Source organism: Melanostigma gelatinosum (genome assembly GCF_949748355.1).
Source record: "Melanostigma gelatinosum genome assembly, chromosome: 16".
Taxonomy (NCBI): domain Eukaryota; kingdom Metazoa; phylum Chordata; class Actinopteri; order Perciformes; family Zoarcidae; genus Melanostigma; species Melanostigma gelatinosum.
The window spans coordinates 13612495-13897249 of record NC_136649.1 but is presented as its reverse complement, the minus strand read 5'-3'; the positions used below and the strand labels follow the sequence as shown (position 1 = coordinate 13897249).

General features: G+C 43.2%; 15 protein-coding genes across 21 annotated transcripts; 9 read left to right on the top strand and 6 right to left on the bottom strand.

The window, feature by feature from the left end:
• The first annotated feature begins 67708 nt into the window (after positions 1-67708).
• Positions 67709-69544, top strand: LOC306790160 (uncharacterized protein). Its single transcript, XM_079286288.1, has 6 exons — positions 67709-67786; positions 67886-67948; positions 68414-68674; positions 69025-69156; positions 69241-69268; positions 69378-69544. The coding sequence occupies exons 1-6, from the start codon at positions 67741-67743 to the stop codon at positions 69502-69504; spliced, it is 657 nt and encodes a 218-aa protein (XP_079142414.1). The 5' UTR covers positions 67709-67740; the 3' UTR covers positions 69505-69544.
• A 2702-nt stretch (positions 69545-72246) lies between these two features.
• Positions 72247-77809, bottom strand: pacrg (PARK2 co-regulated; the record flags this gene model as incomplete). The annotated part of the gene is made up of 5 exons (XM_079286289.1): positions 77786-77809; positions 77525-77659; positions 74878-75049; positions 73219-73368; positions 72247-72395 (listed from the first exon to the last, which is right to left on the bottom strand). Exons 1-5 carry the CDS (start codon positions 77789-77791, stop codon positions 72247-72249), a joined length of 612 nt encoding a protein of 203 aa, XP_079142415.1. The 5' UTR covers positions 77792-77809.
• Positions 77810-79936: 2127 nt separating this feature from the next.
• Positions 79937-81970, top strand: LOC306790497 (uncharacterized protein). The gene is made up of 6 exons (XM_079286820.1): positions 79937-80065; positions 80165-80227; positions 80882-81142; positions 81493-81624; positions 81711-81738; positions 81848-81970. Exons 1-6 carry the CDS (start codon positions 80020-80022, stop codon positions 81915-81917), a joined length of 600 nt encoding a protein of 199 aa, XP_079142946.1. The 5' UTR covers positions 79937-80019; the 3' UTR covers positions 81918-81970.
• A 1187-nt stretch (positions 81971-83157) lies between these two features.
• Positions 83158-84804, bottom strand: ptafr (platelet-activating factor receptor). Its single transcript, XM_079286819.1, has 2 exons — positions 84732-84804; positions 83158-84357 (listed from the first exon to the last, which is right to left on the bottom strand). Exon 2 carries the CDS (start codon positions 84349-84351, stop codon positions 83170-83172), a length of 1182 nt encoding a protein of 393 aa, XP_079142945.1. The 5' UTR covers positions 84352-84357; positions 84732-84804; the 3' UTR covers positions 83158-83169.
• An 8148-nt stretch (positions 84805-92952) lies between these two features.
• luzp1 (leucine zipper protein 1) lies at positions 92953-128910 on the top strand. The gene is made up of 7 exons (XM_079286281.1): positions 92953-93200; positions 117736-118075; positions 118194-120465; positions 120803-121389; positions 121516-121695; positions 127055-127339; positions 127819-128910. Exons 2-6 carry the CDS (start codon positions 117944-117946, stop codon positions 127295-127297), a joined length of 3414 nt encoding a protein of 1137 aa, XP_079142407.1. The 5' UTR covers positions 92953-93200; positions 117736-117943; the 3' UTR covers positions 127298-127339; positions 127819-128910.
• Positions 128911-135974: 7064 nt separating this feature from the next.
• On the bottom strand, positions 135975-147731 carry kdm1a (lysine (K)-specific demethylase 1a). 4 transcript variants are annotated; one of them, XM_079286016.1, is made up of 22 exons: positions 147681-147731; positions 147057-147108; positions 146240-146527; positions 145712-145880; positions 145299-145453; positions 145110-145188; positions 144921-145013; positions 144562-144668; positions 144263-144344; positions 143939-144033; positions 143061-143078; positions 142652-142794; positions 142413-142503; positions 141699-141833; positions 140312-140385; positions 139846-139957; positions 139546-139678; positions 139226-139413; positions 138475-138589; positions 138203-138330; positions 137596-137742; positions 135975-137000 (listed from the first exon to the last, which is right to left on the bottom strand). In XM_079286016.1, exons 2-22 carry the CDS (start codon positions 147099-147101, stop codon positions 136800-136802), a joined length of 2598 nt encoding a protein of 865 aa, XP_079142142.1. In that variant the 5' UTR covers positions 147102-147108; positions 147681-147731; the 3' UTR covers positions 135975-136799. The 4 variants fall into 4 exon arrangements, with proteins under 4 accessions (XP_079142142.1, XP_079142144.1, XP_079142143.1 ...); XM_079286018.1 differs by having other exon boundaries at positions 145299-145432; XM_079286017.1 differs by having other exon boundaries at positions 145712-145877.
• Positions 147732-148026: 295 nt separating this feature from the next.
• On the top strand, positions 148027-152301 carry tmem30b (transmembrane protein 30B). Of its 2 annotated transcripts, none has more exons than XM_079285969.1 (8): positions 148027-148096; positions 148593-148791; positions 148934-149041; positions 149150-149257; positions 149542-149632; positions 149713-149853; positions 150099-150305; positions 151647-152301. In XM_079285969.1, the coding sequence occupies exons 2-8, from the start codon at positions 148603-148605 to the stop codon at positions 151823-151825; spliced, it is 1023 nt and encodes a 340-aa protein (XP_079142095.1). In that variant the 5' UTR covers positions 148027-148096; positions 148593-148602; the 3' UTR covers positions 151826-152301. The 2 variants fall into 2 exon arrangements, with proteins under 2 accessions (XP_079142095.1, XP_079142094.1); XM_079285968.1 differs by lacking the exon at positions 148027-148096 and adding an exon at positions 148103-148251.
• Positions 152302-153102: 801 nt separating this feature from the next.
• On the top strand, positions 153103-180278 carry dync1h1 (dynein, cytoplasmic 1, heavy chain 1). Its single transcript, XM_079286618.1, has 77 exons — positions 153103-153400; positions 154265-154352; positions 154576-154749; positions 154857-155112; positions 155234-155420; positions 155513-155784; positions 155895-156122; positions 156263-156916; positions 157072-157494; positions 157630-157809; positions 157920-158069; positions 158201-158347; positions 158545-158685; positions 158885-159061; positions 159166-159276; positions 159694-159813; positions 159925-160164; positions 160330-160485; positions 160577-160690; positions 160779-160889; positions 160982-161191; positions 161317-161463; positions 161577-161743; positions 161819-161992; positions 162152-162506; positions 162601-162795; positions 162885-163167; positions 163290-163390; positions 163571-163730; positions 163892-164132; positions 164313-164496; positions 164588-164800; positions 164983-165221; positions 165335-165491; positions 165589-165813; positions 165937-166167; positions 166299-166439; positions 166603-166836; positions 166939-167145; positions 167277-167398; positions 167513-167678; positions 167838-168001; positions 168132-168261; positions 168391-168524; positions 168988-169102; positions 169190-169351; positions 169485-169699; positions 169793-169997; positions 170083-170256; positions 170421-170540; positions 170736-170856; positions 171375-171570; positions 172310-172427; positions 172521-172736; positions 172832-173044; positions 173137-173264; positions 173396-173549; positions 173659-173805; positions 173968-174118; positions 174248-174501; positions 174666-174800; positions 174883-174977; positions 175069-175243; positions 175366-175441; positions 175564-175724; positions 175809-175920; positions 176022-176206; positions 176335-176448; positions 176597-176767; positions 176892-177109; positions 177213-177316; positions 178261-178469; positions 178678-178831; positions 179007-179149; positions 179288-179456; positions 179577-179701; positions 179849-180278. The coding sequence occupies exons 1-77, from the start codon at positions 153151-153153 to the stop codon at positions 179975-179977; spliced, it is 13923 nt and encodes a 4640-aa protein (XP_079142744.1). The 5' UTR covers positions 153103-153150; the 3' UTR covers positions 179978-180278.
• Positions 180279-184944: 4666 nt separating this feature from the next.
• On the top strand, positions 184945-190949 carry wdr20a (WD repeat domain 20a; the record flags this gene model as incomplete). The annotated part of the gene is made up of 4 exons (XM_079287232.1): positions 184945-185208; positions 186814-186996; positions 187257-188600; positions 189754-190949. The coding sequence occupies 4 exons, from the start codon at positions 184945-184947 to the stop codon at positions 189805-189807; spliced, it is 1845 nt and encodes a 614-aa protein (XP_079143358.1). The 3' UTR covers positions 189808-190949.
• A 352-nt stretch (positions 190950-191301) lies between these two features.
• On the bottom strand, positions 191302-196546 carry mok (MOK protein kinase). Its single transcript, XM_079287095.1, has 12 exons — positions 196300-196546; positions 195353-195467; positions 194913-195002; positions 194749-194819; positions 194537-194615; positions 194411-194459; positions 194141-194319; positions 193527-193628; positions 193235-193408; positions 192915-193074; positions 192613-192810; positions 191302-192445 (listed from the first exon to the last, which is right to left on the bottom strand). The coding sequence occupies exons 1-12, from the start codon at positions 196484-196486 to the stop codon at positions 192368-192370; spliced, it is 1482 nt and encodes a 493-aa protein (XP_079143221.1). The 5' UTR covers positions 196487-196546; the 3' UTR covers positions 191302-192367.
• A 185-nt stretch (positions 196547-196731) lies between these two features.
• Positions 196732-207284, top strand: nemf (nuclear export mediator factor). The gene is made up of 32 exons (XM_079287157.1): positions 196732-196879; positions 196980-197048; positions 197478-197580; positions 197886-198011; positions 198124-198284; positions 198412-198479; positions 198614-198694; positions 198793-198866; positions 198955-199025; positions 199123-199198; positions 199314-199454; positions 199649-199857; positions 199949-200122; positions 200209-200272; positions 201695-201783; positions 201914-202017; positions 202113-202175; positions 202280-202392; positions 202853-202910; positions 203029-203087; positions 203168-203288; positions 203375-203633; positions 203766-203808; positions 204311-204360; positions 204555-204876; positions 205324-205401; positions 205586-205804; positions 205921-205956; positions 206437-206543; positions 206629-206672; positions 206755-206834; positions 207146-207284. Exons 1-32 carry the CDS (start codon positions 196821-196823, stop codon positions 207221-207223), a joined length of 3399 nt encoding a protein of 1132 aa, XP_079143283.1. The 5' UTR covers positions 196732-196820; the 3' UTR covers positions 207224-207284.
• Positions 207285-208126: 842 nt separating this feature from the next.
• On the bottom strand, positions 208127-217465 carry LOC306790035 (DNA polymerase epsilon subunit 2-like). Its single transcript, XM_079286135.1, has 32 exons — positions 217388-217465; positions 216783-216883; positions 216605-216680; positions 216450-216527; positions 216222-216315; positions 216031-216105; positions 215852-215935; positions 215708-215764; positions 215551-215599; positions 215398-215470; positions 214922-215094; positions 214737-214826; positions 214567-214621; positions 214109-214168; positions 213939-214016; positions 213646-213754; positions 212545-212721; positions 212342-212409; positions 211537-211607; positions 210640-210950; positions 210461-210540; positions 210260-210377; positions 210020-210132; positions 209737-209821; positions 209488-209571; positions 209312-209392; positions 209140-209198; positions 208853-208962; positions 208695-208767; positions 208487-208574; positions 208338-208390; positions 208127-208265 (listed from the first exon to the last, which is right to left on the bottom strand). The coding sequence occupies exons 1-32, from the start codon at positions 217456-217458 to the stop codon at positions 208142-208144; spliced, it is 3018 nt and encodes a 1005-aa protein (XP_079142261.1). The 5' UTR covers positions 217459-217465; the 3' UTR covers positions 208127-208141.
• A 194-nt stretch (positions 217466-217659) lies between these two features.
• On the top strand, positions 217660-223132 carry LOC306790805 (kelch domain-containing protein 1). Of its 3 annotated transcripts, none has more exons than XM_079287313.1 (14): positions 217660-217720; positions 218020-218135; positions 219232-219302; positions 219546-219663; positions 220107-220219; positions 220543-220630; positions 220899-220982; positions 221141-221221; positions 221347-221405; positions 221537-221646; positions 221746-221818; positions 221928-222012; positions 222280-222332; positions 222739-223132. In XM_079287313.1, the coding sequence occupies exons 2-14, from the start codon at positions 218028-218030 to the stop codon at positions 222875-222877; spliced, it is 1182 nt and encodes a 393-aa protein (XP_079143439.1). In that variant the 5' UTR covers positions 217660-217720; positions 218020-218027; the 3' UTR covers positions 222878-223132. The 3 variants fall into 3 exon arrangements, with proteins under 3 accessions (XP_079143439.1, XP_079143441.1, XP_079143440.1); XM_079287314.1 differs by having other exon boundaries at positions 217667-217720; positions 218023-218135; XM_079287315.1 differs by lacking the exons at positions 220899-220982; positions 221141-221221.
• Positions 223133-223199: 67 nt separating this feature from the next.
• On the bottom strand, positions 223200-225639 carry LOC306790807 (uncharacterized protein). Its single transcript, XM_079287317.1, has 3 exons — positions 224898-225639; positions 224660-224727; positions 223200-224216 (listed from the first exon to the last, which is right to left on the bottom strand). The coding sequence occupies exons 1-3, from the start codon at positions 225372-225374 to the stop codon at positions 224114-224116; spliced, it is 648 nt and encodes a 215-aa protein (XP_079143443.1). The 5' UTR covers positions 225375-225639; the 3' UTR covers positions 223200-224113.
• Positions 225640-262301: 36662 nt separating this feature from the next.
• On the top strand, positions 262302-262466 carry tunar (TCL1 upstream neural differentiation-associated RNA; the record flags this gene model as incomplete). Its single annotated transcript, XM_079286329.1, has 1 exon — positions 262302-262466. Exon 1 carries the CDS (start codon positions 262320-262322, stop codon positions 262464-262466), a length of 147 nt encoding a protein of 48 aa, XP_079142455.1. The 5' UTR covers positions 262302-262319.
• Positions 262467-284755: the final 22289 nt, after the last annotated feature.

Sequence of the window (284755 nt, the reverse complement as noted above, 5' to 3'; positions counted from 1 at the left end):
CAGCTTGTTCTTTGCAAGCATGTCCTTATATTCCTCATATGGGCTGTGATCAGCCCCCACCTGTTTGGGCTATTACTCATCCCCCCTCCCTCTGGAAAGGGCGTTAAGCCGAACATTGCCTGTATGACTCAACTTATTACATCAGTTTCTAGATCTTTCCACTTGACTACACCCAACATCTGGTCTTGATTACAGCAATGTCATTCTTGCCCAATACTTGCCCAATACATCTATCTCAGCTCCACAGAACACACAGAAACATTCATTACATTTGTTTAAATCACTTCTATGCAGTTAAACATTTGTTACACCATTGATTAGAACATTTCGTTATATTATTCATACATTTTATCTGTTTGATTACACTCCAATGTTGAATATATGCTTTGCGCTCTTATAGCCTGACTACTTCTCCCTTGAATGTGTCGACTTGTTACCGAGGCAGCTTCGAGAGGTCAACTCTTCTTGACACCCCCTTCTTGAGGTCTCAAGCTGCCGCACCGTGCCCCAGATAATCCTCTAGGAACTCGTCGTCGTCCTCGGCGGTGATGATGAGAACGTCGTCCTCCGGCTCGGATTCATGTTGCCAGCTGTCGAGCACCACCAGGCCTTCCAGACCTGGTGGCTGGAAATCCAGGAGGGCTCTGTCATCTTCCTCGTCATCTATGGCATCCTTCATCTGCTCGTCCAGGCTCAGCACCAGGGCCAACACATTCTGGTTCAGAATGCTGTCAGGGGAGAGGGAGGCCGGAGTAGGGACGGGGCTGGTTGATGCTTTGTCCTCATCCTCGCCTGGAACTATCAATCCTTCAGGGATTACCTCCACCAGCTCTCCGCAGTCCTCGTCGTATCCCCACATCCCCATTAGATTTGGTACTACTCCTGCGAGCATCGTCTGGCTACCCACGTCTCGGTGTTCCACACCCGGGATGCTTGCCGTGTCGTCGTCTTCTTCTGGAGTTGGTACTGGATACTGCAGGGCGGGCAGGCGTGGTCCAATGACGACGAAGCGGCCATCGGTGAGGTGGGTGCTGGACACCCGGATGCCATCAGGATACGCCCATATTTTTGTGTATACTGGGCAGTATACACCATCAGCATAGAGCAGGACCTCTGGTGGGGTTCTTCCAGCGGAAGTCCACACCGGTTTTGCTTTAGCCTCTAATTCCATACAGTCGACTACATTCATCGCAGGCATATAAGGGGTACTTCCTTTGCAGAAGAGGCCGCTGGCTGCTCCTACCGGGAATTGCCCCAGGTAGCATTGGGTGCACCATAGGGCTTGGTTTACCTCCCACAGGTGCAACATTAGCTCCGGAGGAATCCCACAGCGGACACAGCAGACCTCCTCCTGAATGTTGTTGAACACAAAGACTTCATTAATCATTACATTTTTCAGCGCATTTTTACAAGCCAAGCTTTAGCAAGCAGGGGGTGGTCTTATTTTCATTCTTTTTTAAGGCCCCCTCTCATTATTGGAGCGCTTTGCAGAGCGCCGTTGAGCCAGAGAATGCAGCCATGGAGATGCCAACACCATTGGAGGAGGTGTTAGGCCTGGGCTTGTAGGCCTAACCCTTCTTGGAAACAAAGGCTCATACAGCATGAGCCAGGCTGCTATCCCGATTGATGATTCAGAACCCAACCAGTAGATGGCGACAGTTATGCCCCAACCTATGCCCCAAAGAGCAATGGCGCTGATCTTGTGGAGCCAACGCCCTCTTCCTCTTTCTTTCATAGCCATGGTCATGACCACGAGATACGTCAGGGCCGCAACCGCCAGAAAGGCCTCGACGATTGCCGAGACCATCTTCAGGGGGTTGTAGAAAACTGCAGCGACGTCGATTACCAGCCAGATGATCACCATTCCACCTTTTACTAGACCGCAGCGAGTAGAGTCGATGTGGATTCTCCCCAGGAGGTATGTAGCGAACCATGTCAGGGTAAGCCACAGCGATCCTCGATAGATGTTTTCAATCGCTGTTTTCAGACACCCTACAGCCAGGGCCAGTATTCTTAGCGGCTGATTCATGGACCATTCGCCCATGCAACAGTAGAAGAACCATATGATCTCAAGGACCCAAAAGTCCAGGTCGGTTAAGCGAATAAATGGCCTGCATCTGCGTGCTGTGTCGGAGGAGTTCTGTAACGCTTCAGTTATACTCATTCCGAAGGTGGTCATGCCTGGAGTCACAATAGTTGTGGTGTTGGTCATACTCACTCCGAAAGTGGTCATGCCTGGGGGAGACGTGGCGTTCATGCCTGGAGGTGCAAGGGTTGTGGTGTTGGTCATGTTGGTCATCTTGGCTTTCTTAGGTTTATTCGTTCTTTTTTCAGTATGAGGCTCTTGGTTGAGGTTCCGGGTCTGCAATGGCTATGGCGCTCCTGTTGTTCACCCTTTATAGGTGGGTGGACTCCTCCTTCCTTCGTGGGAGGAGTCCCTTCTTCACTTCTCCTTTTTCCTTCAACTTCCCCTTAAAGCACGAGGCAACAGTGGCTGCTACCCCGCCCTTAATGGCGGCACAGATTATCAGGCCCAAGATCACAATTCCAACTATCATCAACAAATAAGGCCAAAGCCAGGAGAACTAACTCCCCATCCATCCCTTTATGACCGAGAATCCTTCTCCAATCTTCCCTGCCACTTCTTCCACTACGATGGTTGCGGTCCCGGCTATGGAGGCGCCCGTTAGTTCGATCCAACTGCACTCGTGTTCTCGTCGGCCGCTCCCGCAACTCAGCCAGTGTTCTTCTGGCTCGTAGCATGTTCCGTTCCCATAGAGGCGGTTAGCCCCTACCCATTCAAATCCTTTGTCTTCTTTACCCTCGCAGAGGCTTTTCCTGAAGGCGTGGCCCTCAGCTAGAAAGACTGTAGGGTCGGTTACTGGGGGAATGATTTGGCCGTTCACGTTCACTCTGTCTTTCATGCGATGGCCCAGGATTAAGTTGGTACAGCTGCTGGTCAGGGGCCCTGACCGTCTCCATTTCTTGTCTTTATCCTTCACCCAGGTTACTTCTTGCACGTGGGTTTCATATTCTGCTCCATAGTGGGTCTGGCAATGGTCTTCCCATCCTGGCACAGTCTCACAATGTCCCCCGGCCAGGCTGATGTTGCAGGTCGTGTTTCCTCGATTGCATTCCATCTTCCAGGGCCGCGGGCCCACATATGGTTCTGGTCGGCTCCAAGCACCAGGCCAGATGTCTCTTTCTTTCGAGTACACTGTGGCCAGGTACTGATACTTCACCCAGTAGTTGTTGGTTTGAGTTAGACATGGCACCACCCATTCTAACACTTCATCCTTCTGTAGGCCCCACCAGGTTGAACTGTCGTCCCGGGTGTGGGCCTCTTTCCATGCCTGCAGGGTTCCTTTGATCGTCTTGTTCGTCTTCAGGCCTGTGCAGTCATATAGCCACGTTCCCCAAGCCCGATACCACTCTTGCCAGAGTGTGCATCTCGGGGAGGCGCCGTCGGCTAGATACTCTGTTCCGTTCAGAGCGATGAACATTTTGTTGGTCACACAAGTGTCAATCTTTTGGAAATCCCCTCTTGGGGCTGTCATTAACTCCTCGGGTTTCGGCAGCTTTTGTACATACATGTCAGTCGTCCTTGGTCCCAAAAGGCCGTAGCTGGCTCTGGAGTATCCCTCCGTGAAGGCTCCTTTGAAATGCTTTAGCTCGGTTATCCATATCCACGGCAGGGTGTTGTTGAGCCAGGCCTCGTGCCGGGCATTAGGTTCGGGTAGATAGATGAACTTATGAGCCTGATACTGTGGTTTGTTTACCGGAGTTATTACGAAGTAATTCTGACCTTCGCAATAAAAGAACACATTCCAGAAGCACTTGTCTAGGAGAGGGAGCTTGCTGGTTTTACAATGCTGCGTCCATTTCCTGCTCCGATTTCTCCGAAGACTGTCACTTGACTTGAATACCGGCGGCGGCTGCGGCTGCTCTTCTTTTTCCTCTGGAGCCGTCTCTGAAGCCGTAGGTTGTACTTCCTCTTCTTCTTCTTCCTTCTCCTGCGTGACATTCACGGCTCGGCTGGTGAGGTTGTTCCGCTGGCAGTCGGTGGAGTTTCCTAGTGTGGTGTTACCTGTGGCACTTAGTGGTCTCACTTTAGCTTTAAACCGTCGTGGTTTTCGCCGCGGTTGTGTGGCCTCACAGGTGAGATTGTAGTGTCCCCAGAACATTCCGTCTGCCGGTAAAATCATCAAACACGTATCATTGCGGTGGCTCGCTGCATAGGTTACCTCGGGTTTCCAGTATCCCTCGTTCCCTTGCTCTGCCCATGAGACACATGCCCATGAACAGTACCAGCCTGGGACACCGTTTTCGGGGTAGATCCAATTACACTGTGCCCGTTTTTCTTCTTGTGCTTTCTTCATCATTACCGTAATCTTCATCTCCGCTCCTAGCGTAGATACTTCATCTATTCTCCATGTCGAATTCTCTATTACCTTCTGGAATTCGCCTGCCCAGTCTGTTTCTTCACCCGTGTCGTTGATTTTCGAATCGTTGATTTTCTGTTCCCAGATAGTCATCCACGCGATGATAGTAGCTGTCAGGTTCGGAGCCGTCCCACCCCCTTCTTGGACTTGACGGGTTGTATTAGAGCCAACCTCAAGGTCCAACCAGGGCGAGGCGCGCTTCTGTCCAGCGAGTTGAGAGAGAACGATCGTTCCAGAGTCGACCGTCCAGCATGTCTGGTCGAACGTCTTTGTGGTAGTGTAGGACACCCTCACATGAGTGAGGGCCCATGGGATACTACCATAGTAGTACAGTATAGCCAGGACAGAGCACAATCCTGCAAGTACTGCTACTACCTTAGCCATTAAGCAAAGCCATAGTCGTTTTCCATTCCGAGGTCGTTTACTTGATTGGTCCATTCGCTTACCGGGGCGTCTTAAGGAGACGGGGGTAAAGGTTGAGGATCGCCTAAATTCATGAACGCTCCCATGAAGTAGTGGGAGATCCATGGTTTCGGATTCTGCAGTGCTCTGGTCGGTAGCACCTCTGGAAGAGGAGCTAGGCATCCTGAGCTGAGGCGCGGGGGAGAGTCAGGATCGCACTGACTAATCCTGCCCTTCAGGAGCTGGTGATATAGCACCGATGGGTATCTGCCAATGGCTAAGTCCAGCCCCCGCCACACCCACTGGTAGTAGGTGACGATTAAGGAGGGGGAGCAGGGGGGGGGTTCAAAGCAACCCTCGTTCACAGCATTATTTTGCCGCAGCCATGCGTAGATCTGTCTGTCCACTGGGTCGATAAGGATCCGGACTTTGGCAAGAGATGCGTATAACGGCTGACCGTCGTCCGTCTGGAGCTCCGTTACTTTAGCCCATGCTGCAGAGGGTTCGTGAAGGTTAAGCCGGCCAAGCCCCTTAGTCCGTAATCTGGAAGGAGGCAATTCCCTCATGGTCAGGCATGGGTCCGGGTTCGGTGGGCCAAGGCCTGGCAGGCGGTAATGAACCATACGCAACTCTATGTCTTGGTTCTCAATTACACAGCGCGCGCTGTTTTTCACGTGGAGCGCTATGAGACGCCGCATGACCGGGCTGGTGGTCCAGATCACATTTTCACCCAGCGAAAGATCAACATAGTCGTTTTGCAAATAATCAGCATAGTTAGGACCCCAGCGCAACTTCAACCGCAGACCCATAACTGAGATGAAAACGGTATTCAGGATCCAGGGGGATTGGTCAGGACAAGGGAGGACTGGCTGCAGCAGCCACGGATGGGTCCGATTGACTCTGTCATATTGGAGTTGCCATCCTGTGCGAAAAGCAGTCAGCAATTCCGCCTTCCCGGGTATTGACAGGTCAATCGAGCGCCTATATTCGCCATTGCTGCAGAAATAGGCGCCGGATCCACAGAGGCCTTTTCGGTAGGCAAAATCGCGTTGGGGTCTGTCCAAAAAGACATTTTCGTTCGGCAATTGCAGATATGGCCTTCTTTGTGCGAGGAGAGACTGAGAGACTATTGATAGGTCCCTGCAATCTTTGTTTGGTGGGTTTGGCAGCGACATGTTGACAATCAAGTTCCGTTTTTTCCAGCAGCTATACTTTTCTAAGTGCTGCTACTGCGAGGCTTTCCACCCCGCTGCAGTTTGCGAAATGACTTCCGTGCCCAAGCGGTCAAACCTTTTGCGTCTGCGCGTGGGTTTGGAGGAGGCTCCGCCTCATCCGCTCTGGTCAGCTCCACCCCGACGGAGTACACACCGTCGAATGGAACCATCACGGTTTTCAGCGTCACCTTGACGCGCATTGTGCTGGCCTCCCATGTAGGCGTTGGCGCTCTGGTCGCCCAAGAGCCCGGTAGTTGCATAACACCGTTTCTCCGCCACCCCTCTGGGGTGACCGTGAAAATCTTACTCTTTTCTTTGGTCCTGGCACCGGTGTGGTGGAAGGCGTCCAGATCCGTGGTGTTATACTGGAGATTCGTGCCGCGAGCACCAGCCTCTGTTGGCACTGGGGCAAGCTCATGTATTGGCACATCAGGATCACAAAACACATCTTCGATTAACACGCGCCAGGTTGTTAATTCCCAGGGCCCCATCCATCCCTCTCGCGTTGCCATCTCCAAGCGGCAATCGGGTAAGGATGCAGCAGTGGCTGCGTAGCCTGGGTCATCAGGGCTGCGATAGACCCTGAAGGCCCCTGGGATCTGTACGGAAGACAGGGGCGGGTTGGCAACCTCGGCCTGGCCTGGGCTGTATGGCCAGTTCCTTTCCACCGACTCCCACCAGGATCTCATGGGGACAGCACTACGGTTTCCACTTGCTTCGTGTGGATCGCCGTCGAGTGGGCTCATAGCTGGTGCCGAGGGTCCCCCAGTCGCCGCGTGAGATAGATCCACAGGAGCGGCAGCACCCTCACCTTCCCATGAGGCGGGTGCCAGGGTTTGTATTGGCTGAAGAAACTTTCTCACCTGCCATCCGTCGGCTGCTCCAGCTTGCACCAGCAGTCCATTCAGCTGGAGTACGGAGCAAGACGCACAGAGGAGCAGCCTGTGTCCATCCCATTGGCAGACACAGTCCTTAAGGTTCAGCTTTGTCCCCCGCAGATCCCACTGGATGACGAAGTGCATCCTTGGTAAAAGCGCTATACGACAAAAACCGCACACATATGCATCCAAAACCTTCACTGGTTTGTGGGTCATACGGTCAAATTCCTTTCTTCGTCCAGAGACCCGGTGTGGTTTCTTGTTTCCGGGTCCCTGCCATGTGAGGTTAAGGGTGGTCGGCAGCAGGCAGACCACACAATCATTCTTGATTTCTTTCCATGTTAAGACTTCATTTTCTTCTGAGAGAAAGCCCTTTTTTGCATACTCCAACTTCTTCATGGCTCTTCCTGCCCAGAGCCCCGTAGTACTCCTTCTCATGTTAACCACCCCTTTGACATTGGCCACTCTGACAAAGGGTGGTAAAGCTTGTATGTGGGTGGCCATTTTTGAGTTCCTGGTTTTCTCCTAGTACGGAACTGGCTTCAGCTGCCCTACTCCTTGGATTCCTTTCTTCTTGAGTTGAACAGTATTACTGTCCAATATCTTGACAATTATGTCTGATTTATCGTACTTGGCTTTGACTGCAGAGTTAGAAGCACCGACCTGAGCCTTGATCCAGACGCGCTGTCCTACTCGAAGTGGCACTTTTTGCTCAAGCTTGGGCTTTTTATCTTCGGAGCCCCGCCCCACTTCCTGTGATGTGAAGGGGCGGCGCATCAGCTCCTCCGCAGGGGAGGGCCTGTCACTTCGGTAGCGGTCGTTCAGGGTTTTGGCGATTTCCAGGGTCTTAGTGCTCCATTCTCTCGAGTTGGCATTTTTCCCAATCCAACTTTTCACCAAGCCAATGGTCCTTTCCACCACCCCGTTAGCCTGGGGGGTGTATGGGGGAGAGTAGATCCTCATTACCCCATGCTGTTGGCACCACTGGTCCACTTTAGCGTTGCGAAAATGCGTTCCGTTGTCGGTCCTGAGCTCTTTAGGCAACCCTAAGTAGCCACAGACTTGGTCCAGCATGCTAACAACACTGTTGCCATTAGCTTTTCTTACGGCTTTTGTGGTTACATACCCTGACATGGAGTCCACAAGCACCAACAGGTACTTTTCTCCACATTTACCCGGTACCCCTAAGGGTCCTGCCACATCCATGCAGATAGAACCCCAGGGTACGGTACTTTTAATGGTGAGTCCTCCCACTCTTTGTCCTCTCCTTCCTGCGTTGTATCGACCACACAACTCACAGTCTTGAAGGATTCTGCGGACTTCTTTTTCAGGAATCCAGAGTCGCTGCTTTTCCAGTTCCCTTCGCGTTGGAACGGTGCCTGCATGTCCAAGTGCTCCATGCACTGCTTGCACCACCTCCTTCACGTTCTCTTCTGGGACTACCCGTCCTTTGGGCAAATCTTCCCACTTCTCGATCCCAACAAAGACAATTTGTCTCATCTGGACGAAACGATCCACTTCTTCGTTTCCTTGCCAATGAGTTCCTGCTCGCGTGTGGGCCCTCTGGTGCACCACTTCGAGCTCCAGTGTTAGCCTCAATTCGGCTATTTTTCTCCATAGGTTTTCGTGAGCTACTTTCTTGTTTTTAGCACTCTCAAAACCATTTTCTTCCCATATGGACAGGTCTTCATTAAGGGCCTGAGCACAGTAGTAACTATCAGTTATGACTCTAGCTCTTTTTACCTTTCTTCGCTCCAACTCGAGCAAACCTTCCAGTATCGCTGTTACCTCCCCGGTCTGGGCACTGCCGGGGATTTGGCCTCGTTGTCTGAAGCGCTCCTTCTCCTTGTGCTTGAGAATGAAGCCCCAGTAGGCTTTGTCGTCTTGTCCTTTTCGCGAGCCGTCGGTGTATAGAGTCCACTCTATCGGTTCGGCTGGCTTCTCGTCCTGTGTCGTCTTTTTCTTACTCACGGGTTGTGCAGGGCCGATTTCGAGGTCAGGGTCCAGCAGGATGTCTTCCCAACGTCCCCACCTCGCGTTCGTCGCCTTCGTGCTCTCTACCGTGGCTTTTCTTAGGAATCGATGGACCTGGCTTTGCGTGAGGACCCTGATGCCCTGCCCTTGAGCAAGATCTTTCAGGGTGCTCCAATACCTTGCCAGAACTGCCAACTCCTTCTCTTCTGCTGGATATTTCTTTTCCACGGAGGACAGGGTGTAGCTCCACAAAGTGACTATTCCCCCGCCCTCATTGCACACTTTTACCACTGCGTCGTCGTCGTTGCAACTGACCTCTGCCACCAGCTTTGTTGTAAGGCTTCGTGGCTCCAGCCGCAAAGCTTCTTTAATGGCTGTCCGCAGGTTTTCCAAACTGTTTTGATCCGTTGCGGTCCATTCCCACTTCTTGTGGGCATCTTCTGGCTTTTCTTTTCGTAGTTTTACATACAGTGGTCTTGCATACTTCTGATAGCTAGGGACATGGTCCCTAACGTAGTTGCAGAGCCCCAGCACCTGCTGTAGTTCGTTCAGCGAGGTTGGCGGGTCGATCTGTTCCACTTTTTCCCGGAATCCGTCTGAGAGTCCCAGGTCGTTGGAGACCTGGAACCCCAGGTAGTTCACTTGGAATCGTCCAAATTGGCATTTTTTCAGATTCAATTTCAAGCCTGCTGCTGTTAGTCGTTCTACGACTTTTCTCAATTTTTGCAGATGTTCTTCTTCGGTGTCATCTGCAATGAATACATCATCGATGTAGATTGTTGTCTCTAGGCCGTCGAGTATGTCCATTACGGCTGACTGGAAAACATTCGGAGAGTTTTTGTAGCCTTGCGGTAGCCGTTCCCAGACGTACGCTTTACCTTTGTGGGTGAACGCTGTCTTGCCCTGGGAGGCTTTGGCTAGCCTCAACGAGAAAAATCCGTTTGCCAGATCTATGCAGGATTTGTACCTTTTCAGTCTTAGTGTCTTCAGCGTCCCTTGGGGGTTGATCAGGCTGGCTCGGTTGGCGACAGTCCTGCGGTTGAGGGCCTTGAAGTTGATAACAGGTCTCCAGCCACCTCCCGATGACTCAGGCTTCTTGACTGCCTGTATTGGGCTGTTTGTGATGGGATTTGGCTCCTCGCGCACCACTCCTAGTTCGCTGAGCTCCGTGACTATCAGGTCCATCTCTGCAACGGCCCCTGGATTCAGGGGGTATTGGCGGACGGGCGGGTGTACACCCCCTTCTATGGTGTGGGTGTACTTCGCACCCATGTCTCCACAGTCATTTTTGAACCTAGCCACTCCGGCTTTGGAAAGTATGTCTTCTAGCGTTTCTTTTCCCTCCGGAGAAAGGTCGCTGTCTTCGATTTGTTGCTTGGTCACCTCTGGAATGTTCACTGGTTTGTACCACTCTGGTGATAACGATCCCATCTGGATTAGTTTTGCCCCGAGGACTCTGAGTCGCTGTTGTATTGGGGTTCGATTTCCTGGGCTGCTATGCAGCTCTTTTAAGTCTGTTATTGTCATTAAATTGTAGGGTCCTAGAGCCCATACAACTCCTTTCCAGACGCCAAACGGAATCTTTTTGATGGTTCCGTCGGCTAGTTGAACAGTCAGGTGTCCTTTTGTTTCAAGGCATTTGCGGGTCATCGACACTTCTGCACCAGTATCTACCTGATAGGGGATTCCATCCACGTCGGTGTATATGTCGTCCCCCACCCAGTAGGCATGATCCACTGTGACCCGCGCCCGCTTAGCCATTACTTTCTCTGCCCTTCGCTCCCAGCTTCCAGGCGGGAGGCACGAAGGGCCTGTTTCTGTTCTGTCGTCAGCTTGTTGTAATCCTCGGAAGAGAGAAAACCGCTCTTGTTGGCTGGTGGGGGCCGTGGCCCCTCCTGTTGTTGATCCGGCTGGGCCCTGTGGTAAACGCCCTGCTTCTGGAAGCCTTCTTGCCTTGGAGCTCCCTGCTCCCTCTGGTTGCCTTGTGGACCCCGCTGAGGTCCTTGCTCTCGCGGGTAGCCTTGGTAGCCTTGAGAACCCCTCCGGAATCCTGGCTCACGCTCGTAGTTTTGTGGACTCCTCTGGAATCCTCCCGACTGCCTTCTCTGTGTCTGTGAAGGACCGGGTCCCTCGGTGGGCCTTGCGTTGTCATACGAGGGCCTGGGAGCCGGCGGCTTCGGCTGGTTTCCTTTTTCTCTTTTCTCTTCCAAGTGTTTTTTCTTCAAATCCCACTTTCTTACCGTTTCTTGGATTTGTTCGGTGGTACTTTTGCTGATGTTTAGGGTCACAAAATCGATGTCATTCATTAGGCCCTTTGTCAGCTTCCTAAGGACTTGCACACTTCTGTCCGGCGGAATCGCCTGTCGCAAGGCGTACCATGCCTGGGTGAGAGTTTGCCCTTTGTCTAAGCTTTTTCTTGCCTTGTCGATGTGTGACTCCTCGTCTTCGCAGTCTTCCAACACTAATCTTCGGTAGTGCTGTTCCGCGGTTTCTTCGGGACCCATCGGTTGGTCCGTCACATGAGCCAGCCACAATCTTTTCGCCTCATCGTTTGTGGAACTGGCTTTTACCATAAGCCATTTCTGTGTCAGATATTCTTGCACCGATTCTTTTGGGTCTCGGTTTGTCACCATCGCCTTGATCTTTTTGAACTCACCAAAGCTCTGGGTGGAAGCCTGCATCTTTGTTATGCAGTCATTTTCTTCAGCGGTGGTGAGGCAGCTGCTTCGTGCGAGGCCCTGCCCTTGAGGTGGCTGTTCGTCCTCGCTGCCCGAGATGTCTTGCCTCCGCGCTTTGTCTTCCTCCGCTGCCAGCTTGTAGGCTGCTTTCTTTAGGCGTCGCAACATGACGTCGTACACGATTGTCACAAAGCCTGTGCGAAAGTTACCCGTCAGCTCCGTGGCTGTTGCGAGGGAGCCGTAGGTCGGGGTCATTAGAAAATTCGCCCATTCTCTTTTTGTCGCGTAGACCATTGTTCCTTTCATTCCTTCGAGGTCGTGCAGCCATATTTCTGGAACATCATAACTTGTTTGACCGACCTCTGGAGCATAGGCTTTTCTTCCGTCTTTGGTGGTCATGGGCCCGTAACGATCGTCTCGGGGGAATTTCAGCGAAGCCGTGCACACTGAAACTAGGGGCAGCGCGTTCTTCTTGCCTTTTCTGCTTCCTATTCTCAGGTCGGTCATTCCTCCTGGAGCATCGTATTCGATGGAGGTCAGGCTTGGCGCTGTTTCTTCTTCATCTGAACTTACATCTGCGGCTTCTTCCTGCGCCTCTCGTTCTGGTTCTGCTGACGGCGAGGCCGGCTGAACTGGTTCTGGCGTTCTCTGTGGAGTCCTCGGACTCTCCCTGGTCCCGGCGGGACCTTCGAACCTTATCATGGGCGCTTCTCCTCCTCCGGAGTAGCGCATTCTCTGCATGCCGACGGACTCTGCTGGGCTGGGGATCCCCCGTGGAGGTTTGATTGGCACGGGGGTTTCCTCTTCTGTCTGCACCGCTACTGTCCGGGGAGAGGGGATTGGAGTTCTTCTTTCCTTTTGTGGTTTTTCCTGGCTTGAGCTGACTTGTGGACGTCGCTCCTCTCGTGCTGAAGGACCGGGTGTTGATTCCTCGTAGCTCCTCTGCTCGGTCCTGGTTTCTTTCTTCAATCTTGCTGATTGCGGGAGCCGTGGCAGAACTGCTTTCGCAACTGGGGCGTTCTCGTCCTCGTATTCCGGCGGTCCTGCCCTCCAGTTGTTTGGCCCCTCCGTTTTGAAGAGGGGTCTCAGTATTCTTTCTTTTCTCTCGTGGTATTGGGCCACCGAGGTGACTAACACCAACTCGCGGATGTTGTTCCACCCGTGGGGAGCGTTCATCAGGAGGTGCAGAATCCTCATTGCCGCTTCTTCTGCTACCTCCCATGGTAGGTTGCCGGACCTGGCGCCGTCGTTACATATAACGACTCTTTTGAAGGACAATTCGCTCGCTCGGGTGACACCTTTTTCTAATGCCTCCTCTATGCTGTCCCGATAAGTGTCCTGATCTTCGCCATCTTCATATCTTTCGATCGGTACGTGTAGCACCGCAAAATGGCGTGATGCTCCGCCGCTCGTAACCACCACCTCCTCCTGTCTCTGCCTACATCCGTGGAGGCGCCCCTCAAGTTCTTCTTTGTAGAGGCTGCCTGCCTCTTTTAGCAGACTCTTTCTGAACCGGGAGATATGCGGCTTTAGATGTGAGTTAGTTAAGACAACCAATCCGTGGCTGTCTATGTCCCAAGGCTCTCCGAAGTGGTTATATGCGGTTAACCCTGTCTGGTTTGCATATTTTTTGGTCCCCTCGGGCATTCTTTTCAATTTTTGAAGATGCTCTTCTGGGTTCGGGGAGTGAACGTGTCTTGTCTTACCCTTAGCTTTCTGGGGCCGCCTCGGCTCTGGGCCGTTGTAGTCCTTCAGGATCGTGCGTACTGCAGTGGCAGCGGGAGTCCCGGATCCCATGGAGGGCGGGAGCAGTTGGTACTCGTCGCTCTCGTTCAGTTTTGAGTCTTCCCCCACTTCGTCCTCCTCTGAGATCTCCTCGTCTTTGCCACTGTCCTGTTCGTCTTCCGCTTCGGCTTCCGAGGACGCCTCCGTAGAGGAGTCCGTGTACACCTCGGTCCCTTGGGTGCTGTGCTGATCGTCGCCGGTCTCCTCAGTATAACTTAGGTTGGTGGCTATGTATGCCGCTATTGCGTCTTGCTCTTTTTTATTTTCTTTATAGCGGGCGGTGGCTATCACTTTCTGCTTTATAGTCACTGCCCCCGCTCCGATTTCTGCGGCGAGCATCTTCACGACTGAGTCGTATTCTTTTGACGGGCTAATAATGGTGACTATTTTTCCTTTAATAACCCTCATTACTACTAGCCACCAGTGTAGCCACTCTCCCACTTTCTTCTTGCCTGAGGGGGGTCCTGCACACCCCACCACTGCCGCCACCATTCCGGACTTATGGGTGAGGGGAGCAAGATAACCCCCCTCCCTTTCGCAATTCTTTTTTACTTCTTCTCCCACCTTCGCTCTATCTGCTTTGTCATGCAGCACGAGTAGGTGTTTTTGAATAGATTTGTCCCAGGTGTCCCATCCCTTGCCATTCAGGATGATCTGATGTTGGACGTTGCTTCTGCCTCTTGGAGCCGGTGTCGGCGTCTGTACTCCCGATGTCGCTCCGTGTGGTTCAGCGTCGTCCGTCTGCTGGTCCGTGCTGTCGTCTACTGCCTGGTCCGGGGTCGATGGCGCTGGCACGTCCTGCTGAGCCGTCACCGTCGTCTGCGGGCTGCCTCCTTCGCCATCGGGTCCTCTCTGCTGTCCGGTGGCGATTCCTCCATCAGGGCCGTTGGCTCGTCCCTCTGGATCGCCTCCGCTGCCATCGGATCCTCCGGGCGATGCTTCCATCTTGGACTTTGTCTTTGTCTTTGTTGTCTCGAGTCGCCTTCCTCCCAAAGCCTCTCGTCGCGCGTTGAGGAAGGGATGGGATCAGGCTCTGGTCCCTCTACAGGTCGGGCGAGTCTGGTCGATGCTCCCCGTCGCCTGCGGATTCTCCTGTGTTGGCCTGTAAATACCACACACAGCTTCGATTCGTGGATGTCTTCGCAATCGGACTTCTTCGAGGCTTGGGCAGCTTTACTTTCTACCCCAACGCCTCACCTCAGGTCGTTGCGTACACGAACGACAGCCTCTCTTTGCTGCCGGGGTTCTTCTTTTGGACTCAACGTACTCCTTTTCCGTCGAGCCCCACGTTATGGGCGCCACGTGTTAGATCCTGGGTACTTCTGGCCCGATACGGGGCTAATTACTGACTCAGCTCTCTATTAAAAGATTCTCGAGCTGGTGTTCTGGCGAGGGAACTCGCCTGGCTCCGCTAACTGCCGTTACTCCCGACGTCTACCCTGCTTCCTCCGGTCAGAGCGCGCTCGGCCGAGAGACCAGTCCTGGCCCCGGGCGCTCCCACCAGTCGCGTCGGTTATGGCAGCTTCCCTCTTATGGATCCGCGCTCTTGGTAAATGCCAGGTTAGGTTTTAACGGCTAGGATTAATTCTTGCTAAAACCGTAAGGGGTTGTTAAGTGGATTCGGTCTCTAGGATAACCTTTCAGAACTCAGTTGTTAGACATACAATAGCTTTAACTTTTTACTGTCACGAGGAACTCTTTACTACTTCAGCAAATTAATGCACTTGAGAATTTTACTTTAAATGCAGATTAGATATTTATTGCAGGTTATATTTAGTTAGTTTGCAGGGGTTACAGCTACAGCTCACATAAAATGTCACTACACATGATTAGTCAATTTAATTATCTTCTTCGATTATACTCATTAGTTTTAGTCGCCGAGACGGCTCGGTTGGAGCTGGATGTCCAATGGTGCGATGAAAAGAGTTCTTTTGGAGTTGTTAGGAGCGAAGGTCTGGCCAGACCCTCGGTCCTCCCGCTCCGCAACGGAGCCCGTCCAGCTGTTCTCAAAACTCAGTACAAAGTCTTTCTCAGGCAGCTGCGGCTTTCTCAGTTGTCCAGATGTTAAGAGGCGAGCGGTGGGGAGAGTTAGAAACTTCGTCTTTTAATCTCAATGTCCACGAACAGAGGTCTCTTTTCCGTGAACAGAGACGAAGCCCTCAATACATCAGCTGCAGGCTTTAGTATCTTCTTCCGATGCGCTTGGTACGGCATCCGCGATGAAATCCCAGCTTGTTCTTTGCAAGCATGTCCTTATATTCCTCATATGGGCTGTGATCAGCCCCCACCTGTTTGGGCTATTACTCATCCCCCCTCCCTCTGGAAAGGGCGTTAAGCCGAACATTGCCTGTATGACTCAACTTATTACATCAGTTTCTAGATCTTTCCACTTGACTACACCCAACATCTGGTCTTGATTACAGCAATGTCATTCTTGCCCAATACTTGCCCAATACATCTATCTCAGCTCCACAGAACACACAGAAACATTCATTACATTTGTTTAAATCACTTCTATGCAGTTAAACATTTGTTACACCATTGATTAGAACATTTCGTTATATTATTCATACATTTTATCTGTTTGATTACACTCCAATGTTGAATATATGCTTTGCGCTCTTATAGCCTGACTACTTCTCCCTTGAATGTGTCGACTTGTTACCGAGGCAGCTTCGAGAGGTCAACTCTTCTTGACAATATATATATATGTCGCAGTGACTTACAAAAGAAAATATCTTACATACAGTGTTTGCAGGTGAACCCTTTGACATTGTGTGTGTGTGTCATTTTAAAATGTGTCACTTTGAAATGTAGTAAATTAATGAATTATAACTTGTTTTCTTATGCAAGTCATCTCTTTAAAGTTTATAAAAGACATGTCAAATATTTTATTGACCCACTGTGGACAGCATAACTACTTTAACGCTAGAGTGAGTACGAGAGCATTACGTTCAAAATATGTCTTAAGAACGGAAAATGACTCCAAAAAGCCACAGCGCAAAAGCACGCCCTGTATAGCCTCGAAATGTCCCTTGAAATGTGTTTGAAATATATATGCCAGCCGATCTGAGACAGTCTGCAAATGCACTTTACTGGCGAGGTGTCGGCAAGGTGGAATGACTGGAAGTCACCACGGAGGAGAGAAGGAGTGAGTGCGGAGGAAAAGAGAAGCTGAGACCAGGGAGAATAAAAGCAAGCTGTTACTTTTCCGTAGTGTAGGGCAGAGTGGCTGCTTTTGATGACAGACACTAGTGTGTGTGCGTGTGTGTGTGTGTGTGTGTGTGTGTGTGTGTGTGTGTGTGTGTGTGTGTGTGTGTGTGTGTGTGTGTGTGTGTGTGTTTAAGAGTGGGTAACTGCGTTTATCTGTGTGAGTGTCTTTGTGTTCTGTGTCTGGTAATGTGAGAGAGAAATAGAGAAAGCTACTGGTTTTTCTTTTTGGCATTTATGTGTCTGTTCCTGGTTGTGTGGGTGTTAGTGTGCAGAGAAAGAAACACGGCGGGGGGGAGAAGATTGTACGCCAGTATGAGTGGAAGAGGGCGATGTTCTCGAGCATGCACTGACATGTCACATCGTATTTGTCACATTGGAAGGGAGAGCACCCGTAGTCTCTGGTGCCCTGACCCTGCAGCCGGGCGGTGCTGTCTTGCTGTAGCCACACAACCGCCACCGTCTCTGGGGGTATGGGGCTGCAGATCACTGACCCCCAGTAAGCCCACCTCTGGGGAGCCTAGCAGCTGTCTTCTGCTCATCCCACATATAATGAACTCTTGCCTGCACTACAGAGAGACACGGTATTGTATGTGTGGGCACGTCCGTATGTGTGTACTGTGCATGAAAAGGGCAAAATATCACCTCCTCGCATGAAAATTAGCAATCGTGTTCAGCTGATTGCTTAGCGAGTACAATTCAGCAAGAATCCGCACCAACACTGCACAAACCCCACAGAAATGCTGCAGGTCTGGAACTACGGGAGGTTATTAAGCTATGAAGAGAGGTGATTGCAGGTGAATCATCTGCTCTCTCTGTTCAGTACTTAACAGGTGCAAGAGTTACAGCTTCAGTTACCCTGGAGACAGTGATTTGAAAGGGCAGACAAATCGGCTCCAGCATCGGTTGGGTTAAAGGAAAAAAACGAAACTTTACTGTAAAGTGCATGCTGCCACTTTAGAGAATGACGTTTTGTGATAGACTTCACTTTCCTGTGAGGAAATAAAACAGCGCTTAGCAGCCAAAAACCTCATGCATGATACAAACGTGCACTGTGATCAATTTAAAAAAAAAAGTCCACTGTACCTCAGCTTTCTTACGGTGTCATCCTTCACAAATGTGCACTGTACATGCTGGTAGAGGAAAAGCATGTGTGTCTGTGTCACTACCCCCTCACAGATTTTCATAACATTTACATTTTAGACATTTGTCTAATGTGCTAATTTACATCCATCACAATGTGTTAAGGGGTTCAGAGTGCTGCAACAGAGTGTTTCAACAGGAAGGATGGCTATTTCTGAACTGGTGTCTTCTAATGGCTTCTCAACCACTAAAGTGTACCCTGCTAACCCAACGAGTCCCTGTTTCACCATAAAATGAACACCACGGGAGGGGAGGCGAGAGTATCATAGAGTGAATAATGTTTGATTATGTCATTGCAGTTTGTTTAAAATGAATTAACGTCTTACGGTTCTTATTAAGAGGAGATATTCTCATTTAATACTGGAATATAAACAAGGCCTTTGAGTATCTTGTTGTGCAGTACGCACACACACACACCAAATCACTACACCACAAACAAAATGTTGTTTTCTTTCTGGCTTCTGCTCCGAGTTCAGGCAAGTGAGCAGACGGGGTATTCTGGTGTTTTGCTGGGCTCACCTCTGGGCTCCAACACCAGTCAAAGCAATTACACAAATAAGCCTCTGCAGCTCATTCCTGTGTGAGACGAACAGACGTGGCAGATAACTCCGCAATTCTAATTGAGAGACAAATCTTTTTGTTCTCGCACTCCCACTCGAGGGTCTCCTTGCAGAGTGGCGTCTGTTTGCTGTTTGCTGCTCCTTGTGTCGTCCATATCAATTACATACATCAGTTCTTAAATTAGAGACCAAAGACAGAGCTAAAGAGCCATTGCCAATTAGACTTACATACGCCAATGAATGCTAATCTGCTGAATGTGCAAATGACTAAATACGTTCACGATATCAGCTTCAGAAGGTGATAATATCTCAGTTTTGTTTTCACAGATTAGTCCCGAAGTGACTGAGATTCAGCTCATGCAGGTTTTAATTAAGCATGAAGAGAAAATAAACCAAAATAAAGTAAGGTGACGATGACTATTCATTTAAATGATAAATAATGGTGTTTCACTTTCTAATTAAATACAATATGTAAGTTATTATTAGTTCCTGGGAATGCATAGACAAGTAATTGCTGGATTTAAATGCAAGTGACCATACATACACCTGTTATTTGTCCTTCCAATAATGCCATCAGTGAGCTGCAATAAGAATCCCCTGTAGGATGATTGAGTTGTAATAGTACCCACAGCCCTTAATGTGTCCCTCTGTTTAGGACCTGACTGAATAATTTATGCATGAGTAAAATGATCAGTTGCAAAGCTTTTAGAATCAAGCGCTATTTCCATTTCTGCAACAACATCCTGCAGGGGGTTGTGACCTTTGCCTTGTTGTACAATACCTGGTAGAAGGACTGAACTGTGGATGAAAACAGAGTGGCAAGGAGACTTGGAGGCGGAGAGAAAAAATGACTAAAAAGAGATTAACAAATGGAGAGACAGATTCAGAGAGGAAAGGGGAGTTCGAAACAAAAGAGAGAGTGACGGAGCAGTGGGAGGTATATGCTGTTTGTCAGCACAAGGAGAGCAAAGTGTCCGATTTTGTGGCGCATCAGAGATTGATGGCTGTCATGATCCCACCCGATGGGTGATATTAGCACACTGTTTCCACACCCAGATAAAACAAGCAGAGTTCTCCACAGTGGGGATACCCGGAGCCACATGGAAAATGGAGTGTGAAAGCATGCGAGGCATAAAGATTGGTGGAGAGAGGTATAAAAAGACAAGGGAAGAAGAAAAGGATGTAACGAGAGAAGAAAAGGAGCAGGTGTCGCCACGCACCAAAGACAAAATCACAAGAAGGCTATAGTGTCAAAAACAGGGGAAAAGGAGCAAGTAAGAGCAAAGGAACCGAGTGTTCCTGTTGTTTTAGAAGATCCCGTGGTGTTTGAAATATAACAGTCTCTCTTAACATGGACCACCACATGGTGTGATCTGACATCCATTGAACAAAGTGTCTGAGGCAGATATGGTGGTTCGGGGCAGTGCAGTGGGATGCAAACAATGAGGGTTGTAATTATAGAGCAAGCACACGTCCCTTGTTCATTTAACACAGAGGGAAACTACCTGTAATTGTTTCAGCAGTATGTGTGTATGCGTGTGTGTGTGTGTGTGTGTGTGAGAGAGAGAAGGAGAGGTGCAGAGGTCATAATGCATGTCAGTTGTGTAGACCTTGCACCACGTAGATTGGATTTGAATCTACGTGGTGCAATGTGCAGTGAAACCTATGATCACATGCCTCTGTGGGTTGACAATTGTGTCATGTTCTCAATTGAATACTATTGTTGTGCGTCCTTCTGTGTGAAGAAATCATTTCTGACATGTACTGCCCATAAGGATCTGCATTGGACACATGTTGAAAATATAGACCTGACAGAGGTAAGAAGAACTTCATTGTACATCAGTGCTCCAGAGGGGGGGGGGGGGGGGGGCGGCCGTTACCTGAAGGCCACCGTAGTTGTCCGTCACCCTTGGAAAAGGAGGGGTAAGCAGAGGGGTATTCAGTTGGTTGCAATCCTGAATGCTAGACCCTCCACACTTCTCCTTTAAAATATAACAATGTGTGAAGGAATCGTAATCCTTGGGATGAGATGGTCAAGAACTACTCACATGCAAGCAACCGGTGAAGAGAGGTCACAAGCAAGCTGTTTGTATGTCACTTTCTTTGTTTTTTATGAAACTCTGCAGACCCACACCATATTACTAAACATGCAGTGTCATCACACGACACATTCACAAGTACAGGATATACTATTTTCATGCCCAGCAAAAAGATCCTGTTAATTCTAACAGTAATTCCACCAGTGTGTGTGTGTGTGTGTGTGTGTGTGTGTGTGTGTGTGTGTGTGTGTGTGTGTGTGTGTGTGTGTGTGTGTGTGTGTGTGTGTGTGTGTGTGTTGCTAGCCAGTGGAATCTGTGCCATCCATCATTGCAGGAAGCTGCATCTGACACCGTGTATTGAAATGACAAAGCAAGCGAATAAGAGAGGCATTAATACACAGGATATGTCCCATGTGGCATATATCCTGTGTATTGATTAGTTCCCTTATGCCATTATCCAATTAGAGCACAAGACCCAGGAGGTTTTCATCATTTTAAGTTTTAATAGAAACCTCCTATGATTTGAACTTATAATAAAAAAGGCTTTATATCAAAATGCAAAATACTGTAATAACAGCATTGCTTTTTCAGTTGAATGGCCTTAGATGCTTCATATTTTGGCAGATGAAAGCATGAGTAGGTGGGAGATTTAATGGCTGTGGTTTTATTACAAGCTAGAGTACAATCTGGGAAGTCATGTTTGAAAGCGGAGCAAAATAATGACTCAATGACTGAGTTGGCAATGATCAATAACCCTGTCAAATCCCAGGAGAAAGGCTTTACTGCGATGATTGTGTGATTGGACAGTAGAAATCCCATTGTCTGTTCAATAACATTCATGGCTTAATTGTAATAGCTCATACAGCAATGAGAAACCTTTAATTGTCTCCATTTGACTTTGCAGTGCAACATTCAAGTGAAACAAAATAAGTTTTCCCGGTACTCAGCAACGCTATTATTTTCTTGGCACAAACAGGACAACATGCTGGCGTCTGTATGTCAAGATGTAGCTGCTGAAATGAATCGGCCTCAGTAAGTGATTCACAGCACCCTGGGCCTTCAATCAATGCTATTCTTCCTCTGACATTAGTAAGTGCATGTGCGATAACACTTTTCTACTTGATTTTCTTTGCTGCTGCAGGTAAAAGACAAAGAGAACGACTCACAAATCAAACCATTAACAGAAAATGTCACGGTGAGGAGCACAGAAGAAGTCTGTACACTCTGAACATGGAGCCCAGGTGCATGATTCTCTCAAAATGCTGCACTTTCTTTGTTCACCCTTCAGTGCAGCACAGATAAGGTTGAAATAGCAGTAGAATTCAGACAGATGAGCCTTAGCAATTTCAGAGCGAGCCAACACATAGTTCAGCCAACATCTAACCCCATCTCAGTCCATTCGCCAGCTGTGACTCACCGACTCTGTCTTTCTCCCTCTGTGTTTATCTCTATATAAAACAAGTCAACAAACTGATGGCAGCAAAGCAATCAAAACAAAGACCTCGCTGTGTACATTTGATTGTGAACTGAGGGAAGGTGAAGAGAGGTGATGCTGAGAAAGCTGTAATTCTAGACTGCTAAGACTCCCTCTCAAACGTGGAATTTAACCGAAAGTGGCAAGGTGTCAACATCAAGAGAAGATTGTTTGTTTTCAGCACTAGAGGAGGCCAGAAGCACAAGTCAACAAGAACTGGAAAGATGATCTGATGGCACCAGGAAAAGGTATTTTTACTTCAATCTGTTCGTCTTTAATGCAACCACAGGGGCTGCCATGGATGGATTTCTGAACGGGCCCTCCAGGGCCCCAAGCAGTTATGGAGCCCCTAAGCCAGAGCCTCTGTTTAAAGGGACTCTTGACATCTTTGTTGGAATGTCAAGCTAATGACAACAAAGACTCAAAATGACTACAAAGAGACGAAATACAACCACAATGAGACAAACAAAAAAAAAACGACAACCACAGAGTCACTTGACAACGACAAAAGAGACACAAAACCAACACGGACACACTGAACAACAACACTTACAGTTGACCTCAAACATTCACCCTTTTGTGTCTTCACCTCCTCTCCTGCGTCGTCTTGTCTCGAAACATTGACTGCGTTGCACGGCAATGAGAACCAGATCGCAGGATGTGATTGTGCTCTTCCATGAACACAACCGGTGAGTGCATTCATTGTGCCTGAGTGCCGGAGTGCTGACAATTGGTTTGAAAAGATCTTTTTTCCTACTATGTCTGCAAACGATGCTATCTCGCATATTCTCAACCATCTCTCATGTAACTTTTAAGCACCTCCTGCAGACATTTCTGTCCTTTTTCGTCCAGATTGAACTAAATGAGAATAAATGTCGCGTAGTTTCATTTTGGGGAAATGAGGACCTCTTACTCTAAATCAGCTCCTTCAGTTCGGCGAACTCTGTTCCTCGCTGTGACAGTTGGATATGTGTGGGTGACAGTACAAACAAAGGTGAATCGATGCATTTCCCTGAGGAAGAGACAAAGAGAGGTTGAGAGGAAGACAGAGAGTGGGAAAGAGAGAGAGAGAGAGAGAGGGAGAGATGAAGGTGGCAGCGTGACACAGGGAGTGTGACAGTGTCATGCAGACTGGTTTCATTGTTTCTCCCCAGCGCCCTGGGGAGATCATTAGCTCACAATATGGAGTCTATCAATCCGCACAGAATACCACTCTCCCCTCCGGATACATGTCCCGTCTGTCTGCCTCTCTCTCTGTCTATCTGTCTCTTTGTCTATGCAGCTCACAGATGTACATTTGGAATCATGGAAATCTAGTTAGTAGGAAACGGGTTGCATGTTATCTAGCCCTTGGGGGTCTTTCATAGAAAAAGACAGTAGCCTAAAGAGTAGCTATTATCCCCCTAGCTCCTCGCTGCGAATACAAGGTCAGCAACAGGTAGGCACAAAAGACAATCTGGCAAATAAGTGAAGCTAATGTATACATAGAGAGTGGCTAATTAAGGGGAATGACGGGTAGGTGTACAAGCAGGTACTAATAGGAAAAGCTGGGAACAACTGCTGCACATGATGGGTATGGAAGGGTCTGGAACGATAGAGTTAGAAATGACAGGGACTTAACATGATTTAAAAAAACATTCATCTGTTGGGATTTGTGCCCCTCTTAAGTTTGCATGGAGGACATTATGCTAGCTCATATGGTATATAACTATTATTAGGGGTGGGCCTCCGTGGTTTATTGGTCTATATTCAGTTTACATACAGTTTTCTATCTCATCATCTCTTGGGAAAGTACGACTGTAACTCAAAGATGTTGTTCAGTGCATATTTAAAACTTGAACTTACACTGCAAAGTGGAACTGTGGGTAATGTAGTTGAGTTGGCAGGTGCACAACTGGCAACACGGATGGGAAAACTCTTACAAGCTTCTACAGGTTGTTTGATATGTGTTGATGATGTCGAAGTCAATTTGGGATATCGACTCTGATTTGTCTTTGAAAATAATTAGTGCATGGTTAACAACGATTACTATTTGTATACATTTACTGTACACTGCACTGTGATATCCTGGTAAAACCTCAATACAATACTTTCACTGTGATGCCAAATGAACGGCAGACCTCCGTAGCGTCTACTCTCACACTGTTCATACTGCCACGGTTTGAAAAACACTTAAACAGCATCCTGTCTTGTAATTTAGTCAAACTAGTAGAAACTATGCAGAGATAGGGCTGTGTTTTCCTAAAAGAAGATAATGCAGCAGTGACCCTGGTGGCAGAGAGGTGATTGTGGTCCTAATTGGAAAAGATTGTCACACACACACACACACACACACATACTAGCACACACCAACGGAGAGACCCTCCGGAGAGCGGAGCTGCCACCTCACTGTGTCCTTCTGTGCTAAGGCTCTGTGCGGTCTTGCTGCCGGAGGGGGGGGGGGGGGCAATCCAGCCTCCACCGAGACACACATGACACACACATGGATGCATGGAGCCTGATGCCCTGCAGTACAAACAACGAGATTTTCGGGAGCATCTGATTCACAATCTGCTATTTCCTGTGCGTGTATCTGTGCGCGTGTTGCACCTGCGAGTGGTGGCTTGTGTGTATGTTCAAGATAATGGTTTGACTATAAAAGCGGCTAAAATTGCCATTGTTGATCATTAAAGGCCATCTGCCCTGAAAGAAATCCCAAATGACTGAAGAATTCTTAGCAGCAATGCATTTTCTCGTACATTGTCTGTTTTAAAACACAACATAATGTAAATCTGGAGATTGTATGACGCACGGGTCAAGAGGAAGGGAAAGAGGTCGAAACACCGTCAAGATGCAATGTGCTGAAAATGTTACCATGGAAGATGTGGCGGTTGCAACAACGAAAAAGACCAGCTGGCATTTGACCATTTTAAAACATAGAATGTATGTCCTTTATGATATCAGCTGTATTTATGCAAATAGTCAGCTTTTATTTATTGTTGTTATATGCGAGCACCTAAAATGTCACTTTTCCCACATTTGTGGGAAAAACACAAATGCGAGTAACGATTTTATTTCGATTCCACACACGGAGCAGCCAAAAGGCACTTGGATGCCAAATAAAAGGAAATGAGCCTGGCAATATGAAACACAAACTTACGAGTCAACGCATCAATACATGTTTAACAGATATCAACAGAGCCCATGAATGTAACATAAAATGATATGTGGGGAGCAGTAAATATGCCGTTTAATGGTTAATATGCGTGTGTGTGTGTGTGTGTGCGTGTGTGTGTGTGTGCGTGCATATGTGTCTGTAATAAAATAATGACACTACTGACAAAATCCATTTTTATGAAATTGTATGAGTAAGAATATGAATAACACGCTGCTTTGTGTTGATGTCATACAATCAATATGACCTTGCCACTTTCTAGCATCTCTGAATGCTTGTGGTTGTGAGTGTTAGCGAGAAGGACAGATATGACAAAAGGTAAGAACAGGAAATGCTACGAGAGATTACCCACGATGCAACTTGTACAACAGACATCGGGTGTGTTAACTCAGTAGCGGCTAATGTATCCTCAAGCAAAGATGAAGAGCGCGCTACAGAGGTCTGGTAAACTCACTTCTCTCACATTTTCAGACTTGTAGTGTACAACCCTCACTGACTCAAGTGACATCATTTGAGGCGATCATCAGAGAGCAGGGACTAGGCTAGATCCCTTTGTGATTCCCATGTTTTCATATGATGCAGAATTCAAACTGGAAAAAAGTATGTTTTCCTTCACACCATCAAACAACAGCAGCTAAAATAGCAAAATAAACAATTTAAAGTTAGCTGTGTTATCAATATAGAAACGTTTGTTCTGGACATTAAAAGTGATATGTTGTTTGTACATTACTGGACTTATTTAATTATATTTTAGGTTCCCAACCTGTCTACATTTGTTCACCTTGGTCCATTTATTTACATAATATGAAATACAAGTTATCTATGAATTCGCCAATCTCTGTAAGGTATGAATCAGCCTTTGAACCTCTTAGCGTTAGGGTTGAAAGGGAACGCTTTATAAGCTTTACTTTGTCCCTTGCTGTGGCACATTTGGTCTTTGAATGCAGCCTCAGAAGCATGGAGCCGCTGGATTGGGACACAGTTTATGTGAATGACATCAGGAAGTAAACAAAGAGCCAAGCTGTTGCCTAGTGTTGGGGTCTGACCATATGGCTGCAACATGTGCTGTGAACAAAGAGAATCAGGCCTTCCCTTTTGCAAGCAAAGGTTTCATCCTGATTGTGGTTTGATGAGAGCAAACCTCCTCTGAAGGAATTTCACACAAGGGTGTGAATTTCCCCCCCCCCCAAAAAACTATGGTTCCTGAAGTCACCTGAATGCACCATTGCAATCTCATTGGCCGAGAGCCAAGACAGCACCAGGACCCCTGTGGTTCAACCACTGCCTGCAGCTCACACCTCCTTGCTTTTTCCCCTTCGACCACAGTCGAGCTAGGGAGCACACAAACGCTCTCTTCAGCATGGACCTCAGTCCTGGCTACAGAAGATCCAGCTCTCCCCCTCCAGCATCACGCTGCCGACGCAGCCACGAGGACCGCGCGGCCTCATCAATCCCTCCGGCAGGAAGACAAGGACGAACCTCCTCTCTCCGCCGATGATTTCCGGGAGGAACGAAACGACGTACCCCACCGACGTTAACCCACAGGCCTCCCCTCTGCAGCGAGGAAGCCTGCATCCGCGCCAGCTCAAACGCCGCGCCGATGCCCAGCCGAGACCTGCATCCGTGCCAGCTCAACGCCGCGCCGATGTCTGCCGAGCCTGCGTCCACTCCAAAGCGAGCCACGCTACCGGGTGCGACCGACTCCTGAGGTCCGAGCTACTCACAGTCTGCGCCCGCTCCGAGAGCCGCGCTCCAGAGTCAACACTCGAGGACTGATCGATTCCCATCACGGGAACGAGCCCCATCGAACGAAGCTTCTCACAGTAAGATTCATTGCATCTGGGCTTAGCTTAGCTTAGCATAGCTTAGCATAGCTTATTCATTTATGTGTTATTATTCCCGCATCCTGTTAAATCACTGTCTTGTTACACCGCGCCATCGCGCAATCAACGCGGACCACGGACCCCCGCTATATTGTGTATAGCCTGCTGTAACTGTCTGCATTAGGTCCATCGCTGCTAGTGAATGGAGAGTTTGTGTGTTATCACTGAAAGACTGAACCTATGGTGGCTGGACCTTCGTCTCGCCGACCGAGTTTCGGGGTGATAGGAAAACAATCCTCATCTCACCGCAGTGATGAAGATCTGTTTTGTTTGGGATTTATTTTCATTTGTTTTATCACACTCCGTGTGATATTCTCTCCTCATTAAATCAGCTCTGTGAGTGAAATGTGTAATCTCGGCTATCGTACATAACTGCCGGCAGTTCTACCGACAGCGGCACTTTGTGTACGATACGGCCAGCGCTCTCCATTCTCACTACAACGCGGACCGCACACAGAGTTTGATCCATGACCCCCCTCCTCTCTCTCTCTCTCTCTCTTCGCTCCCTCTCTCTCACTAACCTGCACACACATAGTCAGCAGCCCTTGGGTAACCCCGTGCCCTCGAGTGCCTCACACACACATATAGCTTTGAGCTTTCTAGCTACGTGCTGAACAGCCACCACATGTAGACGCCGGGTCCCCTGTTGGCTAACCGCCATTTTGGGTCGCACGCATGAGAGACGTCACCACGTCCCAACTACGTCACACGTCGCTGAGCTGTTCCCTCGTTCCCCCCAACTTTTTTTGCTCACACACACACACACACACATCCTCATCCATTTTATTCATTTGACTTTAGGTATTAGGCACATAAGATTGTGTGATAACGTTTGTTGGTTGCAATATTAATTGATTTGATCATTTTCTATTTTGATTTAACAAACTCTGTTACACTTTAAGGAGCAGTCGTCTGTGATTACTTGTGCATATGTATGTAATGAACCTGTATGTAGTAGCCCGTGCTCGAACTTAAAAACCTTCACTGTCACTGAATGTATAGTCATACGCAGACTATTGACATTATGAGTGACTACTAATTATGAGACTTAGTTTTATCGTTTGGTTATTGGTCCCTGTTCGCAGGGTGGTGCCCCGTTGTTATTAATAATCATTAATAATTGTTACATACATTAATAATTCTATTGATGTCAAGAATTCAGTTTCTTAAATGCTGATAACCCAAACACGCTCCATTAGATTCCCAACACTAGCAATGCAATTCCATTGAAATGAGCTAAAACGGAGGGTGAATACAGGTATATTTCGATGGACAGTACGACAAAAATGAAGAGTTTTAAACATTAAAGTATGTAAACATGTTCTAGCAGAAACCCAAAATACCAGTATGAACGTGAAAATCAACTTGATTTGTGTTCTCTATTATTATATTATAGCTTCACAATAGAGTCAGCAAATCATGCTATTACAATACCAAGAATCTATTATTAAATATGGCCTTTTCTTGGGGATATTCATATGTAAATGAGCACTTCAGTTGGAGCATCTGTTTTGTTTTTTTTGCGTTTTATGTCTTTATTGGACAGTTAATGGTGTAGAGAAAGACACAAAGAAGTGGGGAGAGAGGGAAATGACATTTACGTGGTATCCACCTTAAACCTTTTTCTCTGCTTTTATATTTTGTTTCCGCTTCTTGACGATCAACAGTTGTGGAAAAGATTTTTTGGCGTGTCAACAGTCACTCTGTCATTCAGTGACATCACAGTCCAGTCCTCTTTTTTTTAACAGTTAAAGGCCAATCCACAGCTCCGCCAGAGACAGATTTTCAAACCAAATGTCTTAATCCAGTTAGTCGTATCAACCGTTATTCAACTTCTGACACAGCCTTTAAGGGATGTCGGTGAATTTATCCTTCAAGTATATATTTTGACATCTTTATTGTCTTTGTGTTGATAATACTGTTCCCACCTTTTAATTTACTCCTACATCACAAAAGACCAATGTCACATTGTCAGGAATCAAGCAGTGTGACAAGTTAAAACAATCACTTTCTTATGAAACTAAAACACACACAAAAACAATATGTGTCCTTCTACATGTCTATATCTCACTTCCACAGCCACAAATCCCCACACATACAGCACAGGATGCATAGCGTTTACACAGTACGTACACACACACACACACACCGTTTGTCATAATTCCTCAGGTTATACATCACTAGACATAACAAGAACAATAGGTCCTTTGCTCAGACTACATCGTTGCTCGGGCCCTAATAATAAACATTACAGTTTCAATAGGGCCTTTACTGGCCCGACATTGCCAGTGCTCGGGCCCTAATTAGAAATACATCCAGGCAGATACACTCATACAGTACACCCACAGTGGCATGTCTTGAGCAGCCGAGCAGCTCTTGTTCATGCATTATTGGAGCTGCCATCCCGATTCAGTCTATTTATCGCCTTATTCAAGTTTGTTTACTGCAGCACGTAACTCATGGCAGCAACAGCCAGACCATTCCTCTCTTCTTCCCATATGAAAGTTTTACTGGGCTAACAAACTGCAACCGTCGACAGGGACGCTGGGTAGACCGGGGCGGGAGGGAAGAAAACGAGGGAGAGAAGAATAGGAAGGATTTATGGCTGCTTGTGAATTTGTCCATCAGGGCTTTCGTTCTTATCAGCTACATTTGCTCTCTTGGCTCCACAATGAGCCGTCTAGACTCCGCTCCAAATGAGATCAATTCTCCCCTTCACACATACTATGTTCAACTTAAAATGAAAAGATGTTTCATTTGGGAGAGAGGGAGAAAAGAAAAGAAACTGTGTTTTTCAAGCTGCTGAACACATTTCATGAGCGGATTGATCCTGTTTCACACACAGGCGAGAATGAAATGAGCGGTAACAGAGGAAAGGCTTTAGAGATGAGAATTCATGCAAAGCCACACAAAAACTCACCTTTCTGCCGCAGCAGAATCCCACTCATTAGCTTTATGAATTTACCATCAGGGCGGAGAAAGCCAGATCATTCAGTCGGTCTGCTCTGTTTGTTAGGTGAGCTAGTGATTGTTGTTTATTACTTTAATAAAAGCCATACAATCCTCAGTCTTACTGTGCCCATCTGGTATAATGACAGCTTAAATATTCAGAAAAACAGAATGAGCAAACAATAAAGTGTGTGGAGACGCTGGCTAGCTTCCCTTCAGGCTTTGTTTTTTGTCATTCACTTCCAGTTTGGGATCGAGAAATGGACTGACATTTAAAAGCAGCCGCTTTGCTCTTCAACAATGTTTTCGATTTACCTGCATGCACGCTCGCAGGCACGCCGGAACACACTCCAGCAAAGACACAGCCACACATAAACAAGTACACGCTGATCACATGCCCAGAGGACATGATTTAACGAGATAAACCAAAACAATTTTGCATGCACAATAATTATATCAAAGAATCGCACAAACATTGCAGCAATTAAGCTATAACACAATTAACTCCAGGGCCATGGAGGAGCCGAGAGGCTTGGGGAACTGTGTGAGGATTTTTCTAGCAGCTCCCAGTCATTCCTCATTTTACACAATTCTTCCAAGTATCATGTAACCCTCTGCGTTGTGCACCTGTAGAGTATTAGGAGGGCCATTTGGCTCTGATTACATTCTCTGTAAAACTGTTTTGCTGCTCATGCATTTTTGCACTTCTCTCTGTGTCATCTCTTCGCCTCGCTCCGCTCCCTCTTCACGTCCTTCCTCCGTATGGCTGTGAAGACGGCCACTGTAGGCGATCAATACCTGACAATGTGGTGGAATCATATATTTTTCCTCTTCTTTAGCTCATTCAATTTGGTCCTTAACATTCCAGTGGCTTTAATTAGATGCCCACGGTAGCAAATTGCAATTTACATTTTTATAGTTTTTCGAGTTAATTAGCTTGCTCACTCAGCCAGACCCGACTTGTTTATGCTCTCCCCTTCCTTTTCTCATTCTACCCCCTTGCCTGCTTTTTGAGGCCTTTGCTTATGTAGTGTTTACAAAGGGGGGAAACGCTTAATGTCCCACAATTCCTTCTCAATAAACCAAATAAAACATTAAGCCTACAAAACACTTCTTTTATTAGCCATTTAGAAGATGCAAGCTCGGTGTGTTGTTTTGACTGTATCACAACGTTTCCCAGCCTCACCAATGTTACGTCCCATTGCACAAAAAACACGTAATCATCTCTTTTATGAGGACAGACCTTTTGACAAACAAGTTACTTGTTTTGCGTCTTCCCTGTTCTCATTTCTTCATCTCCTTCTGTTCCAAAGGGATGCATTGTATTGAGTCTTCTCCCGCACAGACCACTGCTGTGAGCCTTTAACGGCATCAGAGTGGAAATAATTGTTAGCTGTTTCAGATTTGGACTTTAAGTGTACAGATGTATGATTCTGTCAGGAATGACAAAAACAACAAAGATGTCACTACCAGTCCAGTGATTTCACAAAGGTTTTTTAATGTGAATATTGTCGTGTTTATCTCGAACACATTCATCCAGCAGTGTTGTCAGTTCAAACAATCTGCAGACATGACGGAAGCCCCGCTGCCAAATTACCGGTAGTAAGCGTTCGGATAGAAAACAGCACTGCGTTAAAAGAATGCAAGCTGTGTTGTGTTGGTTGATGCATGCTGTTTCGGGTACCAGTGAGACAACGAGATATGAAGTCCAGCTTGAGTAACAGAACCATGAGTGTGACGGCTGATCAGATGACGAAACACTACACGGCAGTTTACAATATTAGAAGTGTGGAATTTTACAAGACTTGAAAGTGGCAATGATTTTATCTTCCTTTGTAATGATTGCAAGGGAAACATAAGCAATTCTGCGTTAATGGTCCAAATGAACCTGCGTGCGCTTGCTCATATTTGATTGTAATGCATTCTGTACAACGTTTCTGATGTTGCAGTGTTTTACCGGAGCCCTCCGCATCAGCACCGTCGCTGCGTCAACGAAGTGGCCTCAGGCTTGGAGAAACATCGGCTTTAAAGTTGGATAATCCTTTATACGACCTAACACAATGTTTATATCGTCATTTTCAAACCATTTTCTGCTCTTATGTGCTACAACTCCGTTGAATATATGTCATGATGAGATAAGGGCAGAGATGTGGCAACCACTTGCTGTCTAAAAGCACCTTCACTAATACATTTACCGCAACTTTAGGTTCAGTTTGAAAGATTCAAAGATTTCCTCAAGCCAAACTACACCACGGTTGCCCCACAAATACATACCTCTGTAGAGCTGCCCCCTGCCAAAATATAGCTGACCTGAACTGCTGGCAGCACTCGTGCAAAGAAATGAAATTGCAAAGTAAATTCTCTGACCTAGCGTTGTCAAAGACAAGAGACTGCATCTCCTTGTGTAACTCACTCGTCTGACATTTTCTTGTTTCTTTATCCCAACACATTATAATGTTTATTCTAAATCCAAAACCTTTCTTTTAGAAGACAGATATCCACAAGAGAGGGAGAGCGAGGTGAAGGAGGATAAAGGGGGGGGGGGGTAAAGCAAGAGATGGGAAAAGTATGTGAGTGCAAGTGAGGTAGGACAGTGGGAAAGAGGGAGAGTCAGTCAGTGCGGCAATCAGCCAAGCAGACAGGCAAGTCACCTCCACTGTCAGTCACCACTCCCCCCGCCTGTGACCGGAGGACTAAATGAAACACGGCCTTAGAGGTTCTCCATGTTGTCTTCCGTTTCATCCTCTTCCACCATCACCCTTCATCTCGTGAACAGACATCTAACATTTAGTCGTGGAGCCCTGGACAGTGTGTGGCTGGTGGGCAGACCAAGGGTTTGCTGACTGCAGAGAGACCATGCAAGCACTGACCTCCATTGCAACGCAATTAAGCGACTCCTGTCCTCCTCCAAGGTACGAGAGCCCTTAAGTTTGACTCTTCCCCCTGCTTTTCCTTTTCGTCTATGCCTGCTTCCTCCACCTCACTTTTATTCATCGCCATCCCTTTGTTCCTCATTAAAGCATCACATCCATTTAGCAAAGTGTACTTTGACATATTGTACAGCGTGTTGTTATTGTTTGACCCAGGCTATTACTTCCAGGGCCTCCTGGAGGCAGAGAGAACAGATGGGGGCTAATGGTCGTGTCAGCCACTAATTGCTGGTTTCACGCTGATAAAAATGGGGTCAGAAGTCAAAAAAATATCCAAAGATTCTCAGACAGTTTGTCTGGTGGCAAAACATCAACAGACAATACGTTATAACTGGCTGCTGTACGCTGCAATGATCGTGGAAATTGGGGCAAGTAGAAGCTTTCCATCACATGACAAAGAGGCAGTGAGAGCATCAGCGTTTAAACATCAGCTGTCAGATCGTTTCATGGACCAGAGAAAACGAGAGCGCATTTGTTCTTCCTGTGTGCTTTTAAATACCACAGAACAAATTAATGAATCAATCTTTCGCTTTCACACTCAAGCAATCTTTGCCAATTTAGGAAAGACAAATAACCTTGGCAAAGATCTTTAAAAAAAAATGAAAATGTTGCTGGACCCATCCACAGGCTGCATTAACAGGACAATTGATGGGGGTAGTGAGAATGCAGAAAAAGGCCTTTCTTTTGAAGTCTGTGGGGATACCTCATTATGGGCGATATTTTCGTGAAAAACACACCGAATCTTTGAAAGCAAACTTCAGTGTTTCTTTGGAGTTTCCGAAGTCTTTCTTTTCATAACCTCCTAAACAGGTTACGCGCTCACCTCAATTGAAATGCAGCCTTCTTCTCTAATTATACACTGCATGTTTTTCTATAAGCCCAGCTGTGCCTTTGAATTCTGAATGTTATTCATCTTGTTTTCCCTGACAGCTTGTTCCTAGTTTTGTTTTAAAGTACTTTTTCAATTGTCCTAACCTTATTTTGCTTCACATAGATTGGTATTTGCTGTAACTATTCTGTCTTAAAAACTGAAAACCACACGCACAAACACAGCGGTCCAATCTCTGCCTGAGGGATACAGGGAGGAGGGTGAGGATACGGGGGCGGAAGAGAGAGGGGAGCCGCTGACCTGATGTTCCCGCACCTATCTGCTAATTAGTCCAATTCACTAACCAGATGCTTGTAATTAAATTTACATGCAGTGGTGAATAGCCGGATAAAAAAAGAACTGATCCATCAGGAGGCCCCGAAACAATACACAAGAACATAAAAAGCTCATTAAGAGAGACAATAAAGGGAGGAGACCCCCAGAGCACTTCAAACACCATCTTGAGCTATGCCCTAGAAGCATCCGCCCACCTTCACCCGCCTCACCTTCTCTCCTCCCCTCTCCCTTCCTTCCTGTGTCACATTTTCACTCCACCTCTTCCATTCCTCCTCTCTTCTCAATCAATGTTTGCTCAATTTGCTCTGGCGCTCTTTCATTCTGCACCTGTCCGGCAATGGGTTGTTTGTTGCGATGCGCAGCTACCAGAGGCAAACCCTCTCCCCTCTGGAGATGTTCAGAGCAGAAGAAAAGGGGAGGAAAGAACACGTTTCAATGCAGTTTTGGCACAGTGCCCTGGCTGATGGAACTGGCTGCAGAAGGAGAACAACAACACCACCAAACAACAGAAAAGCTCACTCACTTACTCCCACTTCGATGCTCTGGATAGTTAATTATTGCTCAGAGCTATTTAAATACACCTAATTAAAACAAATGTAAAGTAGATCATTAGTTGAAAGATGTTCACTCCCTGTTGTATGGGAACTGATGGCAAGGTCTCGGGAATAAGGGGTGCGGAGGGCAGCAACCCACAGCAAAATGGAGCGAAACTATAACCAAAGTTTAAAATGACATGCATTTATTTTAAGAAATAGATACATTTACGATTTGTTTTTATGTCCCGACCAATGTGCTATCCTGACCCTAACTATTCGAGGTCAATGCCAAACCATAACCAGCTACGTAGGGCGGGTCTCGCCAAGAAATGCAGTGCGATACATAATTACACGGCACTAGCACAGCGACCCTGCTAGCAACAGACAACGAGGGAGCGAACAATAACCAGGCTAGCAGCACCAGCACTGCCCGTACCTGAACAAACGCTGACACCGGGGCGGCGGCAACAGGAGAAACGTGAACATCCTCAACGGCAGCCAGGGGGCCGCACTTTTCCAGGTAGACATTTTGGAGTTGTCCAAAATCAGCATGAGCGTTAAGACGGCACAATGCCCAACAAGACGCTGTGTGGATTGCTCTGTGGTCAGTGAGTATATTCAGAATGAACGAGGCCGATGGAGGATCAACTTCTGTTGGTTTTAAAAAGGCAAACAACGGCTTTAATTTCTAGCGAAGGACAGCGGCTGTTAGCTGATCACACAAAGTGCATATCGAGGGCGGGACAACTGAAGTAAATATCAAAGGATCTGCCAGACAGAGGCGTAATTCCTGTCATTTCTCACAAGGTCTTGCCCTTCTCTGTAGATAAATAAACTTGAGCACAGAAGAGAGGCTGTGTAGGTACAGAGCACTTAGCAGAATGAAGGAAAAGAGAAAATAAAATAAAAAAATGAACTGACTTAAATCAATAACTACAATCAAAAATTACAATATCAACAGCTAACCACGGTTAAAGGACTGAGTTCTGAAACGTGGGCAGCATGTACTCTTAAAACAGACCAGCATATACATTCAATGAGCATTTATTTAAAACACACAATATGTAATCTAACTCGGCTGCCTCTTATCGAGACATCCTTTCTGTAACATCATTAGTGAACTGTTCATCATAACTATTTGTTAAATCTGTGAACAATTACAATGAATGAAACACAATTACAAAGTTTTCAGATTTTTTGATGAGAAGAATATTATTTAACAGGGAAACCATTTTATGAAGCATTAAAAGTAAATAAGAAAATCATTTTATAACTACAGCAAGTGTTCTCTTTCAGCTTTTTGGGCTTTAAAAATGATTTCAAAATGATGTGAAATTACATAGTTTAGTCAAACCCCTTCACATTTTCCAATATGTCAATATCTTTAATTCACTAAAGAAATTCAGAACGTAATTGTCACGAGTTCCCCTTCATATTCGTTTGTTTTCATCCTGTCTGCTTGTTTTATTAACTCTCCTGTCATTTCAGATCCTACCATTCACACCCGACCACCTCTCATTCCCCTCACCTGGTCCTCCACATCCATCTCACCTGCAGCCCATTCCCTCATCAGCCCTCACTATTTAGGTCCCCTCACTTGCACTTGTTTCCTGCCAGATTGTCTTGTGTGTTATTGCCAAGTTCTCCAGCGTATCTTTATATTGTTCATGATCTGCCTGTTTTCAACCTTGGATTTTTGCCTGCCCCTTATTGGATTTGTTCGCCTGTTTGACTGACCTCCCGGTTTTGACCCTGCCTGAACTCAAGTAAAAGAACTAAACTTGTATTTTGTCTCCGAGTTGTGCTTTTGGGTTCAAGTGTCTGTAATCATGATTTGCTGATACCCGGTCGATACACACGACAACATGGGAATTAAAGGAGTGCTGGTGCTTATTTGTTTCCACTTCAAGCACTGCTGCTGAGGATGAGGTTTTGTTGACCCGGTGACACCATGAGTCATAGTCCACGCTCGACCTACTCTGGTGTGACGACGTGAAGCATCCTGGGAAACCGAGTTCAATGGTTCAGTCGCCAGTTTGAGTGGTGAGGTTCTACAAAAAGTACATTTGACAGGCCATTTTCACAGCAGACATTCAGACATGTCATAGCAGGAAACACGAGGGTAATTAATAACATTAATAATGACGGCTGAATTTAATTTAGGTGTTCCAGTTCCAAACTATTTAGCTAGCTCATTGGCATGGATTACTAGCACACTTAAATGGAAGTCATCATTAGTGTTATTAATTGCACTTGTGCTTTTTCCTGTTTTGACCAGTCAAAATGTTAAAAAAAATAAGATTTATTGGATGCTATAACGACTTTGTTTGTCTGAATGTATGTCTGCCTGTAACGGCTTCGTTTGAAAGACATTTTCCACTTTATTATAATTGAAGTCTTATTTTTGTATCAAGGACGGTATGTCTTTGTGGGGCGTAGAATTGTTGTCCGACATGGATGTAATTCCACAGGATTGATGGCGAAAACTAGTTATAAATTGTAATAAAAAAAGCAATATCTTCAATTCCAGAAGAGAAGACAAAAGAAGAATAAAATGGTATAAAAGTAAATCAGAGAAGACCCGTTCCACCCTCCAGCAGTATGGGGGCCCTTCTCCGGTGTCGGCCGTTAATTAACAGTTGACCATGCCACAAAAGGAACCAAGAAGCAGTAGACAAAAAACCTGGTCGAAAGGCTAATGGCCTGAGGACGTGATATATCCCTTTAAAGGTCCTACTCCGCTCATCACGTCTCCCAGTTTAGGCAGCGTTTCAAATCCACACTCGGATAAGCCAGCACACACCGTCCAGTTCAGTCTTCTACGGATCTAAGGATTTGCCAGATTCAAGTCTGACAACAATTACACACTCGCACAGACGCTGCCAACGCACTCACAAAAGCGTCTCAGTGCACACATGGTGTATACCTGTATGATTGAATTGGCAGGAAGACAAAGCAAGAGAAAAAGGGAAAAGCTGAAAATGTCTGGGAATGTGGCCGATTTGCAAAGGCATTACTGCTGACATAATTAGCATCATGCTGGAGGGACACAAACACACACACACACCATATCCACAGGGACCCTGTTTTTAATGCCCACAGTCTGACAGGTGCCCATATGCAAAACACATACGCCAACACACAAATTATATATGCACAGAGGGAGAGAAAACAGTCTTCCAGTTATGCACTGCAGTACGTCAGGGTCTGGCCCCTATGGACTCAAAGCTTGAACCACTAACAACACACATCTGAGTTTAAAGCTCGGTTTTAATGACACAATGTCCCCCATGGTCTTTTTTTTTTTTTTTACCATATCATAGTATGTAGCATCTATATCTTTTTCATTGTGTATATGATGTAACCTAAGAATAATCAAACCCTGCCTGAGAAAAGAGGTGTTGTGAGGACATGCGATGATTAACAAGCACATTACGTCTATCACTTCACTCCCCCATTAAATGTAGCCACCTAATGCAAATTAACAATAATTAAGGGGGAGTTTTTGTATCTTTTTTGCATGTCCATCATCGTCTGTCAATCATTTTCTCTTCTGCATGTGAAGAATAATTAGCACCTGCAGCCCTGATGGTGTACAGCTCTGCTCCATACCTGTGATTACAGTGGAGTAATGCTGAGCAGAATATATTACCACACATTTGATTGAAGTATGAGCAGGTACAAAACATTATGTACAGTATGTGCAGTCGAAAGGACACACGCTTAGTTTGCTGGGTCTCCTTTATATTATAATGAGTCCCTGTGCTCTACAAACATGCACACATATATTTTCATAACTGGTGGGTGGGCCACAGTTGGCATAGAAAGTGAGCAAATGGCTCGGACTCAGGCATCATGAATATTAATGTGATCATGTTGCTTAATTTGATGGTATTCAGTAAATTCCTAAAAAGACATCAAGCTGCACAATGTCAGACAATAGAAATCGGTTGATGACAGTCTAATTGTGGTGAAACTAAACAAATCACGAAAACATTAATTGTTCTAATGATTGTGCTAATGTAATAATTGTTAACAGTCTCGGCGATTGATTGGAAGACTGGCAGTGTGCTCCACACTGGTTTGGGTATTTCTTCAGATTTTTGCTGGAAATCTGCAGGTTTGTTTCACAGCACAAAGCAGGAAGCCAGTTACTGTTCTTCCTTCAAAAACAAAGCCAAAGCTTTGAAAGTTTCTTGTGGCGGCAGATGGTGGAATAACTGAAAGGCTGATGGAGAACTCACTTGCATGCTTGAACGTGTTTATCCTCTTCAGACAGAGAAAACCTGGCCGTAACCACTGGCATATGTGTGACAATAATCAATCTGGTTGTAAAATTAGACTTCCAAATCAAGGCGATTAGTCATCTTTTCCTCTGTCATTTTTTGCAGCAGCTATACCAATGTATCACTATTTCTTTGACAATGATATATTGATGTTTAATAATGTTTGCGGAAACACTTGTATCTCTAGCATTGTACTTTTGGGACCTGCAAGAGCCAGATTAGAAAAAGAATGGTTGAAATAAATGCAACAATGGCCGAGAGAGAAACTAATGTTTTTTTGTGAATGTTTGAGCTAAAAAAAACTCTTATTCGATTAAATGGCTGCCATCTAGTCAGAATACATCCATGTTTGGATCCTCACTGCCTGGTAGAGGCACACATCTTTTGAACTGTGGCAGTTAAGTTATAATTGTTTTCATTAATTCTGTTACTGATATACATTGTTGTAATGTGAGCTTGTGTCATTGGTGTCATTGAAGCTTTGACGTATTTGTATCACATGCTTAATGTATTTTGTCATGTTTTATGTTGGTGTCTGTGTGGGTTCTGCAGTTTCACTTGGTTTTAAGACAAATTACCCCTTGAGAGTTAAAGCTGAATGCCTTAAACCTATTTTGCAATAGCATATATGTATTCACTATTTAATGTAAGCAGATCCAATGGAAATGTATTGACGACCTCAAGTGTCAGACCTGGTGTTAGTGTTTCTTAAAAACTCCAACTGTCTGGTTGGATTAAATGTGAAAAGGAAAGTAGTCATTATAACACTCTATAACACAGGAGAGCTGATAGCTACAGGAGACATTGGACAGTCCGCCCTTTAACTACAATAGCATTATGAGCAGGATGGACGAGCCGTGGCGTCAATATCTACTTATCCATGTGTCCATCTAGAAATCGGCTGAGGGGAATGTGATTAAAAGGCTGTTTGAGTCATGCCTTCAATTCCATTGATCTTCTTAAAATAACCATTACTGGAGCCTCAAACACACACATATAACACAGGAACACACACAGGCCAACAGAACCGCACACGCATAAAGGTGCTCCGTCCATAGCTATAAATATCAACCTGAGGTAGACTGACTGACGACCTTATTTCCTCTCTCTCTCACACACAGGCGCGTGCGCTCACACACACACACACACACACACACACGAAAGCAACGCAGCCTTTCATATTGCCGGGGCAAGCTAGACAGCTAGTTTGCTGTGAATTTAAAGCGATAAGCTGAGCAGTGGCGGGCCGTAGCTATTCCTGGACGTTAGGTGCACAAAACCGGGCACTGCCAGAAGATTTATCTCCTCCTCTGAAATTTCATTTGGGGAAGAAATGATAAGGCATAGGAAATGAAAGTTAATCACGAATCCTCGCTCACTCTCTCACCCTCGCTCTCTCTCTCTGACGCTGGCTTTGAGGGCTTAGCTGAGGCCTGCTTTATTTGGTTGGGAACCTTTTGTCGTCGTCCCCCCCCGTCCCCCCCTGCAACCTTTTAAATGCTTCATAAATCAGAAACAGTGCACACACTTATGATGGTTTGTTGTCCCACAGAAACTAATTATAATGAGAAAAGGCCCCTCCACCAGTGAAACTAACTAGAATGAAATGGTTCGCCATCTAACGTCCATTAGAAAGGTGTGTAGGTTAGAGAGCATACGCAGAAGATTGGACAGGGATTCAAGATGCAGCTGGAATGTGTTTCTTATTATTTCCTTATTAAGATACATTGTTATTTCCCTTATTTCTTGACACTATATTGTGATTATGTGGAGTGTTTCAGCATATAGATCAATACTGTACATAGTGATAGAAAGTGATTATCAGTGAAATCTAGTTTTTTATTCATGTAGAAACCATAATACACGTGCAGAGCTACTCTCATTCTGGATGTAAATACTTTACTCTGAAATTCAAACTCAATCAATATTTTCCTCATCTCAATCTGAACCTTGGACCTTTACCCATGAAATGTCCATCCATTTTCTCCAGACAGGTCATTCTTTTGTGTTTTGAAGGTAAATTGCGTTTGTGGGGTTACCGTCCTGGCCAAATGGCCGACATAATGGATGAACTGCTCCATCAAAATGTTCAACTTAAGAACAATTTCTCCCAACCTGTGATCCAAACTACTTACATTTCAACACAAAAAGTGTAAAAATGTGCAGCTTGATCTTTCGCATGATTTGCAGACACCTAATCACTGTAAGGAAATGAGCTGTCCATGTTTTTACTCCTCACGATGAGCAGCCATGGAATGTAAAACAATAAGTGAAAGCGGTAGAGAGAGGAGAAGGGAATGAATTGAAGAGAAGACAAATAAATAATAAATTCATACATAAACCAAGGAGAAAAGCACTGGAAGGTGTGTTTGGTGCTTTTGCCCAATGAAACCTACAGAGCAGCTAAATTGAAATAACCCCAATGAAATGACCTGGAAATCTGCAGCTGCTCCTCGAGTTCGCCAGTAAAACATGAAAATACACATCATGCAAATAAGTGGGAAAATGCGAACAGACTCAATATTAGCATCGTGTATGTAGGACTGTTTATTGCTGTAGTTTATGATGGGGAGCCCTTGGAGTGATTTTTATAAGGAACAGGGTTGTAAAGGCTTCAGGCTTTACAGTTGTTGAGCACTGATAGCAAAAAGCAATAGCATATTCCTCTGAAGCTGGTTTCCCTTATTGAGATCATAAGGTTTCGGCATTTAGTCAGCCATACATGTGAGCAAACACACGGATAAATACACCACGAACACCTCATAATGTGTTCGATGGAGTGCAGTGAAAAGCTTGAATGCAACCATTAAGCAGTGGTTGATGAATCCAATTTTCTTTGTAGAAAGAAAAGCTGCCGTCCGTCATTCCTCTCAGCAAGTCACTTAACCTGAATCGCTTGTGTAAACACACTGTGGGATAAACGGGTATTATCTTAGAGGAGGCTAAGAGCCGGCAAAGCGGAGGGGTGACGGAAATAACGAGAAGAAAAAAAGCTATGGCTTCCACTTCCTGGACAATGAGGACGACTGTAATGAGTATTGGTGTGTGTGTGTGTGTGTGTGTGTGTGTGTGTTTGTTCAAGGGGCAGCAGGCGAAAGATCGAGCATTAGCAATAGGGAGAGCGAGGCAGACACGAGGAAGAGAGAGAGAGAGAGATCACTGTAATGAGGTGTCTGGGATGCTGATGCGTTTCCAGCGATACGCAGCGTAAAGCTAGTTCTCTGAGCAGGGCGCTTTAGCATCGACGCCTCCTGCCCAAGCCGAGCTGATCCAGATTGCCTCTCAAAGATGTGATTTTGGTGAGCGGGGGGCTGTGATTGGCTGCTGGGTTTATCTGCCGGTTAAGGAGACAAAAGATTTTTTTCTTTCTTTCCCCTGTTGATTAGTTTTGATTTCCTTTTGTCATCGGGGCACTCCACCCGTTTTGCTCGTGAAGATTAGGTGTCTTCTCTTGAGGTGTACCACTCTTGCTGTGGACATAGTTGTATAATGTCTTTTTTGGCTCTGGGGGAGCTCGCTAAAGTTTAAAAAATATCCTTATTTCGGATTGAGCTTGAGACTCCAATGTTGTAACAGAAAGACTTTTTTAATGTGAACATTTACTAGTCATGTAGGGTCTAATGAAAGACGAGGGGTGTTATGGGAATTATACATGTTTTTTATGGCTTTTTATGACCCAAGCCAGGGAATACAATTCAGGTTGTCTCTGCCTCTGCTGCTTAGATTTGGACCTTTCTTTTTTTCAACCTGTTTCTCACAAGTCCCAGTCAAGCTTTCCTTAAAGCGTTCCCATTGAATTGAAAAAAAATGTTTCCATGGTAAAGCTGGCGCAAACTACAAAATATAAAAATTGCCGCAGTTTTTTTGAACCCAGACTGTTGTCATTGTTGACATGGGGCTGCACAAAGCGCACAAGTGATCCCAGATGAGGTGTACTAATTACAGGATAACTCCAGAGATTCTGAAGTTCACTTGAGATCATGAGAAGTCTCTGTAGATTCATGGTAAAGATGGGTCATGGATCAGCTGGAACTCAACAACCAAGACCATCAATTCTGAGATGACTCGAGGAGTTTTAGTCTCTGATCCCGAAAATTTCAAGTTCATTTTTATTGGCTGTTGCATCCCTTAAGCCTTTTTCAGTTTGATTGCCTGGTGCTCCGTAGTTGATCCGTCTCCATCCTCTCTTTTTACCCCTCACCTGTCCCTATTCCCTCCCTACCTCCCCCGCTCCGTTATCTGTTCTCTCCCGCCGGAGGCAGAGTCTCCTGCCTTATGGAAAACTCCTGTCTGCCAGTGGGAGTTCACACAGAACTAACACATCACCCAGCATGACACAACCGCCACAAAACTGCACGCGTGTGCACGGACGTATTTGCACACATGTGCAAGTATAGATCTGTGAGCACTCTCAAATGTGCCCGTGTGTGTTTGTGCGAGTGAGCAGGGAGCACTTTGAGGCATGCATCGTTTTCCAGACAGACAAATAAGAAAATGCATGACAACTCTTGCATGACAGCCCTGTCATCATCCATCCATCAATCGACTTTGCAGCACACGCACACAGAGCGCTCACTCTCTCTCACACTCACATCATGCGAATGTAGCAACATGCTGATGGAATATCATGTTGTTTATTGTCCAATATACAGCAGAAAGAGAAATAAGGTTGAGGGCTGAACAACTGAACATGACACCTCAAAAAGCCTGTTGGCATTTAACCTTGCCGTAACCATTTTTATCGTTATTTCTGTTCATTTGGTCGTCACTGGATGTCTGTAGGATGTCACATCAAATTCTGCTCCAACTTAGAGGGAGGATGGGGACAGGGGCCACTATCTGGACAGGTGGATGGTGATGGGGAAGGAATAAAAGAAGCTGACAGATAAAAAAAATAATATATATATACTGTATATACACCTTTAAGGCTTGTCTCCCAATAACAATCTCACTCTTCGGTCATTTCCTTTAGATTTTCAGGCACAATCTGTCAGTCACCTTTCCTTAAGCTTACCATTATTTCATTAAAGTATGGAAATGACCAACCAAATGCTAATGTCCGCAGCCAACAGCCAGGTAGCTCAGGGCCTCTCACCCCTGTCTCTGTACCCAGAGTGTAAATTAGAGCCTTAAGCAGCTAGTCCCTCTGCTCTCTCTTATCTTTAAGACATAATATTGCCCTTTCCATTTGGCAATTTCCCCAAACTCAGCCCGCCTCTCCCCTCAAGACTTACGAAAAGCAGGTTTTATTGGTCGGGGTCTCCTGCAAGTAGATTGAGAAAGGTATGAGCGGGGCAGGAGGGAGGACATATAGATTTATTCTCGGTGGAGTCGGAGGAATGGGCTGCCTATTCAACCGCTATCTTTTTTCCAATTGTGCACAGCAGATATCAAACTGGAGCTACGCTGTACTGTGGAACTGTTTGGGAAAAGGTCACAGAGCTGCCTCGCTCACTGCATACAGTCAATTTGTTCAGTTGAAGAGATTCAATTCTCAGCACAGGCCCAACCGGAATAAGAGCGCAAGTGAAGCATTTGAAATGTGTCATCATGCTTCACTTAGTCACTTTAAAGAATAGTCATTAGTGTGATTAACTGGCTCATCTAAAACACAGAACATGATGCATATTGATCATATCATTACCATCTGTGCCATATCCAATTGATTCTACTCCCAGCTTGATGTGTTTGCAGGAAGACTGCAATAATATCATTTGAGTGACAGCTGGATTCTGCAAGGCTGAGATTGGAAAGGTTGTTATATGCCAAAGGCGTGGTCATATAGATAAAATATGGTTCCAGTCATTTTATATATTAAATGTATTATGCATGGATGGCTCTCATTCATTTTGTGCGTCTTTGAGTTTGATAAGTCCGTGTAAATGGATTGTGTTTTCCCACAGCAGGAGTCCATTGTAAATGGGACGTCAAATGAACACTGCCATCTTTCTGGGAATAATGACAAAACCAGTGGGTGGAATTATTCTGAGAATCCGTTTTATGGCTGTTTTTCATCCTAAATTGCATAGCTTGAAATTCGGTTCATTATAATTGCTATTTGTAAAATATGGAAGCTTTAGTTTCGAAAAGTTACTGGGTTTCATTTTTTCCCTGATGAGTTTTACAGTTAAGAACTTGAACACAGAAGTTATTAAAGAAATCTGCAAGATAACAGAAAACCCTCTAGTGTGGAACAGTAACAGTGAGGGAACAGATTGGCCGGGTCCTGCGAGAGCAGAGCAGATTCACCATAATCTGCTGTATAATGTCAGCATGTTATTGTTCTCCTGGTTTGAGCCACGATTAGACAGCAGATTGAAGACATTTGTCATGTGCAGTCCCACCGATTACTGAGAGAAATGGTGACAGAAAAACAACCCAGCACTGCCAGCCATACATTGAAATAGCAGGGGGGGGGGGGGGGGGGGGGGGTTTGCTGCACATAGGGCCACACATGGCACAGTAGAAACATGAAATGCCGCATGTATCAAACATAAGTTTCAGACACGTCATACAAACTGACATCACACATTCAATGGCACATTGTGCATGTTGCTGTGCACTTGCTAACACATATGAACACAGCAGCATGCACGTATAAAAACAAATATAATAAATGTTTTCTAAACTGCTATAGAGGCTCGAGAATAACAGGGAATAAAATCGCTTCGCGGATGAAACTTCAACTCACAGTGTGATGAAGTAAACTGGTAAAGGTGTATTATAGGACGAAGCCATGGCAGATTATGCAAATCTATACCTTGACTAATGACATGAAAATTACATGTAATACTGTGTTACACATATTCACACTCACACACACACACACACATTAAGAAGACTTACGAGAATGTGCTGATGGGCTGTCCGTGACAGATCTATCGGTTCGTGAGCTAATGTTTTATGCATATGCGCGTGTGCTTGTGTGTGGCATGTGTGTCTGCAAGTGTGTTTTCCTGTCTGTGTGTGTGTATAGTACACAAGTGACCAAGCGCGTACGTGCGTGTTTTCCTCCTCCTAGCGCTCGAATAGTGTGTCCTCTGGATTAAATTATATAAATGGATAGCTTTTCCTCCTGATGCAGCGTCGCCCTGAAGGATAAACAGGGCCCCCTGAGGGGGGACAATGTTGCACATCACCCCCCCCCCCCCCCCCCCCCATGCATGCTATTCCAGGGCCACTGTTGAGGATCAGCAATGAGGAAGACAAATGGCAAAGCAGAGGTAATCAGCAATTCAGATCAGCCTCGCTGTCAGAGGATGTGGGTCATACTATGTTCATGTGTGAAGCAGACAATGGGATGTGCCGCCAGGAAGGAGCAAAGGCACAATTTGTCAGCAAAGGCCTCTAGAAAAGGTGTATTCGTCAAGTCTATTTTCATTTTACAGGAAAAACACTGCATCCTTCGTTAAAGGTGCTACATTTGATAACTGTAGGCATACAGTAATGACTGGGTACAGTGGCAGAAACATGTTCAGCTATCCAAAACATCACTGTCAAATGTACATTGTTATTTTTCAAGACCGAGTCCCGTGGAGTCTTAAATAAAGAGCTTGACTGGTTTATATTCCTCAAACATGAAGAAATCCATTACAGAATAATTATTTCTCCACTGCAAATAAAATATGAGACCATAACGCATCGGAGCCATAACACATGTTGCGTTTTGAGTTGAAGCGATTTGAAGCTTAATTTGTCCTCATGGGAAAAGCTCACACTCTTGCTCATACATTACAGCATCACTCTCTGCAGTACATAGAGAGCCGACAAGTTTACCCCTGTCCTCTGGGGTTTGTCAAAAGGCATTTCAGGAACTGTTGGAAAATCTCTCCCTAAAGCAGAAAGTGGGTTCAGCACAAAAATAGATTTCAGGACTTATCACCTGAGTATCTGAGGGTAGAGTTTTACTTACGGCAAAAGTTATATCACCAATGTAAAAGAATGTTTGTTGCTCATACAATTGCAGAACATTTTGTTTTTAAGTATTTCACTACAGATCATACAGAGCCGAGTCGTAAAGTGTTCTACTTTTGAAGCATTAATGTTGCTGCTGTCTGCAAGAATTCTTGGCTCATGCATGTTTTACAGAGATAGGAAAACTCTACTTTCAGGACTTCAACTTAAATTTGAATCATGCAAAAGTTTCTAATTTGCATCACAATATCTTCACGCCGTTTTCCTCCCCCTGGCTCTCCTCTGTCTTCCTCCTGTCTCCCTCCATCACCCCCACACCTTCGCTCACCTCGCTACCACACATCAGTAACAATCTCATTTACCGCCCCATTAATTGCTGGAATCCCAGACACTGGTGAGAGGAGTGTGTGTGTGTGTGTGTGTGTGTGTGTGTGTGTGCGTGTGTGTGTGTGTGTGTGTGTGTGTGTGTGTGCGTGTGTGTGTGTGTGTGTATAGTGTGCAAGTAGCAGCAGTGTGAGGGAGGAAGGTGGAGCAGAGAAGCTACTGAGGATGTGTGACTGATAGTAAACCTCCACCTTGTGCTGTAAAACCACTCTGTGTGGCCTCGCTGATGAAAAGAAAAGGTATACCGATGCATCGGCTACAAAGCATTAGTCGTCATTGTTCACTCAATAAATGATGAGATTAATCGAGGTGAAAGCCATTAATCGTCACTGATCTCCAATAGTCACAAAAGGCGAGACGTAGATAAAGAGTGGAAGGTTTTTTTAAAAGTTTGAGACAGTTGGTATGTGGATAGATCGATCTCAAAGAGTGCCATGTTTTGTACCTTCAGTACTGCTGCAAAAGCAGTGACACACAAGTGCTTGTTTTTCACACACTATCATCTATATAGCTGCATGAAACCAAAGTATACCAAAGAGACACACACACACACATATCTATTCACACAAACATCATCTTTCTATCCATCTCCTAATGTCTCATTGCTAGATAATACACACACACAAACACACACAAAAGCACAAAAAGTAGAGTGGCACATTAGCAGGGGGCTGTTAATGAAGTGAGTCCCTGCTGCAGTAATGAGTGTACAGATTTAACTACATTAGCATCACATTCCTCCTCAACAGTGCGTCAGGTAGGGCATGACAACGCTCACAGTCAGACGCATTACAGCTATTTGTTGCAACATTGATCCAAGCATCAGGATGCTGATGCTTTACTAGCGGAGGGGATGCAGGGGGGAATTTCGCACTGAAGTAGTGCGAGTTGTGTTGCTTCGCTTTCAGCTTTGTTTGTGTTTGTGGTAATGCTTTGAGAAGGTTTGTTATTTGCTGCGGTGTTTTCCTTTCATGAGCTTCACGGGTAAGACTTTTCTGATCTGAAAATGTGGTAAAAACCCGTTGAAAAGGACAAAAAGACGACTGCTTTTTGAACAAAACAATTGCTGGCATGAAAGGAAAGCACATAACTGCTGAAATAATTATAAACAAAACCCCTTTATTTGTTTAAAAAAATGAAGAATCATTGTGTGTCGTTATTTTTCTTTCAAGGTTCAGAGATGAAAGACTTGAGAGTTCATCTCAAGTAAGAAGGCACCTCCACGCAGTTATAACCTCCACATCTTTTACTGAAATCATTTTTGCCATTTTGCCCTCACTTTACATACACTTCTGTTCTCTGCCGGCAGATGCCAGTTACATTTCTGGTGTGCAATAACTCTAATGAACGTCTCTGCATGCAGGGCACATCATGTGGATACTTGGCCATGAAATGAAAGCATAATTACACCAGGGAAGTGCTTTTGTCTCTTCATTTTCTCTCATCTTCACTATTCTGTGCTCCTTTTCTCCGGTTCTTACATGAATGCACTCAGGGGCTGCCTTGCGTCGCCTCTCCATCTTCCTCTGTCTTTCTGACTCTCACGTGCACAGACACACACTTCCAAAAGTCGTTGTAACAATTATCGTCAGGGCAGGTCTGAAGAGAGTAACATAAATTGAGAGAAAGGATCTGAGTGTATGATGGGCCCAATTCCTGGATAAAGGTCAAGCAGATTGATGGTTCTAAGACGACTGGCGCAAGGACACAAGGTTATGACATCTTATATCACCACTGTCACTGCCGCCAATGCCATCAGCGTTGTCCCCATCGCTGCAAGTTTCATAGTAAGTGGCAAATTGTATCTGACATTCCAAGGCTTTTGCAAATAGTTGGGATTTCTCTCTCTCTCTCTCTCTCTCGCAGGTTTTAATTTGAAATGAACAGGGATGTTTAAGTGGTGGCTCGGGACGCCGTCAAATCGTCCTTGAGCGTCATACAATAGATACAAAGCAGAGTAGAGAGGGGCGGGAATGGGAGGCGGAAAGAGATAAGAGGGAGAGGGTTAACAAAGAGGCTGTCAGAGAACGAGGCGCTTTGTCATTGTCTCGAGCATTTAATGAGCAAGAATTAAACAATGACAGGCCGTAATAATCTGAGAGCAGGAAGTGTATGCGTGCGGGCGTTTGTGTGTTGACATCCGAAGGTTTGCTTTTGCACTTCTTTTGAGGTTGATGAGAAATACCTGTTACCGTTTAACTAATATTAACACCTCAGCAAAAAAAAAACCAGTTGCATTCCCATACTATGTGCTTGAGCTACAGATTCAGCCAAAAAAAAAAAACTCATGTTAAGAGATGAATGAAAACAGCTGTAACAGCTGCTTAGGATGTCAATTGCCACTTTATAATAATTCTTTACAATGTATGTAATACTTGACTTGTTCCTTTACAGGGCTTTGTGCAATAAGGCGATAAAGTAGTCCATGAATATGAGATATGAGTTTACAGATAATTACAATCCCTCCTCGGCATTGTGGAGGTTGGTTTATTGTTTTTTTTGCCGGTTACTCCTACAGTCTATGGGTTACAATCGTTTTTTTTGTTTTTTTAATTCTTCACAGTTCATTTTGTTTGTATGCCCTCTGGTGTTTCGGAGAATAATGCGACAAACAGCGCATAGAGTATCAACACCTTTGTGCATGCACGGAGGCTCGCGTTACGGTGCCAAGCGAGAGCGTAAACAAAGCTTTATACAGTAGCTTACAGTAACTGGTATTTTAATGTAACAGAGTGGAACTTACCATGGAGGAAACCATGTCTCCTTGGATTCACGCTCTCATACAACTAATTTAATCTTTTCTTTCAGCAGACAATAGACATGGCAGACTAAGGTTAAGACATGGCGAGATTCTAAGTCTGAATATTACAGCTGCATGGAAAGCTACATAACTCCAACCAGTGAAAGGGATCAATAGATTAAATTGGCTTCCAATCGCCAGTTTGCACACAGCCTATAGTTCCAACGTCCAATGACCTCATCCTGCACAATTAGCAATGTGCTTTTGGAAAACACTTTTAGATTAGTCCAGCGTAATTACTGCAGAATTTATGGGATAATCTCTACCAACGGTGTTCCAGTACATCACGTACCAATATATATTTGTGAAGTGCCTTGTCCTACATGTGCTTTTTTAGCTCATTAAAAAAAATGATAGCTGCCATCAGTCAGTTTTATCGTCTAAGTTTATTTAAGAATAATAATGTTAGAAGTGGGGTATTTATTGGCATAGTTCATATCGTAGAACAACATATTAAAATCTATTTAGCTTGTTTTAACCACAGACCTTATTTTAGCCATCTAACCCAAAACCCATTGACTTTGAACCCATTGAACCGGAAGTGCTAACTCATTTTATTTGGTTATTTAAAAAAAGAATTGGACAAACTCAAATTTTGACCTGATGATGGCGCTTGATGAAGAATTAAGTCATAGCTGCATAAACGCTGCAATCAAAAGCAATGTCGTGCAAGGACTGCTTTGCATCTACAAAACCTGCTCCAAGTTTCCTCTACATGTTTGTGAATCACCACAAGAAAGCATTGCAACATTCACACTGAAAAGGAGCAGAAGAGGCCACCCCGCAGCTGCTAAAAATACTTTCTTTGTAATTGTTTAAAAGCACAGGCAAATATGGACACCAAAAAGGCACCAAAGGACAATAAAATGACTATATAACGCCACATGAGCAAGCGTTTTTAGAGGCCAGGCAATAGTGGTGTGGGTCCAAAATTCAAAAATGGATTAAATTGTTTACGATAACACGAAACATCATGTTAGCTATGTCCCCTTTGGGTGCACCTACTGTTGATCCCTTCTCCACTGGAAGCACAATGTTCTCCGAACACACACACTTACACACAACATAACTTCCTCACAGCAGTCTCTTAATGAGCATAATCCTCTATGTTTGAATCTCACTGCCTAGTAAAAGGTTTGGCCACTCTGTTTCTCCGCTTTCCAGCTGATTCCAATTAGATGATCCCAGTAAATAATACTGTAAAGCTAGTGGTTTACTGAAAAGAGAACAGGAGCGAGAGGAACAGAGCGCATTAAGGAAGCTTCTCGTCTCCGGAGGTTAATCTTCCAATTTCAGCCTAATTTACAGAGCACCAAGAAACATGCACGCAGGGAGAATACAAAAGAGGCAGAAAAAAAGCAAGAGGTGTGATCAGGGGGAAGAAAGCGAGATTAAAGCTAGAGACAAGATGGGACAGAGACTGAAAGAAAATAAAAAAAAGAAAAAAAGGTTGTTTAAATCGAGGAAACGAGGGAAAGGCCACAGCTCGTTCCGGATTCTGACCAGGCAGCAACACTGCATGTAGCAGAGACATTTCATTTGCTGTCTATTTGAGTGGAAAATGACTGGTTGTGATCCAATCAGACTGCCTGTCACTGGGACGTGTCAGCGAGTGATCGAATATGAGGAAATGTACACAGACCAGCCTTCCCTGCCGCAAGCATCAATCTCCACCATCAGATTAAACACGCTGAAATGAATCCAGGCCAACTGGGCGATATGCGGATCACACCGCCGTATGTAAATGATGGAGCAGCTGTCTGAAAGGTGGATGGATACCCCGCCCTGTGGTTTTGGCCAAAATAAACGGCTGTCGATGGACTCACAGACAGTACAGATATAGATGTCTGCACTGATTGATTTATGCATGATCAAATGTTAATACTGCGTAAAACAACAGAGGATCTCTCGGGTGAAGGCCTCATGTAAATGTCAAGTGAGGCAACAATAGCGTTGTGAATACGTTGAAATAGGTCAAGCTGAGTGCAGTTGATCTCAGGTCTTTACGCAGCAGGGTGAGCACGAGCAGCATCCGAGAGGCGACTGTGTCAGAATTGAAAGCACACCAGAACACCAACAGGGATGCTGGCTGTCTGGATACACAGCACCCCCTAGAGGATCATCTGAAACCGGGACTCCCTTCATGTGTGTGAGAAAAGGATTGAAAGAGGGGAAAGACATAACAAGCGTGTGCGTGTGTGTGTGTGTGCGTGTGTGTGTGTGCGTGTGTGTGCACTAAGCGGTAGGCTAGGCTGAGCAGAGAGGGAGACTGAGTGACTTTATAGTCCTGATAATCTGGATTAAAACCCTCTGGGACAGCATTAAACACCGCCGGCTGGGCATTACACGCATTCAGATACACACACACACACACACACACTATCTCTATTTCTCTGTATTTCGCTCCCTTTTTGGAGTGTCTTGTTTAAAGACGACAGGATTTCTTGAACTAAGACTGTGTGCGTACATTTGCATGAATGAAAATAAGCCTCTAAATTCAGGCTCTAAATTGTATCTCTTGATCTGAGTGTGTTGGGAGTTTTTTGCATGTCATTTCATCCAAAACACTCTTTAGTACCAAACATCGAAATCGTTTCATACGCTTACACCGGTCGACAGGGATATTCTAACGTGGAGCGACGTCAGTGTTCGATGAAACGATGGGAGTGATGGGGAGCTGGTGGGCTTTGCCATGCCGGGCCCAACGGGGGGTATTAGGTTTGATTGGATTGGGGTTGGGGATTTGTGTATTCAACTGAGATTACCATGTGATCCAGCATTTCGCAGGGAAATCTACACAGCGGAGCCTGCGGAGGGAGTCCGCTGACCTCCTGCATGCTGCCTGATTTGCTTCCCCTCTGACCTAGCCCGGCTGGGTTCTTGAATTGTTTCATGTTTCTGCGGCTCTGCTCTCCTGGCTCGATATCCACTCCAGGCTGTCCCCATGTTCAATATAGTTCTATTCAGTTCTATTCACCTCTCTTCTGTTCTGTGCCATTTTGTTCCTCGAATCAAAAATCGATCCTGTTCATCCTGTGCGATCCTGTGCGCTGCTCGTTGTTTACAGTCCGATTAGCATCTTGAGCTGTGAGACTGAAAGTTGAGAGACAAAGTCTATGACCCGACTGTTTCACAAGTAGCTGCTTTACAAGCTAATTTGAAATCAATTAAAGGTGAAATCCCGTGAGACGATAGCAGATTGTGATTATGTGTGCTCTCAACAGACATGAGTCTTCAAAGGTCTTTGCCTTCAGAAAATAAAAATATATTTGGTTTTTCATGCTTGTGATGCTGTTTTTTTTTTCTTGGGAGGACAGGCTCTTACTACATTACATTACATCCATCCATACTAAATTAATTTCATTGACAAAAAAGAAATCTTAAATCAAGGTCCACCTACTTGCTTTCAACCACATCTCACTGTTTTCCTCGGCAGATGGAGTTTGCTCAAAGAAAAGCTAGCGAGCTGACCTTGAGTTACTGCTTAAAGTAATAACTTTTATTGTTTTGAGTAAACAATTTCCCCTCAAGGCCTGTTTAGTAGCTGCTCTACTTTCAATCATATCACATGAGGTTCATCATAAAATGGAGATGTTCAAATTTCCATTTTCCTTATTGATGAAGATCATTTGATATGATTAAAAGCTCCAGAGCAGCTACTAAATGGACGCTGTGGCAGTTTTCTCAACTGCTGTTTCCAAGAACAAGAATAAACTCTGAACCCCAAATATATATATGTTGCATAAAGCACATATTTCTGATGTCCTAATCTATTTAACATAAAACTATAAACTGTAAAAAGTAAATGCAGACACAGAAGCTCAGTCGGTTCATGTTCTGTACTTGATATTTTCTCTGCTATATCATTGCCTATTTAATATGTTCCATAAAGCCGTTTTTGCTGTTGAATCATATTACTTTTGCTGCTGCACCAAACTAATTCCCCCACAGGGATCATTAAAGTTTCATTTTTTTATCATCTTAAAATTCTAATTTAACTTTGAGTCCTAACACCTTCATTGCAGATTTTCACACAGCGCCCACATTCCGTGCCTCAGATTCAGAAAAGAACCATCATTTGACTGCCAGAATGCACCGTGACACTGTGCACAATTTGCTTTGTTTAATTCTGATGATCTCTTCTTTCCATTTCCCCCCATTTTGTCGGACCGTTCTGTTCTCTGACAACCTCCTCTAATGACTGCCTAAAGTTGTACGTAATCTGGTTAACCTGACCCCATTGTGGGATGTTATGCTGGAAGTCACTGGCCTAATGCTTTTCCAGAAATACAAAATGGCATTTTTCCAGTGTACTAATCAGTGTGTCGTCTGAGTCCACAAGGTTGTGTGAGAGCGTGACAAGATTAGAACTCACAATGGAAATCAACATTCAGTGAAAATAGTAGACGTGTGGCACCTCCGTCACATAAGCCGTAACATGAATCTCTCTCTCTCTCTCTCTCTCTCTCTCTCTCTCTCCCGATGCACAGATGTAGCAGTATTGACTGTACCGAGTGGGTCATTGATTTTCTGTCAGCAATGCAAGGGCTGAAGTCCATTAGGCCAGGATCAGACCGACAGACAGATGTGCACACATACAAATTCACCCACACAAAGTTAGACCATTTGTCGTGGCACCACCAACTGCATCCAAATCAACTCTGGGGGTTAAACTTAAGATCTTTCTGCCTGCATTTCTAGTGTTACACAGACCAGGCAGGGTTAAAAGAGGATCTCCAGCAATTTGATATTACACGCTGATAAAGTCGAGGGGACTTGAAGAGTAACCTAATACAAGTCTGTGAAGCGGTGTTTCATTGCCATCTCTAGTTGGAAGTGTGTCTCACCTTTCACGACGGCTAAAATGACAGATGAGTGATGTCAGAAGTGTGCTTTTCTGCACCTGTAACCACACCCAACAGTAAGGTCACAGTGTACTGACACACCCTGTAGTACGCCTGCACATCACTGCGGCAAGATGTGAAGTTAAACCACTGAAGGCTGTTGTTAAAGGCCAGGGTATATGCTTAAAATAACTATTTGTACAAATAGTCTTCCAATAACGTCTGAAGGTAAAAATGTTGGGGTGTGGTGACACGGCCCCCAGATCCTGACGTCAGAATGGTTCAATAATCCGGTAAGTACTTCACTTGAAGCGTGCCTTTAAGCAGATTATAAAAATATTGGTCAAATCAAAGCAGCACAGGCCAAGAAAACCCCTGTTCCTTTTTTAACACAGCCAATTTGTGACACAGGCTTGGTTAAAGAAAATGTAATTTTGAAGCCCAAGCTGAGATACCCAAGGGATGTCACTAAAGTAATTTTCTCTGACTTGATAAAACTACCTCAAGGACCACAGAATATCTTATTCAGCTGTTTTCACAGGCTGTGTAGTCCTTCCCATGACTCGTCATTTGCCATCTGAAAGTATGACATGATGTTGATGATCCTAAAAATATTGCATGTTTGTTGATCATTCAACGATTGTACATGCAGTATTGTTGGATGGTCACAACATGCATTACGTCATCCCCCCTTCTCTCTCTCTCTCTCTCTCTCTCTCTCTCTCTCTCTCTCTCGTGCTCTCTCTCTCTCTCTGTGTGTGTAGGACATTTGGTTGATTGATGGTGGTCCAGGACTTTGCTAAGAGGCTCCAGGTGGAAAGCTGTTATCAGCTGTGGGCCACAAGATTACCTCCAGCAGCTTTCTGCTCCAACTTTTCCCTCCTAAAGTCTCCCATTTACAAGCTGCTCCCAAGACACACACACACACACATACACACAAACACACACAAGCACACAACTTCATGGACTTGCACAGATGGCAACACAAACCCACAGAACAGATTTTCTTTTTCACACTCTCCTTCTTCTCTTATTATTTTTCTGTCTCTTGGGTCGTCATCTTTAAGTCAGCACAGCGATGCTGAATGTTGACTCAAGAAAGACCTCAGACCAGCACACTTTGGTCCGACTCTCTTCCACGCATTGACACTTGGATTCAATCTGCCTTACATGTACCAGTCACTCTGCCGGCTCTCCAACTGTTTGAGCTGTTAAAATATCAATAAAGGGTATTTTCCATCTCGCTCTTTGAGTAGCGCTCTGTGACAGGTGTGACACCAGAACATGAGAGGAAGTTGACGCCGTTAAAGAGTTTAGCAGCAGCCACGGCGAGAGTCAGTGTATAGTCACGCCTTTCACCTCCAGGCGGCTTTTGACAGGATGGTTTACTGTAGTGGTGGAAAAACTCGGGAACTGTTTACTCAAAAAGCATGTCAGCAAGCAGGACAACAGTCAATCTTAAATCATTAAATATCACTCATATCTTCAAGATTCTGTCTGACAAACTGGGATTCCTTCGTCTGTCAAATTAGATTATCTGTTCCCATCCTCATTTTTGGTGTAGAGCATGTGTTATTTGGATTAACAGTAAGGTAATGTCAGTTCCACCCTTGAGGATGTGAAGATGGAGGGGCTTCTGATTTGGGCAGGAGAGAGCAAGCTGAGCGGCCCTTGCAGGCTGCTAAAGGACACAGTACAGGGCCTGCAGAGGATGGCAGCAAGATGGATACTATTCTATTATGTAGGCAAAGACACAGATAAAAATCAGCCATGGTTGAAAGCAGTGGCGGCTGGTGGAAAATGTTCTAGGTAGGGCCATCCTATCAATTTCAGCAAACATCCCAGTATGATTTAATGCAAAGAAAATGTATGTATCAAACACGCATTATTGCTTGGCAGTTAAATATTTAACATGTATTCCAATACGAAAACAATCAGTAAATAACACTTATATAATATAATATAACATGTTTATTTATTGAGATGCCCCTATGGACCTTGTTATAGGAGGTAAAGATCAGGAGAAGTAAACATGAAGTGTAATTATGAATACTGATGTTAAATTAAGCTGTGATGAGTTTTCACTGTTAATTTAACATCTCTATTACATGTTGATGCCTCCATGACCAAGTTAAGCAGATGAGACTGAGGACAGCTATGTAGAAGAACAGATGTTCACTTTGTCTAATATGTAGCTTGACAGAGTTCTCATGTGTGTCCTGGTGTTCTCATGTTTCCTTACCTCCTCATCCCTCACTCCCTACCCTGGTGTTCTCATGTTTCCTTACCTCCTCATCCCTCACTCCCTACCCTGGTGTTCTCATGTTTCCTTACCTCCTCATCCCTCACTCCCTACCCTGGTGTTCTCATGTTTCCTTACCTCCTCATCCCTCACTCCCGTAACTGTCCGTGCTGGATCCGTCCCCGTTGTTTTAAAAAGCTAAATAAATTATTAGCATGATGTCATCCAGCTAGCCAAACCTGTCTGGTGTACAGCTAGTGAAGCTTTGCATGTACTGCTTCCCTTTCCCGCGAGTCTGCTGTCTGATTGTGAGGTCAGGCTGATCTGATATCAGCTCTTTGGCTGCAGAATCTCCTCAAAGTTCTCCTCTCAAACGGGTCTTGGGGGAGGAGTGCTCGCGCTGGCGCTGGCACCTGAAGAGACTTCTCCTGACGAGAACGCGCAGCGAGGGGGGCCAGATCGTTCTGGCCCCAAGCTGAATCTATTTGAGGGCGCTGATTGGCTAAATTGTATGTCACTCATTTATATCTTGAATCAGCAATTGGCTAATTGCTTCATAGACCCGCCTCTTTTGGGCCAAAACGATCAGGCCCCCCAAGCTGCGCGTTCTCAGAGTGTCGTGCACACAGACAGAGAGCACCAGCAGAGAGCAGACAGACAGAGAGCACACAGGCTGAGAGCACGAGCAGGAAAAGCATATATTTTGCGCAGATATCATACTTTACACACATTACTGGGTACATTCCATCGTTCAAAAACACAAATGTTGACAATTTATATAATTTATGATAATTATAATTTTTTTATTTTTTTTTATTTTTTTTGTGTGGCTCATGGTGGGGCCATGGCCCTCTATTGACCAGCCGCCACTGGTTGAAAGACAAAAGGGCTACGAAGTCAGAGGTGCTTCAGTATCGAGGTGACTGGCAGAGTCAGAGGATCCACAGAGCTGCAATGCGAGGTGTTGTGCGAACAGCGTTTGGCTAAAACACTATTTTTCCCCCACCAGGTTCCGTTTGATTTGTTATTAGGACTCAAGAAAGACGTTCAGTAAGGTGAAAAAATAGTGAAAAAGCACTTATAATGCTCAGAATCCTCTCATTTTGGGAGGCTTTGACTTGGTATGCCACATCTATCAAAGGAGGTGGCCCCCAGTGTCTGTATCTGTCCTGTATCTGTCCAGTGTCTGTATAAGTCCGTGGCACTTCTGCGTCAGCCTTCTATCACGACAACGGGCAGCGGTTCAAACTTGGAGGAAGACTGAGCACGAGGAGGGAACGGGCAGCAAGAGCAAGAGAGGAAGAAAAAAAGAAAGAAGGAAGAGAAGGAAGACAGAGCCAGACAGAGAGAGGGAGAGATGCAGCGAGGAGAGGAGACATACGGACGGACACAGTCCAACAGACGGAGAGCTATGGGGACATTTGGAGGATACATGAGGCAGTTATGAACCTATTTGGTTTCTTCTACAGGGGCGCCCGAGTGTCACTAATGGCAAAGTAGGGGCTGGTAAACACATTTCTGTGACGGCACGACACTGCCGAAAAACAAATTAAACTCTTCTCGCATTTCACACCCTCTCAACCCTTTTCTCTCTCTCTCTCCCTCAATTACTCATTTCTTGCCACTCTGGTTTTCCATCTCAGTGTCTCTCTTCCCGTGTTCTTTCTTTTCCTGTCCATCCGTCTCTTTCAAGCAATCCTTCTAGCTTGTCTCCGTCTTGCTGTGGCTTTCTCCTCCTCCGTTCCTCTTCTCTCTCCTCTCCTTTTCACCGTGCACACCCAAAAAATGAAAAACAGGGCCATATGCGTTGGGACAACGAGCAGCATTGCGCTCCTGATGTTCCTGGTGAGGCGGTTAAGCATCTCTCTGCAGACCGCGCCCACTTTTGCCTTGCCCAGGACATGGGGACAGTTGGCAAGCACTGAAGAGTGGATTCACGAGTAAAACTGAAGATTTCATAATGGACGACGACACTCGTATGCACACAGATACACGCAAATGTTCAGTGAAAGATGCTTTTTTATAAATAAAAAAAAGCCTATGAGTTGCCTTAACTTGCCCCTTTCTGCATCCTCAATTTAATATTTTCTTCAGCAGCTAGATGTAAAATTCCATCAAAGTGGAATTTTGGCATCAAATAAAAACATGAAAGCGTTATCCTCTCCAGAGACGTCTTTTTACTTTCCTCAGACTTAACTTGGGTTAAAATAACTTCTAAACACATAGCTTACTGTGGAGGGAAAAATCTCCTCACAATGAAAGTGGAGCAGGCCAGCACACGTGGACTGATAGCTTTTCAGTCACACGGCGCTAAAAACGTTACCGAAACTGGTTTACAGTTAAAAGGATTTAATCCCACTGATGCAAGTACGATTACAGTTAAACATCGGAGTACATACTCCTATGAAATATTACAATATTAACCCACTTTGGAAAAAACTACCTCTGGTCCCAGGACACAGCCGTCCCAGGGAACCACACGCTAAAAGAGGCAGAAAAACACTTCTATCCCGCCCACATATTCGTTCGCGACTCCTCCCCTTCCGTATATCTCAATTTCTATTGGCTAACTTCTCTATGCACTTCAGTAAACGCCTGTCTCCATGACTCTCTTTCCCTGAGTTTCTAACACATTCAATGACCGTCAGTTATTGTTTAATCTCTTCTATGCTAATCCTTCAGTATAAAAGTTAAACTTCTGCAACTTTGGCAGAAGCTTCATGTCTTTTAGCTACTAATCCTACATCACTTTATGTTTATCTTAATTATACATTCCCAAAACCCTTATGTTTATGACTAATTATGAATTCTTAATTATGAATTATTAAACACTTTTATTATATCTACTAAACACACAGTTCTATGTTCAAATTTCTTACATTACCTCTTTCTGACCTTCACTCTGAGAGATTTGCACGCGTGTGTGCAAGGGTCACTTCTCTTCACACTCACTGCCTGTTGTCCTTCAACGTATCGATCCAGGACTTTCATTTTCTTTCTCTCCTTCAAAGACGTCTGAGCACAAGAGCCGAATTAGTTGGACACTAACTAAAGCACAGGTAATGTCCCTGACTCTTGCAGCATTCGAGAACAATTTAGCGGAGCATCAAGGTTTTTTGGAGGCTAATCTGCCTTAGTTGTAGGGTGTTTTTCAAAGGGCAAATGCTGCACTTTGCAACACTCTGTAAATCGCACATCAGTGGCAGTATGTACAAACATAATACCCAGTGAAGTAGGAGAAAATGTTTTTTTACCAAATATTTAAGTTCCGCGCAATCTTCGGAAACCGACACATGAAGCTTTTATTGGTATAGCATGCAGTAAACATGATTTTGCTGTCACTTAAGTTTTTTATTGTATTTCCGCTGAGACCAACTAGTTCGAGGAAACTTTGGGAACATGGCTCCAGATTGTTTTGTTCAAAACTGTACAGCAAGGAACTGGAAGTTGCAGCAGGTGGCAGTGAACAGAAGGAATCAGATCGTGAAGTTGGACTTTTTTCAGAATAACTTGAATCTGATGTACTATACTTTTGTGCCAGTCTGACCAGAAGATGCTCAAAAAAATTAAAAATTAAAAAGCGAAGTTTGTCAGCAAAGTTTCACAAGTTATGTAATGTTTGCAAATGAGTAAGGCAACATTTATTTGCCCGGTTTTTGGAGGCAGTTATGTGACTTCACTTTTTTTTCCCGGCCTTTTAATATGACCCGACTCTATTCTGCAAGTGAAATACGCAATTACCTTTAACCACATGCTTGGATGACACATGCCACATTAACCATCGCATAAAACGCAATGTTATTGTTCAGGAAAACAGGTTCCCAATCCACAACACTGCCACTGTACTCCTTGTACAGTCAAATACAGCTCAAGTGCTCAGTGAGGCCTTGTTTTGACACAACATTACACTAATGCTGACAGTGTGACACAGCTGCTATGAGCTTTTCATCCTGTCTCCCTTCCCTCTTTTCCTCCCTCCTTCTCACATCTCACTCCACGTGCATTCAGTTATTAGGAAAGGTGTCAGATGAATATGCTTAACACTCATTGCAAGAGGTGTGTGTGGTTGTGTGTGTGTGTGTGTGTGTGCCCATTTAGCGAGGTGACACTTTGGATCGACCATGCGCAACTACAGGGGCTGATGTCGGTGTGTGAGGGGTTGCATGGGTCACTAAGTCACTAACTACTGCTGAGGGAAAGCCAGTAGGGGGTTGCTGATGTTTACAGGGGCGCACGCTAACACCTATACGGAGCTAACAGCGTGCATGTGTGTGTGTGAGCCGGTGTGTGTGTGCGTGAACCTCTTCCTGGACTTTAATTCTACCGAGGAACATTAGTAACAGACCAGAACACTCCCATCTGCCACTGCCCTGTCCTTCGAACTGCCTCCCGTCCTTTTCTCTCTCCTTGTTTAATCATCTCTAAGCTCCTTCTTCTCCACTCCCTCGCTGTATCAGTTTCTAATCAGTGGCTCTTGTTTTCTATTTTTCTGCTTTCAAGGTCTCTTTCCTCCCTTTTCATAAAGGTTGAGCCACTCCTCAGTGAGTTATTTGTCCTCCTCTCCTTCTTCTGTCATTCCCGCCACCTGTTCTTCTTGATGTGTATCCATGTACGTAACCATCGCTGTGTGCTGTCATCCACCTCTACACCTCACGCGCACACATTAAATTAATGCTCCCATTTTTAACTTAAATATTAGATGCCACACGGCCGAAATGCCACTGCTGCAGAGAACTCTCGATGTCTTTGCCTCTGACTCTCTTGTCTAAATATTTCTCACTGTTTCTGTTTCTTTCCCCTCTCTTTCTCTCACACACACACACACACACATATCCCTGCCTCCGATGTGGTGAACAGTAAAACTGAACACAATAACCGTCATCACAACAGCCACTGAATTCGAAGAGATAAGAAATTCATTAGGCGCCAGCTTGCTAATGACGTGCAAAGAGATGAAATTATGGCAAGGACAAAAAGGATGTAAGAGACGGAAGGAGGGGAGGAGGTGAAATGAAAAAGGATGTGCGGGAAAAAAGGTTTCGCAGGACGGTACACCCTATCACGGCGTACCAGCTCGATTGGCCTTTGACCTCTGCAAGTCAAAGAATTAAACGGGGCCTCATTCATATGACAACACCGCTTCCCTTTGTTCTTATTCACAGTTTATGTTTCTTTCTTTCTCTCTCTCCCCATGTGGAAAAAAAGGGGGGGGGGGGTTCATGTTGAGGGCTACTATCCACCTGCATTTAGTGTTGAGGAGAAAACACTACAGGTCCATCTGTGGCACATCAAAAACAGACACCGTAATCCCAACGTCAGTGCCTCCACACGCTTAACATTCCACACGCACGCACACGCACACATACGCACACACATACGCCATCTGGTGCCCATCCTGCCCCATGTTATAGCCCCCTCTGCCCCATGCTGGATTACTCCCTCAGTATTTACATCTTGCAAATCCAGTCGGCGGCCTCTGATAGGGGCCATCTGTAATCTGAAGGTCATATTTGCAGCGTGTGTGTGTGTGTGTGTGTGTGTATCAGCATGTAATTTGTTTGTGCTCAGCACAGGGACAGTATCAGCATCCGTGACATCTGTTCAACACAGGGCCTACACAGCAGAACTGAGTGCATCATCTGCACCGGGCAACACAGGGGTGGAGCACGCACACACACACACACACACACACTCTCACACACATATATGCGCATGCATGAAATCAGTGTGTCTTTCAGGTTTCATAATTCGTTCATGGTATTTTTTCCTCTTCTTTCTGAGAAGGTTGTTTAGTGCTTGTTATTTCTGTCTACTCTGTTCATAAGACATCTATTGCATGTCTGCCTATCCTGACCTCTCTTGCTAGTTTGTTCTTTCTTGTTTTTCCTTGAAGGAGTCTGTTTGTACAGACTCTAAAGCCCTTTGAGGCAAATGTGTTCTTTGTAGGTTTGGGCCAGTAAGAAGTGCTTTAATGGTTGTCCAAACAGTTGCCCTTGCTATTGAAACACATAACTTATCCCCGCGATGGTGAAACCGCCACAGCCAGTGGGTTGTTTTGACCCAATGTTAGTGTTTGTTGAATATTACTGATGGGTTATTTATCCAAATTAAATACGGTATGGTTTTGAACTGTTATAAACTAGACATTGTTAATAACAAGAATGCACCTCAGTAGTAACCTTTGTTTGATGCCAACATCTTTCAAACCCCTGCCTCTGGGTTGTAACAAGTCAAATCAGAGTCGTGCCCCTTTGATGAAAATAACTTCCAGCATATTTGTCAGGATGCTAACAAAGCTTTCGTGTTGTCTACATGTGCATTTAAGTAAGTGTGTTTGTCTGCACATGAGCAAACATGGCGTGCAGTTGTACGCATCTGTGTGTGGTCAGCCGCGATCGGGTCATCTCTGTTCCACCCAGAGACGCCGCAGCAGGCAGAGGAAGGGCTCGGAGGCTAAATATTGGAGCACAAAAAGACTAAAATGAATTTACAGCTCATCCGTTTGGGGGGGTGCCGAAGATGAAGTGATGATCATCTCTGTTCTCCGCTAAAATGAAATATGATGGCGAGGGAGCTCAGTGCCATTTCCTGCCTGGCACAGGAAGCGCCCATCTGGAGCTGAGTGCTGTCTGTCCTCTGTTGTCGTGTTGCACGGTGTTGTAAAAGCCTCGCCTGTCACTGTTGTTCCTGTCCTCAATGCTGTTATTATTTCTGAAGCACCTCCACACGGTCAGCTGAGGGACACGGGGAGAAATAATTGATATTCATCGTTTAAGATGCTGTGTTCTGGATTGCAGAGGAGGGGACTGGTAGAATGGACAAGAAGAAGGGGAGTTTATCATTTGAACTGGGAGGGGGTTAGTAATAGAGGCAGCGGAGGGGAGTCTGTAGGAGGAAGAGCAGTGAGACGCATGTCGGCAGCTGCCCGAACGACTGTCACATCCCACCGCCCGCCAGAAAAGCAGAAGGAGGCCACTCGTCATCACCGTGACACCCAACGCGTGACGAGAGGAGGGAGGAAAGTTATCCATCAAAAAATGATGTCGGGATGAGTGCACTCCTTCGTCTCTTTCTACAAACACACACACACACACACACAATGCCATCATATTTCATCTGGGTCATCAGGAACAACTGTCTCCAAGAGGAAATCTCTGACTGAATCTCTTGCTCTCTCCACTCAACAACATGATAATGTATTTTCCTCTTTAACGAAGTGACTGCAAACCAGAGATTAGTTATCTTCTCTTACAAGATTTGACATGACTGATCAAGATTTGAATAACATCACGCTGTCAAAGTGTTAAAAAGCAAACCAAAATGCTTTTCGTGTCGCACAAATGTAAACACACTCAATATTTAAGTTTTACGACTATTAAGTGAAATCCTTTGATCTTCCAGTGCGCTGGGAAACCTACCTGATGGATTTCTATAGGTTAATAGGAACGTGACATACAGCCGTGCCCATCAAGCATCTAGCAGCTGCAATTGTAAACGGATGGTTGGGGATCACAGGGAGAAAAGCCTGAAAGGACGGCTAACTGTACTCTCTGAGGCTTTGATGCGTGAACGAATAGAAAGTGGCTGTAAACTATGAGTGCTGAGCACCACCCAGTGGTGGAGCTCAGTTAAATCTCTCACTGAGGAGAAATACTCAATTAAAAAATTCACCCTCAAATGCATGCAGCTCTTACTTTATACTGTCACCAATGTGAATATGATGAAATAGACTGTTAGGAGTGACTGATGTGTAATTTCTTAATCCGTTTGGCTGCTGTTGCTGTCTGCTATAGAGCCTCACTGTCTGTCCCAATATGTATGTGGCCTACAATGTATCTAATGACAATGTGAAAACAACTAGACAACGTGAAAGAGGCCTCACAAGCCATATTCAAGGTTTTTGTTGCTTATGTTGGCTGATGTTAGGAAATTTCAGACAGATGAATCTTTCTTTGAATAAAATTCACTCAGGAGTCTGTTTTCTGACTTCATAACTCTTCTATTTACTCTTAACTATTAACTCTTCTACTGTAACACAATGTTTTAGCATATTTATCATCAACCTGCAGCTATCACTTGTGACCACAGTGCCTGCTGTTCACCAAATGTGCTTCAACATTTTATGGCCTCAGATTTGTCAGGCCTCAGATTTACAGATTGTTAGACGTTTCCTCTTTGTGTGGACCAAACAGATCCATATTCAACAGTATTTTTGTATGTATTTCTTTTGTTTCGTGTACCAATGTAAGCGTACATGGTGTGTTTATTCTGCATTGCCAGATAAGGACTTTGCTCATGCAATAATCATTTTTATTTTCTCACGAGAGTCCACAACAGCCTGATGTTATTGCCGTGTTTTCGTTTGACATCATTGAAAACTGTCAGATAATGATCTTTAGAGCTGCTAACTTTGGACGAAACCATTTCACACCATTTTCCCCACCCTGTCCACCGACTCACACTATCATTTGGTCCCAAATCAGCTTCTTCAGTCACTAGGCGGATGCTGCCCCCTAGACATTAATACAGTCAATATTCATAGAGGTGGTCAATAAAGTAGACCATGAATTAGGCTAATTGCATTTGTCCAAGTCAAAACAAACATAAACATGTGGAACAATACTCCATATGTGTGTACACGCGTGCACACATCACACTAACTTCATCCCATTACTCTACTGTCATCAATTGGTAGGAGGGCCACAGTGGTGTCTGCAGTGCGAACCAACAGGCATGACTTGAAGCCAGCGAGGAGAATAATGAACGAGTAATGAATAATCGAAGAATAATGAAGAATAATGACTTTGGGAAAAGACACACATGCATACACACCGGTATGCACGCTTCATATACACGAGGGCAGACATAGATAATTATACGGTATCACCATTTATCTTTCTCTCAGAGAGAGAGAGATTCGTCTGTCCCCTCTGGTATACAGAACTTCATTAAGAGAAGTCACAGATGGACACTGGATACGTGAAGAAGCATTATCTACCGCTATCGCTCTCTCTCTCTCTCTCTCTCTCCCTCTCTCTCTCTCATGCAAAATGATAGAAAAAGACATGCGGGTTCAAATGAGATCAAATCAGCCTCACCCTCAAACAACATCACGACTCATCAGCACGCACTTTTGATTCTGCTTTGAAGCATGACATATTAACACTGTTAACACTTCTGATTAGCGCCATGAATATATCATAGACTAATTGTTTAAAACTGCTAACCTGCTATCAGAGACAACCAAAGCACATGATAACTGTGAGTAATAATGCCCGGCTCATGATGACTTGATGTTGATGTTGATCACCATTAATAAATTGGAAAGTTTTAATAAGTGTTCGCTATTAGAGGGCTGTAAGGCTGGTCCTGACAGAACATCTGAAGTAATGCACTTAGATACAATTTTGAGGATGTTTACTCAATAATTCCTATTTCATGCTTCTTCACATTTTTGTTGATTATACTATACTATGTATTTTGTTGATGAGAACTTTCATAATTTTCAAGTAACTGAGTCTTTTTCACAGTGGTATCGCTACGTCAACTTCTGTAAAAAGTGGTGAATGTGTTTTTTACTGCGTGGTGTTAAGGAGTTGTTCCTTCCTCTCTGGGCGTTTTTGTTCTGCGGCAGCTGTTGGTTTGTTTAAGCAGCAGTTTTATGACGCTAGAGAAATCACGTCCTGTATTTCAGGGTCATAACTGTCAGGTCTAACTCTGTATGTTAGAGCATGCATTGATCAGTTCAACATTATTTATGCACATGGGTCCATATAAAACACACTTATTGGATGGATTCCCGTGATAAACTATCAGCATGAGTGTTCAGGAATTAAATCAAGATGCCTCTGGCATTGTGTGGGAAAAAAGCTGACCCACCTCCCATATAGGGACACCATTTATTTTACAAGCGTGTAGATGTTTATGGTGAGAACTACACCATTTATGGCGATGTTTTCGTTGGAGTTCAGCATGTAGTGGTTACGGTTGTGGTTTAGGGTGATTCAAGTGGCTATATGTAAGAATGAGTGTACCAGGAACACCTAACAATATGACAGACTTTAATACAACCACCAATGAATTAGGAAGTTGCATTTCTGTCCTTTTTGCAGACTCATATAAATCCACTCTCTTGTCCTGACCTGCTGTGGCAGCCAGTGAGCGTTTGCCTCAGGTTAGAGGTCTGGTGTCAAATTGTCCAGCAACAACAATCTTAGCTGTCATCACAGCTTGAGCCTGAAGGTGACCACTGTCGCAGATGTGAAAGGTTTAAAACCAATCGTTTTGAGAGTCTGGTAGACTTGCCCGCCGGCTCTGACTTTTAAAAAAAAACATTAAAAGTTAGTTGGAGTCTGGTTATTAACTGTTTTCCGTGCAGGTCGTAAATTGATTGACGGGTTTTAAATTTTACAAATGAAGGCTTACATGTGTGAGATTAGGTTTAATTATGATTTTCTTTATGCTCATTTGTGCATTTGTATTTGTGTTGATCTTATCCTTTGGTTTGGTTAAGCTAAGTTTCTATATTTGTATGTATTAATAGTTTTTCCTTTGCTTATTTTTGACTATTTTGTTCTGCTTCCTGTGTACCTTATAATTGTTTTAATGCCATGCCAAGATTTCCAATACCGAGGTATAAGAGTTGGACAGATTAAGGTCTGCTGCTTTCCTTGTATATCAAATTGGAGAATGTTATTCATTATTGTAAAAAAAAAAGGGAACTTGAAACTTCCTTTATATTTATATTCACTTCCTCCACTCTTACCTGTGCGTTGATGACAACATTTGATCCTTTCTTGTACCTGTTTGCCTGAAGTGAGTGTGGCGTTTACTTTCTGTTCATCTCAAAACAACATGCTGCTTCGCTTTTCTCTCCTGTGGTTCCTGTGTGAGAGTACAGGTAAGGACCTTTTAATCAGTAAATGTAATAACAGAATCCAGGATGTCGTTTTTTAAATTTACTGTTAACGTTTATTTGTGCTTCTTGTTGTCGATACAGTGACATTCCAGACTACAACATGGACTACAACAACCTCCATGAGTACTACACCGGCTGTTGAAGGTAATACAGAATGTGATGTGTATTTTTCCCTATTTGGTTCCAATTTCATTTTTTTCTTTAAAATGATCTTCAACTGAACACAGGGACTCCCCCGAATGATGTCCCTATGCTATAGGTTTATGTTATGGCCACCAGTTTTAATTATTTAGTTTGTGAGCAATTATGTTTTGTGTGTAATTTTGGCCATGGCAGAGGAGTCTCAATACCACAATTGAACATCTACCGGGACTATCTAGAAATGCAAATTGTGTCAACACAGAGAAACTTGACTGGTCAACTCTCACTAAAGAGGACATCTTAGTCTATTAAGCTCGTACAGACCAATCCTAATATTCATCTACCTGGAGATGCAGCTATGTGTACTGATGTTAATTGTAAGGATGTGGCGCAGAGGAGATCTCTCTGCTCCATGTATATAATAAGTTAATAATGTACAAATAAATTTAAAAAAAATTTCCTCCTCAGGAAAGCTCTCTCTGCAGCTGGTGGCCATACCAGACTACCCAGTTGCAGCAGGTCAAAGAGTCAACCTGCTCTGCAACGCTTTCAACGTGAAAGTCTCTGTCAAGTCCTGGGAACACCTAGAAAATCTGACTTGGCGTGAGGTGGGAAACGGTGGAGAGCTCACGCTTACCAAGCCAGAGCAGAGCGGGCTTTACCGCTGCCGTGCCGAGAGTCAGTTTTCTCAAAACCACACAGTCTTTATCATCTCCATGCATACAACAGGTTGGTGGTCGGTTTTGAATCTGCAGTTCCCCTCAGCTCTACTCAGCTTTCATTTGTCTTTCAGCTCATTGGTTAACTGTCCAGCCCACAACTGTTTTTGTTCACTCTCAATACTCTCACAGCTGTTTCTGGCCAAAGCATTTGAAACCAACTTATGCAGAGATATTGATATATCTACAGTAGGCTAATACTGTCCAAACAACTAACGATTTGAAAAAGTTTGTTTGTCATGCACAAAGATAGAATGCCATTTCGTTTTTGTTTTTTCAACTGTTTATTATTTTTTGTCTGTGACCAACAACTAAAATCTTGCTCCTGCAATTCTGTGCTTTTTCCCTGACTTACAACAGTCAGTGAGCATTTAGGGATCGCTGCCTTATTTTTTTCTCTCCTGGCCTTGATCGTCGTCTTTGCTATTCTATTTTGGCTGGCCTGGCACAGACTTGGTGCCACATCGACCACCTCCAACATTGCAGCTAAAGGTAAAAAAAAAAAAAAGCATTTCCTCTCAAACTCTTGTAAAAACCTTGGTGAAATCTTAACCAAATGTTCTGAATTTCTTAAAGGTTTTCCTGGACCTGAACAGTCACCAAAGTAAGTCTCTACATGAAATAAATGTTTCTACTCATGTTTGCATTTGGTTCACATGCTGTTTCAGGCTGTGCATATATGAACAGTGTGATGACATTTTTGTACTTATCAGGGGAGGTTTGCCACACACTGAAAGTGACGGAGATGTGTACATGAATTACACAAACACCGGCCAAGACTACACTGATCTCGACCCCACCAATGTGACTGAGGACAATGTGTACTCAAGTCTATCGTGAACGTTCATGTGAACGTGGAGATATGCAATAAAAAGACCAAAAAACAGCATTTTGTTCAGCAGAAAAATATCTGCAGAAAGAGCTCAGCATCACATTTAACCTGAATAATGAGGTTTGCTATCTGCTTTTATTTACTGTAATCTGATTTGACAGAAGTTATTTAACACAATCTGAATGTGGTAAAAACAGTTAAAATGTTCACGCAAAACGCAAGAGTCCATACAATTTTGATAAAACCTGTAATTTGTGTCACAAAAAGCATGTACTTTATTCTTCTCTTTTACACAGACTGAGATGCCTCTATAGCTTGTTGATGTGTACGAAACTGTCTTTTTATTTTTCTTCAATAGAATAAAATTCTAATCACAAATGTTGACTGTGGAGTAAAACCATTTCCTTCTGAAAGTTTAAAATGACATTACAAACACATTTGAGGAACCTACAAGATAACCAAAGCCACTGAATACAAAATGCGTCATACATCAGTTTTACAACAGCACCTAAACTCACAGTGAGAATACGGTACAATACATATACAGCGGATAGGTGAATAATAATAAGTGTTGTCACAATGAATCATGGGATTTGTACCATGTGACATATATTGTGGATGCCAGAGGTGAAACGTAGCTCAAGCATTGTCACTTCCGTCACATGGTTTCACAATATGAGATCGAACTTGTCCATGCAAAGCCCAAAAAACCTCCAATTCATCTGATGTGAGACAACAATCTCAAATATTTTACTGATAAAATGTCAGGCGGGACGATTACGCCGACTAAGCTGAAGTGTGTGTGTAATCTAGTGAGAACACCCAAAAAGAGACGACTAAGCTCTCTATATATGGCTGTTATCCTTGACTTCTCCACTGTTTTAGTGCCCCACTTTATGCAGAACAACACCTGCGGGAGGATTTAAATAATTTTCTCTGCTGCTTTATCAGTTCATTTCACACACTAAAGTCATAAAGTGTCCTCCCGCAGAATTTTCAGAGCCATACTCGATTTGCTGATGTACTTCTGCTTGCAAAACTTCTTCAAATAAAGTTTAAAAATAAGTGTGTGAAACCACATGAAATTCTGAGGGTGACACTAAACTACATCAACACTGAAACTGCTTATAGTTCTGGAGGTGCAAGAAAATGTAATCTTGAAACAGGGGCAACATGAAAGTCTTTCACACACAAGTAACAAATATCTCCACTTTTTTACAAGTATTAAATCAGTTTGAATCAATTTATTTCGGGCTGCTGGTGCTCACTATGGAGTCTCTGGCTCTGATTCCTGCTGTCCATGGAGACCTGTGAGGTGAGCGTCTGTGAGCACCCCTCTCGCTTTACTAACTGTTTAATGTGGGCCGTGATCAACCCTCTGAACTTCTGTGTGGCAAAATAATAAATTACAGGATCCAAAATGCAGTTGAGTCCCATGAGAAGCAAAGTGATCTGATGTGCGTCGTTGAGAGCCTGAAGGGTCTTCTGGTCCCACTCTACGTGGCCCCAGCCCTGTGTGATCTGCAACACCGCCAGTGTCCAGAAGCCTTGAATTACATGGTGAGGCAGGAAACACAGAGCAAACACTCCCACCACCGCAAACAACATCTGCAGAGCTCTCCGTTTTAGCCCCCTGGGGCTTTTAGTTGAGGAGGACATGGTCCTGTGGGACTTCCTGGATATGATCGTTGCAGACCGGAACTCTGACTGAGGAGGATTTTGAGAAAGCAACGCTCGAGCAATCAGGAAATTACACACCACGACCATAAAAAACACCACAAAAAACACTCCAATCATTGCAAAATGAGTGGCAGCCACTGGTAAGAACCCGCCAACCAGCAAAGTGGGTGATTCTCAAACATCACAGCTACATAAATAGGCTACACACGGAGGAAAAGCAACACTGCAAGTTTCCATCAGTGACAATTGTGCTTTTCTTTTAATACGTTTTCTGATGCTTTACAATTGCTCCAGTGCTCTGACTGAAAACATTTTGACATCAAGTCGGATGTAGGCTTTCTCAATAAATATAAACCTAATATATTATTATTATTATCAGCCACATTGCGCAAAATGAGACTAATAGCAACAATCTAGCGTTAAGTATTACAATTACACAGAAAGTTAGGATTTTCTACTTAACGTGTTTGTTTTCAAATCTAAGAGCCAATCAGCTCTTTGATCCGAAGACAGCCCGGCATTTCTTTGGTCTCTTATTCCTCTTTCGGCAGCTGACTGCTCCTGAATCTCAGGTGTGGCTGGAGCTAGACAGCTCTCTCTGCAGGTGACACAACACCCCACTTCCCTCATGCATCCATCTCGACGAGGCCCACACGGTCTCTCCTTCAAATCTATGTTTTCATACATTGTTAAAGTGTTACATTGTTCATCTGATTGAAATAAAGTCACCGTGCATCAAGGATTCCTCATCAGCGAGCTAAATAAATCACTAGAGCAATAAAAAAATGAACAATCCCTGTATTTCAATGAGGCAAATTTGCTCCGTCAAGCTTGCATTAAATTTTGTGTTAGCAAGTGATAGTGATACACAAAGAATGAATTGCAATTAATTGAATCTGGGTTGAACTTAATATCTATCATAAAAAGCAGAGGGAGTAGAGAGGCAGGAGGAGGGTTTGAGCTCGGCAAAGTGGAGCGGAACAGAGGACTAGGGTCAGGGCTAGGATACAGAAAGGGATGAGATAACATTTAGAGGCATACAGAAGGACTGAAGTCAACAATCCCCCTCCTCATTTGGTCATGCAGGACTGGTAGGTGGGCACCATGTATTTGATGTTTAGGAAGGCATCCCTTCCTCCGTGGCACTCAAACAGCTCCAGAGTCTCACCGATCAGTTGACCGATGTTCTCTCCCCCCTCGCCGTACTCGTCATCAATGTCTGGGGACGAGGAAACAGAGTCAGACAGACAGCATGAGAAAAACAAAGATATTTTAGGCTCAGTCGGCATCATCGCAGACTGTGAGCTTGATGTCGAGGCTCACAGAGCACCACCTGTGGCCACGCTGCAATGCTTTGCTGCGGACAGAGTCGGCAAATGCCATCCTTCTATCTGACTTCAAATCCACCGGACGGACTGAAGTAATACACTTGTGGCCTATCACAATATGGCAAGAAAGCTGCAGAAACTCCCCTCCCCTAGGACACACACACGCGAACAAACATGTAGACAGAGCGCTGGGGGAACTTGTTATCAAAAAAACATTCCTGAGGTGTCCAACCTCCACACCTTCCTTCTTCCTCCCTTTCAGCAGCACGGCTTCCAAAGAAAGCAAGGACTCCTCCTCAACAGTGCCGGGATGCAATGCAATGCAGCCTGACTGACAGCAGAAAGGACAAAATGGAGCTTCTCTGTCAAGTGGATGTTAAAGTCGTGGGAGGAAAAGAAGAAAAAAAGGAATCAGGGACAGGTGCATGCACTTGATCTACGGAGAAACTCAGGATGCTTTCTGCCTGGAAGTCACGAGATTCACTGTCTTAACACAGGCTACACACTACACATGAATACGTATCACTGCCTGTCACAGGCTCGTAAATGTTTGCTGTCCTTCGACTCTCTGACGGAGTAGCAGTGCTCGCACGAAAAATGATTCATAACACAAAAGGACGTGCTTACACGACGACTGCCCTACAAAAGCGCAGAGCCTCGTTATGCTGACACACAACCTGTCCGTGAATTAACACTCAACCAGTTGGAACTTACTGTTCTTCTCCTTGAAGATTCTGAAAATGGGGAGGATTTGTCTGAAGTACGGCACCAGAGCCTCTCCCACGTTGTCACCGGACACCACCAGATGTTTCAGGACTTTCAGCATGATGCACATCACCTGATGGTTCTTCGTGTTCAGGGCCTCTGAAGAGCAGGAAACAAGGCAGAGATCAGTCAGTGAAAAGGGCCACAAGGTAAAACTGTCAGTCCATTTTTAGATCTGATTTGCAGGTTGTTTCTTCAGGCAGGTGGAGGTACAGTAAGTGTGGAGTGATTCTGACAACTGCAATTATATGGTAGACAAATTACACATCAATCGTAACTCCCACACACACACTACCTTCCCCTTGAAAGCATTTCCTTACAGCTCGGCTTTGATTCAGACTGGCTTGTCTGCAATCAGTGATTTCAAATGCACTGGGGAGGCAGGAGTAAGTGAGAGACAATCACTGGGCTATTTGGCCTACAGCTGCACTTAACTCCAGCTCCCACTGATAGAGAGAACAAAAGGGAACGATGGTGGGAGAGATGGAGGGCTGGAGAATGTCAGAGAGAGAGAGATGAAGAGATGTGACAGGCAGAGGGCAAAGGGTTAGAAAATAACTGTGATTAGCAACTAAGACAGACTGTAAGAGAGAGATGTAGAAAAAGAGAGGAAGAAGAAGTTGAGAGGTACTTGTTGTAGAAAGCCTGAAACCAAAAAGCTGAATCAGGCTACATTTTTAAGATGACAAAAGAAAACACTGGAAAATGACCAACGGAGGTATTTTAATCAAAGTATTTTCTCTGCTTTTTGTTTTGAAGAAAATAAATGAATGTGCTGAGTATCTGCCCTGTCTCACAGATACAACTAATTACATACTAATTTAGTGAAACCTGAAGCGCTGAAGCACTGATAGTCTGTTGAAACAGGCTCAGCTAAACCAAATGCTCTCGCTGCCACACTGCCACACTACCTGTGAATTCTGATATAGTACAAGTCATAGACTTCTCTGACCTGAGACCTGACCTTTCAGCCCATCTCCATCTGCCAACTTGTGAGCATGCGAGAGTGTGAGCGTGTGCACGTGGAAATGTGTGCGTGTGGAAAGGTAATGAGGCACACCACGATAACGCAGTTAAATGTGGCACGTCACCACGTTGCACATGGCAGGTGTCCTCATTTTATAGCTATGATCTTAGCATTTGTTAGAGCTTAATGGAGACTGGCGTTTGAGTAAAAACCCATGTCCTAGACCTGCTCTTAAAATGTGTTTTAATTTTTATTGTCTTATTTTTATTTTTTATTTATTTATTTTTAATCTTATTTTTCTCTGTGTATGTAATTTATTGACCCTAGGGTCACATTGTGGTTTTTTATGTTTTTAAATTTCTGCTGTTAAGCACTTTGTGATGTCATGTCTGTGAAAAGCGCTCTATAAATTTCATTCATTCATTCATTCATGTTGTCAATACTCTAATAGTAGTTCGGCTGACACAATACCAGCATTTGTAAGGCGTTTCTTCAGTCTTGAGATAACCACATTTTCCCCTCAGCAGCAGAGGAACACGGTGAAGGTGAAATGATATCAACACACACAGGGTCACTTGGGAAGGGAGCTGTGCTGTGTGTGATTCGTAAACCGTGAGAGTCGACGCCCGGGCCAGACTTACTCCTGATGGGGATGATGAGCTGGGGGATGACGGGCAGGATCTTGGGGCCTCCGTTGTCCAGCAACTCATGGACTCCCTGACAGGCGAGGAACTTGTACGGATGATCAGTCTCAGTTAAGCCATCGAAGAACAGAGGGAGGTAGTAGTTGTAGTCCAGCTTCTCGAACTCCACCTGAGGACAGAAATGACTATTTACATTCCGGGCATTATTAGCTGCTTCTTTGATCCAGAGAGACATACGAAGACAGAGGGGGGACAGCTGTTCAGGAGATCATTACACAGCGGCATGTGGCATCTTGTGGGCTGACATGTTAACACCTGTTTACACCATTTACAGGACGGACAAAAAGGCGCACACACACACACACACACACACACACACAGGTGGTAGATTAAGACATTCGTCCAGCTACGGGCCACGGGCCGGCTTTGATGTTTGGCTGAGTGTGTGGGTAGTGTGTGACACATTAAAGTAAAGTCAGTCATGTGTGTGAAGCCACTGTGAGGAAAGCCACTCAGGCACTCTGGATTGCAAAGAACAGCTGACCCAAAGCAGGCTGTCCTTGAGCCATGTGTGTGTTCTGAAAATCTTATAAAAGGTTGCATGTAGCCATGGCTCATGCAATATTGGTTTGTACTGGATCTAGCTACAGAGTGTCGATATCCAACAGGGCTATCAGCTGTAGCACTGCATCCCAATGGCACTATTGTTGAGAGAGAGGTTAGCGGTTGAATGGGTGATTCTGTTTTTCATGTAATGAAAGGAAATCCCTTCGGTGTGGAGGCAAATAGCCCCCAGCAGCCAGCAGTCCTTGAGGACAGCTGAAGCCGGAGACACTCTCTTGTCCACACACACACACACACACACACACACACACACACACATACACTCAAGCATCCTGCTGGGTCACGCTGGTCTGTGCTGAAATGGCACCCAGGCAGTGGCGCTTGGTGCTTTCAAGTCCCCAGCCCTCGCTCAGCCGCCGGTCAGAGCCGATACTTCAAAGCAGGGCAAACCCCTAAATTTGATTTGATTTCTGTTTGTGTGCAGTGGTTTGTTCATAATTGGCAAACATATTTTGTGACAAATTCCTCTATTTACGCATAACTCTGCACTGACTTCCCTGGTGGTGCAGTTTAGCCCCATGTTTCTTTTCTTTTCTTGTTCATTTGTTTTGATTTGTGTATTTTTATAATTTACTTCATTCATCCTTTATTATGATCTGCATTTAGGTCTTTTATTGAACCCCACTTGCTGAGTGGAGACAAGTCTTTTATGCCATATAATATAAAATCTATATTTTCAGTATAGCAGTCTCTAGTTCCAGTTTATTCTGGGTCTTGTGCACCGGGTCACATACATTAGTGATAATATTGGTCTATGTGATTATACTTTGGGATAGGAAAATGCTGGTCATTTAATACAGTAATTAATAAGAGGATTAAAAATAATTCAAACTTAGAATGAAACAATGAGTTAAAATTGAGGATTGAGGAATTGAAAACATCTAATTTAAGGTTATGGTGATGTGTTCTGGTGTGCTATACTGTCGGGTTAACAGTATACGAGTTTATGTTTTTCTCTTTTTCATTATACTACGCAGATGTACAGGAGTTTAAATAGCTGTTTCATGGTTTGTGTAAAATAGAGAAACGTATAGAAACTATACCTAAGCTAACTCATAATAGCACCGTCTTATTTAACACTGTCAGTAGATCAGGTCTCACATTTAGGCACAGCCACGCTCTCACCTACCCTGATGTAACACACATTCCAGAGGAATCTTAATCAGCGGCTGCACTCAGCGGTAACTCTTGCATCCGTTATTGATTGTCCGCCCAGGTTTGTTTGTCTTTGGGTGCCTATGGGAATCCCCCTGGAGTCCGAGGAGTCAATGAGAGTGGGGCAAAGAAAGACTCAGCCGAGTAGCAGCAATTAGCCTTGGGACACAGACCTGCATGTCTCTGTAACAGCAGACACATAGCAACAGAAGCAGACAGACCAGGAACAAGTCTGAGGAGAGCTTCTGCTCATTAAACAACGGCATCAGAGGTGGTTGCAGAAATAAAGCAACATGGTGATGAGAAGGAGTCCAATGGCTCTGTGGAGGCTTGTGTATTGAAACAGACACACACACATGCAGTACCGTACACAACAATACATCGACAGTTAGTCCCTGTGTTTATCTGTGACTGTCTTGAGTTTCTATAGTTTGTGATTGATGGATTCTGTGATTGGTGCTGTGAGACAGGGGGAGCCTACAAGTGAGCAAATCTGCACTGCCTCCTACAGGATAACAGCCCACATTGGACCTGTGAATATGCGAGAAACTCATCATTACCCTTCAGCTGAGCTCATGACGATAAATGGTGTTTGCACAGCACCGATCGAGTCTTCACATTCACGAAAACTATTTGACAGGAAGGGTGGATTCAAACAGTAGTTGTAAGAAATCATTGTAAATGAAAAATATATATTTTCTAGCCTTGATGATTGATGTTGTTTTATTTAGATTCTACCACCATTGCCATGATGACATTCAACGTTTCCTGATGGCAAAGTCAGCACCCTGGCTTTTTTGTTAACGCTGTGAGAAAATCACATACATCAGTCACTCTTTACCAGAGGGCAGCGATCCTACTGTACCTTCCAAAATATGTGGTGGCCTCTGCTGTTATAATCCATTTGCATTGGGAAGTCCCCGCGGTCGTACATCTTGCAAAAGTTGGTTGGATCGAGAGGGCGCGGTTGAAAAACCCCTGCAGACGGGGGACCCTCCACCTGCATGACATGCCACATGTCAGACATGACACATTTGACAAATTGCAGCTCAATGTAGAGGATGAAAAATGTTCGTTTTGCAAATCCAATTTATAGCTACATCCTCAAGCTATAAGCTATCATCACCTTCATAGCGGGCTTCAGGCTGAAGCCTTGTGTTTTTTTTGCCTCCTTCTTCCTCGACATATCCACAGGTCCGGTCATGTGCAATGATGACGCGTATCCAAGCTGAAAATCAGGAGCAATATTGCTCACTAACTCATTGATTCTAGCTCTCAAAATGTAACCGCACGGTGTTGTTTTTTTTGGGTAGTGGTTGCCTGGCAACTTCAGATAGGCTTTGGTCTGGTTTCTGCAGGCACGTGCTTTTCCTTGTTACCCAGACGTGTCAAACTCAAGGCCCGCGGGCCAAATCCGGCCCTCGGTACAATTATATCCAGCACGCAAGAAAATATGTCGATCATAACATGGCCCGCCACGCCACAGAACTGCGCTAAACCCCTGCAGCTTCAGGGACTAGGACGTGTGACCACAGACATGTTTGATGCAGTGAGAGCTTTCCAGGCCAAGCTGCACCTGTGGGGTAGGCTATAGATGCAGAAAGGAAACTCGGGTCACTTTCCGTGTTGCCAAACCGTGTCTCCACCGCTGTGTTCACGACTGCGCATTTTGCACGGGGCGCACTTGGCACGGAGTTCATTCGACGATTTGCCGACATTGCAGCTCAGACATTTAAATGTGAACTGCTCAGCAATCCGTTGACGTGGAAAGAGCACCTGTGCACATCCAAATGGAGCTGATAGACCTCCAGCGCAATGACACACTCAAGGCAAAGTATGACTCTGTTTCCAAGCTTCATCCCTGGAACGATGCCTCAACTCCGCCTATATGCTGCTCAAATGCTCTGCATGTTTGGAAGCACATACCTGTGTGAGCAGCTTTTCTGATGAAGATGAACAAAACCCTAGACAGGAGTTGTCTCACTGATGCACAGATCACTCCATCGTAAGATAAGATAAGATAAAATAAGATAATCCTTTATTAGTCCCGCAGTGTGGAAATTTACAGGATCACAGCAGCAAAGTGGACAGTGCACACAAGATACAGAGTAAAAAACAAGAGCAACAAGTAATATAAATAAGTAATAAACAGTAAAGAATATCAACTCAGTAAAAAAGTACAAAAATCCACAATAACTCAAAATAAAGAAATCTTGAGGGTTTCCACAGCACAGAACTTAACCCCAGACAATAATGAACTGGCAGCCATAAAGATGCCAGACGTCTGGCTCTGGGGCATATGCATAAAAGAATGTAGCCATATTTCTTTTTGCACTTTGTCCAATATCCCTTCTATCCTGTTTTTTAAAATGTTGACAGTGTTTGGCCCTCAACGTAGTCCCACTTTTTAATTGTGTCCCTCTCTGTGATTGAGTTTGACACCCGTAGATGGTCATATCAAATGGAGATATTACAAATAGGATATTGTTGTCTTACCTCCATGATGAATTAAGTGGTGACAATTCCCCCAGTATGAACCTTGCTCCTAAAATAAAACAAAAAGTTACAGTAAATTTTCCTTCACACCACCAAACAACAGCAGCTAAAATAGCAAAATAAACAATTTAAGGTTAGCTGTGTTATCAATAGAAACGTTTGTTCTGGACATTAAAAGTGATATTTCGTTTGTACATTACTGGACTTTGAAAATTATATTTTAGGTTCACAACTACATTTGTCCACCTTGGTCCATTTATTTACGTGATATGAAATACAAGTTATCTATGAATTCGCCAATCTCTGTAAGGTATGAATCATCCTTTGAACCTCTTAGCGTTAGGGTTGAAAGGGAACGCTTTATAAGCTTCACTTTGTCCCTTGCTGTGGCACATTTGGTCTTTGAATGCAGAAGGATGCAGCCGCTGGATTGGGACACAGTTTATGTGAATCAGCTGACAGGAAGTAAACAAAGAGCCAAGCTGTAACAAAGCATTTCCAATGAAATGAGCTAAGATTTTAAATTTTACAAATTGAAGGCTTACAAGTGTGAGATTAGGTTTAATTATGATTTTCTTTATGCTCATTTGTATTTGTGTTGATCTTATCATTTGGTTTGGTTAAGCTGAGCTGCGTACTTTGCCTGCCTCAAACAGGAGAATGTTATTCATTATTTCTAGTTGTTTTGTTTCATATTTGTGAAAAAAATAAAAAGGAACTTGAAACTTCCTTTATATTTATGTTTCCCAGTCTCACTTCCTCCACTCTTACCTGTGCATTGATGACAACTTTTGATCCGTTCTTGTACCTGTTCTTGTACCTGAAGTGAGTGTGGCGTTTACTTTCTTTTCATCTCAAAACAACATGCTGCTTCGCTTTTCTCTCCTGTGGTTCCTGTGTGAGAGTACAGGTAAGGACCTTTTAATTAGTAAATGTAATAACAGAATCCAGGACGTCGTTTTTTAAATTTACTGTTAACGTTTATTTGTGCTTCTTGTTGTCGATCCAGTGACATTCCAGACTACAACATGGACTACAACAACCTCCACGAGTACTACACCGGCTGTTGAAGGTAAAACAGAATGTGATTATTTCATAATTCCAATCAAATGAAAGTATTAATAACAAGAGCCATGTCGGCAGCTCTGTGAGGGTTTATCCTGTTTTATCGAGCAGCATTTTGAGCTAAATGCTAATATTAGCCTGCTCACATGCTCACAATGGCAATGCTAAGATGCTAATGTTTAATAAGTGGGAGCGGCTGCTGGTTCTGGTTCTGTGTATTTTTCCCTATTATGTCGCAATTTCAGTTTTTTCTTTAAAGTTATCGTCAACTGAACACAGGGACTCCCCCGAATGATGTCTCTATGCTATAGGTTTATGTTATGGCCACCAGTTTTAATTATTTAGTTTGTGAGCAATTGTGTTTTGTGCATCATTTTGGGATGGCAAAAGAGTCTCAATACTACAATACCCATGAGCCTTGGCTGCCATTGCCATGGAAGCCAGTCAGAGGCGTGAATAAGAGGGATTACAAATTCAAATTCAAAGTCTGCTGGATAGACTGGCCAACACAACAGAAAACAGTCATTGCCCTCCCTAGAACCACGCCACTAGTGTGTCTGTAACTGTTTATCTGCTCACTTCCCCTTCCTTTCTTTCCTCCATCCATCATCCTTCATTTTGTGTTCACCAAACCGTCCACCGCACCCTTTTTCCTCCTCAGGAAAGCTCTCTCTGCAGCTGGTGGCCATACCAGACTACCCAGTTGCAGCAGGTCAAAGAGTCAACCTGCTCTGCAACGCTTTCAACGTGAAAGTCTCTGTCAAGTCCTGGGAACACCTAGAAAATCTGACTTGGCGTGAGGTGGGAAACGGTGGAGAGCTCACGCTTACCAAGCCAGAGCAGAGCGGGCTTTACCGCTGCCGTGCCGAGAGTCAGTTTTCTCAAAACCACACAGTCTTTATCATCTCCATGCGTACAACAGGTTGGTGGTCGGTTTTGAATCTGCAGTTCCCCTCAGCTCTACTCAGCTTTCATTTGTCTTTCAGCTCATTGGTTAACTGTCCAGCCCACAACTGTTTTTGTTCACTCTCAATACTCTCACAGCTGTTTCTGGCCAAAGCATTTGAAACCAACTTATGCAGAGATATTGATATATCTACAGTAGGCTAATACTGTCCAAACAACTAACGATTTGAAAAAGTTTGTTTGTCATGCACAAAGATAGAATGCCATTTCGTTTTTGTTTTTTCAACTGTTTATTATTTTTTGTCTGTGACCAACAACTAAAATCTTTCTCCTGCAATTCTGTGCTTTTTCCCTGACTTACAACAGTCAGTGAGAATTTAGGAATCGCTGCCTTATTTTTTTCTCTCCTGGCCTTGATCGTCGTCTTTGCTGTTCTATTTTGGCTGGCCTGGCACAGACTTGGTGCCACATCGACCACCTCCAACATTGCAGCTAAAGGTAAAAAAAAAAAAAAAAGCATTTCCTCTCAAACTCTTGTAAAAACCTTGGTGAAATCTTAACCAAATGTTCTGAATTTCTTAAAGGTTTTCCTGGACCTGAACAGTCACCAAAGTAAGTCTCTACAGGAAATAAATGTTTCTACTCGTGTTTGCATTTGGTTCACATGCTGTTTCAGGCTGTGCATATATGAACAGTGTGATGACATTTTTGTACTTATCAGGGGAGGTTTGCCACACACTGAAAGTGACGGAGATGTGTACATGAATTACAAACACCAGCCAAGACACTGATCTCGACCCCACCAATGTGACTGAGGACAATGTGTACTCAAGTCTATCGTGAACGTTCATGTGAACGTGGAGATATGCAATAAAAAGACCAAAAAAAAGAGCTCAGCATCACCTTTAACCTGAATAATGAGGTTTGCTATCTGCTTTTATTTACTGTAATCTGATTTGACAGAAGTTATTCAACACAATCTGAATGTGGTAAAAATAGTTAAAATGTTCACGCAAAACGCAAGAGTCCATTCCTTGTCTGTGTTTGTACAATTTTGATAAAACCTGTCATTTGTGTCACAAACAGCATGTACTTTATTCTTCTCTTTTACACAGACTGAGATGCCTCTATAGCTTGTTGATGTGTACGAAACTGTCTTTTTATTTTTCTTCAATCATATCAATCGAATAAAATTCTAATCACAAATGTTGACTGTGGAGTAAAACCATTTCCTTCTGAAAGTTTAAAATGACATTACAAACACATTTGAGGAACCTACAAGATAACCAAACCCACTGAATACAAAATGTGTCATACATCAGTTTTACAACAGCAACTAAACTCACAGTGAGAATACGGTATCATACATATACAGCGGAGAGGTGAATAATAATAAGTGTTGCCACACTGAATCATGGGACTTGTGACATAGTGGATGCCAGAGGTGAAACGTAGCTCAAGCATGATCAACTCTGTCACATGGTTTCACAATATAAGATAGAACTTGTCCATGCAAAGCCCAAAAAACCTGTAATTCATCTGATGTGAGACAACAATCTCAAATATTCTACTGATAAAATGTCAGGTGAGACGATTACGCCGACTGAGGTGAAGTGTGTAATCTAGTGAGAACACCCAAAAAGAGATGACTAAGCTCTCTATATATGGCTGTTATCCTTGACTTCTCCACTGTTTTAGTGTCCCACTTTATGCAGAACAACACCTGCGGGAGGATTTAAATAATTTTCTCTGCTGCTTTATCAGTTCATTTCACACACTAATGATAAAGTGTCCTCCCGCAGAATTTTCAGAGCCATACTCGATTTGCTGATGTACTTCTGCTTGCAAAACTTCTCCTTTTTAGCTTGTTCTTCACACAGGAAGGACTGGTGCAATGTGTGTGGAAATAAAATGTCCTAAATTATGTATGAAACCAAATTCTGAGGGTGACACTAAACTACATTAACACTGAAACTGCTTTCACTCTTTCACACACAAGTAACAAATATCTCCACTTTTGTACAAGTATTAAATCTGTTTGAATCAATTTATTTCGGGCTGCTGGTGCTCACTATGGAGTCTCTGGCTCTGATTCTTGCTGTCCATGGAGACCTGTGAGGTGAGCGTCTGTGAGCACCCCTCTCGCTTTACTAACTGTTTAATGTGGGCCGTGATCAACCCTCTGAACTTCTGTGTGGCAAAATAATAAATTACAGGATCCAAAATGCAGTTGAGTCCCATAAGAAGCAAAGTGATCTGATGTGCGTCGTTGAGAGCCTGAAGGGTCTTCTGGTCCCACTCTACGTGGCCCCAGCCCTGTGTGATCTGCAACACCGCCAGTGTCCAGAAGCCTTGAATTACATGGTGAGGCAGGAAACACAGAGCAAACACTCCCACCACCGCAAACAACATCTGCAGAGCTCTCCGTTTCAGCCCCCTGGGGCTTTTAGTTGAGGAGGACATGGTCCTGTGGGACTTCCTGGATATGATCGTTGCAGACCGGAACTCTGACTGAGGAAGATTTTGAGAAAGCAACGCTCGAGCAATCAGGAAATTACACACCACGACCAGAAAAAACACCACAAAAAACACTCCAATTATTGCCAAATGAGTGGCAGCCACTGTTTTCTTCTGTGAATCGGTTCCATGGTGGTACCCCTCGAAACAGCGAGTGACGTTGTTCTCATCAGTGTTGGTCCCTGGAGATGCCAGAAATGGAACAGCCATCGCCAGGGTCAAAACCCAGATGACAACGCACACGATGATCCCACGACGTCTGTGGTCTGAGGTGGCCACATCCAGAGGCCGGGTGACTGCCCAGTATCGGTTGATGCTGATGGCCCCGAGGAAGAGGATGGAGCAGTACGTGTTGATGAAGAACAACGAGCCAGTCAGCCGGCACATGAAGTCTGTGTAGACCCAGTTACCCTGCCGACTGTAATAGCCAATCCAGAAGGGAAGGGCACTCACAAAAAGGAGATCGGCGACGGTCAAGTTTGTCATGTAGATGCGGATTTCACCCATGGCCCTGGTACCGCGGAGGCAGCGTAGGACAAACAGCACGTAGAGGTTAGCGAAGAGGCCCAGGATGAAGATGATGCCGTAGACAACTGGGAAGAGGACATAACGAAACTCAGAGTCCAGGAAGGCTGAGCCATTACCAGCCGAAGAGCCCAGACTGGAGGTCTCGGTTCCGGCAACCTGCTCTGTAGTTGAGGGCAGCATTTCTGTCTGTGGGAGACAGAACATAGTAACATCATAAAGCATTCTGGGGTTTGTTTATAGTCAAAATAAGTACAATCAGTCACCAGTTTATTAAGTACATCCAGCTAAAACAAAGTCAAATACAATATAAATCCAACCGATGAAGGTTGTAATGTTTTGGTTAGAATTGGTTGATTGAACATTTTGGAGGCTGCAGTTTGTGGTGCTGAATGGGGTTATGCTGACAGGTGTATTAATTTATATTGTCATTAAACCTTAGTGTGTAAGGTAGGTCTACCTTACTATTTGTTTTACTGAAATAAAGAAACTCTTAAGTAAATATTAACTTCTTCTTTTTTCTTTTGTTTTTTTCAGAAAAAGACAATAAAATCTCGACTTACCAGACTGCTTCTTCTCCTCTAATATCTCTCAAGAAGTATACGCTATGAATGCCTCAGCAGCTATTTAATACAGTTAAACTCACTGAATGGGCGGTTGCTTGCGGCTTGCTGACAAAAGACGATTTGGAAATCCACACGTGTTGCAACGAGCATCCCCACCTCCTTTTTTCCTGTGTGTGTTCCTGTCTGTCAAAAAGAAGAAGAAGAACCTGCCCATTTTGAAGACATCTCAGAGTTTTACAGTCGTTTTTTATTTCCTTCGTCATAAAAACGTGTTTTAAATATTCTGAGGAAGACACCAACAATAGTGTTGTCGTTACATTGAAACATGGCTTCTCTCTGAGAACATAAGCCAAACAGCAATCATTTGCTAAATAGAAAATCTGTTTATTTTCCTTGAGAATATATTTTAAATTGTTCGTTATAATAATAGTTCTGAAGTGTACAACTAAAATGAAGTATAAAAGACAATTGTAACTACAGTCGGTTACATTTTTCATGGTGTCAATGTATTATTATGCTATAATAATTCATTATCTCAACATAGGAAGACATGAAAGTCACTTAGGCAAGGCAAGGCAAGGCAAGTTTATTTGTATAGCACATTTCAACAACAAGGGTTAGGGTTAGTAATTCAAAGTGCTTCACATAAAACCATTAAAAGCATCAAAACACAAGGCAAAAGAAAAGGAGATTTCAAAAACAATTAAAAAACAGTGTAAGAAATAAAATGCAGTAGTAAAATGCAGAAATGCAGGAAATTGATTAATATATGAATTGAACGTGGTTCAATTAAAGGCAGCAGCAAACAGAAAGGTCTTCAATCTTGATTTCAATGAGCTGAGGGATCAGAGATGTATTTTGGCCCTAAACCATTCAGTGCTTTGTAAACCAACAGCAGGATTTTAAAGTCAATTCTTTGTTGGACAGGAAGCCAGTGCAAAGACCTCAGAACTGGGGTGATATGATCCACCCTCCTGGTCTTAGTGAGGACTCGAGCTGCAGCATTCTGAATCAGCTGCAGCTTTCTGACGGACTTTTTACAGAGACCTGTAAACACACCGTTACAGTAGTCCAGTCTGCTGAAGATAAATGCATGGACAGGTTTTTCCAAATCCTGTTGAGACATAAATCCTCTAATCCTTGATATATTCTTCAGGTGATAGTAGGCTGATTTTGTAATTGTCTTGATATGGCTGTTCAGGTTGAGGTCTGAATCCATAACTACACCTAGATTTCTGGCTTGGTTTGTGGGTTTTAACATCAGTGACTGAAGCTGAGCGGTGATTTTCAATTGTTCGTCCTTGGTACCAAAAACAATTACTTCTGTTTTATCTTTGTTTAATTGAAGAAAATTCTGGCACATCCAGTTGTTGATTTGTTCAATGCAGTTACCCAGCCCTTGTATGGGATTATAGTCCCCTGGTGACATAGTTATGTAGATTTGTGTGTCGTCTGCATAATTATGATAACACACTTTGTTGTTTTCCATAATCTGAGCTAGTGGAAGCATGTAGATGGTGAACAGAAGAGGCCCCAGTATTGAACCTTGGGGAACACCACATGTCATTTTAGTCAGCTCTGATGTGTGATCAGCTACAGACACAAAGTATTCTTGGCCCTTCAAGTAGGATTCAAACCAGTTAAGTGCTGTGCCAGAGAGTCCCACCCAGATTTTTAGTCTTTCTAGGAGTATGGCATGGTCGACCGTGTCGAATGCAGCACTGAGATCTAGTAACACTAAGACTGAACTTCTGCCATTGTCTATGTTCAAGTGGATGTCGTTGAAAACCTTAACAAGAGCAGTTTCAGTGCTGTGGTGCTGTCGAAAGCCTGACTGGAAAACATCAAAGCAGTTATTTACGGCCAAGAAGTCGGTCAGCTGTTGGAAAACCGCTTTTTCAATTATTTTACTTAAAAATGGGAGGTTTGATATTGGCCTATAATTTTTCATCGTTGCGGAGTCTAAACTAGCTTTCTTTAGGAGTGGTTTAATAACTGCAGTTTTTAGGGCTTGTGGGAAGACACCTGAGAGAAGGGATGTGTTTACAATTTATAAAAGATCAGTGCTCATGCAGTTTGAAATATTTTTGAAAAGGTGTGTTGGTAGAATATCCAAGCAGCAGGAGGATGACTTCAGATGTTGTATGATGTCTTCTAGGCTTCTAAGGTTGATTGAATGAAATTGTGTCATGATATTTGAATGGATGTTAGATCGGGACAACACATATCCTGTGGTTGATGTGGAGGCACTGACTGCTTGTCTAATTTTCTGAATTTTGTCAGTAAAAAAGGTACAGCAAATTAGCAGAAACAACTAATCTCTTATCAAATACATTAAAAAATAAAATTCTGCTTAAAAGTTCTGGTTCTCAGATGCATCTCAAACGTATAAACATCATAAACAGTTTTTAGTTATTCTGACTAGAAATGATAAATTGGGTGAAATCATGATCAATGTATTAGCAGACTTATGGGCATTAAAGACACTTTAATCCACTCTAGAATTAAGTATCACAACACCAACTTCAATTTGTCACAAATTGCAACCAAAAAGTCTTTCTAACTTACTTCATGAGCAGTGGCTCCAGCTTTCATTTCATTTTATCATAATTTTAATATATAATATACCGATCGGAATTTTTAGTTTACTTCTCTAAACCCATATAAACAGTGACACATTTAACTGTTAATATTTTTGGCTCATCAGCAGCTGAGGCAAGTGTGCAGTAATGCATTCGAACCAAATGGGGGAGGAAGAGGCAAAGACAAAGAGCAAAGAACTCTTGCTTCAGACAGTGAACAGTGGTGGAGTGATTTTCAGTCCAGGTGAGGCTCCATGCAGCACTGTGAACTGCATGAACTACCACTCTCACTCTCTGTGTAGTTGAAAGCAGCACCAGCCCCCCTCCTCTGTGGTAAATGTTTAATTCAGGCTATGTACAAACACACAACACAACACATCCTCCTCTCCCTGGTGCCACAGTGTAATTCCTATAGATTAAGGTTAACGAGCCTCCCCAACCGTATTGCTGTTATTATGGCTTGGCAGTGGAACAAGAGAGCAGAGCTTTTTGGTGGTTGTGCCCTGCATGACTGCCAGAGGTTCTGTGCCATTGCTGGGTATACAGGCTTACACTGTAAAACAAAACAAAAAAGTTACATTTTGCTGCTCGTGGTTTGGGTGTGGATTCAAAAGATTCCACAGCAACATGTGAGATTCATCTTGGTCATGAAAGCAGCTTGTGTGAGATGCGGTTTGGAGTACAGTGTTGTGTAACCGTGTTGAACTATATTGTATGCACTGTAAAACATCATACAGCAAATTAGCAGAAACAACTAATCTCTTATCAAATACATTAAAAAATAAAATTCTGCTTAAAAGTTCTGGTTCTCAGATGCATCTCAAACGTATAAACATCATAAACAGTTTTTAGTTATTCTGACTATGATAAATTGGGTGAAATCATGATCAATGTATTGGCAGACTTCCCAGCATACTTTGTTTGAGGGTTCAAACTCTGCAGAGATCATTTCCTTTTTGTAGTTGAAGAAAACATACATGACGGAAACATGATGTGTCCTTTAGCCAGCTAAGATAATAGTATACGCTTATTTGCTTTCTTGCGGTGAGTTAGATGAGATGATCAACACCACTATCAGGTCAGTACAGTAAATATCAAGTCACAGCCATAATAGCTTCGCTCAAAGACTGGAAAATGGGAAATTCAATTCGCCTGGAGAGTTTTGACTGAGCTAGGTTATGCTAAGCAAAGCCATTTACCATTCAGATAGGAGAGTCACACTTGTTTTTTGCTGATAGTAATGACAACTAGAAGGGCTCTTGAAGAGTGAAAGGACAAATCCTCCATCTCACTATCTTAATGAAAGTTTAAAAAAAAGTGTCTGTGTATCCGCCTCGTGATTTGGACCTTCGGCTCATTCTCCAACCTTCAACCAAGTTTCAAGAAAATCTGGTGGTTTTTTTCCGTAATTCTGCTGACAAACAGAAAAACGGAACTTACTCAAGTTAACAATGCAAACTATGATGAAGATTAGTATCTACTTCAGTCCCTAACCCCCTATTATAATATAATAGACAGCCATGCAGAAGACGTTTTCCAAGGGGAACCTATTTTTTAAGTTGAGCCAGCTTGCGATGTTTTAGAGTGTTATGTTAAGTAACTATTGGATTCAAATACAGACATCCCATGTCGCTCTGGCAGTGGTGATATACTTCACACATTCTTACACAGTCTGAACACCTGCGTCTGGCTCACGCCTACATGCCAACTGATTCTTTTCCTCAAACATACTCCTCTATTCAGCCTCTAAATGGCCCAGAAAGAAATGTGAAATAATCAGATACAGATTCATGCAGGTGATCTCGGATGTTCTGCACTGCTCCACGAGTCAGTCCAGCGAATCATTCCTCCCAAAGTATGGTTTTACTTTCAGTCCAGGTGTGCAGACAGATACAAAGAAAGGGAATGCTGCCAGGGCCTCTTTTTTTTTTCTTCCTTTTTTAAAAATGGGATAGCTATCGCCCTGGAAGAGCTACACAGTGAGAAGTCAGAGTCATGCATTCCTCCAGGAGGCAGGAAGGGATGGAGTGCCTGTGGAGCTCCTCTTGTCCCATTAACACCTTTTCACAGTTGCTCCTTCACCTCACCTTGATCCATGGCACTTTGCCTCAGGCAGACATGAAATGCCCTAGTAGGACCATTTACAGGCAGCTGAATGAACTTATGAGGAACAGAGAGAAGCTGAGAACTGATAAATAGGTGTTTAGCTGCACGTCTTGCTTGGCGGAGGGTTCTTGGCAGACCAGAGAGTGTAGAGGTCTCTCTCAGGCAGATTTACTGCATGCCAGAGGCTGAGGTTTGAGGAATGTCCCCCTGCAGTGGGAAAGAGAGGGCCATGGGAGGGTGAGCTAGACAGGCTGAGACATCTGTACTTCAAGATAATATAGAACCTGACAGCAAGACCCACTTTTTTATTCCTATCAAAGGTTTTGGAGCTCTCTCTCTCTCTCTCTCTCTCTCTCTCTCTCTCTCTCTCTCTCTCTCTCTCTCTCTCTCTCTCGCTCTCTCTCTCTCTCTCTCTCTCTCTCTCTCTCTCTCTCTCTCATGGGACATTCTGTGTATTTCCGGATTACGATATAAAAACCTCAAATATCAAGAGCTTTGGAAAAGTCCCCCATCAGTGATTAAAGTGGAAAACTCTGTCATAGATGTAAGCTGTTAAGATTCACATGACATTATTTTGCAAGTGATGCTGTCTTTCAAAAAGAGGTCCCTTCAAACATAACATCTGTACGGCACGCTACATTGATGAAAGTTTACGCAACGTTGTCAGTGGCTTGATGGCACTAGATAAGTGCATGTTTCCCTCCATGACAAGCTGCCCGACATTTTGATCCATCAGGATTACACATCTGTTTAAATACTGGCCTTAACCCACTTTGAGAGGATGGTGCATTTAGCACAATCATCCTCTGTAAAACTGGTATTATATCCTCTAACTCTAGTCTCTATATTTTTCTTTACATGCTCTTTTTGTCATCAAAAGAATATTGTCAGGTGACTGTTGACCTGATCCTTGCACTCTGTACTATTGGCTACTTGTAATTTTGGTGATCTATGCAGGATTATTAGAGATTAGTCTGCTGTTGCAGCCACTGCAAGCCGCTCTGGATAAGATAAAATACCTAACTTGTCAAATATTAACACATCACATAAGGCCTTCCTTTTGAAAGACAACCAATGCATTAACTTGATTATTATATAATTATATTATACTGTTCATCCACATGTTTTTTTATAGGAATAAACAAGGTAATGTTGCTGGGTGGTGAAGGATGTTAGTGATTAGGAAGGATGTTGGCTTGAACACTGCTCTTCCTGAATCCTTGTGTGCTACAGTGTGTGCTGCAGGAGATTACATTCCCTGCAACCCAGTCCTTACGCATTCGATTTCAGTCTGTGTTATGCATTTGCATTTGTATAATTTGATGTATTAAGGCAAATTCCCAAGATTACCTGTCTGTGCAGGAGCCAACCCTCTTAAGACGGATGAAACATGGCCGATACACGTCCTCGTAAAAAAAAAAAAAAGGCATTTTCCATGCCTGACTTTACTCCTCATCTCACTGTTTCTGTTGCCCTGATGGATTTTTTGTGGTCTGCTTCTTCATAGATCAAGAGTTCTTTTAATGTTTAGAGCAGAACAGCAGCTCTGGAAACTGAGGCATAAACTCATATTCTGCAGTTCCTCGGTTTCTCTCTCCCGCTGTGCCTTTATCTTTTAATTAAGGCACATTAACATAAGAAATACACAGAGAGACATAGAGGTTAAACAGAAATATGCATGCACATACAGTATATTCGCGTACACCTGCGCTTGGCTTTCCTGCTGTGGCGTTCAGGTGTAAGGGTGTGTCTGGTTATGCTTTTAGTGTGGAGCAGCTTCTGAAGGGATTTCATTTATTTTTCATTACTTCTTTGGCAACTTCCCCACCTGGAGAGAGCAACACCGTAACACTATTTGTACCTCATCCATCACCTTATGTGAACTGATATGATTAGAGCGCTATGGTCTTTTACAAGGGAGGGATGTTTAGTGAGAGGGAAAACAAAGGCTTGACTGGGACTGCTTTAATTACACAACAATTTAATTCACACAAGACACGGTCACTGATAAACGATGGGCTTTTCCCATCCAATGACTGTATTTTCCAGCCTCCTCCTTTCACAGTGAGCAACAGTGTGCTGCTGCATTACTTTTGAATAGAAATCAGGCATGACGTCAACATGACGCCAATGTTTTTGTCCTCCTCTGCTACTGAATAAAGCAGTATTTTGAAAGAATCGGTCTACATTTTTCAAGAAATAGAAAAACAAACACTTCGCAGTGTAATAGCGCATGTGTGTGTTTGTGTGTGTGTGTGTGTGTGTATGTGTGTGTGTGTGTGCAGGACTTAGGAGGTATTTTATCACCTTACTGAAATGTTTTCCTCAGTTATGTAACTGAAAGACAATGAAGAATTTACATGCCATAATAATGCTGCACTACAACGAGTAAACAATGGGCTTCTGTTACAGTTGTCGCTCTGACTGACTGCAGATAGCACACTAAATGACACCAGTTGAAACCAGGTGTACAGCGTTAGTAGAGCGGTTGCACTGAGAGACAGCACAGATTGATCCGCGTGTCTGTCTTGACCTTTAGCATCAGAGAATTGACTGCCTTTAGGAAAACATTTAGTTTATATCAAGTCACATTTACCAGATCCAGAGAACCTGAGCGTTCTTTCAATTTTCTTGTTGTCAAAAATGGGCACGGGGTCTTTGTTGCAAACATTTGAGGCTGCTTCGTAATGGAAACTTGGAGAACCTCTTGACTTAAATTCCACTCTAAAACCTCAACACGGCAATGCCACTTGCGTGTCTGAACCTGACACCATAAATGTTGCATAACTTTAATTGTGGCATTTGCACATTTATAAGCATATGCAGAATAATCAGCATTTTTGTGGTGGTCATTTTGCAGTTCCTGGATATTTATGGACATCGCAGTGCACATAACACCCGCAAAACAGCTCCATGACAATTCAATGGGGATTTATAAAATGTCTATGCTGGAAAATATGTTTTTAGTCATCTTATCCGTGTTTTCATCCGTTTCGCTTAATTTAAGACTCCTGTAACATTGCCACAGGTGCTCTTTGAGTTTATTTAATGATACTTTCGGCAGTTCATTTCTGTATCACTACCTCTTAATATTGCAATAGGGACCTGTCCTGTGATATACAATGGGAATTTTGAGGTAAATTTGTTTTTAATGCTATATCCACATTAGATTACAAAGATAGTGCTCTAGAATTGTTGTGGAGGATCATGGTATACCAGGAAGTGTTATGGTGATCTTATGCTGTTCAATTGAAAAATATGTTGTGTGTGTAGAGCGAGAAAGTGGGAGAGAGATTAACTCAGAGTATATTTAAATACTCCGACTATCCACACAACCTCTTTAGATTCGTTCCTCCCCACCTTGCCTATGTTATGTGGGGAAGAGGGGCGGGACCTCGCAGCCGGGAAGGGCGTTCTCTCTGCGGTCGGACCGGGCAGAGTCATCCCGAGGGGTGGGTCCTCCGGCAGCAGTAAAGGAAAACCCACCTTTTTTCATTGTTAAGGACGCGGTGGAATGTGATGGTTTGATCTCAAACGGACCAGGGAGGGGAATATCCGAGAGGAAAGGACCGAAGAAAGTGATTTAGGGAAAGGGGGGAAACAAAAAACGCAATTCCCCCTGTGTCCTCCAACTCTCTGGTTGTGTCTCAGAATATGTGGATGAACTTGTCCTCGCCGTGTCGGCAGCAGCGAGTCCTACCGTCCGCATGAGCTCCAGCCGTGTGAAGTTGTGGATTTAACGCTGAGTTGTTCTGTCCCGGCGGTGGACCAGCTAAAGGTAAAGTTAGTCTTTGTTGCTGAGAGTGTTTTGGGTTTTTTTTTGGGGGGGGGGGGGGGGGGGGGTTTAGACAGCGGCTTCCTGAGTTAGATCCAGTCAATCGGGACTGCATAAGTCTGAACTGCGGCAAGTTTTTCAACCCTCCTCTTCCTCCTCCTCCTCTGCTGCTTTTGTAGCCAAAGGAAGCATCCAGGACTGCGGTGAAAACCTCAGGTGGTTAAAATGTAGCGGTGCACATTCCATTTTGTTAACATGTCGCAGTTTTTATTCAAATGTTTCGTGTTTTTGACGTCAACGCACTAAACAACGCCAATCTTTTTTTCTTTTTTCTTTTTTAGGCTACTGCATAACAAGCCATACGTTAGTTCATGACACGAGGTTGATGAAAACATGAAAAAATCGGAAGTTAGCTTCATGTAACGCGCTTGGTATTTATGTCTGTTTTGGGAAGGATAGTATCTTCGAAATGTAATTTATCTCAAGTCGTTAGGAATTTGAGGGTATTTTCTTTTTTATGAATGAAGTCAAAATGTTTCAGTTTCGTGTTCATTCAGTATCGGCAACATAAGCTAGCATATGTACCCGACTGGCTCTCTTTTCCTTCAGTATAAGGAAGCGTGAAACAGTGTTTACACACAAACACGTTGACTAAAGTTTACGTTTACAAAAAGGTTGATATGTGGTAGACATGACATTATGTTAGTAGCTACTGCAGTAGTTTGTGTAAAGTAGGATACAATGTATTGACTGTCTTAAATATATTTTGTTGTTGGTTTAGTCCCACTTTGGGCACTATCATATCGCAACTGAGCAATAGACTTGTGTGGAGGACAGGCACGAGCCACTGAAAGAAGGTTCTAGTCATGGTTTCACTTTGAAGGACATTTGAACACCACCTGTATTTCGGTGTTTAATCAGTTGAACGTGTCCACGGTTTAATTAAGCCGATTTGACAGCAGCTGTGATGACAAATAAGTTGTGCAAATATTCCTGTATGCAGTAGTCAGTTTTTGCATGGTGGACAACCTCAGTAACCGCCGAAGAGCTGAATCCACCTCGGATCTATAGTGCTGAAATTAGTAATTAATAGACAGAAACATAATGGTAATTTATCAAGGAAAAATGCCAAATATTCTCTGGTTCCTGCTTCTCTAATGTGAGGGTTTGTTGTGTTTCTCTATCAGTGTGACTGTCATGAATATTTTGGAGTTTTGGGACGCACATAATAAGCAATTTAAAATATGTCACTTCCATCTTCGGGAGGTCTTTTTTTAAAGTATAATTTAATGGCTAAATTAATAGAAGTTGACGCTTTAAGTCATAACTAAGCATAACTAAATAACTTAAGACATGTTTGCTCTGTTTAAGTTTGTGTGTTTGTTTTCCTTCGTGTGTGTGTGTGTGTGTGTGTGTGTGTGTGTGTGTGTGTGTGTGTGTGTGTGTGTGTGTGTGTGTGTGTGTGTGTGTGTGTGTGTGTGTGTGTGTGTGTGTGTGTGTGTGTGTGTGTGTGTGTGTGTGTGTGTGTGTGTGTGGGGCAGAAACGGTAGTTTTAGTGGTTGAATACTAATCTGCCAGGTGGGGCTCGTAAAGAGCAGCTCATGGAGGGGACCTGCCTTGACCTGTTTCAGACATGAAAGAGACAAAAAGAAAAATTGCTGATGACTTTCCAGTAAGGCTCACCCTCCCAGCCAGCTGTGCGTCATACCAGCTGAGCTACCGGCTTGAGCTCCCTTTCCTCCTGGACTTAACACAGGCACTTGCATGGCTGCTTGTCCCGGTGGTGGATGTGCGAAGAGGGTTTCCTGTGGCATTTTGGAGGGGATTGTGACCCCGCCTGTGGAGGGAATGTATGCAGTTTATGCCAAATGTTGGGAGAAATGCAAAGGGAAAATCAAATGAGAGTACCAGCAAAGAGTGAGATGTCAAATTTGTCCCCGATCAGTGCTTGTTCCGTGCATGTACAGTCTTTGGGAAATCATGCGGCAAGTTCGGTTTGGTTGCATTGGCGCTCAGGCGGTTCAGAGCAACTGAACACGATTCCTCAGTGATGATGGCGGTTAATGCTGACACAGTAAGAGTGGCCGCTACCACCTGTTGTGTGATCTTGAAAGTGACTTTGGTGGAAACAAGTGAAAGCTACACAAAGGCAGAGTTTGCGCCGTGTCCTGTCCAGGAGTTGTCGCCTGCCATGCAAAGTAATAATCATAGCCCTTGCGCCTCTTTTATGACCTGGGCTATACCACGCATGATTGGTTTTCCACTCCGCAGAAGGCCGCGACCGCCCTATGAAACTGCCTGCGCTGCTTTGGGTGAAACCAAAAACTAATAATTATGGGTGTCCAATAAGGGTAATTATCAGACTAAGCACTGGACCTGGGGATTACAGAGTGGCTAAATGACTGCTCTGGGGATTAAATAAAAAATATTGAGGTTTTCTGCCTGGGAGAATCAAACCGCTGGGAATGTCAAAACCCAGCCCGTCGGTGGTAGTATTACATCAAGTCTATGCACAGAGCCCCTGCTGTTAATGCAGCACCGTCGCATCAGTGTGGAATTACAGTACACGGACGTTGACGTAATTGGTTGCAAGTGTGCACAAATAGAAATGGATATTTGGATGGAAACGCGTATTGAAAAATGTATCATTCTCAAAAATCATCAAGAAAAAGACACAAAGAGGGCAGAACGCCACTTTCAGTGCATGGCCTTCAGTATTAAAACGGGTAACACACCAAGTAATAACATCTAACAATTATTAAAAGAAAAGTCAGCACCCATATGAGCACACCTATACATCCTAATATGCTGTGATGGATATAGCTCAGATAGAATGTGGACCGGATGGTGTTGCTTACTGTTAGTGGTGTAGACTCACTTTTATCCTCCGTAACCCTCTCACCCAGGAATAGAGCAGCGGAGGATGCACACACAGGACTCAGAGTAATATCGCAGGCGTTACAATTTGGGGGCGTCCTTGAAATGGCACAGATGAATCATGGTCTCTTCGAGGCTTGTATTAAAGCCCACACACAGCATGTGTGTGTGTTTTTTGTTATAACGCAATAATGGGACTCTGTATCCGGGACAGAGGCTGCTGTTGACAATACGCAGGCCAGCTGCTGAGTGTCTATTAGCAGACTTGGAGGAAGATGGCTTCATGCCACGAAGACGCACACATGAGACTGTGCATGTACATTCAGTGAGTGTTCGAGGCAGGAAGAGCTGACCCTCCAGCTTCTCAGAACGTTTTCTTTTGTGATTATAAGCTGACTATATTGGCAACAATCAGGCTCATCATGGAAAATGACCCAACATTTCAGCTCGTCCGATTTTAGGAGTTGCTGCTTTTCTCCGTTTTACATAAATTTAAGTTAAATAATTTGAGTTTCTTTACCACTGAGAACTTAATTTTGGGTTCTTGGAACTATGTGTATGTGGTTTACACCCATCAGAGTCTTGAGTTGGTTCTTCTTTGGACCCTTTCTTACCCGTTCCTTTCCCCATCACCTCCTTCTGTTTTTGCCTCTCCTCTACTGTATACATTAATTTCCCCCTCTTTCTCCTTTTCTCCCGCTCCTTTTCCCTCTCTTCCCTCCCGCCTTCCTCCCTCCCGCTCTGCCAGTTTTCTTTATCAGTGGTGGGCCAGTGACAGGGCAGGGCTCTGTGATTTCAGCTGGAGTTCAAACTACTTGAACCGTGCGTTCATTTGCCGGTCCGTTGTGTGTGTGTGTGTGTGTGTGTGTGTGTGTGTGTGTGTGTGTGCGCGTTATGTCCGTGTGCCGAAGCACTTTCGCTATGCGCTGTTCCCAGCCCTGTCGATCTGTCATCGGATACTAGAGGTCGAGAGTGTCAATCACTCAGCGAGTAGTAGCTAGAAGTACATCTCGGCTCGAAGTGTTCACACGCCTCGCTCAGGCTCTCATTAACTCATACACTGACACACAGAGCAACAGATATGTGCTCTCACTCGTCACAGAATTCAAAGCAAGAATGGATTGTGTTCATACGATTCCTTCTGCGTGTGTGAATGAATCCCCCTCGTTAGTCCTCCAAAGCGTGCCAAACAGCCTCCTCATTACCAGCCGCCCCGGTGGGCTTTCTGTCCCGTGGTGGCGTGCTCACTCACTGAGGCCTCACCACACAGGTGACTGTGAAGGCTGCAGGTGCACGTGACTGCATCACGTCCAGCATGCAGCAATAGATATCCACGATAACATTGGCTCACGTCGTCTTCTTTTTTTTTTTTTTTTTTGCCCCATCAGAGCAGGTGTAAAAAGTAGAGTGAGATAAATGATCTGTTTCCAATCGGCAGACATTTTGACATGTGACAAGTGAGAGTGACAGTGAGCCAACGTGCACGGACCTGAAGTCAAAACGGCTAAATATATTTCAGCCATCACAATTATTTACACTTGATAAGTCAAAATGACTTCCATGAAAAAGGCCTATTCTAATCAGGTTATTGTAATTTAACAATGTCCCAGATTTTGACTCGCAATCAGTACACATAAAAAATTGCCGCTCCGACCATCCTGCTACGTGGATTTGAATGGGAATGCCTCTTCTGCCCCTTTTCTATTTTTATGGATGTAATACACCCAGATAGTGTATAGGGATGGCTAGCTTAGTATAAATAATATGTTGGTAGACCCATTTTACATTGTGTCATGGCATATATATATATATATATATATATAGTCATTTCATTTGCATTTATTTGCATTATGGGGTTTCAAAATTTGTCTGAAACAACAAATACAATGTTTAACCTTTTAGTTTAGTGTTTTCTTTTAAACAGTTTTCTTTCTTGCCATGTTTTAGATTTGCTCTCTGACGAAAATGTAAATTACTTGTTAAGGAAAATCATTTATTGAGAAAATTCAGTCGTGTTCTTTTTATTTGAAGTGTCTTATCCACCTTACAACCTCTCTAGCTGTATATTCTGGTTTACAGTCTGTATTCTGTGTCATAATCTTCAGCAGTATTGCAATATTGTCTAACTAACACTCCTATTTAACCAGTCAGCCAAACTGACATCTCTGGTATTTACTGACCTGTTATTGCGTTGCGGTGTGGTTATTGAACCCGTTGCATGAACGGCTGGTTATGAAATAGGATTTTATGGGGGCGAATTAGGCTGTTGAATGATCGACTTTGTACACCTGGCACAAACTTTTGGTCTGAGCTAAAATCCTATGACCATTAATCGTTTGTAGCGAAGCTCTTCCACTGAGAAGCTGACAATAATGACTCATCAAGTCTGAGGAAAATCGTGCGTCTTTGAAACATTTACTGAAACTTTTCCGAGGCCTCTGCTCCCTCAGAACTGCTTCAACCTTCAATGATGCATTTCTATTTCCCATCTAAGATATTGTCAGACAGACGATGCCTTTCCTTCGCCACGATGAAGAAATCCTCAGCTCAATGCAGAGCTGTAATTGTCCTTTTAAGTCCTCTAGCTGGAAGCCACATTCAAGAAGATAGCATGACAACATATACGGCCCTTCCGTTGCTACATTTAACGCTAGCTCTGAATTATGGTACGTCGAAAAGAGAAGTTAAAAACATTTGCCAAAGCATGTGGCTGTTAGAACACAAACCCTGAGCATTTGCAGACTCTCGATAACAAATGCATCTTTTTTTTGGCAAATGATAAAACTGGCTCAGATACTACACTCACTCTAAAGGTTACTGGCTCAAAACGGGCTCAGCGCCATCTTTCAGGAATTTACATTTATGAACAACCGTCACTCCTCTGCATCCCTCAAAACCAGGTGGCTGCCCTGCAGTTGACCATGTGATTGGTCTAAAGCTACTGTAAAAAAAAACCTCATCTGGTCTTCATTTCGGCTTCCCAACCGGCCACTGTTTCCTTATCACACGGCAGCATAGAGAGGCGTAGTTAAAGTTTATACTGAATGAAGAATGTCTTATTTGTGGAATGTTGACAATTCATTCATTTTTGACATCTTTTCCCACGTTTCTTTCCCCCCATTTTGGCCACAGCTTCCACTTGATCTTGAGTTCTGTGAATCAGTGACTTTAGTCTTCGACCTTTACTCTCAAGGTTTCTGATGCGAGTCATACTTTGAAGTCTGCCCCCTTTTTTCTATCTATTACCAACAATAATATTATGTGGATGCAAACTGCATCGCAGGTGTAAACATTGATAACCTGTTATCACAATAGATTTCTATGATTGTTTTCTATTAGGTTCTTATATTTGAATCGTGGCTTCCTCCGTCTTTCTTTCACGCGGAGCAAAACCCTCTCTGAAACACTGCCAAGAATGTGTTTGTGGCTGTTAGATATACCCTGATGGCTGCAGGTGATAAGTCCTCCAATGTTTAATCGGCAGCCTGGCCAGGCCAGCTTCCCCACATGGCTGGAGTTTGGACCACATTGACTAATAATACGGGCCACTCTGCTGCTGCTGCTGCTGTGTTTGTGTTTCACATGCTTTCAGGTTGACCTGACACACAAATTTCCGACTGGGTCCTGCGTTGGATTTAGGTTTCTGTTGGACATTTCAGCCTCCGATAAGTTGTTTTACAGAAGCTCCCCTGTGCGCCTGTTTTGTTCCTACATTGTACAGGCTCCTCAAAAATGGCTACCTCGTCGATCCTGGAAGAAAGAGGAAAGAAGTGCAAAGTAAACTGACTTCAAAAGCATGTAGGAGGCACAGCTAGGCGGAGGGAGGGAGGGAGGGAGGGGAGAAAGGGCCTGGGATGCTTTAACAGGGGAGAGCTAAAGTTGAGACATTTCTTGTAAATTCCTCTATGATTTTAGGTGTTCTCCTCCTCTGAGGGCCAATATTCCCCCTCTCTCCAAGCGATTGTTATCATGTCTCGCTCACTCTCCTTTATTTGCTTCGCTAAAGAGGAGACCCTGTCACTCCCCCTTCTGCCGCCTGGTCCAGGAGTATTTTCTTCAGGAGTATTTTTGGAAGTTAATGAAAAGAGAAATCTGAACCGCCTACCCTTAAAAGGCATGTCTGGGTCAGCTGGGTGGAAACTTGTGTTATTAATGTCCATAACATTTTCTATGTGAGTGGGTCATCTGTGATTGTAAGTATGTGTGCGTTTCGGTGTCGTGTACAGCGCAGGAATGCTGTGGTTTTGGGAGGGGGGCTAGAAGGGAAGGAGGGTGGGCTAGGAAGCAGGCCTACGTCTTCAGGAAGGGAGGGGGGTCAGGGGCATATTTGGCATATTTCAGGAGCCATTCCAGTCTGGTTCAAGATACATTCTTCTTCGTAGAGATGTGGCTGAGCAGCCAGACAGACAATGATCACAGTGGGGGAAGAAAGGTGAACATAACGCTCATCAGTCTCGTGATTGTAGAAGATGGCACACTGAAAGCCATTAGCACAGGTGGTAAAAAGACACACAAATACCATCTCATGCCACCTAAACACTGGAACAGATGTGTAACGCACCAAGCCTATAACCTCAATAATATCCATAAAAGGCTAAATGTTGAACCATAGACCTTCACCCAAGCAGCAGGGTTTGTATGTCTTGGGCACCATCACTAAAATGGAATGACTGTTTATATGCAGAGAGCTGTAAGACGTCTCTTTCAACCTCTCTTCCGTGGCATTATTATAGTCACTGCTTCTCTCCCCTAGAATTTATGATGTCTCAGCCTGTTATTTGCAGTCCGATGGCTGCTGACTGATGTGACAGCGGTTGGCAGGAGTTCACCGTAGCGGTACCAGTCCAGTGCTCATCGGAGGTCGGGTTCATTGTGAGGTCTCGAGTCCGAGTGTTGAGTGCCGAGTGAGCGGGGCTGTTGCAGAGTGCACAGATGTGTTCCCAACCGGCCAAAACTTTTATGTTGCATTCTTTTATTTGCGGAGTCTTCAAAACATTTTCTTTTTGTTTTATGAATCACCGTGTCTCAGAACGACACGAAAGTAAACTGATAAAAGAACAAACTGTTAGAATATCAAATACGTCTTGTTGCTGGGTACTTGTATTGTCCTGACTCTGGTGCTGCTGTTTCTGGGCGAGGCCCAGAGAGACGACATCAAATGTGCTTTGATGCGTCTGAATCTCATGTTTTGATCTTGGTAGGGAAATGTGGATTAGGGAACCACCACAACGGTGGCAGATTAAAAGAAAAACCTGAATAAATGAGTGCAGAACTACTACTTCCAAATCTTTTGGAAGTGTGGCGCTCATCCCTCAAGTAGAGCTGCATCGACTTGTAGAATCTGTGCCGAGGCCCAATGAAGCTGTTGTGGTGGCCTAAGACGCTTTGGTTTTCCCCTCAATCTTGGAACCCATCGGCTATCGATCTGACAACGTTTTAGCCTCTGGGGAGCAGCGGCCAATATTTCGGGTGTAGAGACTCGAGCTGTTAAGAAACAATGACCGATATCTGCATGTGATGGCTGATAAATTGATGTCACACCATAGCTGTTCCAGAGATTGCATTTCAGCCAATGCATTTGGCCTCTTGTGCTCTCCACACGGACTGTTTATCTGCTCAAACGTGATTGGTCAATACTACTCTAACTACAAATACTTACTGGGAACAGATTGAGAAGTTGTGGGAAAGAAAGATGGACGTGGACTAATGATACCTTTGTATTGTCTCCAAAAGTGGCCTTCATAAATTCACTTTCTTGTACATTGTAGCTGCGTTACGTACGTGTGTGTGTGCTCTTGTGCTTCCACCTTTTACAGTACGAGGGATACACACACACACACACACACACACACTCCCTCTCACACACTCCTGTCTGACCTGTTCTAATCCTTGGACCTCCAGGGCGGCTCTCAAAATAAAATTCCTCTCGCAGATTATTTTTCTTGTGATCAGAAAATATACATGTTCTCAGAGAGAGGAATGTTCGGACGCCATGGCAACCCTCACTTCCCCCTCTTCTGTTTCTCTCGTGCTGTTTTGTCTTCCGTGCACCGTTTCTTCTCAACTTTGTTCTTCTGTTCCTTCACTTATTTACTCTGTAGACAGTTCTACAGTAGTTTGGTAAATCGAATGAACTTTAACAACTTGTCACACCTCTTTGTCGTGTATATGACCTTTATCTTGAAAGTTCCCCCGGGTTTCTGTTTGTCCTTTTGTCCTCATTTAAAACTGGTAAGGTGTTTTTCTTCTTTCCAACAGACATCCCTCCCTCTGTTCCTCCACCCTTCCATGCATTAGCAAGTCTGCTTTTAGGAGCTTTCATCACTGTGGTGCTGATGCATGCAGACCCCGACTGCTAGGCTATTTTCAGCCTCTCTTTCCCCTCCTCTGTACCCTTTTACCCCCTCTTCTCTGCTTTGGTTTGTTTTGGAGGAGATCTCTGCGTCTTTGCCTTTTGTAAAGGGCTGGGTTGGCTGCTTTCCCCCTCCATGCCAACTCTGCTCTTTGGAGCTCCTTCTCATGCTAGCCGTCCCGACCAGAGGAAGTGAAGCAGCACAATGCGAGACCATTAAAATTGACCGGTCAAAGTGCAGCTTTTACTGCAAGAGAAGAGCTTGAAACCCTTTCATGTCCAATATTTCTGTAGTAGTAGAAGAAGTTTGGCTTCGTAGGCCAATGTTTTACAATTTAGTTTTCTGTTTTTCACCTTTGTTGGACAACAAATAGTTTTAATATGGATTAGTCTCATGATTATTTTCTCAATTAATCAATTCATTTTTTGGCTTGTAAAGCATAAGAAAAAAGTTAAACATGTTTATCACAGTTTTCTAAGTCACAGATGACTTTTTGAAATGTCTTGTTTTGTCCGACCACTAGTCCAAAACCCCAAATAATTCAGTTTATGACAATGTCAGACCAAGAAAAGCAGTAAATTGTCAAATTTGAGAATCTGTAAAAGTAAATTTTAGCTTAATGTATCGATTTAAATGACTAATGGTTTGAGTATGTCTGAGTTTAAAATGGACTGAGTCACTGGAACCTAAACACACTGGATCACCCACCGTGATAACACACATACGCACTCCCATTAGAGTTAAGCAGACAAACATACTCAGACGATGATCGCGTCATCTGCTTCCCTCTGGTGGTCCCTTCATCTGCCCTTCACTTCTTATCTCTTCTCTCTCTCTCTGAGCGTCTCTTCATGGCTAAACATCTGGATAGCTGTATGACAAAAGACACAATTCAATCAAAATGTAGTTTGTATTTACTGTACAGTAAAGCCAGCAATCCTTTCCCTAGTTATTTGAATTTAAACTTTTTGATGGAATCTTACCTTTTTTATTATCAAATAAACTTTTCTCTGGTGTAGCATTGAATGTCCGGCTCACCCACAGTTAAGTTGTGTGTTTTGTGTATATTTGTGTTTGTTCAAGTGGACACATTCAGACACAGGAGCCTCACAGAATCCCATAACACCCTCAAGTCCATGAGTGGCTCATTTGTGCACCGTGGAACATTGTGGGATACCCGGCATATTTTATGATTCAACCTTCAGTCGGCTCCCTCCTTTTTCTCCCAGCGGCTAGGTTTATTTGTGAGGCTAAACCGGTCCGGCCATCCTCTGTCCTTTCCTCTTTAGCATAGTATTCAAACATTTTATCTTAGATATGTAGCTGTATTTATTCAGTGTGACGTACTCGTTTTCACCATTTACTCATACATTTCTTTACTTCTCTCCGTCTAAACCTCTTCAAATCTTTTATAATTCCACCTCCGGTTGCCTTCCTCATCCCCACTTGTCTTTCATACTCTCTCTCATGCCAGCTCTTTCTCTGCCTCCCTTCCTCTGTCTCTCTCTAGGTGTGGACTGCACAGAAGAATGCAGTTAAATTAGCGTTTCTTCTCTGCTGCCAGCCGGCTGCATCTTACACTCCCAGTCCAGCCATGCCAAGCATCTGAGACACAATTGACCTTAAAAGGAAACAATAGCGGCCTATCAATTCTGCTCTGCCAGTCAAGGAATGGCTCACTCCGCCATGGGCAGGGTCCAGCTTGCGCACACGCAACACAAGGAAGTGTCTGGAAACTTTTGAGCAGTTAACTTTCTCTTGTCATTTTATAATTGTACGCCGTCTGTACTGGAGCCAGGAGTCTGTTCTGTTAATTAAAAGTCTAAGTGCTGTTTCAAAACCATATCAACAATTCTTACTTTATTTATTCATTCATTAATTTGTAGGCCACCCACGTCGCCATGTGAGAGACCCGCTTATAACCCCATTTGTTGGGTTTCTTCAGCAGGCAGTCCTGTTTAAGTTACGCTTGTTCTAAATCGTGGGTTTCACCCTTTTTAAAGACTGCTGATGTTTTGCGTGACAAAGTTGACGTGCCAGGATTGTGCCTGTATTGTTGAGGCGTTCTGTGACATTGCTCGTTGTATCGCCGTTGTTGTAGAAATGAGAAATAGTCGACGCTAATCCTTCGCTGCGCTCCGCCGTAGTGCGTGAACGCCTCGGCTGTTATTTGTGGAACAGGCAGGGCTAAAAGCCATTACATATCAAGACAGGTTCTGCAGGTTCACGGGGGAGTTTAAGAGGTGGATGGTTTTCCATTTGACAGCTCGTCAGCTCTTAGACAGACTCTTACTCCACCTCGCTGCTCGGCTGGAATGCAAATAGCAGCAGGAGGAATGCTGTTCGCAGTTTTCACCGGCAGCCAATGAAAAATCAATCCCTTGCTCTATTGTTGCCTTTCATTTTGTTAGCTCCTTCTGTCTGCTACTTTCTGGATCTCTGCTTCCTGGCTCTCCCCATCTTCCTCCCCACTGTCTATCTGCTGACTCTCTCTGTCTCTCTCTCTCTCTGTCTCTCTCTCTCTCTAGGCATCCTGTTCACTGTGTTTGATTTGGGCATTCCTTTCCTCCCCGAGCAGACAAAACAACCCCAGACCTCTCTGAACTGCGCGCACACACACACTCCCTTCTGCTAATCACACACAGGAAATGGGCTCCCATGCAACGAGGCCCGCCTGGCCAGTGGAACCCAGGATGGAGTTTCAGGCCTTGAAATGTTCTCCAGTGGAGGAAATTGAACATGATCTCTCTCTTCCCCTTTCTTTCTTTCTCCCTTGTTTCCTCTCTTGTTTTACTCGCTGTGGTTCCTCTGTCCTTTTTTCTTTTGACACTTTTTTTTATTTATCCCACACTGCATTTAAATGCATCCATTTCACTCTGAAACATTGCGATTGAGAGCGACTAATGGACACGTACGGAGTTTCTCCTCCCTGGAAGCATCTGTAAATGAAAAAGCTACCGTGAATTTGACTCTTAAAAGTATTTTAGTCTTTTTTTTTTTAATGCTGCATTTCCTGCAGGACACTGTGCCAAATCCGACTGGTGCGTGTGTGTGTGACCTATGTGCTCAGAAAGCATACACTGATAACTTATCAACTGCCTTCCTTTATATGTGGGATAAATCCGTACTCTAAGATAAACATAACACGATAAACTGTTTATGTAGAATGAAAAGGGAGGCGATGTTTAACCATTCAAAGTTTGTAAGAAATATTGTGTTGCTTTGTAATATCACCGACTACACACATACAACTAAATCGATACACAAACGTAAGTTCTGGTCATGGCACACAAATGTATGTAAATAGGAGCGTGCTGGAAATGACACTTGCTTTAGGAAAACCAAGTGATTTATTGAGCTGGTGGCCGGTTGTTGAGAGACTGATACAGACCCCGGAGGAAGTTCACACTGTTTCAGCTTATTCTGGTGAGTAACGTAATGAATCCTCCTCACCAACTTGACACGCTGTGTCTGTGAGGGGAAGCGAGGGATGAGAAGGAGACAGCTGTTTTCAGTATCACACACACACACACACACACGCATAGTCAAACATGTGGTCTCTGGTCACCAGGGTATTTGGTGTCTTCTGGATTGCTAAGAATGGGTTGACTCTCATTTGTAAAATCACATATTTTCATCAAAATGTTTATTGATCACAAAAAAAGCTGGCTTTGCAGTCTGCACGATTACACATTTGGTTTAGTGCCGCACAGAATTGCGTTCGTGTAGCCTGAGAACATCGGATGATTCAGCAGAACCTGTGTGCCGGTGTTGTGGCGCGTTCCTCATGAATCTAACGAGCAGAGCAGCAGGGCTGTCTCCTTCCTGTAAAGAACGATGTTGTGGCAACGAACACAAAGGATGACACAGACGGGAGCTCCGAGTGGCAGGAGCAGCTCAAAGACTGGTTGTTTCTGTCAATCAGCAGCTGCTTGCATGATCGAAGTGTCTTTGAGCGCGTCACCCGCCTCTGCTGTCTCAGTCAAGTTGATGAGCCAACAGGAAATGAATCGGCAGCCGTTCTGACAACAGAATAACCTTTAAAGTAATGTTCCAGCTGCTCAAATGTGAGGATTTAAAGATAATTTTTAGTCTTTTGTGGAGTTTTGGACTGTTGGACAAAACAATCGATATGGCAAAGCAAAGAGCCTTATGCAACATGATGTCAACATGTTACGTCACACGAGGAAAACATTTTTGCTGCATATTCTACAATTCACTGACATTTTTATCGAACAAGCGATTCATCAAATGAATAGTCAGGAGACTAATCAACAACAAAAATATTGTTAGCTGCAGCCCCACATTCCCCCCCCCCCCCCTCCCCTGTTTTATTTTTTGCCATGTTATGTAAAACTGTGTATACAGGCGACTAAACAATGTCAACTCAAAGTCCTACTCGCTTGCTTGTTCTGGAGCTTTTAAACCTGTCACACAGTCTTCCTCAGTACATTGAGTTTGGAGCTGTAGATTCACCCTTTTTGACTTAGTTAGTTCTTTAATGTATGTTCCATGTAATGTTCAATGTTTCTGTACCAGAGTGTCCTGTTGCTGCCTACAGTTCACAGGAATGTTCCCTTTTTTTCCTTCGCCCCCCCCCCCCCCCCCCCCTCTCTACTTCCCGCTCTCATCCTTTAAATTCAGTCCAGACTTCAGTCTTAAATCTGGATTCTCTGTGCTTAACCAAATGTATGGAATGCTACTGTAGTGGAATGCTCCAAGTCTGGGTTGTTTTCTCTGACTCTGTGTGTGTGTGTGTGTGTGTGTGTGTGTGTGTGTGTGTGTGTGTGTGTGTGTGTGTGTGTTTAACCATGCACATGTTTTGAAGCAGATGAGAGCTTCTAGGATGATGATGATGATAATGATAATGGTGCGTGTGTGTTTGTGTGCCTCTCCAGAGAACTGAATAGGGCCTTCTGTTGTCGTGGCCAAACACGGCTTGTCTGCTCAGGCATGAGTCTATTGCAAAGCCGCCCGACTGCGTCCCATATCTGAGCAGTTGGCTCATTCTTTAGCCTGTTAGCTTGACTGTGAACGATCTCCCCCACAGTGACTGCATTGTAGGCCCGGCCGCAGGCTCGGGGCCTTGCCAGCTGCCAAACATAATGGTGAAAGATGGCATGAGTGTGTCCGTCTTGATATTATGACGACCAGCGAGTCCACTTTCACGAAGCTTGAGCTTGTGTGTTTTTAACCACGGGATGGAGCCTTTTAGAAGAGGAGCTTAATGTGCGACAGACAGAAAGATGCATCTTAAATGTAAGTTGCGCCTCCCTGTCCTATGGTTAATGGCCATTTATTTCTGCACATCCCCCTAATGCGGGGTTTGATCTATGGGCTTTAATCAACACAATTGTATTTTATATCCCACACAAAGGAATATTTAACCATTTTTGGAAGCATTTGGTTGGTTGTTGAGGTAATATGATTGATTCCACTCTCATGTCTCTGTGGTAAGTATGGAGGTGATTAGCTTAGCTTAACATAAAGACTGGAGACAGGGTGCAGCAAGACTGGCACTTGATTCACAGCATCAATAATGTTCTCAATTTCAAATGTTTCCTCTGGCTCCGCCCCCTTTTCTCCCTCTGCCTTCACACCTCCACCTCACTTCTTGTTCTTCTCAACCTCCTCCTCTGCTCACCTATTCCTTCACTTCCTCTTCCGCCCCTCCTCTGCTCTTTGTGAGTCTGTTTCCCGTTGGGCACAAACGCCGGCGCCGCACTTCCTTCCCTGTAGCCTGAAGTCACACAGGAGTGTTACGCGTACACAGTACTGTGTGTGTTCTCTATGGGTCAGTGCGTTCACACTCGCTCAGGCCAGGTTAGTCAGCAGACAGTATATGTGTCACTGTCTTACCATGTCTGCAGCTGTCTGCTCACACGACAGTGTAAGGTCAATATGTGGCCAGGGCGTGTTCTGTGCGTCCTCACAGAGCTGCATCTACACGCGTTTATTATGCCGGATGCTAGTTCAGATCCTGCTCGAGCTAAATTCATTCTAAACCGACAGTACAACAGGAAAAGGAGCTTCTCGTGGCAGTGTCCTGCTACTTGTAATAGCTTTTAATGGTTTTTAATAATCAGGAGCAGGATTCATTCCAAATTGGATGTCATTAACTGTACATAATGCAGTTAAGAATCCGTTATTCGCTTTCTTGCCAAGCGTTGGATGAAAAGATGGATTCCGCTGATGGAGCACTGTGGAGCTTGAGCAAGGAGACAGTAAGCTTAGCATCAAGTCCGAAGGTCGTTTTTACCCTTCAGACAAGATATAAAATGTTAATAAGTGAGCGTTTTATGATGATTTCCTTTTATTGACGCTCCTGGTGACTTCCTCTTCTCCGTTCAGCTGTGTTGGCTGTTGCTCTTCACTCAAACTGCCTGAGTCTTTCATTAGATATTCATTCAGAAACATGCAGATCTTTTTAAATTCAAACTATCCTGTTATGTGTTCACATAGAGTGTGTGTGTGTGTGTGTGTGTGTGTGTGTGTGTGTGTGTGAGCACATTTGTACCTGCGTCATGTGAAATGTAATAAGCAGCGCTGCAGTTGTTTTATCCTTGCCTTGACAAACATTTATGGTCTACATACTTTCGTTTACTTCCAGTACTCGGACAATAACTGTATGATTCAGTATCCCTCCTCTGCTATACAACTTCATCATTTCACCTCCTGCTCTGTTGGTCTTGTATCATCCCTCCCTCCATCCTGCAGCCAGTGCTGCATTCCTGCTGCAGTAATCCACTCTGGCAGCTACCTGCTCCGCATACTGTGGACTCTCTCTCGCTCTCTCTCTCGCTCCTTCTCTCTCTTCCTAGTCTGTTTTTTTTCTCCATATATCTTTGCTTAGCACGCACTATTCCATGCATTTTGCTCTGCACATTTGCCCCATCTAAGCTTTTCCGCTGCTCTCTCCCTCCCTCTCTCTGCTCTGTTTCTTCCTCATCAGAGAGCCACTGAGGTCTTCATTCAGCCGCAGCAGGCAGCTGATGCCAAGGCTCAGGCTGATGAAGCACTGCCAAGCTCTGCCAACCAAGCTCTGTGTGTGTGTGCTCTGTGCTAGGATGGGAAAGCAGTGAATGAGCAGGATGTCAAGCAGGAGGTAGAAGGGCTGTATGTTAAGAGCTGTTGATGCGTCTGTGAATCGACAGTTTTTGTAGGCAGTTGTCGCCGGCTGTCAGAAGGGGCCGGCCTGGTGAAATGTCCAATCCATCATCGTCACCGGACAGTTTGATGACCAGCTGTCACCTCCTCCTCTCTTTGGCACAGTGGCAAGGACGTATAAATGCAGCAGGAAGGCAGGGGAATGAGGAAGAAGGGCAAGGGAAGGAAACACAAGGAATGCAGCGGGAGGGGGGGGGTGTATCTAGAGGTAGAGGTCACACGACAGAGGGATGACCGTGACTGAGACGATGGTTAATAGGAGGGAAATGGAGACTGTCGGGAAAGAAAAGGAGGAATGGTAATAAGGTGGTGGTGAGGCCTGGGACAATAATCATAAAATATGCTTAGAACTCTTAAAAAGGCACTAAAACATGCTGGCATCACTGTACTATACATTTAAGATACAAATAATTGTATCCATCACAGATGGGACACACATGAGCATTAGTGAGCAATCTTAAAGAAGGTAATCATGAATCATAAGGTTCCCCTGCATAAATAAAGAATAAATACATTTTAGAAATAGCAACATTGTCCTGTCTGACATGACAATTCTTGTATTTTTCCTTTTTCAGTTCTTTACCATGATTGCGAGCTAGACGGCTATTTCAAGTCACTCGCTGCGATATTCACGATTATCCTGTTACTTGCAAAGGGAATAGTGCAAATTACAAGAAGCATCAGTGAAAAAAAGATATATTTTGTTTTTAACTTATCCACTATAAGTGGACCGACTGAATGGTTCAATACACATTGAAACAAATGAGTTCAGCAGTTTGAGAGAAGTGTATTTTTGATCACATCTTGCAATGTTATGACATTCTTGAACCAGATCCCACCAAAAACAGATCACTAGTTCTTTGGCCTTCCACCAGATTTCATGGATTCTTTTTTTTGTTTGTTTTTGAGACATTGGGCTAACTCTCAAACAAACAGTAGACTATAGTGGAGGTAATGAATGAGAGTAAATCTTACAGATCGTATCGCTCTTTAACAGTTTCTTAACTTTTGTCTGTCTGCCTCGCCTCATTCTTTCTTCGCCTGACTTATTGTTACTCACACAGATGCACGCTGACTGAAAGTGTCATCATGTTCTCACGTTTTCATTTTCTCTTATCGTCGTAAAACGGTAATACAGACACGCATTCCTCCCCGAGCAGCTTGTGTGTGTGTGTGCGCTCATTAAATCATTTAAAGTTTTTGCCGACGTCTGCTGAGACCTGAGTGTTTCAGCTGCTGTTAAACATGGCTTTAAATCGGTCGCTGGTGTTGGTCCTGACAGAAAACGCTGTGATAATAACAGAGTTTCTCTTCAGTTTAGTTATCAATGATTCCACTGTTGTCAAAACCAGGTCAATGCTGTAGCTGTTCTGGAGCTTGTGCATTGCACACGTATAACATTGTTGGACTCACAATAGACAGTTTGAAAAATGAAACAAAATCGATGCCGCAGAGATATTGCTTTGAGATGCTGACCCTCTGCTTTATTTTCTCTCTTCTCTGATCACGATATCTAATCACAGCTCATGTGAATGTCCCAGTGTGGTTGGACATTTACGTCTCCTACTGGAGTCTTCCTGTCTTATTACTTCACAACTGGGACTTCCTGTGGTTTCAGTCCACATGATGGCAAATCACACACACGTCCTAAAAAAACCCAGAATAGAGTTTACTGACCCTTTAAGGACTGGTATTATTAAAATCGTAATGCATGGCCATGACAAATATTATTCTTGAATTACTTAATTATTTTTTTTCAAACTACTGATTCTCAACATTCCATTGTCTCTCCCATATTTGAAGCAACCTCGTGTCTTTTTGTTATCCGTACAAAAACCTCACCAGTTAGCAGCTAAACTGCATTCTCGTTCCCCACATTGTGTTGATGCGGTTCAGCTTAGTTCGGCTCGGCTTAGCTGCAACACAGGACGACACAATCTGCTCTCCTAATCAGGGCCCTGCTCCTGTTCGCCCCAGTGTCTGGTGAGAAGCGTTCTTTATGTTTACAGTGTCTGTGACCTCTGACCCCAAACTCAGAGGGCAGCAGACTGAGGGAGTGCTGGAGTAGAGTTTGGAAATATTTCATGGAAACATGACAGCACGTCACACAGGACATAAATCTGTGTGTTTTTAAATCAATAGCAAGAGTATTGAAACACTTATGCAAGTGAGCCCCACATATACTCATTCATTTAAATCCATCTAGGTTTTGTATTATTTATTGGAAGTACGATTTCAGCGAGTGGACATTTTAGTTATGGTCTGAGAATGGACACGTTTTGGCTAATATCTTTTATGGTAATTAATCAAGACTTATTGATCGACAATTGAACAAACCAGGCCTGTGATAAGAAAGTAATCTACGGTATCGCCTGCCATGCCAATAACTGTATCCACTACAAAACAATGTGTGCCATTTTGGGGGATTGTTTAGGATCAGAAACAGAAATGGGTTTATTGCAAAGTAGGTTTTCGCGTACAAGGAATTTGCCTTTGGTGTTTCGTGCATAATGATAAACTTGGAGTAATTAAATATTGTCCAAGGAATCTGCAGTGACAGTGTAATGTATAGAGAACATTTGTGATTATGTACAGAGGTGATGGCCCAATGATGTGCATTAAACAGAGTTGCTGGAAGGATGCTAGAATTGGCATTGAAACGTAGTGCAGCAACCGTTGACCTGTTTTGGTGAGCCGCCATCTGGTGTTTGATATTCTGTGAGTCCATCAGAACTCATTGCATTTAAGTTGCTCCACATCTCCTTGGCTGCAGATCTGCTTGAGGCTTCTTTTTTCTTTTTTAATAGAGCATCTAACATCCTTCCCCTGCTCCGCTTCCTGGTCCAGCAACAGTGAATGTTGCATGTAACCGTGTGTGTAACTCTGATCAAAAACATGCTCCACTTTACTGTTAGGCCACCAAGATCAGGAGCCGAGAAGCTCTGAGGGGCTTTGAGTTTGATTCAACATCCTCAAAGTTACGTCATTAACTAGGTCATAAACAGAGAAGCCGAACATGTAGTGCATGTGTAGAATCAGTGTGCACAGACACTGCAAGTCTCTCTCTGCCATGTCTGTCTTACCCTCTCTTCCCACTGGCATTTGTTGGCCCCCTCCCCACGCTTCCCTCTCTCATCTTCTTATGACGACCTCTCACATAAACCGTGTGCTGGTTTTAAGCCCCAGCAACAGGACTCTTGATGTGCGGGAGGGGGGGGACCTAGAAAAGGCTCTGGGTTACTGGGCTAGGACCGGAGAGAGGACTGTTACTTTCCAGTCACACTTTCTGACCCTGATGTTCTCATAAATGTTTGGCATTATCAATCCTGTACTAAACTGCTGTGTGCACACTATTCACCTTCTTACACCTTACAGGTATTACCATGATGTAAGAACCTCCTGGGGACTTTTAGTGGGACTGTATCTAACAGTTACTTTCAATGCAGACACAAACCTCTATACTGTTTCCTCTCTCTCTGTGTGTGTGTGTGTGTGTGTGTGTGTGTGTGTGTGTGTGTGTGTGTGTGTGTGTGTGTGTGTGTGTGTGTGTGTGTGTGTGTGTGTGTGTGTGTGTGTGTGTGTGTGTGTGTGTGTGTTTTTGGCGTTGAGACTCTCTGCGTTCAAAATCATTAGAGAGGCACTGTTTCTCATACATTGCTCAATGAGTTCAGACTGTTAACAAATGAAAGGCAATCCCAACTGAAATGAAGCGAAGTGTCCATGCGGAGCTTTTCCAGCCATTGGCAGCCAGGAGGAAAGACCCTTAAGAGTAATGGAGTGAAACTGTGATGTATCACAGTCGATGAACTCGATTTTTATTCAGCTTTCACTCAATTTTTTTAAGGGGAGAAATTACTGGTGAGAGAGAAGGAAAAGGGAATCATGTCACGAATGAATATCTTGACAAACGGAAAGCACCTGCTGTGTCTGTGTGTGTGTGTGTCAGTCAAGCAGCGAAGGTGTTCCCATCCTGTTTCAGCTGCTTCTGCTGAAATGCAACACTGCCTTTTAAGTTCTTTACCATTTTTCCAGAAGCGGGGCAAAACTGAAAGGGTGAAAGTAAAAAGGAACATGACAGTACAGGAAACGACAAACCGAACATTATGGGATGCCGGTTTTCTCTTTCTTGGAAAAAGGGGAAAATGTAGGCCAAGCATCAGGTCTCCACCATCTTGTGGCTTCCAGTGCTGCGCCAGCATCCATCCACTGCAGTCGTCCCTCCACACACACAGAAAGTATTTGTCACACATTCACATGCACGCTGGCAACAACCCCCTACATGAAGATGTGGTTGAGGCATTTTGATTGGACCGGGGCCCTTTATTAACTACCGTTTATAAGGCAGAAGAGCTTCAAACCCATAAGTTCCAATGTCAAGTGCAAGAGAGAGGGGGATTCTTTTCCTTCTCTCTTTCATGGAGAGAACAGAATGTACTCAAGGCAACAGGCAGGCAGGGAGAGAGTGGCTAGAGCCTTAATGATATGGTGGATGATTGTAACCTTGGTGTGTGTGTGTGTGTGTGTTCGAGTGAGAGCAAGAAGAGTGGATGAACCTCTTCAACAAAGTTTGACTTCCAGGTCTGTTTGGTGTTGTTGTTCCAAGACAAAATGAAGCCCCTCTGGTCCCCGTCCCCCCCCCCAATTTGTGTGCAACTCCCTAATTTTCTTTTAGCGGGCTTGAGCACAGCTCCCCCAGTCTGTGTGACCAGTCTTCAGATGTGCCAGCCTACGCCACCTACAGCAAATGGACGCAATAGCAGAACCAGTTTAGACCTGCAGATGTAGGCGTGTTGATGTTGCTCCCCACAAAAATAATGGCTGCTGCAGTTTTGAAACTTGCACCTGCAGATTGTTTCAGCTACAGCTTTCTTTTAATAGTTGTTTGTACTTTTCCCAGTACCCCAGAAAATATGCTCCAGCAACAAAACCCGTAGATTTATAATGTGAACTGTAAAACCTTAAACTCCAGTTGTAGCACTTTTTGAAGGTGGCACATATGTGAACATTGCAGAAGCTGTTACACATTTACACTCTTAACTGCCGATTAAGGAAGTAGAAGGTGCCAAAGTCATACAGTGTTGGACTGAGCAGTTGGGTTTAAGCTGTTTTCAGTGTTCTCTTTAATTTTTATGGTTGAGTTTGGTTACAGATGCTGTATCGCCTTACGTGGCAAAGACGATCGCAAGAATGTGTTCGATGAAATTTCTTTGACTGAAATAAAATCTGGACTCCAAATTGTCCTGATCCAGTTGATGCTCAGAGCAGACCAAAGCAAAATCTCAGAAATATTTTTGTATACTTCCTGGGCCCTTGCCATGAAACCCAGACAGTGCCCTGCTTAGGAATGGGCTTCTGCAGAGACAGAGGGCTTTGGAGAGTGTCAGTGGCCTGGTTAAGAGCAGACGAGGCAGCGCGAGGGACTGGCGGTGCCCTGGTTAGTCCATCATGAGGACATTGTCTGCGTAAAAGGGGTCAGTTCCTCTGCCTCGCAGCTCCTACCCCCTTCCAGGTTTTCTATAATTGTCAAACGACAGACAAAGAACTGTGAAATGAAACTGTTCAATTTGAGTACATCCCCTCCGACCACATTCCCTCCGTTTCGCCACGTTTTTGGCCAAACAGCTTCTCACATTTTGCCTATCGTTCCACAGCCTTGAAGATGAATACTAAATCAAAGGAATATTAGGGTTCGTGAACACATATCTATGTGGGCCGTGGTCCTAAATTGAAGAAATGTGTGTTCCAAGACTAAATAAGACTTTGATTTCCACTCCATCATTCTTTCAGCGCTAATCTTTCGTCCCTCCTTTTCCCTCTACCGCCCTGCATCTTCTCGTTACTTCTCTCCTCGCTTTCCATCTCACTCAGCATCTGTCTATTCCCGTCTCCTGTCTTATCCCCAATGTAGCTATTGAGGCCCATGCGATAAGTGAATCAGGTATGTTGATTGGTTTGGCAGAGGCGGGGCCCTTGCCAGAATCGCTTTGCACGCACCGCCGCTCCTTTAAAGCGCCCACTTGGCCGTGCTGGTGTGCGTGTCTGAGAGAGATGGAGGGGAGAGATGAGGGTGGGAGGTAGAGAGCTGGCAAAGAAATAAAGGCAGAATGAAAGGAGAGGTAGGCAGCCTGCCAAGACGGGAGTAGCCAAGGAAATGCCATTATTAACCAGGACGAGGCTCAACCAGAGCGGCTGTCCCGAGTTGTTTCAGAAATCATGTAGGGGCCCAAAACCCAACAGTAAGATAATAAGGAATTTGTCATAGGGAAAATAATGAAGTCTGAACTTGATGTTTTATTATTGAGTGGGTCAGAACAGTTAGTTATTCTCGTAACCTTTTCACTGGTAACATGGCTGCTTAGTGCAGTGTGAAAGGCTCTCATGAAGAATTGAACTGTAGCTAGGTGAGCTAGTGAGCCTTCTCTGCTTTTAATAGATACATGGGAATTTTTCATAGTTTTTTTTTTTTTTGGACTCTGCTGGAACAGGATCAGTCAGGACAGGTTTGGATCACAGCGACCACCTCAAGACAACAGAGAAAAATTGGTCTACAACTCACTTAACAAGCCACAGCTGGGCAACGCGATGCAACCCAAAAATGACTTTATTGACTAAGGTGTTTCGGCATTCAAGTCGACAGCAAGGCCAGCAGTTTTCTCTCCCACATTTTTCCCAGTTTTTCTTTTCCCCTGCTCCCCTCTTAAGTCCGTGTACTTTGCAGTATTTCCTCAAAGTCTTGTACTCACTGAGAAGATTACCAAACCACTAGACCTCATGAAAGTAAAGAATAATTAAAACGCTACATCTAAACGCTTTGAGTTCACATTGTGCCTTTTCTTAAAGTAATCGTTGCCATATTGACTTTCAAAGTGTATTGCCTTGGTTTATGTTCAACAAGACATTTAATGAATTGTGGGAAAAGTGGTTTGAGCTTCTTACACCAAATGAAACGATTGAAACTATGCTGGAGTAAACCATAATGGCAAGTTATACCATGTACGCACATGGATAAAAAAGACTGAGACAATTTACTGCATTGGTTGCAGCAGTAGAAGTTCTTTAATGTAAAGGAAAACTACAGTCTTTAAATGTCGTGGTTTGTAGCTTCAGAGAGGCAATCTTTGAACATGGTGCTGTAGATTAAGGGAAAGAGGAGGCATGGAGCCGCTTGTCAGGGGGTCGATAAGTGATGATGTGTGCAGATGTTATGTCTTACCCTCAGGTTGATTTTCCTGCATGGTCAGTGGGGGAAGCTCACCAGAAGGCAAGGGGGAGTAATGGGATTTAGGAACGCACACTACCTGAATCATGCATGAGACGACCGCTTCAGCTGGTTGATCTACGGAGGCCATGCTGCGGCGTTCTCATCAGATATGCTGCATGCTGGGCCCACAGATCGTGTGTGTGTGTGTGTGTGTGTGTGTGTGTGTGTGTGTGTGTGTGTGTGTGTGTGTGTGTGTGTGTGTGTGTGTGTGTGTGTGTGTGTGTGTGTGTGTGTGTGTGTGTGTGTGTGTGTGTGTGTGTGTGGCAGAGTGAAACACTGGTCCTTTAACATCACATCCGTCCCATGTGACTGTCATGTTGTGAGGGGCCTGTGATGACATGGTTGCCACGGTGATGGCGGTGTGTGCGCAAATGAGGGGGTGGGGGGGGGGTGTGAAGGAGGTCTGTTATTGAGATATGCTGCTGTCAGCAGAAGCACGCAAGCAAGCACAAATCGATGTTGGATACAACAGCAGCAGGGAGACTACAAAGTGTGTGCGTGTTTGTCTGTGTTGTTCAAGCCTGTGCAGGCATGTTGAAACCCCCATACTCACACATAACATGTTATCAGTGCCACCTCCATCTCCGTCAAGGGCCAGGCAAGGTGAAATGCATGGTGGTTCACTGGAAGAAAGAATGAGAGAGGTTCAGTGTTCGTATTATGTCCACTGAATACTACTTGTCATATTTGTAATTGTTATACAATTTAGCCAGTTTCTGTACGTGGCAAATTGTTTTTATTGTAGCATAAAAGTGTAAAATGTGACTGTTCTGTTGTGCGATCCTTTTCCTCACTTACTAAGCTATGTTTCGAGAATGCAAATAACTGTCATTGACAAATAAGGAATGACTTAGTGTTATTTCCTCTCTCCCTCCTACAGATGACAGATTCGTCTGCTAAACGCCAATCTGAGGGAACTTCAAGGTCTTAAAGTGACAGTGACGGACAGCACGCTGGGGGTAAAGAGTATTTTCCCCAAGAAAGGACTTGATAACACTTCCACACAAATGTGGACCTCCCAAAACATTGTCCTCAAATAATCCGAACAACGCAAACACAACAGATAAAACACAAAGAATTTTGTAGCCATGTCTGACAATAAAGACGTGACACATCGCCACCTACGGCACAAGCTACAGAACCTCGGCCGACGACTGGATGAACTGGAAGAAGCAACCAACAAGCTGCAGAAGGCTGAGGATGAGCTACTTGACCTGCAGGTGAGCACTGGTTGACTTCAGACAGTGTTTGTTTGTGTGTGCATATCGGAAGCAATGAGTGGAATAGAAATTCACTCCATGAATGGATTAATGAATGGTTTCTCGCTCTCTTCTACAGGACAGAGTCATCCAGGGAGAAGGCAGCAACTCATCCCTGCTTGGAGACGTGGAGGACCTTAGGAAACGTCTTCTAAAGATCCAGGGGAAGGATGAGGAGGTACGCAAAGCTGAGGATCTCTGCCGCACAGTCAGAGAGAAACTGGAAGAAGAGGAAAGCCTGACGAAGGAGCTAAAGGCCGAGATTGAGCGTCTACAACGGAGGATGGCGGAACTGGAGAAACTGGAAGAAGCTTTTGGGAAAAGCAAGTCTGACTGCAGCCAGCTCTGCCTGAGCCTGAATGAGGAAAAGAACTTGACCAAGAAGCTCTCGTCAGAGTTGGAGGCCCTCAAAGCACGTCTGAAGGAGGTGGAGGGCTCTGAGATAAAGCTGGAGAGGGCAGAGGAGGCTTTGGCTATGGATCTTGAGAAACTCAAAGGATTCACCCAAACCTTTATGAGTGAGCGTAAGAGGCTAGTAGAGAAACAGAGGGAGGACGAGAAGATCATTCTGAAGCTGACAGAAAAATTGGAGCACCAGAAGAATTGCCTTGGCCTGTCTGCAGACCCCGGTCCTGCAGATTTCATGAGGTCACGAATTGAGGATGAGCTTTCATCCACAGGGCTCCTCACGGGTAAACTGGCTGGACGCAGGAAGAGCCTTGACTACTTGAAGCTGGCTGATGACAACATCGGTCTTGTGAACAAATCAGAGAATGAGAAGAACAGCGGTTTTGAAGGCTCCCAGGATGAGGACAACAAAGTAAAGGAGCTGACACAGGAAGTAGAGAGACTGAAGAATCGCCTTAAACAGCTTGAGATAGTGGAGGAGGATCTAAAGAGTTCAGAGTCCAGAAATGGCGAACTTCATGAGAAGTTGCAGATGGAACGAAACCGTGCTCGCCGACTGAACGAGCAGGTGGAACAGCTCAGGACGCAGCTGTGCGGCAAAGTTGGAATTGGAAGAAATGGAACCAGTAATGTGGATAAACACTGCAATGTAAGCACCAACATTTGCCCCAACAGCCCTGCTAAAGTCCTGGAGAATGGCAAAGCTGAGAATGAAGAGAGTATTGTGAAGGGATGTTTCAGACAAGAGAAACCCAAATATAGGAGCGCTGCAACCGTCTCAGAGCCGAGTTCCCCCAAACACAGAAACAGGGAGCTCTCTCCTCAGCATAAGAAAGAGACAAAGCTGAGGAGCAAAGATCCCAACCACTCAGAGGAGAGCTCTCCCAAGTCTGTGAGGAGAGCCCTGAGTCCTGCGCACAAGAGTAGGACACCCAAAACCCCAGCTCCTGCGATTTCTTCTGATAACGGAACCAGAGACACAAGACGAGGCAGTGAGGAAAAGACGAGAGGAGCCACTCCCTGCTCTGTAAACTCCTCCTCTACTGAGATTAAGAAAGCTCCTGTTCTTAGCCGCTACCCTCCAGCAGCTAATGTCCAGAAGCCACTGAGGACGGCTCACAGACGGACTGATGGGGATGATAAAAAGGGCAAAGTAGAAACGTTTTCAAAACTATGCGTAGGTAGTGATAGTGAATCAAACAACTCTGATGTAGTGCCCAACAGTTCAAGTACCATCAACAGTATCTCTGCTTTTGAGAAGGGCACAGTGTCTGCCTCAGATCAGGAATCAACAGACCAAGTTCAGGAATCTGTCGCCCCTACCCTGTCCAAAGCCAATGGGGCCTATGCAGCCTTCAGATCCCCCGTCACTCCACTGTTGCCCAACGACCCGTTGTCAGGTCATTCATCTGCCTCTGAAACAGAATCTGCTGGTTCAAGGCCCTCTGAACCAGAGCCTGTAACTGAGACGACTACTTCAACTGTAAGCAGTAGGACTGCAACCCCCAGATATCCTAGATACCCCCATGTCCATGACTCCCATTCAGAGGGTTCTTCTTCCAGGAGCTCATTTGATGAAGAGCTCCACAACAGAACACTGTTAGCTGAGGGAGGCCACCAGGGGCCCACACATACTGCATCGGAGATCGAGATCCAGCGAGTGTGCAGCCCACGCGAGGCGCTGATGTCCAAAGCGGTCATCAAGCCTGCGATCGTAGCGATCGACAGGAAGGAAGTGATGATTTCAGAACCTTTGTCTACAAATGGCAAACCCAAAATCTCCACCAAACCCATGGTGACCACCACTAGTAAAATGACCAGTAGTATAACCATCTACCCCAATGACCCAAGCTCTTCAAGAACAAGCAGTCGCAGCAGCAGTGTGTCCAGTGAGCCCATGCCGATCAAAGAACGCCACACCTCCACTAGTAACATCCTCATAGGTAAGGACGGTAAAGGATGGCAGTCATGTTTTTAACAGTTCAGGTGCTATGATACAATTTATTTCTATTTGAACATGAGGTGTAAAAATGCAAGACTTAAAAGTAGTTCTGTGAGGTTGTATTCAAGAAGTGCTTTGAGCTAAATGCTAATATCAGCACGCTATCATGCTCACAGTGACAATGATAACATGCTGATGTTTAGCAGGTATAACATTGACAATGTTCACCATGTAGCTGTAGCAGCTGCATTACTGTCTTGTTGCTCTTACTGTCAGCTTGTTGCAACTATAAAATATTTTGGTTGGAAAATATTGTATATACGTTTCTTCATTGCCAGGCCCCAGCAATGAGCACCATGGCAGCATCTCCGTCCCGTATGAGATCTCCATTCCCAAAAGTGAGATCACCTTGCGGTCGTGCCAAGACCAGGACTGCATAGTAGACGACCCCAGTGATTCCTCAAGGTCCAAACACCACAACACTTCCAGAGTGGAGACCACCACCAGCCACCTGTGCTGCCAACGCGGCAACTTCAGCCTCCAGTCCATGGACACCACCTCTGCAGACTTCAACGACACAGAGTCGGGCTTCGAAAGCAGCAGCAGTAGCACCACCACGGTCACCAGCTGGAGACACCAAAGACCAGGCCAGCACTCCCAAGAAGACAGTTTACCAGACTCGAAGAATGTGACCGTGAGAAGCACCTGGAAGAACCGGGGCACTGTGTTAACGGATGAGTCGGGCCGAGGAAGAGGAGGTGCAAGGACCATAACTGATGCGGGGTCTGAGGATGAAGCAGAGGTCGCAACAACATGGAGGGCTTACCGGGCAACCACGTTTGACACAGAAGAAACAATAAACAGCGGAACAGGAGCTGGTGGGAATACCGAGGCACAGAGGGGAGTCAAGCCGTCCCCTGCAGAGGTGAGCTAAAGAACAAATGTATGAGACAAATGAGTATGTTCTTTACACAAAGTTAACAATAAATTGGAGGATATGAACTACTTTATAGCTGCATAATGTTGCTCTTTGTGTTGCTCCCTGTCCCAGGTGTACATGCGTAGGATCAACAGTGTGGTCACTAATACCAGAGAGGTCGAGGACCCCGCGATTTGCAGAGGCAAATGCTCACAGTCTCCCACCGCGGAAGCAAGAGGCCTGGGAAAGATCGTACCCCACGCACCGGTTACCGCTCAGTCCTGGGGCCGATCCTCCACACAACAACCACAGGTAGGACGACTTTTCTGCTCTCATAAGATGTGTTCTTTTGACACGATGCAGGTAGACAGAAAGTGTTAATATGAATGAATTATTTATTAGTCTTCATCAAATGGTAAGCACAAAGCAAGTGTCATGGTTTTGCAAAGTGTGGCTGGTAATTGTACATGCTTGGAGTGTTTAGTGTTTTGACAATGTGGAAGTCACTTAAAGTAACTCAATCACTTAAAATGTAATTCCTCCCTTCTTGGAAAATGAGTCCTTGTGTCTGCTTTAAATTTCTCAAACTTTTCTGGCATTAAACAAACATGTGACGGCACTGTTACTGCATAATGTGTCTTCTTAAATACCCTGCATTGCCACGCAGGTGAAGGCCTTATCCGTACCACTCTTCAAACTGTTGTCTTGCAGATAAAAGTCCAGAAAGTACAACCACAGCGCTGAGCTCCTGGTGTGTCCACTTTGCACGAGAGCTCAGCTTGTATTTTTCCCTGACGCCAGGCTCTGCGACTTCAAGCTTAGCCAGCAGTTCTGTAGGCCCCACTCCTGCTGCCCCAGTAAGCACAAAGAGAAAAGGGTGGGACAAAAAAAAAAGAGGGAGGATGGAAATGAAAAAGACCTTAACAGGGGGAAAAGAGTTCAGAAAACCTCAAGGAGAAGAAAATAGCTTTCATTTAAATGTGCCACCACGGCCTGTGCCCCTGCCAGGCTATTCTACACAAACATTACTAAAAGAAAACGGTTGCTCACCCCCACTTAGTGCATGCATTGGATCACTGTGTGTTTGTGTATTGATCCACATACATGAATCTTTCACCTGTTACTGTGTAAGGGCTGATATTTTAGGCTTCTGGTTTTCTTTTAGTATGGGGTAATGTAATTTAATCTCAATCTGCCGTATGACTTCAACACTTTTGTGGAGCTACATTATAAACAATTAATTAGAAAGACAGAGATTGAGCCCACTCATTTCATGTATGTGTGCCTATGTCTTAACATGTAAGATTGTGTGCATAGCTACAATTAATGGAGTGTGAAAGTGTATACAAGTCTTTCGAAAGATGAGGTGACGACTTCTAATGGGCTACAGTATTAACTTGTCTGTTGGTATATAATATATTATCAAATGGCCGTAGTACTGCTTACAGAGTGGGCTCCATGGCTACAATAACATCAGTCTGCCAGTTTGACAAACTATGCTGGACTCGAGGCCTTTGGGTAAGATCTCTGTGTTTCCCCCTATAAATAAACTGGATGTTGCCAAGGAGACCAACACATACATGCAAAGTGTCTGCTGTCTCGTCCATCATGTTTGCTCACATTAGCTTCACCTTCCTTTAAACTGGCTTTGTCTTACATATATACTGTGTGTGTATATACACAGCACAGAGATTGCCTGAAGATGATTATCTTTTTTTTAACCGGAGGTTGCCACCTGGGTAAACTACAACGTCATCATTTGTATAGCTCTATGGGGTATTCTTTTAGAAGTAGCGTATTGAAGGGATGTTGACCAGACCAGGACTTCAGCAGGTTACAGGGTCCTGGTTGCGTTCTGCACCAAAGTCGTGTAGTGCGTTTAGGCTTCATGGGTTCTCTTCCTCTGAGAACTTTCCCTAAGGCTGGGCAGCAACCCTTTTTTTTTTTTTTATTATTATTATTTTTTTTTAGTGTGTGTCAACTATCAAGTGCTAAAAAGCTAATATTGAATTATGACATCCTGAGCCACGGCTTTGTCACAGAAGCATAATGCCCGACTCCCTCTCTCCCCTAAAGTTAACACTGTTTGCTGTCTTAACAATGAGCCCCCCCCCCCCCCCACACACTGCTATAGACTAGAAAGAGCAGTAGGGGACAGCCAGCTTGGTTTTTTGTTTCTGACGCCTCCCCGCCCTCCTATTTCATGTCATCCAAGCCCCGACATGAGCAAAGTGGCTTCAAGTCGTGTATTTGAGAAGCTCTGTCAAAGTCGGTGCCCGCATCAGTTCTACTACATGGCCTTGACCCCAGGGCTTTTTCAGGAGCGCTCTCCTCTTTCTGAACCTGTCCCACGTCACTCATCCTTGATAGCCCTGGTTATCCTAAAGCCCTGAGTCCCTGTCCTGTCTCTCATGTGGTAAATCAGCAGTGACCTTTTTTCGTCAGCTATGCACTATGCTACGGAAATTTCCCAAACCCACTTAGTTGACACTGTGGCACTTTAAAACCACGTTCATCGTGATATTAAATGGACAAACTGGTCACTCTGTTTGGATAGCAACTATGAAGAAAAATTGCTGTGTGCAAAAAAAAAACATACTTCAATCCATAATTATGCTTCAAAGCATGTCTTTGAGCACAGCTGATCATTTTTGGTTTGGATTCTAAGAACATTTCAGTGGTCTGAACAGCATCCATTCCCAAGAGGTTTGGATAAATACAGCTGTAGTTAGGACAGAGGGAGGTTGGGATTAGTTTGTGACTGCCGTGTCAAAAGTTGATTGAAGAGGTTTGTGTACACGTTTGTAGATGGAGGCATGTGGGTCAATGGAAGGGGGATGTCGTTAACGTCCTTTCTCAGGCTTCATTCATCAAAGTTACAGACTGCATGTGAATAGCAGCGGTTTATATCTGATGTTGTAGTTTTAGACATCTTAAATTCTCTTTCATTATTAAAAGATTGTTTGAAAAAATGTGTGTCTTTGTAACCATTTACATCAAAGGCTTCCCAGTGATCAGAGTAGTGCAGACTGAAAATCAGCGATCAATAAATAGTCATTGAGGAGACAGCACTCCCAGTTCCTTTAAGCACCCTGGAGCGATCTGGGAAAACTGACAGCTTATTGATTAGCTTTCTTTCATGAACCTCATGTATAAATTATTTGGATGCCATTTATTCAACTCTATCAACAACAGATTGCCAAGACATTTTATACAGACATTCATGGCGTCCAGAGGATGAAGCCCACTGACTTTGTTGATCTCCTCAATTTAACTACAGCATCACCATGACAGTGATATTTTAGGTTTTTTGATGGATTGGTACATATGGTACCATACAGGACTTGGTCCAAAACACACATAAAGATACAAATAAAATGTCAGTGTGAAAATGCTTGCTTGAGTACAGAGCAGGACAGTATTGTAGTGATTCCTCCCCGCTGTAGCTGTAGGAAACCTCAGCCCGGACACGAATGAACCGCAAACTTATGTTTGGCCGAGGACAACGGGGCCGATATGGCCGCTGAACGAGATACCCAAACATCCTTTGTTGAGTCATAAACCAGCGGCAGCGAGGTAAAGTGTGGGATCCTGGCTACTCACCATTCAGCCTGATCTGACCCGTGCAGAAAAATCCCTCTGGAATAAGAGTCTGTGCAGCAGCTAAAGTTGTAGAGCATCAAACAGACACTGTGCAAAGAATGGCTTTTATAAATCATAACCAATAAACCGATCATCACCAGGGAAAATCAAACACACATTTTTGACCTTTTCTGAAACATTTCACCTGGAGTGTCAAGAGTGTTGTCTTGTTGGAGAGGTGATTTAAGAGTTTGGGTTGGCAAGACATCCCCATTCCTTTTAGAATTGGGCGAGAGACCAAGGGCAGACAGATTTAAAGTAGGGATATAATTCCTTCTGCAGACGCTCTGACACGCTACTTGGATTACGTCTTAAATCTGCCGGCCTTCATTTTGAATTAGAAAGAAGAGCTTTCTCACAGTGTCCTTTTGGTATTCAAAGTAAACTCTTGGAAACTGTATTGATAATTCTAACAAAGAGCCTCCCTTTCTCATGAAAGTATGTATGAAAGCCTAAAACACGAGAAGATTGATACCACTCTGTCTCTACGGTAAATATGAATCTGCAGTTGGTTAGCTTAGAAAGACTCACCCACAATGCAACATTGTTAGATATGAGAGGGGCATCGATCTTCTTATCGATCTTCTTATCTCACAAAGAGAAAGTGAATCAGTTTATTTCCCAATATCTCAAACGATTCCTTTAAATATCACAGAACATGACTAACCTTTTCATTTGACATACAAAGTTGGTTCGAGATACGTACTCTGCTTTTCTTCGTCCTACCGGTTCTGTTTTTTTTTTTTTTTTTTAATGGTGTCAAATTATCACGCTGTGCTGCCAGACGTGATTTAACGTTTCTGATTATAGCGGCCTATAAAAGCCTGTTTTCCAAGCTGAAGGCCTTCAGGTGTGAGCTGGAGCAGGTCTGTGATGACAGCAGCACTTGCTGTTCCAGTAGGTTTCCTCTGCTGCGGCACATCAACTTACTTAACAGCATTTATGACAGGCTGACGTTGCTCTTGCCCAGATATTTTCTTAAATTAACTTTCAGCCACATGGGGGGGAAAAAGCTCTCCGTTGGCACACACACACAGAAGTTACTAATTTTCCCTCGACTGAAGCCACACGTCTTTTAAAAGATGTTTTGGTTCTATTGAGCGTTACACTTCATCATTTTCAAGCTTTCTCTTTTAATACATGCCAAATCTTTATTGTCTGGTGTATTTTTTTTCAAACGTTTGTTATTTTAAGCCTATTACAATATGGTGAACAAAGCACAAGCCTCCTGTTGATTGTAGGAGGAACACTGGAAGTGCATTACTCGGCAACCTTGTGAAAGCCCCCGGTCTTGCAGCTGTGGCTTACCATAGAAGGAGAATATGCCACTCTGCCGTTTCCTGCCTTCGGTGACTGGAGCAGGAAGTGACCACACTGAACACGCCTACTTGGCAGGGTTTGCCGGTGACTGATTTCCTGTCTGTTACCCCTGGAGACCGAGACAGGCAGTCCAGCAGGGCACCATTAAAGCCAATTAGTGAGAATGCATTCTAAAACGGCACCAGAAGCCAACTCCAGCCCAACAAATGTCACTAATTATGGTGCTTTTTTAAAGCTGAAATTACAGGAGCGGGGTGCCGTTTCTGTGTGCTTTAGGAACTGCATCGTCATCTAACTCTTGCTTTCTTAGAGCAGGGTTGCTGAGGTTATGAGAGGGGACGTGCCGCTGTAGCTACCACAGACTAGTAACGTTGGGTTTGTTTTCTAGTCAGCCCACCAAATTATAAATCTCTCAGCTTGGGGTATGTTTGGGGTTTTTGGTTGGGGATTTTTCCCCTGGCAGAAGTCCACATGGCAGTGTTTCCCTGTCACACACCAGTTAACATAAGCAGCATCTATTTAATGCCCACATAATAGAAAAGTCCAAACAAAATGCCCAGAGCTCCTAACACAACTCCAGAATATGGGATTGAAGGAATTGACCTCTGTTGTAATGTTTGTTTCTGACAAATGCAAATGCCAAACCAACCCCCGTCTTAAACTCTCCTTAAACAAGACTTTTCTTTGTCACGTTTTCTAACCTTTCCAGGCTGCTGATAGCGCGGAGCCCAGTCCAAGCCCGAGCGACAGTCCAGCCTCCTGGAGGCGGCAGATGCCCAGCAGCGACTCTCATCACCTGGGGAGCTCTAGTGACCGGGCGTCCAAGACGGCGGGGGCCTCCTCCAGAGGGGATCTGTGGTCCAGTCGGGGTCAAGGGCCAGGGGCCAGAGCTGAAGGGAGGAGTGGAATGGGGAGCCGACCATGGAGTCATCGTCACTCTGAGCATCATTAGACCAGCTGGGGTCTTGGCAGCACTTCTACAGCAAGAGGACAGGTAGGAGAGGACAGGGTCTTTTCTTTTGTCTCTTGAAACTAAACAATTAAAGGAAACTGATCTTAATCACCCCTGGTGGAATGATGTCACATCTCCTAATGGGGTTTAAAATCTAATTTTCAGTATTAAGCTGACCTGACGCTGCTGTAGCACATTTCACAGTGCAGTAGTTTAATGAGTAGAGTGACCCCCAGTGGGAAGCCCCAGCTTCCCTGCATGTAACATCCACCCTGCTGAGGGGTCCATGAGCAAGGCAATTCCAGGTGAACGGTGCTGTTCAGCTGATTAAAACACTTGAGGTTTTCTGGGAATAGATTTTCATCGGTGAGTGTACTAATTTAGCTTAATTAGTACCAAATTACTTTGTTCTTTCTGGCACACTTTCTTGGACCAATCATGTCAAAAGAAGATGAATAGTTGTGTTAAAATAATGAAGGTTTAAGCAAGCTCTTTCTTTTCATTTTTTTTCTTCTTGACAGCACTCCATCAAGCTCTCAATGGAACAAGAAGAGCCAAAACATCGGTCTCCCGTCAACTAATGGCTTCCATCTCCAAAAGTCAACATCCACAGCTTTCATAGCAAAGAAAAGAAAACTAGCAGTTGCAGCCACATAGTGCAACAAACCACAGACCTGACATCCTTACTCTGACCCCGAGTGTGTGCTGAGACGTGAACGGCTCTTCCTATCCGGAACTTTCTCTGTCCCAAAAGAGGCATAAATGGAAAGATGGTGCCTGTACAGTGTTTTGGAGGTCGCCTCACCAGCCCATGTATCCTCTTCTGCTTCTCGTGTTGGATGTATTATAGTGTAATCTCGAAAACTTGACAAGGGAGAGGCTGGCATGTTGAGGACGGCTGGGGATTTCCCTGTGTGCCAGAAAGGGTTTAAAGAGATTTATAGGAAGGATGACTCAAAATGTTTCTCAGAGGACCATTACAGTGACCTCAATGGAGCTGGATATATCGCTTCTGCATCAGAATTTCAACCTTTCTCCATCGCTGAAAAAAAAACCAACAACCCAATCTTCAATCAACTGCAGTACAATGTTTAAGATGCGTCTTCATCTCACAGGGCAGGATCTTCATGCAGAGTTATTCACAAACTAGTAGATCTTTAACTTTGTCATGTGACCAAAAACAGGAAGCGAATTGTTGCATGTAACATGTGCGCGTTTTTTTTGTTTTTGTTTTTTTTTTGGTTCATTTTCAACCCATGTCACCACTTTCTGGCATGCGGCCTCAAAACTGGATTTAATTTGGAGTCTTCGATGTTGAGTGAACATTTGCATGTTTCCAAGTAATAAATGACGAGCACTTGAAAGATTGTGACTCAGCATGTACTCTGCCTAAAGGATTGTTGGTTTGCTGCATTTAAGGAGCACACACACACACACACACACATATATACACACACACACACACACACACACAGATGCATTCTGACAGCCCGGGACCTTATTTATGCTTTTTCCCATTTTCACCAGTTATTTAGATTCTTTGCAATTTGCTTCCTGTTCTGCATTATCCTTTCCCTTTCTGCTCAACCATATCAAGAAAAAAAACAAGTAGTTTGCACGCAGTGCAATGCAATGCACATGTAGAAAAATGAATAATTGGGGGGGTGGGGGTGTATTGTTTATAACCTCAAACAATGCTACAATTTCCATGGTGCTTTGTTTTACAGCTCTTGCAACTGTCCTCATTCATGTATTTTTAGAGAGCCATAGCAAAAGAGGAGTTTCTGTCTGAACTGAACATTAGACTTCGGATTACCAGCAAACCTGGCCTGGCAAGGTGGACATTTTTTCTTTTCTTTTTCAGTGCTGCTGTAAATACTAGTCTACGTGCCAGCCAGTCATAGGAAGACTCGAGACTCCTAATCACAAGGAAGTGACAGTTCAGCTTGTATGTGACTGGGTTCGCCGTGCGAATTGTCCCAGATTATTGCCGTTTCTTATTTCTGTACAGGTGTATTGTTTTAAAATATCAACATGCGGTTGGTATGTTGGCGCAAGCTCTCGCAGGAGGGGTGCCACTGCAACAATGGGGGGGGGGGGTGCCATAAACCAGTATAGTAGTGGCCAGTAATTCAAATAAGATATTTTCATTGAGGTGAATGGTGCATATCAAGGACTTTTATTAGGCTCCTGCTGGACGTCAGATCTGACACACAGCATTTATTGCAGTACGACAGGCGATGCCAACGTTGATGCTTCCACAAACTATCTGAATGTTGCTACTGAATGCAGCTGAGAATGACCGATGGCTTGATGCCCCGATCCAACACGACTGCACTGTTTATCTGACAGGATCAATAACCATAACTGTGACAGCTTGGGACACATGAAATCTGTTCAAGAACTTAAAACGCTCCATCTGGTTCCTCTGCTGTTACGGCTCTCAATGCCGTGTTGAGTCACAACCTGCTGGGGACGGTATTTCTCAGTTGTCCTGTATTCTACCAGCCGCCATCTAGCTGTAGTATTTATTAGTCTTCATACATGTACAGGTTATTTTGTTGAGAGGTCTGTCGCCGCTTTGTCACTTTACTGTTTATGCAAGCAGGAGATTATATGCAATCAATAAGCTGCCCCCCCCCCCCCCCCATGCAATGTTTGTAACAATGTCAGCCATCATGCTTTACATACAAATCAGTGATAACTCCAAACGTAACTGTTTGTTTACCTTCAGAATGCACATTTTCACTAATATTGACTTTTACGTTTTGCTAGAAATATATACAGTATGTTCATCTGTGCCTTGAGATAAAGTAAGAGAGAGATTATCCCAACAAATTCAGACCTGCACCAAATTGTTAGTCATATAAATGACATGCAATACTGATTGTGAGGTTGACTTTTTCTTTTCGAGGATTGTTGTATGGAACGTCGTAAAAGTATTTTTGGTTTAAGTGTAAAAAGGTTCTAAGAAGGAACTCTCCCCTGAGGATGTCTGAGCAAGGTTCCCTGAGAAAGAGCTCGGTTTTTTTTTTTTTTTAACCCAACTTCAAAGTATCCTTTTTAAAGAGTATAGACCACACCGCCCAAAAAGCTATGTCCTTTGGATTTGTCTGTCAGGGTTGCAGCCTCAGAGAGGATTGCCATGTGGCCACTTCATGGCCACTGCTGGCTTTAAGTCTGTTCAGAGCTCCTAGTGCGCGTGCCAAGACTTGATGATCATGTAGCCTTTCTCTGTTATTGTTTCTTCTACCACTCTTCTCATTTACCAAGAGGGAATGCCATCTTTTCCCCCAATCGCTCATCTTCTCAACCGATTTCCAATTTCCCTTTTAATACGTAAGAGAAGTCAAGTGTCCCTCTTTCTTCTCTTTCTCACACTTGCTCCGTTGCGTCCTTCTCACTTCCTAAAGGGGAGGCCTAGACCTAAACAGCAGTGCTACGTGTTCAGAGTTATTTTATTGAAGGCGAGAGGCCTGTCACCAGGCTGTGATGGGCAGCGCCCCGGGTAGCTGAAAGGTCAGAGGTCAGAGCTGCATCTAATCCTGTCTGTCTTGACTCAGGGCTTCTAAATACAGGCGAGAGGGAGACCGACAGCTTGGCAGTGATGTCCACTTTAGGGATAATTAAAACAGACGAAGGTATCGAATGTCCAGCTCTGCCTGAGCTCACGCTGCCAGAGATGCACGCGGTGTGGTCGTCCATCGGTGTGTGTGAGTGTTATTAATATGTCAGCGAGGGCGTCTCGTTTAAAGCTCGACTTGTCAACTGCTGTGTTGTAAGCTGCTGCAGATCCCAGAGTAAAAAAACAAACATGCACGTGTGTTTGTCAGAGTTGGCATGCAGGGCCGGAGATTGTTTCTTTTTTTTGAGGCTGACATCACCGTGGTTTAGGATTACTGTACCGTATATAGCAACTCGGTGATGCAAGTGCTAACACGAATGCCCTCCTCAACCTTGATCCTGCCTTACTTCCCTCCCGTGTGTCACCCCGTTTCCCTCCACCCAACAAATAAGTCAGACAGTTTCACCCGTCCTCACTACAACTATACTGTGCACCCTCTATCATTTGCTCTTTTACTTTCATTCTCCAACCTTTCTTAACCTTCTGTTCCTGAACCTGTGTAACCCCCACCCGCCCCAACCTCGAGAGAGCCTTTGAATCCGGGGTCCCAGGAAGAGCCCAGCTGTTGAAAACTGTGGGTTTTTATGACACGTTGGAGGGTTTCCCTCCCGGAGACCGGCTTCAAAGACAGCAGGGCTTTTTAAAAGGGTTAAGTTGAAACTCCATCCTCTGCTATGCGTGATGCCTTTCTTCCTTACAAGCCTCAAAGCACACTAACACCCGACTGTACATCCACTCCGTCCACTGGAATCTAGCTGGACTCTGTGTGGCGTCATAAAGACCGCTTTAGGCTTCGACCTGAATGTGTTTTGGGCTACGATCTGCTGTTATAGGTCCTATTCGTTGCTCCTGGTGACAAGAGCCTGTATAGTGTTGACAGGGTGGAATGTACTGACTGGTCATCTGGGACTCGAGTGAAGACTTTACAGGTTTCAGAAGTTCTACAGCTTTCGTGGCGTTTTAAACTGAGGTTTTGTCGGTTCCTCTCCTGCCTGAATGGTGGCAGTTTTGCAGAACATTGCTGAACGAGAGAATCGGTATGAGCACAATATTTAGGACACGGCTGTGAATGTCGTAACAGAAAATTCCTACAAGGACAAGAAGTGGTTAAACAGCAGTTAGCAGAAATCCCCATAAACTCTGGTGCTGTAAGTGTAAACATTCGTTATTTACAAGTCATTGTGTTTTTCCCCTTTTATTAAGTAGACTAGAATGTACTCGGTGGAGATTGGAGTGGCGAGGCAGAAATGGCTCTCGGGCAGCGAGCAGGCCCTTGTCCTCAAAAGCCTCCATTGTGAAGCCAGGGTCATGGTGTCATTGGGTGGCGTAGGCTGTAATCTGCACTTAACCAGCACTTAACTTTAAGACCTCAAACGACTAATGCCCCTTTAGTCCCCTTTGTCAAAAAAAAAAATGGTGTCCCAGAATTGTATTTTAGTTCCGTTTCAGTCGCCGTTTGCGGAATGTACCACAGTCTGATATGTTGTGTGTTTCTGCACCAGCCAAATTCGGGTATTTCCGAATCATCCCACCAGTTAAAGAAAGGAAACTGGCGTGCACTCAGCGAATGAATAATCTTTGAGGTGTGGCACCCTGTTATGCCTGCATCTCAGCCTTCTAACATTGTGCCAAAATCATTCCACAGTATTTACAGTTTACAGTTGGAGACGGTGCCAACGCTTCCCCAGACGGTCACCCTGTCTGATACTGAAATTAAGGGGACTTATTCAATTTGAGGGTTTTCTTTTTTTGTTTTCTGTCAATTGTGTTTTGATTGCTTTGTCAAACAAAAGATGTCTTATTTTGGAAGCTATATCGGATAGATTTTATTTAAGGAAACTTGTAATTTTGTAAAGTGGGCCTTATTATTGAAATATATTAAGTATTTGTCCATCTTGATTTTAAGTGATATTTTTTTGCAAGATAAGTATCTTCTTCCTCATTGTTAATACACTCCTGGAGAGTACTTCTTCCTGTATTTTGTGTTTGTTATTTTAATGCAAGACATTTCTCACGACATGATGGCACACCACGGATCAGAGAGAGAGAACCCAGGGTTGTCATAGCCATTGAAAACTGAGAGCTATGTGCGTTTTATCAGTGCTGAACAGGTTCACAGTACTGAGTGATTCACCATGTGTCGTCCCGCTTTTATCAGGGACCATTCAGTGCTGCAACCTCTTTGCTGCTCTGTTCTCCCTCGCTCTTTTAAATTCAGGGTTCGTACATCTTTTTGTAAGTGCCTACGTTCTGTAAGTGCTGCCAAAGAAAGAAGCGTGCAGGCCCCAGAAACACACGTATGTATATAGATATAAACACACAGAAAAAAAACATAATAGGAATCAAATCACACAACTGGATCTCGTTTACACACATACATGCACAGATACAAGAATATCAGGCCTGTACAATCAACTGTTATTTTGTTTAAGTTCATTTTGTTTGCAGAAAAAGGAGACTGGCACACAGAGGTGTCAAACACGACTGTATGCAATGAAATCAGATCAAATGGGTTTTTATGGTTTAATATTGCTTCTCAGTGTGTCTGCATTGCCAGATGGACTGTGTGGGGAGGCTTTTTTTTTTTTTTTTCCCTGTTTTAGACTTCATACATTGTGCATGTTTTAACCTTACTGTGGCTGGCGCACTCTGCATGTAGGTCTCTTGAAGCTGCCAACTGTACAGCAGACCATATGTATTCCAATAAAAATAAAAACCAACCTGTTTGTAACACGTTTCCATGTCGGAACCTGTGTGTGTGTGTGTGTGTGTGTGTGTGTGTAGCTGATCGTGTGTAAAACCCAACCATGTATGTTAATCTCCTTTATGCTTTTCTGCTGAACTAGCTCAGCAAGTTTTGATTTCATAGCAGTACACAGTGTACGTGTGCGCACAATTGTCTACTTTTACCAGCGAAAACAGCAGCTGACGGTACGCAAAAATAAGCAGGCAGACAAATGAGGCAAATTTGGTCAAGTACAAAGACGAAAACCACAAGCTGTTGTGGAATGCAAAGTCAGCACACACAACTTTCTCTTAAACGGCTACGCCTCACTTTATGAAAGCCAGCAATTCTGTCCCTGCAACTGAAATTGAAATCATCTACTCTGCACAATGTAGTCTGATACATTTGACTTTCATTGTGAAAATAGCCTACCTCTGATTCTCAAGTTATTGCACTATCCATCTGTAATGCTTTTTGCATCTCAGGTTGTTTTGTTTGCCTCAAACTGCCAGGTAGGTTTCAACGTTACCCAGAAGCATTTTGCAAGACTCCAGTGAACAAGCCTGGACGTGTTGACTTTGGTGGAAAGAGTCATAGCGCAAAATATCAACATGTTCTGGTTGAAAACAAGTGACTCCTGGTGCTCTGCTGCATTTCATTCCTGTCTATTGAAACTACTGTTCGACACCAATAGTCCCAAAGATATCAAACTGTATATTACACATTATTTAACTGTAAATATAAACAAATGGGCTGACGGCAACTGTTGAACGACTGCTAAATTCAAGTTGGCTCAGGATATTTTAGATGCTTGAAAAGGACAAAGCCATCGTCATCAGTAACAGCTGCGCTTTACTTAAACAAGTTCAAATGTCTGCTGCAGAAAGGCCTATTTTTGCAGTCGCGAAGCGTCTTTCAGTTAAGATTACATGGCACAATAAAAAGAATCCTCACTTTTCATGAGAGCTGTGTGGGTTGCCGTATGTCACTACGGATGAGTCGGTGGTTAACACTGGCTCCTGCTTGTGTGGTTTAATCTGTCCCAAGTTCAGACGCAGGGAGGTGCTACCCTAACACAGTGGTGCCTGTTTAGACCCTGGTACTCCTGAGCCTCAGCACCGATGCCTGACCTGAATTAGTGCTGTGAAGGCAACCATGGAAATGACTCGGTGGTACTCCAGGCGAGGAGTGGGAGGGAGAAAGAGGCTTCACTGCCTAAAACAGGTGTCCTAGGAAAGACTGAGGGGGATGTTGATTGTGAGAATACATACAAAGGGTGGTTGAGGTCGAGCCTGCAGCTTTGTTGTATGGGAATTTAGGGTAATTTACTAAGTATTAGTACAGCTGGGACTGTCATTAGTTTCGCAGGTATTTGGTCATAAACCAAAGTGCTGATGGTGGCCTCAGTGGAAAAGTCAGGGGGATCAGCAAAGTCTGTTGGATTCATCATCTGGGTACCATGAATGTCTGTACAAAGTTACATGACAGTCTATGAAATAGTTTCAGTCTTGAACATCACCCCTAAAAGCCCTGCTGCTAGAATGGCTGATATACTATACCGACTTCAAATAAAACACAGTGCTATCTATAGTCACTATTTCTGGATTCATTTCAGATCTGATTATGGATGATGTCCAAACTGCTCGTAGCAGCATGTGCCTACAGGAGGTGTTTGTACCGGTGTACGTTCCACCCCACACCTATAAATCCCATGAGATGTGCTCAGACACGCCGTGGTCTCTCATTCAAAGGACTTTAATAACTCCCTATCACACCATCTGTGTCTCTGCCGCTCTATCAAGTAACCAGTTGATGTGGGCTTCAGGCTATTGTGAAAAAGAACCTCACCAGTCAACATTTACACACCGCTCTGAGCCGACTGTTTACCATGGAGGTGAAAATACCCGAGCGCTGCAGTCCAAACCCCCAGCTCAAATTACTGTTGTTACACCAAACATCTCCTTTGGTCGCGATAATAATAACCGCATCTCTGGGGGGGGGGGGGGGGGGGGGGGAAACGGAGCCCTGAAACAACTCTACAGAAAAGCTCATGGTTGACTATTTTAATCCCCCCCCCCCTCATTCATCAGATCCCCCACTACGTGAAGCTGCCAGGGACCCTCATCTCTCCCCACACACACACACAGTGCCACAGAGCCTGGGAAGCAGCCAGACCTGCAATGAAGGCGGGTCATCGGAGGGTCAAAGCAGAAGCAGCCGTGTTTACTGTTGTACAAGTACAAAAATACTACACGACTGCAGGCGATAAGACAGGAAGCACTCTGTGTACACATATCACTTTCAAGAAGAACACGCTGAATTCAAGATACAATTTCTGTCTTTTAATAACAAAAACAATTGTCAATATAAAAAAGAAAAGTATGCGATGACAACCATAACAAAATACTTAAACCGCTATGGCAACGAAAACAAGTCACAATTCTTGAATCTGTCTTTTTAGCTTTTAATACAAACTATTTCCACTATACTCTCTGCAACCGTAAATAATAGAAAGTAAACTGAAGAGGCATACAGCTACAGTACACAGCAATGTTTTAAGACAAGGCCTTGAGGTTGAGACTGGGCCGCTGAGTTTGTCATCCGTCTCATACGATATCTGGCTCTCTGTTTGGTGTACTTTTAGGATTTAAACAAGGGCACATAAATAGATGTTGGGTTTTGCAGACATGCTCCACAGGGAATCAAATACACTTCATCACTCCAAACATAATGCCATGCTTCTGTTTTCAAGACTGGGGAGAAGAAATAAAATCACACATTTCTAAAGATGAGTTATCGCATTACTATGTAACAAAATTGTGATGTATTCGTCTTTCTTTAGCGTCGCCCAGTCTTTGTAGTAAGTTACATCGGTCTCCATATTTAGCTGGAAATGTGAACAGTCACTAGTGTCCCAAAATAAGTCTGTAGGAACTGTAATGCTCCACTTAAAGGAATCTCAATTTCACATCGTACCTAAAGCCAGAAAATGAATTACTTCAGTAAAGGCAATGATGCAAAGTGTTGTCAGGGACTTCCGAGACCTTTCACGTACAGAAATATCAACAGTTTATGGGTAAACTTTAGTATTTTCTCTAACTGCTTTAGTTGGTCCCATGGTCCTGAGTTGGCAGGAACTGGGTGAGTCAATTTCAGACGCTGGGGGTGGGATGAGCCTGTTGAGGGTTGCTGGCAGCTGCGGGAGTGGCCTGTCGGGGAAGTGTGTACATGGCACCCAGGAACTGATCGGCAATGCGTCCGGCTTCGCGGAGCCCACTGAGCAGCGCGCCGTGAACTGTGGCGGGGTAATTCCTGATGGTGTGCTCGCCGGAGAAGAAGAGACGAGGGACAGGCTGAGAGGGAAAACGGAAAAAACCACATTGATCGATGTTAGATTGTTCCAATATCATAAGGAATTTAAATAAAACATGGGAATGGTGCGAGAGAGAAAAGAAAAAGTGCTGTAGTAAAATGCCTGAACTCATCAGTAAACACATAAATATGACTAAATCAGCATGCCGACAAAAAAACATTGTGTGGAGAACGAACTGCTCTGCTCTGCTTTGGTTGAGTACTGTGGGAAGACTTCTCTCCCTCGCGTTCTCACACGCACATAAACTGACTAAACTTAAAAAAGGTGCTATAAACGGGATTCAGAGCTGTAATATAGCAGCAAAGAACTATTTTCTATGGAAAGATATGGTGGAGTAATGTTTTCACTCTCCCTCTGTGTGTGTGTTGCTTCTCCTCGCTTTGTTTTGTAAGTTAAGGAAGCATAGCGCCCACCCTCCAGCTCCCCCTCAGGTAAACACCGTTGCACTGTCCGTGCTGTAAAGCAGCGTTAGCTTCGAGCTGAACCCTCTCCATTCTGAGAGCAGTTCGGAGGCAAGAGATGTGAATTCCGTATTGACAACCTTGAAGACTAAGGATCCTCTTTGTGTACTTTACCTGCGAGGCTCCTGGTATGGCGGGGCCCGGTGTGATGGGTTGTGCCATGAGGTCGTAGTCGTTACCCGAAGAACCTGCTGCGACGTACGAGTAGGAGCCCCGAGCCCAGGGGTCCGCACGCCAACGAGTGACCACGGTTTCCTTTGGCTGCAGTGATGACAAACAACACATACTTGTGAGGGGTTTCCATGACGATGTTAGAGGGACCTGTTAACAGTTGGATGGTGAACAGTTCCAACGCTGGCCTCCACGCATGTGATGTGACGTGTGTGTAAAGTTGTGCTGGTTTTGGGGGTCAATTCAGGAACGGATTTGACATTCCACTCAAAGTACTGGGAAGAACCAGAGAAAACACTCATGATGGAGCTTAAAAATAAAACTCAGCACTATTTTTCTGGAAACAACAAACATGATGAAGTTGTATTTGAAAAAAATCTGCCAGCTATGTCGAATTGTGTGCACACTGAGTTTGAGGGGAAGAAACTATTTGGTTCGTGGACTTGGGGTTAAGTTAAAGAATAACTGAAAGTGAAGAAAAACGAGCAAATAGCAAACTGAGCAGCGTGAGGGTTTTTTTTTTGTTATGGATGATTTCACAAGTGTGTACCTGTGGCACAGCGCTGCTTCCAAATATTCCTTTGAGAATAGCCAGGCAGCGCCCGACAATCACGTCATCGCTGATGTTCTCCATGATGCCGGCGGCCTCCCCGGCCATCAGAGCGAGTAGGATCGGGGCTGAAAAGGGGGAGAGAAAAAAAAAGGCACAATTTGTTACAGAGACCTTTGATGAATGTAGTCAGAGAAGCAAAGGATGGACAGGGGACACATCTCAATACCGAATCAGTCTGCAGTGTGAAAATAAAAAGGATCTCCTGTCACCTTTGTAGAGGTTCCAGAAGAGGAAGAGTTCGCCGCGACTTGCTGTGGTGGAGCCGACATGACCAAACAGGTTGACACTGGGATCCCAGAACACGCGGTCAAAACACAACACCACCTTCAGACAGGAAGGAACACAAGATAAGGTCATACATCAATCAAAGTGCTTATTGTGATCAAAAGCTCCACGGCCTGTGACGCGCACATCTACTGCCATCACTTCATAGTCACGAACGTGTGAATGGTTGAACGCCATCTGCTGGAGACAGTTAGTAGCAGATCAGATTGCATAATAATGCAGTATTCTCCTCTGTGCTGCAGTAGAATTAGGAAATAAACTACTCTGCTGCAGATGATGCTCAGCGAGAGAGAGAGAGAGAAAGAGAGAGAGCGCAGGAGCTGGTGGGCCAGGAGTGACGCAGAATGAGAACTCCGATCCGATTACCAACACACTGGCAAAAAGCACCTTTCATTCGCACGCCATCGAGCTCCGACTGCCTCCACCCCGATGCTCTCCACATTGCCCATGCCGCCCGTTTGATCCCGCTCTCTCCATCCTCCGTCTGAGCCCAAATGTAAACCACGTCATGAAATATCAGCTCAGCAATGAACACAATGGAATTCCGAGCTTCAGGACGCTGCAGCAGAAAGGAGGAGCGGGAGGTCTCTCTAAGGAGCATCCTCAGTCCTGCCAGAAGCACACTACATCATTTAAAGTTTGAAGTTGAAGTTTGATAAATACTCAGCACCATACCTTGTTGAGGTTGCCAAAGCCCATCCTCTGTATAGCGGACGTCTTCCACTCAGGCAGCGGGGGAACAAACTGCACAGCAGGGGGCTGCTGCTTCAGCACGCCGAGAGGCAAGGTGCACAGCACGGCGTCACACTTGTATATGAAGGTCTGGGTCGTGGAGCGGGTGTTGACTGCTATCACCTCACAGCCTGGAGAGAGAACAGACGAGGGACTGTTTTAACACACATTGTACATCCACATGAACACCAATAGAGGAAAGTGTGGCCAAAAGCGGCAGAAGACACACACACACACACAGAGAGAGAGTCCTGTGCACGTACCAGAAGCTGTATACCGGACCTGCCGCACTGCTGTGTTTAGTTTGATGTCCAAGCCTTCAGCCAGGGCCACAGGAACACAAGAATAACCATTCCTTACTGTCAGGTGGCTGCCAGTGAACTCAAAGTCATCATCCTGTGAACAAAGTAATAACACAATGAACCTCCTCATGTAATAAAACAGGATGGCAGAGGTATCTCATGGTCAAACTAGCAATAACCCGTTGTGAACATGGGTTGGTAAGAGGCCGTAGGGCCAGTGTCGGGACTACATAACATTTCAAGATGGCTTCGTGTACATACCTGATCCCAATGCTTGAGAGAGAGGGTGGAGAGGGGCGTAGCATTGGCAAACTCCAAGTTGGCAAAGTGCCAGTCCAGGATCTGCCGATCCCTGGATGACAGGTAAACATCACTGAGGGAAAGAAGAGACACGGTGATGTGTACCGACAGCTATTCAGACAACAGAGGCACAATACGTACTTGAACACAGAAGTTAAATGGAAACTTGGGTAAACTGCCACAGGACATACGCAGGTAAACATCTGTTGCTAATGGCCTCAGGGCTCAAACACAGATTATCTGTTATTACCATTAAGGACGGACCATTTCCACTCCAGCACGTGAGGCAATATTGCTTCAACAGAGCCAGCCTAGCATACTTTAGCCTGGATAGCTCCTGATTCGAAGAATGTTTAAAAAAATGAAGTATTCTGGAGATCTGACATCTCAAACCAGCGCACTGATCAAATAAGTACGGATGGGTTACCTGGGTGGATTGGCCTCCAGCTCCTGCAGCTTCTCCTCCAGCTTGACCTGGCTCTCCACCAAGTCATCGTACTCCTACACAGGGACAAGGCAGACAGCAAGGGAGACGTATACGTCTTCATTTCATCCATTTAGTATCACTGCTGGGAAATACTGACACAAAGGCAATCCTTTTATTTTTCGAGATTTTATGATGATGAATATTTATAACGATTAAATGGTCGATGAAAACTAATGAGCTAAAACTTAACGAGAAACGTAATTGAGACGCATAACCAGTGTTACACTTTTGGCATTTTATACATCCTGACAATTAAGATATATTTCAATGTTACTGGTTTATAAATATTTAACTGACAAATAATTCACAGGCTGTTTCTGTCAGACTTGAGGAGCTGGTGAAGAACGGGGTGTGTGTGTGTCCCGTGCATACACAAGCGTGTGTGTGCGTGTACAAGACACACACCCAGAGGGTTTCAGGTCATGCAGAAAGGAGAAGCAGTCGTGACAGAAAGGGCTGACTCAACCTGTTCATCAGGTCACCACAATAGAACTAAATACAGCAGAGTCTGGTAATAATACCACCTACCACGACAGGGCACGGCTACACAGAGTCAAGTCCAGACAAATTTACACCCCAATGACGCCACCAAGCTGACCTGGGAAAATACTACAAATGGCAAGAATACTGGGAAATATCCCAGATAAAAATATCCCGACTGACACAGCCTTACAATATTGTTGTATGGTGTAGCCCAGTATGTCGTGAGCACACATACATACCTTACATAATCTTAAAGCTTGTGTGTATACACGCAGACACGCAGACCGTGATTCAACGTCTTGAAGTGTTGTTTTAAGACAGCGGATGGGTAGCAGACAAACACCAGCTGTGTTTAAACCAAATAAAACCTCCTTCTAAAACACACGCATAGGAGTAGTGGAGGCGATTTATCGGGAGGCAAAAATAAAACGGCAGCGCTCGCTCTAATAATACATCCAACTGAGGCATTAAACCACTTAAACACAGCCTGTCTGGTTTACTCAGAGAGCATTAGAGTTCTCGAAGGCATCCACCCTAAAACATCCATCGGCTGTGCTCCGCGTTTCAATACCGTTACAAATGTTTTGATCTTTAGAACAAATACAATGTTTCTGTCTTGCAATTTGTGGCGGTCAACTTTCTGACCTGCAGGTACACCTAATAATCAACAAAGGAAATCTAATAATACTTCAAACTACAGCAACATACACGATGCAATACCTCAAACCTAGTTGGGAATAGTTAGGTTTGGACTTAAATGCTTTTGACTAAAGCATTTTTCAGCCCGCTGGTGATGTGTGAGCTCTATCGTAACCTTCTTCTGAAACGGGGGGTTTTTCCTCACTTTGCAGAGCGTGGTGAGGTCGCGGTTCTTGCTCTTCACCAGGAACTCAGCTGTGATATCTCTCGGTGGTTTGACTTCACTGGCCTCTTTGTACTGCTGATGGAGCTCCTTGACCCGTTCCTTTGTGGTCACCATCTTAAAAGGAGAGGGAGCAAAAGAGAGCAAGGGGGAAATAAGTCATGACATGATGGTGGATGAAAAATTCAAATTAAAAAAAGACTCTTTGGGTTGGTTATGATGTTAAGATTTAACCCCCGTAATCAGCTTCTGAAGGTTTCGTGTCTTACTTAGGGTCAGCTTGCCATTCTGTCTTTCCTGCCTGAAATTTTGCAAATCAGCCTGAAAACAAAACCAGTAGTGATCCGGACTAAAGCCTCCTTTTGTTACCACAACGGCCCTTTTGGACTGCCAGATCTGTCACGAACGTAACTCAAAGTGTACTCCATCCGTGAGCTCTCTCAAGTGAATCAAACAAACAAACATAAGTGACAACTTTGATCGAACTTCAAGCAGAAATTCAACGTTGACGGTCCAGTTTCTGATCGTGTTTTTTCTACAATTAAAAAAAATGGAAAATGAAAAGTTCTCCACCACTTTCCAAGATTTCCCTTTGAGTGCTCTTAAAGAAATAGTTCATTGTTTTAGCAAACACACGCATTTGTGCGTCTTTCCGTAAGTTGGACAAAAAGATCAATACCATTCACTTGCACTCACCTTATTGAGAAGATCCCTGAGGTCTTCCTGAGTCTTTACAATCTTCTTCCAGTGTTCTATCTGCTCATCTTTCACATGCTTCTCCTGCAGCCTGCACACACACACACACACACACACACACAATAATAGGATGAGTATTTATGCGTCTCTGTATACATCTCTAGTTGGGATACAAACGTGCAGGATGCGCCTGTCACCGTCTCCTGTATGCGAGCTCATGTAGTGTACGCCGTACTCACTGAATGACCACCTCCAGGGCCTGTCCTAGAGAAACGGGCTTGTTGTTGAGGAAGTTAAAGTCCAGCTGGTGGCTGAGGAAGGAGGTGGCTTCCAGCAATCTGTTGAACTCTTGCTCCACCATCTCGTCTTTTTCTTTCGGCACCTGGATACAAAAACCAGACCATTGGACACCAGTCTCAATAATGACAGCAGTGATGGAATTTATAGTCAAATAAAAAGTAGAAAAAGCAATAAGCAGAATTTCACTTGTTTTGTTTTGATTTAGTTGATGGCATTCATACATCACTACATAATCAGACTTGTGACTGAGTCTATTTCTTCTCTTACTGAGTTAAGTTAAGTCACCGATTCACTGATAAAAGCAGAAGAAACACAGATGAGGAATGTATCACATATATAAATACATACACTTGTGCATCGTTCACCCTTGAGTAGTCCACCAAACGATTAACATGGAGGTTGAGAAGACAAGAGAGCGAGGGGGGGAGAGAGAGAGAACATATGAAGTAAACACAACTTTAACGTCAAACAGGCTTGCAGAAAAGTAAAAACATGGTCATTTAATTTGCCTTTTCCTGCGAAGGAGGAAACCAGTTACACATGATGTGGATGCTTCTAGAGCCCTGCTGGCTGCTCTCTACTTCAATAGAAGTGCCCCGAACATGAACCTAAACACCCTACTACTGTTGCTGCCACTTGACGGACAGCACAAAAATTAGAGGGGAAAACACTGTTTATTTCCAATTTAATGACATTAAGGCGAGATCTGTTTTCTGGTCTGCTTTGCTCTGAAAGGAACTGGAGCGGTTGTTGATGAAACGCATTCAAGCAGTTAAACGAATCCTCCAGTCGGTGTACTTTTTGTGGCTTATGGAAAGCCAGATCCCCGCCTCAGGACAACAAAGGGGCTTGGGAAATAGCTATAAACGAAAACACATCGCACTTTTATGCCAAGAGGAAACTCTTGTGCATAAGTAAACATCTTCTATTAAAGGAAGTAAACAACACAAGGTCCTCGTTTCAAATGTAATGTAATTTGGATACAGCTGTAGCCAGAGGTTAGCCGTGTGAACATAGCTCAAGCAGGCTAACCGAAGCAGGTAGATATATATATATATATATAGAAATATAAACAGAAAGGTTAAGCCTCTATTCTGTAAGTATTTCATTGCTTTACGGTATCTCTGGATTCTACTTGTTTGTATGAGAAAAGCCAGCTTGGCTACAGGAGGATAATAGACAAGACACAACTCAATTTACTGATCACGGAATGTCATTATACTCACAGCTTGGCCATTGGCTTCATACAGTGGACACTTCTGTTTGATCTTGGCCAGCTCCATGTTAACCTGCTTACTGATCACCGCCATTGGATTCCCTCCTGAACAAGCACACACACACACACACACACACACAATTGACAATGACACAGCACAAACGTGGAGAATAACACCCTCTACAGGTCATTTTCAGTAACTTTTAGAACTTCTATGAGAACTTTTATCTGACTTTGTCAAAAGCAACTCAAGCCTCAAATCTAGGCCGATGATGATGTGTCATGGTTAGACACTAAAGGTTTATAGGATGCTTTGACTTCCGTATTGACTTACCCAGCCCTGTCACCACCATGGCTCCCAGATCAGCGACATAGTTGCCCTTCCTAAATGTGGCCACTCTGCCTCCAACACGGTCCTGCATGGAAAAAGCAAAGTAAGTTTAGGTCCCTCGATCGGTTATCATCTTAGAAACATGTGTCATTTTATAGTGTATATAAAGTGGCACTACTCTCAAAATGCTATCGATTGTAAAAAAAAATGTTTTTATAGTTTGTAGTCATAAAATGTTTATACCAATAGCTGGTTGAGAGAAATGTGGCTGAAATAACAGATAGAAGCTGTTGATGACCTACCCTGGCCTCCAATACTGTAACATCCATGCCGAAGCTTTGCAGCTGCCTGGCTGCAGCTAGACCAGACACACCTCCACCAATGACAATAACCTTTCCGGTCTTCTTAGCTGCAACAACAAACAGGGAGCACATTAACTAGGTATCCTTACACTACCAGGTCAGTGTCGGATTTTGTCCACAAGCCGGAGTAGCTAGTAAATATCTCAACCTCAGACAATCACTTCTTTAAACCGGATCTGTTTTCTTGGGATGTAAATCAAAGACATTTTTGTCTTCAATCCACAGTGGCTTGAAGAACACATAAATGATAGCAGATGGGTAGTGTTACTTCACCAGAGCAATGAATGAAGTGAACTTACTTGGTAAAGGCTTGACCCTCTTGTAAATGCCAAAGTTAATGAGCCCGTGCCTCTCCAAGTAGCTGTGTATTCGGTGAACCAGCACAGCATCACCTAAAGAGAGAAAAAGAGCACATACAATCTCAACTTCTGCACTACAATCTTCTTGTAAAAAAGAAAAGAAAAATCATGTTTAATTGAATGTCTCACTGTTATATGGAGCTTCAAGCTGCTGTGCTGTGGCCTCAAATGTCAGCTGGATTTTAGGGTTGTCCAGCCAAAGTTGGAGCTGTATGAGGTTAATATGAATTGAGATACAGTAGTACACATGTTTAAAACAATGATCCCAAAAGTCCTTAGCTTTGTAATACAAAGTAATGTGTCTATGCTGGCGCTTACCGTGCGGTTGCGGATGAAGAGAAAGACCTTCTGAGTCTGCTGGGGACCGCTGATGATGTCAGGGAAGCAGGCGGCCTCCTGTGATGTCATACGGTCATGAGGAAGACGGCTCTGGAAAGCAGCTCCTTCCACACCTAAAAATGAACACACATATTCTATTAATAGCATTGAGTGTGACTTAGGATCAATTTAAAACAAACAGAGAGAGCATTCATGTGCAATAAACAATGAAATTGGGGCAAATTATCAGACTGTGAAAAGACACAGCCTTCAAGTTAGCATAGAATAATCTCTGTACTCTTCCTTTAAGAAAAGATCAGGCTTTTTGTTACACATTTAAAATTTCTTTCCTCAACCAAAACATCGGTTTCATGTCACTGCTTTGATATGATGCATCGAGTTTTCAGACTGACCAGACGGCTCCTCCGGTTCACTGTCGTTCTCTTCCTCTGGTGGTGGAGGTGGTGGAGGGATGACCTGCTTCCTCTCTTTCTCTGCCTTGGCGTTCCTCTCCTCCTCAGAGTAATATTCGTCCTCCGACAGATTAGCCAGGCTTTCGTCCATCTCGCGGTATTCCACCTGCAACATTGGGCACAATAAAAGCATCATTAAAACCAGCGGTGGAGTGAATTTGTTGGTGTGCTCCCAGGTAACTTACAGTAGAAGTGCCAAAACCATTCTGGAGGTAAGAAACGCATACCAGGAACATCACGCTGCAAAGACTATGAGACGTTACCTCTGTTGCTAAATTCCACTGGTGCACATATGCAAGTGAGAACCTGTTAGAGAGCATTATTAAACCTAAAGTTGTATTGATCCTTGAAAGAAAACAATTATTCATTAAAATACAGTGAAATGGCACTATCAGATAAAACTCATATCAGTTTTGGCAGCTTCTTTTCCTCTCTGAGCGAGAGGATACACAACCCTAAAATATTTACTTTCGCTCGCTTGCGACGACTCGTTCTGCGGACTTCAGCTGCGTCTTGCTCTGCCCCACCAGGGCCTGCTTGATGAGGCAACGGGGCTCCTCCAGGTTCCCCACTAGGGGATGACCTTTCCTTTTTCTTTACATCCAGAGGCCCTGCAGCTGAGGCTGATGGACCAGTCTGGGCATCAGAAACAGGGGCCCTATCGCCTCCCGCTGCTGCTGCAGAAGATGTAGAGGAGGAGGAGCCAGCATCTGACTTCTTGCTAGACAGCATCATGGAGGATGTTGGAGGCCTCTCCTGAACAAAGAGGGGACAGAAATGTGATGAAACCCATCAAAATGAAACAAACAGCCCAAGGGAAATGGTTGAAATGTGGCTGTTCAAAATAGTGTGATCAATGAAAAAAAGATAACTGAATATTCTTAAAAGAAAAGATGGAAATAATGACGTGTGGGTGGTGAAAAATAACAAAATAAAAAAATGTTTGTGACCTTTGCGGCATTCCCAAATCTGATTGAAAATAATAGTCTACAACAGTTAGAATATAAAAAAAAACAACTTACAAAACCCATGCCAAATGTTAATGTCACTCACTTACAAGTGGTTTTAACACAAAACTCCTAGTAGAAGTAATAGTGTACAACACTTAAGTCAACTGGTCACTTCTCTGCTGGGGGCAGTGACGGCACCTGCAACAAAAGGCTAACAACCACCATACTGTCTAATTATCATGATGTCACATCTGCATCACTGAATGATTTACGTAACGTTGAGCTACTTGTGCATGAATGAAGTAGTTTATGAAAATGAGGGCTCCATGCCTAACCTTTTCTTGCTTTACCCATTTCTCCGGGCACCTGGGAATATCCATTCAAACACTAAGAAATGAAGACAGAACCAGAAATATGGTTACGAACAGGTCCAACTTGCTCAAATCATTGTAACAGAACAGCCGGTAGGCAATTAACCTTCCCGAGTTCCCGATTGCCACCCTGAACAAATTGACTTATGGCAACGTTAGCTAGCAAGTTCAGTGCAAAGCTAACAGCGGAATGGTAGCTATCAACATGAGCTTGCAGTAGCTAACGGCTAACTAGCTTTGTTATTGACAGCTAACGTTACTCGCAAACAGGGCGGATGAATGTGATGTTGTATTCATTTCGTAAAAGTGCAGCTGAAGCTGTACTGCAAACAAATATTCGATCGCTTTTAAATTAATTTCCTTTCAAATGTATATTACGAGACAATGCTATGCTAGTTAACGCCGCTAACAATGAGACCTGGCTAGCACCAACAGTGGCACAGCAGCAGGTGCGACCAAGAGAAAAAGAAAGCTCCGGCCTCGCTTTCAAATAGATATGAATTGATACACTGGCCGAAATGTTAGGCATACTCTACTACACACGGGATCGGTGTTTAAAACATTGAATATTGAAAATATGAATATTACCTCGCAGTCCTCCTAAATGTCAACACAAAGACGGCACTGTAGCAGGTCTCCTTTCAATGAACTCGTTCGTGATTGGTAGATCGAAAATGTTACACAACACCACGCGGCGGAACGATTGGTCGAAATAACTGTCAATCAAAAAAAAGTAGGCAGGGATTTAATACTCAAAACTACTGCAGCGGATCTATTTGTTTTAGTTGACGCTTATTAATGCAGTGTGTTTCCGATAATTGTTTTTCGGGTCAACTATAAAAGATTTGTGAAGCCAAATTGAGTTTTCTTCTGTTGATGTTCGGGATTCATCTTCCGTTTGTGGAGAAACGACACAAAATTCTGCTTTGCGTCTGCACACAAAGTGACGTCAGTCTGGAAGAAGAACAAGATGGGCAGGTTAAGGTGGGGGCGGACAGGTAAAGGTGAGCGTCTCTGTCGCGCCTGCTACTCGGGAAAGCATACCGACGTTTCTCCTTCGTCTCTCCATTTTCAGCGGACTGTGCGGAAATAACTAAAATCGAAATATTTGAATACATATTTTTGTGCCTCACTTTAACTATTGCCCTTCACCAGAACGGTATGTTTTGCTCTCGGCTAATCTGGGTGTTGTTGGTAGTTGAGATACAAGGTTTTGTTATGTGATATGATTCCTTTCTAGGGATGGGCTGGGCTATTCTGTGTTGTAAAAAAAGTCTTATGTGTTGCGGTTGTCTGCAACGTCCTACATTTAAGTACACTTAAGTAGCAGAAATCGGGAAGTCTTTAGAGCCAAAATGTCAGAACAGAGGGGGGAAATGGTTCAGTCATCGAGTTTTTACAGGGAGTGTTTCATTTGTTTGAAATGGCTATTATATGAAGCACTATAATATACTACTATCGCGTGCAAACTGGTGAGCTGATTAACAATCTATCCAACAGAACAAAAAAAATGGTGAAGGAAGAGCAGGGGTTCACCAACCGGCCTGACAACACTGCCTTCACTCAGCAGAGGCTTCCGGCATGGCAGCCCATACTCTCAGCTGGCATTGTCATCCCAGGATTTGTCGTCATCGGCCTGGCATTCATTGGCATTGGCGTCGCTCTCTTTGTCACCTCACGGAGCATCCAGGTGTTGGAGGTATGACTGTGCAAAAAAGAAAAGAGAAACAGAAAAACATGTGTAAACTGGATTAAAGTGAACTCATCTTAAGTAAATATAAAAAAAATCTCTGTTTTCAGTGTTGAGCTGTTGAGTGTTGAGTGTTGAGTGTTGTTCACAGCTTGACTACACTGGGGTTGAGACAAACTCGCCATGCTTCAAGTGCTCCGATCCAGATGTCAAGCCTTGTACGTGCGAGCTGAACTTCACCATTGAAGAGCTATTTCAGGTTACATTGGAGCTTTGCACAGACACAGTCACACACGTACAAATAGTAATGAAGTTGAACTTTCCTCCGACCGCTGACCCTTGCTTGTGATTCTGTTTTCCTCCACAGGGAACTGTGTACTTTTATTATGGTTTGTCCAACTACTTCCAGAACTACAGAAAGTACAGTGTGTCCAAAGATGATGAGCAGCTGTCTGGAGATCTGGATAACTTTAAGGTGAGTTAACATAGGATTTTGAAGAAGAAATGTCTCTGGTTTTAATTTCCATGGGAAAAACAAAATCCAGATGATCTCAATTGGAATAAAAATACTTAAAAGATATGCTGAGTTTAATACAAACGTATAGGTGCAGTTCATATTTTTATCTCTATACATTTTGGTACAGAACCTAAAGCTGCATTAGTGGTACTTAGTGGTTCCCTTGCCCATCTGTAATACAGACAACAGTGGCAGACTATTTATTTGAGCAATGAAAACACTGTCCTCTGTCTCTCTTGAAGACTCCCAGTGACACCTGCGAACCCTATGAGTACGACAGCGAAACAAAACCAATTGTACCATGTGGATCAATAGCAAACAGCAAGTTCAATGGTATGTAAGGACATTTCAAATTAAAGTTGGATTAAGGTTATTTGCAGTGTTATGGCAGTATTAAATCTTTTTTTCAATAGATACCTTCAAGTTGTTTCAGGTTGTCAATGGGTCAACCTTGAAGCTGGTGCCCTTCAATGGCAAAGGGATTGCTTGGTGGACAGACTACAACGTCAAATACAGAAACCCCAGCGTCTCACCTCTGAAGGACGCATTCAATGGTATTAACTTATTTTACTGTAATTGTCTGTCTGTCCTGTTTAAGTGGTGCTATGGTGCATATGATGCAGAATAATTGTCTTGTGATGAGAGGTTCCCAGTCTGCTCAAAACTAATTGGGTGGCCAATAGGATAGGTATTGTGGATGAAAGGAGCAACTTAGTTTCGTACAGTAAATATGGGGTCCTTTCATATTTTGAATAACGTTTGATGAATCATGACAACTGATTAAACGTTTAACTTCCAGGTACTGTGAAGCCATTATTTTGGCCCAGACCTGCTTACGAGTTGGACACCTCAGACCCTGCTAACAACGGCTTCATCAATCAAGATTTCCTGGTGTGGATGAGGAGGGCGGCCCTGCCAGATTTCAGAAAGCTCTATCGACGAATCGATGAGGGTGATTATAAACAGGGTCTGCCAGCTGGAAACTACAGCCTTAACATTACCTACAGTATCCTTCTATACACGTGATAGATTCTGCTTTGATTTCAAGGAAGGTGCTTTGAGGTATGGGCAGTTGTGTTTGTTTAGCACGACTCCTCAGTTTAAAGATTGCACGAGCCATTTTTCACTCTGACCTTAATCTTTTCTTTCCTTCACGTAAATTATCACTATATAGCGACAACACAAGACAATGGCCAAAGTACCATCAAAATTCTCATTTATATGTACATCAGAGTGAGCAATCGAAAGTCATCATGCCGTGTTAAGTGTTAAATCAAGAAATGCCTGCTAGCAAGAAAGGTGTCAAGTTGGTGTATTTGGTGAAGCTATTCAATTAAGATCAAAATTACACAGCAAGGGGTGATAAGCCATTGCATCACTGTGTTGATGTGTGTCTTTGTGTGGTACTTGTAGCCTTCCTTGTGTTGGGTAATAGTGGACACTTTTTACTTGTTTAAAGCAGCATATACATCTGGTTATGTTTTTACACTGGTCCATCCATAAGAGAAGATTTACAAAGCTTCACATCCACATAAAGGGGTCAGCCATTGACTCGGCCGCATGTTTTTTTTTTCTCAAGATAAAGGAACAGCTGGTTCGTCTAACTTGTTTAACCGGTTGGGTGTGGTTCTGTTTTAACTGCGCAGAGTGAACACAATGACTCAGGAGTTCCTTGTGTTCAGAAAATACCAGGCAAATTCTCCGACGTAAGTAAATATGCTAGGCAAATGATCTGGTATTTACATAGGCTTCAGAAGGACGGCAAATACATTTTATTTTATTTTGGCCCCATACCCCTGTGTTTCCAAGTTTAAATCCCTTAACTACACGTACATTCTAATTACAATACATATTTTAGTTGTTTGGGTGTATTGTTCCTGTTTCAGGCAGCCATTGCTTTCTGTATACATTGGAAATCTATTCATAGAAGATTGATTGGTTCAGTTGTTTAATCCATCACAGTTTACAGTTTTGTCAGAGTTAAATTATCATTGAGTGGGGATACAGTTTAAAAACTGATTGCTTTGAAAAGTGTGCACTGCAATAAGTCTTTAAAATAATGCCACTCAAATAGATGATGCAGTTCAATAAAATTGCTATCTGATTTTGATATATTGATGAAATGAATGGAGCCCAATGCCCTGAAATAAATCCTTTCAAGTGTACATGATGAGTAGTAAAAAGGTTAAAACATGCAAAACCACTGGCTGTTTAATACAGTATCTTAATGCAGTTTTGTATATTTAATGCTTTAATGAACATATTGGCACACGATCACGGTTTTATGTCTTTTGTTGTTTTATGCGTTTCCATTTTTGCTATGTATCCTTAACATGTTGTCCTCCAGACTATCCTGTTCTGAGCTTTGATGGGAGAAAGAAGGTGGTGTTCAGCAACGTGTCCTGGATGGGTGGCAAGAATGAGTTCCTGGGCATTGCCTACCTTGTGATTGGTTCAATGTGCGTCTTCATGTCCGTAGTCATGCTCATTGTCTATGCTAAATTCAAGTTTCCTGAGGAAGAGTGAGTGCCGGGTCATGGACTTTTGTTTTCTGGTGGATTATGTACCCTATCGACACACTTTTTCCCCCCTTTTTGCTCAATGGCATGATGAGAGCACAGTAAGGTGCGCCCACAAAGAGGAATATAGAGCTAGACTTCATATGAACACATGCTATTGTGGACATGAAGATGTATCCTCAGGAGCAGAAATAGCCTGGTAGCCGGAACAACTGTACGAAGGGTCTTTTCATTTTGTGTTTTTTATCATCACAAAATAAGCTCAATTTAGCTCAGTAATAATGTTAAAGCCATACTTGATAAGCCATATGAAACTAGACAATCATTTATACTTGATTGTGTGAGAGTTTTATTAGCTTGTAAATAATGCTGTAAAATGTGGGAATATTAACTCAGGGATCTGGTGGTGAGGCTATGCAAGCTCATGTTTTACTTGTACTGTGGTTTCAGAAATTTTACTTCATGTTGATATTTATTTAATAAAACAACATTAAAACCATTCCTCTCTGTCTCATTATGACATGTTGGCTCTACAGGCAACATTGCCATGCTATGTTCATTTATAACCATTTATGCTGGATTCTATGAAAAAGGCAAGTTTTTATTCCTTATCTACTTTCTTTATTATGACTTAAGAGGGCTTTAGTTTTCGTTTTTTAGCACTCAAACGATATTCTGCAAGCTTTATGGCCTTTGTAGGTCTGTCTTCTCAGCTGACTTAAGTCCAGGCTACAGGTGCTCTTTTATGCCTGATTGATGTGGATGTTTAGCTTCATTTAAAAAACATGTAGAACCAATAAATGTTATAAAATGCATGACAAATGTATACACTAATGCATCCTTTTGTGAAAGCAGGAATCTGCAAAAAGTGCACTGATGTTAGTGCTGGTCAAATTCTGACAAAAGTTGTGATTATCCTATTTAACATATAACTGTTTATTATCACTGAATTAGTAATACCAATATTAAAGGCTTATAACTTTGTTAATTTCAACTGTGGAGGATTTATAGCTGCATCATTGGAGGTAACTCCCTTTCTCCCTCTATCTGTCAGACTGTATTTAACAAAATGAGAAAAGAATAGATTTGTTCAACTGCATTGTGGGTACTGTAGTATTCGGTGTGTATTCCAGTGAAATACCAAACCCCTGAACCACAAGTACCACAATCCATTGCGCGAATAAACCTGACTGCCACGGGTGTGGCGTTTTGACAGCAGCAGTCACAGCGTCTGAACCAACTCGGTCAGCACCACTGCTAGCTACATAACGTGAGCCTCGTTTCTTTGTTCACTTTCACACAGCTAACGGTCGTAGTCGACCACTTCAAACAATGTCCGACGGTGGGGGGACGGAGGAAAACTCCGGCACCATGGAGGTGTCGACCGTTCAGACGGTCGCCGATACCTCGGTGCTGCAGAAGCATATGAGAAAATTGGTACCGCTGCTCCTGGAAGATGGCGGCGAGGCCCCGGCGGCTCTGGAGTCCGCCCTGGAGGAGAAGAGCACCGTGGAGCAGATGAGGAAGTTTCTGGCCGATCCCCAAGTTCACACCATCCTGGTCGAGAGAAGTACACTCAAAGGTAACGATAACGATGTTAGTTAATGTTTAGCTAGCGTGCTATCTTCGCCACACTGGTGGGGACGAGACAACCGAGCCAATGACTACACACTCGCATGAAAGTGGTCAATAGCTAACGTTATGATTTTAAGGTGTGATACTAAGTTGAGCTGCAGTTAATGCATATTTTCGTTTTGTGTAGTGTAGAATGAATGTACGTTCGCGTTTTGTGTTAATGTTGAAATGCAGGTTATGTATAAACTACATTAAAACTGTAACAGTGCTATTAATAACACAAGCCCCGCTTAAAAAGAACAAGCACCATAACCATCTAAAATTCAAAGATAATGACTCCTTTGTAAGAAGTGCAAGTCATGTTGTGCGCACCTTCTCGGGGTTCTAATCATGTGAACCAGCGTGTGTCAGTGAACACAGGATCTTCAGTTTTCCTCCAGGCGAGTTAATCCTGAGCTACAGAGCCGCTTTGCCCTCCCTTATGTTTTATGAGTGCTAAACCTTGACCTCTTGATACTGCACATGCTCAGCCTCTGCCTCTGAGTCCGTAGGTTTTGGGTTCCCAGTCTATCCAAGAATACTGATGCTGCAATGCAGAGGGTGCAGTTTCCTTTTCCTACAGTCAATGACCTCACTAGTAAAGAAGGGTGGGAACAAAGATGGATGCATGTCAGATTGCACTGTCATCCTAATTGTACATGGCTTATTATACTCTGATGAACTTGACTACTGTCTGGCATCCAAATCATTTATTTTTACAATTAGAAGCAATGTTATCTTATTGGCCTTACTGCTTGGTGCATGTAATTGATTACAGTGTGGCTGATTTTTTTCAGTGAGGAATTCAGTGAGTTATTTGTTCTTCACACAGAGGATGTTGGAGATGAAGGAGAAGAGGAGAAGGAATACATCACCTATAACATCAGCACTGACATACACTATGGGTTGAAGTCCAACAGGTAAGTGATGCATCTAATGCACTGAATTAGTATGAATTACTATACGCTGACAATAAAACATATATATTGTGCAGCCCTACACTGTACAGAGGTCTGCTTTTTCAGTCATGTAATTGTATGTGATGTAATTGTATGTGATTTAAGTTATTTGCTGCATAGCACTCAGCTTCCACTTGAGTTCTGTTAACCGATAACTCGGTCTTTTTCTCCCCCCCCCCTGCAGCTTGGCGTTCATCAAGAGGACAATCGTCATTGATGCAGACAAGCCCATTTCCACCCAAGTTCGAGTTATAACCTTGAGTGAGGATTCTCCCTATGAGACACTCCACTCCTTCATCAGCAATGCTGTTGCTCCTTTCTTCAAGTCCTACATCCGTGAGTCTGGCAAGGCCGACAGGTAATCTTCAAAATGTGTCTATGTTTGAATCAGAAAAAAACTGGATCATGAACTCCGCATTGGAGGAATAATGTAACACACTATCCTCTCTGTCCTACCTTCTCTAGAGATGGGGATAAGATGGCTCCCTCGGTGGAGAAAAAGATTGCAGAGCTGGAGATGGGCCTTCTCCACTTGCAGCAAAACATTGAGATTCCTGAGATCAGCCTGCTCATCCACCCCATCATCACAAACATCGCCAAGCAGTTCTATGAGCGTGGGGAGAAGCCTAAGGTCACTGACTTTGGCGACAAAGTGGAGGACCCGACCTTCCTAAACCAGCTGCAATCTGGAGTCAACCGCTGGATCAGGGAGATCCAAAAGGTAAGAGGCTTTCCTATATTTCTATCTCAAATTTCATGTCGTCACAGGTATATAAAAAAATACTTTCTCTTAAACTCGCCACTGGGTTTATTTTTTTTCCTCCACCCGCCCTTTTTATCAGGTGACAAAGCTCGACCGTGACCCAGCTTCAGGCACAGCCTTGCAAGAGATCAGTTTCTGGCTGAATCTGGAGAGAGCGCTCAACAGGATCCAGGAGAAGAGAGAGAGCCCCGAGGTTCTGCTTACTCTGGACATCCTCAAACACGGCAAACGTTTCCATGCTACTGTCAGCTTTGATACTGACACTGGTGAGTGACAACCGGTCCAGACAGTTTTTCATTACCGGCAGTAATTTGATACGGTGTGATTAATTGTTTTATCCTTTCTCTGCTTCTTCCAGGTTTGAAACAGGCTGTGGAAACGGTCAATGACTACAATCCTCTGATGAAGGACTTCCCTCTCAATGACCTGCTCTCTGCTTCAGAGCTTGATAAGATCCGCCAGGCCCTGATGGCCATTTTCACTCACTTGAAAAAGATCAGGAACACCAAGTACCCTATCCAGAGAGCACTGCGTCTAGTGGAGGCCATCTCTCGGGACCTGAGCTCCCAGCTCCTCAAGGTGTTGGGCACCAGAAAGCTCATGCATGTCGCCTATGAAGAATTTGAAAAGGTTGGTGCGGCTGGGTCTCCAGCATGAACTATAACCTGTTTATCCCCCCCCAGAAGTAGTCTCAAAACATTCTAGGTCTTTCTAAATGTCCTTTTTAACTTCTGCTACAGGTGATGGTGGCATGCTTCGAGGTGTTCCAGACCTGGGAGGATGAATATGAGAAGCTACAGGTTCTTCTGAGAGACATTGTGAAGAGAAAGAGAGAGGAGAACCTGAAGATGGTGTGGCGTCTGAGCCCAGCTCACAGGAAGCTCCAGTCACGTCTGGATAACATGAGACGTTTCAGAAGGCAGCACGAGCAGTTGAGGGCCGTCATCGTCCGCGTGCTGAGGCCTCAGGTAAAACACCGTCAGCATCTGTAATGGCCACGCTTGAACTGACCAGCATGTCTTGCCCTCATTCCCTTATTTCATGTCCAGAATAATATTTGGTTTTGTCCACAGTTGATTGAGATTGCTTTTAAAATTTGTATCCCCAGGTTTCTGCCTTGCCACAACATGCCCCCGGAGAGACCGTTGAGCCTCAAGATATGAAGGTAGCCGGAGTTCTCTTTGATGCCGCTGATGCCAACGCTATCGAGGAGGTCAACCTGGCTTATGAGAACGTCAAAGAGGTCGATGGTCTGGATGTGTCTAAGGAAGGCATGGAAGCCTGGGAAGCAGCCATGAAGCGTTATGACGAACGCATCGACCGCGTTGAGACCCGAATCACTGCCCGCCTGCGTGATCAGCTGGGAACCGCCAAGAACGCCAACGAGATGTTCCGCATCTTCTCCCGCTTCAACGCTCTTTTTGTGCGTCCCCACATCCGCGGTGCCATCCGAGAGTACCAGACCCAGCTCATCCAGCGCGTGAAAGATGACATCGAGTCACTGCACGACAAGTTCAAAGTGCAGTACCCTCAGAGCCAGGCCTGTAAGATGAGCCATGTCCGAGACCTGCCCCCTGTGTCCGGCTCCATCATCTGGGCCAAGCAGATCGACCGTCAGCTGACTGCGTATATGAAGAGAGTTGAGGATGTTTTGGGAAAAGGCTGGGAGAACCATGTGGAAGGGCTGAAACTGAAGCAGGATGGAGATAGCTTCAGGGCTAAGCTCAACACTCAAGAGATATTTGATGACTGGGCTCGCAAGGTATGAAGCTGATCATAGACATTAATATAGTGTTGCATTTTTCTCAAATAGTTGAAGAAATGTTCTAGTTTTTGCCTCTTGCGGTGCAGTTTTCATTGTTTGTCAACGCTTCTCCTGTTTTTAAATATGTGTCACTCCTTTCTTTTGTAAATCAGGTGCAGCAGCGTAACCTTGGTGTTTCTGGCCGCATCTTCACGATTGAGAGTACCCGTGCCCGTGGGCGCACGGGAAACATGCTCAAGCTTAAAGTCAACTTCCTCCCTGAGATCATCACCTTGTCCAAAGAGGTCCGCAACCTCAAGTGGTTGAGCTTCCGTGTTCCTTTGGCCATCGTCAACAAAGCCCACCAAGCTAATCAGCTGTACCCATTTGCCATCTCTTTGATCGAGAGCGTGCGCACCTATGAGCGCACTTGTGAGAAGGTGGAGGAGAGATTCTCCATCTCCCTGCTGGTGGCTGGGCTTAAGAAAGAAGTTCAGGCTCTTGTTACTGAAGGCATCACTCTCGTCTGGGAATCCTACAAGCTGGATCCCTATGTTCAGAGGCTGGCAGAGACCGTCTTCAACTTCCAGGAGAAGGTCAGAGTGTCACTATAAAATGGTTATATACACAAGTACAGACTCTCCTCAGTAACGTTTTTAGAATGAAACATTTAATTGTATAATTGCCCCAAATATATATTCTAATGTTGTTTTTTCTGCTGTATTTTTCAGGTGGACGACCTCTTGCTGATTGAGGAGAAAATTGATCTTGAGGTTCGCTCTTTAGAGACTTGCATGTTCGAGAACAAGACCTTCTCTGACATTCTCAACCGAGTCCAGAAGGCTGTGGACGACCTCAATCTCCACTCCTATTCCAACCTGCCCATCTGGGTCAACAAGCTCGACATTGAGGTTGGCACCACAAAGCAATAAAAGGATTATTTGATTCAGAATGGAAATACTTTGAATATTTCAACCGTTGGTTCTTTTTACATGTGGTTGGTCTTTTTCTTTCGTCATAGATTGAACGTATCCTGGGAGTTCGTCTGCAGGCGGGCCTTAAGGCCTGGACCCAGGTGCTCCGTGGCCAGGTGGAGGACAGAGCTGATGTAGATATGGACACAGAAGCTCCACAACTGAGCCACAAACCTGGCGGGGAGCCCAAGATCAAGGTAGCCATTGTGACTGTAGTGACTCTGTGTTGCGTTATGCCATGTTTTGTTTTAATGACTATGCATTTCTTTTAAAATCTTGAAAACCTTGGATTCCTGGACACTGCTCACTATGATATTACTTTTCCCAGAATGTTGTCCACGAGCTGAGGATTACTAACCAGGTGATCTACCTGAACCCACCGATTGAAGACTGTCGCTACAAGCTCTACCAGGAGATGTTTGCCTGGAAGATGGTCATCCTTTCTCTTCCCAGGATTCAGAGCCAGAGATACCAGGTAGAGATGTTTGAATGGTTATGGTAGTCGGGATGGGACTACCACTGCAGAAAGCCACGATAAGAATGCATGCCTGATTGTCTGTGGTAAACTTAAAAGGGACAAGCTACTTTTAAGCAAAGTTATATTTTATTTGAGTTAAAATATGATATATGGAGGGACATATGAATCTTATTGCACTTGTACTTCCCCACCAGGTGGGAGTCCACTACGAGCTGTCAGAGGAGGAGAAGTTCTACAGAAATGCCCTGACCAGGATGCCAGACGGCCCTGCAGCCTTAGAGGAGGCCTACAATGCAGTTGAAGACATTGTCAACGAGGTGGAGCAGTATGTCAAGGTAAGAGACCTTTTACAGTGCGTTATCATACTTACAGGTTTACTTCTGAAAGTTGGTTACTTTGTTGGAGGAGCTGCTTTAAAGAAATCAAATGCCAAATAACTGTTTCCTTCCTTGTATACCAGGGCTGTGTTTAATATTATAAATGTGCATAATATACACTGTCATGTGCTTAGCCATCTCTTTTCTTTGCCACCAGGTGTGGCTGCAGTACCAGTGCTTGTGGGACATGCAAGCTGAGAACATCTACAATCGTCTGGGTGAAGACCTCACCAAGTGGCAGGCCTTGCTGGTCCAGATCCGCAAAGCACGTGGAACCTTCGACAACGCAGAGACGCGCAAAGATTTTGGACCTGCGGTCATCGACTATGGCAAAGTAATAATGATCGAGAGTTATAGATGCTTCATTTTGAAAATATTTCTGAAGCAACAATCTCTTAGCAAAAAATGAAATGTTCTTTGTTTTGTGCCTGCCAACAGGTTCAGTCCAAGGTGAACTTGAAGTACGACTCCTGGCACAAAGAGGTGCTCAGCAAGTTTGGCCAGATGCTTGGCCAGAACATGCAGGACTTCCATTCCCAGATCTCCAAGGTAATATATAACAATCATTTACTATAATATGCATATAAAATGTCTTTTGAGCAGGTTAGTAACTAGTGGTGTCACGGATCACGGATCGATCCGTGATCCGTTCGGATCACCCCTCACGGTTCGGATCACTCGTGAACCGCGGATCAACCGAGTATTTTTATAAATTGTTTTACAGTGTAATCATCATAGTGTGTAAAGTTCTACTGTTGCTGTTCCTTTTCAAGTAACAAGTCCCCGAATATCAATGCAGTGTCAGTGAACAGATATAAAGCAGTAGTGTGTTCACGTGAACGGAGCAGATTAGAAGCATATAATTTTGTGATCCGTGACACCCCTATTAGATTTCCTAGAGACACTGATCGGATGATTCTTCCCTGAATTTCTCATTACCTTTTATTTTTCTGTTTCTTTAAAAAGTCCCGTCAAGAACTGGAGCAACACTCTGTGGACACAGCTAGCACCTCAGATGCTGTCAACTTCATAACTTATGTCCAGACCTTGAAGCGCAAGATTAAACAGTTTGAGAAAAATGTGGACGTAAGTGCTCTCAAACATTCAGTGTTCTTTCATTTACTCTTTTGTATCACCGCATGCTGCAGGAAATCTAGTTTAGGGTTCTAATCGAATTCTCCCTACTTTTACTTGTAGTTGTTCCGTAATGGGCAGCGTTTGCTGGAGAAGCAGAGATTCCAGTTCCCTCCAGCTTGGCTCTACATCGACAACATCGAAGGGGAATGGGGTGCCTTCAGTGACATCATGAAGCGCAAGGATACTGCTATCCAACAGCAGGTGGCCAACCTGCAGCTAAAGATCGTCCAGGAGGACAAAGCTGTGGAAAACCGCACTACTGACTTGCTCAGTGAGTGGGAGAAGACCAAACCAGTTGCTGTAAGAGATATTAGATGATCCTATGTGCAGTCAACCCTATTTTATACTTTCCATACAAACCACAGCTGTGGAAGCATTTCCTGTTGTGACTGAAATAATTCATCAAATCTTTTTAAACAGCATGATTTGGCTTTTTTTTAATGTCTAACTGATGTGTTTCACCAGGGTAACCTGCGTCCAGAGGAGGCTCTTCAGTCCCTGACGATCTACGAGGGCAACTTTGGACGTCTGAAGGTTGAGAGGGAGAAGTGTGCCCGAGCCAAAGAAGCCCTGGAGCTCACTGATACGGGCCTGCTCAGCGGCAGTGAAGAGAGGGTGCAGGTAATGCCAGCAAACGTTCCCATGAAAGCCTTTTAAAACGCCAATCAAAGACAAAGTAACGGGCAGCCTAATCTTTTCTTTTGACTTGTAGGTGGCACTAGAGGAGCTGCATGACCTGAAGGAGGTTTGGTCTGAGCTGTCAAAGGTCTGGGAGCAGATCGACCAGATGAAAGAGCAGCCCTGGGTGTCTGTCCAGCCTCGTAAGGTAACAAATCCACAATACTGGTTGACATCATGGAATCGCTAGAATGAAATTCTTAGAATATAACTATTCTGTTGTTGGTGTTTTGTAGCTTCGTCAGAGTCTGGATGGTCTTCTGAACCAGCTGAAGAACTTCCAAGCAAGACTGAGACAGTACGCTTCCTACGAGTTTGTCCAGAGGCTGCTTAAAGGATACCTGAAGGTATGGCAGATATACTGAGCACACATTTTTAACTTGCAAGAAAATGTGAAAAATGGCTTATTAAATTCTCTACTTGTTCCTTTTGTCACCAGGTTAACATGTTGGTGATTGAGCTGAAATCAGAGGCTCTGAAGGACCGCCACTGGAAGCAGCTGATGAAGCGTTTGCATGTAAACTGGGTCCCGTCAGAGCTGACCCTGGGACACATCTGGGATGTGGACCTGCAGAGGAATGAGATGGTGGTGAAGGACGTTCTCCTGGTAGCCCAAGGAGAGATGGCTTTGGAAGAGTTCCTCAAACAGGTGAAGAGATATAGATATAGGTATATGTGATGCTATTAGGGGGCAACTGGAAGTATTTTTTGTATGATTGTAAAAGACTGGCTTGTAGTCCTACTCATAATACTTTTGTGGTTTTTGGTCCTCAGATCCGTGAGGTGTGGAACTCGTATGAGCTCGACCTGGTGAACTACCAGAACAAGTGTCGTCTGATAAGAGGCTGGGACGACCTCTTCAACAAAGTCAAAGAACATATCAACAGCGTGTCCGCCATGAAGTTGTCTCCATACTACAAGGTAAACAGAACTACTTTACTGTTACATTCAGACAATACCGTAAGATTTTACAAATATGTATGTTTTTTTTAACTGCATCAACACCATGCTCTCCTCCTTTTTTTCCCTCCCAGGTGTTTGAAGAAGATGCGCTGAGCTGGGAGGACAAGCTGAATCGCATCATGGCTCTGTTTGACGTCTGGATTGACGTCCAGCGTCGCTGGGTCTATCTGGAGGGCATCTTCACCGGCAGTGCTGACATCAAACATCTGCTCCCGGTTGAAACTCAAAGATTCCAGAGGTAAACAAAGTACCCTTATTTTTACACAATTTATTTCAACGAGAATTGACTAATATGTCCCCTTTTTTTCCACAGTATCAGCACAGAGTTCTTGGCATTGATGAAGAAGGTGTCAAAGTCTCCTTTGGTGATGGATGTGCTGAACATACAGGGAGTGCAGAGGTCCCTGGAGCGACTGGCTGACCTTCTGGGGAAAATCCAGAAGGCCCTCGGAGAATACCTGGAGAGGGAAAGATCTTCATTCCCCAGGTGAGACAATGACAGGCGACGAAGGGACTCTGCATTGTTGTCTATGTGCATTTTAAACACAAAACTCGAACAAGACGTTCACGGTAATGTTAAATATTTGGAATCACTGTCATTTATTCATACAGTCATTTATTAACTATCCTTAATCGATCTTTCCAGGTTCTACTTTGTGGGAGACGAGGACCTGCTTGAAATCATTGGCAACAGCAAGAATGTGGCCAAACTGCAGAAGCACTTCAAGAAGATGTTTGCTGGTGTTTCGAGCATCCTGCTCAACGAAGACAGCACCGTGGTGCTGGGAATCTCCTCCCGCGAGGGTGAGGAGATTGTCTACAAGACACCAGTCTCCATTACAGATCACCCCAAGATCAATGAGTGGCTGACGCTGGTGGAGAAGGAGATGAGGGTGACGCTGGCCAAGCTGTTAGCCGAGTCCGTCACAGAGGTCACCGCCTTCAACAAAGGCGACACCGTTGACCTGAGCCAGTATATTAACTGGATTGATAGTTACCAGGTTGGTATTGAGAGCATTTATTCTACACACAGTTATTCAACATGATGGAAATCAGTTGATGTAATTTCACTCGATCTGTTTCCTCTCTTCACAGGCCCAGCTGGTGGTCCTGTCCACGCAGATTTACTGGTCCGAGAACGTTGAGTCTGCCTTGACCAGTATCTCAGGTGGTGGGGACATTGAAGTCATGCAGGTAGTGCTGTCAAATGTGCAGGCCACCCTCAACGTGTTGGCTGACACCGTACTGATGGAGCAGCCTCCACTCCGCAGGAGGAAACTTGAGCACCTGGTTAGAGGCCATTTTCTTTCATATCATTTTTAAAAGAATGTTGTCAAATGAAAAGTGTGTCTGAAATCCCTCTTCTGCTCTTATCTCAGATCACCGAGCTGGTGCACCAACGCGATGTGACCAGGACTCTGATCAAGAACAAGATCGACAACCCCAAGTCCTTCGAGTGGCTAAGCCAGATGCGCTTCTATTTTGACCCCAAGCAGACAGATGTCCTGCAACAGCTGTCCATTCAGATGGCCAATGCCAAGTTCAATTATGGCTTTGAGTACTTGGGTGTCCAGGACAAGCTCGTCCAGACCCCTCTCACAGATCGCTGCTATCTCACCATGACCCAGGCTCTGGAGGCCCGCCTTGGAGGGTCACCATTTGGTAAAGGAGGTTTTTTTTGTACCCATAAGAAGTGTGTGTGTGTGTGTATATATATATATATATATATTTTTTTTTTCAAGAAATTAAAAAACAATTGACTTGACTGTTTGTTCTCCATCTAGGTCCTGCTGGCACAGGAAAAACTGAGTCAGTGAAAGCTCTTGGTCACCAGCTGGGCCGCTTTGTCCTGGTCTTCAACTGTGATGAGACATTTGACTTCCAGGTACATAACTGCACACTGATTCTTCGATCTTAGGTTTTGTTTTGTTTTTATAGACAAGACAACAACGAACATTGAGAGATCAGTGAACCATTTACACATCATGTGACTAAGGATTTAGCTGTTCATGATACTGTTCATTTCACTTAACAAATCTCTTGTTGACTTTCTTCTTTTATTTAGGCCATGGGTCGAATCTTTGTGGGTCTGTGCCAGGTGGGAGCATGGGGCTGCTTCGACGAGTTCAATCGTCTGGAGGAGAGAATGCTTTCTGCCGTCTCACAGCAGGTCCAGTACATCCAGGTGGCCTTGAGGGAGCACAGCAACATCAACAGAGACAGGAGTATGTTTACTATTTGTGGAAACAAAGACAATTCCATGAAATAGCTTTCCTCATACTCCAATTAAATAATTCATATTGGGACAGCAAAGCAGTGTGTCACCATTTGTTAAATTTAACATGGGAACTGCATTGTAAATACGTACACATCTGTCTACCCTCAGGCGTGCCAGTCACCACAGAGCTCCTGAACAAGCAGGTGAAGGTGAGTCCAGACATGGCCATCTTCATCACCATGAACCCCGGCTACGCTGGCCGATCCAACCTGCCCGACAATCTGAAGAAGCTGTTCCGCAGTTTGGCCATGACCAAGCCCGACCGCCAGCTCATCGCACAGGTCATGCTCTACTCTCAAGGTTTCCGCACAGCTGAGATCCTCGCCAAAAAGATAGTTCCCTTCTTCAAGTATGTACTGTTTCTGCAAAATTAACATAGATTGGGAGAATTTTTAAAAGGTCTTCCCGCTCTAAATTCATCCCATGATCTCTACTTGCATCTTATTTGCTTTTATGTTTTTATTGTGAAGTACTTTGTAACTTTGTTTTGAAAAGTGCTTCATAAATAAAGTTATTATTATTATTTCAGGCTGTGTGATGAGCAGCTGTCATCCCAGAGTCACTACGATTTTGGCCTCCGAGCTCTCAAGAGCGTGCTTATCAGTGCTGGAAATGTCAAGCGTGAGCGCATCCAGAAGATCAAAAGGGAGAAGCTCGAGCGTGGCGAGGTGGTTGACGAGAACGACATCGCTGAGAACCTTCCCGAACAGGAGGTATAGATATTACACATTGTAGAACTTGAAGTGACGTTAGAATTTAAGAGGCTCAAACGGTTATTTCACTTGGTCTGTCTTGTTCCTGTAGATCCTGATCCAGAGTGTGTGCGAGACCATGGTTCCAAAGCTGGTGGCGGAAGACATCCCTCTTCTGTTCAGCCTGCTTTCGGATGTCTTCCCTGGAGTCCAGTACATGCGTGGAGAGATGACTGCTCTGAGGGAGGAGCTGAAGAAAGTCTGCGCGGAGATGTACCTCACCTATGGAGATGGTGACGATGTGGGCAGCATGTGGGTGGAGAAGGTATGTAGCTCAATTTAATCAACATATATCTTATTGAATGTGCCCATAAATAATAAGTGATATAGCCCTGCCATCTCCGAGAGACACAAGTCCCCAACAGGGCTAGGGTCTAGTATTCAAGGTGTTTGCATAGTGAGTAGTTACTCTAATTTTCTGAAACTTTATCATTCATCCCCTTCCAGGTGCTCCAGCTGTTCCAGATCACACAGATCAATCATGGTTTGATGATGGTGGGACCCTCCGGTAGTGGTAAGTCCATGGCATGGAGGGTACTGCTCAAAGCCCTAGAGAGGCTGGAGGGAATTGAGGGAGTAGCCCACATCATTGACCCCAAGGCCATCAGCAAGGACCACCTGTATGGAACCCTGGACCCCACCACCCGTGAATGGACCGATGGCTTGTTCACACACATCCTCAGAAAGTGAGTTCTGTAACACATTTCATTGTTACGGGTTTAAATCAACTCTGCTAATCTTCATCTTGCTAAATAGGACTTTTTTAAAAATAACTAATATTTTTTTCCTTCAATTTCAGAATCATTGACAATGTTCGAGGTGAACTGCAAAAGCGTCAGTGGATCATCTTCGATGGTGATGTTGACCCCGAGTGGGTTGAAAATCTCAACTCGGTCCTGGATGACAACAAGCTGCTCACCCTGCCCAACGGAGAGCGTCTCAGCTTGCCTCCAAATGTAAGAGCACAGACCTTCAAACTTTTTCTGCTTTTATTTTAGTCTAAACTGGTGGAAGTATCCTGTATTGACCTGGAATTATTCCCCCTCTCTCCAGGTGCGTGTGATGTTTGAAGTACAGAACCTGAAGTATGCCACCCTGGCCACTGTGTCTCGCTGTGGTATGGTCTGGTTCAGTGAGGATGTCCTCAGCACCGACATGATCTTCAACCACTTCCTGGCTCGCATTCGCAGCATCCCATTGGACGAGGGAGAGGATGAAGCTCACCGGCAGAGGAAGGGCACAGAAGACGAGGAAGAGACTGCTTCACCAATGTTGCAGGTAAACGGTGTTTTCAAAAAACTAGACTTCCTTAAGAAAGGAAAATGGCAGCAGTTCATTAAAGAAGAATATTTGATGACATTTCTTCTTTACTTCTTGTCCTGTTGCATGTTCCTACACTAGATTCAGCGTGATGCTGCAGCTGTCCTGCAGCCTTACTTCACCTCCGCAGGCATGGTGATCAAGGCCTTGGAGCATGCCTCCAAGTTGGAGCACATCATGGACTTCACCCGCCTGCGCTGCATGGGTTCCCTGTTCTCAATGCTGCACCAGGCCTGCCGTAATGTGGCGCTCTACAACAACAATCATCCTGACTTCCCCATGCCCATTGAACAGTTGGAGAGATACATGCAGGTAATTCTGCTTCCTGCTCTCCATATAACTGAAAGACGCACACATGTCTTGTTGTTATATAACCTTAATCACTGAAAAAACACAAACATTTTCTTAAAGCTGATGCATTTTGTCGCATTATCTCTATACAGAAGTATCTGATCTACGCTGTGCTGTGGTCCTTTTCTGGTGACGGACGACTGAAGATGAGGGCTGAGCTTGGAGAATATATCCGTCGCATCACCACTATACCACTCCCCTCTGCTCCCAATGTCCCCATCATTGACTATGAGGTACAGCCTCTTACTCTTACTACAGATATTGATCGTTCTCTTGAGTAAATTTAAAATAAAATGTTTGATTCTTCGTACCTGCAAGTCACTGAGAGCAAACCAAAACTACAGCAGTCTTGTGATTTCAGAAGGACCATTGCATCGTATTCTTTGTATTGTGCAGGTGTGCATCTCGGGTGAATGGCAGTCCTGGCAGGGCAAGGTGCCCCAGATTGAGGTCGAGACCCACAAAGTGGCATCCCCTGATGTTGTGGTTCCCACTCTGGACACTGTTCGCCATGAGGCTCTGCTTTACACATGGCTGGCAGAGCACAAACCACTGGTGCTGTGTGGACCTCCCGGCTCTGGAAAGACTATGACTCTGTTCAGCGCCCTCAGAGCCTTGCCTGACATGGAGGTGAGAGACTGGATAAAAACAAATTATAAGTCTTTAAAATCAGTTGCACCTGAGCTTGTAACATTTTGTAATTTCCAAAATTTTTCTCCAATTCTCTGCCAGGTTGTGGGTCTGAACTTCTCCAGTGCCACCACCCCAGAGCTGCTGCTGAAGACCTTCGATCATTACTGTGAGTACCGTCGTACCCCCAACGGTGTGGTCCTCTCCCCTGTCCAGCTGGGCAAGTGGCTGGTGTTGTTCTGTGACGAAATCAATCTTCCCGACATGGACAAGTACGGCACACAGAGAGTCATCACTTTCATCAGACAGGTATGATTTTTATTTTCCCTTGTTGTAGTTTGCAGCAACATCCAGGTGTGCAAACTGAAATCATTGCAGCATAAAACTTGGTATCCCTTCTTGTATGTTAACAGCTCCACTGTGGTGTTCTTTCTTTGCAGATGGTGGAACATGGAGGTTTCTACCGCACCTCAGACCAGACTTGGGTCAAATTGGAGAGGATCCAGTTTGTTGGGGCTTGTAATCCTCCCACTGACCCTGGCAGAAAGCCTCTCACACACAGGTGCGGTAACCAGAATGATTAGAACAATAATATAATTGATAGCATGATGAAAAAAGAATGATTGTAACATTGCATATGACAAGCCCTAACAGTGGTCATGTGTGCTGTCTCTAGGTTCCTGCGTCATGTTCCTGTGGTGTACGTGGACTATCCAGGCCCCGCCTCTCTAACCCAGATTTATGGAACCTTCAACCGTGCCATGCTGCGCCTCATCCCCTGTCTGCGTACCTATGCTGAGCCTCTCACTGCTGCTATGGTTGAATTCTACACCATGTCTCAGGTAAAGAAAATCACAAAATGCATATAAGAAATACTTTGTGTCATAGGAAACGAGTGTACAAACAACAGATAAAACACATCTTTCACTTTTGATCACTTTTCAGTCCTGTCGTCACACTTATGTTGGCATATCTTTATTCTATCCTTTTTTTCCTATCAGGAGCGGTTTACCCAGGACACCCAACCTCACTACATCTACTCTCCCAGAGAGATGACCCGCTGGGTGAGGGGTGTCTTCGAGGCCCTGCGGCCACTTGAGACTCTGCCTGTGGAGGGTCTCATCCGCATCTGGGCCCATGAAGCTCTCCGTCTCTTCCAGGACAGGTGAGTGAACGTTTCTGAGAGGCTGAAGAATGTCTCGATATGGTCAGATTTAATCTGATAAAAGTGCCACCTAAAAAATGCACGGGTATTTAAATAATGATAATGTGGAACATCTTGAACCTTTATCCAGGCTGGTCGATGATGAAGAGAGGAGGTGGACAGATGAAAACATCGATGTGGTTGCTCTCAAACACTTCCCCAACATTGATAAGACGAAGGCTCTCAACAGGCCAATCCTCTACAGCAACTGGCTCTCCAAGGTAAACTAGAAACAGGTTGACAGTGCTGTGATATTCCTGCTTTGGTAATGATGCTGACATTTTGAGAACTGACCAAGTCTTACGCGGTTCGATTTCCATTTTAACTGAGTTAATCGTTTGTGGATGCAGGACTACATCCCGGTGGAGCAGGAGGAGCTGAGGGACTATGTGAAGGCCCGTCTGAAGGTCTTCTATGAAGAGGAGCTGGACGTCCCTCTGGTGCTCTTCAATGAGGTGCTGGACCACGTCCTCAGAATTGACCGGTGAGTATCAGCCTCTGAAGTGATTGACTTCTCATCTGGTGTTGGTATAGAAAATAGAAAACACACGTTTAATATTGTGATATTTACGTGAAAACGACATATATATATATATATAACATGGCCAAAACCAAGTAGGATACTTTCAGCTCCCTGGCGATCTGTGTCCAGCCAGCTGCCACCTTATTTAGGTTTTTGTAGTGAAGTGAGGAGGATCGAATAAGTAACCCCTCAGTTCATCTTCACGAATCAGCCATTGCTCGTCCATTGCGGTGTTTTCAAAGCGAGCGACAGAAATTAATAGAAACTGGCGTCAAACAAAAGGTCATCGTTGCTAATTAGTGCGTGGTGTCATGGAAGTAATGTTCAAAAATAGGTATCGGATAGTTCGAAGGTGGGGTTTTTTAGAACGAAATTTAAACATAATTTTTGGGAGTTCATTTTAAAATTGTATTTCCTCCTCCAGAATCTTCCGCCAGCCTCAGGGCCATCTCCTGTTGATCGGCGTGAGTGGAGCAGGAAAGACTACTCTGTCTCGCTTCGTGGCCTGGATGAACGGACTTAGTGTCTACCAGATCAAGGTTGGTACAACACAGGCAATTGTAGTGATATGGCTCCAAATATCTTCATGTCTGTATTTAATTATATTCTTGTTTGCGTGTTTTCAGGTACACAGGAAATACACTGGCGAGGACTTTGATGAGGACCTGCGTACAGTGCTGCGTCGCTCGGGTTGCAAGAACGAGAAGATTGCCTTCATCATGGATGAGTCCAACGTGTTGGATTCTGGTTTCCTTGAGAGAATGAACACAATGCTGGCCAACGGCGAGGTACCATTCCCACTTGCTGCCATCATGATCGATGGCAACACTGTCTTTACATTTCTAAGATAAAATATCAATTGTGGTTGTTCACACCTAAGTTTCTAGTTCCTGATATGTTAATGTTGCCTGATCTTTTTAGGTTCCTGGGCTGTTCGAGGGAGACGAGTACGCCACCTTGATGACTCAGTGTAAGGAGGGAGCCCAGAAAGAAGGCCTGATGCTCGACACGCACGAGGAGCTGTATAAATGGTTCACTAGCCAGGTTATCAGGAACCTCCATGTTGTTTTCACCATGAACCCTTCATCAGAGGGCCTGAAGGACCGAGCTGCCACATCTCCTGCCCTCTTCAACAGGTACAGAGACGCGTGCTGAACACCAGCCATGAATTAATCAATACCACCATTACAATGTTAGAATTACAACATGAAAACCTTTCTTTGAATTAGGTGTGTGCTGAACTGGTTTGGAGACTGGTCCACAGAGGCCCTTTATCAGGTCGGTAAGGAGTTCACCAGCAAGATGGATCTGGAGAAACCAAACTACAAGGTGCCAGACTACATGCCCGTCGTCTATGACAAACTGCCCCAGCCACCATCTCACCGCGAGGCTATTGTCAATGGCTGTGTGTTTGTACACACGACCCTCCACCAGGTAGGAATGTTTCCACGTTTGCAGTTGTGGTGAATGAGGCGGTTGCGTGGTTATACTTCACAGGTTGTTTTTTGTGTACACGCAGGCTAACAACCGTCTGGCTAAGCGAGGTGGTCACACGATGGCCATCACTCCTCGCCACTACCTGGACTTCATCAACCAGTATGCCAACCTGTTCAACGAGAAACGCAGCGAGTTGGAGGAGCAGCAGATGCACCTCAACGTTGGTCTCCGCAAGATCAAGGAGACTGTAGATCAGGTGAAGTAACTTATAATTCTAATACATTTAATGCCAATTTTATGCCCGCTATTTCTCAAAACCTAAGAGTTTGGGCTGGACATGATGGTGTGATATTTGTCTGTTTGTCAACTGCTGCTTGCTGTTGTCTGACTCCCCGCTTGAACGTGTGCCTCCTTATCAAGGTGGAGGAACTTCGGCGTGACCTGAAAATCAAGAGCCAAGAGTTGGAGGCAAAGAACGCTGCTGCCAATGACAAGCTGAAGAAGATGGTCAAAGACCAGCAGGAGGCGGAAAAGAAAAAGGTACACAGGAAGGACTTTAACTCTTAGCTCTAGAGGGAGAAGAAGAAAAAGAAATCACAATAGAATAATTTCTTCATCTTTTTGAGACGAGCTTAACCCCTCAGTAATGTTTTAACTTGTTGTCCAGGGATCCAAGTGGCCGTGCTCATTTCGATTGAATCAAACTAAACTATTCTGTTACTATTGTGATTCCAGGTGATGGGCCAGGAGATCCAGGAATCTGTGTACAAGCAGCAGGAGAAGATCAAGGACAAACAACTTAGTGTCAAAGAGGACTTGGACCAAGTGGAGCCTGCTGTTATTGAGGCTCAGAATGGTACAGTGCTATATTCACTCACAGCTGTCTTTATGGTGCATCTGATTTGTTGTCAGTCTCGTGCTGCAAGGATGGATTGTCATTCTGTTTACGTAACAGAACTATATAAATGCTCTACAATATGTGCAATACTACTTTTTTACTTATTTTTGTAGACTAAAAAAGTCAACGGAAGTTAGCTTTGCACTGGTTCCCTCGACAAACAGCCGGTGGGATTTTTCAATTGGATTTTTGCAGAAGATAAGCTCTGTGGCAAACAGACGCTAAAGATATTTACACATTTTGTTCAGCAAGACAACATTTTTTGAATGTTTTTGGCATCTAACCAAAAAAACCATCGACTTTGAGACGAGGGAACCGGAAGTGCAAAGTTATTTCCATGATTTTGGACTCACTCCTGCAGCACTGAAATACAATGTTATCAAATACTCACTTACTTGATCTCTACCTGCTTCCTCCCTTCAATCACTGCCCCTTCCTTGTCATAATCCGCATCCTTGTTCACCTGATGTTGATAGCTGTTAAGTCCATTAAGAAGCAGCACCTGGTGGAGGTGCGTTCCATGGCCAATCCCCCCGCGGCCGTGAAGCTGGCCCTCGAGTCCATCTGCCTGCTCCTGGGAGAGAGCACCACTGACTGGAAGCAGATCCGTTCCATAATCATGAGGGAGAACTTCATCCCCACTATTGTTAACTTCGAAGCTGACGAGATCAGGTGAAATAATAAAGAATGTATTCTGCGAGTGTTCACTAAAGCTCTCTCCCTCTCTGTCTCTGCCTCCCTCTTACCTTTCAACCCTTGAGTCTGTTTCTTTTTGCCCTCTATGCTCCCCTTTCCCTCTCCTCTTTTCTACTTATTTCTTTCAAAACGTTCCTCTTTCCACCTACCTAGCGGTGAGTTCTATTAAGCGGCATCACCTAGTAGAAGTGCGGGTTATGACCAATCCTCCAGCTGCAGTCAAGCTGGCCCTGGAGTCTATCTGCCTTATGCTGGGCGAGGAGTCCAGTGACTGGAAAAAAATAAGACAAGTTATTATCAAGGACAATTTCATCAGCAGCATAGTCAACTTTTCCTCTGAGGAAATGAGGTACCGGTGTCTGAACGTCTGTCTAGTCTTTAATGGAAGCAATCAGTATGTTAATCAAGTGGCACCTGTGATCAGAATTTGATTTTAGGTTTCCTATCGGTTGATTTTTGCTGAATCAGAAAGTGAGCTGATGGTTAAAACGACCACTATCCTTGTTTTAATGGTGGTCATGATTTTGCACTTCTCGCAGTGAAGATGATAGAAATTGCATCCCTTCTTCCACCCCAAACAAAACATAAATGATTTCTGTGCAATATTTCATTTCCTGTGATTCATGATCATCGTTCCACACTTTCACATTGAAGTATTCGACTGTGTGAAGCGCTGCTTTAGTCTAACTTCTTGGACTGTTTACACTTTATCCAGTGACTCCATCCGGGAGAAGATGAAGAAGAACTACATGTCCAACCCAAGCTACAACTATGACCAAGTCAACAGGGCATCTCTGGCCTGTGGACCGATGGTGAAATGGGCGATTGCTCAGGTAATGAAGCCTAAACAATATGAAAATGAAGATGCATTTTTTATTTTTTTTAAAGTACTCATTTTTAAAGTGTATGTTCTGCCTCTCCCCTAGCTTAATTATGCCGACATGCTGAAGCGCGTGGAGCCTCTGCGTAATGAACTGCAGAAGCTTGAGGATGACGCCACCGACAACAAGACAAAGGCAGAAGAGGTGGAGCAGATGATCAGAGACCTGGAGGCTAGCATCGCTCGCTACAAGGAGGAGTACGCCGTCCTTATCTCAGAGGCCCAGGCCATCAAGTCTGACCTGGCTGCCGTCGAGGCCAAGGTAACTGGTCACCAAAGCCCCCTCTCTCTTTCATCCAGTTTAAACCAGAAGTATCTTGCAGCATTTTTCTGAACTCGTGCTCGCTCTCCTCCCAGGTGAATCGCAGCTACGCCCTGCTGAAGAGTCTGTCAGCTGAGAGGGACCGCTGGGAGAAGACCAGTGAGACCTTCAAGAACCAGATGTCCACCATCGCTGGAGACTGTCTGCTCTCTGCAGCTTTCATTTCCTATGCCGGCTACTTTGAACAACAGATGAGGCAGAACTTGTTCACTACTTGGTCTCACCACCTGCAGCAGGCCAACATTCAGGTAGTTAAAGCTTGGATACACACGGCCATCACACCTATATATATCCTAGCCTTTTAGTACCTAAAATGTTAATGCCGTGATTCCCCCCCCAGTTCCGTACTGATATTGCCAGAACAGAGTACCTGTCCAACGCTGACGAGAGGCTCCGCTGGCAAGCCAACTCTCTCCCAGCTGATGACCTCTGCACTGAGAACGCCATCATGCTCAAGAGGTTCAACAGGTCAGTGTCTTTCTCTTCTTCTGCCGATGTTTTTAGGTTTTATTACTGTGGAGAATACCAAGCATTCCTGAGCTCCTTGAGTTGATTTCACTTCCCGCGTTGATCGATTCTATACCATTCCCCCTTTCTAGGTACCCGCTAATCATCGATCCATCAGGCCAAGCAACAGAGTTCATAATGAATGAGTACAAAGAACGCAAAATCACCAGAACCAGTTTCCTGGATGATGCCTTCAGGAAGAACCTGGAGAGTGCCTTGCGTTTCGGAAACCCGCTGTTGGTCCAGGTATGAACGGCTACTTCACAGTGCCGACATTTAGTCACTGTTCAAGGCCTATGTATTCATCAAGGATTTGTTTATTTATAGTCATTTATTGTTATTTTTGCCCTTTAAGGATGTAGAAAGTTACGACCCTATCCTAAACCCAGTGCTGAACAGAGAGGTGCGCAGGACTGGAGGACGTGTCCTCATCACGCTGGGAGACCAGGACATCGATCTGTCACCTTCCTTTGTCATCTTCCTTTCCACACGAGACCCAACGGTCTGTAGATTCACTTAGCTTTTCACTGTAGATTATGTAATGTGTATAAATCCATGAACTACATCTATCGTGAAGAAAAATAGCTTTTGTGAAATGCAGCATTTTCCTTGTTAATATGATTCTACGAGGAAGTTAATCTTTGTTGTATGGTGTTTCTTGCAGGTCGAGTTCCCACCAGACTTGTGTTCTCGTGTTACGTTTGTCAACTTCACGGTGACACGCAGCAGCCTTCAGAGCCAGTGTCTCAACGAGGTCCTAAAGGCTGAGAGGCCTGACGTGGACGAGAAGCGCTCCGACCTCCTCAAACTGCAGGGTGAGACGGAAAACGTGCAAACACGATGACGGGGCACAGCTGGGGAGGATGAGGATGATGAGCACTGCATGATGACGAGTTCAGTGAAATTATAATGCCAATCAACAACTGTCCTTCTGTCTCTCGTAGGTGAGTTCCAACTGCGTCTGCGGCAGCTGGAAAAATCCCTGCTGCAGGCCCTCAATGAGGTTAAAGGCCGCATCCTTGACGACGACACCATCATTACCACGCTGGAGAACTTGAAGAAGGAGGCAGCGGAGGTGACCAGGAAGATGGAGGAAACGGATATCGTCATGGCAGAAGTGGAGACGGTGTCACAGCAGTACCTGTCTCTGTCCTCTGCCTGCAGCAGCATCTACTTCACCATGGAGTCTCTCAACCAGGTCTGGACACATCTTAATTGCTCTTACACCCACTCCTTTTTGTTTAGTCTTCTTAATCTCTGAATCTAAATCTAAACACACATGCACACTAAGCTATGCTTCCTAATACTTGTGTACTAGCCAAACAACTATTTAATATACCAATCTTTGTTTTCTTCCTCCAGATGCACTTCCTGTACCAGTACTCCCTTAACTTTTTCCTGGATACCTACCACACGGTGCTGTATGAGAATCCCAACCTCAAGGCAATCAGTGATCATACACAGAGACTCGACGTCATCACTAAGGACCTCTTCCAGGTTTGAAAACAAGAGACTCCTTTTCTTTCGTAATATGATTGTTATAGACATAATTTGCTCATTTGTTGTTTTTTTTATTCAGGTGGTGTTCAACAGAGCAGCCAGAGGTATGCTGCACCACGACCACATCGCTTTTGCCATGCTGCTGGCTAAGATCAGCATTAAAAGCATCACCAGGTGAGATGCCTCTTTTACACTAATGTACGACTAGTGGTCGTATCGCACAAAACAAGGTTTCTCAGTTCTTTTGTTATCCCTCTCTTTCCAGCGAGCCCTCGTATGATGCAGAGTTCCAGCACTTCCTTCGCGGTAAGGAGATTGTTCTGACGGGCATGTCGCTGCCCAAAGTGAAGGGTCTCACCACCGAACAGAGTGAGGACATGGTTCGCCTCAGCCGCCTGCCGGAATTCAGCGACTTGGTGGACAAGGTTCAGGCTGATGAGGTGAGTAATTAAACAGAAGCTGCACGTGAAAAAACGTGCATTTATAAGCATACCTCCTAAATGACTTTCTCTTCAACACATACTGCCTCAGTGATCGTCATTGCTTTCTTTTGTTCCTTCAGCAATTCTTCATGTGGCTTGAGAGCAACACTCCAGATCTGGCTGTTCCTTATCTGTGGTCAGAGGAGAAGCAGTCCAGTGAGTATACAGCTTTGTCATTGTTTTTGCATATGATGCATTTGCAAGCAGATGTTTAATTATTGATTTTAAATGTATATATTCTGCTCTGCTCTTCCCGCTATACCACTGTGCCTGTTCAGCTCCGATTGGCCAGGCAGTGCACCAGCTGTTGGTGATTCAGGCCTTCCGCCCCGACCGCCTGCTGGCTATGTCGCACATTTTTGTCTCAAAGGTGCTGGGAGAGACCTTCATGAACATCATCGAGCAGCCGCTTGACCTGGCCAATATCGTGGATAGCGAGGTAGCAACCAATACTTCAATTGTTTTCTCCCCAGAGGCGTTGTTGTTGAATCTGTGGCTGACTCTCCGTCTCTTGTGTCTGCAGGTGAAGCCCAGCACTCCTGTGCTGATGTGCTCTGTACCAGGTTACGATGCCAGCGGCCTGGTCAGAGATCTGGCTGCTGAGGAGAACAAACAAATCACCTCCATCTCTATTGGTAAGGAAGGAATAAGTATTGACACGACAAATAAGATCCTGACGTCAAAAGTTCAGTTTGGATATTGTTGGTAAATGTTTGTGTTCTTACACTGTACACAGGTTCGGCTGAGGGCTTCAATAAGGCAGACAGAGACATCAACACTGCTGTCAAGTCTGGCAGGTGGGTGATGTTGGAGAATGTCCACTTGGCCCCCGGGTGGCTGATGCAGCTGGAAAAGAAGCTCCACTCCATGCAGCCTCATGCCAGCTTCAGGCTTTTCCTGACAATGGAGATCAACCCCAAGGTGAACCACTCATAAAAAAACATTTCATAATCTTTATAATGAGGCTGTGAGTAAATGATCACTTCTAGCCCCAGAGTTCCCGTTTTGTCTTTCACTCCTAAAATCTAATTTCTGTGATTTCCCGGCAGGTTCCAGTGAATCTGCTTCGTGCCGGTCGTATCTTTGTGTTTGAGCCTCCTCCTGGTGTGAAGGCCAACATGCTCAGGACCTTCAGCAGCATCCCTGTGGCTCGCATGTGCAAGGTCACTTAATCCGGACCTACCAATGCATAAACTCACACTTTTCCACCAAAAGCTTAATCACTACCGTCCATGCTGTTTGCACACATCCTCCATACTGCCGTCTTAATTACTCCTCCCCCCCCCCCCCCCCCCCCATATGTTTCTCCAGGCTCCCAATGAGCGTGCTCGTCTCTACTTCCTGCTGGCTTGGTTCCATGCCGTCATCCAGGAACGTCTGCGCTATGCACCACTGGGCTGGTCCAAGAAATATGAGTTTGGAGAGTCTGACCTGCGCTCTGCTTGTGACACCATCGACACCTGGCTGGACGACACTGCTAAGGTTGGAGATCCTTTCAGAAATCATATGCAGTCCTTTTAAATGTGTCTGCATACGAATCATTTGATTCCAATATAAACAAACCATAAATTCATTCACACACACACACACACACACACACACACAGGGTCGTCAAAACATTGCACCAGACAAGATCCCCTGGGCGGCTCTGAAGACCCTGATGGCTCAATCCATCTATGGCGGCCGCATTGACAATGAGTTTGACCAGCGTCTGCTCAACACCTTCATGGATCGCATCTTCACCAAGAGGAGCTTTGACAGCGATTTCAAGCTGGCTCTCAAGGTCGACGGGCACAAGGACATCAAAATGCCCGACGGCATCCGGTCAGTAGCGGCTTTTCTTCAAATTCCTTTGGTTTAGTGATAGCGAAAGGATGTTTTTCTTGATGAACTTAACCTGTTGAACTATTATTTTGATATGTCACAGGCGTGAGGAGTTCATGCACTGGGTAGAGATGCTTCCCGATACTCAGACTCCATCTTGGCTCGGTTTGCCCAGCAATGCGGAGAAGGTGTTGCTCACCACTCAGGGTACGCCACAGCCGGTCATCTTCGTCACCTGTTCTGTCACAGCAACCGGACCACAACATATCCTGATTCTTCTTCCACTATCCATGTTTTCACAGGGCAGATTATTAACCATCTCTCTCTCTATTCTAGTGTCTTTACTTTTATTTTGACAGGGTGATCTTATATCTTTCCGTCTGCTTTGGGCAGAATACTGTGTGTGTGTGTGTGTGGTGGCAAAGAATGTTATATATCGTAGATATCTATATCTATCTATCTATCTATCTATCTATCTATCTATCACAAGTAGCCCCTAGTCTTGTACATGGTAGTCGTACAGTTCAGCTGTGGAGTTGTAGCCCAGCTGTGGTCACAGCCATCGCACTTTAAAAGGTGCTCTGCCCAAAGGAAGGGTGTGTGTGTCCTCACCCTCCAGCAGCTGTATTTCACAGCCATCATGTCACTTTGCTGAAGTATTATCCTCAGATTAAGATTCAAAGCAACCACACTCCTCCCCGTCCCCTCAATCACACCCTGCCTCCCCGCTTCGTCCCATTGACTTCCTCTCCAAGCTTCCACGATCCCACCTGCCACAGAATCCCACTTCCTCATCTTTCCTCAACCTCATTCCTACCCCTTAGATTCTCTTGGTTATTTTAATTTCTTTTACAGATCTAGTCAGTCAAGAATGTGGTTAATTTCATATTTTGGGAACTATGTTTAATGTTACATTTGATGGAAATATTGCCTGAAGCCTTTTGTGTTTTTCGTCCTACCCAGTATAGTCCTTGTTTGTCCGTCACAACTCTCTTTATGATAAAACAAACCTTTCATTAACACACCCTCAAGGTAAGCGGTTGGTGTCTTTGTTCCACTATTAATTTCGTCTCCCCCTACCTTCCCACCACGGCCTTGTCTTCAACCTCCCTCCCCGCTCACTCCCTCCCTCCCTCCGCCCGGCTGCGCAGGCATTGACATGATGGGTAAGATGCTGAAAATGCAGACGTTGGAGGATGAGGATGACCTTGCCTACGAGACGGAGATAAAGGAGCGCACTTCGTCCACATCTGATGCCCAGCCGGCCTGGATGAGGATCCTCCACACCACCGCCTGCAACTGGGTGCAGCTCATACCCCAAACTGTCAATCCACTCAAACGCACAGTGGAGAACATCAAGGTAATGGCAGGAAAGTGAGGAAAGGTGGAGGCATACAACCGCGAGGTGGTAATTCTAGTTTGTTTCATGACTTAATGTAGACTCATGAGGTGAAATGAAATAAGACACAGGTTTGAATTTCAGCAGATAAATAAATATATATACTTTCTTTTTGTTGCGCCCTTCTGTATTTGATTTGATATCTTTTGTTAAAACACACAAACACCAGGACCCACTGTTCCGGTTCTTCGAGCGCGAGGTGAAGATGGGTGGCAAGATGCTGCAGGAGGTTCGTCAGGATCTGGCCGATGTGGTGCAAGTGTGCGAGGGCAAGAAGAAGCAGACGAACGACCTGCGCACACTCATCAGCGACCTTGTTAAAGGTAAAACCATCTTTAACTCTTTGTTCATGTAGTTCTAACTTGTTTTGAAGTCTGAGAAATTAATATAGGAAAATCACTGCACACTTAAACGCTCCTCTTTGTCGGTCTTGACCAACAAGATGTCTTTGAACAGATTATATTATGATGGAATGAACCTGTTTTTCTTGCTTCCCAGGCATCCTCCCTCGCGGCTGGTGTCGGTACACAGTTCCAGCCGCCATGACTGTAATCCAGTGGGTGGCGGACTTCAGTGAGCGAATCAAACAGCTGCAGCAGATCTCCCAGGGTTCTGCCAGTGGAGGTGCAAAGGAACTGAAGGTACTTTTTAGTTAACCGTTTGTGTACAGCATCAAACAGCTTGTAGCTAAATAGTATGTTAGTTTCCTTGAACGTTGACAGAGCCACTCACGGTACTGGAAATGTTTGCTTTTCTCTTTCCATCTCTTCCTTCTCCAGAGCATCCACGTGTGCCTCGGCAGCCTGTTTGTGCCAGAGGCTTACATTACCGCTACACGGCAGTATGTGGCCCAGGCAAACAGCTGGTCTCTGGAAGAGCTGTGTCTGGAGGTCAATGTCACCACCGCCCAGGGTGCTGCGCTGGATGCCTGCAGCTTCGGCATCAAAGGTCAGACAAGCAACCTAGTCAAATACTCACAACTGTGACAAATGTGAATCCAGTTTATTGGTACCAATAGAACTTTGTGATCAAATATATTTTCTTGCTCACGTTTTCTTTTTTTCTCAGGTCTGACGCTGCAGGGAGCTATTTGTGCCAACAACAAGCTGTCTCTGTCCACCTCCATCTCCACTGAGCTGCCTCTCACTCAGCTTCGCTGGATGAAGCAAAGCAGCGCTGAGAAGAGGCACATGGTATGAACAAGATGTGTACACACACACACACACAACTATTCATCTCTAACGAGTAATCTATACAGTCCGAACATTTATATAGAATGCTGCTGTTAACGGTTGTAATAATTTTGGCTATTCACATTTATTTTGTTCTTGTCCTTGCAGGTGACTCTCCCCGTGTACCTGAACTTCACCAGGTCTGACCTAATCTTCACGGTTGACTTTGACATCGCCACCAAGGAAGATCCACACAGCTTCTATGAGCGCGGCGTCGCTGTCCTCTGCACCGAGTAGACGAAACATTGGTCATTCCTGAGTCTTGATTATTAAACCACATATAATCACTTAAATTCATTACTTATTAATAACAAGTAGTTTGTAGCCTGTTGCATTCCAATATAAAACGTAGTTGTCAACATTCATGGAGCAGTGATTAAATAGTAATTCTTAGTGTTTCTGGAAAGTGTTTAAGAAGGTCGAGAATGTTATCAGGTGGTAAATGAAAGGGACGAAATGTGGAAAAGTTGAAAGTAAAATGTTTTTATGAAGGAAACTATGTTTTTACATTGAATAAAGCCTGTTGGAATGAAATTAACTAATAACGGTTTCAGAGCGGTCTTTGAGCTATGGAGCATGCGCAGTGTAACGAGCTGCGTTGGGGGCTCCTGGCAGAACTTTTTGGTATACTCAAATGGATGGCGGCCAATAAACAATAGAACCGTTTCAAATAAAAAGCATTTGTTAATCTTTTTTTATTTAAGATCTTTTCAATAATTGCACATTTGTAATTGTCATCCATGAAGCAAGCTACTATGACACCCACCCTGCGGACGCCTCAATGAAACAAGTTCATGATCTGTGATCCGCTAGTGAGCCGTTTGGCAGCTGCAGACCAGATTTTGAGCATGTTGTACCTCAATGAGACTTATTTTAATCGTCCTGGACACGAACGAGGAAACTGTCCTAATTAATATGTCTTGTTGTTGACACTTTGAGGGGAATCCCACTCTGTATTAGGGGTGGGGGGGAAAATCGATACAGTATCTATCTTTTTACCTAAACTATAAAAAATAAATCAGACTGAAATTGCTTTTTCAGTCCACTAGATGGTGCTGAATTGTTTTCTGGTGAGGTCAGCGTGATTGGTAGGAAGTTGGTCAAAACAAAGACATCTGGTCTCAACTGGGTTAAATCTTTCAACAGTAGCAGGCTCATGGGGTGAGAGCAGCGCGTAACTGGCTCTCTGCCCTCGACATCGCAAGTTATATAACTCTTATAAGTTACAGTTCGTATGCTGAGTCCACACGTTTGCATTTAAGTTTGACTATGTAGCAATACAAACCGTTCAGTTTGTCAGGTTCATGCAACATTTGACATTGGTCTGTCTGCTTGACAATATTTTGCTGCAATAAAAATTATTGAAGTGAGATGAACAGACTGAAAACTATCGTATTAGATAAAACATGTTGACAGTTTTCCTTTGGGAACATCATTTGAAGTTGAAAAAAGTGATAATATATCGCGGAATCTCTGGTGATTCCCACCCCTAATAATGATGTTCAGCAAACTGTAGTGGACAGCATCACAGAATATACCTGATCATTTTCAAGAGTTTGCAGAGGAGATGGACATTTCTTGTGTTAGCCCAGATCACAGCACATATCAGGAAGTGCTCAAACTCCACTATTCAGTATAGCAGATGTGTGTTTAGCTTACATGGACATACAACTCCTTTTGAACATAGGCTTTTCTTTAATCGGCAGATGGGGGAAAATACAGTTTCTTAACTACCAGTGCATAGGTTGTCCATTATGGAGACTAAAGTCTTCCAACAAAAATCACAACTGCTTCAAGACAATCGATACATTATGTGACACATTTGAGACACTCAATAACTGGAGGTACAAATATAAACCCTCAGGTCTCTACACCGGTGTATCTATACATAAGGGGGAAAAAAGTGCATTGCCAAGTAATTATATATAGTCCTTTCTACCTTAAATCGTTGAAGGCATTGAAAATGACTGCAGTACTTCGGTCTGTCAGTCCACGATTAGATGGCTCTAACATGGTTCAGATGCAGAGTCCCTTTCTTTTTGTTTGTCATCCATGTTGACAACGCGGCGCCTCTTTCTTTGACCCAGCTCCACCACTTCTGTTTCAGGGAAACCCAGCTTTCTCTTGTAAATCGATCTGAGGTTACAGGGGCAGGGGGATGTCTCAGAGGAGCTGTCCAGCAACAGGGACGAACTCCCTTCCACCGGGGTTACAGGTCCAGGGAAGTAGGATGCGGAGGGCCTTGTAGCGTGCAAGCCTGAATCATCAAATTGGCAATGCATTTCTATGTCCGGGGTTTGGCTGTGCATTGTTGAATCATTGGCCAATTCCTCTGTGAGATCTCTACAGCCATCTCTGCCACTATGGGAGGGCATAATGTCACAGACACACAGCTCAGAGTCACTCCCACATTTCATCTGGACATCCAAAAGATGTTGCTGCTGCTCCGTTACGGGGTCTCTCATCCCATTTTTCGCCACTTCTCTGAGGGCAACAGAAGCAGGGTGATGAAGGATAAATCTCCTGCTCCTGCCCGAGAACCGACAGCCTCCTCCTTTTCCACAACCACCTTTTCCCTGCTGCCTCGTTTGCCTACTGGAGACACCCACATCAATGTTTGACTCGTCAGAATCCTCAGAGCTCCCATCGTATGGATCCAAAAACTATAAATCACAAGCACACACGCATTCATTCATAAAAATATAGAACAGGCTGCTTTTGTGGCAGAAATGGGCGGATTAGACAAAGGACGGTGCTCACCAAAGAATAACTTCCTGCAGGCTTGTGTGTTAACGGCAATGTCCGCCGAAAAGTCCCACTCTCTGGTGTACTGCTCACACATCCCTGCTCAACAAGGAATCAAGTGATTCTTCCATCAACAAGCGATTCATTTAAACTGCTGGAGCCCATTCAATGTCCCTTCCTAAATGATGTTACTGACACCACAAAAGACAACACTGTGGATGTCGGAAGGTGTGTATGTTTGGAGCCAAGATAATGGGCATGTGGAGTCAGTTTCTGGGAAAGAAACTCAATTTGATCCCATTTAAAAAAATAATTCAGAGAGATATCCAGTGGAAAATGTCCTATGTTTGAGATTGGGTGCAAACTCTTTATAAGCCAATTAAAATACATGTGTACAATGAGTTCACATATGTGCTTATTGTGTGTGGAATGTTCACATTCAGAAGTAAAGCAATACCATAGTGCTGGTGTCCGACCACCTTGGACTGATCTCGGAGTCAGAATCAGTGCTGGACTCCACTTTGCACAACTCCTGACAGAAAACAGAGTCACTCCATCCACATCGTACATGTCAAAGCAGGAAAACAGTTAAATGCATGTGATTCAGAGTTTTCAGGGGGACAAAGCACTCTCAATATGTTAATGAAATGCGGCTAAATGATTTCTCTCACCATATATTTGAAAGCCAGCTGGTCCATGTTGTTGGGCACATGTCAATCCCTGTGATCTAATTAGAGAACAAATATGAATTCGTTGTGCAACAATGCTTTTAACGACACCATACATACTACAAATTCAAGTTATATTGTAATGTTTTTCATTTTGCAAAAAATATTTACACACATATTGATACCTGGAGTTGTCGTCTTCAGAGTTGTCGTCTTCCACCATATGCCATGACATTTGCCGCAAACTTACTTGCACCGTGATGAAGTAAAAGTAAATAAAATATGTGTTGTGTTGTCAGGTTAATGGCCAATTAATCCACCAGCAGAGTGCCAGGTGCCTTTGATGTGATGCAGCAAAGTGTGGCCATGGGTGAACTGTCTGTCTACACACGATAGTAGCATTTGCACGAGTTCAAAGCGTCACTTAGTTGGCCAATTAAAAGATTTTAACAAAATAATACGTCCGGTGATTGTTTTTCAAAATAAAACCCGTATTGACCTCGCTGCTTTTGCACTGCGGTCAGGTCAGCAGACACTCGGATCTCCGTGGTCAACCCAGGAGACACTTACATTTTAGTGCGCCTATATGCTGAAATTCACGGTAAACGCCTTCAAACGGCACAGATCGAGAGCGAGCGAAGGACTTTGCAAAGTTGGCGGAAAGATGAACGTGAGAAAACATCCGCTTTTCAAAATAACATGTCTGAGTAGCACCTTCAGGTGGTCTGCTATTAACCTGTGGTGAAATTATTTTGTGACTATGCACCATTTCCTCTTAAATCTCATCTGAAACTAGTCAAATTGTCTCATGAATGTCATTTGAAGTTAGCTCACGAATGAGATTTTGAAGGGCTTTCATTTTGAAACGCTACATCAGAATGTGCTGGTTCTGTCTGAGTGGCACCTTTAGGTGGTCTGCTATTAACCTGTAGTGAAATGATTTTGTAACCATGCACCATCTCCTCTAAAATCTAATCTGAAATTAGACAAATTGTTTCATGAATGTGATTTGAAGGTAGCTCATGAACGAGATTTTATTAGTTTGAAGAAATCAAAGAATAAAAACACTTCATGCACGATTCAGGTGTATTTTCCCTTTGACTCACGAGCTGCAGGTAACATGTTTTGTACTTAATGTGAATATAATTCAATCTTATTTTCATATACAATATGTATAGCCACTTTGCTGGCATCTTATTCTGAAAACAGGATGTTCATCTGAAAACCGGATGTTGTCTCACGTTAATCTTTCCGCTAACTTTTCAAAGTCCTTCGCTCGCTCCCGATTTATGCCATTTGAATGCGTTTACCGTACATTTCAGCATATAGGTGCACTAAAATTCAAGTGTCTGCTGAGTTGACTACGGATATCTGAGTGTCTGCTGATTTGACCGCAGTGCTTTTGCCGCTAATGCACGACAACCTAAATGTCAGTTGAAATCATCCTGACCACCTTGTCAGTCTGTTTTTTTAATGTGTATTTTGTAAAATGTATTTTAAGAGTTTCTAAATCCACATTAAACTATAGCTATCAGCTTACCACGAACGCACACATGTATCTTACTGTTGTATAACCTTTCTTTTCCGACATGTAATAAGTAATATATGGTTTTAAATTCAGTTAATACTGCGATGTTTTAGAAAAGTTCAATGCTGTGGTAAACTTGTTATTCTAAAAGTCGTGTGCTCCTCCACCAGTTCCCCGGTGAACCAGTTGGGGGACCAGGAGAGTCCGCTCCATGGCCCGTTCCCCCCACCGTCTGTAAGATCCGGCCTGGGGGAGAGGGATGAATGTTAATTTCAAAGATGGCGACGGAGGGAGGAGGGAAGGAGATGAACGAAATTAAAACTCAGTTCACCACTCGGGAAGGCGTCTATAAACTCCTCACTCACTCCGAATACAGCCGTCCTAACAGGGTGCCTTTTAACTCGCAAGGCTCTAACCCCGTCAAGGTCTCCTTCGTGAACGTCAACGACCAGTCGGGCAACGGCGACCGGATCTGTTTCAATGTGGGCCGTGAGCTCTACTTCTACATCTACAAAGGCGTTAGAAAGGTAGCGTGCTACCGCGGCTAATGTCAACGAAAACCCGTGATACTGCATGTAAAAAACCCCACCTCTGCTGCCCTAGCTGTTAGCTGAACGTCGGGCTTGTGTTGGATGTGTTAAATAACTCTTGACAGGCGATTGACTTTGAAATTAGCTCGCAGCTAGTTAGCTTAATGCTACGATGAATCTAACGTTAGCCAACGCAACTAAGCTAACGTTAGCGGCTAACTTAGTCCCGAGGCCAGGGGGCTAATTTCTGTCCCCAATCTATAGTTGACCTTTTGATTTGATTTAAGTTGTCAGGGTTGTCATTGCTGCTGTAACGGTTAACGTTATAGCGTTAGTTTGTGATGACAGTTCGTACGGTGCCACCCGTAACACCTGTCGACGCCTTTTGACTGACAGGTATCGACAAATCTCAATGCTGCCGATTCAGTGTCTGACCAGTCGTTTTGGCACGTCACCCTTTGACTAATTAATGGCGCTTAGCTTGCTCTGCTTGTAGGGAAATGCTGACGAGAAATATGCCAAAAGAGATAACAAGGTGGATATCAGCTGTTGCTGCCCCAAGTTGCATTCAACAAGAACAATAAATCACAAAGCAGTCATATATGTTTTGCCACTAACCCGACATCAAGTGGGTTCAGCTAACAGCTGACATCACAAGTTGACAGGAATCTTCTGATTTCTAACTTGAATGAATGCGTCATTGCGTTATAATTATTCGCACTGAAGCATGTCATGTGTTTCACTGGCTGAAGGCTGAACTAACATAAGTTAGAAAAATTACAGAATTTGTAGAACACAATTTGTAGTAAAATACACAATTGTGTGGTGCAGATACATGGCTACATGTTTGTTTTTTCCTCTCATGTAAAAACTATCAGATCACATCGACCTGTTTATTTTCTTGATGTTTATTTTCTTTACCTTCTTACTTCGAAGTATCCTTCACCACTCTTGACGTAGGCTTATTATCTAACCTTTTTGCTGATATTGTTAACCATCAAAGCACTGTCTTGATATCATGCATACTGTACTTTGTCATAAGAGATTTGCTTATGACTGTAGTCTTGATTTTTAAATACTTATAAGACATGGTTTGACATTTGGTCACTCTTGAGGCGAGACAGAACCACTCAATGTCTCATCTAACCACTGACTCATTATCTTCAATGCATTTTTCAATTATTCCAGTAGTTTAACTGTCAATCATTAACTAATGGAACCGTTATTATGCTGGTTATCTGCTGTATATACCCATGGTGTGTTCACTGCAGTAAAATAATGTTTACCTGACATTAAAAAACAAACTGTTCATCATGCAGAATGATTACTAACATCGATCATCTACAGAGAAAAGCATACCTCTATACTTGAGTCCTTCCTCTTTTTGCTCAGTGACTGTCGGCTATTTGATGTGTTGCTAAAGGACGTACAGAACTATTTTGAGTTCAGATATCACTTCTTGTAAATTGTGGTTGCAAGATGCTCGACTTAAGAAAACTTTGACCGACTTGAATTAACATTGTCCCTTCAGCCTTTGTCATGCAACAAAGTTAAGTCATTTTAGACATTTTAAGAATGTGCATTCACGCTTTCTCTCCTCAGGCTGCTGACTTGAGCAAACCCATAGACAAGCGCATCTACAAGGGAACACAGCCCACCTGTCATGACTTCAACCACCTCACGGCCACAGCCGAAAGTGTGTCCTTGCTGGTGGGTTTTTCTGCCGGACAGGTACAGCTCATTGACCCTATCAAGAAGGAGACCAGCAAGCTCTTCAATGAGGAGGTAGGTGACTTGAGGGACGGAGGTTAGATTAACAAGAGTTGTGAGTGAGTGAGGAGAGGGAATGTCACAGATAGAGATCTGCATATTTTTGTCTGCCATTGCAGGTGAAAGCGTATTTGTTTTTGTTGCATCCTGTCAAATCCCACTCAACAAATTAACTTTCAACATAGTTTTCTTGATGATACTTTGCTGATATTTCTTTTTCTCCCTCCACTCTCTCCTGCCAACTGCCTCTCAACTGCCTCCCCCTCTCCTGCCAGAGACTAATCGATAAGACCAGAGTAACCTGTGTGAAATGGGTGCCAGGTTCTGAGAGCCTGTTCCTGGTCTCTCACGCCAGCGGGAATATGTACCTGTACAACATGGAGCATACTTGCGGCACCACGGCGCCACACTACCAGCTGCTGAAACAGGGAGAGAACTACTCTGTACACACCTGTAAGAGTAAATCCACGCGGAACCCTCTCCTTAAATGGACAGTGGGCGAGGGGGCTCTGAACGAGTTCGCCTTCTCTCCAGATGGGAAGTTCCTCGCCTGTGTCAGCCAAGATGGCTTCCTACGAGTCTTCAACTTCGACGCGGTCGAGCTTCACGGCACCATGAAGAGCTACTTTGGCGGCTTGTTGTGCGTGTGCTGGAGCCCCGACGGAAAGTACATAGTTGCGGGCGGAGAGGACGATTTAGTGACCGTGTGGTCGTTTTTGGACTGCAGAGTCATTGCCCGAGGTCACGGGCACAAGTCATGGGTTAGCGTGGTGGCGTTTGACCACTACACCACCAGCGTGGAGGAGAGTGACCCAATGGAGTTCAGTGGCAGCGACGAGGACTTCCAAGATCAGATGATACACTTTGGACGAGACCGGGCCAACAGTACGCAGTCTCGACTCTCCAAGCGCAACTCCACGGACAGCCGGCCTGTTAGTGTCACGTACAGGTTTGGCTCAGTGGGCCAGGACACTCAGCTGTGCCTATGGGACCTCACCGAGGACATCCTTTTCCCCCATCTTCCTCTCTCACGGACACGGACACACACTAACGTGATGAATGCTACCAGCCCCCCTGCGGGTGCTACAATAATCACTAACACCTCTAGTAACACCACTAATGGAAACAACAGTGGTGCCACTACTCCCGGCATTACCTCCCTCTCTACTGCATTACCACGCTCCAACAGCCTACCCCATTCAGCCAGCACCACAACAACAACGGCAAACAATACCAACAAGGCCGGCAGTGGTGGCGGCGGCGGCATCGGCAGTGGTATTATGGACAGTGCCATTGCTACCGGTGTGAGTAAGTTTGCCACGCTGTCACTCCACGACCGGAAGGAACGCCACCACGAGAAGGACCACAAACGCAACCACAGCATGGGTCACATCAGCAGCAAGAGCAGCGACAAGCTCAACCTGCTGACCAAAACGGACCCCGCTAAGACTCTGGGCACACTGCTGTGCCTGCGCATGGAGGACGTGCCCCTCCTTGAGCCCCTCATCTGTAAAAAGATAGCACACGAGAGACTGACTGTACTCATATTTTTAGAGGACTGTTTAGTGACTGCTTGTCAGGAGGGATTTATTTGCACATGGGCGAGGCCAGGCAAAGTGGTAAGTTCTTTTTAATGTAGGAAATGTGTGGGGGAAAAAGTGTCTTTCAAGCTTAAGCTGTCCTTAAGTCAGTTGATGGGCTGTAACTAACTAATAGCAAGACATATTCTGAAAGCATCAAATATATTTGGAATAGCATTTTTAGCTTTTATAAGTTGCATTGTCAATCTCTGCAGGCAGGCGAGTAACATATCAGACTTGTTTAATGTACATCTGCTTTGCTTTCCAATGAAAGACCCATTATGCCTCAGTCTATCCACTGCTATGGAAATAGTCTGGTTATATAATACACTCTGATAAGGAGGATTTCCTGTGTAGACCTGTCATGAGGAAAAAATATGTTAATCCATATGAAGTGTGTTCATTGGTTCATCATAATCATCCCACAATGCATAGCAGCACAGCCAAGAAGTCATCTGCATACACTTTCACATTTCAGCTTTTAATGCAAAATGCTGTGTATTTGCCCAAAGAATCTCTGCAGTTCCTCACATGCTTACAGCTTTAACGTGTATACTCCCCTTTATACTTCCCTTTTTGTCTGTTTTGAGAGACTTTGTTGGAACGAGGCACATGATAGTCTGGATTTGGAACACACAGGCAGTCTGAAGGCGAGTTAGTCAAGAGAGATTGTTACATTAACAGGTAGTCTGTCCTCAAACAGGACACAGACAATGTCATGATATTGAGGAGTACACCAGCAGCTGTAAATTATGGTGCGACACAGTGGGAATACATTTGGATAACCACTTAATATAATAAAAGTAGAGTTAAGAGTTCACTAATAGGAAAGAAGTTCAAACAAACCTAACTGTTTGTGGTTAATAGCTGAAGTGCAATACAATGTAATGCTGAACGGTTTGCCCTGAAAAAAGAAAAGGACAGAAACTTCCCTCGAAGGTCTGGACAAACCAGTTGATAGTCTGGTCCTGTACAGTAGAAGTGCCTTGATCAAGCAGACCTTTCAAAGAGTCTTTACACCGTGTACTCGGCCTCCACTTTGACTGCTCTGCACAGCCTTTTGAAATGCAGGGGACCGGGATGTGGAAAGAAGAGGCTGAGTTTTGATAAGCTAATGTTGCTTGATTTTTTTTATTTTAGCTATAGTGTGTCAACTTTCCCAATGCAAATCTCCTTGTTTTCCTTTTTCCAGGGTTTATTGTCATCCCAAAACCAAGCCAGCTCTCCCAGTGGAACAGTAGTATAGCCACAATATTTCTGCTGCTAAAGAACCCTGCAACCCAGAGTCTGATGCTGCTCTTCACCCTGCAAGCATTGCAAGTTTTCCTTTTTTCTTTTATAACCCTCCCCTTCCCCCCCCCCCCCCCCCCTGCCGATTTTGTTGATGGCTTTTCTGTTTTTCTTTTTGTTTGTTTTGGTTATCACTCACTTGACCTAGAGGAGGAATGAAGCAAGAAAACGTGTGGTGCAATTGTGGACTGTTGCGCTAATGTACTATTGTTCTCTGGAGTTTTAACACATTTTAGATTCTTTCATTTCAAATCACATCAGACTGTTTGTCCCCTCTGGAAATGCAGCGTTGCTTTGTTTGATGTGAACCAGATAATTGTGTCTTGAGGTTAAAGGGATAGTTCATGTCATTTTCATAATCTGTGTGTACTCTTAAACCTCTGTTAACCTTATGGTGTAGCCCAGTCCTGGCTCAGGGTTATGTTACCGACTGATTTTTGGATGAACTATCCTTTTACGACCAAGTGCGTAAGCATCTGAAAATGTTTGCATCCATCCACATTCACCCACCCCTTCTGTCTTTCCTTGAGGATAATCTCACCATCAACAACTTTGCACTGATTTTGTTATTGTTTGTTTTTATAACTTCTCTAATGGAACAAAAAAACGAGGGTTGAGGACTGCCTTGTTGCACTGGGCTTCATCATCCTCCGTCTTTAAATCTGAATCTATAAAGTTGGATGCTGCAATCATAGTCTTTTTTAAAGAAAAACAAATGTTTGCACTTAATTTAGTTTATTAGAAGGAAATTGCTTTACATTTTGTGTGCTCAGAACTCACAGATGGCTAATAACAGTAGGTGAAGACAAATGATTAAAACCTTTATCTGTTGAGCATTTATTTCAATATTATCTGCTGTGTATCATAATGTGCATATTGTAATTAATTGATTTGATGGGGCACTAAGCAAACTACCATTACTCCGGTGGAAGTTTTGTCATTGATAGTTATATTTCTAAAGCCTAAAGTATACATATTAATAATATTAAAATAATCTTGAATACACTGTTTTCTGTTCCTTTTTTTTGTTCACCCACATGTACTGTATTTACATAACAAAGCTGTCATGCTTTCTGGTGTGGAAATCGCTGACATTGTCAAGGAAGGAGCTGTGAAGTATGGAGTCTTTGAAGCAACGATTGAATCTCAAAACTGATACAAACTTGCATTATGTCTCAGATTGTCTTAAAAGAAATGTAACAAAAGCCAGATGAAAGAGGTCAGTTAAGAAACATCAACCGATGGCTCTTTACTGTTTGACACTATTGTATTAATGGACTTAATTTTTTTGTCAATCATTTTTTTTATGCCATGAAGACTTCATTGACCTGTAACATGTTTGTTTCAGGAGGTTGTCCCACCTTAATGATTACATCATACAAATGACACGTCACTTTTTTTTAAATCTGGTAATCCTTCACAATAACCAACATAATAAAGTGCAGGCGGAGTCAGTCCACTTCACTGAGCTCTCAGCTCTGGATTAGAAGGTACTTCTTTTAAAGCCACAATGCTTCAATTGGAGTAACTGGCTGAGCTACATTCTAAACAAAAACTTCTTTTTTTTAGGACTCTTATTAAGGCCATATAAAATACAGATCACATACATAATTCATTTAAAAGGAAAGTTATTTTTCCTTGACTGTTCCAAATCTTTTTAGCTGTTTATTTACATTACAGTTCAATGTGCCTTTAAATTACTTCTCCAAAGGCAATGTGGCTCAGAACGCTTTGTCCCGAGGAGTTCATTCGCAGCATTTGGAAAGAGACTATCACCAGTAAACAGTGCCTAGGAAAAGTATTCATCCCCACCCTTGCTTTATCATGTTTATTGCTCTACAACTTCGAATCCACTTAATATTTATTTTAAAAACCTGGTGAATACTTTTAATGTTTTAATTAAATGTGTCGTTCAGTTTGTTGACATTTGTTCTGTTGTGATTTATTAGCTAATTTATCATTTCTGATTCAAAGTTGTCAAAGACGAGACAACCAGAACAAGTCCAAGGGTTGTGACAACTTAAAGGCACCCTGTTGTCCAGGAAGTTGACCATGTTACTCATCAAATATGTTCCATTTCATTCAGAAACCACAAAAAAAAGACACGCACAATGGTAAATGTCTTTCCACGTGTCATATGTTATTGCTTAGCTTGTGTAATAGGCTCAGATTGAAGTATATTTCTTAACCGTTGTAAACATGTAACACCTGACTAGGTCAAGTAAAACTGAGGTGATAACTAAACTACACACTCTCAGTCCAACGTTATATTACAGACTGTTTGTTTGTGTAGATATTACATTGACTCCATTGCAGTGAGGGTTGAACAGTGTGATATCTGGTGATATGACAGGCATGGCGGTCTTTGTTGCATTTTTCGTCATTTTTGTGTTGCTTCATAGATTTCAACATCCGGCCCGTCCAAACATTGTCCTCTCGACAATTTGTTTAACAGTAAAGGTCTATCCAGTTGTAAGAGGACATTTTTAATAATACAATGGAAGTGTTTTTGATTCTCAGTAGCCTCCATGTTTCCTATCCAGAGGTGGAATGTAGAAAGTCTTCAAAGCTGCACGGTGGGACTCATCCCGGGGCTGTCAAGAGAAGAAAAGCCCTTAAAGAAAGCACTATGAAGGTACTTGTTTAGTTATATTAATGTGACGTACCTCTTGCATTTTTAAAACATCTGATATGCAAGACAAACCTGTCGGCTGATTCAAATGTTAAAAGTCTGATGTCTGTGTAGCACTCCTGTGTTTACCTTTACCAACCGCGACTGGCACTTTTTCGACGTGATGGTTGGCAGAGTGCCTCGGTGGGTGACGGTAAATGCGGGCATAGTGGAGACCGGGAAGGAGATCTGAGGTCCAGGCACAACCATGTTGATCTTGGGTAGCTCTGTAGGAATACGAGGGACGTTCCGTCGGATTAGGGGCTCCGCTACGTGTTTCATGTTGTGCTGGAGAGGGAGGAAGTATCTGATGGTACCAGTTGTATTCATATTCATTTGGACTCATGGGACTTTGGACATTTCACTTCAGCTGACATGAACGTTGGACTTACGCTTATTAAAGGGGTTTGCCTTGTGTGTCGTCCCCTCAGCTGTTTGCCAAGTCTGGCTGGGCGCCAGATGTGGTCTAAGGAGTTGTGCTTCCCGCCACTCTCTAGTCCATCCATAGTCCCAGACACTCTCTGAAAAGTCTCGGCTTTCTTCTCTGCCAGCCTGAGAAGAAAGCAAGCAAGATTTCTATTACGAATGACAGGATATGAGTATTTGAAATGAAAGTTATTTGTCTCCAGTGTGTCTAACCAGCAAACCTGGCAATTGTATCATCTAAATGTTATTTAATAAGTTGTGAGGTGATTCATTGATTTTGGTTTACCTGATTTCCCTAAAGTACGTGTGCCGCAGAGCTGTTTCTGCAGTAATGCGTTCATCGGGGTCATAGGCGAGCATCTGATAGAGGAGTGACAGAGCTGGAGCCGGGCAGCGAGGGACTAACCGGGAGATACCGCTGCCTTTTTTAGGGGGGAAGTCGAATTGTATCGCTCTAGACCTGCCAGACAAACAAGAAACCAAGATAAGACTTTGTGTTCTCAGCACATGACGAATTATATTCACAATTTCTGTCACAAAGACGCTTCAAACAACACATTTCTAGGAGGAACACCTACTGCTTTAACTTTTGGAGGATACTTTGATCCGGTGTCCCCAACACGTCATGGATCTTGGCAACCTGGTCCAACTCATTGGTTCCCGGGAAGAGGGGACTCAAACTGAAACATACAAGAAGAACAAACCATTTTTATTGTCATATACATTTACACATACACGAAATTTGACCCATCCCTATGTAGGCAAGCAGTGGGCTGGCAATGACAGGTGCCCAGGGAGCAGTCGGGAGTTTAGTATCTTGCTCAGGAACACTGCGGCACAGAACATGTAGTGACCAAGGATCGAACCGCCAACCTTGCGGACGCCGAACGACCCTCTCTACCCCATGAGCCATGGTCGCCCCCAAGTATCTGACTGCCACAACAAAGCTATTTACATAGCATTTGTTTGACATTTGTTCATGCCTCTGGTGGCAGACAGGATCGATCAAATAGAGCGAAGGACAACTATACGCAGACATTAGTAACATTGTAATTACACATGTAATCAAGGACCACTCTGTGAGATGACTGTGTATAACCTCAGAGTATTCCTATCCTGTCTCATTAACTCATTAACGGTTGTTCTATGGGTATTACAGATGAGATGTTGTGCCCTTCCCTTTCAGACATACCTCATGATCTCAAAGAAGACACAGCCAGCACTCCACATGTCCATCTTTAAGCCATAGTAGCCATCAGTGAGGAGGCACTCTGGGGCTCTGTACCAGCGTGTGGAGATGTACTCTGTATGCGGGGGCTTGGAGTACACGCTCCGACATGAGCCGAAGTCGCCAAGCTTCAGACCGTTTTGCTGCAATTTGTACAAATTCATTTTTTGAAACGTGTATGAAATATATATTTTTACCACTGTTAAAGCAAATTGTGATAATCATGCATCTCACTTTGATGAGAATGTTTTCTGGCTTCACATCTCTGTGAAAAATCCCACAGCTGTAAACAGAAAGAAAAGAGTTAATGTTGTGTTTTTGTTTACTGTTTAAGGTGAACTGAAGTTTTTTCATAACTACCTGTGCATATGTTCAAGTGATTTGCAAAGCTGGTACATGTAGTTCTTTATTGTATTATCAGGCAGTGGTGTTTGTCTTCCTGTAACGGATGAAGAAGCGATATAAGCCCATCATTTACCCAACAGTTTACAGAACCCCTGTACAAGTACATCTTCAAGTTCCCGTTCATCCTTATAATTATTTATTGCACTTGTTAATACTTGCAGACTTACCTTGTATGAACTCATAGATGTTCATCTCCATCAGCTCACAAATCAAAGACACAGTTCCAGTTTCTTTGTCACTGAAACATTGTGTTAGATTAATATGCCGCGCCACATGAAACTAGGTTGAGGCAATAAAATAACTTTATGATAGACAACACTCTAGTACTCACAAAATCAGTTCATGTAGCTCGATGATATTTGCATGTGGGCTCAGTCTCTTCATTGCCTGGACTTCCCGCAGATTGTTGGCCTGCTCCAGACTTGATGACCGAGAACAGATGACATTTGCGCTTTTAATTTGACAGGTGTAAACATGCAACATTGTTAATTGTAAAGAAAAATAACTGCTGCACTGTAAATGGACAATGTAACAATTTACACAAGAAAGAAAAATGGCATGTTTAAATTGCAAAGTCAATGTTAAAAACCAGTGCACTGACAACTCAAATTTCAACCAGAGACATCTATTGTGACCTCATCACTACAAGTTGAAAGGCGTCTAATAGGACACTTAAAGCACAGGGGGTGTCAATCTTCTGACTGTTACAATAGAGTATGGTAAAATGCCCCAATGATCGCCTATGTACAGGACATGTTGCAGTATACATACCTGTTAATTGTCTGCTTCATGGTTTTACATGCGTAGAACTTCCCATCTTTCAGGCTCTGAGTTTTCAACACCTCTGAAAATGTGCCTTCCCCAATTTTCTTGATTGTTTTGTAGCCTGCACAAATAAAAACAAAAACAAAGCTAAAATTACTGATAAAAGGGAAAGGTAAGCATGAATACACAATCAAAATATGACTAATGTATAAATGGTCCATATTTTGTCTGACATATTGTTGTTCATGTTCACCATTTTGGGTAACAACTAGCGTTAGCTCCCAAATATTAGTTAAGACTCCGCCACAAAAAAAACAACTAAGCATAAAACAAACAAAAAATTACAAAGGCTATAACGTCATGTCAAAACCACGTATGTTCTGAGTTATTTGCATACACAATAAAGTCCCAGCTAGCTCTTCCAAAGATTAAACAGCTAACAAACATAAGAGAGAAATCTTTGAAGAGAAACATCCACGATGGACGACCGTCGTGTGTCAGACCTGTCATCATCACGCTACTCGCAGCCGTTCGGTCACAACTTACAATGCATTCCTTTGTGTCTTAGCCGCCGCATGCACCTCGATTACTCATAACATAGCGTATCAGGACAGGACATGTCAACGGTTTTCAAATGTAGGGGGATTTTTTTGCGTATCGGAGTGTCAAAAGGACACGAAAACTGGCTACACGGGTGTTAGCCTAACCCCGCTAGCATAGCCCTGTTAGCTGACCGTCGCCTTGGTAACGGAGCACGCCTTCGCCCTCCTCTCTGACCTGAGGAGGAAACGGGAAACTCCGGTTTGAATGTTTCACTCTCTCTCGTCCAACCGCGGAAAACAATGGAGTTTAAAAGCAACAACCATGTTAAAAAAAAAATGTCAGTCAAGCCTTTTATTCGCTGCAGGCCCAGATATTTGACGCGACGATGTTTTTACCCCCTTCCCCCTTACCTTTTTTCCAGAGGTGGGTCATGACCGTTAGGTCGGATGTCTTTCCATTGGGCTGCGGATTGTTGTTCTGCATGTCCACATTCAACGTCACCCTTTTGTTCCGATCCATGTTAGGTGGTGTTTTGCATGCATTTCGAAGGCTTGCCCTGTTTTTTACGCCAATAAGCCAGCTTGAGTAGTGCATCATTAATGCACTTTAAATGCTAAAGAGCCTACCATGAGCATACAAAGATCTAGAAACAGTTCCTGCAAGAGCACCACCGGCCCACTGCATTCAGGTCATAGCATAGAAGTTACCAAGTACCAGTGTATCCCACACACAATCAATTCATCCTATTCGCTCATGTCTGGTGTGTGGCAAAGGCGTGGACTTGCTCGCTTTTTGCTCCACTCCGGCTTCCGTAAAAACTCGTCATTTGTGCGCATGTGAAGTAATTCCCTGCATGTTTTCCTAGCTGGTGTAGCTGCTAGAAATGTGAATTTTCTCAGTGTTTCTAATTGTGGTCAGCCCTTCGGTCACCATGAAAACAAGATTCACCACCCTGGATATCAGGGCAGTTATTGCCGAGATCAATGCTAAGTAGGTGATACGTGTTATGAATCTCAGCCGAGTGGCTAAGCTAACAAGCGTTCATGTTAATGTGTCCACAGAGGTTGATCATGCATTTGTTCTTTCACAGCTACATTGGCATGAGAGTGAACAACGTGTATGACATCGACAACAAGACGTATCTCATCCGTCTGCAAAAGTAAGCACAGTTTTAAAAAACCTTCTCCACAAGTTTAAGTGTAATGGTGTGTCCAATGTCATAAAGCTCTTCAGTAAAGCAGCAATACCACGATATAAATATGAATTTATTACACATAAGAAAGCTGCATTCATTCATTTTAAGTACGGAAGTGTTTTCACAACAGGATTCAAGTGACGTTCTCAAAATAAAAGTTGGAATTATGCAATCACTGTTATTCATTGGCTCACCATGTACTTTGTAATCTGATGTGTCACAAATGTGATGTAAAAAGTACAGTACCTTCCTGAGAAATGTAGTGGAGGTGAAGTATCATGTGTTCAAAATTGTACTCAAGTACAGAACTCAATAAATATACTTGTGCTTTACTTGTATGGGTATATTCCACCACTTTCAGGCAGATAACTCTGTGTCGTGTCTTTGTCCCAGGCCTGACTGCAAAGCTATTCTCCTGATTGAGTCTGGGATTCGGATTCACTCCACAGACTTTGAATGGCCCAAGAACATGATGCCTTCGGGCTTTGCAATGAAAGTAAGAACATCTTGTTCATTGACTAAGACTGACCAACCAAAAATCATTACTGTTTAATGTTTCACCATATTGTAGGCTTTTATGATATTTAGATGTATGATTCAAGTGAGATTTCACTGAGAATTTCATTCAAACCATTGTTTCCTTGAAGTCCAGTGTGATGAACATCAACCAGACAAATGTTTTTTTTCCTCTCCCGAAACAGATTTGATATGTCAATATCAGTACACGGTTCCTGTTTTTGTGATTTTCCTGTATTTGCTTATTTATGTATTAGTTGTAATAAAACTGAACTTTCTCCGTAGTGTCGAAAACACCTGAGGTCACGGCGGTTGACCCAGGTTAAGCAGCTTGGGATTGACAGGATTGTTGACCTCCAGTTTGGCTCAGATGAGGCTGCCTACCACTTGATTATTGAACTGTATGACAGGGTGAGAAAACATTGTGAGACGCATATTTCAAACTTCTGATCTCCTCAGCCTGGATCCAGAACCATGACATTAATACGTGCGTTTGTGTGTGTGTGTGTATTTGCATCTTCAGGGTAACGTCATTCTCACAGACCATGAGTACACCATCCTGAACCTGCTGAGGTTTCGTACAGCAGAGGCAGAGGCAGAGGCAGAAGATGTTAAGATTGCTGTAAGAGAGCGGTACCCTGTGGAGAGCGCCCGACCCCCTGAACCTCTCTTCAGTTTAGACCGGTAACTACATCTTTATACGTACTTGTTGAGTTTGTGTACTAGATGGACTTCCATCAGAATTCAATAAACATTTATTACTATTTATTTACCAGTGAAACATATTGTTATCCTATCACTTTCTATGCAGACTTACTGAAATCCTCAGCAAAGCAACAAGTGGAGAGCAAGTTAAAAAGGTCCTGAACCCTCACCTTCGTAAGTAGCAAGGCAACAGTTCTGAAATGTTGCCCTGAAACAGACACACTTGAGGTGAAATGTCCTAAAAATATTTGATCATGTAAATGACCAAACTGAACTTTGTTTTGTGTCTTTTCCAAACACCCCTCCAGCCTATGGAGGCACTCTGATAGAACACAGTTTGATAGAGGCGGGACTACCGGGCTCTGTCAAAGTTGACACTCAAGATGCAGGTGTGGTAGAGAAATGAAGGCTACTGGTTTATGTAGTGGTTCTATTTTACGATTAGATTTTTCTGTAAATACAGTATTTGTTCTGACTGCTTTTTCAGTTGCACCTAAAATCCTGGAAGCCCTGCAGATTGCAGAAACGTATATGGAAAAAACAGAAAACTTCAGTGGCAAAGTACGGGATCTTTCATTAGCGGCCTTTACTTTGACGATCCTGTAATAGATTGTGATATTCACAAAGTCTCTGCTCTGTTTAATTCAAGGGCTACATCATTCAAAAGAGTGACAAGAAACCAAGCTTAACTCCTGGCAAACCCTGTGAAGAACTGCTCACGTATGTCCGGTTTTCTTTAACACACAATGTGTGACTATACCCAAGTTTTTTTTCTCAATATTGTTAATTAATATATGTCAATGATGTCCACTTTCAGATATGATGAATTCCACCCATTCCTCTTCGCCCAGCATGCAAAGAGCCCCTATTTGGAGTTTGATACTTTTGATAAGGTAAACATTGGCACGACTGCTTATTTATTATTTATTTGATCCTTTCTTCTTTACAATGGGAAGTCATACTTCTGTCATGAATGTTCTATAAATCCAATGTGATCCTCTCACTCAGGCAGTGGATGAGTTCTATTCTAAGATGGAGAGTCAGAGGATTGACATGAAGGCCTTGCAGCAGGAGAAACAGGCTCTGAAGAAGTTGGACAATGTTAAGAAGGACCACGAGCAGAGATTGGAGGCCTTGCACCAAACCCAGGTCAGTATTACTGCCAACTTTTAGGTGCGTCTGCTGTAAATGCTGCACAGAATGGCTCCTGCTTTCCTATATGTACTTCTGAAACATTAATGTTGGTGTTGTTGAGAAGAATAAACTGAAATTTCCAAATGGAAGTTCAGTCGTTTCATCTCAAAATCGCTGAAATGTATGAAATCTGGTCTTGTGATTTGCAGGAGGTGGACAGAATAAAGGGTGAACTGGTGGAGATGAACCTGCCTGTGGTAGAGCGGGCGCTGCAGGTGGTGCGCAGCGCTCTGGCGAATCAGGTGGACTGGACTGAGATCGGCATTATCGTCAAAGAGGCGCAAGATGCCGGTGACCCGGTGGCCTGCGCCATCAAGGACCTGAAGCTGCAGACCAACCATATCACCATGCTTTTAAAGTGAGAACGTCTGATACAGAAACTTGAGTCCCCACAGACCGCTCTGATTATTGTACCACCATTTGGCTCATGCATATCTTTGTCCTTCTAGAAATCCATATATCTCTGAGGAAGACCAGGAAGAGGAAGAGAAAAAAGATGTGGTGGAGGAGAAAGGGAAAAAAAACAAAAATAAAGACAAAGGACAGAACAAGAAGTTGCAAAGGAACAAGCCCACGTTAGTAGATGTGGATATTGGCCTCTCGGCTTATGCCAATGCCAAAAAGTAGGTTTACATGTATTCCTTTAGACATAGAATTAAGCATTATGTGGTTTTTTACAGCTGATGGACCCTGTCACTGTGATTTGTAGGTACTATGACTTCAAACGCAGTGCTGAAAAGAAAGAACATAAAACTATTGAAGCAGTAGGCAAGGTAAGAAAGCTGCTTTATTGCAGTTTCAGAGTTATGGTGACAAATAGCGGTTGGGATCACTCGAGTATTTTTATTATTTTTTTACAGTGTAATCATCATAGTGTGTAAAGTTCTACTGTTGCTGTTCCTTTTCAAGTAACAAGTCTCCGAACATCAATGCAGAGTGTCAGTGAACAGATATAAAGCAGTACTGTGTTCACGTGACCGGAGCAGCTTAGAAGCATTTAACGGTGACGTCATGGCGAGCGGAGGAACGTCGGAAGCCGCGGCGTCATTTAAGTCGCAAGTTTGGGAACATTTTGTCTTCCCTGTAACGTATAATGACGGATGAGGGTGGTGGACGAAACCGTTACGGTATGTAGGCGTTATTTAAAGAGAGACACATGACAACGTCAAAACATCGGGCATGTCAGCGACGGGGACACTCCGGTGTAGAAAACAAAGGATTTCTAAATCTGGTTAAAATGCTTGAGCCACGCTACGACGTCCACTCACGCACCCACTTCAGTGTGAAGCTGTTCCAGACCTCTATGAGAAGGAAAAGACTGCAGAGACTGCTTTCACCACGGCGGAGTGATTCTTAGTCCGGTGCTGTAGACACGCCCCCTCTGTGTGCGTCACACAGACACACACCTGGGGCAGGTGCTGTAGACACGCCCCCTCTGTGTGCGTCACACAGACACACACCTGGGGCAGGTGCTGTAGACACGCCCCCTCTGTGTGCGTCACACAGACACACACCTGGGGCAGGTGCTGACAGAAGCATCAGAGTGAAGCTAGACAGGCCCAATAATATTCCAGTCACAGAAAGGTCGACCCTCTCCCCAGACAATGGAGATATTCTCATCTTTTTGAAAATAATGTCACAGTAATGGTAAACATTGTGTATTTGAATGGCATAACCTGACAGGAAGTAAACACAGACCCAAGTTGTTGCTGAGCAGTTCAGTTCAGTGTAAACAGTGGAAGCTAGCTCACTGGCTGTTTCTTTCTTTCAATATTGATGAAAGGACGAGGATATCAACATACCTCATGTTGCACTTAAACTTAACAGAATTCTTGAATGTATTATTTTTATTTATTTATTTCATTTTGTTTCAAATTGGACATCTTCAATATTTTTGTTTTCATGTAAGACTATAGCCCAAAATTCTTTGCTTTAAGTGTTCTTGAGGTTCTTCAATTAATAAATGGAAAGCAAAGTTATATTTGTCTCCTCCCCTTTTCTTTGTTGATCCGAAAAATTATCCGAACCGAACCGTGCGGTTTGTGATCCGTGACACCCCTAGTGACAAATAATTGTATGATCAGCAAGTAACATCGTTACGATCAAAGCAAGTATTTGTGTTTCTAAGGATCATTGTTCATAACCACTGTATACTGTATCATGTCAAATGTTCTTTTACTTTTATGTCATTCAAGGCTATGAAATCTGCAGAGAAAAAAACACAGCAAACACTGAAAGAGGTGCAGACTGTGACCACCATTCAGAAGGCCAGGAAAGTCTACTGGTAAGTAACACATCACCATTATGTGCCGAATACATAGTCAGACTCGGATACAATATTTTTTTTATATGTACATGACTCGCAGTGGAGCCTTTCATCCTCTCAACCTCATCCTTTTTTCCTCTCTTGGCAGGTTTGAGAAGTTTTTGTGGTTCATCAGCTCAGAGAATTATCTCATCATCGCAGGAAGGGATCAGCAGCAGAACGAGATAATTGTCAAACGCTACCTCCGTGCGGGTAATGAATGAACTTATATACTCCTACCTTTTAAAAAGTAAGTTGCTTCAAAATGGATCTGGTTTATCCCCTCATTTGTGCCTTTCCTCTGTCAGGTGATATTTATGTTCATGCCGACCTCCATGGAGCGACTAGCTGTGTCATCAAAAACCCCTCAGGTAAACCTGCGCATTTCCATCCACTGTTTCACCTGATGGTTTGTGAACATACTTGACTTTTACTTGTTCCACTTTGTCTCTGCCCCTCTATCTTCCTGTTGCAGGGGTCCCCATCGCTCCTCGTACCCTGACAGAAGCTGGCACCATGTCTGTGTGCTACAGTGCTGCTTGGGATGCCAAGATCATCACCAGCGCTTGGTGGGTTCATCATCATCAGGTAAGTCATCAATATCAGGCAACTGAATTTGCCAGCTCTTCATGTTTATTTATTGAGATAGATATATATATATATATATTAATATTAATATTTGTACTACTATGACTACTGATACCATTTTATGTACTCATAAGTAGTATCTAAAATACAATGTATTTCTCGGACAGTGGCCATTATAATTAGACAAAATGATGTATGTGGAATGATGTACTCTACCATGTTCCATACGTTTAATGAAATGAAATGAACACTTTCATTTTGTTTAATGAAATGAAATGACAAAGGGGTTTCTAAAGCTAGGGGGAAAACAAGCCAAGAGGCAAAGAATATTTTCATATGTTTCAGATATGGGGAAATGAAAAACTACAAGCAGTAAAATGCTTAAATCATGACATTGATATAGTAGAAATATTGGCATTATTTATTATTAATTAGCGTGATATCTTTCATCTGTGTTCAGGTCTCTAAGACGGCTCCCACTGGAGAGTACCTGACCACTGGAAGTTTCATGATCAGAGGTATGACACACTAACATTTAAGGTGTATACATTTTCTAAGGCACCAGAGCAACATCTGGGAAGTGTAACTGCACATGATGGCATCTAACAGAGGACCATTTGACGTATTTCTCTCCAGGAAAGAAAAACTTTCTGCCCCCCTCGTACTTGATTATGGGCTTCGGATTTCTCTTCAAGGTAAATACCATCGTGAGCTGTGAGTGCATGTTTAATTCTTTGTCTTCAAACAATTAAGTTTCACGCTCGTCTCTGTGCAGGTCGATGAGCAAAGTGTGTTTCGGCACCGCGGGGAGAGAAAAGTGAAGACCGTAGAGGAGGACATGCAGGACGCCACATCTAGAGCTGCCGAGCTGTTCGTGGAGGAAGAAGAGCTGATAGGTAGCAAGACACAACATCAACGACTGGATTTACTGCATGTGCAACAACTACAATCGGGGGTTGTTGCTAACGCTGTTGCTTTGCAGGTGATGACAGCAGTAATGAAGATCAGGGTGAGGAAAGAGCGATAGGAGATGGAGGGGTGGAAAAGATGATCAAGAAGGTGGTTGGGGGGAATGATGGTGTGAATGGAGAACTGGCCGCTGTTCCTGAGGAGGACAACCTGGAGGCAGAGCAGAGTGGAGAGGAAGACAGCGAGGAGGAAACGGAGATGAAGAATGAGGAGAGTGAAGAATTCAGCTTTCCGGATACAACCATCTCCCTGTCTCATTTACAGCCCAGCAGGTAATCTTACCATTACAATGCTGACACTGTAAGAATAAGAAGGTCTTGCCCACCTTTCCACAAACCTAATGGTTCAATCATTGCACAGAGCAATGAATGGTACTTCATCAAAGTGTCTCTCCTGATTTCTAGGAATGCTCACAACCCTGGCTTCAAAAAGGAACGGAGCACTCAGGTAAAACCCTGGACTAACCTTGTATTTCTGTGAACAGCTTTACTTTAAGCAGCACGTCTGTTAACTCCAGCTTGTTACAGGCATAGTTGTGCACTTGACACTGAAACAGGAACCTGTTAAATCTGCACACATTTTAATGTTCAGCTTCCCGTTTCCTTTTCAAATCCCGGGTGATTTCTTCTCTTCTTAGTCATCTGTTGCTCAGAGGGATCTTCGTCTCTTTCTGCCCTTTCAATTGTCAGCCTGGTTGAAAATTGTTCAGCGTTTTATTCCCCATGAACAAAACACGATATTATTTTTAGCAAACCCTTCATACAAAACAACATATATTTGTAAAGACCGTCTACAACCTAAAAGCATGACATACAATTACAAAATATAGAGAAGTCCTCTCAGACCCCAAACGTTTTAGCGGTCGTGTAACGTTACAACAGTTTCATCTCGGTGACGGCATAAAGGCATAACAAGTCGTACTCATGTTGATTCATTCATTTCTCTTCAGGTTGACGTAGACGCACAGGGGAGGAAACACATGACTGCCAAGCAAAGAAGGTAATTAAATACATTCACTTATATTCAACATGTAACCATAAACCTGAGAGGCTTTCAGCAACAGGTAGTGTTGAGACATTTGGTTGGTTTAAGAAAAAAAACGTAACGGGCGTTATGTCGACTTTATTTAATCAATAACTTTCTAATCGTCCAGTCATTGATACAGTCAGGGTTTTGTTTTGTTTTTCCACTAGAGAAGAGAAGAAGAAGAAGCAGAAACCGGAAGGTTGCGACGCTGAGGAGAAGACTGAGGGGACGACTGAGGGGAAGACTGAGGGGACGACTGAGGGGAAGACTGAGGGGACGACTGAGGGGACGACTGAGGGAAAGACTGAGGGGACGACTGAGGGGACGACTGAGGAGAATACTGAGGGAAAGACTGAGGGAAAGACTGAGGAGAATACTGAGGGGACGACTGAGGGGAAGACTGAGATTTTGTCCGCTGGATCAGCAGTCGAGCAGGGATCCAAAGGTGGAGGATGTCCCTCCCAGCCGCAACCGAAGAGAGGTCAAAAGGTAAGAGAGGAGTTTGATAAGATAAGATGTTCTGTCCTCAGGTTGAAATGGAAAACAAAGTGATACAACTTCAGCAGTACAAGTATGAATTTGCAAATCTTTCCTGAGAAGAGATCAATAAATTCCCAGACTAAAGCATACATTAAAAATGAATAAAACCAGAGTAAATGTACATGAGATCAGGAGACACACCAGTATAATTATTAAAAGCACGAGTAGGAACATATCTTTCTTTTCATAATCTGCAGCTAATTGAAGGCTGTCATTTTTTTTTTATCACCACTCACGAAATGAATGGATACAGTGTCAGTTCTTTTAACAATACCTTACCTATTGTGTTACATGTCATAGTGAGTCTATTTGAAGGATCAATCTTGAACCTTAAATGATCCTATACTTCAATCTGTATTGTTTTTGTGCTTACATCTTCCCTTGTTGTCACCGCAGAACAAGTTAAAGAAGATCAAAGAGAAGTACAAAGACCAGGATGAAGAGGACAGGGAGCTGATGATGCAGCTGCTCGGGGTGAGGATGAATCGAAAAAACGACTCTCTAAGCAGTCATTACTATGTGCTGTCCAGTGGCACTGCCATCACGACCAGCTGTAACATTTTTAGTAGTAACTGCAACGCAGGTCAACATAGTTGTCATGTGCACAGTCCTTGAGACTGACTCAATGAATAACTGTGTAAACGCTTTTCTTCCGCAGTCAGCTGGTTCCACTAAGGAAGAGAAGGATAAGGGGAAGAAAGGAAAGAAGGGGAAGGGGAAAGTCGAACCAGTCAGGAAACCAGCCCCTCAGAAACCACCCCAGAAACCTCGTCATGAGGAGATTGCAGCTAAAAAAACAGAGCAGACCGTAGCAGGGGAGGGTGATGAGGAGAGACCGCCTGGAGAGGAGGGAGCTCCTGCTGAACAGGAGGACAAGGTACGTGACACAATGAAGATCCAATACCAGTGTCTGAAATGTACTGTATGTTAACAAAGTTACCTTCGTATCGTATATGTTTTGTAATCCCTTTTGAATGGTGTTCTGTCCTTCAGGAAGATGATGTGGACCCGGACAACCCCGGTGCAGAGGTGGGCTCTTCATGTAAACTTGAATAAATAAATACTTGTTATAGTTAATAGAAAGAAACCATTATTCCCTCTACGATGTGGAACATTTTGGGGGATAAATGAGTGTTTGTTAAGGGACGGTGTGCAGGATTTGGTGGTGTGGTTGCCCCTCCGCTCACTCCTCCCCTCCCAAGCCTGCGGTAGCGTGAGCGTGAGCCACCGAATGCAAAGTCAGATGGCAGAACCACGGTTTCAATACTCTGGCTCACGTTACCGCAGTCTCACAATTGAGAACTTGAAAGGCTCTTTCCAGAGTGGTGCAACACGGGAGACTCTGTGAAGCCGCTCCCTATGTAGATGTGAAGGGCTCATTCTTAGTTTCAGGTGATTATGATGAAAACCTATTCATGAATATTATATTTGATTCCTGCGAATAGCTCCCCCACAATGCTACACGCTACTGCATTAGTTTACCTCTAGTTTTCCTGTGTGCCGCCCCAGGAAGCAGAGGATCTGCTCACCTCTCTGTCGGGCCAGCCTCATCCTGAAGACGTGCTGTTGTTTGCTGTGCCAGTCTGTGCTCCATACACTGCCCTTTCCAACTACAAGTATGTGCAATTAATCTGGTGGTGTTTAATAAGAGACAAAGGGAAGCTGGCGGTGGCTGAATACGTTTTTTTTTTTTAACCACAGACACAAGGTGAAATTGACACCAGGTGCTCAGAAGAAAGGAAAAGGTAAGAATAGTGATCCGTTCTAATACTCAGAAAGCCTTTGCTGAATGCTTTAAAAATGATTGTTATTCTTTGTTTGTACCAGCTGCACGCACTGCAGTTTTCAGCTTCATGAAAGCCAGAGATGCCTCAACCAGAGAGAAAGATCTGTTCCGCAGTGTCAAGGTGAAGAAGCGAACTGGAATTTTTTTTTAATGCCAATTTCTGACATATAGTCCCGTACTATAATTGTTTGACATACACAGCAGACTACACTTTTTTGTGACATTTACAACATACTATGATTTATAATATAGCTTATTTGATGCCATACTATACTGTGATGTTTTTATGACTTTTTTTCAATGTGCTATACTATGACTTATTGTACATTTAGATACGTTCTATATAAAAAATGTCGATATACTATATTATACCTTTTTATTATGTTTTTTAACAACAAACTGTATCCCCTCTGATATCATCCTGTGTTGCAGGATACTGATCTATCCAGAAATATCCCAGGCAAAGTTAAAGTGTCTGCTCCAAACCTGCTGGCTGTCAAGAAGAAATAAGAGACGAGTGAACACAGAACTGTGGAACTCTGCCGACTTCATCTAGATTTCAAGCGCGAGCGTAACAAGAGCTGATCATCACAGTACAGTCTGAATATCAATCATTTCAGCTTAGATATCGATCGTATTTGTTGACCAACAAAACAGAACACAACTAATGGTATGTGTTTATTCTATGTGTACGAATGAAAATTATGCATTGTATTCTACAATAAAAAACACCAACGGGAACATTGTGCAAACCAGGCAAATACAAACAAAGCCCTACTGACATTAGGCATTTCAGTGCAAAGTGGCTCAACATCCAATACACTCAACGTATTTAAGTTATTGATTAAACTAAATTTAAATGCTACCGGAACCACTCATGACAATCTAAAAAGGCTTTAAAGGCCTCTTTCAGAATAGAGAACTCACACATTTCCTCACAAATATATAAATACATTTTTATATAAATACAAATTAACATTTGTGGCAGAGGAGATAGTCTTGCGTAACAAAGCACTAGTTTTAGGTCTGAGAGAACTTATACTATTCAACATCTGCATCAAAGATCATGCCAAACGTAACTTATATCAATCATTAAAGCAAACCTGTTACAGCCTTGCACCACTGTGTTTAGTGTTAAGACAGACTCATATTTTAAGTTGTATACATTTTTGAGGAAAACCAATTAAAAACCACAATTTCAACAAGTGACTGTTTGTTTTAAAGGACTAGAACTGTTTCCCTGACTCTTGCTCATACCTACAGGATGTGCTTTAATATACATATGTGTAATTTCTGCCAAGAGATTATTTTATGTGTCCACACACATTAAACTAATGCTTCAACAGGACTAACAGCTTCGAGAGTAAAACTCTTAACATCCATACATACTTGTAATCCTCTGAACAAGATTGACGGCTTCCTCTAAGCCTAGGAGCCCAGTGTGTTGACGCGCGCCATTCTCTGTTTGAGGCTGTGCAGGAGGTGTTTCGGCAAGCAGTCCCAGTAACTCGACAAACGCTCCCTGTGCTGCAGAACGGCCTCCATGCAGAAACTGGTGAGTGGAGAAAAGAAAAATGAGAACAAAATAATCTCAGCTTCAGGTGTAAAATAAATTCACACTCACCGAACTAGTGATTTGGGCTGAACGTTGAAAACCAGTAACTCGTTGCTGTGAGCCTGTCGAGTATATATATATATATATATAAAAAAAAAAAAGTTTAGTTCAATTCAGTAAAAAACATTTAATGTATGTTAGATTAAGATATGACTTACAGCTCTGTGATGAGACAACAGGTTGTTGGCACATCCTCCAAACACAAACACCTCTCCATCAGGACCAGAGCATGCTGTGTGCCACAGTCTGAAACACACACAGCACAATGTCAAGAATTGTCCAAATACAATACGTTCCCTCAACACACCCAAAACTTAATGTGAGCTCTAATGTTTGTTTGCTTGTAGATTAAGATGAGAGGATTACCTCGGGCTCTCCGTGTGACTGTGTTTAAAAGGCTTCCATTCATTTTTGCTCACATAGTACAGCCAAGCATCACCTGAAAAACAGATAACTCTTAGACAAGCAATCATTTTGAGGTGGCGAGGAATTATTTGTTACTCCAGAACAAGTGGCAGGCTCACTCAGTGTCTCTCTGTCTGTGGTGAATCCTCCAAATAAGAAGATGTGGTCTGGTGAGACAGGATTGAAGGAGTGCCAAGACCGGCCCGCAGGACCCTGATGGGGAACGCTCCTACAACAGGGTCAAAGAAGACGCATTAGAGAGAATGGAAAGGGTGGAAGAAAGATGTACAACTTCTGAGGCACATTAGATATTGATATCTAATGACCTGATATTAAGCGATTTATAACTTGTCTTCGTAGATTATTCTGTGGTTGGACCCACATGAAAGAAAAGACCACCACTTACATTTCATGCCACTCCCATGTGTCCAGGTCAATGTAGTACAGGTCATTTAGTCTGTAGTTCTGTGGACCAAAGGAGAAAGAGATGGCAGTTGGAATTAATCAATATTCATATTAAAATAATTCACAACAAGGTTTAAGACACCCACATCTTGAATTTGTTTTAATTTCCTTACCTTGTATCGTCCCCCAAACACATAGCCTCTGTTACCAACTGTAGCGCAAGCATGAGCGGCCCTGGGTGATGGGGCGTTTCCCTACCCCGGAGAGAGAATAGATCATGTCAAATATATTTTTCACTTGCCAGTGAGTGTGTGCGAGGTGAACTTGGTCGTGTCGTGCATGTGTTTACCCTGGTGTTGGGCTGGCTCCATGTAGATGTCTCCAGGTCCAGTACGTGGATGTGGTTGTTCCAACCTCGTCCTGGGCTGTCCCACTGCAGCAGCAAACAAAAATACATCATCAAATGTCTTTACAGGAAATAGACACTCCTGCTTTTTTTTTGTCTAACTTTGCGATGAAATACCTTTATTTAAACTGACACAGTTTAGAAATAAACACTGACAAAAAGATGTAAGTCAGTCTGTGTTTGTTTACAGACCACAAGTGAAGACGATTCATCATATTCAAAAGTCCCTTGATGAAGCCCTTGCGCAGCATAGCCGTAGCCCCCAAAGAATATAAGTCTGTGGAAACAACATCAGACAAAACTCCCTTTAAATATCTCTCCCAAGATTAACAGTCGGTGACTTCTCTTGTCCATTTATTATTTCGTATTAAACAAACATGTTCTGAACATACAGTCTTTGGTTCTGAAGTGTGCATGATGTTTAACATTAATGTTAACATCAAAATCCAGAAGAAAACGGATAGTCCTCCCTCACCTATTTTTCTGAACCCAGCACCCAAGCTTGTCCTTGCAGGATGGAGGAAGTCCTTTAAGATCCCTCATTTCCTCCCAAACAAGGCTGGGAGCTCTAAAGGGCAAGCGATAGATCTGCAAAGCACAGCACAAAATACAGGAGTTCTGAAATATAATCGCAAACAGTAAACCTGCTTCAAGGTCCTATGAATAAATATGAGACAAGTGAGGGTGTTAAGACATTTGCTTCATGTAACTGTACCCTGTTAGTGTTTCCCCTGGCGTGATGACCTCCAAATAAGTAGAGAACTCCATCAACACACACCCCACAGCTGCCTGACATGGATGTGTGCAGGTTGCCTCCAGCTACATGCTTCGTCCTGTGAACATTCAGGTGTTTTTATTCGTCTACTTTGCTGAGGACAATGGCATCAAGGTGCAACTTAAACACAACAGGTATTACCATACTCCAGACTCCATGTTGTAAATCCAGATCTCATTTCTCGGCAGGTACAAGTCAAAGAATCCTTGGTTTTGAGCATTCTTGTAACAGGGAGAATGTATTTTTAGTAAATGTGCAGAAAAAAACCCACAAATATACTGAAAGTCGATTTTAGGACATGTATCTAATAAATGTCTTACCTTATATCCACCCCAAACATACATGATGTTTCTGTCAATCACTGCTATGTGACCACTGCGCTCAGCTGGAGTATCTAACTCAAACGATTCAGGTCCTTCGGTGTCCAACAGGGGCTGTTCATCCTCCACCTCTTCCTCCTCTTCTTCCTCCTCCTGCTGCTGCTCTTCCTCATCCATATCGTCATTTACCATCCAAGCAAACAGTCTCTCATCTTCATCTCTGTCTGAGTCATTGCCATCCTCCCCGGCTGGCAGATCTCCGATATCTTCCTCCATCTCCGCCAGTCTCTCTGCCATGTCTCTACTGTCGCCTGTCAGGGCAAGAAGCGACAATCACCTTGGTTGGTGCCGATAGGGTTACTTGATTTAACCTAGCTAACTTATCTTTACAAAAAACGAAGAAAAACAAACAGAAAACGACCCACATTCTTCAAAACACTTACGTTAAATGTGAGGAAATAATACAAGTATCATCACAGTGACTTGTCAGCTGTTAGTTTATGAGAATGAACACATAACTGTGTAAGTTATAAAGTTTCTACAAACATTATATCCTCACCTTTGAAGTCCACCTTTAGTCACTTTGTTAGCGACAGCTATCGTTAGCTAGCACAATTACTGTTGACCTACTTTGCGATCTTAACTATTTAGGTAACTAAATCAATGTTTGTTGTTAGCTTAGCTTTTGTCTTAGACTTAGTCTAACTGAAATATTTGATTAAAGTTCCCTAAACTACTTAGCTGGTCAATAAAGCGCGCACATTATCAGCTGTCCGTCGGTCGACGCAGTTAGCTCCAGAACGTTGGTAAACTCGAATATACAAAGAACTCCAACGATACAGTGTGAGAAATGCTCTACAATTATATTCGTCACGTTGGTGTGGAGGCTAAACCTACATGTAGTTACAGTTGAGAGTAGAGTTGAATCGCACCCGTTGTTACCTTGTGTTTTCAAATGTTTTTTTTTCCTGCAAATTTCAAAAGCGGTATCCTACGCCATTTGTTTGAGGTCATCACAAGCATTCGGGGGGCACGACCGGAAGTTGTCGACGTCCTCAATCCGCCATCTTGATAAGGTCGGAGTACAACATAAAAGTAGGCCTCCGTACATCCGTAACAGAGGGGGAAATATACCTGTTTTGTTGTATACTGTCAAGTCATCCATAAAGACTCCCTCAAAAATGTACTACAAACGACATTGACAACGGATTTTCAACCACCTTTGATAAACAACCGTGCATATATCAATCGTTAATTGCTTGCAAATATGGGAAAAAGACATATGTATTTTAATGAGTGCAATTTTCAAAACCTAAAACTATAGACTCCCTTTGAAGAGATGCAAAGTAGACTACACAGTTTGAGATTGCTCAAAGTATGGCTGATCATTGTGCATGCACAAATATATCAGAAAGTTCTGTATAATGAATAAAACCTTTATTATCCATGACAGGCATACATACAGATCTATGATACAGATACATACAAAATAAAAAAACACAGCGATTTAATTATCAATCAATTTTAAGCATACAGTATTATACATAAACCATGTACAACATCTTAATCCATGATTTTCTTTAGAGTCCTTGAAGTTTGCTGCAAACACAAAAACACAATTGATTAGTATGATAGTTGAAACTACAGGTATCTGTACTGAATGACGTGGAGAGAAAAGTGAAACGTCAAGCACACATCCCACCTGTCCTCAACAGTTCTGTTGGATGGGTAGTACACCTTAAATGTGAAGCCACTTTTGGGGAATGAGCCCTGTAGAAATAAATTATTGACAAATACAACATGAGTGCATATTGAGACAAGACAATGATGTAAATTTAAATAATTGCTTATCATATTCTGTCAAAGAAACATGGTAGAGCCCTCACATAGGCTTCTGTTTCTTACCGGGTTGACACAGAGGCAGTCTGTGTTTTTAATGCTGAATGGGTCGTATTTGTCTGCAAACACGATGACATCAGGGACTGGGTAGACTCGCAGGGAGTAGTCGTACGCCCAGAATACAGGACTGACATACAGAGGCAGTGGAGTCAAGTGACCCTGGGATAAGATGGTCTTAACAAACTGGGAAGAAGAAGAGGAGGGTTAGGACCAAGGCCGAGTAGTTTACAAACATCTTTTCAGCAATTTTTTAAGGAGTAGGGATGGGACGATATGTGATTGTATTGCGGATCGCAATAAAAATCACTCACAATAAAATGATCGTGGTGAACTTCTATTATCAGGAATATCGTAAATATCGTCACAAGTGACTTGAAAAAGCGGACTAGCTCGCTGCCACGTTAGAGGAGTGAAGAATAGAGCCTGATTTTAAAATATTTATCCAGCATTGTCAGTTCCATTCAAAGGCGAGCGAGAGCTTTTGGTTTTTTTTTTTGCAACCAGTGAGCGGAAGTGACCATATTTGGACTGCAGAGGAGTGACGTTGAGTTGGGGGAGGGGGGGTCTCTTTGGATATAGACACTACAACACACTTGTAGTGGGTCATAAATGATAATTGAGAGGGATTATTATTGTCCATACATTGTTTTTAAGAAAAACATTGCATTGTATAAAATACAGGAATTACAATGTCAGGAAGAACAGTCACTATTTATTTTATTTTATATCTATCTTTTTTTCATGCAAGGGGAACTTATGACCTATTATTTCCTTATTTAAGATCGTTTATTTTTCAAATAAAAAACAATGTTGCCTTCAAAAAGACGTGTGTTGCATGCAATGGAAATATTTATTTCTTAACTAAATGTAAGGTTAAGTGATTACTGTATATTTTAGTGTCATTTTAAGAGTTTTTAGCATATTTGGATGATTATCTGGATTTCAGGACATTTTCATTTCTCATATCATATAAGGAGTATTTTGAATTCATGCCAAAAACTGAAATTACTACGTAAAAAGAAAACTAAAACCTCTGACAACTCAACTAATAATACTGAGAGGAATTTCCCTCAGTACGAAGGTTTGTTCAGAGAAGCATAAACTCACATGGTTTGGAATGTCAAGATTGTTACTGGGCAACCGGATGCAGTTCCTGCACATCTTGTTGACCAGGTCTTCCCTGATAATGACAATCTCTTGACTGCAGTACTGGATCCTGACAGAAAAAAACAAATCAGGTCACTTTTAGGTTCTAAGAACAGAAATACTGCCAAAATGTCCTGATTCCAGTGACACATTTGTCAAAGGCTTACAAACCAACCTTTGTGTACACCACAACCCTGATCACTCTACATAAGAAATACTTTGTGACACTTTTTTAAATGCCTCTTATGTTTCACCTGCATGGGTTAGTAGTGAACACGGAAAACGGCACCCTCTGTCTGAACTCGTCTGTGATGTGATCTGCCAAAGGCGGCCTAAGGAAAACATGTTAATCCAAATATGTCCAAACTCTATGAAACGAAACTGACACAATGATGTTAAAGAGCAGTTGTCTGTGAATGTTTACCGTGGCAGTATGGTGCCTGGACCAGGGTCTTCAGGGCCAGGAACAAACACAAAGCGACAACTGCAGGATCAGGGTGAACACATTTAAGTCAAACACATGGACATTGAATAGTTAAAGGTGCCCTGTGGAGTTTTCCCATTAACAAATAAAACATATGTTTACATTCAGTGTTGCTCACAAACATGTCCAATGTATTTGCTTCCTCATAAATCTATTTTAAATCCAGAATTGTTGACAATTGTTGAATTCTTTGCCTTTGTTGGAGCATCGCAACATTTCTTGGTACGTTACTACCACCCGCAGATGTGCATTGTGTCACCTGCATGTGCGCCCTCATGTGCACTAAACACAACAGGAACTTACTCATCTTACTCACAGCGCTACCAGAGAGAAAGAAATGTGCAGAGAACCCTTAAGACTAGAACAGAGAAGACGACAGTAACTCTATCACATCCTACCTGCTGTGAATGCTGGGGTATGCACATATAGCATCGGCAAGAACCTTCAATGAGTCTGAAAGGAGAAAAAATTATTCGATTCAGAAATGCGGTCCGTTTATCCCGTTATTACACTCACAGATCTCAAAATCTACAGTAGGTTATGAGTGATGAGGACCCCGAAGTGTCACCTTTGAGTGATTTGATCTGTGTTTTTCCATACGGGGCAGAGGAGAAGTTTCCACACAAAATGAAACAGGTAGGAGGCATCGAAGCATAGCCTGTAAGAAAAAACAAAGCAACGGTTAAAGGGATTGGTGTCTCGCATATTGCATTCAGTTTAGACTTTACAGGTTCAGATGATGCACTACCAGACCTGAGAACATCATGTTGAGCTTTTCCATCACTTCAACACTGTCCAGCCAAACATCAGAGACAATTACAAACATGGCATCTTCATTCTCCTCCTCGAGCTGCTTCAGTTTGGCTGAAGCCTTCACCGAAGTGGTGGATGGACCACCAAAGAAGTTCAGATCGCCGTAGTATGCCCTGGCAATAAAGCAAAGAGTGTCAGTGACTCACTGTTCTTTCATATGAAGCTGTGTCCTTTACAAACTAAATAATTCTTAGCCTTCATGCTACTTCAATGACATTTTCTTTGCATATCAACAAGGTAAAACAACTTCAAAGATATGAAAATAGATTCTCCCTCAATCTTTGTCATTTCAACCATGAAAAGCTAAAGACTTTCTCAAATACCTTATGTCAGACTGCACATATCGCTACACTGACAGCTCACTGCTTCAGCTTGCAATACAACTTGTCGCAACTCTTTTCTTCCAGTCCACTGACCTTGTGGCTGATGACGACTCCGTTGGTGGAAACCCGAAGCCATTAACGTGGAAGACAGAGTCCTCGTACCAACCTGCAGGACAAAACCGTCACTGTAATATCTGTATGTAGTAATACTTTATTGTTATGATGTAGTATTAGTAGTTATCTTACCCTCTGCCAGTACAAAGCAGGATTCTGTGTACAGGCCATTATGAAACTGGTGAGAACCTAGTTAATTAAGGAGCACATCCACTTTGAAAGCAACAACATATTGTTTGATATAAAGTAGTTTTTGTTGACCCGCTCAAACAAACACATGAAAGGATATTGCTTTGGACATCTCGAGCTGTACTGTTCCACTTGGGTCCTCCAGGTAAAATTTACCCTGAAACAAAAATGAACAAATGTTTCAGAAACTAGATATTACATTGAGTGAAAAATGGGAAAGCGTCCGAGATCTTCACTAACTCACCTCTTTCAGTTGTGTGATCATCCCCAGTACAATCACTTCTCCCAGTTTATCTGTGCTACCAAGCAGTGCTTCAATTGTCTTGAGCTAGAAACGACAAAACAACAAATCAAAATCTGTTCGTCTAAAGCAAAACAGTAAGATGCGTTTTGTTTTCAATTGTGTGTTTTAAGTTTCGTTACCTGAAATTTGTTTTGACCCTCTTCAACAGCAGCTCCTATTGCAGGTGGGGTGAATAGCTGGTGCCGATGGATACGCTGCAAAACATATGTCAGAATAAATACGACAAGCTACACGTACTGTAAATAGCAGCGAATGGAGTGGGTCAGCAGCACCCGCTTTGAAATTCAACAATGACCAGAAAGTCACTGACCTGTTGTAAGATGGTGTAGCGCTCCCTGAAGAGTTCAGCTTTGTCTTTGGCCAAACCACACAGACTGGGTGCCGAATGGCTCGTCATACTAATGCTGATTTTAAAAAATCCAAAATGAAAACTTTATCTGAAGTACATGCAAGTGTACACCAACAACAATAAAACAATTCTAATTGACATCATTTGGGGTTGATTTTGACACAAACAAGAAACAGTCCCTTTACTTACGGTACAAATTTCTTCCGCTCCATGCTGTAAATGTATCGGGGCACATCAAAGGCTCCAATAATGTTAAAAACATTATCGCTGGAAGAGATTTAAGACAACTTTTAGCATGAAATAATTCAACCTAGCAAAATTGAGTGTCTAATTGTTGCACTTACATGGTTTCATCACAAGACTGAGTGCAATCCTGAACTGCACTCTCCACCACAGACAGCTCTATCATCGTAGAGGACACTGTTGGAAAACACACATTGTGGTCACAACCTGCAAGCATGCTTCACAGAAACACATTAAGTGCTGCATACAGCAGATTGTGCACTATAGTGCTCTACTCACATGGCTGCTTTTCCACTGCATCCAAGACCTTTTCAACAACATCATCCAGTTCAGAGGCATTGACAGACTCCAGGACCTCCACAAGGTATCTGCTGGCCTCACTGGAGGACAAAACAAGAAAACAAGCACATGTTGTTATTATTTTGACGCATTTGTGTGCTTACTTCAAAAAACACTGGGAACATTTTACACTTAATCTTAATTTTTCCGCTTTAAAAACTAACTTCATTGTTTGTTTTGAAGTGCCACCTTAAGTGTAAGCATTGAAAGGAGTTGAGGTTTCAGTGTATGTAGGGAATGAAAGTTGTAGGTATAGTGCTGAATTTGGTTATAGCTAGCTGAAATGGAATTACTGCAGGTATTTATTGACATTTCATGTCAACCTCCTGGCTTTAGTAGAGGACAAAACTATTAAGAAAACATTCAAATCTACACAAAACCACAGCCTGCTTTTTGTAACAAAACGTAATATTGTTTATTTATTGCCGCTATCAAGACTCGCTGCCTTGGAGGTGTGTTAGCTTTATTGCTTCATGAAGGGCAGTAACGTTACACCTTTAGCAAAACACATTACATCAACGGTCAGCTATTATTAAAATACATACGGTCGTAGTATAAGTCCCCGCATCTTGAAGCTAACGGACACTTTTGTCTTTATTTTGCCAGCAACATCCATGGTTGTTGCTGTCGGACTCAAGATTTGGCGCTAAACGTCCACTTCCGCATGTATTTCGTCACTTCCGCTGAAGAATCAGGCGCTACTCCCTTTACTCTCTAGCTTTGTCAGGAACCCTGACAGAAAGCTTTTATTTTGACAAGCAAAAAAAGGACCGGAAGCTGAAAATGATTCTGTATCTGTTTTGACAACAGAGCGAGACATTTTTTGCTCTGTTTTTCACATGATGAGGAACAAAACGTCACGATAACTAAAAGCGAACGTGAGTATGTTTAGAAGTATTTTTGTGGAAAAATAGGCTAATTTCTGTAATGTGGACACCGTTTGTTTACCTACCATTCTGTAGCCCTCCATAATCGCCAGAACACTCGTATGTACATATACCATAACATGTACTAATGTTTATCTAAACCGAGGACAACAACATGAGGAGCCTGGTTGGTGTCTGCCTCAGCTCGCACTTGTTGCTTCTCTTACTAGTACAACTGCTTAACCGGATGACATTTTTCGAGAGATTTGATTTTTTTAAAGGCTCAAAAGCTCGGTTCTTTCTATCAATAGCAGCAGTCATGGACTCCGCGTTTGAGAGGCACTGCTCGGAGCTGGTGGCCCGGGAGAGGAGCGGACACACGGCTGTGGTCGAGGAAGACCTGCTCTATGTGTGGGGGGGTTACTTGGTGAGCCAAACTAAGTAACACAAAAAAGAAAAATGTGCCAAATCAGCTGTTACGTGTGTCAGCTTGTACTGATACAATGCCATGTTACTCAAGCAGTGTAAGGCTGCTGGCTATAGACGCTATACTAGCATTTTACTAATGTACACTTCAGGTTCAGGTTCATTGCACTACATATATCGGTGTTACACCCACTGCATAAGGAATGACAATCAAGGAGGTAAAGAGTAGGAAGCATTTATTACAGAAGTCTAGCTTTGCAATTCATATTCTCCCACCTTAACCTACTCACTGTTTACTTCTGTGTTAACAGGGCAGTGGCAGAGCTCCATAAGCACGCCATTGTTTATTGTCAGTCTGCCTGAGGGCAGCAGGCAGACTGACAAAAATAGTCCCATGAGGAGAGCTAATGGACCACTGATGCTAATGTCAACAAATATTAAAACACATACCGACCTTCAACCCAGAAGAGAAGCGGGTCTGAAATACATGAAAACAATAAATGTCACATATATTCAAACCCGGCAGCATAAAACACCACACAGAAATCAGAAAGGCCTCCTATGTTTTACTTTTTTGAGCAAAACATAGCACACGATCCATGGTTACAGATAAACTACAGCTAATATGCTGTTTACATGTTGGTGCACAATTAATAATACATTAATAATAATCCAGTAATGGAATATATAGAATAGTATAACACTGTGAAATGACTGAGACTGTATGCATAACACTTATTTTTACTTTTGATACTTTAAGCACATTCTGCAGATAATACTTAAGTACGTTTGCTTTTCCTCAAACACTTTAAATGTAGAACTTTTCTTTGTATGGACTATTTTTTACAGTGTGTTATTACTACTTTTACTCAAGTAAAGGATCTGACTACTTCCTTCACCACCGTTTATGCAGCACCCACACACACACACACACACTACGAAAAATACATACTGAGCAAACCAGCATGCTAATATGGTTTAGAGCACATTGACAGACTCAAGACATATTGCCACCGAACCTATTCATGTCATAATATACATGATACATGATAATATGATCACGATACATGATAATATACATGTTGTATCCTCTACAGTCAATTGCTGATGGGGAAGTTTTCCTTCCCAACGATGAAATCTGGGTGTACGACTTAGAACAAGGTGCATGGTAAGAATACAAAATAAATTCCAAATGTGGCTGTTTGATGTCAAAATGTCCCCCACAGTAATATGAATTTCTCTTCCTCTTTGTGGGGAGTTTCATCGTTTTTTGACACTGCACAGGCACGTCACAATTATCTTAAGTTTGAAATGATAAGGACTTGCCTGGAATGATCTTGTTGTAAAAATGTGTCATAGCATAAGTGAATTTAAGTAGTTTATCAACATTCTTTTTTTACTTCTTTTGAAGGGAAATGTTTCACATGTCAGGGGAAATCCCTCCCTCTATGTCGGGGACATGCGGCTGCTCTCTGAATGGACACTTGTACATATTTGGAGGTTGTGATGACAATGAACAGACCAACCAGGTGAGGCGGATGACTGATACTCCACACAGTTCACGACACCTTAACTATGGATTACTTCACATATACGATACATTTATTATACGTGTTATTGTGTGGTTAAATAATCATGAACACCAAAGTAGGGCTGGCAATACTTCAATATGACAATTTATATTTCTTTCGTGTTGAAATCAGGTATTAAGACATTGTAATCCACAATTATCTATTCATTGAATTACCAGAAAACATGCTTTATCGTGATGTATATGTCGTCAGGAAGATATGAAATTACCTTTATTCTGACAGAATATTTTGGCCATATCGCCCAGCCCTACATCAAGGCAAGCTATGTCTAAAATGTCCTGTAGGGTGCGAGTACACTGACACAATGAATCACCCAAATGTCACATCTTAGGCTGAGCAAAGTTGACATGAAGAAGTGATCACTGTTTGCCTTCAAACAGATTTATTGTGTCAACCTGACAGATGGTAAATACATGTGGCGGAAGATCGTGTATGAGAGCGGCTCTGCTCCTTCACCTCGAGACAAACTGTCTTGCTGGGTTTACAATGAAAGGTAAGCGCCATGAAAATGTGAATTTTAACAGTTTGAAGTTGTACCTGTGACTTTATGAACTACTGCTTCATTATTACCCGTCAAAACACACATTTGCAGCTATGAATTAGGTTTCCGTATCCTCTCATTTTTAGTTGAATACTGATTGTTTTCATGCCTTGCACGTCAAAACGTCGCACGAATGAAAACATATAGGAGCTTGAAAATGTCAGTGCCTCTCCTTTCCCTCTGTTGCTGTTTTGTGATCACTGCGTAACCAACTGAACCCATAATCTGCACTTGCATGATGGTAATTGTGATCGTCTTTGATTAATGTTCTCCAGGATCATCTACTTTGGAGGATATGGTCGCAAACTGCTGACCAATATTGACAGCAGGAACAGAAGCTTCATTGTTGATGAAGCATCATGGGTAATATTTTTGATTGACTATAAATCTGTCACATTTGCTATCCCAACAGTGCAGTGAACATATTTTTAACAGGATATCAGTGACATGGGTTATTTGGAGTTCTGTTTTCTTTTGTTTATTTTTTCGTACATTTTTATGAGATTTTGTTCTACAATGTGTCATTCCAGAGAGTGATAGATTTCAGCATCTTGTGACAAAACTGACCAATACTACTCGTAAACAGCCTCATATAGATACGGATAATTTCATGCTAAACATGTGTGTTCAGATGGAAGATGTCCTCTGGGGATGGAACAACGAGGTTCATGTATTTGACACCATGAAAGCCAGTTGGAGTGAACCACAGACCCATGTGAGTCACTTAGTCACAGTGTGTTTTGTGCTTACACTCAATGCAATGATTAGATCGCGAGTAGTGATGTGAGATTTAAGCGATACGGGAAGTTTAGCAGCGTTGAGAACAATTTCAAAATCCTCACATGATATTACAGACACAGTTTTTGTGTGCAGGGCCGTGCTCCAGCCCCAAGGGCCGCCCACGCCAGTGCAGTAATCAGCTGTAGAGGATACGTTTGTGGAGGCAGAGTCATGGTGGGAGCTCTACATGCTTTTCAGTTCTTCTCATGTGTTCATATCAACAAGAAGTCATCGGTAGCAGCAAGCAGAGAAACACAAATCAAAGTCTGCATCAGTAACTTCATCTCTTTTAAATGCAGGAAACCAGGACGAGTGACATTCACTGCCTAGACTTTAAAACATGGACGTGGTCAGAAATGTACGTATGTGTTGTGATCAATGACAAACTACAGGTGCCCAGAAGACTTCTATCTCAACATTGTCATTGATATTTTAGGGCAGGTTGATAGGTTTGTTTCTGATAGCATTTGTGCAAAACCTGTTTTCCAGAATCCCAGTGTCCACCTCTCCAGTGGGTAGATCGTGGCATACGTTCACCGCTGTATCAGACGGCGGATTGTTCCTGTTCGGAGGTCTCAGTGTAGACTGCAAACCAATGAGTAAGAAAATGTACCCCTTTCTTCACTTTTATTCTCCTTGTTCCTTTGGTCAATTTATGTTCTTGTCTTTTTTGTCAATAACACGTCTGTCTCAATCAGGTGATGGGTGGTTGCTTGATGTTGAAACAAAGAAATGGAGAGAAGTTCAGCATCCTTTTAAAGATAAGCCAAGGTATTTATGAATGTTTACAAGATGTGCAACCACAAAATTACGAGTTTTTCATTTATTATTCTGTGCTAGATTTAAAGAGTGTGGCTGTAAATTGTTTCCCCTGTCCAAGGTTGTGGCACACTGCGAGTCCAGGCAAAGACTCTGATGTCATTGTGTTTGGTGGAAGCTGTGACTCTATCCTCCTTGTTGACACCGTAAGTATCACAGAGACGTTTTAGAAGCGGAAAAAGAGATCTGAAATCATCACATGACAAACTAAATCTCGAAAAGCACAGCAAATTCACACTACCACAGTTGCAACTCTGAAACTACGTGGAGAGACATGTGAAGTAACTCTCAACCGCTCTATAATAAAGATGTGTTCAGGTGCTCTTTAGTATCTCTGTACTGAATAACACTTCACAGAAAACCTGCATGAGATTCAAAATAGACCCTTACAAATCCTGCACATTTCTTTTCAGGGTCACTGCAATGATGCACTTGTTTTCCAGACGCAGCCATATCCTCTTTTCAGGTAAGAAAGGTCTTTATTTAGAAAACATCAAAGAGATCATTTTATAAAACAACCACAGAAAGAAAATGTAAATAATTTCATAGCAGAAATAGACACTGACTTGTCAAACAGTTGGAATTGATAACATTAATTAATGATGGATTACATTTCGGCGTTAGCTCCATAATGTGCCTGCTGGTTTACTGGTTAGAGCCATCGTTAATGATATTAGATTCCCTTGTGCGTCTCCTGTTCTGGTAATTAAAATATCTGCATTTAAAAAGGTCATGTTTTAAATATAATGTATTGTATCAAGATAAACCTCTTTAGATGAATCATTTAATTTACAAGGGTTATATTTACTTTGCTTACATCATCTTTTTCCCAAAATAGAAATGAGAAAATGACGGACTTTTTCTTCGGACAGGATTTGCGAGGATTATATTGCAATGAATTTGAGGAACAATGAGACGCTCAGATATCAGCTTCCTCTCCTTCCTCCCAAACTACTGACGGCAGTACAGACGAGGATGTCTTTCTACAGGCCTACCAAGAAGCAAAGATAGTCGTTCAAAGAATGTTATCATTGCCAAAAACAACGCAATAGCATACAATGTCTTATTACTGTACTTCCTTCAGTGTGAACATTCCAATCACACTGTGTGGCAGCATTTACATTTTTTTAAATATATTGTGCAAACATATTTATGGTGTTATATTTTATGATTTTAGAGATGCAGATTTTATTTTGTACAGTCTGCCTGCTGAACACTCTTACAACCTGTGAGGACTGTGATAATTAAATGGCACATTGAAGTGTTTTTGCCTGATGTGGATTATTAGACTATAGGTATATAACGTATCAGTAAACTAAAGGCAACACACACATACAATCATCATTTTTTATTTGCAATATAAAACAAAATTACAAAACTCTTCTTTTACGTTTCTAATTGGGATTTACCTTTCGTTAAACTGACACAATTCAGATTGTTGACACATAGTAATCACATCAATGGTCAAGTGTGTGTTCATGCACACAACTTCTGTGTTCCACCACTAAGTGGCAGCAGGCCTTTACGTTTCACTGTGGCTGAAACGCAGCTGGTCAAACTGAGCCTGACTGAGAGTCTCTGTTGTCACACATTCCTTCTTCATAAGGGTGGAAAAGTGCAGGAACTGCGGCCAGGAAGGAAACCTTAAATAAACAGTACCAGTACTTTGCAGGGTGTCCACTTCTGAAAAACGATACCCGATACATTGCGCTGAATGCAGAAAACTGCTGGTGGAAAAAGTTATTTTTGCATATAGCCACAAGAATGTGCGTTTACTGCTATTTCAGTTTTAGAAACCAGGGAGATATCCGTGCTCTCTCCTTAACTTATTAACAGACAAGTAATAGGTAACAAATAAGTAGGTGTTCTCTGTGGGAGGCCTGCAGTGGGGGGTGACAGTGACACCATACCACTGCAGATAACAAACCGGGAGGCTTCTGTCAGACCTGGTCTGTGAAGAGAACCTCCTGGCACCTGTTCAAGTTGGTGTTATAACTCTGCGATTACATTGCTTCATGTTGTTAAATAAGACTTGGGTAAATGCAGAGGCATTGAGTGCAGAAACACAAATAAGATTAAATTGGAAATCCTGCTTAAATACTATGAATGTAGCCTTCCTAACAGGAAATTGTCAAAAGAAACCCTGCTTCCCTTTCTATTTTCTTTTTATTTCTTCCGCAAACTGCTGTATGCCACGAGGGCAGCTGGAAAGGACAACAGCTTTCCTGCAGCTCTCTCAGCTGGGGGTCAACTAAATTCTTTCTCAATAGTTTCCATCAGCTCTTCCTCTGATCCATCGTACAGGATGACTGGCATGGTGAGAGAGGAGCTATGGCAGCTGCCAAAAGTCCTGGGGAGAGTTGAGAGACACAATGTCAAGAACATGGTAATAAAAACAGGAATTGTTAGTGATACTTGATATTTTCACACCAGATGTATAGATCAACCCACAACAACATCAAACAATCAACTGATGAATTTCCAATGTATATGATTCACTAAAAGGCCATCAAGGGCCAGTATGAAATATATTCAGTGAAGTTGTGTTTGAGGCAAGTTATGGAAATATGTTGTTTTTTGAGTGACCGGTTTTCACACAAACCTCAAACAAAGCAGGAACAGGCACTTTGTTCGTTTCTGTCCTGCTTGCAGATGTCTGACTAATCTGATCTGCCCTGAGAATAGTGGGTTGGTATTTCGATCCCTTTAAGGTGAATTTGATCTGGCCCTGCTCGGTTTTTACTCCTCCACTGAGCTCGGAAATCCATTATTTATTACAGCTGTCTTACTTACGATTGTTTTTCTGATGTGGGAACAGCTTCCAACAAAGCCCCTCTTGTCAAACAGCCCTGAGAGGAAGACTGACATGAACCAGAGAGGACAGAAAGGGTAACATATGGGTTTTCATCTTAGACTCATTGTTATTCAAATATCATCACGCTGTTAATGATCTATAATAAACTGTTATGATCAGATACATCCTGTGCTATTCAACAATAATGATAAAATAGTAGAATTTAAAAGTCCTTACACTGCACTGGCTGGGGCAAGCGGGTGTCAAAGCATCCCCGCTCCTCTTGTTTACATCTCTTGATCCACCGTGTGAGCCACGTGGCTCCTCGGATCGGGACCGAGGAGCTGAGCTGAGATCCTCGTCATCCTCCTGGCTGAAATGACACAGTCCGTATGTTTTGGATCTGATGACCGTCTTCTTCGGATGATTTGTCTTCACGGTAGATCTCCCTCGCTCCTTGCAATCTGTGAGAAAGGTGTCCATCTCTCCATCAATGTCATCGTCCTCCCTGGAAAAGTCAGAGTCGTGACCCTCGCTGTGGCAGTCCGGTTGCGCACGGTTGCGCGCGTTGCGCAAAATCGCATGGATTTTGAGAGGCTTGAATGGACGGCTGTCCTGTTTGGGGTAAGTGACACCGGCAGTTGTTTGGGTCACGTTCACCTCGCTGACACACGCAGGTGCAACTTTCTTCCCTCGGCTTGAACCGCTGCCCATGGCCGTCCGTCTGGCTGCTTTCAAAATCTAAATGCAAAGTCCCATTTCCAAATTCCTCATGCGCACCAGCAGCTTCCAGAGTTGAACATTAACCAACAGAGATCCTGGCAGTGTTTAGGGTCCGTTTTCAATTAGGTTTACGGCTGTAAGACAGTTATTTGGCTAAACATCAGCTCTAAAGGCCAATTTTCTGAAAAATGTCCCGCCGCCGACTTGCATACGCATGTTCTCCATGTTCACAGACCCGCTGCCTGCAAACCTTCTGGTAACTCCACATCAGGATGAGGAGCAGAGTATAAGTTACATAACACCAGTTTGGCTCAGGACCCCAGGGAGAAAACTCCGCCTTCTTATAGAGGGAAACGCACACCCTTTATGTTTCCGTTACTTGTACTGGCCAAAAGTAACTTCCACTTTTACTTCAGAACCTCTGTTACTGCTTATATTTTCTTATTTATCTGAGAATTTAAACATTTTCAGATTTAAATATTCAGCCATTCCCAGGATTGAGAAAGATGTCACATAAGGATTTGGACAGTATTACCATGAAAAGGCTAACAGCGGTTAGTTTGATTTATCTGTTTCACATCAGCAGCAATGACCAGCCTTTGGCCCCTCTGTGTTCAGCTAATAGATTTTATTGAGGCAAGTGAGGTCAGGACTGAGTGAGTTCCTGTCCGCCCGCCATGTCCAGTTCAATAGCCCCTCCGGTGACTGATTAAGACTCGAGCAATGAGCCTCAAGAGGAGAGGGCATTCCTTTCCAACAGCTTGGGCTTCCCAGAGATTCCTCAATACGCTTTTGTTTGATCCACTTGCACATACAAAAGACACAGCAGGAGCATCTCCCTGCCAGAGCTGTCCAACAAGAACCCAGAGTCACCGGAGTAAAGAAGTTGTTTGCTATCTTTCATTAAGTGTCCTCTTTCTCTCTCTTTCCTTGCTTGTGTGCACAGTGTATGTGTGTGTGCATGTGTGTGTGTCAGACAGCTGTGCAACCTGTTCTCTCTGGAGGATGACCAAGTCAAAGACACCTGCTTTTAAACAACTAGTATATTCCAAACTGTGAATGTGAGTGTGTGTGTGTGTGGGGGCATGAGGGAACATGTGTAAGATGTCGGGGAAAGATTTAAGTGTTCCTTCACTTAACTGTCACTGAAGCAGAATGCTTACGCTGAAAACATGTAGCTCGTTTGAAGACTACTCTCAGTAGCAGTTACTTATTGTTTTCATGAAAGGCCCATTGTGGTATCCTGATTAGATTATAACCATTTAAATATGAATATCGTTCTAAAACCATTCCTCCACCGCTGTCCAAACTAAAATGTTCAATTTTTTCTTTTACATTTTCTCAGAGATTGCCTTATAAGGGAAAGAGCTTCCGAGCAAAACTGGAACATCCTCCTGATTGGGCAATGATTGTATTCATGTAAACTCCAGTTCTTGCCTCTCCAAAAGTCAAATAAAATCTACTTAAGTCCTACTTTTAGTTTGTACCCAGTACTTCCACCCTTGCATCTCTTGGAGTCTTGTTTCTGTTGTTTTTCAAACCTTTATTTCTGTTATGCTCTGCCTGTACCAGTCTATCGTTAAAAAGATCAGGCGGCCACATCTGGAAGAGAACTCAACAGCTTCCAGACGAGGGGGAGGATCTGCCACAAGAAGGAAGCCACAGCCCAGCTCACTGCATAACTGTGGCTTCTCTGACTTCACGAATATTCCTCCTCCCATAGGCCGCGACTTGAAACTCTTGTTCTGTAAATTGTATGGCTTTTTGTATCAAATCCTCCGAAACTATGTGAATTGAAATGATTCTGGGACGGCAATCAGACAATGTGTGAGCTGTTTTTGCAACGTATACAAATGCCCTTTGCTCTCTTCCAACAGCAACAAAGCATGTGTAAGACATTTCAATTATTATGACTCAACTGCTCCATTTGAAAATAAACATTAAACTTATTGTAGTCAAAGACACATTTCTGCCGTAATGTCTGAAACCAAATCTCTGGAGAGCATTTAACAAGCCAGCTGCCTGCTGATAGGCATTCCAGTAAAACTGTCTGGGCCTCTTATCCCGCCAGCATGAACATGACAGGGTCAAGAACAACACCAACATAAACACTCATCACATCCTGTAGCAACATTTTTCAGAGGGTCTCCTGTTTACCAGTACATCATGAGGCTCCACTCAGACCAACACCCTAAGATTTAAAAGAGGATCTGTATTCCTCAATAATTCCATCCAATGTCCTCTCTCTTTACAGACGTCATGCCACCATTTCGAAATGATATACTGTACATTTTAAATTTCCCACAGAGGACACCAACTGAGACAGAGGGACATTGTAACTCTGACACGGTGACATAAGGTTGTCAGGGCAGCAGTCAATGCAGTTCAACTGTAATAAAAGAACCGGGGGCAGCCCTGTTTAACTTTGAGCTAGCCTTCTTAATCGGCTGGATTACTAAATGTAAATCAAGGTTTTGCAGTTGTGTTGACATTGAAAGTACGTCACGGAGATGAACTTATGGCCTCTGTGGGAGGTTTGCGGGAAACTTTTTGATTGCTCCCTGCAAACCTTATACTCCCAGTCAACACAATTATAAAGACACACCCAGTATCATTCTCATTGACAGCTTGCTGTAAGAGAGAGGCATCGACCTTTGTTGTGATCTCATGATTTAGTTTACGTTGCCCAAGCAGCAAATTGTGAAAAGAGTGTTAAGCTTATAACCAGCAGATGGAGCCAGCATTCAAGAAACACAAACCGCACAGTCTCTCCTCTGTTGATTCCTCCAGTAAAGAGACTGAAGGGTCTGTGAACTGGACGATGGTAGCTCGCACTGCATCTGCAAAGACAACTTTGCTTTCCAGGTTTAATAAGTTAGGGTGTGGGGTTTGTAGTTGTAATCAAGAAAAGGAACCAAAACTGTCAAGATATTTCGAGTCAAAATATGCTCTATTGATGTTGTTTTGAATAGTAATGCAAGAGGAACATTATACAGTAGGTTCATTTCTTTTTACCATGAATTGGTAAAAACAAAAGGACTAATTCATGACAACAATAATCTAAAAAGACGCTCATTGTAACCATTAAAAGCCACTGAGAAGTAAAGCGAGATGGTTGCGTCTGCAATTCCATACTAACATGCGATTTAGTGCGCTAAAACAATACATGAGATTTTCTGGTATATCTGAAACCTTAGTTTGAAAACAATAGTAGGTGAATTGCATACTATTTCGGGTGAAATATTACAGTATGCAAACACTGGAGACGATGCCGGCATAAATATCCCACAATGCAATGCGGCAGTGATGACAGTGTTCATAACAGATAATGGTCGGACAGCTTTTTAACTTCAACAATGCTTTCGATGTAAGTGTAAGTATCAGATTCTACTTTGCATATTGTCTTTCCACTCCCTCTCCCATGCTTCTGTGCACCGTGTGCTGGTAGGTCTTCTCAGACCATGTAGTCTGTGGTCACTACTGCAGTGACCCTTTTTCTGTCAAAAGGCCATGTCAGCAACAGAAAACAATTACTGCTTCTCTCAGGCGCTCAAAGCACTCAATAACAGCATCTGCTCACTCCCTAATTACCTACTCGGTAAAAGCTTTATTTCGAGAGGACCTCACAGCAATCAATCCTTGCATTACTTGGCTTGTTTGCCAGCATATGTGTCGGATTGGAAGTGTCAGGTATGTTCAGTTCAATTGCATTTGATTAACTTTACCTATACCTGTTATTTATATATACATTTCTTCGTAACTTTTTCCTCTTCTTTCCGAATCCACTGTAAACTTTTGACCTGAAAGTATATCCTGGTTTGCTCCCAGGCTAGTGCTAACCTGGTTTTGCCTCCACAATACCTCCCCTTTGTTTCGGGAGTTTTTATTTTTATTTACCTCTAGCTATTCAAGATATCTCCTCTGGCAGAAATGTCACGTCAATGAGAGCAAGTTGCTGTGAAGCGTTGGCTCAGTCAAGTTCTTAGCTCCGATGTTGATGTGGAAAGAATACACCAAGGGAAAACTGGAGCCGTTTCTCAGAAATCCTTTGTGTTCTCATTGGTTGCATTGTGGGTCTTTGTCCATTTGAAATGGTGTGTTACAAAAATAACCAAGCCTTTAAGGCTGGATAGGAAGAGTTTCATGAAGTCTAATAAAGTCTAAGAAGAAAAATATGTGTTTGAAGTTTTTACTTGATTGTAGTGAAGCTAGCAGTGTGGCAAAACTAATGACATTGCAATCAGCCTCAGCATTACTTTGCTAATTAGCGCTAATTAGTAAAGCACACTAAAATGTTAAAGTACAATGATAAACATTATACCTGCTAAACATCAACATGTCAGCGTTGTCATTATGTGTATGTTTCCATGCTGAGGCAGACTCTTCAGTCTGATTGGTCTCTATCTATTCGTGCTCTAAGCAATTCAGCTTTCAGTCAGTTACCCCTTGGTTACACAGGAAAAAATAGAGTTGGAATAAAGCAACTTCCTGAACAAATTGCAACCGACAAGCTTTCAATTGCTTTTAGTAACTGAACTAAAATAAATCCCAAATATTGACTGGCTATAGACTATAAATCGAACTGTTGAAAGATTTAAAATAGCAAGCAAGCAAATCAACAAAAATATGACCAAGTAAGACGCTATGCCGCTAAGTTGCCGTTTCCGGTTTGATGCTGTCCATGGTGCTGAAAGGCCACTGATGACACTGAATATACAATTGTGCTAAATACCTCACTATTTAATTGATAAAGTCCTGATGTATGTGAGGGATTTTGTGCAGACCTTCTCAAATCTACAAGTCCTTTAAAATGATTTTGGATTACAATAATCTTATAGAATTGAAGTTGGAAACCTTCTGCAGTAGCTCTGTGCAACTACATCTTTCTTTTTAACTGATTTGTAATAATGAAACAGTTGCCAGATAGCAAAGCATGTTATAGGCTGTAGAAAGTGTGCTTTCCCTTACAGAAACAAGTGTGGATGCACTTCATGACATACAGGAACACAGCTCAGTGTGTATGGGAATGCTTGTACCTGTCTGCCAGATATGGGAACAAGTATAGTGGGCAGTTGAAAAAAGTGGCATGTATGTGCACACCCCTCTCCGTGTTACATAATGGGACTGTTGATGGCTGGCATCATTATCGGCCCGTCTATGCCAGTCTAAAAATACGGTTCAGGACTCCAACAGTATGTGGCATTTATGTAACTGAAAAGAACAGGAGAGGGGTTTGAATCACAAGCTGTTTCTATGACAGTCCAGAGCCAATGTGGCAGAGAGGGCGGACGAGGAGGAAAGATCCAGACTGTTGTAAAAAGAGGAAAGGAGGACGTTGTCTGTGTGTGTAGGGGGTGGGTGTTGAGGGAGTAGTGGCAGAGGTGTGGAGCGGAGGAGGTGGAGGTACCTCAACTGCAAACCTGCAAGGGCCACCTGCAAAGAAACCTTCACTCGTCTGCAGCATATTTCTTTAAACTGTGGTTCATCTTCTGCTAATGCAACATTATGTTACATAAACAGCTTAATGCAGGTTCATTTTACTAGTGCAGTGCCCGCTCGGAACCCCTACCCTGAACAATGATTGCCAAGTCGTAGCATAATAACCATAACTAGCCATGGTAGTAAGTCTGTTTGAGACAGCTTTTAACCAACTCGCAGAGTTAGCATCAATGACCAAGCTACTTACAATCTGAAGCACTTCCTTTCAGGTGGCAAAATTGGGGCTGTTAGAAATAAAAGGCTGCCGTGTGAAAGTAAAGACCTATTGTTTAAAAGTTTAAATGTTGGAAGGGCGACAGGCTTAGTAAACAGTCAGTTGATAATGCCTAATACCACTTATTTTCTCTAAATTTAAACATGATTGTCATACATATTTAATGTTATATAAACAAACGTCAACATCTCAGTGTGTGGGCAAGAAATCTACGCATGCACCATTTCATTTCCTTGTTGATAAAGGTTTTTTTTACAAGAGTCTCAGCAAGGGAACACCATTTTGCCTCTTGATCACCTCTGGCACAAAAAACCGGCAAAGCCATATCAACACTGTTTTGTGACGTTGTAAACATCCCACATATACCTTTACTATCAGGGAGCAGCCTCTGGGTGTGTTGATGTAATACCTGGTTTAAAGTGCCTCTATCCGCTGTTCCCTCAGAAGTGTCCTTTTACTCACAGATCAGACTCCGGGAGGGAATCTTCTCAAGTGTGATTAGAGCAGCATTATTGGCTAAATGTTTCCCCTCATTAACATCCAGTTAAAGTCAATATTTGACCTCATTTTCATTTGCAGCATCCATAAGCCCTGATGATTTTTCCTGATACATTTCCAACAGCCTTGACAAGCTGGCATATACAGTCAAAATAAATACATTTTTATAAAGATATCTAGCATGTTGCTATCTTTAGATTATAAAGGACATTTTAGGTAATGAGCCTCTGATTTGTCTCCTAATTGACTTATAGTGTGTGGAAGACATGGGAGTGCTGTTTATAGTCATGGAATCTTTGCATAAGTACAAATTTGCATCTTTGTTGTGTTACTTAAACTTTCCAATATTATCATTAAACACTGCCACATGAAATTTGACTTATTGTACATCTGTATTCACTTGGCAGGCAGTGGTGGAAGAAGTAAAAGTAGCAATACATGACATGAAAATACAGAGGAGCAAAAATCCTGCAATATGCTTCTTAACGTAAGTATTATAAGCAACAAGGAAATTTAATTTTGTGTTTCACTAATAGCAGTATTGAATGTAAATTATATATATTATATACATAAAAAGTACAGCCACAATATGTATTCTTACAGTGGCTGATCAAGGTAAAGCAAGTGTAATGTATTTGACTTCTATCTATATATATTGTACATCAGGTGTTTTGTATTTAGATATCTATTTGCAAAGTACAGTTGTCAAACAAATGTGGGGGAGTAAAAAGTACAGTAGTACTGTATGAATATGAAAAAGATTAAAATGTGAATACTCAAGTCAAGTACAAGTGAAAATTAGTTTAGTAATTGAACAAATATATTTAGATCCACCACTAGAACAGCGATCTAGAGCATATACATCTTGGAATTGACAGTTGAAGATTAGGATTTGTGTGTAAAATTGTACAGATCTCAAGGATCATAATGTTACAACATAAAATACTGGCGTGCTATTGTTAGTGTGGCATTGGTTCTGAGTAAAGATACCTTGTGTTGTCTTGTCTCGGTCTTGATAACAACTCTGCCATGGCCTGATGTAGTGATGCCACACTGACACACAAACCCTAACGGCTGCAGGGAGCTACTGAAGCAGCAGCTTGTGCTCTTTTTTTGAATAGTTACCCAGTTCTTGACAAATTACACCTGGTAAGCAAGTCTGAAACACGTTACCTCAGTGTTTGTAAGATTTATGAGCACGTCTGCATCCACACCTAATTCACTTGAATCTGGCAGACACGGCAAAAAGACCATGATGGGGAAAAAAAAAGGAGATTTCCTCAACAGTTTTTTGTGAAGACGTATGCACTTCCCCCGTCATTCAAAAGGAGGTTGTAAAAGTTAACAACCTCTGCTTATAACAGAAACGCAGTGAGCATACTCTGACATATGGCAGGTTATGCTGATCAAAGCCTTACGATGGGGTTTAGATCAGGGCTAAGCAGGAGGGGATTGACATTTCAGCATTTCTTCAATTTACGACATTTTCTTATCTGTAAATCTGAAGAAAAGCTTGTAACACAGTGCATTTGTTAAAAAATATATGTAACACATAAAGATGTTTATATAATTGTATAAGAAACTGGCCTACAAAGCACAGGAGTACATCTTGAGCCCATGTAACAAAAATGCCCAACCATTCATGACATTTCTTCTTTTCATATTTCTCAGATTTAAAAAAGTGAATGAGGCTAACTCAGGGTGCGAGATATTACGCTTAAGCTCTGATTTGGCTTCCTGGCTGTCTTGCACGGAGCTCTACGCTGCTGTTGTTCTGCTTGTGTTATCGGAGCTCAGCGGTCTAGGCTGAATAATTCAATGCTCCCAGAAGAACCTCAGTCACTGCACCGACCTAGTTTACAGGTCGGGCAGGGGGCTGGAGACTTGCAGCCCTGTAGCCATGGCTGTCAACTCTGGTCTGGAAAAAAAACAACTCCACCATATACAGTACAGGATCAGCCTTTGACAGTATTGGATATTGAAGTTAAAATGTATTCAATGTGTCTGTGTGACACTGTATAGCTCTAAATACATGTTTGGTATTTGCCCCATATATCAGTGTCGATCTAAAGATGACAGTCACAGCGGCACAAGTCAAACAGGACTTAACTTTGAGCTCCTTCCAGAGGCACAGTGTTAGTTCAACCACCTGCTGGGCTGACAAGGAGAACTGTAACGCCTGTTAAACAGACCACCAACATCTGAAAGTTCAGCTCAGCGACAAGCCCGATGGTGCTCATAGCGCTCCTTTGACCTGCCAAGACTGTTGAGGCCAAATGAGCTTAAAATGCAGCATGAAACACAAGCTGTCGACGCTCATCTGTGAGTGGGAGTCTGCTCGCCACAAGCTCCAGATTCAAGAGTTGTTGAGAGGTGACAGCACAGATCCGTCACGCAAAATCATGTTTTGGCACACAAAGAATTACTGAAGGCGCTGCAGCTGGAAAAAAATAGATTGGCTTTTCCCATGTTTTCCTTTTAGTTTCTTCAAGTAAACTAAGGGTGGAGCAACAGATGCCATGCACCGGAGAAAAGAGTAAATTACATTGAGTGAGAGTGAGAGTGAGAGAGAGAAAAAATCCAACTAAGAAAAATTGAATCATTGCCTCAGGTTCAGGGAAGCCAAGGTTAAGGAAATGCAACAAAACAGCGCAGTGTTTTCATTGAAAATCAATATGGTGCTTCTTATTAATGTCGTCATACTGCTGTGTGGAAGACAGGTCCGATTTTTCAACATGCAGGGAACACTGAAGGAATGAGAGTGCAGTCTGTGTCAGTATTAGAGGTCTGTGCAGACACTTGACGGTCAGGAGAAAAACAATGTTTCTGGAAATACACTACCACGTTTTTTTGCCACGAAAGATTCTGTATTATTTCCCCCTTTAAAAGAGCTCTTCTAATCTAAAAGGTTTCAACAAACTGAGTTCAGTTTTCAGATATTCAGGCAATCGCAGCACATTTCCTGCTTTTCTCTGGCTGACTTCCCATTAGCAACAGCTACCACAGTCTGACATGGATATCACTGCTTCAAGTCAATATTCAAACCACATCTCGGCTGCAGAGTGCCCCCCCCCCCCCCCGCCAAGTTTCTGTTAATCCATTTGGCGCACAAATTTAAGAATTATCTCCCCATTTGCCAAAAGAACTCTTTCCTAAAACACTTGCAAGATGCTTTTATGGAATACTAATTAGAAGCGAGAAATTAGTAATCAACTGAAAACCTCTTTCTGACTGATAAAACTATTCAAAGCATCAATACATGAGGCAAAAGAAAAGGACATTTAAAAACAATTAAGCACATTGAAACATTAAAAACAGTCATTAAAACACTAAAAAGCAGTGTAATAAATAAAATACAGTAGTATAGTAAAATGCAGAAATTGATTTAATTGGTTTACTGGTCATTTTCACTGTTGTTTGGCCACAATGGTCAACATCCCTGTTGATAATAAACAAAGCTGACTGTCAAGCTACTCCTTTTACCTGCATCCAAAAGGAAATGACTACATATTACCTCTATAAGTGCTCCCAACAATATGTCACAGTCAATTCAATTTCTCCAGCACAAAGACTGGAGCTGCTGCTTGATCCCCTCACAAACTGACCTCTCTCTGCTGGTCAGTGCACTCAGGTAGGAGAATGAAGTGAACGAGCCCCGGCCACAAAAGGCCATCCCTGCTTAGCTCGTGATCTGCACAGCCAGAGCTGACATCAGAGGTGTTATTACCATATAAATGAGATAAGGTCTTTGGTAATTGCTGGCTGAAATGAAAGCCACATAGTCATGCACTGGAGACAGCTTGTCTGCATGGGGAAGGAAATAATGTCCTACAGTGGATTGACTTGGATTGACTTGGATTTCCTGAATTAATGTATTTTTAAAAGACAATTATACTTCTCTATGCCACATCTATTGTCTTTGTTGAAACAAAATGTGATAAACAGGCAGAAATCTATGGCACCATGCAAGGTTATTTAGTTAAACATCTGTCCTTTGCAGGATATTCCTAAACACCAGCCCTAATGAAACATGCCTATAAGAGCAAATGAAAACATCAACATTAGTAAACAGACGTATTTAGACTCCTGTTAATCCCCTTTAAACTATCTGATTACAAAGAGCACTAAAGCACCGGTCCCATAACAAATAAGTCCTAACATTAGCAGCGGGCAAATTAGATTTGATAACTGCTGCTAATTACATCTGCTGTTACGTGTGTGTGTGTGTGTGTCATTCGCTGATTTTTACGAGTGTTGCGCCGTATCATGTTATGGGTCTTTGGTGCTGAGATAGGGGCAATGGCATTTATTAGTTGGTGGAATAGCCCACCTGGGATAAGAGCAGCCGTGACATTTCCGCAATGGAGCAGGGCAATTACCCCCGGCGGCAGCCGCAAAAGAGCAAGCTGGCCTTCTGTTGTAGTTCAACTCATCTGGGCTTTGATTTGTATCGATTTCTCTGGTCAGACATTTAAAAATGACAAAAAAACATCTGTCTTTATTCTTTGGGCCAAAATGTAATGTCGTGTTTTCAAACCAGAGGTCGCAACCTAAACATTGATAATAAGATTATTTTGGCAATGCTGATATTAGTCATGTCAGAAAAAGATACCAGGATATAAGCTATCATTATAACATATTTTGCATTTGTTTTTTCACCATCAATCTAATTGTATGTCTGGCATTACTGGGATATTTTAAGTTTACTTGAATTTGAATTGACCAAATGTCTTTGAAGTGATTTATTCTACAGTTTGCTCTTTGCTTATTCTGACCAAGCAACAGCCAATCACTTAATAGACTTTTGAAATAATGCCTGCTCACATCAGAACATGGAATTTTACTGAATGAATCTGCACGTAGCTGTAGCTCTCCTTTAGCTGGCAAGTTTATTGCTAACGCGATAGCTGTATGGACTAGCACCAGTCAGTCACAGTAGCTCCCGGAGATGCTCTCAATGTTATCTTAACTGTTCCGTTTACGTCATTGTACATTATTTTCTTTGATAATCAAATTACTGGACAGGGAAAATTAAGCTCTCCAAGCTCACTAATGGCCAGTTAGCAAACTAGTTAGCTTGTTGGTTTATGAAATGAATTAACATTTTGCATTTCAGGTTCCCTTGTCTCAAAGTCTATGGATTTGTTTGAATGGGTTTTTGGTTAGATGCCTAAAAAAAAGGCGTGTGGTCAACACAATCTTAAGAGATTGTAACATTTTGCTGCACGATGTAAAATATGTCAGTAAATACCCCTCCTTTGAATTTTAAAGCTTTTATGTGTCTTAAATAGATGGCTGAATCAAACATCATCTAGACATCAAGTCGACTAGTCAGCTTTCTGTTTGTAGCCTACAGCCTATGTTAGCTTTTTACTTCTGGCGATTGTAGTCACATTTTTAAAAAATCATAAAAGTGGTGCTCATTTGTTAAGATTACCTTCCTGAGCAAAACCTGTCAGTTATCTTAAACTTGTGTCACAGAGCTTTCTGCAATAATCAAAAATCCAAATCCTATTGGCTGTAAAATGTGTTATCTCCATCACAACAGGTTTACACAGTGTTTGACTCCGAATCTGGCTGCATGACAAATTCACAACGCTAAAATGACCACGTTATCTCACATTATGGATCTGGTTCAGTATTTCTGAATGCAAGTTCATTAATTCATGCTTTTAATGGACTAACAACAACAAATAGTCACAATTGGAATATTTTGGTCTCAGACGCTTACGGTTCTGCCTGCATTTTACTCAATCTTATTTTATTGTGCTTGCCTCTGGACAAGGGAATATGTAAAAAAAAAAGTCATGAGGGAAGAAGCCAGTGTAGTCAGACTGCATTTGATTATGTCTTGATAAGGAGCAAGCTGGGAACTATTGATTCCTTCAAACTGTGAAAACATGAATGGAGAAACACCAGCTGCGATAATTCAAGGGATGATTTCCTTCATCTACATTGGTTGTATTTTATAAGATTTTTTAAATCAGGTTCATTGAGTACTACATTTATCTTAACTCATTCTTTTGCAGTCTTTGTCACATGTGCCAACAGAACATGCTACAGCAGTGCAAGACACACGATCAAAATGAAATACCCAGGCTTTGTTATGACCTTTCACTATGAAAGCCATGAAGTCACGAATAACAACCTCCACTAATTACAGCACTGTGTTTCAATTACCCCCACATCATAACGCAAAGTCCTCTCCTCTTCTCAGAATGCCACTGCCTGAAGGTGATGGCAGCCTTTTACTATTGCATGCTGTCTAAGACTTCCATGGTTGACCTTTCGCTGTCTGTCGCTTCGCAGGATAACACCGATCACCGTGCAAGGATTTGATTGCATGCAAGGTTACATCATGAGGTCCTGGCCCATGTTTTGTACAGTATATTGGGCATGTAGTTTGCGTTCAATGTTGGGACTGTCATCTTGTCTGTTGTGTTGAATAAAGACACAGAGAATGACAGACTGAGAAGGAGAAAGAAACGGTATGAAAAATAAAAAGGAAGAAAGGAAAAAGACAAGAGACAGTGATGACTGAGCTTCAACTTGACAGATTCGTTCCCGACAGGCTCCTCTCATTAATCTTTTACATCTCGCCTGTAGTTATCCTTACTACGAAAACCATCAGGCTCTCTCCCCTTATTTTGACAGAGACACTTACTTTCATCTTCACGACAAGAATAGGGGGGTTGTTGTTGTTTTCCAACTTCCCACCCACCTCAAAAAACTCTGCAGTGTTTAGCAAGTCATCCTCTGAGAGACATATCAAGGCTGATGAGCATCTCCTCCATTTGTTTGTTGTTGAGAAAATGTGAACTACAGCTTTTAGTGCTTGATTGCATACGAATGCAACACTGCAACAGGCTGTCCTGTGCAAAAATCTCAAACTGCATTAACATAAGTGGCAAAGTGAGTTTTTTTCCATTTATTATTTCCATGAATGAAACTAGCAATTTTCAATCTTGTTGCATGATGTGCAGCCAGTGATGAGGGGTCACAAGCTACTAGTACTAATATTTAAAACTAAATTAAGTCAGTTACTATTAGTGGATAAATGTCCGCAAGCTCAGGTATGTGGGCCGAAAATAACCAACACAAATGAGATTTTCTTTGGTAATGCTGCATGTTGCACTGAGGCATAGGGAAAATTAAATGATCTCGTTTGAAGGGCTGGCACGCTTTAGAAACACGGTCCACTGGGTGAGTTTATTGGAAATATAATTTATACCTGACACTCTTTGCCACTCTGTCACAGGGAATCTCGAAAAGCCGAGCTGGCGGCAGCCTAATTACTGGGAATAGTGCCTGTCAGGAATTTAGGGCAGAACCTGCACTATGGCACAGACATTAACATAAAGGATGTTGAAAGAGATTTAATGGGATTTTCAGATTTTTTGGTGAGCAAAATGACAGCAAAACAGTCGTCCATACAAGAAAATGCAGATGTACCGCAGTTATTCTGACAACAAATCAGCTCTATTTTATAGGCGCCTGTAAAGCCTAAGACATGCTAATTCAACCAATATACATATGCATTCACGTATAGATGGACACACGTTCCTGCATCTTCTGCTTTTGTACAGCCATTTAACTGCTGAATAAATTCTCACATTTACAAATGCCACTTTTCTGTAAGCAGACATCTGTATTGAAGAAGTGGTTTGCCAAGGTTTGCTCCTGGAGTCAGAGAAGATCATTAAATATTAAAACCACCACAGACTGCTACGGGGCCAAGCTGTGCTCTTGCAATAACAAGAAGGCTGCTTACTTCTCCTCATCTTGTAGTTGACAGCTTAATTTTTCTGTTATTATTTTTGCTCATAGATGTTTGGAGAAAGTGGGACACTAATTGAAATACTCTTTTCATCTGGAGAGAGGGTGTTCCAGCTGACATAGCATGTCCATCACTGTGCACTCTGTTGTATTTTAGTTTTATGCATCAGTGGTGTAAAGTAACTGATTGCATTTACTCATGTACTACCCTTAAGCACAATTTTGAGGTACTTCAACTCTGTTATTGTACTTGTTAATCTACTGCATGTATATCAGCATTAGGAACAAGTTACTTTACGTGTAGGCTTATACAATTCAAGGCTCTGTTAAAAAGAAACCTGTTTTTTGGTTTGTGACCCGTTCAGATGTTTATGAGTTGTTATCAGTTCCACCAAAGTGGCATTTGTAGATATATAACACTATTAGTTTTATTTAATCTGGCTTTACTATTCGTGATAGTGGATCCTTTATTTTTCCAACATGCAAGACATACCCTAACCCTAACCCAAGACATATATCAACGAGTAGTTGGTAAATGCATGATAGAGCAGATGCAAACACATTCAATGAAACCCAAGACAAATATTATGAAATTGAAATTATAAAGTGTGAATAGCCACAGGGGCTGCAGCAAAATGAATTCCTTTAGGGATATAAAACAGAGGGTCAGCTGTTGTGTTGCGCATCAACAGTTCTGGGTAAAAATGAAAAAAGATTTCTACTTCGAAGAGGATCTTACATTGCACCTAAATGGATTCCCCTACGGGGACAGGCAGAAGATGCTAAATTGCATTTTCCCTATTTTGAGTTTCGCATTAATTAGACATAGTGAATAATGAGCCGAATGTATAAAATATTTCCTTGGTGCCATTGTGATACTGACCAAAGCGGAAAAAATGTTGGCAGGAAGACGGTAAAAATAAATGGACTGGATAAGCAAAGGTGGTGATGCGTGTACTATAGAGCCCTTGCCATGTTGGAGGTGCTGACATGGAAGCAGTGTAGGAGTCAAAAGCTCACTCGTATGTGCTGTAATAACTTTTTATTATCTCCCATTTGGTCCCATCGATGGGCTACTGTATTTGAGCTTTTTGCTTCCCCTCTATGTGGCATTTCTCAAATAAAGTCAGCATTGTTCTATAACCAGGAACACCATCTGCCAGTGTGTCAAAAATGAATGCAAGAGGGCATTTAACTGCACCCTGCTTTTGATTTAATGGTGTTTTAGTAAATCTGGAGAAATGGACAGAAAGATAGAAACATGATGCTTCGGGGCTGCAGAGCTGGTGAAGCCACTAGAGACAGAAATTCAACAACTTCAACATCACCTCGTTCCAGACTGAAATACCTCAAAAACCACGTTCATGTCCCTCTCAGGATGAATTGTAATAACCCTGGTGATTGCTTTACTTTTTATCGAGCACCATCATCAGACTATCCAATACTTTACGGTTTACGACCAAATACATGCAAGATTAAGTATCATTCCCATGTCAGCCTCAGCTGTACTTTGCGCATAGTGCGAATTACTAAATATTGCTCATAAGCTAAACTAAGATAGTGAAGTTGATAAATGTTATACCTGCTGACCATCAGCATCTTTGTCATTGTCTGCATGCTGATATTAACATTTAGTTCAAAGGAGCAGCCTCACAGAGCTGCTAGCGTCGATGTAGACTTGTGTACTCGTATATATATATACAATTTGATACATACAGATTCTGAGCAGGCTATGTTGTGTGTACACACTAGAAAAGTGACAATGAAGTGTATAGTAATAGTAAAAGCAGACAGATTGTATGCAGTTGATTTGCGGTGTTGTTGATCGACACTATTCTTACAATGTAATGCACCAAGCAGATGAAATAGCTGTTAATGTTCATAGCTGGGAAAAATGTAATTGAAAGTTGTGGAAATAGCTCCAAAAAAAATCTTAGAAGTCAGAAGTCATGTTTGTATTTGTTATGCCTCTGTGCCAACCTCTATTGGTATCATCTCACTACGTGCCCTTGACTCCAGTCAAGCAGCGCTGTGTCTGCTGCTGAGGTCCGGGTTGCATTTCCAGTCTAAAACACAGCTCTGCACACCGCAGGGCAGATGAATGATACCAACTCCTCCATGACTGAATGATATTTAGTTATTCAAACTGTGTTGACCTGCGGGAGAAAGTGAAGTACTCACCATTTACATATTATAATATATATATATATATATATATATATATATATATATATTTTTTGTATGTAGCTTTTACATTAAGACAGTGAATGTGGTCGCCTGCCTATACTTTAATAGTACAATGTGTATAATACACTATGGTACATTGCACTAATATTAGTAATACCGTTTAGATGTTATTATATCTTGATGACAGACAGCTTTACTTTATATCGAGCGCAGCCTATGATTCTTTATAACGTCACATTAGCTTCTGGGTGAATGTTTTGTGGGGGCAGCTGAATCACACAGAGATTATATGTGCAGGTTCATAAAACTATTTGACCATGCATTCATGTCATTAAGTTTCACGATTTCACAAAAGCTATCACCTCCAAATATTCATCACAGCAGTAGGGAGGTATTCTCTTTCCTTGGTGGTTCATTGGAACTACTTGAAATGGAGTATTGTTTTGTTCTTGTACTGGTACTTAGGTAAAGGATCAGAGTACTTCTAGCACTGACAATACAGTTTACAGAATATTTTCTTGCAGTATCACAAAAGAGAAAAGAGCAATAAGTTCATGTGTGTAAGCTGCGGCTTAATGATTTGTGTCTGCTCTCCACTTGAGTCTCCACCCCAACTGAGCTCTGCTTGAAGCTCGAAAAACCAGACGAGAAGTGCTGTGGCGTCCAAACACAGAAAACCTTGTCTGTTGGACCCAGAAAGACATCCTGTACTTGGGTCAGCAATCCTTCTACCCCCTAAAAAGTGCAGCCGGAGCCTCTCTGGAAAGATTAATGACCATTGATCCCAGGCACAAGCCACCAGGGCAGCGGACCACAGTTTTCCTCCAGTCCCCATGAGCAGTAAAATCCTCATTACACACTTTCTGAGTCTTTAGTTTGCCCCTCTGCCCAGCCTGAACCGAGCCCAAGGACTGTTAGTGTTTTGTTTTGTTCAGCGAAGTGTGTTGATGTTTGCTTATTCGTGCATTTTAGTAGTGCGCTCTATTGTGAATTCTATAATGTCTATTTCTATGTTTACAACATGTATTTTTTTAGGTGCACAATGTAGAAATACAAGGTGAGAAAGAGCAAGTGATGACCACTGTGATTCAGAGAAAACTGCAGTCCGAACTACATTTGTGAAAGAGACAGTGTAGTCTAAACAACAAAGTTGGCTAGTCCCCACTCTGCTGCAGGCCCTCTCATTTGCAGATGAAACAACAAGCTGATTTAATCGTGTGTAATCTTCTGAAGAGCTTGTTCCCCAGTTGTGCTTCTTTCTGCATGACCTTCCTGATCGGATGAGCATTTCAAAAAGCACAAGGGGCAGAGGGTCACTGCCAATACGGTTTCTGAAAAAGCTAATTACCTTTCGGGAATATTTCTCCAGTAAATCAGCACCCAGTTTATTTTGATCTGTTGGTAACGGTCTAACTTCTGGCCCAAACACCGTCTTTGATGTTGAGAGAGGGTTTGAAGTAAGAGTGATTCAAATATTACAGCTATGGGTTTGTACACACTGTAAGCAGGTCTTCTATGCAGGAATAATTTATCATTTTTTAAACCATTTAGTTTGAAGCTAACTGTGTGCTTTCATTGGAATTCAATATTCGAACAAACAAACAGCCTAACATGGGTTGATCGTGACTAATAAATTATATAATTTTACGTTGGATATTACTGATTTCTGCTTCCTAACTTTGTGAGACACAACCTATTCTCTGGTTCCTGAATTAAAACAGAATTACGCTGACCCACCAATATGTGGCACAACCAGACAATATCCATGAGACAATTCTCCAAAACCTCAGGGTATAAAAATTCTCGCTTTCTATAAGGCACACGGCAACTATGGTATGGCTAAGATTAGGAAAGAAAGGGCAAAACACATGCCAATCATGCTAATCAGGGGTGCCGAGTACCAGAAGTGTACTGCGATTTCTGCTTCCCTAAGATCTCACGATAAAAACTAAATTTCAGTTCTCATTAAGACAGCCAATTACCAACCAACATCACACATATCCTTATAGGTATTTGGTTCATTTCAGTCACTTCATGTTTTAATTTAACATGCGTGACTTAAAAATCATGCTTTTTCAGTCGAGACAAACTTTCCATATCATTTAGTATTTTCAAAGGTTTCATTTTTCACTTCACAAGCCCGGCAGGTTTAGATGTGTCTTTGAATTCAACCAACATTTTCGCCCTCAGTCAGACTCTCAGAGATGAATTTACTGCCAGCCTTCCCACATATTGGATAAAATATGCATATAAATAGTCTTTGGTGTCGTGCTTTAAAACACTGTGTGCTGCTGCTAACCTATAAACTTGCACGAGGAGAGGTTTTTATGATGGTTCAGGGAGACACATGTTTAACAGATTAGCTCTTGACCCAGCATCTACCTCGGCCCAAGGAATTCAACTCTCTCTGACTTTTGATTTCCTCCGTGGGCACAAGAGTAGGTCAAGTGGAGGTGAGAGCAACAATGTGCACTTTCTTCAAACCCAGTTAAAAATATGTAATGTATAATTTGATTTAATTATTTTTCTGTTGACTAAGTGGTGAGGTACATCTGTTCATTGTCAGGTAAAACACACGATGTATATACTGATGTTGCTGAATTAATGATGTTGTTCTCTGTGCATCCAGATGAGTTGATAATACCCCACTACACATTACAAATTGACCTACAGCGCTGACGTCAGTGATCTGGAACTGGTAATGGTGTGTGGATAAGTTGCACATAAAACCAGAATGAGGAAACACGCTGTCACAGCAGCCCGATCATTAGAACACCAAACAAGGAAATGCTCTGATGGACACTAATCATTCAAGATCAAATGCATTTCAATTAACCAATAACATCTGCTCGCACAGCCATTCTGTTGATTTCGCCATATGTTTTGCAACCTCAAAGTAGCGCTGTAGAGAGATGGATGAGTGATGATCTGTTGCCAAAATCAAGAAAACTAACAGAGAAGATTGAAATCCATGGATTCTGATGATTGTCTTGAACATATGTGACTGGGGGAAAAAAAAAAGATCCTCAAATGTAACTTTGAAAGGCTCAAACTTAACTGGGAATTAGCATGAAATTGCATCTTTATCATTTTTGAACATACAGTTTAACAGGAACATGAAGATACTTGGATGAGCTGATAATTCGCAATCTGCTTTACCATATGGATACCCGGTGTTTTAAGAGTTTACCTTGTACAGATGGGCTAAAAAAAAACATTTCAACAAACAGAGAATTTCCACTCTGTGAATCAAAACTTAAGGATGCGATTTCAAACACATGCCTCTCTCATGTAATAACACAAGCAAATCGGATTCATTCATTTAAATCATTGCATTTGTTCCTGTTTTTGTCCCAAGTTAATTATTCGTTTTCGCTAAGAGAAAAAAAACCTGCTCTTATTAAGTGGGATAAACAGGAGCTGTCAGCACATCTTTACAAGTCTTATGTGTAATAAGCGTGGCTGCTTGTAGGTGCCGTAGCTCCGAGAGGCTTTTCATCCATAGCGCAACAATTTTCTGCTCCTCTGGGATCCTTTGCATCAATTCAATTTATTTCAGTAAATGGATCAATTCATCAGGGAAATTTGGTATGTCATTTGTGTTTTTCATCAAGCGATACCTTCCCCCTCTATTTTCCCAAACACAAATGGATTAAAAACATTGTGTGCAGATATATTGCATCTGCAGACCATCTGTATGAGATGTGATTGTGTGATGACAGCATAAAGGAGAAGAGATGAGTGCATGTATGGAGGCATTGTAATAATTTGCATTATCAGGTGTTTACTGCTCATTCACTGAGAGCTATTGATTGTTGAGTTAGGAGAGTAAACACATTTTCTGACATTGCAAGCTAATAGGTTTGACTTAAATTGGGTTTACATTTAATTTAATCAGATTCGAGATCAGCTTGAAATCCAGACTCAGGAAGCACACTTTGCTCCCCCTCCCAAAAGAAGAAGTTACATAATGGTGCTCCATATCGTTCCAGATGTCTGTGTGCGATACGCTCCTCCCTGCTGGCCCACACTGACAAGCCCATGTCATCCCTGTGACATTTCCAGAGCCTTCACATTTCATCAGGACGATAATTAATCATCGCCAAAACAATGTGGTGGCCTGGAACGCCGGGGCTGCCACGGTGCTGAGGAGGGGAGAGAGCGCTGCCAGGGACGTCATTGGCACACGGCAGGGTGCGATAGGCAAAGGCGTTGCCATGGAAAAGCCTCAGTAGCATCGGGGAACATCATCCCACTGTGACATCTGTTGGCATCACGGGCTCTAACCTACGAGCAGGATCGAGACACTCCACGTCTGCACAAATGATGGCAATAACCAGATGTGGAAAACCCTTTTCCAAACACACTCATTAAGAAATCCTAAACTGTGACTAGAGGAGAGAGCTTGAAAGGATAAGGCTTATACAAATATTCTAATAATATAGCATTATTGTCATGTGAACCCTTGATACTTCAGGTTTCTAACTCCTGTGTATAAATACTGTGTAGTGAGATGAGCCTCCTGAATTTGCACCCAAAATGCTGTCAAAGCTTTCATTTAAGATTGCCAACGCAGCCTCCATAATTCTTGTACCGGGAAAGAGGCAGAAAAAAAGAGGCAGGGAAAATATCACCCTAAAATCACAGAGTTACCGATTCGCACAGGATATGTAATATAATATATATAATATTATAACATGACCTCTGTGTTTAGGAAAATATGTAATTGTAATTCCACTTGTACCTTGAGGAGCTATTGAGTCATAATAAGAATCATGAAAATACTCTTTATTAGAGTAGCATAATTCAAATATTAATGAAAAGTGCATGGCGTCAACTACGAAAGATATACTGAGGAATTGTAGAGTTTATTTTTCTCTTGATGACTGATGACGAAAAAGTAGAATGTGTCAAAAACTAAATACTCCAGCGAAGTACCTCAATATTGTGTAAATGTAAAGTACTGAAGTGCTTGGCACCGCTAGTGCTTTGTCAGGGCAGTCAATATAGTGTACAAGGCAAGATAAGGAAACACAGCCTGCAGGCAGGAAATAAGGCTGAAAGAGAGCCAGATGTGGCCCAGAATTTCAGGGTGTATTAAGTGCAAGAGTAACCTACTTCAGGTCTGTCAGCTGTACACACACTATTTGAAACGCCAACATGAATATCAGCAACCTTGCTCTCGAGTGTCCTCATTATTTAATGAAAGTTACAGGTAATAATATATAGTAATAAACCATATTTTGCATGAAATTGATAGCAAAATCCATTTGGCTTTTGTTTTTGCCAAAGTTCACAGTTATCAGCGTGTCACCTTGTCACGGTGACCTTTTAACGTGTTGCTCTTGTGTGTTTGTCAGGGTGCTTTTAATCAGGGGACGGTAATGAAAATGGAGGTGCCATCACTTGCCAGCTTTTAATGTTAATTGGCAGTGATTTGTGAAAAAAAAATGGCCTCAGTCCAGGACAAAGCTGCTTCAGACGACATTAGAGGAGGTCTGTTGTCACAAAATAACCTTTGTAAAATGAAGGAGGGTTGAGGCAGCACGATGAATACTCTCTCCTACTTTGTGGTATTCATACGGCATACAGAATGAAAATCAGAACCCCCCCAAGAAAACCAAACAGGTGAGGTCAGATTATTATCAAAGCTGCTGAACCAGATAGTTGATACAGTGTGCTGTATGTGCTCGAGGGGGAAGACACTGACAGTTCAAGGCCTTTGAGTCTGCAAGAAAACAGGGCGCTTGAAAGAAATGCATCTGCAAGCACTGGAATTATTAACATTCAGTTGTGCTTACAAGACAGTATTAAATCAAAGTAAGCAAAAATAAAAAAGGAGAGAGAGAGGCTGAAGCAGTGCCGTGTAGATGGACGCTCACATCCACACTTTTATTCACTCATTTACTATTCATGTCAAGTCACCAACCAACCCCAAGCTGCTGTTTGACCCCCTCTGCCCCTTGGAGAGGGAGAGATGGTGTCGGAGGAAGAAGCAAAAGAACCTCTGGGCCAATGCACATCTTCTGTCTAAATTTCACACGGAGCAGATCTTCAAGCAGACTGTCTTTAACAGGTTTTTGACATCATTGAAAAACATGTTTTAATAAAGTCATCTAAGAGGCGGATAATGATACAATTAACCGCGTTGTTTTATCATTAATCGGTGAGACTTTGCTTCCAGGATGAACACCAGTATCAGTTGATAATGATCAGTTAAAAGCTACAGAAAAGCAAGTGGAGAGATTTTTATCACAGATATTATCGGTTTAATCAAAGGCCGAGTACAATCCACGCTTACGTTCACCTGACAAGGCCTTCTAGTGGCCATCTGAAATAGTACTTTGTGTTTCAGCAAAGTAGCGTCAACTAACTTCTGGGCTTTAGTTCAGTGAACTAAAGCCAAGAGTAGACAAGTTTTACTGGAACCAGAAATACTTATTTTCACCAACAACAAAAGAAAACACAGAAAGAAAGTGTTGGTGAGGAGGAGGAAGCTGCTGCAGGAAGCAGCTTCCGATTGAGTGTACCAGTGAGAAGTTGAAACGGCCGTGCTGCACACCTGCATGCTCATCTGATAGCCACACAGCTGCTGAATGAGCAAATGATTGTGCAGCATGAATGACACAGCTGACGCCAATTAAGTAACGCAAGCGCAATGTCATTACTGTGTGTCCTATGTTTGCTTTGACATGCAGTCGACATTTCACTGGCTATATACCTCTGCCGCATTTCAACAAACTCAAAGCCACAAGCTCTGTGTAGCTTGTGTAACCAGCCTGCCTTGGTTTTCTGAAAAGCTGCTGGTAACACAGCGGAAGCTGAGAAATTGAGTCAGTCAGACAGTCTATTCCTCTAATCCGTCAAGGCAATCCGCTGATCTGATGGATGAGAATTGAAAGGCAAATCAATAGAGATCACAGTCTAAATGAAGAGTTATTTTAATTGACTTACTTGTGATTGACGTGTGCTTCCCTCAGCTCCTTGGACTTGCTCCGGGGCCACACGAGGGCCTGCGCTGTGGCTCCAGCAAGTGAAAATTAGCTGATACTCAGCTACTCGCCGAATGAAATGACGACTAACGAGGGGTGACAATAGCAATTCAGATAAATGTTTATCAGGGGCATTTTGTTATGTCCACGTCTGCCTGTGGTAAGTCTATTTTCAGTGGATGCTAAGAGATTAATAAACACACTTGGGATGACAAAGAGTCCGATTCTCACAAATCAAAATGTGCACTCTGAGTGAGTTTTAAGTATGCTTCTTCTGTCTGCTTGTAAAAAAAGGAGAACATCATCCATAACAGCAAATACTTTAAAGGAAGCAGACAGAGAAATATGTTGTTCCTATTGAAATTTTGTGTCATATAAATCAAAGTAGAAGCTGGGAAAAGATTAAAAAGTCCTCTAATGTGGTTTTATGAAATTGTTGGAGATGACTTTGACAGTCCAAAGTTTCTCACGGATTCTTATAAATTCTCGAAATGTGCTGATGAAATCTATTTTGCATAAAGAGGTGCAGCGCCTCCAGACTTCAAAGAAGGAGAGAAGATATAGAGTTACTGTCTGACACTGCTGTAGATGTTGTAAAACTCATGGGGTAGTATATCGATTTACTCATGCTAATATTTATGAAACTGTATCTCAATTATTACAGTCCGCTGGAGAAACTAAATGTATTTGCTGTTGCGCGTGAGCTTAGAAATTAGCATATTCTTGACAAACTATGTGAATTTTCACTCAACAGTGTAAGTGACCGTTGTAGCATTAGATGTAACATCTATTTTTTTGTATTTTCGTTTTAAACATAATGACTCATTAGCCTTAAATTGTGCTTATTTCCTACCTTCACAAAAATGAAAAGATGAATTTCTCACACATTTTGTGATATATGTATATGTACGGATATACATATCCAAATAGAGAGAGAGAGAGTGTCATGATTCCCCGTCTTCTGTAAAATATGCAAATGCTGCACATGATTATGAAATAAGACCTGGAACATGGCCTTCCAACTTATACACGCACAGTCAGCAGCAGCGAACGGCTGTAAGATTAACACGGAGGACCCCTATCCTTGTCGCGTTAGGGCTGCTTGAACAGGCCGTTTTAATAATGCATATACTCTCTCATGCATATTTTCCACGCTGTGTCAAGTCCAATGGAATTAAACAAGTTCATCATCCAAAAAATGACATGTTCCATATCAGCCTTTCACTGAGTGCCCAACGAGTGGTGAGCTCGCTTTTCTCCGATCATGAAGACGCTGAAATAAGATGGCTGTCAGCAGTCATTGAGAATTTATAATATATATTCAGAGCTTAATAACTGAGGAACGGCTTTGATGCAGGGGGAGTTTTTATTGGTGGGAAAGTGGTCCTTTGAGGCTAAAGGGGATGAATTAGTGTTCAGATCGACATGCAACCGTCATTATTAAAGTGACACAAGCACGCACCAAAATGAATTATAGAGTTACATGATTTGCATTTTATCAATTTAAGTTGGACCATTCCTTCAAATAGTATCACATCTACTGCGCTGACACATATACTGTTATCTGACAAAGAAGAAAAATGGAGGTGCTTTTTCAGTTACAATTTTTTTTAATAATCCGTAAATCGTGTTGTACTAATTCTGTCATTATTTCAAAGCCTTGTTGATTGTGCAATCAACATTTATATCATGATGATGAATTAAAGCAAAAAAAATGGAACTATTGCCACTTCAAATCCAATAGAAATAAAGTAGTTTACAATATAGTAGAATACAGTCTTTAGTTCTAAGATGCTCTGATTTTGAATATTGATGATGAATCTTTGGTTTTCAAATTCATTTTATGTACCAAACATGGCAATCCTTATTCTATTCGAGAGAAATTAGAGATTAGATTGGAGGAACATCTGAATAATAATAACGAGATCAACTTGTTTATTTCTTTTTCTCTGCAAGACAGAGACTCATCCACCTGAATCATTTACAAACCATAAATTGAACACTCAGACTCCCCCTCACATTCTCTGTCCAAATATAGAAAGCCTGGTAACATATGGCACCTCCAGTGAAATGAAGTTCTCAGCAATAGGCTTGAACTCAGTCCAAAGGTGCAACCAATAATCTCTCACGTCTGAGTGAGAACTGGTGTTTCTTTGTGTGCACGTACGTGAAAAAGAGCGAGCAGTCAGAGAGAGGAAGACTTATCTTCCTACAGGATCAGTACTATTGTTAAACCTCCTAAATCACCTGCAGTGAGCGGAGCAGAACGGAGCAGGCTGATGCTGCAAGATTTCTTATTTCATTTTTAATACCTCCAGATCGGCTCCATGGAGGATTGTGTTGCTGTAATCCCTTGGCTCGATATCCCCCATGTTCAATATGTTAATGTTTCCCACCAAATGGATCATTCGTCAGGCAGACTTGGCAGATGGGCTTGCAACCGTTTCAGAAAAGACAGATGTATCAACAACCCTTTTTAAAATATCTGTGTGCCTTTCAACACTCGACTCACCATCAATACAACAATGAATCTGTATATTTGTGTATTGGAAAAACAGAGAGTGCATTATAAGCAGGACCAGTGAGTTACCCCACATTTTTCCGGGAGTATAAAAGATGGTGCACAGCGGAGGACGAACATTACATTGTCACCACCCAGAAGACCGAACATAAGAGGCTTTTGTGCGTTTGAATTGCCAGAATCATTTCTCAACACATTCTTTTTTTTCAGCCAGATAATGATCTATTTCTCAGTTCCACAGCGTCCTACTTAGCCTACTTATCTAAATTGGAGAGAAAAATAATCACTTGATGTGGATGCTTCTTAGCCTTGCTAATGCTGCTCTGCCCTTGATTGTTATCCTTATTATTTAATAGCTTAAGGCTAAATGTCTTAAGGATGAGATCATTATTGCATTTATATAAATGAGTGTTGTATTGAGCAAAGGCAACGATGTGCATTTGTTGACTTGAATAAAGTGCGAAGAAAATGGCGAAGAAAGAGCCGAGGGAGAAATCCACCTGATTATCACATTGATGTTTTCAAAGACAAGAAGACTGAAGGCGGTTCTCTACATTGTGATTCAGGCCTCGGCATCTCAGTATTGAGTTGCCTATGAGCTATTATGATGCTTTTGTATGCAACACATGATTAATTACTGTACCTTCTGTTTTTCCATCACATCCTTCGAAGACAGCATGCTGTCTCTCCTCAGCAAAACTCAAACTGCTTTTCTTCAGTTTTTTTTCTATTAATCAACTGTTTTAAACGATGAGTCTGATTCATTTGTAGGCTATTTTCTACCTGCAGCATGCTGGCAATGTGCGATTGTATCATCTCGATGCACTCATCCATTTATTCATGTCATTAATACTCAAAAACAAAGATTCAGGAAGCTGTTTATTGCACGATCTACATCAATTCACATTGTGTCAGTAGATGTGTACAATATTTCACATATGCGTAAATGTCAAGAAGAAAAAAATCCCACAAAGCAAGATGTTGTTTACCGTTTCTATTGAAGTCAGAGTGGAGACGCATTCTGTGCCTGCTGGCAAACAAAGATGGCCCCCACAACTGGCTTTGAAAGTTGACAGTAATATTGAACGAGTTCAACATCAAAGCTGATTGCCTCATGCCTTTTTATCTGAAGTTTCAGCCTGACCGATGATGAGGCTTTGTTTGTGGTGCAGACGGTTAGAATTTATAGTTTACGCTGAGGGAGCGATGTAAACAGGAATACATTTGAATGTATTTAGATTGAAAGAAAACACTTAGTGTATGTGTGCTGACCCACAGACGCCTGCGGATAGACAATACGCTTCTCTGTCGAATGTTCCTAGGATGAAAATTAAAGATGCGTAGAGTGTTCCAACTAGCCGCTCTCAGAAAACAGGCTTTCATACGCTCAGGCTGACAGGCTTTTGATGTAAGTAGCAGAGTCTGAGATTAGGCTCGGAGGTTATCAGGCTGGTCTTTAGAGAAAGAGAAGAGGAGGAGAGAGGAAGGGGGGGGGGGTGTACCTGATGTTTTCAAAGATGATATCCTTTGAGATATGTAGGTTATAAAAAGCTTCTCTGCCACAGATATCGAAAGAAGCAATCAAACACTTTGTGTTAAAAGCTCTCATTAGTATTCTCACAAGCTGCTTTTTTGGCTCTTCCCCTGATATAGACGATATATCGAGAGACAGAGAGAGTCTGCTCAAGTCATGTCCTCCACTCCATTCTCACATGTGCAGAGGGAAATGTCATATTGTTCATTCTTTGACCGTTGTAACAGCCAACAATTTAACAAATAAAAAAACTACATTATGTTGTATTTGTGACGGTCTTCCTCGGCTGATGGCATTTGCCCAATAGTCATGAAATTCCAGATTTTCCTTTCACTGAGGAAGATCGTGTAATCCGATCAAAAGCTCCAAAACAGCTTCAAAACCGACTTTGTGGTGAAATTGTTTTGCCAGCTACTGTTTGCAAAGTCAAAACCATGTCCTAATTCAAACTTTTACACCAACATGAATGACAAGCGCTGCAGTTGTTAGCAGATTCTATCTAGTTTAACTTTTAAACTTGAAAAAATAGAAACTGTAGCCTCTTTTTCAAATGACGTTTTAGGTTATTCCCAAAAATTATGAAAAGGCTAGTTATGTTGTTTTCTAATAGTATTTGTAAAATAAATAGTAAACGTTTTTTCCCCTCATTTGGGGGACAACTATAGATGGATGGCATTCGGCGAGCCATTGACACCATTGTCATGCCTGGTAATCTGGTAACAAATTGCTTCTAATCCCAAATTACATGTTAAAAGTATTTTACCCTGCCCCCTCCGGTACCACATCTGTCACAAAAACACATCATTTGAATATGTAAATGCATGGAACAAACTAAATTAACTTTATGGCAGCCTTCAAGCTCAAACATTAATCTTTCATTCATTTGGAAATATTACATTCTAATCACAATATGACCACTAATTTATCTGTCATTCATCATCTCAAATGGAATACACAATTCTCTTCAAAGGCATACGTGGAAGACTGCTACAATCTTGAAGTAGGGGTCAAATCAGACTTCCAGTGAACATATAGTATCTTATTTGATTATGAAGCTCCACAATGAAATAATTGAATGAAAATGCCAATAGGAAACTGAGGCTTATGTTGGCCCGCAACAGGCTTTGACCAATCAAGCCTAAAAGCATTACTACAACAATTTTTTTATAAATGATTTAGCTTTTTCTGTAGGTCAAGCGTTTTTTTATTTTTTCATTCTATCGGACTTTAAGCCACTAGAGCACTGAAGCAGAAACAAAACTTTCAAATCAATCTTTAATGGCTTTTCTTGGGGGGTTTTTTACATTCTTTAGCCGACACGCAGCACCGATTTGAGGTTATAGGATCCCTTTGCTACAGGATCAAAAGGAATGCTTTTACATTCTCCAGCCTCTGCTTATCACCCATCCATCTTTCCCAGATAGAATGAAGGAATAAAACATCTTTCAAAGTTTGGATTTTTTATTTCCCTTGTCTTGGCATCTCTATTTAGTGACAGGAACACGATTGGGAGAGCAGCCGTCTGACTCTCTGACTGGAGGACACCCATATGCTGCTGTCATGTTCTCTGCTAATTAGGATTAATGGCAGCCATGACACCGCCTTACTCCATAGCCTCATAGAGCTACTCTTAGGATCCCACTTAACTTTCAGCCATGTCTCTTTACCCCTACAAAAGAAAAAAAAATGGCTGTGTGGAGATTGGAGTCTGGTGGAGATTTCTAGACAGCTTTCTTTCAAGACCAACACTTTGTGGTTTCTCAGACCTTCAGTCAGCGTTTGATGTTTCTTCAAGGTTTCCTGACGCCTGACGGTTTAGCGGACACCGCTTCATACATTTCTTCTGAAATCAACAGAAGTTCTGGGCCTTGATACTGATGTGTGTTGAGTGCAGTGTTTGTTTAACTTTGATCGCATGGGGCACGACTCTCTGGCTTCTCCATAATTAATGAGGTGGCATTACTGAGCTGCGTTCTCTGAAGGACAAATTAGAAAGCACAGCACAAGCGAATACAAACACTCTGTGTGAGAGCAGATGTGATGAGGAAAACCAGAGGCATTAATTGCCGATTACTTCTTCGCTAAGACCCTCAGATTCCATTAGCTTTACCCTTGAATGTAAAACAAAACACTAATACCTGGCATTTGTGTGGATGAGATTTTCTCTCACACCAATTTGCAGTAAAGGCCTTTGTGTCCTTAGATGTAGCTCATGAAAGGTGTGCTAATGCAGCTTACCCTGTGAAATTAATTGAAGTAAACTCAAGGCTTTCAGAGTTGAAGCCTGACACCTTCTCTTTTTATCTTTCTGTAATACCCTCTCTGCCACCTTTACCTCTAGGTGTCAGAAAAACAAATTCATTTGTTTAAGGCTAAAAACCTGAATTAAATGATTGTTTAAATGTTTAACATCTTATAAGTTGTTTTGGCTAACGTGTTAGCAAAAAGCTAATTACACATACAGGGCTGTTGAACCATTACAATTAGCTGAAATACTACAAACGACCCCTTTCAGATAGTCTGATCTATTAAGATAGAAATATTGATTAGTGCATCAGCTTTAACAACTGGACTTCAAGTGAGTGTCGGAAAAAGCACAGTTCAGTCTGTGGTCAGTATAGAGAGTAAAGACACACATTGCTTGATAACAATTTAGATGAGCATGCAAGTGCCTGAGCCTGAGCAGAGACTGATGTTAGCTTATTGAATGGAAATTGAGTGATCCAAAGGATAATCACCAGAAGAAGAAACACTTCGTGATTTGGTTACCAGATGACAAGAACTAATTTAACAGACGCCCTGATTAATCGTTATAAATGCTCGTGCAGGCAGCAACAGCCCAAGTTAGTTCATCTTGAGGCAGAGAGGAATGGGTAGTCTGCAATAAAATTATGCACACCGGTGGTTTCAGTTCGGAGGGAATGTTTCCTTTACATTTACATTTTTATTGCTGTCCATTCCAGGTCATTTCGTGCGCAAAGCAACATCAAGCCTAAACTAATTTGTTGGCAGCTGTTACACATTCTCAACATTTCCATGAGCAACCGAACACATCCAAGTAATGAAATATTGTTCAAAGGAAAATCTATTTCCAAACTGTTTTATTTTCACAACTCAGGATTTTCACCAGCAATGCTGTAATATAAAAAAATCATCATTCAGCATTAAAGATGACATCCGACTACTTTTGTATATATTTCTTCAAGAATCCGTGACTTGAAGAATGCTGAAAGAAACACAGGAACCTACAACAAGCAAACGGGTACCCCAAAAGTCAGATTAAAACATTTATTCTGTCCTCTTTACTTCAGAGATATATATCCTTTGCAGAAAGCCAAAGTCCCAACTGATGAATAACCATAAATATTCATGTGGTGAAACTGCTTTTTATTTTTAAATGAGAAATGGGTGGCATGACCTGGGTGAGTCATTTCTTCTAAGAGACAGAGAGATAAGTCATTCGCAGTTCAAACGCTGAAAGCTTGTGTCCTTCCCTCTGGCAGAGGTGACGTGAGAAAACAAAATCGGAGGGAGAGGACGGGGACGGGACCGTTGAGTTAAACTTGCTTGTGCGAAATCTATTGCCTCCACATCAATATGGCGACGGCTGAGCTGGAATCTCGCAGCTAACGGTGCCAACAGCCCCAACAGCACCAATATTGCAGACAATACTAACAGGGTTCACCAGGAACTGGACAGTGGGTGCTACACTTCTGCGACGACGCCTTCAGTTGAGACGGCATTATCAGCTGTATGATAACACGTGCAGAGCAGCAGCCGTTTTTCTATACTCTTTATTGCTCTATTTTCTTCCCCCTGACATTTTATTAATCATTTTACACCATTTTGTTCAATGAATCGTGATTAAAGAGGGGAAATAATGCTCTCCCCTCTCAGAGTTGAGGGTGTATTTGTGCAGTTGACTCCTCTCTCATAACTGTGTGCAAACCATTGCTTTTTTTGTGGAATATTCTTTACTTTGACAGAGAAAAACAAAAAGGTGAATGGTCCAACACAGCTCATTAGCTGCAATTGCTTCCTCCATCTTGTACAGCGACTCTCAGGCCCCCCCCCCACACACACACACACACGACTACTACTCACTCTGTCGAGAACACACACCCATTAGCTGATGGTTGTCCAACTTTGATTGGAGCCTGCACATCCGCACAAACACACTCTCACATACACCCACACACACATACTGACCGATTGGCTGAAATCAAAACACAATCAAGTGTACACTCGGTATTAAACAGAAACAGTCCCTGAGTCGGTTGCCAGGCAACCGTGGCTGCATGCGCTGAGGTAAGGGAGCACGGGATACCTCTCGAAAGCAACCGCGTCAGTGTGAGGCAACAGGTTCCTTCACCGCCCCCCGCCCCCCTGTGTCTCTCTCTCTCTCTTACAGCTGTCCAGCTTTCACGCTCTGCTAAGTTAGAGAGAGACGCTCAGCCACTGGAGCGCAAGAAAAGGTATGTTAGGTTACACATCATGTTGGCTAGAGGAAGCAGGGGCTTCCACCACTTCAGCAGGGGTGCCTTTTTTCATTTCTTTTTAAATTTCAGCATGAAATATTTAAAACCCAAGACATCAGCTAAACATGTTTTACATTGCTGAGCAGTATACAAGTTTGATAGAGGAGATGAGCCTTTAGTAAGGCTTGACAAGGGCGTCTTGGCAAAAGAAGCAAGACTGCAATCTCTTTTTTTTTTTTTTTTTCTTTTTTAAAAAGCTTTGCGGAATAAAGACAAAAGAGGATGGAAATGTTCACATGAAACAGCTTTGTTACCCTCCCACCCCCATCTGCCCATCAACTGACTTCATTCTTCAACTTGACATCATCCTTCCTCACAGACGAGAAGAAGAAGAAAGGGAGAAGAGAGAAGCAGAGGTGGGGAGGCAAACAAAACAGAGAAAGGAGGAAGAGGAAGAGCCGAGACGAGATGAGTGTTCAGCTCTCACAAGACTGAGGAGGAGAAAGTGACGGCAGCTAGAACTTGGCCACTAGTGAGATGAAATTCGGGGAGGAGACGCTGGAGCGCTGCAGGGTACGACATCCAACGAGAGCCCTAAAATTGGACCGCCTGGAAGACGAGCCTGCCCTCTCTGGATCCTGTGCCCCTCGACTTTCACCTTAGTTGCCAGGGATGTTTGTGCACTACGGAAAGGAGTCCCCCTCCAGCATGTCAGATGTTATGTTATTCCTGATGCTTTGCAAGGTAGGTAGATCCAGAGTTCTTTTTTTTTCCATTTTCTTTATTAAACCCATTATCATGTGCAGAGCAGCTGTAAACTGTCAACAAGTACTGTTTTTAAATGCTATGAATTTATTATGCATCGTGGGATATTTTCAGGCTCAGTTGTTTTTGTGTGAATCATTGATTAAGGCAGCAGAGACACCCTGAATCAAACCATTCTCTTTTTGTTTTACCTGTTTTACTCTTACTAGATTACTATTAGCTGTGTTTGTCCAGAAAAAAACATCCACATGACCCTCTGGGCTGGGAGTTGCTCCTCATGCATGTTGCTAACAGGTTTAATTGCTTATTATGTAGCAGCAGGACAATCTTAAATGTCGGTTGTTAGCTTTTCGTATGTGGGACAATGCATTTGTGACTCAACCAGTCCTTTGTTCGAATGCAATATAGTTGAACTGAATTCCAAACAAAGCTTCTGCTAACCTGGTTTTGAACGGACTCCCTACACTCTCCTCATATGGAAGATATACACAAGATCGTTTTTTTGCAATACGATGTAAACATTAGTTTCTGTCAAATATAAATTCCATGTTCAATTCAAACTGCATGCCTAAACTTTTCTGTAAGGTCGTTAGCAGGATCGTTTTGATCAAAGTTCTCTGCAAATGCAATTTTTGTCCCATCCAAAATAGATCTGCCACTTCCGTCTCACTCACAGAACAATGAGTACAGCTTATGGAAAATGGGTCACACTCACTATTGGCAGAATCTCATCCGATTCCACAACAAAGCTGTGAAATCTTGTGATTTCTTCTCTTCATCTTCTTCTTTTTTTCGATTTCTCTAAATATATGCATTGTTACTACACCATATGTTTGTGTGTTTGTGATTGTGTGGTTGGCCGCCAACCTGTGTATGTGTGTGTGTGTACACACACACTTGGGAGGGAGCTGTTTGCTTATATTCCATTTTATAACTCCTGCCTGTCACACTCTGTTAGCATCTGCATGTCGTTTGACATGCTCAGGATTATTCAAGTGGCAAAAGGTTTTACTCTCCACTGATCTGATCTGAGGACGTTGGCTTCTGTTCGGTGTAGCAGGAGTGTCCGGATTTGTTGTCCCAGGTATGGCATCTCCTCCCCCCCCCCCCCTTTTCTACCTCGCCCTTTCTCTGTTTGTCTGCTGTTTTTATACAAATATGCTTCTGGCTGTTGCTGTACAAGAGAAGAACCATGTGTGCGCTCGCCTTGTCAGGGAAAAACATCTCAAGGAGATGCTGCATGTATCACAGTTTGATCAGGAAGACGTGAACGTTAAGACGTAGTAGAAGTGTTGGAATGGTTAGAAATGAGCTCTTGAGTGACAACTATAGGATCAGTACTGAGATAACTAAATAACTCAGAATAGCACACAGTCAATTTACTCATCAATAAGAGGTGGATAAGTGGAGACTGTGTACTGTATCTTGACTGGATTAATAATCCTTTCAATTGATATTCCACACTGTATGCGAGTACATTTCTGTGACTTTCCTTTTCAGCTTGTCCTGAGTGTAAAACACACACAGGGAGTCATTATGGGCGGTTAACGATTGTGGCACATTGCAGGATGCCAGCAATGGCTGCCACTTGAAAACGCTCTCTGTTGAACACTGGAGACGCTGGCTGAAGAGGCACTGGAAGGCGTCCAGAAGGTTTTCTGTGTGACGCACAGCTGTACTCTGTGTTAAAGCTGTCTTCTCGGCACTTAGGTTTTGGCAGAGCCTGGACCCTCCTACTCCACCATCCTTCATCCGTCTCCTCATGTAATAACAATACAAACATACTCCATAAAGGTCCAAATCCTTCTTCGAAGTATTATCAGGAATATGTAGTTAAATCAAAAGTAAAAGTGCTTGATCTGCATTAAAATGTCCCCTGTGACAGATATATTATCCAGTATATGACATTATTGGATCATTAATATGGATGCATCAATGTGTAAGGGGCATCTTAATGTTGTAGGAGTTGAAGCCAGTTTTAACTACTTTGTAGAGTTTAGTCCAGTGGTTGCCAACCTACACAGTCTCGAGATAAATCTGATGCGTCCCGAGATGATTAATGAGAAGTAGTAAGAGGAAAAAACATGGACCCCAACTTGACACTGTTGTTCTGTAGGTCCCAAGACAAAGAGGTTGAGAAGCACTGGCTTTCTCTTGAACAACATATTCTGTACGCTCATCATTGTTGTTTTATGCAAAATCTTGAAAAGTAACCTGTAACCGTAGATTTCAGGTAAGTTTAGCGGAGCAGAGGGATAAAGTGGTCAAAATGGAAATACTCAAGTAAAGTACAAGTACCTGTACATAAGCAGAGTACTTAGTTCAGTAAATGTACTTAGTTATTTTCCACCACTGCTCCTCCTCGTCACCCCCCCCCCCCTTGTTTTTTTTTCCATTTTTGCTGAGCGCTTGTTTATATCAGCAGCGAGCAGGCGTCTTCATGCATGAGGGCACATCCAGCTCGCCACACAAAGATCTCCATTCATGCTGAGGGAAACCCCGTTTATAGTGCTCCCCAGGAGAGGCAATCAAAGCCCATTGTTACAGATCAGAGCATGAGGGCACACTTCAACACAGAAACACAGCCTGATGGGGTTTTTATGTGCATGCCGATGATTAGACATTGCCATCAATCACAGTCACGTGTGGGATGTTAGCCTTTCAGTGAAGACAATCAGTTTCATGCTCTTAACCTTATATAAACAGGCCTGAACCAACGGCCTTTGACTCTAACATTATGAGTATTTTATATAAACTTAGGGATCCATAAAAGTAATCCATGGCTGGTCCTTTGATAGTTGACTTGAATTTTCTAGGATTCCTTTGTTAACCTTGTGTTGAGCTTATTGAAATGATTGACTTCGTATTGTGATCAGTTTCTCCCTCTTTCTTAATTCATCTAAACACCTAAACTTTGATGTACACAAACTGATTTGTCAAACTGTCCAAGAACACAATCAGTAAGTCAAAAGAGCGAAGCTGTACTGGCGACGTAAAAATCTCCACTTTGGCAGAGCTCCTTCAAAAGGTTACATACATTTAAATTATTGCAAAGGACGGCCTGCACATGAGCCTTAATAAAGTGGGCTTTGCAAAGGTTAATTACTGTAAACAACTGTGTGAAGTTAGATTCATCGCCAGTAAAAAGAAACAATTCATGTTTTCTTTTACTTCAATTTGTGATCATGTGAGTGGACAACATCACATTTTCTAATGGATGATTCCTCTTCAGGTGTGTAAACAGAAAGCAATACAGACGCCAAAGAAAACAAATGGTGAATATGATTGGACTTGTCATTTATAGCAGGGTGTTCCAGCTGAGAAGTGTCACTACATAATAACATTACAAGATCATGCATATTTGATTTTATTATTGCAAGTCAGTACATCAGCCAGTACATCAGCCAAAATATTTATTTTTCGTCTTACATGCTTTACTGCTATTTGGCGTATAAAACCCATTGACCCGCAAAAAGAGCGCTTTCCTCCTGAGAGGTATTTGGATGCCAACTTGCACAAACTGCTACACCTGAGGGCTGAAAACATACAGCTAGTTTCTAATAATCCACTCCGGGCTACACCAATCAATACATACACACACACACTCCTGAAAACTCACATGCGAGCTGGCACACTCAGAAGTTGTATGTTGTATGTCTAGTGCAGGCATTTCTGCTGTTCATATACATGTAAACCTGTAGTATTTGTGTCTCAGCAGTTGCATTTACACTGATTATTTATAAAGTGTATAACCCTGTGAATGCAAATTGATTTCCATCATATGTGTGTATGTGGCCTGTATATATAGGACACCTCTGCCGATCTTCTGTCCAAAGGTTGAACATTTTAGTTCAACAGAATTTTACATACAAACCAAGATATGTCTTAAAGTATGACATGGAATTACAACACATAAACTTCATTTTTGAAGCATTTTTTTCTGTTTTTCAACTTGCCTTTTGCCAAGTTCTCTGAACTTGGCAAAAGGCAACAACCATCATACACCCCTGCTGTTTTCATCCCAAGCACTGACTCCTAGGTCTGTTAATTTGTTCCCTGGACCAGAACAGTTTACCACATATTTTCTTTCATTATGGATAAAGCAGTCCTCCGAGCAAAATAATCCATTTGTGACACTAAAACCACAGTAAACTGGTATTTTTAGGCCGTTTTCCATGCACTTAATGTAGTCTGTTTAAAGTTCAAAGTATTTTGTTGAAACACATATAAACACACTGATGAACGAAGAAAAAATATCCCTTAATTACTTTTAAAATATTGTATTGCCTCACCAACACATTTGTTTGTTTAATTGGCGGTATCACTGTTCACATACACTGTGCAAAGACCATCATCAAAAGGACGGAGGTTAATCAGTTATAGTAACTAACTCACGGATTGTTTCACTTTTCTCTCTTATCTCCTCGCTCCAGATTAGTCTAAGACGAAAACTGCAGACTTTTCCAGGGAAAATGGTAAACACTCTCTACAGTGATGAGGAAAAGGGAATCCAAGACAAGGAAAGTAAGGAGGAGAGCATCTTGGCCATGTTGGGCATCATTGGGACCATTCTCAACTTGGTAGTCATCATCTTTGTCTACATCTACACCACCTTGTAGGTCTCCAACTCCTGCTGTACTTCATCAGCGGGCAGATCAGAGCTCATCTGCGTCGTTGCAGCTACGTTATGTTGACTGATTTGGAGATGAAGACAGGTGGAGGAGCAAGGAACAGGCCGAACTTCCCCAGTGGTGAACTGAATCTACGACGATGTGATCGCCACATGGCATCCATCCTGCATAACTTCAAACAATTAAGACGATGGGAAACTGGCTCGTTCCTCTTCTCCTTACAGGTGGAGTTATCCAGAATACCTGGTGACATTTGACTTGTACATAAATGCATGACGCTGACGAAAGACGCTCAAAAGATGCAGCTTTTCTCAAACACATGGACGTGAAAAACTGCAGAGCGGCAGCGTGGACACTCTTGGGAAAATATGTTTCAGAAGTTTTTATGAACTGAAATATGGAAAGTACCTGGTATGCTTCCATGGGATGCTATATGTGGATGTACAGAGAAGGTAAACACAGGTATCTACATCTCTCAGTAAAACAAACAACATACATACATTTATATGAAAGTATCGTAAGGAAAATTGTTATTCAGTTGGATCTAATGTCGGTTTTTATACTGTATTTCTAAAAATGTACTTTAAATGGTTTTATTTCCCTGGAGACTATGTCAAGTGTTACATTCATACAATTATAAGTACTTTAACTTGCATTTACTGAAACAAACGTCGTAAATGGCATAAAGTCAGTTTGGAGTGCTGAAATAGGTGCACTTGACATTTTTGTAGACATAAAATGAAGGGAGATCAGACAGATTAGTACAAAATGGCTTGATTATCTATATTACTGCAGTTTTTAATGCATCACTTGAGGGTCATCAACACCGAGATAAGATGCATCCATTTGTGGGAAAATTATGATCTGACAGCTGAGGAGCATCTTCTCAGAAGAACCAAGAAAAAAGGTGTTTGAGCCAGATGAAGCTCCTAAGGTTCACACTGAGTTCTATACATTTCAGAATGCAGGACAATAGCAACATGCACATTTATATACATGGGTCAGGATCACACTGTAACCGTTTTACCCATAAGTGTACATATAATTCAGGACAGTCTGCATTTTTCAGCCATGGATGTCAGTTTGTGCACCACTGATTCAAAACTTAGACTTGTGCATAATGACTGTATGCCTTAAAACATGAGGAAATGGCTATTTCCATGATGTATTAATGATCAGGTTATTACTACTTTTCCAGACCTGGGCCAATGTTTCTTCATTTTTATCCTTCTCTACAGTGTTAAGACAGTTGTAGCGTTTTTTTGCCACGCTGGACAACACTGTGGATGTTGTTACAATGTGACAGGATCTTTTACAGTAACGTTTTCCTCTTTGATTGACCGAACTGAACCTGTGTCATTTGTTCGCAATATCTTACACTTCGTCTCTCTGGGAGATGATTCAAACATAAGCTGAATTTGATTTAAACCCTGGACTGTAAATAAGGCAACATCTATGTACTGGAGGGTAAAACATTTTCAGAAAGTGTGACAAAGATTATTTACTCATGTATAGGTTGATTAGATGCTGCGCTAGCATGTTTCAGTTAGTACAAATAGAATCAGGTTGGGTCATGTGACAGTCTCAACTGATATTCAATTGCTGTTTTTCATTCATTCTTGTACAAGAGGCCTGCAAAATGATCTGCTTGTAAGAATCTTCTCCGGTAGCTCTCATTTATAGATTAATTTAATAAAAATGCATTAAAGGAATCCTATAACATTTTGGGAAATAATATGCTTTCCTGGCAACCTCTCAATGACGACAAGACTGTCGGAAGTCATTGTGCCTAACCAGGAAATAGTCTGGTGCATAACACCTTGTAAAACCATAACCTACCTTAGATCTATGTACAAATTATACTTCAGTTTACTCCTCAATAATTGACAATTGTACGTGCAACTCGTTTGTTTTTTGCATCGTGTTATTTTCCCCATTTCCAGTCAGTAAGCTCGTGGCAGTAGCTTCATATTTAATGGACAGGTATCCGAGCAATGTTAATATTTTCATCTAACTCAGAAAGAAAGCGAATAAGAGTATTTCCCAAAATGTCAAATTCTTCCTTTTAAAAAGCTAAGTTATAAGAGAAGAGAAAATGCCTTTCAATAATGATGTACAGTATTTAGGGAATGTAAGGCTATAGACAACAACAGGCTACATTATGTGTCAAATATTACATTTGTGTTCGCCAGTCGACCACCTCATGATTTCAGAAAGTGCCTGAGATCAAAGTGTCTCAACTATTCAAGAGGTGAAGGAAATAAAAATAAAAATAAACAGTGAGAGAATCTTTAAAAGGCCACCCGTCATATAGCCAGGGGAGGGGAAGAAGACTGGATTTCTATATTATGGCTTCGTTAATAAAGTCAGTTGTCTTGGGTGAGATGCTCCTACTTGTCAAACGGAACAAGGACAATTCAAACTTAGTAAGCACATGGACAAGTCTTATGAATGTATTCATATTTGATGTAAAAGTTATTGTTATATTGCTGTTATCCATATTGTTTACTTATCTTTCTTAATATAGAATCTGAAGTTATTATGTTTTATTTGTGTATGCTAAATATATTTAAACTCATTGAATAGTCTCTTGTGGGTGACAAATGGAAGGGTTGAATGTTTTTCAGCCTGCGGTTTGGTTAAAAAACATTAAATGAACACATCATGAAACTGATTTAATTTGGATGTTTTGTCTTGGTTTAAAATGATGAATATCAATGGTAATACATTCAGTTGTATGCAACATAACTCTAGCAACGGTGCGCATCAGCTACATTCATTAACTGCTATACATATATGTCAATTTTGAAAGATTCTTTCAGCATCATGAAGTCTGAGATAAAATGCTTTTAGCACAAGTGGACCCTGTTAGCAATGAGAAAAAAATCTTTAGAAAATCTATATTCTCCTGCATCTGACAGCTTGGTAAGATTACAACAGAGCCTCGAAGAAGAAGATGGAGGAAGAAACAAAACCTCAATAAAGAAGATACAGCGTTACATCCTGCGAGACATATTCATCTGTCTCCCTGCAAATCGATCTGAAAGATGGAGAAAAAAGCCAGCAGGACAAAGACACAGAAACCAAATCGCCCTCAACTAATTTATTTTTATTCCATCTCCTTTTGCTTTTAAGTCATGTGTGTGTCAGGACAATTTCCCACTCCATTAAGAGTGCTCTGTGACTGGTAACATACTGGAATAATCCTGTTGAAGGAGAAAAAACTAGCCTAAAAACAGCATGTCACCACTTTTTCTTTAAATATAATGGATTAGGCAATGAACCAAGAAAGAAAACAGCCGTTGTCTGAGGAACCCCAGCTGCTTGAATTCACACAGCAGCCTGCTTTAAACTATTGTTTCACCTGGATCCAGGAGCCAGCCAGCCCAGCCTCATGAAATCATTGCCTCCTTTGAAGCTGAAAGATGCTTGGTGAACAATGTGCAGGAGATTGTGGTGCATCGCAGATGGATGATTCAAGCAAGCAGATTGTCCGCGCAGACGTTCCATCTCTATCTAGTTGAGCTGACGTCGTTTTGATGGTTTCACAGAAAAAGCTGTGCGGGTGATTAATCCATCTACCGCACAAGCCACCAAGACATACTCAAGGCTGGCAACGTCAGGCTGCTTCTGCTGTGATTCAAAAGCAACTCAACCTGTGGCAGCAGGATCACGTTAAAATGGAATGCCACATTGCAAAGCATTGTTTTTCCCAATAATCACATCAACAGAACACAGATTATTTCATTACAAAACACCACCCTTCAAACATGATCACACCCAATGTGAAAATAATTCAACTCGACTGGGAAAAGGGTCAAATGTGTAATCTGGTTTTTTTGGATATCATTTTACTGTAAGTAAATCAGAACAGTGTGTTCAGAGCAAGAATCTAAATAAGAATTTGATAACATTTGTATTCTTTTTAACATTTGAAAATGTATCGCTTACATGGAACATGGATCTAAGCTTTCATGGCTGCAGCTTTACAATAATAAAGCTAAAAATATAGCTGATTAGGATCGTTTATCTGAAGGGAGATATCTCTCTCTCACTTTTTATTCTAAAAACAAGACAAACATCACTCGTACAAATAATAAACGTACTGCACGGTACCAAATTTAGTTATTCATACCAACATGAAACCTTTGATTTTATGACATTTTACACAAAGACATTATTATATATTTGTATGAGAGTGATATCAATCTGCTTATCTATCTCTACTACAAAAATGAGTGAGATTTCCTAAAATGTTGAATTATAGCTACAGATAAAGTCCCTTACACACAGGTTAGGGATGTTAATAATTAACCATATATTCGTTGACTGATTATTGATGTCGGTTAAACAGTTAAAAGTCTTAAACAATGTATATTCAAAACTAAAAAAAAAGCTTAGAGCAGCGGCTTGTCACAGAATAGTTGGTCCACCTTAAAGGTCATCCCACTTTAAGTGAGCCTGAGCTGGAGTTGTTAACTTGCTGATGTCAGGGATAACCCCATTCACTTTAATGAGCTGGTGGCACACACAAAAAGGGAACCTGGCTTGGATGTTGAGTTGTTGTTGTTGTTGTTGTTTTCACCGACAAATAAAATGTACTCGCACTGCACTGCTACGCTCTCACCCGAGTGGTTCGTTGAGAATGTCAACCTTAGCATGAACTACATAACAATAATATTTCAGCTAAAGTTTTCAGCAAGTTCCTGTAAGTCATACACTTTGAAACATTGCTTCTGCAGTTGCTTAGTGGAGTCAACAAAGCAGAAATACTGACAGCCCCATTCTGCTATTGCTGACCACACTGTGGTCAATATAGTAAAATCCTGTCCTTGGGATTCAAGTATTTGCCGCCACCTTGCACGTCTAGTTAGTGCTCCTGCCACAGTTACCGCCACAACATCAATGTAGTAATGCAGCGGCAATCTCCATCAAACGAAATGAGGAAAATTCCACCATAAGTAGTCAAGAGACTGCAACAGAGTCCAGTTTAATGGCCACTATGAAGGAGTTAACTTGAGGACTTTTTAGAATATGAAATGTGTACTGCCATCTACAGACATAGTATGGAAATCATCAAAACAAACATCAGTAAGGGAAGTTAATCGACAAACCAAATCACATTAAATGACACTAAAAACAGTGTACCTCAAACTCCTGGGCCAGTAGTTGGTTTGAATAGTTTGTATTCTGTGAGATCAATAAAATATTTCCAGCAGTGAAAACACATCAACACTAGTTCATGGTCAGTTGCACAAAATCTTTGTTTTCTTTTCCTTGACACATATAGGCCCAACAGCTGAACACATACAACTGCACATTCTCTGGGGTTGTCAAAAGGCATTCTTGGAAATGTAGGAAACCACTAACTGAAGCTGATGCAGGTTGAAGGAGAGAGGAAACAGCATGAAGGTAGAATACAGAAGCCTCCTGGAATATACTACAGACCAGCGACAGAAACGTGACTGTGAGCGGGGTATCTAGGGGTGAAATTTCAGGTGGAGATCTTAACAGGACACATTTTGGTTTATCATTCTGACAATTCCTTCGACGCACTCAAATACAAACTGAGGAAAAAAGAGATGTAGATTAGGTCAGGATCATGCCGAGTTCCAATAACCTTATGTGCTCTCAGTCTAAGGTGAAGTTCAAAAGTTTGAAGAGAATCGGGAAACAAAGCAACACTTTTTCTACCTAACCCGGTCACAGTTCTCTCCGGAGTATTGATGTCTGAATCCAAAAATCCTCCCACAATTAGAGATCTGAGAGGATTTCCCCCAACAGATGTGTCCTATAGATTTCCTGTCACAAAGGGTGAGCATAGCCAGCTGCCTTTCTTCACATTTATTCATGCCGAGAAATAAATCCTGTGCTCAAAATCAGGGAGCGAGCTTGAAAGCCATGACTAATCCTGATATAAATGTAAAACTTGAGAGAAGAAAGTGTCAAAGTGTCAGGTTCAGCTTGACTGTTCTTTTTTTTTTTTTTTGCATGGGAAATGTTTTCAGCCGCTTTATGCTGGAGATCAACCTGTTGGCCAACATAGCTGCTTAAGATCACAAATGTTTTGGGAGTTTTTATTGTAGCCACTGGTGAAGAGGATTAGTAAGCTACAGGAGGTGCAGCAGATATACGTTTTAATGGATTTGAGCAGAGATGTACTGGAGCGTTTCCCTCTTTCTTAAAGTCGAGCTGAAATAAAATCCTTTACTGCTTGGAAAGTTTCATTTTGACCTAGTTAGCCTAGCTTCCTCGAAATTACTTGATTCAAATTTTGTTGTGGAGTTCAGTTCAAAGATTTGAAGTCACTAACTGTGAAGTTCGTATAAGCTTGTTTTCTAAGCTAAGCGGTCGCATGACTGTTGAAATGCACTTCAGTACGTCCATCATTCAGCGAACGCGTCGCCATTAATATGGCTGCGATGCGCTGATTCCAACTTTCTATGCGCTCCATTGTTCGCTTCAGAGCTGACAATGGAGCGCTCAATCACCAGTTGGGAGAGTGACACAGCTAATAGTGACAATGGTGATTAAGTACAGTGTTCAGTTTGACGATTCAGTGTTCAAGATTTGTTTGTACAGGTAACGTTACGAAACAAGTTTTCCACTTTCTGAAGGAAATACATACGGCACAATGTGTCCTCCCAAATGTCCAAATGTTGCAAAGGGACTGAGGACTAATCTAGCTGACGATAACAAACACTACGTGGGCTTGATGAAAGGGGAGACAAAAATGTGTTGCATAAAATCATCGTTGCTGTGACATGCTCCAGACTCCAGAGCAAAGCTGGCTCTCAGATGTTTGCTGCCGTAACAAAACACCCACCCAGAGGCCTGCAGCTGACACCATTTCCACAATTGTGTGCAAAACCCTGTTTTATGTTCTTGTGAAAAATAAAAGCATCACTATAGTTTATGTTTCCTTACACAAAAAGCGAGGAGAACATAGTCTACATTTCAGTGCAACTTTGATGTGAGTAATTTACCTGTCTGCCACATTTGCACAATTTGAAAAACTAGGAGCTAAAACCTGACGAGCGGAAAGTAATGAGAAAAAAAAGTCATTAGTGTCCTCCTCACTATCTCGTTCTCGTATCATTATGCTTGTATTAAGATCATAAAACACATGCAAACAACACACCCACACACCCATCTCTTCTTTTCCTAAAACACATGTCACATACTGCTTTATTAGCAGTAAGACGGGGAAGAGAAAGTCAGGAGAAGGAGAAGATGCTTCAAAGCAGTTTATCTTGCATTTCAGACGCGAGCCAAGGACGCTCACTTGACGGGGCAAACATGCTTTGTAGTCATCTTTACCTTAGAAAGTGGGTCATCATTATCAACTCTGTGAACAGAATATAAAACTTTATGAGCCTCTGTTTGGTAACACACTAAACTGTATATTTTAGTCATTCGTATTTAGAGATGTGTTGGTTTTTGAAACATTTAAATGCTTATTCCAGCCACAAATTATGAAAATACAGAGTAGTGGAACCATTATGAGATTAAATGACGAGCAATAATCAGTAAACAAAATTTACAGGCAAGTTAAAACATCTTTATTCAAAGTAAACTGAGCTTTTATTTCATACATTATGCTCCACGAAGGGGAACAAGTGTTGAAAACACCCTAAGAAAACGGTTAACATCGTTAACCGTTTTTCATCGCAGCTCTCTGACCAAAAGTGATGTGCTGAGCATGATTAATTATGTTAACATGTATTTAGTGTCTGGTGTTACAGAGCAGCATGATTAAGTAGCTCTCCTGTCAACTGTCAAACAACTTTTGCTTATTTTCTTTAATCCAGGAGTGTTGTGTTAGCCGACTGCAAAGTCTCACAGTAAGAGGAAGAGTGGAAATCACGCTGTGTTGCAAGTTTAAGGGTTTAGCCTTAAAAAAAACATACGTCATTGTTTATGAGCTAATTATCAATCACAACAACAGAATATGTAAAATTAGACTTCACTGAGAAAGAATAAATATGGCCTATTTCAGAAAAAATATAGCCTGGGGAAAGGAAGGATCCCAGCATGTATTTATTTAATGGGTAAAGGAGAAGGAAAAGTGGAGGGTGGTGCAGCTGTGATGTCTCAAGCTGAGACCGGACGACTCAGCTCACAGTATCCGTCGCTGTTGTCTAAACAAGGACTGCTATTGCTGATCGATAGAGTGCAAACCGTGGGGCTTCTGCCAAACTGGCTATTATGGGAAAATGTCTGTGTACAAGCACAGCGTGTATGAAAAACTACTGAATCAAATAAAAGCTCCTTATTTATTTTCACATTGGAACTCCAGCGTTAAACGCAAAGACCGCTGTTCAGGAAGTACAAGATAGATTTGATCTGGTGTGAAATCAATGCTCGCTAAGACTGTAGTGGATAAGCTCAGCAGAATGGGTTTTGCGCTTACTGTACTTCTCACTGTAAGTCTGATTTGTCATCAGAGGAGAGGAATGGATGACTCCCTGGCCACATGATTAAGGCCGGGTAGAGGCAAGTGTCAGGATCCCTGTCTGACCCACTGTGTGGTTACCTCTGTTTCCCCTCCAATCTCCTCTCCTCATGTGTCTGTCATTCCCCTGTTTGTTTTTGTTATGCCATGTGCTTGGTGTTTTCTCGGACCTGCCTCCAGACTCCTCCCACTGCTACCGCTCTGATGGATGCCAGCTGCGGACAATCTGGCTCGTTACCCGGCAGCATATAAGCCCTGGTCCTGCAGGCTTGGGGCGTCAGTCTGTATTGTCTTCTGCCTCGGTAGCGTCCGCCGTTTCGTGAGTAAACCCCATGGTATCTTCCTGTGCTAATCTCTCTCCTCTCTGCTACGGGTGGAAAGTACTGGGCGATCTACGAACTCTCCGGTGTCGAGCCACGGGACATCACACCGTCGATCTGTCAACTCTTCAGTGTCGAGCCACGGGACATCACACCGTCGAGCTACCAGCCCCCGGTGTCGAGCCACGGGACTCACACCAGCCACCCACCTGTCTACCAAATAAACCTGTTTCATTGGACTCTGTCTCCTGTGGTCTGCATTTGGGTCCTACCCGTGAACTCCCGTGACAGAACAGACTGACCATAAGATGGATGCAGCGACCACAGGAGCAGCTACGCTGGCCGGACATAGCACGCAGCTGGAGGCACACCAGCAGATGCTCATGGAGATGCGTCAAGCCCTGCAATCCATGGCAGGTGAGGTCTCTGAGGTTGGCCGCATCTTGCAGGGACTGGTTCGGACAGGCCAGCTTCAGCCGGCTCCAGCACCGGACCCATCACCTGCACTCCCCTCTCCAGTCCTCGCCCCGCCGGTTCGGGAGTCCCCCGTGCCACCTCCGGAGCCCTATGACGGAACGCTGGGGAGATGCCGGGGCTTCCTGTTTCAATGCGGGCAGGTGTTTGACCGACAGCCCCAGATTTTCGCCTCAGACAGGTCCAGGGTTTCTTACGTGGTCGGCTTACTGCGGGGAAGGGCTTTGGACTGGGCCACGAACACACTGAGCATCGACCAGCCTAATCTTGTGGATTATGTCGACTTTGTGGAGGATCTGAGGAGGGTTTTCGACCACCCAGTGGACTCCGAGGATGCAGCTCAACGCCTCCTCCGCTTGCGACAGGGTCAGGCGAGTGTAGCAGAACACGCAGTGGACTTCCGCATTCTCGCCGCCGAGTCCGGGTGGGGAGAGACGGCGCTCAGGGGAGTTTTCCTTCACGGACTATCCGAAGCCATGAAGGATGACCTGGCAACCTGTAATAAGGCCGGTTCGTTGGAGGAGCTGATTAAGCTCTCGATCGGGCTGGATAATCGGATGCGGCAGAGGCGACGTGAGAGGAACAACATCTCACAGTCTTTGAGGGCTGGAATCATCCGCCCGTCCTCATCACCACTCGGAGCTGGATTCTTCTTTGTCTCTAAGAAGGATAAGAGCCTCCGGCCCTGCATCGACTATCGGGGTCTGAACAGCATCACTACCCGGAACAAGTACCCTCTGCCACTGATTAATTCTGCGTTTGAACCCTTGTCTGGAGCCACAATCTTCACCAAGCTCGACCTTCGCAATGCATACCACCTGGTGCGGATCCGAGCAGGAGATGAGTGGAAGACGGGGTTCAACACCCCCCTCGGTCACTTCGAGTACTTGGTCATGCCGTTTGGACTATCCAATGCCCCAGCAGTTTTCCAGGCGTTGGTAAACGACTTACTCCGGGACTTCCTGAACCGTTTTGTGTTCGTGTACATCGATGATATCCTCATCTACTCTGCGGACCTTCTGGAGCATCAGCGCCACGTTCGGTTGGTCCTCCAGCGCCTACTGGAGAACAAACTGTTTGTGAAGGCAGAGAAATGTGAGTTCCATGTGACCTCAGTTCAGTTCCTGGGATTCATCATTGAGAGGGGTCAAGTAAGAACGGATCCAGAAAAGGTCAAGGCGGTAACTGAATGGCCGACTCCCTCCTCCCGGAAACAGCTCCAACAGTTTCTGGGGTTTGCCAACTTCTACCGCCGATTCATCAGGAACTACAGTAACCTCGCAGCCCCGCTCACTGGGCTCACCTCTTCCAAGACCATATTTGTATGGACACCGGAGGCCGGTCGGGCATTCAAGCTCCTCAAGGAACGGTTCTCCTCCGCCCCCATCCTGATTCAGCCCGACGACACCCGTCAGTTCGTTGTTGAGGTGGACGCCTCTGACACAGGTGTGGGGGCCATCCTGTCAACATTCGGACTCGGACTCGAAGTTGCGCCCTTGCGCCTACTATTCCCGCCGGTTGAACCCAGCAGAGAGGAACTACGATGTGGGAAACCGGGAACTGCTGGCAATTAAGCTGGCTCTCGAGGAGTGGAGACACTGGCTAGAGGGGGCTGTTCATCCGTTCGTGGTCTGGACAGACCATAGGAACCTAGAGTACATTCGGACGGCCAAGCGGTTAAACTCTCGCCAGGCTCGGTGGTCATTATTCTTCGGACGGTTTGACTTCACCATCTCCTACCGCCCAGGCCACAAGAATACCAAGCCTGATGCTCTCTCTCGCCAGTTCTCTCCCGAGGGTCGCTCCTCCAGTCCTGGGACCATCCTCCCTACAACCTGTGTGGCAGCCGCTCTCACCTGGGAGATCGAATCAGTGGTGCAGGACGCTCTCCGAACCCAGCCAGATCCCGGAGGCGGGCCTCCCGGCCGCCTCTTTGTTCCCCTGTCCGCACGCTCCCAAGTGCTCCAGTGGGCGCACACCTCCCGGTTCTCCTGTCACCCTGGCGTCAGACGCACCATTGATCTGCTTCGGAGAACCTTTTGGTGGACATCGCTGGAGGCCGATACTAGAGCCTTTGTCCTCGCCTGCTCAACCTGTGCCCGCAATAAGGCGTCACACCGACCTCCCGCCGGCTTGCTGCAACCCCTCCCAGCGCCTCATCGTCCCTGGTCCCATATCGCCCTGGACTTCGTCACAGGCCTGCCACCCTCTCATGGAAACACGGTCATCGTTACGGTGGTTGACCGCTTCTCCAAGGCGGCTCACTTCCTCGCTCTGCCCAAGCTTCCCTCAGCTCAGGAGGCGGCGGATATCATGGTCAGCCAGGTGTTCCGTCTGCATGGGATCCCGGTGGACATTGTGTCGGACCGAGGCCCGCAGTTCATATCCCAGGTCTGGAGAGCCTTCGGCCGGGCCCTCGGCGCAACCATCAGTCTGTCCTCGGGGTTCCACCCCCAGTCCAACGGGCAGACGGAGAGGCTTAATCAGGAGCTCGAGGCCTCCCTCCGCTGCGTGGCAGCATCGAATCCCTCCAGCTGGAGTACTCACCTGCCTTGGGTGGAATATGCCCACAACTCCCATACATCATCGGCTACGGGCCACACTCCATTCGAGGCCTCCCTGGGTTACCAGCCACCTCTGTTCCCCGCCCAGGAGGTGGAGATAGCTGTTCCCTCAGTGCAGCGCCACCTTCGTCGCTGTAGGAAGGTGTGGAGGGAGACCCGGGCCGCCCTTCTCCGCACGGCGGAACAGAATAAGCGTTTTGCGGATCGCCGCCGCATCCCTGCTCCACATTACCAAGTCGGTCAAATGGTGTGGCTCTCCGCCAGGGACATCCCATTACGGACCGAATCCCGGAAGTTGTCTCCCCGGTTCATCGGTCCGTTTGAGGTCCAGGCAATTATCAACCCGTCCGCAGTTCGTCTGAAGCTTCCCTCATCCATGAGGATCCACCCGACGTTCCACGTGTCACTGATCAAACCGGTGTCCACCTGTGCCCTGTGCCCTCCGGCCAGACCCCCACCACCCGCCCGACTCATCGACGGAGGTCCAGCGCATACGGTCAATAGACTGTTGGATGTTCGCCCTCGGGGTCGGGGTTTCCAATACCTCGTGGACTGGGAGGGTTACGGTCCTGAGGAACGCTCATGGGTGCCCCGGTCTAGGATCCTCGACCCCACTCTAGTTCGGGATTTTCATCGACGGCACCCGGACAAGACTGGCAGACCGCCTGGAGGCTCCCGTTGAGGGGGGGGGTACTGTCAGGATCCCTGTCTGACCCACTGTGTGGTTACCTCTGTTTCCCCTCCAATCTCCTCTCCTCATGTGTCTGTCATTCCCCTGTTTGTTTTTGTTATGCCATGTGCTTGGTGTTTTCTCGGACCTGCCTCCAGACTCCTCCCACTGCTACCGCTCTGATGGATGCCAGCTGCGGACAATCTGGCTCGTTACCCGGCAGCATATAAGCCCTGGTCCTGCAGGCTTGGGGCGTCAGTCTGTATTGTCTTCTGCCTCGGTAGCGTCCGCCGTTTCGTGAGTAAACCCCATGGTATCTTCCTGTGCTAATCTCTCTCCTCTCTGCTACGGGTGGAAAGTACTGGGCGATCTACGAACTCTCCGGTGTCGAGCCACGGGACATCACACCGTCGATCTGTCAACTCTTCAGTGTCGAGCCACGGGACATCACACCGTCGAGCTACCAGCCCCCGGTGTCGAGCCACGGGACTCACACCAGCCACCCACCTGTCTACCAAATAAACCTGTTTCATTGGACTCTGTCTCCTGTGGTCTGCATTTGGGTCCTACCCGTGAACTCCCGTGACAGCAAGGTTTAAGCAGAACAAAAGCCACCGACCAGACATATTCAAGGGTCGAAACGCCCCAGTGCCTTTCAATCTGTCCAATTGTTGAGGTGGCACACACGCCAAGCGGTTGCTGAATGTTCATTCACTCATTCATGCTGTTAGAAGCACATTTCTGGTATATTCAGGAGCATCTTATATGTTTGTATGATTTTTGCTCTGGTGCAAAGTCTTCACATGATAATGACAACATACTGTGTCTGCACACTATACGAGTCCGATATTTAGTCTACTTTGGGGAAACAGTTTTAGCTTTATTAACATAACAGCATTAATTATGATATTAACGTGTTAATAATATTTACGAGTTTAGTCCTGCAGTATAATGCCTTAATAACAGTGAAAACAGGGATAAATTTCAATAGACAGAAATGCAATGTGCGGTGCAAGTGCGGATCAAAATGGCACTGGCTGATGTAAGCTTTACTTGAAGAACTAGTAACACTTCTCCTACAAAGGGATGAATTACATACAAAAGTCAATCTTATTCCAACAAGTACAGCGAGCATCCTGCATTGAATATGTCAAAACAAACATCATACGATTTGTCTTGAAGTTTCTGTGCAGGGCTGTTCGTGGCAGCAAGGGGGATAACGAGGCTTATGTCCTCACCACAGTAAGTCACAGCACTTCATGCTCACCAGCCAAAGGTAAAGTAAAAAAGGCAGTACATTTTGATAACCTGACATGAAAAGCTTAAACTGCAAAAATAAATTCAAGCCTACACAATATATACAACTGTAAAAACACTACATGAAATATCTCTACATGGTTCCAAACTAATAGTTTGAATTACATAGAAAGCAACACTATATTGATGAGTTACAACCTGACTAATGATTATGAATCACATTTATCAGTGCTTGCAATAAAGGAATCTTTTCATCAGGTGCTTGCAGCAGCAGCATCGGTCCAGTCCAGCTTTGGCACACAGTCACATTTTAATGGGGTCACAATCATCGCAGTCGCTGTCTGCATGTTGGAATTGAGCACCCTCCTCTTTCAGGCTGAAAACACAGAGCTGCAGTGCTGCTTTGTTTGACATTAGACGGTGGTGTAAGGACAGGCGTTTAGGATACAGAGGAAGACAAAGCAAGCATGCAGATGGCTGCCAAGGACCAGAGGGGATGTCTTCATTTGAGCCGCCAGAGTCATTTCACAGCTCAAAAGACAAGTCTGTTCTTCGGAGGAGGGAAGAGAGAAGGAGGAAGGACGCACACTGCCCTCTGCTGATGAATACTGAGGGAGGGGAGTCAACCAGTATGTTCAAGATGCATATTAAGCTGTTCTAATTGTAAATGATCATTTTATTGTATTCCATATATGTTCATTTAGGATCGATTAATCTATAGTTTAATCAATACAATGGTCATTAATCCAATACAGTGAAGGCTATATAATCAGTATACAAGCCTCAAATTAAACTTATTCAAAACTAAAGTCATAGAAACAGCCATTTGCTGTGTTGTTTTTAGATTGGTTTGCATTCATAGACTGCTTGCATTAGATTGTAAAGTACAACGCTAGTGTTTCTGATATTTTGTCTATATGAGGTCATCCCAACATTTCACTGTGGTCTGCTCTAATATGCGACCCCACTAAAGACTGTCAGCTGCTGACATCTAGATGACGCAAAAGATAACTGCAAAGAGTATCCAGGCAAACAGAAAAACATACAATATGACAACACACCAATACTGTGAGGGGAAATCTCGTTTCTTTTCTGCACGAGTTGTTGCCATTTATTTCATCGGTTATATTCTGTTCAGAGCTTTAAAAGTGTGACTTTGCTACTGATCTGAATTCACTCTGTTGCAAATGGTGTCCACTCCACTTGGCCATTGACATTCAACAGGGTGATTAAAACAGACAGTGCTATATTCAGGACAAAATCTCATCTCTGACTCTGTATTCTAATATTATCGTTCAGGCATTGATTCAAATAAAAATATTCACACAGCCAAACTTCAATGGCATCGTCTATCCACTGGGATGTGGCATCATGCTGAGAAAAAAACTGTTATTTTAGTGAGGATAAATCTCTCTGCAGCATTGTTTAACTCGAGCAGAGTGCAGTTGTCCATCGTCGCAGGTGATCATGTCAAGACACCGGCTTACTCAGCCGCCCCCTGCAGACTCATCCTGCAGGTCATCAGGGTTTTTTGTCATCCACACGCAGGAATCCAAAGACTCAAACAACGCGCACAGAAACAAGAGAATAATGAAACGAATGTGAAAAGAGGTTGAACAGAACACCGCAAGAGCTGATTAGTCATTTCATTGATTTTGTGAGTTGTTTAAAGGACCGACCACAGTGCTATACAAGCTGCAGCTTAGCGTTGTTAAATATAAACGTGTTTATTTCAGTGTTGTCACTAAATGAAGGGACAAAGACATGTAAAGCTAAGCTGTGAAACACATTTCAAAACATAATTTAACAGGCAATTCACTCCTTAATGCCACGTAATGCTTTGCAGGGTACAAATGAAAATAGAGGCATGAAACATTCATGAGCTTCATGAGATGTACACATTAATACCGACAGTAAATATGTCGTCAATACAGACTGTGTAACACCAGACCAATTTCTTAAGGAGTCTACAAAACGGATAGGACCTTGGAATGGTCCCTCCTCCTCTTTAAATGTCTGGTAAAATATGAGTCCAACATGAAATACGACCTTTGGAGCCAGTAATTCTCAAGTGTCTGTTCCTTTGACTCTACTGAGAAAATGAGAAGAGACAATTATTCCATTAGCTTGGGCCGAGAATGTGTCACCTTCTGGGGATGAACGGCTAATGTATTGCATCTTCTTGTACACATGAATAATTCATCATCGTTAATTGCACGATGTTGTGGAATATTTCTATGAATGGTCGGGAGAAGAGTGTTACAGTGTTAACAAATCAATGTCAAATGAAACAGAGTCTGGATGAATGATCAAGGTTGTAATAGTCAATTTATTTGCTTGCAAGCAAAGAGAACACTGTCCCACAGACACATCACGTCATCTGCAGGAGGTGCTCTGAATAACACAGTCAGATGCATGTCTTGCAAGCAAAGAGAGCACAGTCTCACAGACACATCGCCGTCATCTGTTAGAGGTGCTCTGACAACATAGTCAGATACATGGACCTTTATACTGCTTCCTTTGATTGGGTCACTGTGACCCAATCAAAGAGTTCAGTCACAAGAAATACAGAGTCTGAATAAGCCTGTTTTACCATCACATATCACATATACATACAGAGGGTCATGCTCTTCAGCTGATGCTGATCAGGAAGTACCGTAATCTAGACCTGTGTGTCGCCGTCTTTGAAGACAGAAACAATGCACAGGAAAACAGATAACAAGATAACAGATAACAAATAACAAGACACCTGGATGCAAAACTGATAGAATCATCTACTCAAATAGGTTTTGTGCCTGCACTTTAAAAGACTTACATTCTTCAATCCTAAAGCATAAGACCATGACATATTTTCCCATAACATTCCACTCTTTGATTACATAGTAATCACACAATATAGTAAAAATATGTTATAAGGACATTTCAATAACAGTAGTATTACCCAAAAGTATGATTTGAAAATACATCACTTGAAATATCTGAAGAAAAACAGTTCTTGTGAGATAAAAGATCCCATAAATGTAGCAGGCAATATAATTCAATTAACACAAAAGAATAAAAAGACAGAAATCTGTCTTTTAGACCTGCACATCAAAATCATCAAAGGAATCAGTGTCGCTGTCAAAGTCGTCCGCATAGTCAGTAATAGGAAACAGGTCAAGTTGTTGGTCGTTAGTTGCCACATGACAATACATAGTCAGCTGTTTGGTGAATAGCTGAGAGATCATGTTTCATGTTTTTTTTGTTTTTTTTTCTGCGGTGCGTCTGGTACAGTTATGCGTCGTTGAGTTGTCATTGTCTGAGTCAAAAGTCGTGTTGTTGCGCTGGTCGTGGTTGCTCTTCATCTTTGTTGTGCGTTCTCCAGTTCTTGTGTTTGTTGGCATAAACACGTGTCGAGAGGGGCTCTTCATCTTTGTTACTGTACATTACCAGGATCCTCTATATTGCTGAAGTCAGTGAATTGAGTCTGACTTGCTGCCAGTCAGACATGTCCTTCACACCAGTCCTGGGCTTGTACCATGTGGAAACATGTGGAAACATGTGGAATCCTCCCCCTTTACAAACTCAGATTGTGTGGGACACAGAGAAACAGACAGCAGCAGTACTTTTTTGTCCAACAAACTCTTACTTCCTCTAACCTTGCATCTCGTTCACGTAACCCATGTGCTGTGCAGTGAAGTGAATCAGCCTGCATGTGACAGTCTAAACATTTTCTCTTTTTTTTTTCTTAACAGTTAACGTGACTTGCTGTGACTTTCTAAATCCTTCAATCTCATTCGAATACATATGTGGGTGTGAGTGGTGTTTGTCTAGTTCCTAATGTGTGTATTAAATGTACAAGTTTGTCATCTAAAGAATCTAAAGTTAACTCACCCTCTGTGTTGTATTTGTGTGCGGGTCGTTGGTCCAGCTCTGGTCTCACTCCGGTCCCTGCTGCACCCCCCCCTGATGGCTGATTGTCGAGCCCTCCCACCACTCCTTGTTCATGGAGCGTGAGCATCTGTTCCTCAATGTTCAAGCTGCCACATTTATGGCACACAAAGTCTTCAGTTGGTGTGTGTCAAAGTCTCAAAGTCTCTTTCAGCTTCCTCTCATGCCCTGATCAGCTGGGCATGCTTGCATCTGTGCTGACGAAACTTCTCTGTTGTCCGTTGTTGAACTGATCCTCATGTTCAGCATGCTGCATGTCACACAACTCTCTTGTGTGATGTTCTCCAGGCTTATGGATGGCGGAAAGCCTTCTTACAAAGTTCAGTCAGGGCTGTCACCGCATGTTGATACGCTACGGCCAGTTTTCACCATTGTCGTATGCACCCACTGCAGGTTTGAATGCCGCAGATATTTTCTGTAGTTGTGAGCATTGACATGGTACCTGTAGATTTTGACGAGTCTCGTTCGTCTTCTTTATCCTCGACGTGTTGAGTGGTGGGTGTCGTTCAAGTTGTTTGTGGCTGGGGAGCATACAGCAGGAAGCGGAATCCCCAGACCAGGACCAAGGACTAAAAATGAACAAAACAAACAAAACAAAACAGCTGCCGAAAGTTCAGCAGTAAATGTTAGACAACGTTGTCTCATGTAGAGATACAATGCTTAGATCTCTGTGCTTCTGTGTGTGTGTGTGTGTGTGTGTGTGTGTGTGTGTGTGTGTGTGTGTGTGTGTGTGTGTGTGTGTGTGTGTGTGTGTGTGTGTGTGTGTGTGTGTGTGTGTGTGTCTCACCCCTGCATTCCTCTCTCTCTCTGCTCATATGCCTCTCTGTCTATTTTAAACAGTTACACCTATTTTTGTTTCCTCTTGGACATCAACTTATTTGTATCTGCTTCACCTCTTTCTCTGCTCCAAGCACGTTTTGAGTTAATCAAATTTTAATCATAGGCTAAAAAACTGCCTCTTTCAGGGAATCCCAATTTAGTTCATTTTTCCAATTGTTTGGCAGTCTGATTGTCCTTGTCCCACATTAATTTATTATCGGAGGTAAGACCTTGGCATCGGGCTGCTCAGACTCATTCTATGACTTTTATCATTCCCAAATGTTTCACTTTTATTTCTAAGTCTTTGACTCGGTCTTTCTTCGTACATTTAATCTGTTTCAATTTACCTTCTAAATCCCCTCTTAACATTTTGAGCTTCGCGGCGCTCAATCAGCCGTTTTCAGGAAAACCAAACTCCTTTGACCAGTATGTGAGGCATTCTAAACACCAGTTTCCATATTTCTGTCTCATCACATCCACTATCGGACCCGAGGGCTCCGCGCTCTTACTATCTTTACCACCCATCTTTCAGGCGTGGATACGTTAACGTTACCGTTACAATACGACCGTCGTCGTAAGGCTTAATTTCTTTACCAAGGAAAAATTTTGCAAAAACCTTATTTGAAGTTCACGTTTAATTATTTGTCACGGTCTTATTCTATCAGTATAGAATTCACGTATTGGCGCACGAATCTTATTCTATCAATTACTTTAGTAGAATTCACGTATTTAGCGCATAACAACGGTCTTACAACAAACCTATATCTGTAGTCAAGCGATCTGTGTCTACGATCTCAAAATGTTTTTATTCTGAGTTAAATCATCACCGTATAACACAATCCTGTCTTCTACGTAAAAGCGTGCAAATAGTGATATGCCAGAAAATGAAAAAGGGAGTTTACATGAACCATATTCGTAAAACGAAAACACGAACGTCAAAAACAATTGTTTTACCCAAATAATAAAAATAAAAATGACTACTTGACCATTCATCTGTGTCTGTTAAATTATATGACCTTAGTCTAATTTTACCATTACTTTTACAATTGGAATTTTAACTTTCTTACCCGTTTGTAGAAATTAATTCTTTTTCGTTGGATTCGCGTGCCGTCAATCAGAAACTCCCTCGGGTCTGCCGGCTCTCTCTCTCTCGGCTAATGAGGTATGAGACAGGAACTTCAGTTGTGGATTCCTGGAGAGGCCTTCTCCTCCGGTCAGTCACTCTGGAGCTCTGATAGACAGACAGCGAATCCTGCCGACAACGCCAAATTGTTGTGGAATATTTCTATGAAAAGTCGGGATAAGAGTGTCAAAGTGTTATCAAATCAATGTCAAATGAAACAGAGTCTGGATGAATGATCAAGGTTGTAATAGTCAATTTATTTGCTTGCAAGCAAAGAGAACACTGTCCCACAGACACATCACGTCATCTGCAGGAGGTGCTCTGAATAACACAGTCAGATGCATGTCTTGCAAGCAAAGAGAGCACAGTCTCACAGACACATCGCCGTCATCTGTTAGAGGTGCTCTGACAACATAGTCAGATACATGGACCTTTATACTGCTTCCTTTGATTGGGTCACTGTGACCCAATCAAAGAGTTCAGTCACAAGAAATACAGAGTCTGAATAAGCCTGTTTTACCATCACATATCACATATACATACAGAGGGTCATGCTCTTCAGCTGATGCTGATCAGGAAGTACCGTAATCTAGACCTGTGTGTCGCCGTCTTTGAAGACAGAAACAATGCACAGGAAAACAGATAACAAGATAACAGATAACAAATAACAAGACACCTGGATGCAAAACTGATAGAATCATCTACTCAAATAGGTTTTGTGCCTGCACTTTAAAAGACTTACATTCTTCAATCCTAAAGCATAAGACCATGACATATTTTCCCATAACAACGACCTCATCCAACCCTCAAAAAGAAACCACATTATTGCACATTTAATCTTGGAGGATTTGGGTACAGAACTTGGAATAAGGAGGAAAAAAAAATGTTCTCCTCATAAAAGCAGTTGTAAATCACAACAGGCGAAACAAAGCTTGGCTCTGTGGAGTCTGGGTCCCAGGGTACTTTAAGGAAGTGATATTTTGTGACGTCTTTTCCATTTTGGAGACTTCTTTAAAAACAGAAAGCAAAGCGTTGTTCAATTATATTTTTGTTTTGAAACCGCCACACATTTCTTGTCCATCGATCAGTTTGGTGCCATGTTTAAGTGGCGATTTTTGAGTTTTTCTAGATGGTATGTGTCAAACTAGCAAAAGCACTTGTTCTGTTTCAATCAAGCAACACTTTGTTGCTCTACTAGATGAGTAACTGGATGTTTTTGAGAGATTAACCAGTTGACAGGGTGGCTGCACTGTGTAATGTGTTTGCGATGTTAGGATCACAAACTGTTTTTATCTGTTATAACATGAACAGCAAACAGACAATGGTGGTTGCATCCTAACCATCATTGTCCATGTAATCAGCGAAATAAAGCTAACATATTTGAAATGATAGCATGATTTCTCAGCTCAGCATGACATTGCTTATCTCTCAATGTTGAGGCTCACACTGCACATCTCCCTTGCTGGAGGGAATGGCAGGGGAGGAATGGTTGTGTGTGTGTGTGAACAGACAGGGTTGCTGACTTTTTCAGAAAGCTATCATTTAATAAACCCTGACAGCCTTTTAGAGACCACTTACCATTCATCTGGGCTACAAGATTAGGCCTTCCAGTGAAACTACATCGCGATCGAATCATTGTCCCCAGACGGCACAGTGACAGCAAGAAAACACAAAATCAATATTTAAGCAGTAGGGATTCATATTTTAGAAAATCCTGGCAGCAACAGTCTTCCATCCATCCGTTTTTTTTACCTGGTTAAGTATGCAGGGTCATAAGGAGGAGGACTCTATATTGTATTTGATAAGAGGTGTGGTTCATTCTGGACAAGACACTAAACTCTGACAGGGCGAGCGCACATGAGCCGTGTCCCATTTCAGAGCCTCTACCTTTACCTCCTCTAAGTGAGACGTCTAACAGAGATCAAAACTATGGGGCAATCCGACAGCTCTCCACTTGCAAGTAATTTAAAATGTAGGATCCACTACTGGGAGCTTGACTAATATACGATGACCTGTTGAAGTTACTACAAGGAGTTTTTAACTGTTTGTGAAACGGTCTTAATTCAGTACTGATGTTCTATATGACCTACATAAGCAAACAAGACCATCAGCGAGAAGATTGCCCATTTCAACATTATTATTTTTAATGTTTGTTACCAGATGTTTGAGATATCAGACAAAACATTTAATGGCACAAAGCTTGGGGGAAACTTGCTTACATTTTCACAGGCAAATGTTGGCAGCAAGTACTACAATAGTCAGTTAAAAGGAGAATTAGATTGTTGTGGCTGATACTGCGGCAAGATCAGCGAAGATAAAAAAGAAAGCTAAACCATGGACTCAACAGATCGATAGAGTTGAAAGGCTTTAAAACCGATCCTGAACTCGTGATTTTCTCATAAATAGCCATACCATGAGCTGCGTCTTTCCCTCTCTCTGACCTCCAGGCTCTCGGTAGGTGTGAACTATAGCTGTGTAAGTGAGACATATTTTCCGTGGGTTTCACCCTTGTCTTATTTTACTTTAGGTCCAGCTCCAAAGAGACTCCCACTTCCCCGTCAAGCCCTCCAGATGGGTGTTGTGCAGTGAGCATTCAGGAGATGTTGACTGCCACTGCTGTTTTGTTTGACTTATCAATTTATTTGTATTCATAGTTTTGTTTGGT

What these genes read in the sequence shown, in the direction of transcription:
- LOC306790160 (XM_079286288.1), top strand. Translation starts at nt 67,741, where the DNA reads ATGCTGCTTCGCTTTTCTCTCCTGTGGTTCCTGTGTGAGAGTACAG. An exon ending in TACTACACCGGCTGTTGAAG is followed by an intron (nt 67,949 to 68,413) that starts GTAATACAGAAT and finishes TTTCCTCCTCAG; the next exon opens with GAAAGCTCTCTCTGCAGCTG. An exon ending in CTCCAACATTGCAGCTAAAG is followed by an intron (nt 69,157 to 69,240) that starts GTAAAAAAAAAA and finishes AATTTCTTAAAG; the next exon opens with GTTTTCCTGGACCTGAACAG.
- LOC306790497 (XM_079286820.1), top strand. Translation starts at nt 80,020, where the DNA reads ATGCTGCTTCGCTTTTCTCTCCTGTGGTTCCTGTGTGAGAGTACAG. An exon ending in TACTACACCGGCTGTTGAAG is followed by an intron (nt 80,228 to 80,881) that starts GTAAAACAGAAT and finishes TTTCCTCCTCAG; the next exon opens with GAAAGCTCTCTCTGCAGCTG. An exon ending in CATCTCCATGCGTACAACAG is followed by an intron (nt 81,143 to 81,492) that starts GTTGGTGGTCGG and finishes GACTTACAACAG; the next exon opens with TCAGTGAGAATTTAGGAATC.
- ptafr (XM_079286819.1), bottom strand. Translation starts at nt 84,351, where the DNA reads ATGCTGCCCTCAACTACAGAGCAGGTTGCCGGAACCGAGACCTCCAGT.
- luzp1 (XM_079286281.1), top strand. Translation starts at nt 117,944, where the DNA reads ATGTCTGACAATAAAGACGTGACACATCGCCACCTACGGCACAAGCTA. An exon ending in ATGAGCTACTTGACCTGCAG is followed by an intron (nt 118,076 to 118,193) that starts GTGAGCACTGGT and finishes TCTCTTCTACAG; the next exon opens with GACAGAGTCATCCAGGGAGA. An exon ending in CACTAGTAACATCCTCATAG is followed by an intron (nt 120,466 to 120,802) that starts GTAAGGACGGTA and finishes CTTCATTGCCAG; the next exon opens with GCCCCAGCAATGAGCACCAT.
- kdm1a (XM_079286016.1), bottom strand. Translation starts at nt 147,101, where the DNA reads ATGGATATTCCCAGGTGCCCGGAGAAATGGGTAAAGCAAGAAAAG. An exon ending in GCTTGAAGCTCCATATAACA is followed by an intron (nt 145,014 to 145,109) that starts GTGAGACATTCA and finishes TTCTCTCTTTAG; the next exon opens with GTGATGCTGTGCTGGTTCAC. An exon ending in TCAGGGATCTTCTCAATAAG is followed by an intron (nt 141,834 to 142,412) that starts GTGAGTGCAAGT and finishes TCTCCTTTTAAG; the next exon opens with ATGGTGACCACAAAGGAACG.
- tmem30b (XM_079285969.1), top strand. Translation starts at nt 148,603, where the DNA reads ATGGTGAAGGAAGAGCAGGGGTTCACCAACCGGCCTGACAACACTGCC. An exon ending in CCATTGAAGAGCTATTTCAG is followed by an intron (nt 149,042 to 149,149) that starts GTTACATTGGAG and finishes TTTCCTCCACAG; the next exon opens with GGAACTGTGTACTTTTATTA. An exon ending in GAGATCTGGATAACTTTAAG is followed by an intron (nt 149,258 to 149,541) that starts GTGAGTTAACAT and finishes TCTCTCTTGAAG; the next exon opens with ACTCCCAGTGACACCTGCGA.
- dync1h1 (XM_079286618.1), top strand. Translation starts at nt 153,151, where the DNA reads ATGTCCGACGGTGGGGGGACGGAGGAAAACTCCGGCACCATGGAGGTG. An exon ending in TTCAGAGCCAGAGATACCAG is followed by an intron (nt 158,348 to 158,544) that starts GTAGAGATGTTT and finishes CTTCCCCACCAG; the next exon opens with GTGGGAGTCCACTACGAGCT. An exon ending in TCTCCTGCCCTCTTCAACAG is followed by an intron (nt 169,700 to 169,792) that starts GTACAGAGACGC and finishes TCTTTGAATTAG; the next exon opens with GTGTGTGCTGAACTGGTTTG.
- mok (XM_079287095.1), bottom strand. Translation starts at nt 196,486, where the DNA reads ATGATGCACTACTCAAGCTGGCTTATTGGCGTAAAAAACAGGGCAAGC. An exon ending in GTCTTCTTTGAGATCATGAG is followed by an intron (nt 193,629 to 194,140) that starts GTATGTCTGAAA and finishes TGTATGTTTCAG; the next exon opens with TTTGAGTCCCCTCTTCCCGG. An exon ending in ACGTACTTTAGGGAAATCAG is followed by an intron (nt 193,075 to 193,234) that starts GTAAACCAAAAT and finishes CTTTCTTCTCAG; the next exon opens with GCTGGCAGAGAAGAAAGCCG.
- nemf (XM_079287157.1), top strand. Translation starts at nt 196,821, where the DNA reads ATGAAAACAAGATTCACCACCCTGGATATCAGGGCAGTTATTGCCGAG. An exon ending in CTATTGAAGCAGTAGGCAAG is followed by an intron (nt 200,273 to 201,694) that starts GTAAGAAAGCTG and finishes ATGTCATTCAAG; the next exon opens with GCTATGAAATCTGCAGAGAA. An exon ending in ATCTGTTCCGCAGTGTCAAG is followed by an intron (nt 206,835 to 207,145) that starts GTGAAGAAGCGA and finishes CCTGTGTTGCAG; the next exon opens with GATACTGATCTATCCAGAAA.
- LOC306790035 (XM_079286135.1), bottom strand. Translation starts at nt 217,458, where the DNA reads ATGGATGTTGCTGGCAAAATAAAGACAAAAGTGTCCGTTAGCTTCAAG. An exon ending in AGCTCGAGATGTCCAAAGCA is followed by an intron (nt 215,600 to 215,707) that starts ATATCCTTTCAT and finishes CTAGGTTCTCAC; the next exon opens with CAGTTTCATAATGGCCTGTA. An exon ending in ATGTTTGGGGTGGATATAAG is followed by an intron (nt 210,541 to 210,639) that starts GTAAGACATTTA and finishes CCCTGTTACAAG; the next exon opens with AATGCTCAAAACCAAGGATT.
- LOC306790805 (XM_079287313.1), top strand. Translation starts at nt 218,028, where the DNA reads ATGGACTCCGCGTTTGAGAGGCACTGCTCGGAGCTGGTGGCCCGGGAG. An exon ending in TTTGTGGAGGCAGAGTCATG is followed by an intron (nt 221,222 to 221,346) that starts GTGGGAGCTCTA and finishes TTTTAAATGCAG; the next exon opens with GAAACCAGGACGAGTGACAT. An exon ending in CTATCCTCCTTGTTGACACC is followed by an intron (nt 222,013 to 222,279) that starts GTAAGTATCACA and finishes ATTTCTTTTCAG; the next exon opens with GGTCACTGCAATGATGCACT.
- LOC306790807 (XM_079287317.1), bottom strand. Translation starts at nt 225,374, where the DNA reads ATGGGCAGCGGTTCAAGCCGAGGGAAGAAAGTTGCACCTGCGTGTGTC. An exon ending in CTTGCCCCAGCCAGTGCAGT is followed by an intron (nt 224,728 to 224,897) that starts GTAAGGACTTTT and finishes GGTTCATGTCAG; the next exon opens with TCTTCCTCTCAGGGCTGTTT. An exon ending in CCCACATCAGAAAAACAATC is followed by an intron (nt 224,217 to 224,659) that starts GTAAGTAAGACA and finishes AACTCTCCCCAG; the next exon opens with GACTTTTGGCAGCTGCCATA.